This window comes from Dama dama, chromosome 11, assembly GCF_033118175.1.
Source record: "Dama dama isolate Ldn47 chromosome 11, ASM3311817v1, whole genome shotgun sequence".
NCBI classification, from domain to species: Eukaryota; Metazoa; Chordata; class Mammalia; order Artiodactyla; family Cervidae; genus Dama; species Dama dama.
The window spans coordinates 1,581,309-1,861,121 of record NC_083691.1 but is presented as its reverse complement, the minus strand read 5'-3'; the positions used below and the strand labels follow the sequence as shown (position 1 = coordinate 1,861,121).

Here is a 279,813-nt window from a genome sequence, read left to right as displayed (position 1 = left end):
CTCAAAGCAACTTCATGATGGGAGGTCTGGAAGCTGAGCCCTGGCGTCCCCTGGAGGCCCGGCCACCTCTCTCCACTCTGGGTCTGAGGCGCTGGTCCCTGCCCTGGATCCAGGAGGTTAGCTGGAGGGTGGGAGGCCTCCAGATTGGTTTGCAGGTCAAGCACGTCTAGGGCCCCCACCTGCTTTGCTGGGGCTCTTTGTTCTCCATGTCAGGTGGTGTGGAGCAAAAGCCCAGGTCAGAGGAAACCACGTCCACGGACCATCTGCTATTTTACCCCGTCTGTTCTTTCCTCTGCTGGGAGGGTGAAGGGCAGGCCTGAATGCAGGCATCCCTGGATGCTCCAGTGAAAGCCACCCCACCACGAGCCTGCTCTCTGTGGCCCTGAGCTCGCCAAGCCCTCTTCCCATTTTCTGCTGGAGATGCTGATGGGATTCCCCTCGCTTTGTTGATGTGAGGATGTCTCCACAAACTTCCTGGTCTGTCTCACTATCTTCCCTGGTAAAGACTGCTAATGATGAGTGAAAGCCTCTTCTGATACTGACTTCTTGACAAACTTAACCTCTGGGAAAATGACCCAGCCTCAGCTTTCCGTCTGGTGGCCAGGGCGGTCCATCCCTGCACGCCTGGACGCAGGACTCTGTTTTCCTCATTTGGTTGGACGGGGGAGGCCTACTCCACTCGCTCGGATGCCTGCTTCCTTCCTTAATCCTGCGGGCAATGCTGGTGGTCAGGCTGCATCCCCAAACCATGGCGCCCACTCAGTAGACCAGGCTGCCTCTCAGCGGTTCCTTGCAAACTCAGCCTCCGCATGGAGCTCCCAGAAGCCTGTGCAGAGAGAACATGGCAGCATGCATGCCTGCGACCACTTTGACCTGGAAGTGCTTCATGTCACTTCCTCTCCCACTGGTGAGACCCGATCTTGTGGTTCCGCGCAGCTGCAAGGGAGGCTGGGAACCGTCTCTGGTTGGGCATCAGCTCCCAGTATGACTCTGCATTGAGCTGCCTTTCCTGCAGGTTGATCTGCAACACCATTGGGATCATGCAGACAGAAGGTGGGTGTTTGCATGGAGTCATCTTTCTGGCTGAAGCAGGAGGCTTCTGTGAGAAGTGGCAGGTCCTTAGCATCTCTCCCACAGGCCACGGGCCACTGTCAGTTCATCACTGAGCCCAGAAGAAGCCTCAGAATCCTTCTTAACATAGTGTCTTAAGGGAAAATAAGTGAGGGCCAAAGAAATGAGAAAAGTGAAGACTATTTGTTTAGGGCTTATTATAGCAAGGGAGTCAGGGATCACAGCTTTCCTTTTGCAGAGACTCAGAGGCAGGCAGAGGAGTGGGTAAGTTTCATAGTGGGAGAAAGGGAAAAGATATGCCCTGATTGGAGGCCACTGGCCTGGGGAAGCTGTAAACAGCTAACCAGAAGCAGTAAATCTGTGTGATCCGTTAGGGTGCCTAGAGTGGATGCTGGAGTCAGTTCTTTTCTCCCGATAACTGGTTTTCCTCTGGAGGCTCCAGAAACTGGCTATAGCAGAAGAGGAGGGTCTACTGCATGCAGACAGACACTGACGCCTGATACTTCCCAGAAGGAAGCATGTTTTTCTCCCTTGGGATTTTGGGGGCGATGAAAGCTGTAAATGACTGAGCCCATACTTTTGGGAGGACGCGCTGAAGTCGACTCAGACGTGGGTCCATCCAACATCTAGTAGAGGCGGCCGGTGGACACCTGATGTGAAATGTCCAGCTCCTTCTCACCGAAGAGTTTTGAGCTTCACCCCCCAACACTGTGGGGGACAGGCCTCTGCTCTGCTCTGGTTCCCGCTCTTCTGGGTGGGTGGTCCTGAGACAGCAGTTCTGGGCTCAGTGGCCTGTGTTCAAGCCCTGGCTTCACCATGTGTGATCCTGGGCAAGTGAATGACCGTTCAGAACCTCCCCATGGTAAGATGGGGGTGATTCTGGTGCCTGCCAGGTTGGGCTGTTGCGGGATCCATGAGATAAAGGGGGAGGAGCACTTTGCCTGGGACCTGGCCATGTGACCTCTCTGCAAAGATACCCAAGGGTGAAGTGACTGTGTCTCCCACCTGACCTTTGCTGCCCCCCGGTCTGTGTGCACCCAGGGGGCTGTTGCTCTGTCTCCCCGCCGATGAGGCACCGAGGCACCGCCCAGCAGAGCCTTTGAGGCTCCCTGTCGCTGTTGTTCAGCGCTAAGTTGTGCTCACCTCTTTGTGACCCCGGGGACTGCAGCACGCCAGTGTCCTCTGTCCTCCCTCGTCTCCCGGGGTTTGCTCAAACTCACGTCCATCGAGTCAGCGATGCCATCCAACCGTCTCATCCCCTGCCGCCTCCTCCTTTTGCCGTCAGTCTTTCCCAGCGTCAGGTCTTTCCCGATGAGCAGAAAGAGTCGTCTGTTTCCAGGAGGGCTCCGCTCGCCCCCTGTGGCTGCACGATCCTCCCCGTCTTCTCTCACTTGCGTGCTTGTCACCCCGGGTCTGTGTTCTCTCCGTAGTTGAAGAAGAGGCTTCATTATGATCAGAGCCCCGACAGGATCCTCCTGTGGCCGGAAACGCGGCCCCAGGCCCGAGATCACACGGGTAGCCTCACTGGGCCTGCGTCCTGGGATACGCAGTAGTTATGTAACAAAGTCATTCACAAGCACCAGGCGCCTTGTAGGTGCCAAGCACGGTATAAATGTTTGCTGCTTCCATGGAAGAAGAATGGTTTTGTCCCCTTATTTATGGACAAGACTTTGGGGTAAGTGATTGGCCATGGGCCTTGCCTGGGCCGGGGGCCGGGTGCCATGATCTGCAGGCCCGTCTAGCTCCGGAGTCGCCCACATAACTGCCCCCCATGGCCTGTGGCAATGATTCCACTGCTCCCCTCGCCCCGCCCGCTGGCCTCCCAGCCCCTCCGGCTGCAGCTCAGTAAGCAGGTGAATGCTTGCCGAGCGGTGGAGCTGGAACACAGACCGCTGCTGACTTGTATAAAATCCTGTACGTGCCCTCGGGGTTGGGGAAATGGGTGTCAGGGAAGGTTTTGGAGAAGATGGGATCTGGATTCTATCCAAGGCTGGTAATGGTACGCCGTGTCGGGCCACGTCCGCCCCCAGAACGGCTGTGGCGAGCCTCTGGAGGGCGGCCTGTGCCCCTGAAGGTCTTAGGCACCGGCACGAAGACGCAGTCCGTGGGTTTCAGAAGAGCCCGCTCGGCCCTGCCCGGCATCTGCTAGAGATTCCGAGGTCGCCCCTCCCCCGCCGAGCGTTCTTGGTGTGTGCGTTCTCTGAACGGACAGGGAGGATTAAAGTGAGTTCCAGGGTTTTGTGCAATCTTTGAAGATAAGGAGTCCAGTTGGTGTTTGAAGCAGAATTCTTTGTGCTGCCAAGGCATTCCTGAGAGGCCAGAGGCGCAGAAAGCCCCAGCTTGCCGTGGGGGTGGGGGCCCCGGGGTCCAGAGCGGATGGCGTTTCATTCACACATTCATTCATCCCCCCTCCCCTGGCAGAGAGGTGCTGGATTCCTCCTCGGGGCTGGTGTCTTGCCCAGGACTGAGAATACAGTGGTGAGAGAGGAAGAAAGAAGAAAAAAAAAATCCAAACAAAAATCCCAGCTTGTTTCTGCTCCAGAGCGGCCAGCCCTGTGGAGAAGAGAGATTTAACCAAGTGTCTGAGAACCTAGTGCAAGTACCTGGGTGAGAGGTGCTGGGAGGGCTGGACCACGGAAGACGCGACAGGACCAGAACTTGTCTCAGGGGCCAGAGGAGGGGCTTCCTGGAGGAAGCGGCATTTGAGTCAGATTTTAACAAAAGGTTCCCTTCCCTGGTGGCTCAGAGGGCCAAGACTCTGCCTGCAATGCAGGAGACCCAGGTTCGATCCCTGGGTTGGGAAGATCCCCTGGAGGAGAGCATGGCAACCCGCTCCAGTACTCTTGCCTAGAGAACGCCATGGACAGAGGAGCCTGGCTGGCTACAGTCCATGGGGCTGCAGAGAGTCACACATGCCTGAGGGGCTGTCACACTTGACGGATGCGTAGGAGTTCGGGAGCGGAGGGACAGCCTGTGCTCCGTGGTGGGAGTGTGGCTGGTACCAGGGCCCGGGGAGGTGAGTGAGTGAAGCCAAGGAACAGAGACTGACGGGGAGCAGGCGGGACAGGCTGACGAGAGGCAGGCGGGGGGCTGGAGCGCGGTCCTGGAGTGAACTGCTTCGTTTCCGAGCGATCCCGGCCTTTGTGAAGGCGAGGGGAGCGTGGAAACCCACTGTTTGCTGGCTGACGACGCAGCGCCTCAGTGTCCTGTTTCTCTGCTTTTGGCTTAGCCGCCAAGAGGAACTGAGAACCAGGTGGAACTGTCATGTCGGGTTCACACGGACCCTGTGGCCTTCCCGGGAGGCGGGGTTTCATCCCTGGGGACCAGGACGGTTCATCCTACAGAGGGTGAGGGGTGGAGTTGGACAAATCGGCAGCATTTAGGGTCTTCTGAGGTTGGCGGCCCATCACCCCATCTAGCTCTCAAACACTGTTAACACCCCAGAAGAACACCCCACACCCATGAGATGATCCCGTCCTCCCCTCCTCCCGTCTCCTGGCCCACCTGCTCCCTGTCTCCGCAGACCGGCCTAATCTGGATATTTCATGTGCGTAGGATCCAATGATATTGGTCTTCATGCCTAACGCTTTCACTGAGGACAATGTTTTCACAGTTCATCTACTGTTCATTTCCTGGACTAGTACTTCATCCCTTTTTGTGATTGAATAATACTCCAGCGCCCAGCTAGACCACATTTATTTACCCATTTTTCTGTTTCTGCAAAGCCCATCAGACCTTGCGCCCTGGAGGCAGCTTGCCTTCCTGCAGTGATCCCTGTTCCGGGAGTGGGTTCACCTTCCCCACGCACATGGCCTCTGCCATCCTCCCAGGGCCTCTCACTCGCTAACACGGACACGTGGGCTGTTTCTAGCCTTTGGCTATTGTGTACTGCGTCTCAGAGGACAGCGTCCTAGCTCCGCAGGGATCGTTGTCAAGCTGACGCAGGAGCTGAGCCATTAAGGAGCCTTTTCATGTTCTATCTACTTGTTTTTGGCTGCGCTGGGTCTGCCTTGCTGTGCCGGCTTTCTCTAGGCACGGCGAGCGGGGATGCTCTCCAGTGAACGCTGCTCCGGCTTTTCATTTCAGCGGCTTCTCTCGGGGAGCACGGACTGGGGCCAGCAGCTTCAGTACCCGCGGTGCTCAGGCCTACTCGTCCCACGGTGTGTGGAATCTTCCCAGGCCTGGGATAGAACCCGTGTCCCCTGCAGCGGCAGGCGGATTCTTAACCACTGGACCACCACGGAGTCTCGGGGGCTTTTGTATATTCCAGCCGCCTGGTAGGTTCTGGGTGACAGGAAGGAAGACAGGACGGGTGGGTCTCGGGGTCATGGTCCCGTTGTCCTGCCACCGGCCCCGGGGAGCATCCTGCCAGACCCTGTGTTGGTGAGTGAGATGCCCTCTGAGGTCTTGGCGAGTGCTGTTGGCAGAGGCCGTGTGGACGGGAGAGATGAACCCACTCCTGGAACATGGATCAATGCAGGAAGGCACGTTGCCTCCGGGGCGGAAGGTCTGACGGGTTTTGACAGACTCGCCTTGACACGAGGGTGCTGGGCGGTTGTGTGACATCAGTTGCACGCTCAGCAGCGGCAGAGGCTACAGCAGCGTCGGTGGGAGGAGCGCAGGTGGGTGGGCTGGCGCAGAATCTCCAAACCCATGAGCACACTGCTCAGGTCTTGCCCTCGATGTTCGAGCCCTGGGTGGTGGGCAGAGAGGCAGGCTGACCCCTCTGCGGGCGAGCATCCTGACCCCCCTCACCACCCCGGCCGTGCTCACACCAGTGCCCCCCAGAGCCGATTGCCTGCAGACCAGCCCACCCGCTTCTCCCCAAAAACCTCTGGGTCTCTGACCTTCCAGTCTGCTCCTAACACGCTGCTTGCCCCTGCCCTGGGAGCGTCGTAGACTCTGATCTCCTGCTGCTTCTCAGCCGTGCAAAGTTGATGACAAATATTCTGCTTGAAGCTCTATCAGGGGGACCCCCCCAAGTGGAGGCGGGGGCTGGATCACGGCGGCGGAGGGGGGGGGGGGCGCTGTGGTCCTGACATGCGAGAGTCACCAGCCAGCCAGTGGGTGGGGTGGGTGGAAATTACACCTTTAGGAAACTGTGACAGGCCGAGAAGGAAGGCTGAGAGGTTGTGCCCGGGAGGAGCGGCAGGATAAGCTCCACCCCCGCCCCCGTGGTTTCCTCGTGTTCTGAATGGTGCAGATCCGCAGCTATTTTTTATTGTTTGGTAATACTTTTAAAATTTTGCAACAAACCCATTCAGCAGGCAACCAGCGGATACATAAAAATCACGCTTGACAAAACGATGAATTTTGATTTCCTTTTCTCATGAGTGGAGCATTTAACTTGCATGAAATAGGTGAGGATATTGGACTCCGGGTGGGGCAGTGGCTACAGCACTGAGTGGACAGGAAGCAGAGGGCATGACCATGGGCATGGCGCCAGCTGGTCACCAGGGAGCGGTCACCAGGGGGTGCTTACCAGGGGGCGGTCACCAGGGGGGTGGTCTCCTGGAGAAGGTGCAGCTGCAGCTCAAGGACACACAAGTCTGAAGCCTGTCATTTTCTTCAGAGAGGACGTCTGTTCTTCAAATTTAATTTTGCTGTTTTTTTTTTTTCATCCTGAGTCTTGTGCACACATCCTCAGAAGAAATTTCCATTGAGTGATGGCTGTTTAGATTGGCTCCATCAGTCATCTGAAGCAAGAAATCAGTTAAATTAATTCCAAAAATGTTTTGATTTTTTTAAATCCAGTGGATAGACTATAGGTAAAGCATCTGGAATTTCATTGGAACAAATGTGAAACATCTGATGTACTGCCAATCCTGGTGTAAATTCAGTGAAAACAAAACAGACTCTTCAACACTGAAGTTTTGTTCTTTTTGAAAGTGATTACAAGAAGATGAATTTGGGAGGATCACAGCACTCTGCTAAAAACATGCAATATTTTGACTAAATTAAGCCAAAGCTATGGTTTTTCCAGTAGACATGTACGGATGTGAGAGCTAGGCCATAAAGAAAATAGAGCCCCGAAGAAAATGATGCTTTTCAATTTTGGTGTTGGAAAAGACTCTTGAGAGTCTCTTGGACAGCAAGGAGATGAAACCAGTCAATCCTAAAGGAAATCAACCCTGAATATTCATTGGAAGGACTGATGCTGAAGCTGAAACTCCAATACTTTGGCCACTTGATGTGAAGAGCCGACTCACTGGAAAAGACCCTGATGCTGGGAAAGACTGAAGGAGGAGGAGAAGGGGACGACAGAGGATGAGATGGCTGGATGGCATCACCGACTCGATTGATATGAGTTTGAGCAGACTCCAGGAGAGAGTGAATGATAGGGGAGCCTGGTATGCTGCAGTCCATGGGGTCACAAAGTCGGTCACAACTTAGCAACTGTGCAACAACAACAAAGAAACCAATTATTAGTGAGAACAGGTTGTAGTTTGCACAAAATTCCTCATTGCATTTAAGCCAGCTTGACGTGCAGCCAATAAATATAGAAGGTGGGGTCCTTCAAATATGTAGATACTTATCTATTTTTATACATACGCACAAATGCACAGAATAAACTGACCCATAACGTTTGTTTCAAAGGCAACGTGCAGTTAAAGGAAAAACCATCAGAACATCAGTGTGTGCTTCCTCCACCTGCTACTTGTCATCTGAGTGCAGGAATGCTGCGGCCATTGAAGAGTTATCTGGGATGGTGTTGGATGTTTTGGAAAAGGAGTCTTCTGCAATTGATTGAAACTTGCTTGGAGAGTTTTAAACAAAGGATTTGACAAACGGAGCCAAGGCATGTGAGCTTTTGAATCTTTTAAGAGTTGTGATGATTGAAGACAAAGTTTGCAGAGTTGAGGCTGCTGAGGCTTGTTGCTATGAAAGCAAAGGTGGCAACAGACACTTTTACCTGGAGGGCTCAGACAGTGCCTTAGATCTGATTTCAGACTGTACAACTGTGCTTCGGAAAATCGTGCTTGTGGGGAGAATGTTTTGAGGGTGGTTTTAGGTTTAATTGGATAAATTTATATCCTGAAGCTAAGTGGAACAAAATGGAGAGAGCTGTTCAAAAGAGTCATATGTGGAGACAACCCACCTCAATTTGCCTTATAAATACATCTGCTGACAAAAGGCCTTCTGAACAGAGATGCACCTGAGAGAATATTTCGGCAGAAAATGTGCACGTTTCAGCAAAACAAAATCAAACAAATAAAACCTGGGATTGTGAAAATCCCCCATCCTGCAGAAATGGCCCTGAACTTACCAGGTATCTCAGCATTTTTCAAGGATGTATTTTCTCAAATAAAAATACTAGGGCTTGCCTGTTGGCTCAGATGGTAAAGAACCTGCCTGCCTGCAAGGCCGGAGACCTGGGTTTGATTCCTGGGTTGGGAAGATCTCCCGGAGAAGGGAATGGCCACCCACTCCAGCATTCCTGCCTGGAGAATCCCATGGACAGAGGAGCCTGGCGGTCTACATACAGTCCATGGGGTCGCAAAGGGTCAAATACTACTGAGCAACTAACACTTTCACTTTCTTTTTTCCACAGAGAAAGGGCTAGTGAAGGCTTCGAGGAATTCAAATTAATTCACATAAATTTGAATGATTTGCCAGAAATTTTAAACGTAAAAAATAAGACCAAATTGGAATAAACACCAGCGACACAGATTAGAATGTATGCCTGTGAAGAGCAATGGATCAGAGATTATAAATACATGGACTTTATTTCACTTTAATGTGCTCAGCTATGGTTTCCTATTTTTAGGAAACATTTTAGTTTCGGAAATAGTTGTGGAATCAAACTATTTTGCAGAGCCTCCACGACAATACAACTAACTTGCAGGTGAGCGCGCACAGCCAGCCTGGGTAACTTTGGCTCCAGCTCCTTCCCTGCTGCGGTGGTGTCCGCGTTTATAATCCCTGCCTCAGAGCTCAGCTCAGCTCCTCAGCCGAACACTGGTGTTTATTTTAACTTGATCTTAAAAAGAATTTTTTTTTTCACGAAATTGCTGCCAAACATTCAAGTTTATGGGAATTAGTTCAACTTTCTCGAGGCCCCCTCTAGCCCTTTCTCTGTGAGCCATCATGGTTTCATTTCAGGCACATCCTGTTGATGCATCTTCCCAGGTAAAGGGCCCACCTGTCAATGCAGGAGACGTGGGTTCTGTCCCTGGATTGGGAAGATCCCCTGGAGGAGGAAATGGCAACCCACTCCAGGATTCTTGACTGGAGAATCCCACGGACAAAGGAGCCTGGTGGGCTACAGTCTGTGGGGTTGCAGGAGTCGGACATGACTGAAGCGGCTGAGCACATGCTCTTGAGAGAGGCTGGGCTGGGAAGCCCTGCGGGGAGGACGGATCCACATCCCCACAGCTGGGCTCGGGGAGAGAGGTGGTGTTGGCCTCGCCACCCTCTGCATCGTCTGGGGAGCCTCGCCACGGAAGCTCCGTCTGCACCACGGTCCCAGGGGAACAGGCCCCTTCCGGTCAGACAGGCCTCTCCATGAGTCCCTGTAGCCAGGACCCCACGGCCTCCAGACCCACTTGAATGAATGAATGAATGAATGAATGAATGAATGATTGGCCTCCCACCTCAGGGGCTCTTGCTGAGGCCCTCCCCCCTCCTCTGTCCCTTGACTCAGCCCCAACATACCCACCCCCCAGGTCTTCTGTAGGGGCTCCTCTTCTGCAGGCCGAGTGGGCTTCTGTCCAGGCTGCTGGAGATCTCTACCCCCAGGAAGACAGCTCCACCAGGGGTCCCCTGATGCTCTGTCCAGGTGCAGATCCTGACACCCCCAGGGTAGGTTCCCATCACCCCCTCCCAGAGGCCTCTGTCTGCAGGGGTGCCATAGGTCCCACACAGAGCCTGCATGCCTGGGGAGGTCCCCGCGGCCTCTGGTTTCTGGGCTCCGGCCTGACTCAGCCTCTGCTCTGCTGCCTCCTTCTTCTTGCAAGGAGTAGGCTCTGGCCCTTTCCTCTGCGCCCAGGTGCAGGGGAGAGGGCGGCCACCAACCTGAGGTTTGGGGGGAACAGAGGCCTGTGGTGTTGGAGAAGACTCTTGAGAGTCCCCTGGACTGCAAGGAGATCCAACCAGTCCATCCTAAAGGAGATCTGTCCTGGGTGTTCATTGGAAGGACTGATGTTGAAGCTGAAGTTCCAATACTTTGGCCACCTGATGCGAAGAGCTGACTCATTGGAAAAGATCCTGATGCTGGTTAAGATTGAAGGCAAGGCATCATTGAAGGATGGCATCACCGACTCGATGGACATGAGTTTGAGCAAGCCCCAGGAGTTGGTGATGGACAGGGAGGCCTGGCATGCTGCAGTCCACAGGGTTGCAGAGTCAGACACGACTGAGTGACTGAACTGAACTGAACTGAGGGCTGGTTGCTCAGGGCCAGCTGCCTGACTCACTCTGAGCTTCTGGTGGTAGAGGATGGAGCCGGCTTCAGGGTACAGGGGCCTCAGGATGGGAGGGGTCCGGAGGGCGGGTGGGCCCGGATCTCGGATGGGGGTGCTGGGGGAGGACCGTACTCCTCGGTGCGGGGCCGGCAGGCCGGGCCCCTGTGAGGATGGAGCAGGCGGATGTTCAGCTGGTGTGGCCGTGGGGCCTGGACCCAGCCCGGCTCTTTCCTGCTCTCAGAGCCTGGAGCTCACCAGGTTCCTGCTGCTGCCGCCGAGGGCAGGGCCTGAGCTGGGGAGACCATCTCCGGGAGGTGGAAGGCGGAGGTGGGGACGTGGCGGCTACAGCCCTTGCCGGCCGGCCTGCTGGTCTGTGGGAGGCCTGGCGGGGTGACTCATCAGAGCGCGGAGCTGAGCGGAACGGGGCCCAGCTGTTCCCAGAGGCGCCGGGAGGTCCCTGTGTTGCAAGCCGAGCAGGGAGGGGGCAGGCCAGCACTCCCACCTGCTGACTTCCCTGGGAAAGGCTGCCGCAGGCCCCGGACTGGAGGTCCAGCCTGCACTGCCCGGCCCTCAGAACCCGAGCCTCTGGGTGCCGGAGCCGGGAGGTCCTGGGCACACATCACGGCCGGCCCCCTGGTCGGGTCTGCGGAGCTGGAGCAGGCTGTCCCTCCTCATATAGGGGCCTGCAATGAGGAAACCCAGGCGCCCAGAAATGAAGTAACCGGCCCAAGGCCCCGAGGTCCCTGGGGCTGGAGCCAGAGTTTTTGGAGAACCCAGCACTGCTGTCTGCCCTGGGAGCCGCGGTCCAGCCCAGGTGGCAAACGCCCGGGAGGAGCCGTGCCCCCTCCAGACACACGAAGGAGGGTGCTCTGCCCCCTAGCAGGAGGCCGCCTCGGTGAGCTTCTGCCCCAGCCCCTGGCAGACCTCCCACCTGATCAGAATCGATGGGTCGTGTGATGTTCGAGTCTCCAGCCCCCCAGGGCGGCAGGAGCCCACACCCCATGGTGAGCTATGGACACTGGGTCCCAGACGTCCCTGTCCACACCCGAGCTCACACTCGGGAGCCACCCCCCGCCCCAGGTCCACCCCTCACAGTGTCCTCGCCGTCTCTCCTTCCCTGTGAAGTCCCCGGAGACTCTAGACTCTCAGCCGCCTTGCTCGAACCTCTACCTCCATCACTCCGTGGCTTCTCCTCTGTGTCTGCATCTCCTCTTCTTACAAGGACGCCGGTCATCGGGTTGAGGGCCATCCTGACCCAGGAGGAGCATGTCTGCAGCCTTAACTCATCATGTCTGCACAGACCCTGTTTCCCAGAGTCGCAGTCTGAGGTTCTGGGTGGTCGCACATTTGAGGAGATGCTTGTCTATCTACTTTCTTACAAAGAAGCAGAGTTAGTCAGAGGACGCAGGAAGCAAGCCTCCCTCGGCTTCCTGCTTGTGGGCCCCTGGTAGACAGGTGTGTTAATGTTACCTGGCTGGATCCTCGTGACACACGAGGCATCATTGTTTGCATACGTTCAGGGCCCGTTTAGACTTTCCACATGTTTCCACCCAACTGTCTATGTTCACCATCTCTTCTTATGAACATCTTTCCACTGGAGCCACGTTGGGCATGCCTGGAATCCACCCTTTAGGATTTCCTGCAGAGACAGTCTGATGCTGGTAACTTTCTCCACTTTCATTGTCCTGAAAATGTGTTTATTTTTCCCTCATTCTTGGAAAGCATTTTTGCTGGGTATTTTCTGTCAGGTCATGAAGGTGGCCTTTCACGGGCTTCTGGTTTTCATTCCCGTGTTGGACAAGTCAACCGTCAGTGTTACTCGCCAGAAAGCAATCTGTCTCCTTCTTTGGCTGCTTTTCAAATACATTTGACCTTTGAACACCACGGGGGTTAGGGGTACCGACCCCCCACTGTCAAAAATTCGAGTAACTTTTGACCTCCCCAAAGCTTGACTACTAATAGCTTACTGTTGACAGAATCATATAACTTAGTCAGTTATGTGTATTTTGTATATCATAGGTACTATATACAGTATTTCTTTTTTTAAATAAAGTAAGCTAGGAAAAGAAAATGTCATTCAGAAACTTGTAAGGAAAAGAAAATGCATTTAAACACTGGACTGTGTTTATCCATACCGTAAGTTTGCATCATCTGTTCACAGGATGAGTCATCTGCCAGTGCTGACATCAGCGTTGTCTTACGTGATACAAAGCGCAGTACCTGTCACATGGATTGCTAGAATTGGACATCGAAAATGAAAAGATAATGTGAAAACCTCATATTTATTTATAGGTGTAACGATTCATGCATTGATAGCAAAAAAGCAGCAGTGCGATTCCTCTGTGGTCACGTTGTGTCATCAGCACAGCCGCTTCGCGGGAGCCTAACCTAACACTCATGAATTTTTTTTGCTTGCTTTTGTTTAGTTGCTAAGTTGTGTCCAACTCTTTTGCCATCCCAGGGACTGTAGCCTGCCAGGCTCCTCTGTTTGTGGGATTATCCAGGCAAGAATAGTGGAGTACACTGCCATTTTCTTCTCCAGGGGAGCTTCCCAATCCAGGGATCAAACCCACGTCTCCTGCACTGCTAGGCAGATTCTTTACCACCAGGGCCATCAGGGAAGCCCAGCACTAATGAATGGATCAGTATAAGGTATTTATGACAGAGAGGGAATTCCCTGGGGGCCCAGCGGTTAGGACTTAATGTTTTCACTGCTGTGCCTGGGTCCTATCCCTGGTTGGGGAACTAAGATCCTCCAAGCCATATAGTGTCCCTGTCCCCCAAAATGTTTATGACATACAGTTCAGTTCAGTTCAGTTCAGTCGCTCAGTCGTATCTGACTCTTTGTGACCCCATGGACTGCAGCACACCAGGCCTCCCTGTCCATCACCAGCTCCCGGAGCTCACTCAAACTCATGTCCATCGCGTCAGTGATGCCATCCAACCATCTCACCCTCTGTCGTCCCCTTCTCCTCCCGCCTTCAATCTTTCCCAGCATCAGGGTCTTTTCAAATGAGTCAGTTCTTCCCATCAGGTGGCCAAAGTAGTGGAGTTTCAGCTTCAGCATCAGTCTTTCCAATGAACACCCAGGGCTGATCTCCTTTAGGATGGACTGGTTGGATCTCCTTGCAGTCCAAGGGACTCTCAAGAGTCTTCTCCAACACCACAGTTCAAAAGCATCCATTCTTCAGTGCTCAGCTTTCTTTATAGTCCAACTCTCATATCCATACATGACTACTGGAAAAACCATAGCTTTGACTAGATGGACATTTGTTAGCAAAGTAATGTCTCTGCTTTTTAATATGCTATCTAGGTTAGTCATAGTTTTTCTTCCAAGGACCAAGCATCTTTTAATTTCATGGCCACAGTCACCATCTGTGATTTTGGAGGCCCCCCCCAAAATAAAGTCTGTCACTGTTTCCGCTGTTTCCCCATCTATTTGCCATGAAGTGATGGGACCAGATGCCGTGATCTTAGTTTTCTGAATGTTGGATTTTAAGCCAACTTTTCCGCGCTCCTCTTTTACTTTCCTCAAGAGGCTCTTTAGTTCTTCTTCGCTTTCTGCCATAAGGGTGGTGTCATCTGCGTATCTGAGGTTATTGATATTTCTGCTGGCAATCTTGATTCCAGCTTGTGCTTCATCCAGCCTGGCATTTCACATGATGTACTCTGCATATAAGTTAAATAAGCAGGGTGACAATATACAGCCTTGATGTACTCCTTTCCTGATTTGAAACCAGTCTGTTGTTCCATGTCCATTTCTAACTATTGCTTCTTGACCTGCATACAGATTTCTCAGGAACTAAGATCCTACAAGCCATATGGTGTGTCCCCCCCAAAAATGTTTATGATATACAGTTTTATAGTAATATTTATATACAGTCACATTTATAATACAATAGTGGAAATACTATTACATTAGAAAAAAAAACACCCCTGATGATAGGCTGATATTCAGTTTCTGTGGTTCCTCCAATTAGGAGAGAGAGAGGGACACTGTACTGTAATGCAAGCTTTCTGGAAGCAAAGTTATAAGCAGTAAGAAAACAAACACACCGTTTATTTTATATTAAATATCACTTACTTATGCCTAGGTGAGCATAGACTAGTATCCACGTAGGTTTTATGCATTCATGACATATGTAACTTTTTCTTAAACTGTTTGTTATTTCTAGGCTATGCAGTTTGTCTGTGAGTTTTTTCATATTGTCCTGAATCCATGTATCCAGCTGTCCATCCATCCATCTATCCATCCATCTTCCCATCCATCTATTCATCTATCCACCCATCCATCTATCTATCATCCACCCACCCTTCCATGTATCCATCCATCCATCCACCCACCCACTCATCCATTAGAATTGCTGGAACACATTCAAGCTCTATTTTTAATTTTTTGAGGCCCGCTATGCTATTTTCCATACTGACAGTGGTAATTTACATTGCCTTACCAGGGGTTCCCTTTTCCCAAAGTCCTTGCCAGTGTTTGCTATTTCTTATCTTTTTGGTGATGGTCATCCTAACGGGTGTGAGGTAGTATGTCATTTCGGCTTTGATTTGCATTTCTCTGATGGTTAGTGATGTTCAACATCTCTATGTGTACTTGTTGGTTATTTGTATATGTCTTCTTTGGGAAAATGTCTATTCAGTTACTCTGCCAATTTTTAAACCAAATTTTTGATTTTTGTTACTGAGTTGCATGTATTCCTAATATGATTTAGCTATTAGCCCTTCATCAAATACATGACTTGCAAATATTTGTTTCTGTTCTGTAGGTTGCCTTTTCATTTTGTTCATATTTCCCTTTGTTGTGCAGAAGAGTTTAGTTTGATGTAGTTCTACTTGCTTATTGTTACTTTTGTTGCTTTTGCTTTTAGTGTCAAATCCAAAATCTGTCTTCAGCTTCTTCCAAAGTCCTGTTAATGTTGATATTTTGACATCTTACCAAGAATTATGAATGTTTTTAATGGCATCTACAAGGGTGAATCCTTTCTAGAATATTTTTAGTTAACTTGGCTCAGATCCATCAAAGGAACCACTACCTATGGCAGGTGCAGCCTTACAACACTTATTTCTTAAGTAATGAGAATTGAAATGACTCCCTGATCCATGGGCTACAGAATGGATGCGGTGTTAGCAGCCATGGGAACAAGGTTGATCTCACTGTACGTCATCAACCCCATCAGAGCTCTTGGGTGGCCAGGAGCACTGTCAAAGAGCAGTCCTATTTTGAAAGGAATCTTTTTTATTTTCTGAGTAGTAGTTCCCAATAATGGGATTAAAATGTTCTGCAAACCATACTGTAAACAGACGTGCGGTCATCCAGGCTTTGTTTTCCATGTACAGAGCACAGGCTGAGCAGAGTCAGCATCACTCATAAGGGCCCCAGGATCTTCAGATGGTGCGTGAGCACCAGCTTCAGCTTCAGGCCCCCAGCTGCGTCAGCCCCCAACAAGAGAGTCAGCCTGCCCTTTGAAGCCTTGAAGCCAGGCACTGACTTCTCTCTGGCTGCGAAAGGCCCGGATGGCAGCTTCTTCCAGGGGAGGCTGCTTCCTCTACCTGAGCATCTGCCGTCTAGTGTGGCCTCCCCCAGGATGGTCTGAGCTGGGTCTTCCCGATGACTCGCTGCAGCTTCCACGTCAGCCCTTGCTGCTTCCGCTGCACTTGTCCGTTAGGAGACGGCTTCTCCCCCGAACCCTCACGAGCCAACCCTGCCAGCTTCAGAGTTTTCTTCTGCAGCCTCCTCACCCCGCTCAGCCTTCACAGAATCGAAGAGATTAGGGTCTTCCTCTGGATGAGGCTTTGGCTTAAGGGACTGTTGGGCTGGTTTGATCTTCTATCCAAACCACCCGAACTTTCTCTGCACCAGCAGGAAGGCTGTCTCTTTCTTATCATTCGCATGATCCCTGGAGCAGCACTTTTAATTTCCTTCACACCCTGGTTAACTGTTTGGTGCAAGAGGCCTAGCTCCAGGCCTGTCTCAGCTTCTGACACGCCTTCCTCACTGAGCTCCATCATTTCTAGCTTTGATTTAAAGTCAGAGACGAGCAGCTCTTTCTTTCTCTTGAACACCTGGAGGTCACAGAAGCTTCTTAATCGGCCAAATGTCACTACTGTTGCATCTCGGGGGAAAAGGGAGGCCTGAGGAGAGGGAGAGAGATGGGGGAGCTGTCAGAACACACGTTTTGTCGGTTCAGTCCGCTGTCTTATGCAGGTGCAGCTCATGGCTTCTCAGATAATGGCAACAGTAACACCAGAGGCCACAGGTCACCATAAGGGATCTAACAATAGTGAAAATGTTTGAAACACAGGAAAGATTCCCCAAATGCAACACAGAGACACAAAATGAGCAAATGTTTTTGGGAAAATGGAACTAATAGACTTGCTTGACACAAAACTTTAATGTGTAAAAAACGAAATATCTGTGAAGTGCAATAAAATGAGCTTTGTCCTTATTGAAGGACCAGTTTTGGCTTCTTTGTTGTCAGGGGATAGATCATAGACATATGGGTTCATTCTGGGATTCTCCGTTCTGTCCCCTTGGTTTATGTGTCTGTTCTTTATACAGTACCATACTGTTTTTATTATTATAGTTTTGCAACATAATTTGAAAGCAGGAAGTGTGATGCTTCCAGCTTTGTTTCTTTCTCAAGGTTGCTTTGGGGACTTCCTTGGTGGTCCAGAGGTTAAGAATCTGCCTGCCAACGCAGAGGACACAGGTTTAATCCCTGGTCCAGGAAGATTTCACATGCTGAGGGGCAGCTTAGCCACGATCACTGAGCCCCTGTGCTGCCACAGAAGCCCACGAGCCTGGGCGCCGTGCCCCACAGCAAGAGAGAAGGCGCCGGAGTGGGGAGCTCGTGCCCCACACCCGAGAGGAGCCGCCTCTTGCTACAGCTGGAGGAAGCCCAGGTGCAGCCACAGACCCAGCACAGCTGAAAAGACAAGATCCCTTTGGTTATTTGGTTTCAAAAAAATTAGGGTTGTTATTTTATTTTATTGTATTTTTGAGCTGTGCCACAAGGCTTGCGGGATGTTGCCTGACCAGGGATTGAATCTGGGCCATGGCAGTGAAAGCCTGGAATCCTAACCACTAGTCTACCAGGGAACTTCCTGGGTATTTTTATGTTTTTTTTAAAAATGATTGCTGTTTTATTTTCAAATGTACCATTTTATTTTAACCTTTTTAGATCATTGTGCATGGCATGTGGGATCTTAGTTCCCTGACCAGGGATGGACCCGTGCCCACTGACCAGGGCAGTCCCTGTTGGTTCTGCTTCTGTGGAAAATGCCGTTGCAATTGTACTGAAGCTGCAGATTGCTTTGGGTAGTATGGACATTTTAACCACACGAATTCTTCCAATCCATGAGTGTGGAATATCTTTCCATTTATGTGTATTTTCTTTAATGTCAAGGAAAATTATTTAAAGGATGAAAAGAAGAAAGAAAAAGCCATCCTTTTTAAGTCATCTTGGGGCATTATTCTAGGGCATGCAAGGAGTGTTCTTACCTAGAGAATGTGCCCGTGAACTTTGCTCTTTACTGTTAATTAAGAGCCCGGACCATGTTAACTCATAGGTTTGCATGTCGCGGAAGTTGACCCCTAGGGGTCACAGTTCTCTGGCCTGTGGGACCTCGGTTCTGTATCACCTTTAACTCAACCGTCCTGATCCTCAGACTATTTCACCCTCTCTTCGGTTCCTGTGTTAATGAGCTCATAAATCGTTGATACAAATTCACCTTATATCTGTGTGACAGCCTTGCTTCCAGTCTGAAAGTCAGGCTTGGATAGACTCAAAGAGCGGTGAGCCACCGCAGCGCGTCCTGGGCACAGACTGCACGCTGATGTCGGGGTCTCCAGCCAGACCAGAGCCCCCGTCTGCGGCCCCCTGCACCCAGCTCCCCTGTCCTGCGGGGCCCATTACCCCACTGGGCTAAGGTTCTAAGGACCAGATGAGACCCCACTAAGCTCTGGAGGAACAATCAGAATAACCAGACTAGGAGTAAGCCTCGGTCTCTGTGACCTCCATAGGCAACAGGGAGGGCTTCATTTAAAACTGGGGGGAGGTGGTCAAAGGGACACCCCTGGCCCCCCCGCCTGGTGGACCCTTACTTGTGGGTACTCCTCAGGCTTGAGCTCCCAGACCTGCGGCCCTGGGCCTCCGGCTCATCAGGAACTGGCGCCCTGAATTTAAACGGCTTTATGAGACGGAATTCACACGCCGCTCGAGGCTCCCACTGAAGGGGTCCGCCACGGCATGAGTGTGGTCACTGACGGCACCACGCTCGGCTTTAGGCCAGCTTCTTCATCTGGAGGAGAACCCGCACGTTTTAGCGGGGACCCTCTAATCCCCCCACGCCCATCTGCTTTCTGTCTTGACGGAATTCGCCTCTCCTGGACATTCCGTGTGGATGCAGTCATCTAATCTAGGGGCTTTGCTGGCTGCCGGGAGCGGGGAGGCTGCGCACACCACTCCGGAGGCCCCTGGTGACCCTGCCGGGGGGCGGGGACCTCAGACCCCCAGCCGCGGCCCTGGGACCGCCGCACCCGCCATCCTGCGCCCCCTGGGTGTTTCCTGAGCGCCAACCCTGTGCTCGTCTCCGGGCCGGGGTAGGGAGATGCCCGTGGACAAGGGGCACACACGTGCCCACCCGCCCTCGAGGCCCAGCCCAGAGCGGGAGCAGTGACCGCTCGCTCGGGGGGTGGGGGCTGTGATGGGGCGGCGGTCCTTCACCTCCGGTCACCGTGGGCCCCCCCGGTGGAGGGCTACTCACGAGGTGTCCCCCGAGGTGGACCCTGGCCTGGATGGGGCTCCGTCTGTTTTCACTCAGCCTCCACCCGGCCAGGGTGACGTCACCGGAGCCTCCGGGACAGCTCAGCCCGGAGCCCCGGCTGCAGGGCGGGGCTGTGGTCATCTGGGTCGGGGGACGGGGGGACTGGGGCCTGGCCTGGCAGGCAGCGGTGAGGGCTGTCCACCCTCCCGCAGCCCCTCGCTGCCTTCCTGCTGCTCAAGGGCCGTCAGCGCACCAGGCCGGCCGGGCTCTGTGAACGGGCCCAGCCGTGTGGGGAGCCCGCCCCATTCCTCAGGGACTTACCTGCTCCTGCTGCCGGTGACGCAGGGTGGGCCCCTGGGGCCACTGGGCCGAGAGTCCAGGCCTCGAGGGGCTCGGGCCAGGCCCTGCTGCGTCCTGAGATCCCCGGCTCCAGCCCCGACGCTGGGGTTCTGACAGTTACTGGCCGCCCCCCCTCCCCACCCTGTGCCAGCCCAGGGAAGCAGCTGGTCACCTCTAACCCTCCCAGCGTTCCCGTCCCCACCGTTCAGGTGAGGGAACCAGCCCAGAGGCCTCAGGGAGACCGGAGGCTGAGACACACATTCTGCCACCCTGAAGACCGCGCTCTTGGCTCTGCCCACGGGCCGGCGGCTGCTGCCTCGGGTCAAGGGGCCTGGACCTGGGTCCTGAGCCTGTGGCCCGTCTCTGCGGGAGGCCTGGGGCCCAGCAGCTCAGAGCTGCCATCTCCTCCCCTTGCAGAGTGTGCGTGTGTTGGGGGGCGGGTTATACTCCCCGGCAGCTCGCTGGAGGGCCGGGTAAGATGACAGGTGTCCTGGGGCCTGGGTTGGAAGAGCGGGGGGAGGACAGTGGGGAAGAGCCAGGCCCCACAGGTCACGGCATCTCCAGGTGAGCGCCAGGGCTGGGAGCGGTGCTCGGAGGCTGTCAGGGCCCGGCTGGAGGGGCAGGTGAAGTTGGTGCCCGTGGGTGTACAGAACCCACCTCCCAGGCCCTCTGCCCAAGGCCTTCCTCTGGGAAATCCTGTCCCCTCCCACCGGCAACTCCTCCCTGACTGGCCGCACGTTAACAGATGTGTCTGCTCAAGGTAGGGGCATCTCCCTGGCGCCCAGAGGACTCTCTGAGGGCCTTCTGGGGAGAGCGCCTTAACACAGCGCCAGTGGGGTTCTGGGGACCCGGAGGTGGTGCCGCCTTTCCTGCCCGCTCCTCGGGTTCTACGCACCCACAGCCAGGCCCCCAGCATCCCTGCCACGTCCCCCTGCCCACCGGGCCTCTGCGGGCTCTTTCCACCGACGAATATTTTCATTCCTATGATGACCTGTGCTACTCCCGCTCAGGGGCCTTTTCTGTGTCTGTGACCGTGGATGTGGGTCATGCCTGACACCTGCCCTCCCTGCTCTGTCAGCCTGCAAGGCAGCCCAGGCCGGTGAGATGTCGTGCGCTGTCGCAGGGACGGACATACTTGGAACTCTTCTTTTTTTAAAAAAGTATTTATTTATTTAGCTGCACTGAGTCTTAGTTGCCGCAGGCTGGATTGTCCAGCTTAGTCACAGCACACGGGATCCTGGTCTTTGTTGCAAAAACCCGTCTAGATCCTGGCTCGTCCCTTCCCTCTTGGGAGCGGAGTCTCAGAGCCAGTCTGAGACGCTCCCTTCTGGGCTTGACTCCTCTATGTCGTCCACCGAATAAAGCCCATCTCTCAACTTTTAGGTGACAGCTTCAAGTGTAGTGGATTGAGTAGTTCAGTTCAGTTCAGTCGCTCAGTCGTGTCCGACTCTTTGTGATCCCATGGACTGCAGCACGCCAGGCCTCCCTGTCCATCACCAACTTCCGGAGTCCACCCAAACCCATGTCCATCGCATTGGTGATGCCATCCAACCATCTCATCCTCTGTCGTCCCCTTCTCCTCCTGTCTTCAGCCTCTCCCAGCATCAGGGTCTTTTCCAATGAGTCAACTCTTTGCATGAGGGGGCCAAGGTATTGGAGTTTCAGCTTCAGCCTCAGTCCTTCCAATGAACACCCAGGCCTGATCTCCTTCAGGATGGACTGGTTGGATCTCCTTGCAGTCCAAGGGACTCTCAAGAGTCGTCTTCAGCACAACAGTTTGAAAGCATCAGTCTTCGGTGCTCAGCCTTCTTTATGGTCAGACTCTCACGTCCACACATGACCGCTGGAGAAACCAGAGCCGACGAGACGGACTTTTGTTGGCAAAGTGATGTCTCTTCTCCATTGCTAGGTTTGTCATAAAGTGGTCTGCATCAAAAAATCTTTGCAAAGTAGGTTCAAGCCTCCCCACCAGCTGCTCCCCAGGGTCCTTGGCCATGGGTGTTCTCAGTAAGCCCTTCACGGAGCAGCAGATGCTCAGAGATGCTGGGAAGAGGATGATGATGTGTCCCAGCCCACGTCTGTTTGGCCTCAAGCGATGCACTCAGCCTGTTTTGTCCCTGGATTTCACCGGGGCTCGGGGGTGGGTGAAGTGGGTCCCTCTGGTCTCCCAGCCTCTGCTCTCTCCCTGCATTCAGGGGGTCCCTCCCGGTGCCTCCACTGACTTGTCCCTTGCCCCCCTCCCTGATCCTCCAGAGCCTGGTGGGGTGAGGCTTTGTCCCTTCTCTGTGCTGGAGACGGGCACCACTCCCGGTGCTAAGCAACCGAGACACAAACCTGAGCTGTGGCCCCGCCGTGGGCTGGGCTGCACGGGCCTGCCTGCGAGGAAGGCCTCCGGGGCCTGGCCCAGCCGCAGGGCCAGGCGGCCTCTCCGGGCCCTGGATTGGCCTGTCCTCCTGCTCTTTGTGTGACGGCCTCAGGGCTGGCCCAGATCTCCAGGGACCCCGTCTCAGCAGATCTGGGGGCTACCCAAGCTCCTCTGGGGGCAGCTGGTCTGGGGCCTGCCAGGGTCTAAGGCCTCCACACCCATGTAACCCCAAATCAAGGCAGCGCCAACCCGTTAAATAAGTGTAAGCATGTCTAATGGAGTTTGGTTTTGCCCAAAATGTTGTTTATTCCCCTAGAAACTCCTGTTACTCACATTTTGCCCATCGGTTTTGAGGGGTCCAGGCAGGTGCCTGCTCTGCCTCCCAGGACGAGGGGCCTCCTCTCCCCTGAGCTGATGGCCTGCCTGCCACTCTTTGCTTGGCCCCAGGCCCGTGGGATCCCCCCAGCGGTGGACGGAGCGAGCTGCCGGCTCCCTTCTCTGCCTGCAGATGGGCTTTCTGTGCCCTTTCCCCCTGGGGGCTGCCTCCACCCCTTCTCTGTGTTTCTTTCTTCTCCTCCCCACTCTTCGTTTTTTATTATTATGAGAGTTTTCATTCAACATTTCAAACAAAAAGGGAAAGAAAAGAGACCCACACTGGCCCATGCGGCCGCCACCTGGACCCAGCAATGACGCTCCTGCCTTGTGGGTGGGAAGGGCCCCTCAGGCACCCCCTGCTCTGGTGACGGGGTAACAACTGCCCCCGGCCCTTTCTTCTCAGTCTGCCCCTCCCTGCTCAGACATCTGTAGCCAGTCCCTCTGCATGAGTCCCCAGCCCCCCAGCTGTGTGTTCGCCTGTCCAGACCCCGGCAGACAGATGGACAGACGGCCTGCAGCCTCCTGCTCCTCCTCCCGGCCCTCCTCCGTCTTCCCTCTCCTTCCTCTCCCTCCTCCACTTCCTCCTCCTCTTCTCTGGCCTAATAACCTTTGGAAAGAGAATGGCAGACACCCTGACGCTTCCCCTTCAAACCTTGGCCCGCCTCTCCTGAAAGCAAGGCCCGGCTCCAGCGCGAGCCCAAAGCCGTCCTGGCGCCCAAGAACCCAGCCATCTCCGCACTCAGCAACCAACCCTTGGGTCCGAGTGTCATTTCTGCCGTTGTGCAAAGAGGCACCTTGCAGCTTTGGGGCTGGGACTGCGGACCGTGATTTCACGTCTCCCACGTGGCTCCGCCTCTGGTCTGTTTCACTGGAGAACACGCCCCGCCCCTGCATGTTTTCCCAGGACACTGACTCACGGACGCTTTGGAGAGCAAGCCGGTTGCCTTGCAGACCATCCCAGGCTGGAGATCCTCAGGCATCATTTTCCTTGGTTCCCGTCACCTGCGCTTCTGCTGCAAAGGCTGGATGAGGGACAAGTGGATGTGTTGATAAGGGCACTTCCTGTCTGGCACCGCACCCTGGGCCTTTTTAAAGCCTGCAGGTCCCTTCAGGGGACCCTCGCCAGGCCCCTCTGCTGTGCCAGGCTCGAGTCTCCCTGCTGCAGGGCGGGGCCCGGGAGCTTCCCTATCTCAGCCCAGCTGCACCCCAGGGCCCAGGCCCTGGACACCAGCCCCCAGGGCCCCCGGCGCTGCTCCGTGCTGGCTCCCAAGCCTCCCCTGATTCTCCCAAGCCGTCCAGCTGCTTCCGGCCCACTGGACCTTCCACAGAGAGAGGCTGGGCCAGGTCTGAGGGCGGTGGGCTGGGGGCTCCTCTTCTGTCTCCCGCTTCACATGGTCCCGTGGGCTGTCTCTGCTGGACGGCACGCGGCAGAGTGACGGTGAGGGTCAGGAACCATTGCCTGTCCACGGCCTCGCCTGTGCCCTCTCCTCCAGGGAGCCGGCCTGGGTTCCGACGTGCTGCAGGAGAGGCGGGGTTGGGGCCTCTTGCCCACGCTCCCGCCGCCAAGCTGCAGAGATGCACGGCCTGATGTGCTCGGACGCGCTGGCAGCCCCGAGCCCTGTGCGAATCCAGGCCGTGAGACACGGCCAGAGCCCTACAGATGTTTCCACTCAACGTTTGGCACAGATGCCCAGGCCGGGAACAGCGGCCCGGACATCAGTTCAGGGAAGGGCCGCTGCCCTCTGGGCGTTTGCAGTTGGGCCTCCCGGGGCTGCTCCTCTGACGGTAGAGCAGGCAGGGGGCAGCCCTCCGACCCCCTAGGACGCCAGGTCTGGCTGTCCCCTCTGGCACTGTGTACGTGTTGTACACAGACCCACCCGCAGAGCCAAGGGGACAAAACTTGTGTGTGTAACCCAGGGAGACGGAGGCGCCACGGCCTGGGCAGCTCTGGGGTGTTGGCCGCCAGTGAGGGGCCCCGGAGACCAGGAGCTGGGCGTCGGTGGTGCCGTGGAAAGAGGCTCTTGGTTGCCAAAACCCAGAAAGAGCTGGAAGACCCGACCCATGCTAACCCAAGAGCCCGCAGCTCTATGCCACCAGCTGTGCATTCTCAGGACTCTGTGGAGTTTCAAAGAGCATGCACTTCATCCTTCCAGCTCAGGTACTAATGGAAATCTCACCTCGTTCCATGAGCACCCCAGGCAGCTCTCAGGAAATACGTAGAGTGAAGTATTACAGTGTGGACCCAGGAGGACAACCCGGGGCTAAGGTCTGGAACCAGAGGAGGTGATGGTTGCATAACATCAAGAACTTTCTAAATGCCCTTAAATTCTCCTCTTCAAAGTGGTGACAGTGTGGATTTTATGTTCTGTGTATTCTCCCACAATTAAAAAAAAATCTTACAACAAAACAAGATCAGGGCCAGGGAAGATTGTAACTGGAATGGGGAGGCGCAGAGGAGCGCTTTACGCCACAAGGCCATCCCAGATGAAGGGACAGAGCGGGGTTTGCCCCCGGCTCATCCGTCGGCAACCAAAGCACAAAGAAAACACACTCAGATCATCCGGAAAACAGAGGGAGAGCCTCTATGCTGTCCAGCCTGCATGGGGGACACACGGCCAATAATGACGGGACCAAAATATTCCAGTCCTGGGGGCCCCACGGCAGTAGGAGACCCCTTAGAGAGCTGCCCCTCGTCATGGGGATGGCCACGTGAGTTCCATGGCAGGGGAGACTTGTGGACTCTCCCAGAATTCTGGCCCAGCCTCCCGTGGGGGAACAGGGAGCTTTCAGACCATCTGAGGCCCACGAGAACTGGGCACCATGAGGAAGACAAGGAAAGAGATGCTGAGAATCTGAGGATGAAACAGGAAACCCGGGTGGAAGGAATGCTGGACTCCTGACCCAGTGGTTCGTGCCCTGAATGCGACAGGCCAGGGCTTCCCTGGAGGTCCAGGGGCTGAGACGCGGCCCTCAGAGGCAGGGGGCACGGGTTCAACCCCTGGTCAGGGACGATCCCGCGTGCCCCGTACTGCGGCCGAGCTAAAATAGAAGTGACAGGCCTGGAAGAGGGCCGGGCGGCCAGGGGAGGGGGAGATCGAGGGCTGCTGGCGTTCCAGGACCTTCCGGAGGTGCGGGCTCGGGGCCAAGGCAGGCAGGTCTGTGTGGGCAGGGGGCTCTGTGCTGCACTGGGGGAGCGGGGCTCGGAGAGGCAGAGGGACTTGTCGAGGGGGCAGGGCCATCTGCGCTCGGAGCCTTTGTCATGCACGTTCTTTGGAAGTCTCGGTGGGCGTGGCCAGTGGACGCCAGCCCAAGGCCTGGCTCTTTACCCCACAGGACATTTGAATCCCCTCCCCACTTCAGAAGACTCAGAAGCTCTGGAGACACTGTAAGAAACATCCCTTCAAAGGCATGAAGGAACGAAGGAGAAAAGGAACGAAAAGTGGAACACGTCCTAGAGTGGTGGGGGGAGGCTCTGCTGGCGTGGCTGAGCCTGAGCCGGGGTCCTGGGGGGTCCTGGAGGGAGGTGTGATGGGGCCTCTGTCCCCCCCGCTCCCCTCCCAGGTCTCCCTGCGGGCTGCCTGGGTGTCCCCAGGGCAGGGGGCGTGGTGGCAGGGCCCCAGAGAGCCTGGGGAGGCTGCAGTGACCTTTGAGACCCGGTCTTTGAAGTCATGCAGGCCGGCCCTGCTTCCGGGCAGGAGGGATCACCATCCCCGGGGCAGGAGGAGGGACACAGAAGACGGACGATCGGGAGGAGTTCGTGGCTCAGAGTCAGGCAGCTGGGTGACTGGAAGCAAGATGCCCCAGACTCAGGAGGGACCTGGGGGCTCAGGGCCGAGAGAGGGTCCTGAGGGATCGAACAGATGGGAAAGACCGATTCCTCATCAGAGACTCCCACGCTGATGGCAGGCCCTCAGAGGACAACAACGGGAAGCCGAAAGGAGCAGAAAATAACTCCAAAGTGCTCCCCGAGTGATTCTCCCGGTCCATCCACCACGTACCGTGAACCTTTAAAAGTGGGTGAAGGCAACGTCAGACACACAAGACGCGAGCTGGAGCAACCCCACTGACCCCCAGGGGAAGAGCTCAGAAAGAAAGTGACGCAGGAGGAGAGAGGGCGGTCCAGAGGGAGAAGGCGGTGCCAGAAGGCAGGGTTCACCGGGCCTTGTTTAGAGACTTTCGCGTGTTTACCAAACACAGGGCCAGGCCGTGCTGGGAGGTCGGAAGGCGGGGCGCCCAGGCGCAGCCCTCGTGTCTCTGGGGCACTCCTCCAGGCCTGTAGAGGCACACACGTGTGCATGCACGCACACACACACACACGCATGCACACACATGTGTGTGCACACATGCACAAACACGCACGCACACACTAGCGCACACACATGCACACATATGTGTGTGCACACATGCACATGCACACGCACACGCACACACACACACGTATTTGGTCCAACTGGTGCTGCTGCTGGAAGAAATGGGAGAAAGAAGAGACCCAGCCTGACACCAGCCTTGTCCACTGTGACTACAGAAAACAACTTTCCTGGGAGGGATACAAAAGTAGAACTCAAATGCCAGCCAAGGATAGTAAGAAAGCTAGGATAGGTTTATATGGGGTACAAGTATTATAGATTTCTCTTCTGGTTTCAGAGGAAGGTAGAGAAATCAATGTTCCGCTTAGGTAGGCCCGTCAAACCTATAAAGTGATGTGAAAGTGTTAGTCATTCGATTATGTCTGACTCTTTGCGACCCCACAGACTGTAGCCCACCAGGCTCCTCTGTCCATGGAATTCTCCAGGCAAGAATACTGGAGTGGGTTGCCATTCCCTTCTCTAGGGGATCTTTCTGACCCAGAGTTCAAACCCAGGTCTCCTGCATTGTAGGTAGATTCTTAACCATCTGAGCCGCTGTTAAAAACAAATAAAATGGAAAAAGCAGCAGAGGGGAAAAATTGGAATTGAAGAGAACCTCTGACCATAGAAAGGCAGGGCAGGGTGGGTCTGAGAGCTTGCATGGGTTAGAGGGAAGAGCAAGCACAATGAAGATAGAGTGATTCCAAATAGACCTGTAAACTTACCAGTTAAAAGACATTGATAGATTGGAGAAATATAATAAACCCAGGCTGTGCTGTTTACATAAGAAATCCCTCCTAAGCAAAGAGAACAAACAGGGCCACCAAGGACCTGGATCTTTGGCAAGCGATGTCTTGAGTCATCCTGCCAGCAGAGGTCATGCAGAGGTCAAGGGGCAGTGGAACGTGAGGTGGAAGAATGCCCCACCTTGCTCCTGCTCCCCGCCCCTTTCCACTCGCCCTTTGGAAAAAGTGCTCGGGGCAGCTGGTTGTACGTCTCAGGGGAGCATGTCCTGCAAACACGCCGACGATGAAGTGGCGGCTCATGGAGCACCGTCCGTCCTCTGTGCTGGGATGTGAGTATTCTACCAGAGGGAGGACAGGACTGGATGCGTTTCGAAGGGCAGAGGTGTGGAACGGGTCTGATTTTTTTTTTTTTTTAAGAAAACAAGATTATTGAGATGTAATTCGCAAACCCAAGCATCCCCCGTTTTGATGCACGAGTCAGTGGCGTTAATTCCACTGATGACGTCGTGCGGTCGTCGCCACTCTCTGTTGTCATCACCTCCACAGAAGCACTGCTAAGTGACATCCCCATCGCCCCTGACCCTGGACATCGCCCCTGACCCTGGACACCGCCCTTCTGGAGTCTGCCTGTTTTCCACGTTTCACGTGCACTGTCTGTGCTCTGTCTGGCTTCTTCCTTCAGCATCACATTTTCGAGTCCGTCCCTGCAGTCGCGTGAATCAGCGCTTCACTCCTCATGGCTGAGTACCATTCCACAGTCAGGAGGGACCGTGTTTTATTGGTCCTTGGTCTGCTGGTGGACGCACGGGTCTGCACTTCAGCTACCGTGGAAGTGCGGCTGTGGGCCTCTGTGTCCCCTCTTCCGGTTCCTCTGGGTCTGTACCCAGGAGCGGAATCGCTGGGCCATCTGGAAACCCGGCACGGGGCTTGAAGATCTCCGTGGCGGCTGCTCCAGTTTACACTTGCTGGTGTTACGCTTGCGCCTCCTCGCCCACGGGCTCTTTCTCCCCTCTACTCTGCCCAGAGGACGGTCCTGGGGGGACCGCATCCAAGGGCCCCTTGACGCTCCGGCTTCCCAGCGGGCTCAGCTATTAGGTGATGGGGAGAAGAGGAGGGAGGGGAGGAGGCGGGCCATGGGACACCCCCACCCATGCGGTCGTCTCGGCAGACCGCGTCTCCTCTCAAGCCGGCTTCTCCACCTGGGGTCTGTAAGATGCTTCCCTTCCCCACTGGGGGCTCAGCCGACAGCCCCCAGGCCCCGTGTTGTCCGTAGGGCGCCCACTGCAGTCGCTGCTTTGAATCCGAGCTCTGCCGTTCCCCCGTCGCTGCTTTGGGGGTAAACCCTTCTTGAATCACGTCTCCATCCTCCAAGTGAACAACCTGCCTTCCAACCCCTGCCTCCAGCTCTGTGTCTGGAGAAACCGGACTGTGCAGAAACCCCACGAGCGCTGGGATCTGCGGCGTCTGGGTCATATTCTCTGGGCCCTGCTGGCCCGCGTGGTTCATCTGGCAGGCCCCCAGGGCGGCGGCGGGTGGGGGCCGTGCGTCCAGTGGTCCAGGCCCGTGTGTCTGTCCAGTGGCAGCCAAGCTGCACGGGCAGGCGTCGGCCGCCCGCCCCCACCCCCAGTCACAGAGAGGTCCACTGGACGGCGCTGCTCTGTACTTGGTGAGGTGTTTGAAATATTTTGCACTTAAAACTAAATCTTTTCACTTAAAAATAAGCCATGCTTGGGGCCCGAAGGGAGCAGCTGACGGGGGTCCAGAGCCGGCTGATAGGCCTGGTGCTCTGGGGGGAGCTGCCTGGGGAAGCTGGGCCTCGGCCTCGAAGCCTGGAACAGGGCCCCGCGAGCCGGGTGGGCCTGGGGATGTAGGTGGGCCACCCTGGGGTGGGGGTCCTGCTTTAGCGCCCTGATTTTTGGAGCAGGGACCCCTTCTAAGGTCCAAACCCAGGACCTGCGGGCCAGGACGCACCTGGGCTGTTGGGGAAGCTGCACGGATGTCTGTGTAGCGATCACCCTACGGTGCTGCCCCGGGCAGGGAGAGCAGGCGCCGTGGCCTGGGGAGCAGACCCAGGCCCTCTCTCTCCTTCCTAGAGCGGCTGGTTCAAGGCCACGCCTGCCCACCTGCTGGGCCCTGGGTCTCCGACTCCTCGGCTCCCCGTCTGGGAGGTGAGGTGCCCTGGCCTTCCAGGACATCCTCCTTCTCCTAGGTCTGGCCTCCTCTCTTACACATTTTCTTAACTTAACCAACACTTCTGAAGAGCTTGCCACCTGCCTTGACTGCTTTTAAACATCCTGCAAATTTCAGCCCATTGAATATGTGACAGCCCCACGAGACAGGTGCCCTTACAAATTCCGTTTTATGAACAAGGAACCTGCAGCAGGCAGAACGCGCGCACGAACCATCCCACCGTCAGGGTGGCAGAGTCTGGGCCAGGCTCCCCCTGCCTTCCGACTGGGCTGCAGGCGCCGTCTTCTCGTAACACTTTAAACTGCCCAGGAGTGAGAGACGGGGGGCCCTGGGCTGCCGTGGCCAGCCCCCCTGCGCTGGGGCTAGATGGAGGAGCCTCCGGCCAATGAGGGACCCGGTAGCTGCAACCTGCTGGCTGGGAGGCCGCGGGCTCGGCCTCTCTGCTCCGGTGAGGCTGGCCTGGGCAGCTCCTCCGTGTCCGGGGTCCCAGCAGCCCAGCGCATGAGCTCAACCCGCCCACGCCCTGGCCTCTCACCAAACATGACCCCTGTGTCCTGTCCTCTGTGAGTGATTTCAGGGGAGCCTCAAGGAAACAGAGCTCTCCGGACGCTTGGAGCTGGGCTGGACTCCCGTCCGCCCAGCCAGGCGCCTGTGCTGCACGTTCTGAGTATTCTTTCCCGGGCCTCCTGGACCGCAGCGGTCCCCTCCCTGGAATGGATGTTTGGGGACTGCTCAGAGAACATTCTAGAAGAATGACGTGACTTTCATCCATCAGAGGGGCCTTTGCAGGGTCTCAACACTCCCCCCCTTGAGCTGCTTGCAAGTTCAAGTTTCTTGGGGGGAGTCCTCCCTCAACAAAGCACGTGGGGGCCTTCCTCCTGCCCCCTCGCTTCCCCTAGGAGCCGGAGCGTTGGACCCAGACTGGAGATGATCAAACACACAATGTGGGAATGAAGTGCAGATGAGGGTGCCAGGGACCCGGAGGCCAGCTCTGCGCTGGGTCCTCCTTCCCTGGGTCTCCCAAGACCGATCATGTGGAAATTAAAGCTCCATCTTCCAGGAAATTAATGAAAACCGCGTTTACAAGCAGCTGTTCTCGGGTGTGATCTCTGTTAAGGGGCTGGTGGGTCCATGGCTGAACTGCGGAGGCCTTGTCCATCTTGCATTTGTGAAGGGGCCTGGGGAAAGCAGCGCTGGGTGGGGTTGGGGGGCGGGGGGGGGGCTCCTCGCTCAGGGCAGCTGCAGGCGCGCGGTGACTGGATTCAGGCTCACGGGGAGACACCCAAGACGCTGATCTTCTTTTAATGTGGGGTGCACAGTGCTGGTAGAGGAGTGGGGCTTACTCCGGGGCTCAGTGAGCACCCCTAACGCGTCAGCAGCTCTGGGGTATCCCGCAGCTGCTGCTCTAACTAGCAATCCAAGCATGTTTTCGTTCCCTGAAGGGGTGGATGAAATTTCTAAGATTCCATATTTCTGGCCGCTTCTATTGCAACAGCCCGAGCAGAGTGCTAAGCATTTTACAAGCATCACTCGATTCTGTGCTTGCAACAAACTGAAGAGGCTTCCCCCTCACTTCCAGTTTACAGAGGGGAAAGCAAGGACCAGAGAGGGGAAGCGACCTCCCCAGGGTCGCTCAGCTGGGAAGTGGCTCCCCATGTCTACAGCAGGAACCCCTGTGCTCCACCCAGTGGAGGGGTCCTAGGGAGGTGTGTCCCAACCCTGGGCCACTGATGGGGCTGAAACATCAACTCAGACGCTGACTCCCTGCTTCCTTACCCTGGTGGTGCCGCCTGCCAGCCGCAGGGCAGGGAGGGGTGATTCCCTGGGTTTATCCAGACCCAGATGAAGGCGGGCTGTTTTCCCAAAAGCATGCCCTCTGGCTGCTCACCTCTCTCACCTTCTCGGCTCCCAGACTCCCGTGTTGGATCGAGGGGCAAAAGGTCTTTTCCATGCTGTGTTAGGGTCGTCTGCCTGGGAGCCTCACAGATGATGGAAATAAAATATTTACCATTTGGAGCAAAAAGCCCTGGGAGCAAAGCGGGTGTGATGAGCAGAGCAGGGCTCAGCTGCAAACAGCTGCTGCCCAGCTGTGGTCGTGGGGACGGGCATGGGCCCTGAGGCTGGGCCAGGGCCGCTCTGTCCCTCCGGCCGTCCGGGGCTCTCCGGGGCACACCTGGGGGGAGTCTGCTGGCCCTTTCAGACCCAGGCCTCTTCCCCGGCGCCGCAGCCTCGGGCCTGCAGAGCGTGTCCTTGGACGCCGCCCAAATCCCTCCGCCATGCCCCCGTCTCTGCCCCCACTCCCCGGCCCACCAGCTCCCCTCCCTGGCTTCCTCACTGACCAGCCGTGCTCCCCCGTCCCTGTGGACCCTGCAGTCCCACGGAGATGCCAAGGACCGTGGCCCCCGTGGACCATGGCCCGACTCTCATGACCCCATGGGCTATGGCCTGACCCCTGTGACTCCATGGACTGTGGCTCGAATCTCGTGACCCCTTGGACCATGGTCCGCCAGAAGCAAGGCTGAGGCTGGAGAATGACTGCTTTATCAATGGAGTGCACACTCTAACCTGCTCTCGGTTCCCAGCTGGGCAGTCCATCCCCTGCTCCCTGCTGGCCCCTCTCCCGGACAGGGGACTCAAGCGCTATGGGAAGGCTGACCTGTTGTCTGGACAGCGGGCCCTGTGTTCCTTGCCATCGGGCCAGACCACTCCTTCTAGGGCCCCTAAAGCAAGCCCGGCACCCCCACCCTCATGAGGACCTGGGGAGGGTCTGGCGGTGGCTTCAGGAAGGCAGGTTTTAGAACCTTCATGGGTGAGAGGACCCAAGAACATGGCCAGGGGAGACCTATGTGAATGGTCCCAGGCCCTGCCCCTGAGTGACCTCCACACTGCCCGCAGTGACCCAGGGACCCACCCTTCATGTGCAAGACAAGGGCCTGTTGAATCTCTGGTTCAGCCAGAGGGAAGAGTCCCCTTGATCCTCTGCCCAGTGTGTGGCGAGGGGTCTGGAGTCAGAAGCCAGAGGAGGGGTCCTCAAAGCCTTCATGGCCGGCCTCAGACGACTTCCTGGAGTCGGCCGAGCGCAGGCGCTTGGCCTCTCGGCCTAGCTGGGGGGCGGTGCTCCACGCAGGGGAGGGGTCTGCTCGGCCAGCTCGGCTGGGCTCCAGAAGGCGAGAGGCGCTGCAGCTCCGCGTGGGGAGGAAGGGCCCCTCGTCCAGCATCTGCGGAGCCGGGGCGGGGGGGTGCGGGATGGGGCCCTGGGCTCCCTCCCAGGACGGCGGCGCCTCCCTCAGCCCTGCAGCACGGGGCGGTCCACTCAGGGCACAGCAGAGTCTCCGTGTCCTCCTGCTTTGCAGTCTGGTCCACCCTGCAATTTGCTGTTAGAGTGCTTAGGTAAGCGGGATCAGCCTCAGAGTTTTTGCAAGGATGATACAGATCATTTCAAGAAACGAACCATTAGCCAGCCTGCACCCCCTTATCCCCCGCCCCACGCCCACCGTGATAAGAACAGCACTGGCTGCCGAGGAGTGGTTTACGCCATGTGCCAGGCTCACCTGCTGGGTGCCCTTGGGCCGCCAACCAACCTCTCTGTGCCTCTCTCCTCATCTGCACTGTGGGATGGCGAGGGGGTCCATGTCCCAGGGAAGCATCTAGCGCGGCACCCGCGGCTAACGTCTCGGGCTGGGGCAACACCCCCGTAGCCTGCGGTGTTCTTGCCTTTACAAGCAGTGGGGCTGTGAACACTCTCCTGTGTGGATCTTGGCCTCCTTCCTTAAGAGTAAGTGAATTCGTGTTGTGGAGTTGCCAGCAGAGAGGCCGAAGGTGCATTGTGAGTGTGGATCGGGGGGAGCAGAGTGTCCTGCCAACAAGAACACAGCTCGGCATCGCACCGTGGCCTCAGGCCTGCTTCTTCTCCTGAACCCTCGCCAACACCGGGTATTGAAAACCTTCACATTTCTGCCAGTGTAATAGCTCAAAAATAATTTGAGTCGGGTTTCACATCTTTTCATATAATTGCAGGCTTCTTGATTTGTGTAAGCTCTTGGTTTATGAGCTATTTCAAGTCCTAAAAGAGGATGCTGTTAAAGTGCTGCACTCAATATGTCAGCAAATTTGGTAAACTCAGCAGTGGCCACAGGACTGGAAAAGGGCAGTTTTCTTTCCAATCCCAAAGAAAGGCAGTGCCAAAGAATGTTCAAACTACTGCACAATTGCACTCATCTCACATGCTAGCAAAGTAATGCTCAAAATTCTCCAAGCTAGGCTTCAACAGTACATGAACCAGATGTACTGAAAGCTTCAACAGAGCTTCCAGATGTTCAAGCTGGATTTAGAAAAGGCAGAGGAACCAGAGTTCAAATTGCCAACATCAGTTTGATCATAGAAAAAGTAAAAGAGTTCCAGGAAAACGTTTACTTCTGCTTTATTGACTACAACAAAGACTTTGACTGTGTGGCTCACAACAAACTGTGGAAAATTCTGAGAGACGGGAATACTAGACCACCTGACCTGTCTCCTGAGAAACCTGTATGCAGGTCAAGAAGAAACAGTTAGAACTGGACATGGAACAACAGACTGGTTCCAAATTGGGAAAGGAGTACGTCAAGGTTATATGTCGTCATCCTCATTATTTAACTTATATGCAGAGTACATCATGTGAAATGCCAGGCTGTATGAAGCACAATCTGGAATCAAGATTGTCAGGAGAAATATCAATAGCTTCAGATATGCAGATGACACCACCCTTATGGCAGAAAGTGAAGAAGAACTGAGGAGCCTCTTGATGAAAGTGAAAGAGGAGAGTGAAAAAGCTGGCTTAAAGCTCAACATTGAAAAAACTAAGATCATGGCATCCGGTCCCATCACTTCATGGGAGATAGATGGGGAAACAATGGAAACAGTGACAGACTTTATTTTCTTGGGCTCCAAAATCACTGCACATGGGGACTGCAGCCATGAAATTGAAAGACGCTTGCTCTTGGAAAGAAAGCTATGACAAACCTGTATTAAAAAGCAGAGACATTACTTTGTGGACAAAGGTCCATCTAGTCAAAGCTATGGTTTTTCCAGTAGTCACGTATGGATGTGAGAGTTGGACTATAAAGAAAGCTGAGTGCTGAAGAATTGATGCCTTTGAACTGTGGTGTTGGAGAAGTCCCTTGGACTGCAAGGAGATCCAACCAGTCCATCCTAAAGGTGACTAGTCCTGGGTGTTCATTGGAAGGACTGATGTTGAAGCTGAAGCTCCAATACTTTGGCCACCTGAAGAGAAGAACTGACTCATTGGAAAAGACCCTGATGCTGGGAAAGATTGAGGGCAGGAGAAGGGGCTGACAGAGGATGAGGTGGTTGGATGGCATCACCGACTCGAAGGACGTGAGTTTGAGGAAGCTCCAGGAGTTGGTGATGGACAGGAAGGCCTGGCGTGCTGCAGTCCATGCGGTTGCAAAGAGTTGGACACGACTGAGCCACTGAGCTGAGCTGAATGGATTTGTGTAAGCGCTCTTGGTTTATGAAGGAGTTGAACCTTGGTCTATCCTGTAGCAAGTTTCTGTTTTTTGCTGGGTTATCTTTGAATTTGGATATGTATGTGAGATGTTTACATCTCTATGTGTGTATGTGTACATACACACGCGTACACACACCTTCATCTGTACGTAATAGCGTCTCTACGATATACAGGTATATATATGCGTGTGTGCACATTTGTATACTTTGCAGAATCTTCACATTTTATGTATGCAAATCAATCAATATTTTTTTTGGGGGGGGTACAGTCCAGAATGGTCTTTTCCACTCCAAGACTGTATTATAAATCCATATGTGGGTTTTTCCTGACTTTTTACCATTTTATTTTTCATGTTTAAAACTCTGTCCTTGTGGAATTTGTTTTGGTGGAAGGAGAGAGTAGGAATTCAGGTCTTCCTTAAGCTTTTTTCCTCCAAATGACTAGTCATTTGCTCGACCATAATTTATAGGACATCCCATCTTCTCCCTCCAATTTATCGTCTTCTATGATTCCACATCTCTTTCTGGGTTATTTCTGGATTTGCTCAGTCCCATTGGTGGCTGATGTCTCCAGCCCTTAGCTGTTTTAAACGTGCAGGCTTTAAGATTGGGGAGGGCTGCTTTGGCAACTTTAGTGTCAAAACAAAAAGTTCTGGTCTGTCCTCATGGAGTCACTGTCTTATTTAAACTAAAAAAAAAATCATTTCTTAAATTTCTTGCGGTACCACCGTGGTATTGTAATAAGGATTCGCTTCCCATGAATAGATAATTTCAGGAGGAAATGACATTCTTATATTAAATATGCCTCCTATCCACGAAGAGTTCCCTCTTCCTTTTTCACCTGATTTTATAGAACTTACGTTTAATGCTTCCTTCCTATGGATCCCACACATTTTTTGTTAAATAGGCTTAGTTATTTTGGAAAGTTTTAGTTTTTTGTAAGATGGTGTTGTTGTTTTTTTTTCTTTGTTTATTTTTTTAAAGAGTTTTTTTTGATGTGGAGCACTTTTAAAGTCTTTATTGAATTTGTTACAATATTGCTTCTGCTTTATGCTTTTTTTGCGGCGAGGCACCTGTAATCTTAGCTCCCTGAGCAGAGTGAATCTGGGTCCCCTGAACTGAGAGGTGGAATCTTGACCACTGGACCCCAGGGACGTCCCCTCCTGTACACACTCTGAGGGCTTTGTTTCTTTATAGGAAAGCGGCTGATGCTGTCCACTGAATTAGTGACCCGGCCCTGGTGCCTCAGATGGCGATGAATCTGCCTGCCATGCGGGAGACCTGGGTGTGATCCCCGAGTCAGGAAGATCTGCTGGAGGAGGGCATGGCAACCCAGTCCAATCTTCTTGCCTGGAGAACCCCATGGACAGAGGAGCCTGTCGGGCTGCAGCCCATGAGGTCACAAGAGTCAGACACGGCTGAGCGACTGACACCGTTCCATTCCACTTTCCCTGGGCAGGGCGGACACCAAGCCCGGGCAGCTCTCAGGCACTCTCTCTGCAGAGGACGGGGCTTGGGTGGGGCGTCCACACTCCAGAGGAAGGGAGGGCACTTGAAACTGGAGGACAACTCATCTTTTGAATCCTAGACCATTTCTCTGCCTCCTATCATCAAAAAATGTAGAACCTGGGGGCAGGGAAAGCAGAGGATTACCCACGCTGGACCATCTGCTGGGAGGTGCTTGTAATTAGCACAGCCTTTAATAGCTGAGATTCCTTCGCCAGCTTGCTGGAGGCAGCCTGCAAATACCAGCGGCGTGAGTCACACTCTGGTGCCATGGATGGAGGATGGGCGGGAAAGGGGGTCATTGTCCCCCCAAGGGGCCACCCCAGGGGGTCCCCCACCCAGAGCTCCTCCCCGCCCTGGGCAGGTTTCCCCTGCAAATAACAAGCTAACTTTCTTTTCTTCTAAATAAAGGCCTCAATATGGCTACACAGCAAAGGAAACGGGAGTGTCCCCAGTCACAGATGGATCTCACTTAAGGCGGCCTTACAGGCGGTGGGGGCCGCTCTGGGGCCGGGTGAGGGGACACAGGTGGGAGGGGCTCTGGGCTCCCAGGGAGAAGGTGGGATCCGCAGCGACCACCGCCTGGGTGTGACACCCGGCACCATCTTGTGGTCATTCATTAAGCCACACTTGGCTGATTTCTGCACTTATCCGTCAAGCTCATCCCATTAAAAAGAAAGTTCGAGAGAAGTTCCAGGGGGCATTTTACTAAAATCCATTGTTCTGAGCAGTGAAGTCTAAACCGGGGAACATCTGGATTTCCAGGTCGCAGGAAATTACAGGCCACGTTTGGAATACCAACGACACGGCGGCCACGTCCGTCAGAGACGGGGCGGAGAGCAGAGACTCCTCTCCCAAGGAGGCCCCAGAGTGGGCTGATTCTTTTCCTCGAAAAGGCCCTAAGGATTTTTTTTTTGAGCATCTGAAACTCATCTTTCCCTCCTCAATTTGAACTTCATGTGGCAAGGAAGTGAGCGTGTGTGCCTCCCAGAGAAGGAGGGCTCAGCTGCAGACACAGCGCGGCATCTGTGGCCTCAGCAGCGGGAAGCCAAACTCTCTTGCTTCAGCGGGTTGAAATTTCATTCTGACGAACCAGTGCCTTGGTGGTTTGGCCCAATTACAGGCTCCAGACCCTCAGCTGGCACAGTCCACAGCCCCTTGTGTCTCCAGGAGGTTTTCAGGTGGGGAGCCCCCACGCTTTGACCTGTGGGGACCCTCCTCTGGGTGGTGGATCCGAAGCCAGGCCGTCTGCACCTTCTCCAGTTGCAGGCAGCGTGGTGGAACCCCATCCGTCATATTCCCCAAGGCTCGGGAAGAGGTTTGGTTGACTGGGAAAAGTGCAACGTGAGCTCCTTCTGGTGGGTTCTGCATTCTTTCCTAGTGAAGTATTGTGCATGGAAAACCAGAATATATGGTCAGCATTCTTCCTATAAACAGAGCGATTGTACATTGTGGAGGAATTACTTAGTGATGACTGGGGGGAGGTTGCCATGGTTACCCTTCCCCCACCCACGTGGTCCTGGCGGCTGCCTACGTGGAGGCCAGCAGTGCGGTACCCAACTGGCACTTGGCCACCGAGGCTGTCTTGCTTCTCCGTTTCTGCTGGGACCTCGCGAGAGCCAGGCAGTCATTCTGGGCCAGCACGTTTCTGAGTTTCCTTGGCATCTGTCACGGGAAGTCCCAAGGAAGCCCAGGAGGTGAAACGGATTGAAGGGGGATGCTCTCGTCGATGCCCGGGGGGAGAAGCCCCCTCACCCCTCGGGCAGCCTCTTCCGCGCCAGGGAACCCCCTGGGGCTCCTGAAAACACTGTTGGAAAACTACTGGTTTCTCCCATGTCTGCCCAGAGGTCCTGCTTCTCAGCCCCGTCTACGCTGCACTGGAGAAAATTTGTCTTCAGTCTGTATAGACGCAGGCGGACCTGAGATCTTTCCAGCTTGAGGCTGCCTGGTGTGGACATGGAATTCTTTCCTCGCTGTTTTTCAGTAGAATCTCAGATGTTTTCCTAGAGGAATCTAAGCCTGACTCCAGCCCGTGTGTTGCAAGTCCCGGTCAAGAATCCCACGTGCACACGGCAGAAGCAGGGCCCTCCTCCACGCCGAGCTTACCGTGGGCGGCGATTCTCCCAGCAGCCCCTAGAAAGGCCGTCAACGCATACTCAATCCCCATGGCTGTCTTGTACTCGCCCCGGGACGAGGCTCCTGGTAACGTCCTGGCCCTGCCCGCTGGAGGGAGCCTCTGGGGACCGTCAGGGACGCTGCCTCTCGAGCTCCCAGCCCCCACCCCCTCCTCCCCTGCCCCCCCACCATGCAGGGTGCGGCCCCAGCCCTGCCCTCTGCACCTGGCCTGGCATCGCAGGGCTCGGGAGATGGATTCTCTGGAGGCCTTGCAAATGCAGAGTGGTCTGGGGGGCGGTCCTCCGGGCACCAAGGCCTGAAAGAGCGAGGGGCCTAGGTCTGGGTGGAGGGAGGGCCGGGCCGACCAGCCATGGGGCCAGGGCCACAGCCCACCCCGTAGGGAGGCTGGAGCGGATGGCGGCCTCGGGGAAAGGGGCTGGGACTCTGTGCCCGGCCCGGCAGGTCGCTGGAGGCGCTGGCCCGTGGAGGGGAGACCTCGCGCAGCGGGCTCCTCTAGTCCAGAGCAGGGGCCCGAGAGACGGAGCCGCTGGTGGGCCGAAGCCCTGGGCATGCCTTCCTGCTGCGGGGTCTTGGTTCAGTCACCGGGTACCCCCCGCCTGGGGAAACTGCTCCTCCCGGGGCTGCAGTCGGGCCCTTTCCGGGGGACCCTTCACAGAACAGGCAGGGGGTGAACACAGCGTGCCTCCCTGCTGGCCCCAGAGCCACTGGTGTCAGAGGGGAAGCCAGGGTGGGGTCTGCAGGGAGCTGGGCCCCCGGCCCCCAGGGCTCACGTGCCAGGGGTGTGCAAGGAGCTGGTGCCCGCTTCCTCCGTGCCCCCGCCACGCGGCAGGGCACCCACTCCCCAGCAAGGCCTGTCACCAGGAGGCCATGGCGGGGTGGCTGGCGGGGCCCTTACAGCCTCTGGTAGAAGTGCTTCTCTCCGGGAGCCAGGAGTTATTTGGACAGATGGACAGGACAGACCGGCTCTTACCTAGTCATCAGGGCCGGCCCACTCCCTCTCCCCAGGGCTCTTAGACCCCTCCCTGCGTTGGCCCTCTTGGGGGCAGGCCGTGGATTCAGGGTGGGTGCTGTGTCCTGGAGGGCCCCCAGCCTCATGCTCACAGGGTGTCTCTCCGAGCTGGTCTCAGCTGCATCTTCAGAGGCCCGTCCATGGCCCCATCAGGCCTCACTCCTGGGGGTGCAGTGCCCCAGCTGGGGTGGCCGGAGCCGACTGTGTGTGCCTCTCCTCAGCCCTGGGTCAGAGACATCACAATGGGAGCATGGAGTCCGGCGAGGTGGGAATATTGATGCCATGGAGACCAGCAAGTGGTTCTGATACCCACCAGGGCGCTTGGCCTCCTTAATCAATAGAAGCTGACTGCAGGCTGCCAGTGCAAGAGATGTAAGGGACACGGGTTCGATCGCGGGTCGGGAAGATCCCCCGGAGGAGGCAATGGCAAGCCACTCCAGTATTCTTGCCTGGAGAATCCTGTAGGCAGAGGAGCCTGAGGGGCTCCAGTCCATGGGATCACACGGTCCATGGGGTTGCAAAGAGCTGGACACGACTGAGCTCCTAACAGTAACCAAGGCCAGATGAGAACTGCGGCGAGGCTTTATCAGGGCCCTGCTGCGCGGCGGGAGCGAGAACCACAGCTGGCTCCCTGCTCGCTCGCCCCCGACGGGTCCGTCCCCGCCTGGCCCCAGCCTGGAGCAGAGGCTGTGAAACATTTCTTGGCACAAAACTGGAGTGCCCACGGCTGCAGTGTGCACGCGTGCGTGCCTGCGTGTGTCACACGCCTGTGTGTCCCGTCTCTCACCCTCACTGCCAGCCCGACGGCACACGCACCGTCTGCACTTTCCTGGTGGGGACGTCGGTGCAGCGCCGCCAGACAGCCTCCCAGACTCAGACTGAGCCCCAGCGTGTCTGACTCCAGACCCAGTGTCTCTGTGTGGGGCGTCCCGAGTGGCGCTGGTGGTGCGGAATCCGCCTGCCCACGAGGGAGACACAGGAGATGCAGGTTTGATCCTGGGTCGAGAAGGTCCCCCGGAGGAGGAGATGGCACCCCACTCCAGGATGCTAACCTGGGAAATCCCATGGACAGAGGAGCCCGGTGGGCTGCAGTCCCGGGGGTCACAGAAGAGTTGGACATGACTGAACACACATGAGTGTGAGCAGGAGTCGGACATGACTGAGCGCACACGAGCGTGAGCAGGGTCCCCCGTACGTGTCTGGCTGTGTTTCCCTTCTGGCTGAAAATCGTTCTGTTCCAGCATCCGAACCCCTTCGGCCCTCAGAGCTCAGCCACGAGCGTCTTCCCTAAGAGCCTCCTGGTCTGAACAGTGACTTTGGCTGCTGGGAGGGTGAGTGGCTGGGTAACACGGCGCATCAGAGCGGCTCAGGTTCTTGCTGGCTTGCCCTGAATCTGTGGAATCCCTGTGTGTCTCAGGCCAGCCTCCCTAGGAGGGAGCCCTGGGGCTGACCGTACGTTTGGGTCTGGCGGTTCTGCCAGCCCAGCGGGAGCCGTGTGCCAGCCTGGGGTGGGGTGGGGTCCATAGCCTGGGGTGAGCTGGGGTTGGTAGCCGGGGGCTGGGATAGGGATGCCCCACAGGGGACAGAACGCTGGTCCCCTGGAGGTGTTGAGGGTCCCAGCCTACTGCTTGCCCCCAGAGTGTTGAGTGTGGTTTATGGAAAACCCAGAAAAAGAAAGCCAGACTTCCTGGCCCTACATGGGGCTGAAATCAAGTGAAATTTGTAGTACACAAGCTGAGTAAGCCAGAGACTTGAAAACTAATTGAATATTTTGTGTTAAAATATTTTGTAAAAAGCTTTAAGGTAGTCATTTGGGAGAAAACAAAGGTTTCATTAGGCTTCTTTCCCCTTATTTTAGGGTTGTTTTACACGATTGCTTTTGGTTTAGAACTGCGTCCCAGGGGGTGGAGGTGGGTGGGCACTGCCCTTGGCCACCTGGGGGCCTCTGAAGGCTGTCCCTGGCCATGGGGGCCTCTCCTGAGCCGTTGGAGCTGGGGGCTTGCTGCAACTCTCCCTGGAGGAGCCGTGGGGCCTCCCTGAGCTGACCGTGAGACAAGGGGCTCCTGACACTCTGACTGAGTCTCCTCCTCTGTCTCCTGCTGTCTGTGGGACATTTCAGTCACTTCAGTCGCTCAGTCATGTCCGACTCTTTGCAACCCCATGGACCACAGCACACCAGGCCTCCCTGTCCATCACCGTCTCCCGGAGTTTACTCAGACTCATCTTCATTGAGTTGGTGATGCCATCCAGCCATCCCATCCTCTGTCGTCCCCTTCTCCTTCCACCTTCAATCTTTCCCAGAATCAGGGTCGTTTCCAGTGAGTCAGCTCTTCACATCAGGCGGCCAAAGGATTGGAGTTTCAGCTTCAGCATCAGCAGAGTATTCGTTTAAAGTGTCTGGGTCAAGTTCATGCTCCTTCCCCACCATTAAAAAAAGAAGAGTTTCTGTCTGATGGCGATGATAGCTTTCTCTGACCCTCGTCTCTGGTTGGTTTCGGGACCCCGCTCCAGGGCAGGTCCCGGTGGCCTGAGACGGTGACCTCACTCCTTCTCAGTTTCTGATCCCTGACAGCTTCCCGGGTCTGGCCGAGCCTCAGGAGCCCACCCTCAGCATCGCGCGTTTAGCAAGCATCACCCAGCAGCTCTGGGTCAGCCCGGCTCAGCCACGGCCCCTGTTCAGCACTGGGGAGCCATCTGCGCCCCTTCCTCGCCAGCTGGGGTTCCGCTGAGACTGACAGGGGGCGTGGGGGCACATCCCAGGACCTGTGCTCACGTGTCCCCACCCAAGTTGGCCTCCTCTGCTGCAGTGCGGGCCACTGGCCTGATCACTCCAGCCCTGGGACCTCGAGGCCCAGCCTTCTCTGTGCTCATCCATCCCTCCTCCCAGGACCAGGGGCATCTTTGTGTGCAGAACAACTTGACTGGTGAGGGGGAGAGCGCGGGGGTGGGGGCGACCCCCTGGTGACAGGCCGGGTGCCCCATCCGGGAGCATCCTCTGCCTCCGTGGTGGCCACCGTTGCCCGTGGGGTCCTGCTCCGCTCAGGGGCCCCCCACCTTCCTGCTCCTGCCCCCCCAGAACCTGCCCTCCGCTCCTCTCCTCTCGGATGTCCTGGACCACTGTGGCTTGGGGTCTCTCCAGCGCCGACTCCGGGGGCTCAGGCAGGGCCTTGCTCCTCTGCCTTTCCTGGGCTTCCCTTCCATCTCTCTGTAGGGCAGCGTTTTTCACCAACCACCTCAATCAGCTACCAGAGGCGGCCTCGGGCCGGGCGGAGGATTCAGAGGTGGACTGGGAGAGCCGTGGGGGACGAGCCGCGTCTGTTGTGGGCCTGAGAAGGCAGGGGGCCCAGATTGCTGGGAGCTCCGGACAGACGGGGGTCTGTCCTTTGCTGTCCTGGGGCGGACAGCTCCACCCTCCTACTGCCTCTGTGAGGGCGACGCACGGTGACCCGGCTTCTGGAGCTGATGGCTCTGAGGCTGGAGACGCTGCGTCCCCAGGCACACGGCCGGGGGCACGACCCACTGCCAGTTTACAGTGAAGGTGGACATGGGGCTCTGTCATCCCGGAAGATGAAAAGGCAGGGTCACGAGCACTCTGGTCTCGGCTCCCCGCCAAGTGGAGACCGTGGAGGTCCCGGGAGCTGCCCTGTAGGAGACCTACGGCCAGAGGGTGAACTGCCCGGGTGAGGAGGCAGACTTGGCCGGGAGAGAGGGGGACGGCTGGAGCTCCCGCCTGGCCTGGTTGCATCAGCCTCCCCGGCCCCGCCCGAGGCTGCCGAGTGGTGATCACCATGTAGGGAGCAACGCTGGGCGGCCCGAGGTTCTGAGCCTCGGAACAGCCTGGCCTGACGGGACCTTCTCCCCTGCAGTCCCTGCTGTAGGCTCAGAGGGGACACGGCCACCACAGTTTAGTCCTTTAGATCTGGAACATTCCTCTCCCCACAAGCTGTCTGCTGTGCATAAGAGGTTTGTCGTGTTCATCCCTCCATACCCAAGGCCTTGGCACAGGCTGGGGACGCAGAAAAGCCGTTCTTGTGACTGATTTATGTCCCCTTGTAATGGGAAATTGGGGTCACTGTGATAACAAGCTGGTGTCAGAGCTGACTGAGGCCCCGCCCGAGCCCTCCCTGGGGAGCAAGCCTCCTCATGGAGATGGGCCAGGAGGTCTGTACACCCTTCTCTGACCAGTCACCCCCCCAACCCCCGCGGCTGGGGTTTGGTCTGGGGGGCCCTGGCCCCCTGCCTCCACCGAGCCACTTTGGAAGCCCCTCCCTGACGACTCAGCCCCAGCACAGAAGAACTGTAAATCAGCCTTCCTTCTGGGATGATTAAAAAAATCACTCTATTAGCAGTTGACTCACAGTCTAAAAATGTGCTTCATGGCATATCTGCGGCCACTGCACTGTTTGGTGGGACGAGCCCGAGCCGCGCTCTGTGGTCCTTCTGCAGGGAACGGCCTTTTCCAGCGAGTGCGGCCGCCGGCCTGCTCACCGCTGCCGTCTGCGGGGCCCTCCCCTCCCCCAGCCCTGGGGTTTGGCCCGAGACCCTGGTGGAGGGAGTCGGGGAGGAAGCCATCTGGAGAGGAATCAGTGCTCAGACGAGAGAGGAAATTGCCCTGAGATGATTGAAATGGCAAACAGGGGAAGCCTGGACGGCTGAGTGGAGTGAAACGGGGCGAGGGGAGGGGCTGGGGGCCACGCGGTGCCTGCTCTGCTGGCCAGGGGGCTGGGGGCGGGGCCCGGATGGGCGTCTCTGGGGCAGCGGGCTGGGCAGGCAGGGGCAGGATCCCTGGAGAGGTGGAGGGTCTTTCAGGAGCTGAGGGGCAGGAGGTCAAGGAGAATGCCCCCAGGGTGTTCTTCCCGGGAACCTGCTTGCCGTGACTGGAGACGGTCCACGTGGCCGCGAAGGGCCCACCAGTGCCGGCTGGTGGCCACCGCCAGCCTTTCACACGCCTTCTCCTGCCGGGTCTGCGGGGCCCTGTTAGTCCTGTATGCAGGCCAGAAGACGGAGGTCTGACCCACCCGCACCCGCGTCCCTGCAGCCAGGCTTCCCGGACCGCGTCATCCAGAGAGGCAGGGCTGCGCGTTTCAGGGGCCTTGCCGCAGGCTCTTGGTAAACTTCCCAAAGGAGAAACTCAGCGCTCAAGCAGCAGCGTGGGTCAGGTCCTGGGTCTGCCGGGGCTGCTGAGCAAACACAGGGCCTCGTCCCGGCCAGCCTGCGTGGTTTCCTTTCAGGAAACCGGAAGTGACTGGGCAGGGGCTGGAGGCACCCAACGCCACCACCAAGCCTGGCGGCTTCCGCCAGCGGAGACAGTGGCCCCACTGACCGCAGTCAGCGACCCGGCCGTCAGTGGCTTCCTGGGCCCCAGAAGAGCCTAGAGGCTGGACAGCAGTGGGGTTCGGGACACGGGTCCCCGGACACCTCCTCTGGTTCCTAGGGGCCTCGCAGCTGCTCACAAACACACATAGGCAGACGACACAGCAGGGCTCCGCCCGAGGACACCCCCCGGGGCCTCCCCTGCCATGACTTTCACCCCAGACCTTCTGAGTGCAAAGCAGACACTTCTAGAACGCCCACTGCGTGCCAGGCACAGGGCCGGCCCGGCAGACCAGCAAGAGTGGGCCAGGCCTCCTCCGGGTTAGGTCTGGAGACGGGAGGCAGGGACTGCGGTTTCCCTCTGCACTTTCTTCCTGTTGTCCCGGGGTCCCTGCTTCCTGGGGGCTGGAGCAGAGGGCGGGGTGTCAGAGGCAGGACCCCCCGATCCCAACCTTGCTCTCAGACCTCCTGTGAGGCCCCTGGGCGCTGGGCTGTGATGATGCAGGGGGTTGCTCCCAGCCCCCGGGACTCGACGGACTCACCCAGGGGTCGCATCTATGTGGGCTTCTCCCTTCCTGCTCTGGGCTGCTTCTCCTCCCGGTCACCCCTGGATCCCCAGCTCCCCCAGCTGCACGGCCAGAGCCTCAGGGAGCTTCCCAGCAACCCCGGAAAGCTCTAGGTCCCTCCATCTTCACAGAAAAGCATTCAGACGCCCCTGGGGATGGCGGTGATGTTTCGTTGTCTCCGAAACCCCTGATGAGCCCCCAGGCAGAGGTTTGGCCTCCTCTTATGTTTTCTTGCCCAAAGCCATTCCAACAGAGGGGACAGAGGGCGGTCAGGGAGGGGCGTTTCATTTTCCCGTAAATACGCAGAGTGCTGAGGCCACAGGGGACGTCCACCCACTCGGAAGACCTTGAGGGGCATGTAGGTGGGCTGGGTCCACGGCCGGGGGAGGGTTGGGTGACGACCCTGCGGTGTCCCATCCGCATGGACCCGGGGTCTGCCCTTGGCAGAGGCGTCTCACTTGAGTGAGGGTCCCCACCGACGAGTCAGGGGGCAGCTGCAAACTCTGGGAGCCGGCTCAGGGGGCAGCCTGGTGAGGCACAGGTGAGCCTGCCTCCATGCAAGGCAGGGCGGACACCACCGATCCGTCCCCACTCTGGCCTGCCCGTGGGAGGTGGCTGCGCCCTGCTGTCCTGTCGGCCCCGTGGGGTCACCTCAGCGGCACGCACGGTGGCGTCCGCGGGCCGGGGTCCAGCGCGGTCCCTGGGAGGAGCTGACGGAGAGCAAGCACACACGATGCGTGACCTTTGTCTTCTGAGGACACACCGTGGAATGTGTGCTCCGGGCAGGGATCAGAGAGGCCTGGGACGGGGCATCTGGAGCACAGACGCGCAGGCTGAGCTCATTCTCCTGCTGGGCCAGCAGCTCCCACGGGGCTGCCTGGGCTGGGGGCACACGGCGGGGTCCGGGGGGCTGGGCTGGCGGGATGCAGTGGGGTCCGGGGGGCCTGGGCTGGAGGGATACAGTGGGGTCCAGGTGGCCCAGGCTGGGGTGTGGACACAGTGGGGTCCAGGGGGCCCGGGCTGGGGGGAACAGTGGGGTCCAGGGGGCCCGGGCTGGGGGCACACGGCGGGGTCCAGGGGCTCAGGCTGGGGTGTGGACACAGTGGGGTCCAGGGGGCCTGGTCTGGGGGGACACAGTGGGGTCCGGGGGCCCGGACTGGGGGGACACAGTGGGGTCCAGGGGCCCGGACCACAGGGATGCTGTGGGGTCCAGAGGGCCCGGGCTGGGGTGTGGACACAGTGGGGTCCAGGGGGTCTGGTCTGGGGGGACACAGCAGGGTCCAGGGGGCCCGGGCTGGGGGGATACAGTGGGGTCCAGGGGATCTGGCCTGGGGGGACACAGCAGGGTCCAGGGGGCCTGTGCTGGGGGGAAACAGTGGGGTCCAGGGGTCCTGGGCTGGGGTGTGGACACAATGGGGTCCAGGGGGTCTGGTCTGGGGGAACACAGCAGGGTCCAGGGGGCCAAGGCTGGGGGGATACAGTGGGGTCCAGGGGATCTGGTCTGGGGGGACACAGCAGGGTCCAGGGGGCCTGTGCTGGGGGGAAACAGTGGGGTCCAGGGGGCCTGGGCTGGGGGGATACAGTGGGGTCCAGGGGGCCTGGGCTGGGGGGATACAGTGGGGTCCAGGGGTCCCGGGCTGGGGTGTGGACACAGTGGGGTACAGGGGGCCTGGTCTGGGGGGACACAGTGGGGTCCAGGGGCCCAGACTGGGGGGATGCAGTGGGGTCCAGGGGGCCTGGGCTGGGGGGATACAGTGGGGTCCAGGGGTCCCGGGCTGGGGTGTGGACACAGTGGGGTCCAGGGGGCCTGGTCTGGGGGGACACAGCAGGGTCCAGGGGGCCTGGGCTGGGGGGAATACAGTGGGGTCCAAGGGTCCTGGGCTGGGGTATGGACACAGTGGGGTCCACGGGGCCTGGGCTGGGGGGACACGGCGGGGTCCAGTTTTCCAGGGAAGCCTGGAGACTCAGGGTTCCCCAAGTGATGGACTGTCATGGGGAATGTCCATTGGCCACAGGAAATTTCGGACAGTGTGGGTTGGAGAAACCTGAGTTTTTGGGAGGGCGCCTGAGGGATGTCGTGTAGACAGGAGGACTCAGGCCTGGCGCCCACCCCCTCGCCACGACCCTGCTGAGAGGCTGGGCAGGCGCTGTGCCCTCTCTGGGCCATGTGTCTGTGTGTTGGATCTGCCATGTCCCTTGGTCACAGTTGTGGGCGCTGCTCTCTAGACCGACAGCTAAGACTGCACAGATGAAGGGAGGGTAGGGGGAGTGCGGGACCCCGATGTGGCTGCGCCTGGGAATGTATTGAAGAGGACGGCTGAAGGTCACTGGAATTTTCTCTCTTGACTACAGAACTGGTCAGAGGGGAGGACATTTCGAAGCCTTTGATACATTGCTAACCACGTTCTGGCAGCGAGGCACTGGCGGCCAGCTGGGAAGGCAGATGAAACCAACCCCTCGGTTTTCAGATGGTCAAGTGAGGCCCAGAGCAGGCAGGGCCTTCCCCGGGGCCCCCAGGTTCTCCCAGTGGGGCAGCTCTGACTCCAGAGAAATAGGGGGTCAGAGGTCTCCCCAGCCAGGCTGCTGTCTTGTTGGGTGTTTCTGGGAGAGGCTCCTTCCTCGGAGAGCTTCGGGTCTCACGAGACAAAGCCTGACATCTGGGTGAGCAGCCTGGGTGGGCAGTGGGGGCGTTTTGGGGGCACCTGCTGAGCGTGGGTCCTGAGGACATCACAGCGTCAGGCGCCAGGGGCAGGGGCCAGGGTGTGGGTAGGGAACCGGGCGGCATCACCAGCGCCAGGGTCACTGGGTCCTCCAGGCAGGCCGGGCAGTTCTGAGCGCCCCGCTTTACACGTGGAAACACGGGCCAGTGGCCTCTACCCGGGATTGGACAGCGAGTCGGGGGAGAGCAGGGTTGAGTCCAGGCTCGCCTGAGGCCGCAGCCCCCTCTTCAGCACTGGGCTCTGTGCCCGCGCGGATTCCTGCCAAGCTTTCTGGAATGCCTGGGGCGGGAGCTGGGAGCGAGCGGTCTCTCCCCGACGGGGGCTGGACAGTGCCTCGGAGAGCAAGCGCCAGGCTGGCCGGGGGTGGGGCCGCCCGGACCACGTCAGCCCTGCGCCCTGGAGCCTCTGGCCCAGATGGCCTGGCTGCTTCTATACGTTGTGTGTCTGCCTGCAATGTGCCGTCTGCAGAAGCAGATTGACGCCAGAATGCTGGGGGCTCAGGAATCCCCCCGGGGGGAAATGTTCTAATCGGCAGGAAGTGAGCTGGAGCTGGGCTGCTCTCCTCACGCACTGTGATTCAGAACCCCTGCCCGGCCAATCAGCGCCCCGGAGCAGCCACTTGGCCGGCAGATGTGTGTGGGGGACGGGGGCCCACGTGTGGGAGCGAGGAGTCTGTCAAAGGGCAGAGTCACCTCCCCCTGTGAATCCCCAGACCCCAGCTGCGCCCGGCGGTCACAGGGCCGGTCTCCACCGGCCAAGTGCCATTGGGTCCCCTCATGTTTCTGTCTGTGCAGCTCCCCTGGGGCAGGGGGATGAGTTCAAGGCCGGTGGACAATGAGAGGAACGTGTTGGAAGAGGTGAAGGGTTAGAAATGTTTGCAGTGTCCCCTGTAACATGGTTCCTCTGTCCTCCTCAACTTGCGTCCCAGCCGAGGCCTCCCGTGCAGAGCTGGCCCCTGGGTGTTGATGAGCAAGCGAGCCACAGAGGATGCCAGCACAGTCCAGTGGGTGAGGGCCCAGCGACGGCATCGGGCCCCTTGGGTACAAGTCCTCACTCACCGCTAGAGCTGTGCGAGCCTGGCCGCCACAGGGCCTTTGAACTTAGACTCCCTGGTCAAGACAACACAGTGATGCTGCCTGCAGGCAGAGTCCACCTCCACGGGACGTCCCACCTCTGCCCAGATCCCAGCATGGCTCAGTAGGATCCAGGCACTGGGTCAAGTCCTACAGGGGACTCCGGGCTGGAGGCAGATCCCTGAGATCCAGGGACAGAGCCCACCCAAAACACGGAAGGACCCGTGGAGACCCTCGGGTAGGACCTCTCGGAGGGAGGAGGCGCCTCTAGGGTAGATTCGGTTGCTGTGAGATCCACAGAAGGGCGGAAGGCATTCAGCTTCAGTGTGCAGCAGACGTTGTTCTAGACCACCTTGTGTTTCAGCTCATGGGCTCCCTGTGACAACCTACCAGGAAGCTGAATGATTATTATTTTTTAGTGTTTATTTTTTTGGTTGCTGTGGTACACGGGCTTGCTTGCTCAGCAGCATGTGGGATCTCGGTTCCCTGACCAGGGATCAAACCCTCATCCCCTATATGGCAAGGCAGACTCTTTACCACTGGACCACTGGGGAGTCTGGCAGCTCTGTTATAATCCTCACTTTGCAGTTTGCAGGGAAACTGAGACAGAGGCACTGAAGCCACTCACCCCCGTCTCAAACACCTAGGAAATGGCAGAGCTTGGATTCAGACCCTAGGCGCTGGCTCCTGCGCCAGCTGGGTCCCTGGCAGCAGAGGCCGAGGGGAGAGCTGGTTTGTGTGCAATTTCAGATCCTCCTCACTTTGTTTTCTTTAGTCAGAGGTGTGCGTTGGAGTTGTTTTTAGTTTTGATGTAGATGACCAATGGTTACAGAAACGATTGTTCAAAAGACTCTTCTTTCTCTGCTGCACTGTCTTTTCATTATTGTCAGAAATCAGTTGCACAGTGCCAGAGAACAATGAATTCCATAGGCATAAGCTTAACAAAATATGTGTAGGCTCTACACATGGAAAAGTAAGATTATTGTTGGAAAAAAAAAAACAAGCTCTGACTATCTGGAGAGAAGACAAACCACAGATGGCGATAAATATTTGCAAATCTTATATCAATAAAGGATCTGTGTTTAGAATATCTTAAGAACCCTTCAAGCTCAATGATAAGAAAACAACCCAATGGAAAAATGAGTAAAAATCTGAACAAACACTTCACCAGAGAAGGTACGTGGCAAACCAGCACACGACAAGGTGTGATACAGCAGGGGCGCTGCTCTGGGGCCAGTGGGGCGGGAGGTGGTCTGGCGGTTTCTCCTGGAGTTGAACAAAGACCTACCATGGGTTTATAATCACACTCCTATGTGGTTTCCCACGCAAGTTGAAAACTCATGCTCATGGAAAATCCTCATAACCTTTAAGCAGCGTGTGTCAGAATCACCCAAAACCGGAGACAACCGTGACATCCTTCAACAGGTGAACAAGCAAACGGCAGTGCTTCTGGAGGATGGCACGCCATCGACAGAAAAAGGAAAGTGCTGCTAATTCCTGCAGCATCTCCGTGAAGCTTAAGTGCATTCTGCTAAGTGAAGGAAGCCAGACCAGAAAGCCTGCATATGGTAGGATTCCATTGATATGACGTTCTGGAACAGGCAGGACCGTAAAGATAGGAAACAGATCAGTGGTGGCCAGGGGCTGGGTGTGGGGGAGACGCAGAGGAGTTTTGGGGTGGAGTCACTCTGCGTGGCACTGGCCGGTGAACACGGGATGCTATGCGTCTGTCAGACCTCATACAGCTTGTCAGCATGAGGCATGAACTTTAATACATAAAGTTTTGAAAAATCAACCAAGAGCTGAGGGGACCCCCGGGTTAAAAGGCAGACAGTGGCAGAAGATGCCACGTGTGTGATGCACGTGGGATATAACATCTCTCAAGGGGACGCAGAGAAGAAGCTGACCTCAGCGACTATGGAACACGGTGTTTTGATCAGAAACTGTGAAAGATGAAAGGGACTGTGCGTAACGCTGTGCCACTGCTTTGGCCGCACTGATCCTTGCAGGGACCTGGGTCAACAGCTCTGAGGGGGAGCGTGCAGCCACGCGGGGAGGGGGCAAATAAGTGAGTGTCAGGCGGCAGTGGGATCTCGGCCTCTCACTGCTGGAGGGGGAGGTTCCACCCGAGCAAAGGGGGAGAGTTAGCAAGGCTGAGCAGTACTGGATCAAAGTCAGAGACGTGAGAACGGACTCAGGTTAGCGTAATGTAGATGGAGGCGCACAGACGCGGGAATAGTCACAGGCGTGTTTGTGTCTGCAGCTGAGTGTACACAGATGGACTTCCCAGCTCTGTCGGCTGAGATGAGTGACAGCAATGATGCCCCAGTAGCGGCGAGCACATCCGGTGCCTGGGTCTTGGCTTCTAACACCGTCCTCCCATGAAAGGAAGACGGACTCCTCTGGAGGAAGCAGCTGAGTCTAAGGCTGGGGCAGGAGAGACGTACCAGGAGCCCGGAACCTCCTGCGGGGACAGAAGGCACGGATGCATCCAGAAAACAGAGGGGGCACGGTAGTCAGCCGGAAGGAGCTCCTGAAGTTGGATGACTGGAGCAACAAAAACAGCAGAAAGGCACATGGGATTGGAGTGTAAAAAAATCATAACATAAATACCCACAACTCCACACAGACACAAATAAATAGTAAGTGGGAGAAGAGACACCTTTCCTCACAGGATTCCAAATAATTCCTGCAGACCCTTCTGTCTTCCTCGCCAGCCCTGGGAAGGGATTGCACTCCATGAGTTCCTTGCTAAGAGGGCAGTGTGGAAGGGAAAAGAGGAGCCTCATGGGGGAGAAGCCAGGCAACCATGACCTCAGCCAGGGCTCAAGGTCAGCTTCAAGAGTGATGAATCATGCGGACGACCTTCTCCTCTGAGAGGATGCAGTGAGGAGGGCACCTCACTGTGAGGTCTCCCCTCCCCCAAACCAGCACCATCATGAGAAAAACCCAAAACAAATCTCAACTGAAGAGCATTCCCCCCAAATTACCTGGCCGGTCCTCCTCAAAACTGCCAAGTTCATCAAAAACAAGGAAAGTCTGAGAAACTGTCACAGCCCAGAGGAAGTTAAGGAGACATGACTAAATGCAATTGATGTCCTGGATGAGATCCTGGAACAAAAAAGGACATTAGGGAAAAATTGGTGGACTCTGAATAAAATGGAGTTTCACTACGGAGTCCAGACCAATGTAGTTACAAATGTTCCAAGGTTGCCTCTTAGTTTTGACAAATGTACTAACGAAGTAATGTAAGATGCTGACAGTGGGGGAAACCGGGTGCTGGGGGTACAGTTGGGTGGGAGCTCTGTACTAGTTTTGCAACTTTTCTGTAAATTCAGAACTATTCTAAAAGGTTTTTTTCTTATAAAATTCTCATTTAATCAATTTACAGGATCTTTAAAATAAATGTATCTTGAACAAAGCAAAAGCTCTGGCTTCTGGATTAATCTATTTTTGGAAACATATTAGTTTAAATGATAAGTTCTAATATTCTGGGTATAATTTTTTGCACCGTATTTAACATTGCTGCATTTAGTTATTAGCCTTCTCTCTCCTTTTTTTTGCACAAAGCGGTCAGGGGTGTTTGTGCCTCTCTTCCTGGCCTTCGGTCTCACTCCACGGATCCCTCTGTCTATCCTTTCTTCTACCACGTGGTTTGCGGCTCTGGAATGTGTCTTGAAATTGGGCAGCATGCATCCATGCCCAGGCACTCCACCCTGGACTCCCCAAAAGGCAAAGCCCCAGTCCACGTGCTCTCTACCCGGCCCTTGCTGCAGACCCTCCAGGACTCGTGAGTCACACCCCGTCTCCCGGGTTCCCTGGAGGATGCTGCTGAGACGTGTGCTGCCGTCAGGAGAACCCCGAGGGCAGCCCCACGTTGGCTCCGGTGGGGAAGCGCGTGGGGGAGCTGCCGCAGGTGGGAGGGGCCACATGAGTGTCCGCGGGCTGGCCGGTCTCCCCTTCCCAGCTTCACTGCGGAGAGGCGGGGACGCACAGAACAGCCTGGCGCGCACTCGGTCAGTCATCCTTGTCTGTCGGATGGCACGGGACAAAGGTGGACTGAAGGGGTGAACCAACGTAGGGCCGCGTCTGACTCCTGCTTCATCTGAGCCGCTCGCCAAAGCCCCTGCTGTCGAGCGGAGACCTGGGTGAAAGGTTGCCAGCCAGGAGCACGGGACCCTGGACGCAGCTCCTGGCCCCGCCTGCATCGTGGGCGGTGTGGCCCGCCCACCCTGCTCAGCCCGCAGGACTGTGGGAGGCAGCGGGCAGGGGATCAGAGCTCGGGGCTGCGACTGGCTGGCCCTGGGGGTACTTGTGGCCTCCCCGGGCTTTGCAACCTCATCATCCAAGATAGCAGGTGCTGCTGGGCCCCAGCTTTGCTGTGATTGTTGCGATAAAAATAATAGGAATGAAAACAGAACGCGACGGGGAAGGAGCCCTGGAGCGCCATGTGCATCTAGATGCCAGGGGTGGGGTGTCATCATCACTCTTTAGGGCTGACGCTCATCCATCATGCCCGTGGGCTTTACAATGCTGCGGAGTATGAATCACAGAGAGGTATCCCAAGGTCCCGCCAGACAGAGGAAAATGAAAATACCAACTCTGTCAATATCAGGCGTTGGCAAGATTGCAAAGCTCCGGGAAGCGTAGCCTGTGCCGGTGGGAGTGGGATGGGAGAACAGGGGGTGTGGCCTGGTAGACCTGGAGGGGTGGCCGCCCTTGAGCCAGGGGTCCCATCCCTGGAAAAGCATCTCGACGGAGCCTGGGCTCGTGTGTGCAAACACTAGTCAAGACAGAAACGGTAACGTGTGGCGTCTTCATGCAGGGAAATCGCGTACAGCGCAGGAAGCCAGGGACAACAAAACCCAGACCCACAAAACCCACACATCCACACACGCAAACTGCGCTCTGTGAGACAACACGGACCAACCTACAAACATAATTGTGAGGGAGAAGAAACCCAGACATGGAAGAATACTTACTGCACGATTCCATTTATATAACGTTAAAACACAGACAAAACTCAACTATATTGTTAGGGCGGCATAATTAGATAGTAGAACTGAAAAGAAAAAGAAGGAAGCCCTTGCCATAAAAGTCAGGGTGGTGGTTATCTCCAAAGAGCCTGGGGGGGTGGGCAGCTCCAGAAGTTCACGGGGGAGGCACCCGGCTGGTGGCAGCTGCCAGTGTCTTGACCTGGGTGGTGGATACATTGCTGTTTGCTTTATAATAATGTCTACACTCGTTTATATATACTCATTTATATCTTTCAAAATTAGAATAATTTAAGACATTAAGGACTATGGGAGAGATGAAGAAATTCGAATGACCTTAAAAAAAAATCCTAGAAAACGATTGAAGGAGGCCCCTCATGGTTTTATTTCCACAAAGCTTCCCAGCTTGGTAGAAAGAGTAAGATCTTGAGAACAAGATGGAAGAAGGTTCAAACCTGGTGCTGCTATTCATTAGATATAAGGAACCTCAGTTTACCGTTCCATGAAATGGGAACAAAATATGTACCCGGGAGGGTAGGTGCCCAATGCCGATTGCAGTCAGCCCTGGCGATGGCCTCCGTTACAGGTGACCCTGATGCTGCAGCCAGGGCCTGGGGTGGCCACGTCCCTGTCTTCGGCACGCTGGTGTCAAGAGGTAGAGTTCCTTTCCCGTCCCCTGAATCCAGGCTGGCCCCGTGAGCATGCTGACTCATGACACATGGCAGAGATGGTACCCAGGAACGTCCGTGTTCTGGCTGAAGGTCAGGCTGGTGGGGGAAGCTTCTTGTGGGGCAGGCTATCCCTGGGGCACAAAGCCAGCTCCCAGGGGAGGGTTCTCCCTGCTTAACGGGTGTCGGGTATCCTCAGGTGCCTCTGGGAGGAGGAGAAGGTACACACAGGCCGTGATCGGGGTGCAGCCTGCTCTCGGGAGCAGGGACATCTCTGCCAAGCGGCACAAAGATGAAACGGTGGTCACAGCAGGAGTGTCCGTAACCTAATCAGTTTCCGCGTGTTTCCTGGTCCCGGGCACGGCCATAGCCCTGGGGGATGCAGTGTGAATTGCTGGCCTCCTCGCTCTCCCTTGCAGAGTTCACACCCATGGACCTGCTCAGATGAGCTCCACAGACTCTGGCTTGGGGGGGGTCCTCACTCAGGCTCTGCGGAGAGGCTGAAGGAGGAGACCCCCCACCAGCCGCTGTCCTCTGAGCCCGGGTCAGTGAGACGAGCAGAGGGACCACAGAGCGGGGGGTCTTGCTGCTGCCGTGGACACGTGGCAGGGCACCTCCACTTTGCCAGCCTGTGAACGGGATCAGGATGAACCTAACCCCACGCCCCTGAGCCCACTACGCACCCGCGAGGACTGGTCCCTCCCCATAAACCGGTGCCGCCTTTCCAGAAGGAAACCTGGCGCCCGTCATGCCAGGAGCCCCTGTATGGCCTGGCGAGCCCACCTCCAGGGTGCGTCCCAGCCCCGCCCTCTCACGCCGATTCCAAGGGGCACGCCTGGAACCTCTCACTGCGGCATTGTTTACAGTAGAAAACCCTGAACCCCAGCTGAGCGCTCATCAGGGAAGGATTGCTTATATAACTTTTGGTGCAGCCCCAGAGGAAGTTCTGGGAAAACAGCTGGGAAAAGGGACCGAGGCAGTGACCCGGACTCCCGGGTGGGATCTGCAGCGTCCTCCAGATGTCATTCGTCCTCACTTCATGTTTTGATTCCTCGGAATGCCAGTGCAATCTCAACAAGGCCTGTGTGCATTTGTTTTAATGACGTTTGATAAGCTGGTTCCACCATGGGCATTGCTGAGTAAGGACCAGGGTTGGAATATAACCAAACGAGTCTGAAGAAGGAGGTGATGTTACTCGCATTTTCAACTGGTGAGTCTTATAAAGTGAGAGCCAGATAAGGGAGATTGGGGCCAGTGGAACGGAGTCGGAAAGCCGAAGCCAGGTCTGCTCCCCCAGGGAGGCTCACCCAGCGGCAGAGGGGTGGGTGGTCTTCAAGGGAACCCAGACAACAACAGGGCTGAGATAACTGTTACTGGGGCGGAAAAGAGAGAGAAACGGATTGTGACATCACATCGCTCACAAACGATATACTCCAGTGTGCAGTCCAGATGAAATGGTAGAGATGAACCCGTTTACAGGCAATACCATGAGCAGAGTGAAAAGACAAGCCTCAGAACAACTGAAGGTGTTTCCATCAGACATGCAACAATGAATGCATATCCAGAATGCATAAAAGGTATCCATACACCCATAGATCAGTAGGGATGAGACCCCCCCTCCTTATAAAAGCAGGGAATTGGCAAACTATGTGAACAGGAGGGCCACAGCAGAGGAAATCAATGAGGACGAAACAGGGAAATAAGGGAACTCCTTCTGTGAAAGGAAGCTCGGTCTTCCTGTGAGGTCGAACCCTTTGAAACGACGAGTTCAGTAGGTCAGGACAGCTGCACGCTGATGCTTTCCCATGGCTCTGTCCTGGGAATCAGGGACTCTGGGCAGTCAGCTCAGCTGGTCAAGAATCCGCCTGCAATGCAGGAGACTCTGGTTCAGTTCCTCAGTCGGGAAGATCCGCTGGAGAAGGGAAAGGCTACCCACTCCAGTATTCTGGCCTGGAGAACTCCATGGACTCTATAGTCCATGGGGTCGCAAAGAGTCAGACACGACTGAGCGATTTTCACTTTCACTTTCAAGTCCAACTTAGTAAGTGCCCGCTGCCCACCGTGGAGGTCAGAAGTTCACGCCCGGTGACGCCCCTTCGCGGTGAGGTTGTGATACTTTCTCCCGCTGCCCTGTCAGTGGGGCTGACCTTGGGGGTGCCGCAGCGACCTTGAGAACAATTTGGGGTCTCTAGTGGACTTAAAGAAGCTGATGTCCAGTTCTGCTTTACTTCTGAGAGGAGGTGAAATGGGGCAGCTGCTCTGGGAAACGGTCTGGTGGCTCTCAGTCAAGCCCAGAGCTCGTGAGACCCAGCAGTTCCTCTCCTGAGATGGAGACTCGGCTTCACGCAAACACTGGGTGAGCGTTCTGAACTACCCGTAACAGCCAGACCGTGGGAACAGCCCCAGAATCCATCAGCTGATGAACGCTTGAATGAAACGTGCTGTTTACATATGATGGAATATTATGTAGCTGGAGAAAGGAATGAAGAAACGGCTACACCCTAGAGCCTGGCTGAGCCTGGAAAACAAGCTGACGGAGAGCAGCCGGTCATATACGATACGATTCCATTTTTAAGAGCATCCAGAATGGGGAACTCCGTAGGGACAGAGAGTAAGTTAGCCGTTGCTCAGGGCAGGGGACTGGGGGGAATTACCGAGACTTCTTTCTGAGATGCTGAGAGCAGTGTGAGGTTGTCTGTGGTGACGGGGGCACACATCTGTAACTGCACTGAGAACCACCGAGCTGGACATTTTAAATGAGTGATTTGTACGGTATGTGAATTATACCTCAGTGAAGATTTAAGGAAAAAAAAACAACCAGGCTGCAGGCACATCACCAGGAAAATGGGCAAGTAAATAAATGTGGAATCCACTCAGTGGGAAAGTCTTGGGTGGTGACATTCAGTGACTAAAAAGTTCCAGGCATTGAAAAAAAAGGTTTTGAAAAAAATGCAACTTATTAATACATTCATGGAAAAGACTTCCAACAAAGTAGGTATTGAGGGAATACGCTGTTGCTGAGTCATTAAGTCGTGTCAGACTCTCTGTGACTCCCACCAGGCCCCTCTGTCCCTAGACCTTCCCAGGCAAGAATGCTGGAGGGAGTTGCCATGCCCTCCTCCAGGGGATCTTCCCGACTCAGGCAGCAAACCCACATCTTTTATGTCTCCTGCATTGCAAGCAGGTTCTTTACCACTGAGCCACCTGGGAAGCCCTGAGGGATTACACCTAAACGTGATAAAAGGCAAACTCGACGAGCCCTTCTGCCCGTCCGCTCTCGCTCCCTTCTGAGTATCTTTCCGCGAGTGAAAGTGAAAGTCGCTCAGTCGTGTCTGACTCTTTGCGACCCATGGACTATACGGTCCATAGGATTCTCCAGGCCAGAATACTGGAGTGGGCGACCTTGCCCTTCTCCAGGGGATCGTCCCAACCCAGCGATAGAACCCAGGTCTCCCACACTGCAGATGGATTCTTTAGCGTCTGAGTCACCAGGAAAGCCGTATCCTTCTACAGTGATATGTTCTTTTCCATTTCACCTCCCCCCATCTCCTCCACCAAAAGATTAAAACGAATAGATTTTCAGGAACCTCCTGTTGGATTCTGTCAGGAAACATCAAAGGAAACAGTAGCGCGACTTTTAAAATCAGGGCTCTGCAGCCGTGATGCCGCTGGTGGTTCTGGCTGAAGCTGTCTGACCTGTGGCCTCCTTGCGGGTCGCAGTCCTGGCAGCTCTGGGCTGACCTGGATGGGCCCCGGATGACGCGGGAGTCGGGGAGCTTCAGGAACCCTTCTTCTTCCCCTTTCTCTCCATGGGCAGGTTTTGCCCTGGGTTCCCTCCCTCCACACCGACTTGTCCCTGCGAGGGCTCTGGCCTGGAATGGGGCTTCAGAGGCTGTTCCAGCCATTGTCCACCTCCCTCCAGGCCGGGCAGCTCTGAGCAGCCCCCATCCCGCGCACTCAGCAGCCCCCTGAGTCAAAAGCCTGTTGCGCAGAGGAGAGAACTCTGGGTGGGGGAGGCAGGGCGCCAGGAGCCAGACACAGGCTGGGCCACCTGACCGTCAGCCCGTGGCCTCAGGCAGAGCCTTCTCCTGGGCCCCATGTCAGAGGCTCAGAGCATCTCGGGGTCGGCACTGGCAGCTCCCGCGCGCCACAGCTGTGCTCTTTGGGGCCACATGGTGCCCAGCGAGCTCCCGTGGCCCCCAGAGGTAACCCCTCCTCTGTCTGCCCCCAGGTATCTGGGGGGCTGGGCCGCGGGACCCTTGTCCTGGATGTTATGTAAGGTGGGCGCCAACCCATCTCCACGTCACCCCAAGGAACGAAGTGAGGACGGGACAAGTGCCAGGGTCCAGGCGGCCCTGGGCAGCCTGTCTCCAAAACCCGGCGCTTTCTTGCATTTTGTGATGTTATTAGTGTCTTAGAGCACCTGGGGGCCCAAGAGGATTACCCAGCCAACCCTACGCCCAAGGAGTGTGTTTAGTCTGTTTGATTGAACTTTAAATAAAAACTCCCTCTCTCTCCAAAAGTTTTATTTGCAACTGCTGAGTCCAAATATTTAATCTATAGCTATGTTTCTTTTGTGGTCCTGTTGTTCACTCCCTAAGTCCTTGCGACTGTCCATTGAGTTGGTGATGCTATCTGACCATCTCATTCTCTGCCACCCTCTTCTCCTTTTGCCTTCGATCTTTCTCAGCATCAGGGAAAGATATTTCTCTTGTAGAATCTTAAATAAAGATCAACTTTAGAAGCCAAAGGTGACCCTGGTCAGTTGAGGTTGATATTTTAAACATCTACCCTAAAGCAACAGAGTCAATGGTCACCAGGCTAATTTGCTTTAATACATTCATTGATTCCATGCCTGGTTTTGACACAGACGCATGGGTCGTGGACTATTTGAAGGCTTCACAAAAGATCGCATGCTTTTCAAGAAAAAAGGTTTTGAAATGTTAGGATGTAGGAAACTCATAAAGCATTTTGGCAAAAGACAAAACAAAAAGAACAAACAACCGTCTGGAGAGCTTTATTCACACGGAGGAAGCCGAGGAGGAGAGGCGAAGCTGCCTGAGGAAAGAAGCGTCCCTGGGATGACTGTCACAGCGTCGTCGTCCGGGGGCAACGCCAAGGTGACCGAGACAACCGTGTTTTTAGGTTAGAAGGCAAGTTTGGAAGGTGGTGAAGCTGATGCTCAATACTTTGTCTACCTGGTGTCAAGAGCTGACTCATGGCAAAAGATCCTGGTGCTGGGAAAGACTGAAGGAAGAAGGAGGGGGGTGCGGCAGAGGATGAGATGGTCAGTGATACATAGCATCGCTGACGCAATGGACGTGAATTTGAGCAAAGTCTGGGGGACAGTGGAGGACAGGGGAGCCTGGTGTGCTGCAGTGCCTGGGGTCTCAGAGAGTCAGACACGATCTAGCGACTGAGCACCAGCAATAATGAGAAAGAGGTAAATGCTCCCCAAAAGTGAGACATGAGAGTAAGTAAAAAAAGACCTCACTGAAAGTGACAGGTCACATTTCCTGAAAGACAAGCAGAAAGGACTAGACTGGTCCTAAAAGAGGAAACAGGAAGGAAGGGACCCTTCAGCACTCTGCACCCTGCCTGGCTGCTGCTGCTGCTGCTAAGTCGCTTTAGTCGTGTCCGACTCTTAGCGACCCTATGGACTGCAGCCTACCAGGCTCCTCCGTCCATGGGATTTTCCAGGCAAGAGTACTGGAGTGGGTTGCCATTGCCTTCTCCACCCTGCCTGACACGTGGGTGTTTATTCAACAAGCTGCTGTCAGCAGTGAGGAGGGATGCTCGGAGCGTGAGGGTCCACAGTGTGGTCCTCCAGAGCTTCTGCGAGGCAAGGAGATGCTGAGGACACCTGTCCATGGCCTCTGCCTGGCCTGGATCTCCTATGACTTGGAGCCTCGGAGCCGTCAGGCGTCTGCAGCCTCCTAGCCCGTGTGCCCCAGATGCGGGTGACATTTCCCAGGTCCACGGGCAGCAGACGAGGACAGCACGCCCAGGTTTGCACAAAGTTCCCTTCCTCCTGTGTTCAGCAGTGTCCTTTATTCTGTGGGCATGAGATAGAGGTGACATTAAACCGCGTTTAAAGTGGGCAACTGCTGGGTTCTGAATTTTTTCAGATGTTACCGATTGATAGCATTCCTACACCTGGCAGTCCCTAAGCTGAGCGTGAGCACCGTGAGGCTGGAGAAGGGGGAGGGTTGTTTCAGGGATAAGAGGAAGCTGAGGGCAGAGCCGGGACCCCGGGCATCTCTGGGCAGAGCCGGGACGCCGGGCATCTCTGGGCAGAGCCGGGATGCGGGGCATCTCTGGGCCAGCCCTGGCTCCTCATTCTCCCCTGGGGAGTGGAGCTCAGGAGCCCCGGAAGGAGTTAGGGCTCCAGCTGTGCCGCATACCCCTTGGGGCAGTCAGCACAGCTAGCAGGCGGGGGCCCCCTGAGAGGAGCCCCAGGCCGTGCCCTCCTCACGAGCTGGATTCTCTCTTGCAGATTTCCCTGACGAGGATGAGCTCTGTGGCCTCGGATCCACAGCACTTAGGATGGAGGCCAGCAGTTTAAGAGGCTGGCTGGAGAGGTGGCCGGCGGTGGACAGGTGGGCGCCACTCCCTCGAATTAATGAGACGGGCCCGTCTGGCTTTTGGAGACGTCTGAATAAACGGGCCGGTGTCAGAGCAGCTTTCTGGCCTGGGATGCAGGCTGGGGGTTTTGGAAAGGTGTGTGTCGGTTATTGGAAGTCATCTCCTGGAGATTCTTAAAGGACCAGGCAAACCAAACAGGGTGGACTCGCTTCCTGCCTCTGTGCAAACAGTCAAGAGAGGTTTTGAGAGAGTGTCAATGTTTTCTCAGACTCGCCAAGGGCTGCTTGGCAGCGGTGCTGCTGACATGAGTTGCCCGTGAGGAAGTGGTTTGTTCAGAAAAGGCTCCAGGTTTGCAAAGCAGAATCAGCGCCTCCCAAATGAGGGAGCATTTGTGGTTTGGTTTTACTTAAAAGATAAGGGCTCTAGGTTAATTAGGCTTCAAATTTATCTTTCTTCTGTTTATAAGAATTTAAGTCTTACCTTTCTCTCAGAGCCTCACTGCATCACAAAAATTTTTATATAAAAATTTTCATTGTTAAACATACTTAGTGCTCAGTCACATTTGACTCTTGTGACCCTGTGGACCGTAGCCCGCCAGGCTCCTCTGACCATGGGATTCCTCAGGCAAGAATCCTGGAGTGGGTTACTATTTCCTTCTCCAGGGGATCTTCTGGACCCAGGGTTTGAGCCAGCATCTCTTGTGTCTCCTGCAATGGCAGGAGGACTCTTTACCACTGAGCCACCACTAAATATCTATTTAGTATGTTTTAAGTTCTTATTGGAGTATAGTTGCTTTGTTATTTTCTTAATATATGTATTAAAATATTTTACTTGACTCAAGATGTTTGCATGTTTATAATTTTTCAGTTGAAGAGATATTTTATATATCTTCTCATTCTGATTAAAAACTAAATCGCTGTTTTGTAGCTCTCATTGCAAGTCTCTGTGTGAATTCAATGGTGACTTCTTTCGTTATATCCTCCAACTCATTTATCTTTCTTCCAGCATGGTTTATTTGGTTATTTCCAAGGCCGTTACCTTGCGTCCCCTGTGGGCTCACGGCATGTGCAGCTCCCCTGGGAAGTGAGGGGTGAGGGAGTCAGGATGCCAGGCCACTCGCCGCCTGCCGAGGGGACAGCCAGGAGCAGCACGAGGGGTCTCGGGGGTGCAGGGTGGGCCTCCGAGGGCCGGACAGCCAGCGGTGTGGGAGCATTGACGTAAGTGGCATTTTTCTGGGGGTTGGTCCCAAGCGCTCACCGTCAGCTCAGGACCCCCAGTTGGGTGCCCCCTCTTTTTAGGGCTGTTCTGGGCTGCAGGTCCTCCCTGCCAAGCAAACACGATCGAGGACAGGGTCCCTGGAGTCTGGAGGGGGGCGGGGGTCGGGGGCTCACCTGAATGACATGGCCCAGGAGGTGGGGGGACATGACTCTGCCTCCCAGCTCGCTGGCCGACTCTCCTCCACACGAGACTCTCATTTTCTCCACTCCCTGCTTAAGAACTGCCAGGGGTCGCAGGCCCGTGGGATGAGGGGCTCAAGCCCCCCAGGCTGTGCCTCCCGCCTCTCTTTTTGCACACCCCTCACTGGGCACCCCCAGGCTCCAGGCAGAGCCCCCTCGCCCCCCTCCCTAGCCCTCCTGTCCTGCTCACACTCCTGATGCCAGGCCCCTCCCGAGACGCCCCTGGCTGTCCCCCCACTGTCCTGGGCGGGCCTTGCCCTTGGCTCTGCTCTGCTGTGGCCGCCTTGAGAACGTCCCCCGTTGTTGATCAAGGGCCCCGCATCAGCGATTTGCACTGGACCCTGCGGGTTCCGCAGCCGGCGCTGCGGGTCGGACAGCTTTCCTCCTAACCTGGACGCCCCCAGCATCGCGGGGCACAGAGGATGCTTGCTCATGGTGTCACCTCACCCGAGACCCAGGACAACACCTGTGTCCACAGGCGGGGGGCGGGGCAGCCCCAGACGGGTGCAGTGTCCTTCCGGGGCTTCTACTGCGCCCCCGAGTCGGGCCTGACGGCCACTCGCCCCTGAGTGGCCTGCGCTGTGCATGCATCGGGGTGCTGTCCGCAAGACTCCGGTGGGCGCTGCAGGACCCTGAGCCGATTCCTCAGCCCTCATCCCGCCCCCTGGCTGGACTCTGGGCTTCTGGGGAAGTGAATGGATGCACACAGTAGGTGCACAATCAACGTCCCTCTCCTTGGTCATAGCCCTTCCCTAACTGGAAGCCCCAGTGAGGGCACTGGCCACCCTGATCCCTGACCTCTGACCCTATATGTCCCTCTGGCCACGCTGGCCTTGCTGCCACCCCCGGGGCCTCGCTGGGCCCAGCAGTGGGGTCAAGAAAACACCCCATCAGACTCTAAGGGCCAAGTCCCAGGCCTGGTTCCTCCATCACAAGGCTTCCTCTTTCTGGACCTCAGTTTTCCTCTGTAAAAAACGGGGGCTCAGACCGTGTGCTCTCTCTGACAGCTGTCTCTCCCAGGAAAAGAGAGCTGAGCTGCCCGACAGCCTTGCTGGGGAAGAGACCCGGCCCTGGATGGGCCCTGAGGCCTTGGAGTTATCTTTGGTCTCCCTGTCTCTTCATTGGGTGCTCTTTGCCCATTTTGGGGGTGCCAGGCACTCCCTAGGTTTCTGGGCATCTGGGGTGGGAGAGAGACAAGCAGATACAATGGACAACACAAGAGGGGGCCTGGGGGGAAGGGGGCCCAGAGGGGTGTCCCCTGCGAAGCCCCAGAGGTCAGAAAAGGCAGGCTGAGCCACAGGAACCAGGAGAGGCTCTGTGCAGGGGGGACCGGCGGGGGGGTGGGGGTGGGGGCAGGAGGGGCTGAGGGCTGGGCCGGCCGGGCTGGAGTGCAGCCGGGCTCCTGGGAGCAGGGACCACCGGGGCACACGTCTGTTGGGTCTGGGTCTAGGGCCAGGCTAGCGCGGGGCCTGGGGGGCAAGGCTGAAGGAGACACTTGCTCTCCAGGTGCTGCGGGGGCCTCAGATTCAGGAAGGGGCTCGAGAGGGCGGCTCTGGTGCTGGCTGGAGGGAGGGCTGAGGCGGTCAGCCTGGAGCCAGGAGGCAGGCGGGCTGGAAAACAGAATCCAGGACTGAGGGCAGCTGGGGGCCGTGGAGGCGTCTGGGGTGGTGTGGATGGGGGCGGTGGGGTGAGGCTGACCCTGAGGGCTGGGTGGTGCAGAAGACAGAGGGCGGTTCACAGAGACGGAGCCATGGGAGAAGAGATCCGGGGCCCAGACAAGGCCAGGGACGGGGGCATGTGGGGCAGGAGACGGGCACCAGCCCCTGTGCTGCCCTCGGGGGTCAAAGCAGAAGACCACCCAGGACCAGCCCCCGAGTGTGCCCCGGGAGACGCCAGGAGCAGAAGAGGCCCCCGAGCTCCAGGGGAGGCCATGCCAAGGCCTGGGAGAGGCCAGCCATGCTGAGCGCTCTGAAAAAGACCACAAACCCCTGACCAGAGAGGCGTCCATCTGTCTGTACCAAGCACGTGTAAAAGTCTCTGGATCCTACGATGCTTTGGCATCTTGGGGGCCTTGCTGGCTTGGGAGAGACCATCTGTCCCTCCCCAGAAGGAAGTGTATTCCTAGAGACAGCAAACAAGTCCTGCAAATAGGCCTTTCACATCCAGACCAACAGTCCAGAGCCCACCCCCAACGACCACCTGCTTCTTCAACCCTCACACAAGCCAGGGTCCCCAGGCCCTAAGTTGCCAGCCAGATAACCTGATGACCAGGGGTACCTGGTAGCCCAGAGCCAACTGGAATTACTCAAACCCACTAGAGCTGACCCTACCTCACCAGAACCCTGCTCAGAAACCACAGTGGGGCTTCTGGGCCAAGCTCTCCCCTCCCTCCTGGGTGCCGGCCGACCCTGGGGCTTCCCCGTGTAGCCCTGTGTGGCCTTGCGTGGCTCCTCCCCTTGAAAACTGCTCGGCATGAAGTCTTCTTCCGTGTCTTTGATCACCTGCCTTCTCACTCGGTCACCTCTGTAAATCAAGTCCGGGTGCCAGGGTGAAATGCAGCCTGCTTCACCCCTCCCGGGTGGGTAAGCTGCATCCCTTCCTGCCTGGGTTCTCCTGGGTGCCCAGCCCAGGGCTTCCAGCAAGGAAGAAGATGACATCCTCAGTGTGAACACGCTGTCTTTCCAACCTCCCTCTGTCTCCCGCCTCCACCCCTGCGGGGGGCCAGACACTTACTGCATCTTTTCTGGTTTTTTCCTTAGTCTTTTGGCCAAAATATTCCCCAGGATAATGAAGAAATCTATGTACAGTAGCTGTATTCAATCTGGTGGCTTCTGGAATGAATTAGCCACAGGAGAATTTCTGAGCAATTTTTTTTCCCCCGACCTGGGGCAAGCCACGGGCGGGACCGAGGACCCTGAGCTGTCCAGGGAGCCTGCCCAACCGTGCCTGTGGCCGTGGGTACCCAGCCCCCGCAGAGCCACTGTGACCCCGGGCAGCAGGGAGCTGGCCCCGGGCGCTGCGTTCCCATCCCCGTAACTGTGTCCTTCACCCGCTGAAGGATCCAGGACCTGGGGGCAAGTTATTTATATCTGCGCCTCAATCAGGCCCCGCAAGACATCGGGCTGGCGGTGGCCCCGGCCGCTAATCTGTGGACGCCTGTTCGAACAGACTTGGGTTCTTAGAACACAACAGAACTTCCTTCATTTCAGATGTTCCCTAATTTAAGCTGGCCCCCGGCCATGGGCCGCACGTCCCGCCTTTGTCTGCGGCCACCTCCCTGCCCCCAGCCGGGGCCCCTTTGGCGGGAGGAGCTGCGGCTTCGGCCTCAGTGAGCCGGGCTCCGGCCTCCGTGGACCCGGGTGTAACGAGAGCCCACAGCTGCTCTGACTCACTGTGCAAACATCCTCTGCCTGCAGGCCTGCCGCCCCCTCCTGCCCGGCCAGCAGGCCTGGGGCTCCCAGGCTCGGACCTCAGGGTCTCCCGAGGAGGGCCGCCAACCACCGTGTGGACCGTGCTGGGCCCCCGGCTCTGGAGTGGAAGCCCCTTCTGGACAGCCTGAGGCCCGCCCTGGGAGACCCCCTCTGCCAGGGGTTCTCGGGAAAGACACGGGTTTATTCTGTCTGCTCTCAGGGCCAGGAGAGGCCTGGCAGGGGTGGACATCCCCGTTCAAGTCAAGTCGCCTCCGCTTGCTTCCCGCTCCGCTCACGCCCTCCCCCAGGCTGGCCCCTGCTTGGGGCGCCACCCGAGACCCCCACCCTGCAGCCCTGCTTCCCCTCCGCGCCGACCCGCGCCGGCGCTGTGGTCCTGCCTGCCGTCTGCTGTCCCCCGAGCTCAGGCCCCACCCTCCACCCACGCCCGGAGCACCGCGGGCCCTGGTCGCTGTCAGAGGAATAACGGGGTCAGACCTGACTGCGCTCACCTCCCGCGCCCCCGTTTCCTCCGGCCCCCGCTCGAGGGGAGGGGGCGTCCTGGGCAGGGACCCTCCCCCCTCCCTCCTCCCCTCCTCCCCTCGTCCCTTCAGCCCTCCCTTCGCTCCTCTGTCCGACCACCTCTCTCTTTTTGCGCCGGTTGCCCGGGGGCTCAGCACCACGCCTGCTGCTCCATCAGCAGGCTGCACCAGCACTCGCCAGCGGCCACACGAGTGGAGGGGCCTTGCAGGAGCCCCTGCGGGGCCTCGGTCCTGCCTTCAGCAGACGGACAAGCATCTCCGGAGCGCCGGGCACACCAGTGCCGTGCTGGAGCCCACGCCGGGGGCGCCCTGTGCAGTCTCCCCAGGCATCCCCGGGTCTGTCCCGGGAGGGCGGTCAGGGCGGGGGGCCCATGCGGACCCTCACAGCCCATCTGCCCTGAGAACGGCTCCCCGGGGCCACCCTCCGGGCCGAGCGCTGACTGCAGGCTCTTTCTGGGCTCAGGGCAGGAGCCGACCTGCCTCTGGAGGCAGGGCTCTGGAGCTGGGGCATCCTCTGCCCCCGGGAGCCGGGGCAGGTGCCTACATGTGTGAGGGGTCGCAGTGCCAGGAGGCTGTGCCCACCCGCTCTGCCCCAAAGACTTCAGAAGGATGCTCCCCACACAGGGCCGGGCACAGAGAGATGTTTTCCCCTTCACAGGAGGCTTGAAGGGGTCACCTGCCTTGTCCAGCCAGATGGTGGCCATGGAGACCTCATCTCTGGGGCCACGGGGGTTCCTGCAAGGGCTGGAAGGATGTCAGGGTACAGAGGAGCCGGAGGAGATCCAGGCCCGGCTTCAACCCTCCAGTTGCCTGGCGTGGCCACCGGTGGTCACAGGGACGCCTGCCATGGACGGGGGATGGGCAAGACTTGTCTCAGTGGATGGCCCATGCAGGACCCCGGCACCCATCAACCCCTGCCTTCCTGTGAGGGTTCTGCCCACCCCCAGGAGACTCCTACTTCAGCTGACGCACCCAGGAAGGTCGGATCTCGTGGATCAGTTCATCGAGGCCCTGCCCCGGCCACCAAATGCTGCGCATGCCCAGGACACATGCCTGAGCCCCCATCACCCCCGACCCAGCCACAGACACCCTCGGAAGGGGAGGCGCGTTCCTGCCAGGACACTGCAGACTCTGGGGCGAGAGCAAGCTCCCAGCTCTCCTCCCTGTGGAGCCCGCTTACTCTCTCTCATCACCGTGAGCTCGGCTTCCATGCAGCTTTCCAAGAAGCCTTTCCTCAGCCTGCCAGTGGGGCCCCCCATGTCGCACACTCTGGGGCACCTCACCTCCGGGGCGTGAACGACTGCTCCATCCGGAGCCTGCTGGGAGCCCGGCTCGGAGGGCCCCGAGGACCACCTTTGTGCGGAGGGAGGACCTGTCGAGGTGTCTGTCCCTGCAGAGGGGACTCCCGGGGGCCTGGCCCTGAGTGAGGCCGCCGGAGGGGCTGCAGGAGAGGTGGAGCAGGCAGGGATGGAGCCCACCCACTCCCCGCCATGGCCACAGGCCGGCCCCTTGACCCTGGCTGAGCTGCGGGTCCTCTCCGGGTCTCACACCACCCTCCATCAGCAGGGTGACATCAAGCCCACCAGTCCTGGGTCCACCTGAGGAGGTGCCGGGGCCCAGGGAGCAGTCACACGGTGGCCTCGGTGTTTGGTCAAGGTGACGATGGTTCAGAATCGGTTGACTCTGATGAGGACCAGTGTCCTTGATAATCCAGGAGGGGAAGGCCTGACTCACTGGGGCAGAGCAGAGGCTTCCCCAAGGGGCGGAGACCCTGCCCCTGAGGGTCTAGCCCCGCCACCCCTCCCACCCCCGGCAGTCTGCCTGGTGGGGGTCCCACCTGCCCAGCTGGTCCTCAGAGCCCATGGGCCAATGCCCGCAGGCAAGTCCATTCCCATCTCCTGCTAGTCTGCATCTCTGCTTGACGCTGGCTTAAGGAGCCCACAGGTCTGAGCGTCCAGCTCCGACCCTGCATGTGGGGGGCGCTGGCTGAGAGCCGGGCCCGGTGACGCAGTGGGTCTGCATCGCAGGAGGCCGGTGGCAGGGAGCTCAGGACCTCGAGCAGCGGCACCAGCCTATGGAGTCACCCGGGGGCCCTTCGCCTCACTGTGAAGTGGCCTTGCTCTCTGGCACCTCAGGCCCCAGCTCGCAGCCCACAGAGGTTGCAGAGCCCAGGGCCAGTCTCTGGCCTTGGAGCCAGACACGCCTGGAGTTCTGAATTGGAGGGTCTACCTGTGGTCTGGCCTCACAGTCCCAGGGCTGCCCACCTGCAACTTGAGGACAGCAAAGCCTCTTGATGGCCTCGCAGAGAGGACAAGATCAGATCCAGAACCTAAGAGTGGGCGAAGTCATTCCGGGCCCATGTCCTGGAGGCAGGTGGGTCTTCTCCAGGGCTGCTGGGCTCCTGCTGCTCTTCACCGCTTTAACATTCTCCTGCATCACCTGTTTGTTAAAGGAGGCCCCACCAGCAGGGGGAGAGCCCCAGATGCAGGGCTCAGAGTGATGGGAATGACAGGCTCAGGCTCACCATGGATGGTTGTGCAGTTTGCGCACTGCACAACCTCAGGGCTCCGTGCACAGACCAGGATGTGACCTGTGCCCCCGGGAGTTGTGCAGTGGCAGTCTGCGCCACTGAAACCATTTCCATCCAGGGCATTGGGTATCGTGGGCTGAACGTTTGTGTCCCTCCAATTCCACAGGCTGAAGCCCTAACCCCCACCCCACAGAGAGGGTGTTGGGTATGGGTTCTTTGGGAGGTGATGAGACTTAGCTGAGGCCCTGGGGCTGGGGCCCCCAGGCTGAGATTTGTGTCCTCACTAGAAGAGGAGGAGAGACCAGCGCTCGCCCTCCACGTCGTCTGAGCGGTAAGTGACCCAGGGAGACAGCGGCCGTCCACGAGCCAGGAGCGGAGTCCTCACCAGGAGACAAGTCTGCGGGCATCTCGATCCCAGACGCGTGGCCTCCAGATGCAGGGGAGACTGATGTCTGCTGCTGGCACGGCCCAGGCTGTGGTTTTCCTTACAGCAGCCGAGCTGGCTAACAGGATGGCCATGAGTGATCCCTGTGCTGCCTACTCCTTGTCTCCACCTCTGCGGCTGGGAGAAGCTGCACGCCGAGCCGCGGCCTTGACCCTTCCCCAAGGTGGCTAAGATTTAAAGGAAACGTTGCGGATGAAGAATCATGAGACAGGACAGACCAGGGCTGCGTGCCGGTCACTCCCCACGCGTGCCTTGGTTTCCCTGGAGATTCTCACCCACGGCCTCTCCAGGGCCAAAGCTCCATTTGTAACACTGGAGGAGCTGGGAGACAGCCTCCAGCTGGCACTCAGCCCAGTGTGGCCCCTGCTGCTCTGTGACTTCCCGGGCATCCCGGGACCTCCGCCTCTCACGCTGGTCTCTCCCGGGGGTGGGGTGGGGCAGACCCCGGACACACTCCCTCTGCCCACCCACTGCGAGGACCCAGCCTGGCCTCAGGGCCCCGAGACTTCTTCCCCTTTCTCTTCCTTTTCCTATCTCACCTGAAATTCCTTTGCGCCTCTGTCAAGATAAAAACCTGGAGTCATTTCCCCTCCCTTCTTTCTCCCATCTTCAGGCTTTTCTGCCTTGAAAACCTATTCAAACAAAACTGAGATCGAAAGGAATAGATGCTTTTCTAGCCTTTAATCCCGTTTGAGCCCAGCCTCCCTGTGCCCGCCCTCTTGTAACAAGCGAACACGCCACACACGCCTCTCAACCCCCAAGTGCTGGGGGTTCCCGACAGCCCCATGGGGCTCTGACGATTCACTGGTTAGAAAAGCCGCGTGCAGGGCTAGACACTTGCATTCACACCGCATAAGAACACGTAGGCTCTCTGCTGCTCCCGGCCAAAGGCGCTCCCTACGGACATGAATGGCCAATGCACACTCGCGGGTCCAGCACCGCCACTCCGAGTCACGGCCCACGCGGGAGGTGAGCGGCCACGCGTCCCCACCAGGCCCACCCGGAGCGCAGCGCTTGAACACGGAGGCCTGGAAGGGGAAGGTGGTTCCGTCCGCCGGTGCCAGGCCGGCCGCTGCAGCCGGGCCTGCGATTGTCATTAGTGTGCTGTCGCCAGCGGCCACGGCCAGCTTGTTAGCAGGGCTGCTGGACGGGAGAGACTGGCTGTCCCAGAGCAAGGAGGGTGCGGGGCTCCCCGGGTGCACCCCAGCTCGTCCTAGCGGGGTCTGGGGGCTCTGCTCCATGGGGACGAGGGCCCCCAGGAGCGACTCATCCTGCCCTGTTCCCATGAGAAAGAGGGGGTGATTCTTCTCTAAATCACCTAAAACATGTGGATTGTTCAGCTACAACAAGCTGGCCGCTTAGGGTCCAAGTTACATCATCTGTGGTTGTCTGGCTTGAGACAGAGGAGACAGAGACAGACAGAGAGAGACAGACGGAGGGAGGGAGACAGAGAGACAGAGAGCTATACAGAGACAGACGCAGAGACAGAGACACAGAGACAGAGAGATATAGAGACAGAGACATCCAGAGACAGACGCAGAGACAGAGACATTCAGAGACGGAGAGATACAGAGAGAGGGATGGAGACACAGAGACACAGAGAGACGCAGCGTAGAGACAAGGAGTCGCAGGCACAGAGGCAGAGTGAGAGGCAGAGGCGGAGAGACCAGCAGAGACACAGCGGGAACAGGAGCCCGATGCCCGGCAGCCCCCGCCAGCCTGGCCGAGACGCGCATTCCTTCCTGGGGTTTTCACTGGAAACCAAACTCTCCAACAGGAGCTCTGTCACATGTTGAGCTTCAGCTAAAAACAAGTTGATTCTTAATGATCCAGCGGAACCAGGGCTTTAGAAAATTAGACAACCCCGTATTTGCCAGTTTGGAGCAGACTTCCTTTCCAAAGGCGAGCCCGCTGGACATCCCCGCAAAGAGCAGCGTCTCTGACCCCCGGGGGCTGCAGGGAGATGTGAGGACGGAGCTCACGCGGGGGTTGGGCCGTCACTAAGAGCCGCTGCGGGGCTGGCCCAGCCTTGCTGTCCGCGTCCTCAAGCCCACCTGCCCCGGACGCCCTGTCCCTCTCCTCCTGCCTCCAGGTGGGAGAAGCCCCACCCCATCACCAGGCTTTTCCAGATTCTGACCAGTGTTAACTGGGGCGGACTCTGCCAGGGAATCCGGGCTCCCCCGGGTAATCTGGTCTCGCTCGCCACCTCTGGACAGGCGTGGCAGTTGTTTCAGTATTCACCAGCATCTAGCCCCCTCCAGGCCTGGGAGGGTGGGGGTAAGGCTGGTGATTTCTCCATGGAACAGGTAATGGGCCGGTGCCTGGGTTGCTGAATGCGGGTGTCAAGAGGTACCTGTTGCCTGAGGGAGAAACACTAACCTGTTCTTTTAAACCAAGAAGATAGTGGGAGATGTTGGTTGCTCGGGGTAACCGAGCCCGTGCTAACACATACAGGAGGGAAGCATTCCCTCCCCGCTGAAAAGGAGCGAGGTGTCCTCAGAGAGGTGATATGACTGCTCGAGGTCATAGATCCAACCAGTGGCCAAACGAAGTCAAGACCAATTCTGGCCTTTGACCCAAAGTAGGAGCCTGGGGGCTGAGGGGAGGGGGCATCTGGGATGACTTGCCTCTCATTTCTCCTGGGAATTACTCGAGGTCCCGTCTTATGATTCCATCCTCATAGGATGCGGGAAAAGCTTTATGTACGAAGCAGCAGAGGCCAAGACGGTCTTTAGTTTTGTCTGCAGCATGAAATGCCAACCGAACCACCATCCTGGGGAACTTGAAAGACCCCAGATTTCCCTGTGCAGTGGCAACAGGGGGCGTCCTCCGGCAGGCAGCAGGCCCTGCTTGAAGATCTTCCTGAAGGGTGCCCTCCAGCCGTGCACGGGGGCCAGATGTGGAGCCCCACTGAGGGGAGGTCGTGGGGTGGCGGGGCAGTGAAGAATCCCTTCCAGGTAAGTCCTTGCACATTTGGCATAAGGCTGAAGAATGCGTGCCTGTCTCTGGAAGGTCTTTGAGGAACACAGTGAGGAGCGTGCATTTCTAGAGCAGACGCATGTGCCGTGTGGCGCTCTGGGGCCTGCGGCGGGTGAGGGGTGTTCCTTCGTTTGGGCCTCAGTTTTTCTGTTTCTAGAAGGAAAACATGAAATTCATCTCTCGAAGCCTACCTTAGTCCATGGCTAGATTATTGGACACAGTTGACGGTTTGGTAAGGAGACTCTCCCATCCCCCACCCTGATCTCTCACCAACATTCCAAAAGTTTTGGGTGACAATTCACTACAGGGTTTTTGTGTGATTGCTTAAGGAATGTCCTTATCCATGGAGTTCCAGGACACTCTGAGACCTCATTTGAGGCTCCTCAGAGAATCATAGAACCTGGGGTCAACAGCTCTGCTGTGGCCTGAGATAGTGAAAGGGCTGAATCTGGTTTCTGGGAAGGTTGGCCTGTGACTAAGGCCTGTCCAGAGCTTGCCAGCCCCCGTCGCCACCCCCAGATGGAGCAGACACTCTGCCCCGGGAGCCTCCGGAACAGCGCCCCGCAGCCCGCCCCCACGGTGGGCTAGCCCCGAGCCTCCATTGGTTTTGGTTCTGCGGCTTTTTCCAAACCTGAAGCATGATTCATGTCCCAGAGCAACTCGTGGAATTTCTGAGAGCGGAGTGCTGAGGAGTCTGTGCTTCCGAGAGGCTCCCCTGCTTCAGCAGCGGCTGGAGAAGGAAGCTGGGAAAACTCACACCACATTCTTCCTGCATGAAGCACCGTCCCCATCGGGGAGGAAGCGATGGCGGAGAGCCTGGGTGACTCCCGGTGTCTCTGCTGGCGCTTTGTAAGTTCGCTCAGGCTGATTTTATTTGACAAGCCCAGTAGTTCTCTGAACCCACAGGACAGCTCACAGTCCATAATATTTGCTGGCAAAGCCCGTGGGTTATCTCTTCTTCCCGTCACTGTCGCTTTTCTCAGAGCAAGAGGATGCCAGCCGGAGTGGAGGTGGGAGGGCCATCCCCTGTCCTAACCGAGGCCCACGGCCACCCCCCGTCCCCCGCCAGGCGGTCTCCCGGGAGGACCCTTGGTGGTGACTCCATGTATAGCAGAGCTGGCAGAGAGATGAATAAGCCTGTCTAGTTAACTGCTGTTTGATTTCCCCATGCCAATGAAAACAGGCTGTTTTCTGCTGAGCTTTTATCTGGAGTGGGTATCAAGCCTGCCCTGGAGCAGAGCGGTGAGAGATAAAAGCCCCAGAGGAGCAGCGGTCTCTGTGGGCCTCTGAGCCATGGGGGGAATGACAAGGCCGCCTTTGTGCTCCCCACAAAGGGCCACAGGAGAGGGACCCGCCAGAGGAGGGGGTAGCCCGTGGGAGCTCGTGCAGACCTGGGGTCTGCCGTGTGGGACACGCTCGGGGTGTGCGGGCACTTCCCCTACAACTAAATAGTCCCTTGGGCTTCTCAGGGGGCTCGGTGGTAAGGAGTCTGCCTGCCAGAGCAAGAGACTCAGGAGACGCAGGTTCCATCTCTGCGCCAGGAAGACCCCTGGAGAAGGAAATGGCAACCCACTCCAGTATTCTTGCCGGGAAATCCCATGGACAGAGGAGCCTGGCAGGGTACAGTCCATGGGGTCTCCAAGAGTCGACTGAGTACGCTGACCACAAATCGTCCCCCGACTCTGATTTTTTCCCATTTATTCATTCATTGACTTATAAACTTTATTTTTTAATTTTGGAAAATGTTTACTTAGTTGTCTGCCCCAGGTCTTCCTTGCCGCTCAGGAGCTTTGGTCTTCCCCGAGGCAGGAGGGAGCTTCATCTGTGCCACAAGAACTCTTAGTTGCAGCATGTGGGATCTAGTTCCCTGACCAGGGATCGAACCTGGGTCTTCTCCATTGGGAGCATGGCGTCTTAGCCACTGGACCACCAGGGAAGTCCCTAAGCTTTATTTTTAAAAGCGGTTTTAGGTTCACTGCAAAGTTAAGTCGGAAGTGCAGAGGTTTGTCAAACACCCCCTCTCTACCCCACTCCAGTTACACCCGTCCCCCACCCTCACCACCTCCCACCGGAGCTGTGACAAAGGACGGGCCTACCTGACAAGTCCTCATCACCGAAAGCCCATAGTTGCCACTGAGGTCACTCTCGGGGTTGGACGTCCATGGGTTTGGGCAAAAAGACACTGACATGTATTCATCCTATGGCTTCACACAGAGTAATTTCACTGAATGAATTTACTCTGAGAATCCCGAGAACCTTCTGGGCTCTATCTATACGTCCCCTCTTCACCTCCTGATTTTTTTTTTTTTTTTTTTTTTACTGTCTCCATAGTTTTGCCTTTTCCAGAATGTCATGTAGTTAGAAGTACACAGTCTGTCGCCTTTTCAGATTTATCTTCTTTCACTAGGAATGTGCATTTAAGTTTCCTGCTTGTCTTTTTGTGACTTGAGAGCTCATTCTTTTTTAGTATTCCATGGTCTGTATGGACCACTGTTGGTTTATCCATTCACCTTCTGAAGAACATCTTGGTTGCTCCTAAGTTTCAATAACTATGAATAAATCTGCTGTAAAGGTCTGTAAAGTCAAAGCTATGGTTTCCCAGTGGTCACGTATGGATGTGAGAGTTGGACCATAAAGAAGCCTGAGCATCGAGGAATTGATGCTTTTGAGTTGTGGTGCTGGAGAAGACTCTTGAGAGTCCCTTGGACAGCAAGGAGATCAAACCAGTCCATCCTAAAGGAAATCAACCCTGAATATTCATTGGAAGGACTGATACTGAAGCTGAAACTCCAATACTGTGGCCACTTGATATGAAGAGTCGACTCATTGGAAAAGACTCTGATGCCAGGAAAGATTAAAGGCAAAAGCAGAAGTGGGCAGCAGAGGATGAGATGGTTAGATAGCACCACTGACTCAGTGGACGTGAATTGTGAGCAAAATCAGGGAGATAGTGGAGCACAGAGGAGCCTGGCATGCTGGTCGCAAAGAGTCAGACACGACTTAGTGACTGAACAACAAAAGCTGGTGTAAACACCCGAGTGCAGTTTTCAGGGTGGACATGGTTTCAGTTCATTTGGGTAAATATCAAGGAGCATGACTGCCGGGTGATATGGTGAGAGAGTGTGTTCAGTTCTCTGGGAACACAACAATGTCTCCCACAGCACTGTACCCTTTGGCCTTCCCGCCAGCCGTGGACGGGCTCCTGCTGCTCCACATCCTCCCAGCAGGTCGTGTTGTCTGTGTTCCTGACCTCTGCTCTCCTAACAGGTCTGTAGTGGTACCTTGGGTCATAGTTGCTTTAACTTGCATTTCCCTAATGACACGTGGTCAAGAAGCAAGTTAGTTCCCTGTATGGGGCAACTGATTGGGTCAAGAAAGAGAAAGGAGTACGGCAGGGCTCTGCCGTCACCCTGTGTGTTTAACCTCTGCGCTGAGCACGTCGTGAGAAATGCTGGGCTGGATGAGTCACAAGCTGGAGTCAAGATAGGCAGGAGAAACATCAACTACCTCAGATATGCAGATGATGTCACTCTGATGGCAGAAAGCAAAGAGGAACTAAAGAGCCTCCTGATGAGGGTGAGGGAGGAGAGTGAGAGCCGACTTAAAACTAAACATTAAAAACACTAAGATCATGGCATCTGGCCCCATTACTTCATGGCAAATAGAAGGGGAAAAGGTGGAAGTGGTGACAGATTTCCTCTTCTTGGGCTCCAAAATCACTGCGGATGGTGACTGCAGCCGTGAAATCAGATGATTGCTCCTCGACAGGAAAGTGATGACAAACCTAGACAGTGTGTTGGAAAGCAGAGACATTACTCTGCCGACAAAGGTCCGTGTAGTCAAGGCTGCGGTCTTCCAGGTGGTCATACACAGCTGTGAGAGCTGGATAGTCAAGAAAGCAGAAAGCCGAAGAATCGATGTCTTCACACTGTGGTGCAGGAGAAGACTCCTGGAAGTTCCCTTGGACAACAAGGAGACCAAACAAGTCAATCTTAAGGGAAATCAACCCTGAATACTTTTTGGAAGGACTGATGCTGAAGCTGAAGCTCCAGTACTTTGGTCATCTGATGTGAGCAGCCGACAAATTGGAAAGCTCCCTGATGCTGGGAAAGATTGAGGGCAGAAGGAGAAGAGGGCGTCAGAGGACGAGATGGCTGGATGGCACCACTGATGCAAGGGACATGAACTTGGGGAAACTGCAGGAGATGGTGAGGGACAGGGAGGCCTGGCATTCTACAGTCCTTGGGGTCACAAAGAGTCAGACATGACTGGGGGACTGAATAACAACAACAATGACGTATGAGATTGAGCATCTTTTCATACACTTACTTGTATCAGATGTAACTTTGCAAATATTTTCTCCAAGTCTGTGACTTGTCTTCTTGTTCTCAACATTCTTTTCGCCAGAGCAGGTTTTTAATTTTAATAAATTCCAGCTTATCAATTCTTCCTTGCATCGATTTTAATTTGGTATTGAGTCTAAAAAGTCAGAGGAGTCTGGCATGCTGCTGCTCATGAAATCACAAAGATTCAGACATGAATTAGTGATTGAGCAACAACAACAATAAAAAGTCATCACCAAGGTCATCTAGGTTTTCTCTTATGGTCTCTTCCACAGGTTTTGTAATTTTGCATTTAAGTCTATAATCCATTTGAGTTCATTTTTGTGAAGGTCTACATTTAGATTCTTTTTTTTTTGCATGTGGCCATCTAGTTACTCCAGCACCGTTTATTGAAAGGCTATCTTTGTCTACTCTGCTGCCTTTGTGTCTTTAAACAAAGCCTTATTTTTAATGTTTGATTCATCATGTGTCATATTCTTTGGGCCTGCCATAATGTATTTATCCAGTTTCTATGTTGGATATGGATTTGGTGTTTTTGTATCATTTTGCTAGTAACTGTCATTTTATCATGTACTTAACCTAGGGTCTTTTCTAAGTCAAAGTCTTGGAGTACTTTTGTAGCCTTTGATACATTGTCCTCGGAAATTGCAATTCAATTTGCCCAGATAGGGAAGGTTCATCCACCCCAAACTTGCCAGCACTGAGGATTATCCCTGAGAAAACCTTGATGAGTTGGAAGCTATACTGCTTCAATGCATCCTCCTTTGGTTACTAGTTAACTTGAATGTTTAGTTCAAAAATTTATTGAGCATTTTTTTTGTGTGTTAATTTTCTGTTCACCTCATTTTAAACCCTTGCTTTATGAATTTGTAATAGTTTTTCAAAGGCAAGGAGTATGAATATTTGTCTCATGTATTTCCACATGTTTCTCCAGTTTGCCTTGGCCTTTTACTATGATTCATCATGTTTTTTTGCTTTTTTACTAATGGAGGTTTAAATATACTTTTTATGCTTTTTCCCTTTGCTTTTTATGCTTACCTATGTCTTTCCGACCTGCAATTTGTGTAAATATTGTCCTTTGCTTTTAATGTTGTTTTATGTTTTCACTTTTTACATTTGACTCTGATTCATTTGGACTCTGTTTTGGCATAAGATGGAACTCTAGCTGACTGTATTTCTAAATGATTACTCGATTATCCAACTCTTGGCTAGGTTTTAAGTTTTATTTTGCTCATTTATTCGTGGCTGTTCTGGGTCTTCGCTGCGGCGCTCGAGTTCCTCCGCTGGGGGCTTCTCCCTTTGTGGCTCGCGGCTCCAGGGCCCCTGGGCTTCAGTAGCTATGGCTCATGGGCTCAGTAGCGGGGGCTCGAGGGCACGTGAGTCTGGGTGCAGGGCTTGCAGAGTACAGGCTTATCTGCTCCACGGCGCGTGGGATCTTCAGGACCAAGGACTGAGCCTGTGTCTCCTGCCTTGGTCGTTCCATGTGGGTGTAATTGCCATGTGGCAGGTGGGGTCTTAGTTCCCTGACTAGGGATGGAACCCGCGTCCCCTGCATTGGAAGGCAGATTCTCAACCACTGGACACCAGGGGAGTCCCTCAACTCTTGGGTATTTGGTGAAGAATCTTTTGTAGCTCCACTTATTTGAAAATCCACTCTTACACTGTCTGCTTCTAGACCTTTTGTTCATTCTTATTGATTCTTACTATTGTGACATGAGCTGGTGTCGCACACTTAAAATTACTGAGGATCTACGTACGTACACACACACACACACACACACACTTCATTATAGTAATTGCTTCACATGATATAGAGGATGAGGTTTCAGGACTTGCCTTCAAGCTGGGGGACCAGGAAAGCTGACAGCGTAATTCAGTCTGAGTCCAAGGCCTGAGAACTGGGCGAGGAGGGGTATGGAATGCTGATGCCTGAGGACAGAAGATTGATGTCCCAACTCAAGCAGAGGGCAGATTCTCTCTATCTCCACTTTTTGTTCTATTCAGGCCGTCAATGGATTGGATGAGGCCTCCCTGCATGGGGGAGAGCCATCTTCTTTTCTTAGTCTACCAGTTTAAATGCTAATCTCTTTCAGAAACACCAGACATACCCATAAATAACATTTTAATAGCTATCTGGGCTTCCCTTAGACACATATAATTATCAGGTTGGCACATACAATTAACCATCAAAATGTGGGACAGTGTACGTCATGACTCACTATTACTTTTCCCCAAAGGCCTTGGCTACTATTCACACTCATTTATGTGAGATTAATTTTAGAATTGCTTTGTCAAAATACTCTCCTGGCAAGAACGAAGGGATTCTCTGAGGCAGAATAACTCAACACGAGTGGGCATTGATGCACCAGAATGGGCCTTCACCACAGTGATCTTAGGTGAACATCAGCTTCTGTGTTCACGGCCTTCTAGGGGCTCAGTTCAGTCACTCAGTCGTGTCCGAGTCTGTGACTGCAGAGACTGCAGCACGCCAGGCGTCCCTGTCCATCACAAGCCCCCAGAGTTTACTCAAACTCATGTCCGTCGAGTCGGTGATGCCATCCAACCAACTCATCCTCTGTCGTCCCCTTCTCCTCCTGCCCTCAATCTCTCCCAGCATCAGGGTCTTTTCAAATAAGTCAGTTCTTGGCATCAGGTGGCCAAAGTATTGGAGTTTCAGCTTCAGCATCAGTCCTTCCAATGAACACCCAGGACTTATCTCCTTCAGGATGGACTGGTTGGATCTCCTTGCAGTCCAAGGGACTCTCAGGAGTCTTCTCCAACACCACAGTTCAAAAGCATCAATTTTTTGGTACTCAGCTTTCTTCACAGTCCAACTCTCACATCCATACATGACCACTAGAAAAACCATAGCCTTGACCAGACGGACCTTTGTTGGCAAAGTAATGTCTCTGCTTTTTAATATGCTGTCTAGGTTGATCATAACTTTCTTTCTAAGGAGTAAGCGTCTTTTAATTTCATGGCTGCAATCACCAACTGCAGTGATTCTGGAGCCCCCAAAAATAAAGTCAGCCACTATTTCCACTGTTTACCCATCTATTTGCCATGAAGTGATGGGACCGGATGCTGTGATCTTAGTTTTCTGAATGTTGAGTGTTAAGCCAACTTTTTCACTCTCTTCTTTCACTTCCATCAAGAGGCTGTTTAGTTCTTCTTCACTTTCTGCCATAAGGGTGGTGTCATCTGCATATGTGAAGTTATTGATATTTCTCCCAGCAATCTTGATTCCAGCTTGTGCTTCATCCAGCCCAGTGTTTCTCATGATGTACTCTGCATATAAGTTAAATAAGCAGGGTGACAATATACAGCCTTGATGTACTCCTTTTCCTATTTGGAACCAGTCTGTTGTTCCATGTCCAGTTCTAACTGTTGCTTCCTGACCTGCATACACGTTTCTCAAGAGACAGGTCAGGTGGTCTGGTATCCCCGTCTCTTTCAGAATTTTCCACAGTTTATTGTGATCCACACAGTCAAAGGATTTGGCATAGTCAATAAAGCAGAAATAGATGTTTTTCTGGAACTCTCTTGCTTTTTCGATGATCCAGTGGATGATGGCAATTTGATCTCTGGTTCCTCTGCCTTTTCTAAAACCAGCTTGAACATCTGGAAGTTCACGGTTCACGTATTGCTGAAGCCTGCCTTGGAGAATTTTGAACATTACTTTACTAGCACATAACATGAGTGCAATTGTGTGGTAGTTTGAGCATTCTTTGGCATTGCCTTTCTTTGGGATTGGAATGAAAACTGACTTCTGCAGTCCCATGGCCACTGCTGAGTTTTCCAAATTTGCTGGCATATTGAGTGCAGCACTTTCACAGCATCATCTTTTAGGATTTGAAATAGCTCAACTGTAATTCCATCACCTCCACTAGCTTTGTTCATAGTGATGCTTCCTAAGGCCCACTTGACTTCACATTCCAGGATGTCTAGCTCTAGATGGGTGATCACACCATCATGATTATCTGGGTGGTGAAGATCTTTTTTGTACAGTTCTTCTGTGTATTCTTGCCACCTCTTCTTAATACCTTCTGCTTCTGTTAGGTCCTGTTCTTTCCAGGGGCCAGGGCACAGCAAAACACCACAGCCTGTATAAGATTCTAACAGAGTCTATTGCTGCAATTCCAAAGGACTCACAACTGTGTTATTAAATATACCTGTAATGTCTCTCTGGGGACACCAGGAAACTGGTATAAAGAATTTGACGTTGGATGGAGAAAAATTTCTCCCTGAGTATTTATAAGCACAAAGAGCCCACACATGGTTTGCAGCCCAAATTCACACTACCTGGATGACCCAAAGAGCCTCAACCTAAAAATTTAGTTTAGAGTGACTATAGTGTGAGCGGTCACGGGTTGGCAGCACTGTGATGTACCCGATAGAAGGGAAGATGAACCTTGTCTGGGGAGACTCACCTTCAAATCAGGCCTCAAAGAGTCCCCAAGTTAAACTCATTTTAAGAGTTTTGAGTTTACAGTCAAAATCACACTATATACAGGGAAGCAGAGCCCCATGAACAAGACTTAAATGAAAAACAAAAAGCAAAATACAGCAACTGGCAGAGTCAGACATACTGAACCTCACATATTGGAAGTATTGAAAAGAATATAAGTATGTTTAACATGTTTAAAGAAATAAAGAGATTGAAATATGGGTAAGGAACAAGAGAGTATTTAAAGAAACAACCAAGCAACTATGAAAAAGAGACAAATATAATCGCCAAAAATGAAAAGGATTTCAACTGAAATTAAAAAACTCAACAGACGGGTTTAATCATAGATTAGACACAATTAAAGAGAGAATCACTAAACTGGCAGATAGAGTTCTAGGAATAACCCTGAAAGTAGCACTGAGATCAGGAGATATAAAAGAGAGATAAGAATTTATGGGAATAAAGTGAGAAGACTTAATTCAGTTCTAATCATAGGGAGTAGAGACAATATTTGATGAAATAATGACCAAGAATTCCAAGAACTGACAAAGATTGACTCCAGTCTTCATGTTCTTCAAGCCCATCAAATCCAAAGCAGGATATATAAAAAACTATCTCAGAGACATATCTGTGAAAGTGAAGAGCCCTAAAGTATAACAGAATAGATTAAAAGTGTCAAAGAGAAAAAGGCAAATTTTTCAGAAAGGAATGGCAACTGGACTGACATCTACTTGATCAGTATAAACAGTGGACACCAGAAGAAAATGGAATCACTCTTACATGGCAAAAATACAGTTATTTACCTTGAATATATATATACCCAAAGGGAATATCTTTCAAGAATACAGGAAAAATAAAAGTGTCCCTATTAACAAATCTTCCCTGGAAGAAATTCTAAAGGGTGTAGTCAGACAGAATGAAGGTAATCTCAAGTGGGTGACCTGATGCATGGAGAAACAGTAACCAAACTATGCACGTAGGAAAGGTAGCCAGACATTGACAATGAGAAGCAATAAAAATATTGTACTGAGTTTAAAACATACCACAATTGGAAAGTCAGGGGACATCCCTGGTGACAGAGAAGATAAGAATCTGTCTGTCAGTGCAGGAGACACGGGCTCGATCCCTGATATGAGAAGATCCCACATGCTGTGGAGCAACTAAGCCCAAGCTCCACAACTGCGGAGCCCGTGCTCTAGAGTCAGGGGCCTGCAGCTGCCGAAGCCCTCCTCCCCAGAGTCTGCTCAGCAGCAAGAGAAGCCCAGGTACCCCAGCCAGAGAGCGCCCTGCTCTCCACAGCCAGAGACAGCCCTCGTGCCACAGCGAAGACCCAGCACAGCCTCGGAGGAGGAGGTGGCAGCCCACTCCAGGGTTCTTGCCTGAGAATCCCAGGGACAGAGGAGCCTGGTGGGCAGCCGTCCATGGGGTCGCACTGAGTCAGACACGACTGAAGCGACTTAGCAGCATATATATATATGTATGTACTTAAGTCAGGAAGGAATGTTTGAGTCAAAGTGTTTTAAACCTTTATAGTTTGGGAGTAGGGCAAAATAGCGATTGACTTTGAATTCTGATAAGCTCAATATATATGTTAAAAAGTCTAAGGTAGCCATTTACAATATAAATGGTGTGTTTAATTATATAAAGGGAAAATTGGAATTAAAGATTCAATCAAATAAAAGAGAGAAGAAAAGCAAAGAAGGCAAGATAAATATGTATAAAATAAATGTTGCAAATAAATCCACGTATCATTGATTAAAATGAATGTAAACAGACTAAAAACTCTATTAAAGGTAAAAAGAACCCAAACTCCTAACACACACAGTGACACTGATGGATTTAAAAATTCGTGGATTGGAAGAATCAATATTGTCAAAATGGCTATTCTACCCAAAGCAATCTATAGATTCAGTGCAATCCCTATCAAGCTACCAACGGTATTTTTCACAGAACTAGACCAGAGAATTTCACAATTTGTATGGAAATACAAAAAACCTCGAATAGCCAAAGTAATCTTGAGAAAGAAGAATGGAACTGGAGGAATCAACCTGCCTGACTTCAGACTCTACTACAAAGCCATAGTCATCAAGACAGTATGGTACTGGCACAAAGACAGAAATATAGATCAATGGAACAGAATAGAAAGCCCAGAGATAAATCCACGAACCTATGGACACCTTATCTTTGACAAAGGAGGCAAGGATATACAATGGAAAAAAGACAACCTCTTTAACAAGTGGTGCTGGGAAAACTGGTCAACCGCTTGTAAAAGAATGCAACTAGAACACTTTCTAACACCATACACGAAAATAAATTCAAAATGGATTAAAGATCTAAATGTAAGACCAGAAACTATAAAACTCCTAGAGGAGAACATAGGCAAAACACTCTCCGACATAAATTACAGCAAGATCCTCTATGACCCACCTCCCAGAATATTGGAAATAAAAGCAAAACTAAACAAATGGGACCTAATGAAACTTAAAACCTTTTGCACTACAAAGGAAACTATAAGTAAGGTGAAAAGACAGCCCTCAGATTGGGAGAAAATAATAGCAAATGAAGCAACAGACAAAGGATTAATCTCAAAAATATACAAGCAACTCCTGCAGCTCAATTTCAGAAAAATAAATGACCCAATCAAAAAATGGGCCAAAGAACTAAACAGACATTTCTCCAAAGAAGACATACAGATGGCTAACAAACACATGAAAAGATGCTCAACATCACTCATTATTAGAGAAATGCAAATCAAAACCACAATGAGGTACCATTACACGCCAGTCAGGATGGCTGCTATCCAAAAGTCTACAAGCAATAAATGCTGGAGAGGGTGTGGAGAAAAGGGAACCCTCTTACACTGTTGGTGGGAATGCAAACTAGTACAGCCACTATGGAAAACAGTGTGGAGATTTCTTAAAAAACTGGAAATAGAACTGCCATATGACCCAGCACTCCCACTTCTGGGCATACACACTGAGGAAACCAGATCTGAAAGAGACACGTGCACCCCAATGTTCATCGCAGCACTGTTTATAATAGCCAGGACATGGAAGCAACCTAGATGCCCATCAGCAGATGAATGGATAAGGAAGCTGTGGTACATATACACCATGGAATATCACTCAGCCGTTAAAAAGAATTCATTTGAAACAGTCCTAATGAGATGGATGAAACTGGAGCCCCTTATACAGAGTGAAGTAAGCCAGAAAGATAAAGAACATTACAGCATACTAACACATATATATGGAATTTAGAAAGATGGTAACGATAACCCTATATGCAAAACAGAAAAAGAGACACAGAAATACAGAACAGACTTATGAACTCTGTGGGAGAATGTGAGGGTGGGATATTTCAAAAGAACAGCATGTATACTATCTACGGTGAAACAGATCATCAGCCCAGGTGGGATGCATGAGACAAGTGCTTGGGCCTGGTGCACTGGGAAGACCCAGAGGAATCGGGTGGAGAGGGAGGTGGGAGGGGGGATCGGGATGGGGAATACGTGTAACTCTATGGCTGATTCATATCAATGTATGACAAAACCCACTGAAATGTTGTGAAGTAATTAGCCTCCAACTAATAAAAAAAATTAAAAAAAAAATAAAGTCAGATATTAAAGAGAAAAAAATAAAAATAAAAATAAAAATTATCCTAAGTGAAAGAAGTCAGACACAGAAGAGTAAATACTGTATAATCTTCCTTATTTGAAATTCACAAAAAAGCAGGGCTGATCTTCAGTGATCACACTGATAACATGGTTACCTCTGGAGGTGGGTGTGGACCAGAAAGTCGGGACAGAGTCTTCCTGTTCTGGAAGGAGCAGGAATGGATGGAAAAGTCCAACATTTGATCGGGATGGTGATCATATGGGTGTGGACATGTACAATTCATTGAGATGTATACTAAAGATGTTTTGTGTTTTACCCAATACTTTTAAAATTTACCATTAATGATAATAAAATTTGAAATAGAAAAGACTTGGAAATGAATCTAATAAGGTGTGTGCAATACCTTTAGGGAAGGAAATTACAAATTGTTTTAAAAGAAGTGATAAAATTTAAATAAGCAGAAAGCCATTATGTCTGGGAATGATAGAGTATCATGTCAATCCTTGCCAAATTCATCTATTGATAATGCAATTCCAACAAAACTCCCAATGGGTGAGTGTGTGTGTGTGTGTGCATTTATGAGTACGTGAGTATAACTTGAAAAATTTCATATTTGAACATAAAGAATTTGAATAGACGATCAAGGAATCATAAGTAATAGAGATGCTCTTGAAAAGGAACAACACTGTGGGAGAATTTAGCCTTCCCGACCTCGAGGACTGTTGCAGAACTGGAGTAATCGGGTCTCAGAATTGCAGGAATACACGGATGACCGGCAGCACAGAGAGCTCATAAAGAGACCTGTTGGGAACAGCGCTGCCGACAGAGAGGAAAGAATGGGCTTCTAAATGAATCGTTAAAGGGGAGCTTGCTGTCCTCGCAAAACTAAATGAATAAAATAAACTGGACCCCAGCCATCTCACAGTATTTTGAAAAATTAATTACAGGTTGATTAAAGACCTCAACTAAAAGGCAAAATGGTGCAACTCTTACAAGATATTATGGTGATATATTTATGACTTCTGGATAGGAAATAACTTCATAAGCCTCACCACAGCAAATACCATAAGTGTAAGGCTGGATTTCACTGCCTGCATTAAAATTCAGAACTTTTGTTCATTAAACAGAACATGGGTGAAGAAACCACTTGTAACCCTTCTAACAAAAAAAGTGCTAGTGATCAAAATTTAAAAAGACTTTCTATAAATCAAAATGTAGAAACATGGTCAAAAGACTTCAAACATGCACTTTCAAAACAGGACACTTGAATGGTCGATAAACAGAAAAAGATATTCAATATGATCAATAATGGGGTGATGTAAATTGAATTCAATGTTACACACTTGCACATATACCATATTGATAAAAATTTAAAATTATACAAATAACATGCTTGGCAAGGATATGAACTAGTGAGTATTCTTATTATTGTCTCTCGGAATAGAAACTGCTCTTCTAAGTGCTTTGGAACAAAATTAAGCATTGTCAGGTCACGCCGATTAGGTGCCAGCGTCTGACCCAGACACCTGCGCAGGTGCATACCGAGGGATGGACTGGCCGTGCTGTTTCAGGATGCTGTGTGCTCTTGGAATGAGGTTTACCATGATTAATAACAAAAAAATCCCCCCAGCCCTCACTGACACCAGGCTAGATACAGAGATGGCATCACGCTCCTAGAGTGGAGTGAGCAAGAGCAGAGAGGCAGAGAGAATCGAGGTTGCACTTGACAACAGAGATGAATCTCAGAGACAAAATGTCGGCTAAAGACGCAGGGGGACGGGAAACACACAGGGTGAGTCCATTGATGTGAATTTCAAAAGCACGCACGCTGAAACTCGTCGGGATAGAATACAAGGCAGAGTTCCACGGGAACCACGGAAATGGACGCAGGACACTCAGGAGGGGCGTCCCCTTGGCTGGGAAGCCCGAGGTGGGAGGCAGGGGTCACACAGAATGACCAGGTCACACGGGCCTGGCTCAGGGTCCACGGAGAGCTGGCCCCTCAGTGGTGACTGGGCCGGCCGACAGGGGGGCCCAGAGGATCTCTGGGGGTGTCTGAGCCCTGCCCTACGCTGGGACCCTGTCCACGGCGCCAACGAGGGGGCTCATCCTTGCCTTCAGCCCAGCTCAGAGATCCTGCTGTCCCTGAAACAGCAGTGGCAAGGGCAGGAGGGGATTCTGAGGGTGGAGGCGTGGTCCTGGGAGAAGGTCTTAGCTCTCAGAGCCGTTCTCAGAGAGGCTGGTGTGTGAAGATGCCAGGGCTGCCTGGGGCCGAGGAGGCAGCCGGGAAAGATGGGGCGAGCCCAGCGTCGGAGATGCCCCGAGCCGCTGACCGAGCGCCACTCGGCTCTTCTGCGTCTCCTGCCGCCGCCCCCCAGGCCTCAGAGCTAGCATCCCCGGGCTGCCGAAGATGCTGGTGCTCCTTCTCATGCGAGCTCCGGGCAGAGCCGCCAGCCCCCTCTACCCTGAGGGCTCAATCCCCAACCCCTTGCCTCGGGCCTCCGCACTTCAGGCCCCGTCACTGGCCTGCACGTCCAGCCTCCCTGGCCCCAGAGAACTCATGTCTAGTTCACAGCACTAGATTTTGCAAGATGCAGCAGAGATCCGACCCTGCCCTCTGGCCCTGTGGTCCCCAGAGTCCCCAGACATGGCGCTCCGGGGAAGGCCGTGCTGAAGGGGGGCCCGCAAAGCCCTCTCTCCCTCACCCACACGTCGCTCAGGCCACCCCGCTCGTCCTTCCAGCTTAGATCCGGCGGCTTTGATGAGCTTCCTGCAGGCCCGCACACGTGGGCTTCCTCGCCCTGGAACGCCAAGGGCTGGCGTCCCCCCACCCCCACCCCGATGCTTAGACCATCTGCTCCCGAGCCCAGCGGCCGGGCCGGAACCCTCCTTGGCGGCGCTCAGCCCTCCTCTCCGCTCTCCTGCCAGAGAGCGGGTTTGATGTTTTCCATTTCCTCTGGTGCACCAGCACTTGTCTGTCCTGAGGCTCCTTCACTTCCCCTGCTTGGGACGCGCAGACGTGCCCAGCCTGCCTGGCCTCCCCCGGGGACCAGGGTGGACGTGGAGGCCCCGTGACTTCCCCACGGGGCCCAAGCCCCTCCCGCACCAGGCCCGCATGGTGGCTCGGGCCCATGTAGGCAGCTCCAGGAACTCGGGGGGCTCAGGATCCTTTGCAGGGGCAGAGGGTGTCCGTCAGGCTGTGGGGCGGGTTCTGGGTCCTGGAAGGATGGTCCAACTTTGCAGAGAAAAGTGTGGGGAAGGGAAATCCTCGGGAGAGGTGCTGAGGAGGCGGCCCGGGCCCTGGGGGCGGGGGTGGCTCTGCTCTGAGCTCCTGCTCCGCCGGTGTCCACACGCGTTCTTGTTGCTCAGGCCTCAGTCGCGTCCGACCCTTTTCAGCCTCATAGACTGGCAGCATGCCAGGCCTCCCTGTCCTCCACTATCTCCCGGAGTCTGCCCAGACTCATGTCCACTGATGATGCCATCCCGCCATCTCATCCTCTGTCGCGTCCCCTTCTCTTCCTGCTTATAATCTTTCCCAGCATCAGGGTCTTTTTAAATGAGTCAGCTCTTTGCATCAGATGGCCAAAGTATTGGGGCTTTGGCTTCAGCATCAGTCCTTCCAGTGAATATTCAGGACTGATCTCCTTTAGGATGGACTGGTTGGATCTCCTTGCTATCCAAGGGACCATCCAGAGTCTTCTCCAACACCATGATTCGAAAGCAACAATTCTTCGGCATTCAGCCTTCTTTACGGTCGGGCTCTCACATCCATACCTGACTGTGGAAAACTCACAGCTCTGACCAGATGGTAAGTGTAGTCCTTTCACCAGCCCAGGTGTGAGCACGCTCTCCGGCCGGTCTGCTGTGCTCCGGGCCCATCCTGCGAGTTGCTGTTCTCCCCTTCGCCTTCCGAGGAGGTGGAGACAGGCCCTGGCCCCCAGTCCTCAGCCTGGCAGAGTCAGGGCTCATCCAGGTCTCCAGGTCTCCCCTCCCGCCTTCCCCAGGGCAGGCGCTAACGATTTGTCTCCATGTCTGTGTCTTCAGCGGATGGGGCTCCTCGTGGGCAGGGGGCTGACTCTGCCCCCTGGGAACCCCGTGGCAGGACGACTGGCAATGCCTGAGAATCCCAGGAGCTTGGGGACTGCCCCAGAGACGGAGCTGGGTCAGGATGGGAGAGGACCCGGGCACCAGGCTTCGTCCCGCAGGGCGGGCCCCGGGGGGACACCCAGGGCCGCAGAGGTGTCCCTGTTTATGGCATGCTGTCTCCACCAACCGTGGGTCCCCCCTGCACCTTGGTCTCAGCTCCGCTCCTCCATTTCTGACGCGTGACATTGGGAGCATCTTGTCTGGCTACACGTCCAGTCTTCTTGGGGGTTTTGGACAGGATGCCACAGCATCCGTGCAGGGTCTGAGGGGGTTCCCCTCCATATGGCCTGGATATGGGGCCACTCAGGGGAGCCCAGCAACCTCCTGGCTGCACTTCTGCCAGGTGCAGGGGAAGGGAGGAGCCACCTGGAACGATACGCTATCTGTGGGCTGCCCCCCGGCCTTGTCAAGAACCACCCTTGACACTTGGGGGATTAGGAAAAGCACTGCTTCACAAAGACCAGGCCCGGGACTGAGCTTCCAGGGGGCGGGCAGAGGGCAGGGGCCAGCCCGGTGTGGACTGTGAGCCCCAGGTCCACCTTGAGCACAGGCTCGGGAGGAGGCAGGGTCTGACCCCACGGCCACACTGCAACTGAGCCTCGCACCATGTGGTCCAACCCGCTCTGTTCCGGCGAAAGAAAGAGCTCCCAAGGGTCCCGGCCAGCTGGTGCCTGGACAGCGCCAGGCCTGACACTGGTGCCCGGACAGCGCCAGGCCTGACACTGGTGCCCTTCACATGTGTTCCCACGGCCCCAGGCTCCAGAGAGACGGGCGCCCGGGTGAGCTGCTGGTGTCCTTGGGACACGTCCCCCTCTTCAACCCTATGCGGAGTCTCAGCAGGACCTGGAGGATCCCGCCTGTGGAGCCTCCACGGTGGGCACTCGGACACCGGGAGCTAAGAGCAGGACCCTGGTGGACCCTGTGGGGTGGGGTCACTCTGCGCATCTCTGTGTCCTGCTGGGGACACAGCCTGCAGCCTGCCCAGCAGGGCGCACACCATGGGGCTCGGTGAGGGCACTCCGGGTCCCTGCGACCTGCGCCCCCTGCCCCCGCCCTGGGTTTTGACGGGCAGAGCTCACCCACGGCTGCCCGGGCATTCTCGCCGAGGCCAGTGGCCCACACGACCTCCCGGGCTCCACCCTCGCCCACAGCCGACGTGTCCTGCCCTCGGACGAGGCCCGGCCGCTGCCCGCCTGGCAGCTGCCCCGTCCCCAGCTGGGGAGGCTGGCAATTGTGGTTCCCGGCCCTCCCTCTGCTGACCTTCAAGTACCGGTTTGGTGTGGAGATTTATGGACTGGCGTGAAATTGCCGTCTTGAGAAGGCCCAGAAAGCTTTAAATAGGGCAACCCGTCCCTGGAGGCTAGGGTCCTTTGGGGGTGGGGGTGTTTCAGACCAGTGCTGTGTGGGGGGCAGAGTGGCACAGTCATTGAGACGGGCCCTGGTGGACGCTCTTGCCTCGGTGATGGAGTGGTCCTTCCTCCAGCCAGACCTGGGGAGAAGCCCCAGCTTCTGATAAGCCAAGTGCTCCTGACACCACGGTGACTTTTCTCATGGGTGGGATCAGGCCAGGGCAGATTAATCCAGCCTCTCCTGATAAGGTCAACCCCTTCCCTCTCTCCACCGGACATGTCCTTTCTTTCAGGAAGAAGGCTGCATCTCCAGCTCCAAGGCTGTCTGGGGAGCTAAGGCTACCCGGGCTGAGCCCCTTCTTGGGCGCAGGCGTATGAACCCGGGGCCACCTTGTGGGGTCACAGACCCCCCCAGGGCTCAGACTGGATGTCTATGCTTGTACTTTACAAGGGCTAATGGTGGTTTTCCTGTTTTTAAATGGTTGGTATATGGGGAGGGAGGCGGGAGGGGGGATCGGGATGGGGAACACATGTGAATCTATGGCTGATTCATGTCAATGTATGGCAAAAACCACTACAATATTGTAAAGTAACTAGCTTTCAACTAATAAAAATAAATGAAAAAAAATAATAAGTGGATGGCATAAAAAAGCACCAAAGAATTGATGCTTTTGAACCGTGGTGCTGGAGAAGGCTCTTGAGACTTGTCCAAGTCCCTTGGACAGCAAGGAGATCAAACCAGTCAATCTCAAAGGAAATCAACCCTGAATATTCATTGGAAGGACTGATGCTGAAGCTCCAATACTTTGGCCACCTGATACAAAGTGCCGACTCACTGGAAAAGACCCTGATGCTGGGAAAGATTGAAGGCAGGAGAAGCAGGCAACAGAGGATGAGATGGTTGGATCGTGCCATCGACTCAGTGGACATGAGTTTGAGCAGACTCTGGGAGATGGTGAAGGACAGGAAGTTCTGGCATGCTGCAGTCCATGGGGTTGGAGAGTCAAATACAACCTAGTGACTAAACAACAAACTTTAAAAAAGGGAAAAGACTGTTTTATGACATGAAAAAAGTATATGAAATTTGAACTTCAGGGCCCATAAGTAAATTTTCTCTGGAAACAGCCACACCCATCATCAGTTCAGTTCAGTTCAGCTCAGCCCCTCAGTCGTGTCCGACTCTGTGACCCCATGGACTGCAGCACACCAGGCCTCCCTGTCCATCACCAACGCCCAGAGCTTGCTCAAACTCATGTCCATTGATCCAGTGATGCCATTAATTACTATTTATTGTTGTATATGAATTATTAATTATTTTCTATGAATGCTTTCACCCAATAACCACCAGCTGAGGAGCTGCAACAAACGCCCTTCGGCTGACAAAGCTGCAAGCATTCACCGTCTAACCATTTGCAGGGAGAGTTCCTGGCACTCTGGACCACGGAGGGCTGTGGGCCCTGCAAGCATCTGCTAAGAGTAATGATTACTCTCCCCCAGGTGCATAAGAGACACCTGTGCACACAGCTCAAGGCAGGATAAAGCAGCCAAGGACCCCAGATCCCTGGGTATCAGTGGTTCTCAACCAGGACTCCTTTGCCCCATGGGCACATGTGACAAGGCCTCTAGATGCTTGTTTTTCTGTAAATGGGGGGAGGCTACCAACATTTGTGGGTCCAGGACCAGGATGCTGCCAAACCTCCTAGCGTTGGACCACTACGGCAGAGAATCATCTGGTCTCAAATGTTGGCAGGGCTGAGGCTATAAAGAAACCTGATTCCAGCGTGCGTCATCAGGACAGGCCTGCATCAGTGTGAGTGCTCGTGACGGAGCCGAGAGGCAGGCCCACTAGCTGGGCTGGGAGCACAGAGGCTGGGATGTGATGGGCTGCTCCCTGCCTCTGAGTGTGCCGCCTCGGCTGGACAGCCCTGAGCCCTCCGTGGTGGCCCTCTGCACCCATGTGCCAGCTCCATGCTCACCCTGAGGAGCAGGTCCCCAAGGGAGCTGGCTCGTGATTTTGGTTCATTTTAATGAAGCTGGGGGAGAGAGAGTGAAACAGGAGGGGAGGGAGAAGGACACGACCTTAAAAAGGATGATGTGGCCATAGGACCTAAAAAGGGCCGCCACTCCAGCATTCTAGCCTGGGACATCCCGTGGACAGAGCAGCCTGGCGGGCTCCAGTCCATAGGGTTGCAAAGAGTCGTACGCTACTGAGTGACTAAACGTCAACAAACAACAAAGCCATAGCACATGACAGAAGCTGGTTAGAACCAGCTAGGTCCCACATGGAAGATCTGACTTCCAGGGGAATTTGAGCCTCAGTCTATGCTCCATGGAACACATTAGAGAAAGCTAAGCGACATATCCGTGGGCTCCATGACAGTCCTGAGGCTGACCACCGAAGACCAAAAAGTGCGTGGTGACTCAATTCCTGGAAATTTTGGCCCCTCCCCCAAAGAGTTTGAATTATCCTCACCCTCATTAGCCCACGGAATCACCCAGCCCGTAAAAACCAACCATCCCGTGTCTCAGGACCTCTCGCCTTCTGTGAGGGCCCACACTCTCTCTGTGGAGTGTGTTTCTCTCTAAATAAATCCACTTCTTCCTCATCACTTTGTCTCTCATTGGATTCTCTCTGCGATGAGACATCAAGAGCCTGAGCTTCATTAGGTCCTGAGGCCAGATGTGTCATTCTCAGTTTAAAGACTATGGGGTCAAGTCCCAGACAGAGCTGCATGGCTTCAAAACCAAGAAACTGATGGCAGACAAGAGCCATCACCCCCCCCCCCCACCCGCCCCCAGCCCCATCCTGGAAGCCGTCTGTGCTTTGCCCACAAATGGAGCTTCCCTGGCCCCTGTGCTTCTGAGAGCTGCCCTCCCTCTGGCCTCCCTCCCTCCTCCTCCTCCTCGAATTAGTCTGTCTCCTCCGAGCTCACACACCACTTTGGACAAGCTTCCAGGAAGGAGCTCTTGGGGTGCAGCATAGGGGGCTGCCGACTGAGCCCCTAAATGCAGGGCCCATGCTCTGTAGCAGAGCAGGACCTCATGCCAAACCCGGCCCAGGCCACCGAACCTCAGCTCCCCGATGACTGAATGGGGGCCCAGAGCCATCTGACATCACATGGAATCAGCACTTGGTCACGTGAGAGAGGCTGACCTTGGATGGGAGGCCGCTGGGGGCTCCAGGTAAGGGAGGACAGGTTCTCGGGGCTGGATGGCCGGAGGTGGAGGGCCAGCAGTGTCACTCAGAGCCCTCCTCTGTGTCCTGCTAATGGATTTCCCAGAACTCAAGTGAATCCAGAGTGGATTTTACAGACTCTGAATGGATTCAAGTCAGCATCAGTCGTGCAGAGACTGAGGGCCGGGCTCAGGCCAACAGCACATGAGTCATTTTCAAGAAACTAGTTTTTGGCTCCCTGGCTGATTCTCCGTCCTTTGGAAAGCTGTTTCCATTAAAACATTCTGGAGGGCTGAGGATATTTTTCAGTGGATTGGGCTCACACACGAGCTCTCTGACAATTACAGGGTTTTTGAGCCACCGGTTTTAACATCGAGATGAGCAGTTGTATTGCTCTTTACCCAGAGCGCAGCAGACCACAATTTGGAGAGGCCAGGGGAGCCCAGGGTGTGTATGCCTTCCACCTGGCAGACATGGAGGCCTCAGAGATGCAGATGGGTAATGGATTGAGTCTCAGGGACAACTGGGCTGCTCAGCGGATGATGGACACAAGTGAGAGCCCCTGGAGCAAAGCCCGGTGCACGCGAAGCCTCCTCACCAGCCTCAGGGTTTTGCCGAGACGGCCTTGAGGCCTCACGGGCTCGAGGTGGGGTATTTGTTAGTTTCTGTCTGTGTCTGACTCTTTGTGACCCCATGGACTGTAGGCCACCAGGCTCCTCTGTCCATGGGATATTTTCAGGGAAGAATACTGGGATGGGTTGCCATTTCCTCCTCTAGGGGATCTTCCTTACCCAGAAATCAAATCCGTGTCTCCTACTTGGCCAGCAGATGCTTTACCCACTGAGCCATCAGGGAAGCCCTGGGGATTATCAGAATCACTCAGCAGCATCTCTTATCTGCAAACCCTGGGCCCCTCTGGTCAGCATCTCCGGGTGAGGAGCACATGTATTTGTGTTTTGAACCCATGTTCTGGCCGACTGTGGGCCTGTGGAGGCTCTGGACCAACGCTGTCTAAAGTCCAAAAGAACTCGGTGCACTGTCGAGAATGTTCTATATCTGCCATTTGTGGCCAAGAGTTACCTGTGGCCATTGGACACATGCATCGTGTCTAGTGGAACGGAGGAACTGGATTTTACATTTTATTTCCTTTGATGAATTTTAAATTGATATTTAAGCGGCCACATTCTGGCCAGTTAATGGCACAGCACAGTTCTGAAACGGCTGAGCTGGTTGGGTCCACGGCCACACAGCACCAGACAAGGGTCAGGTATGAAGTTTACAGCCGAGACTCGCAGAGTGCGTGCGCTCTGCTTGGCAGAGGAGGAGCTCATAGTGTGTGGTATTCCATTGCATCCCCAGAACCCAGGAGGTAGAAGCTCAAGCTTGGGGGGTCAGTGAATTGCTCAGGGTCGTGACACCAGCCAGCATTTCCAGGCAGAAATGTGTCAGTCTGTCTATCAAACTATTCAAAGATGTTCACTGAGGTGTAGGAATAAAAGAGTCAGCTATTTTATGTCTGGGTCTTCAAATTCTCTCAGAGAGAGTCTTTAGGACTGAAAAAAGAAGCCTCCAAAACCCCTGAGGAGGAATGGAAGCAAAGAACCATCTGGCCATCTGGTCTACCTCATGGAGCGTCTATGCACAAAGCACTGTGTACTCTCCAGACGCCCTCACGGCATTCCAGAAGCCCTATTCCATCCAGCATATGGTCTCGGGAAGGCCCACAGCAAGTTACTTTCTGGCATTCTGCTCACCTAGACTCTGTATTCTGTGTCCTGTGTGTCTGTTAGTCACTCAGTCATGTCTGACTCTTTGTGACCCCATGGACTGTAGGCTACAAGTCTCCTCCGTCCATGGAATCCTCCAGGTAGGAATACTGGAGTGGGTAGCCATGCCCTTCTCCAGGGGATCTTCCCTACCCAGGGTCAAACCCAGGTCTCCTGCATTGCAGGTGGATTCTTTACCACTGAGCCACCAGGGAAGTCCTACATATGTGTCCTACACAACCCCAGACAAGCCTCTCCCAGATCTGGGTCCACCCACCTTAAGATGGGCATGACTCTGAGCTCCTTAGTCACCAACTGGCCTGCCGGTAGGGCTGGAGTGTGAGATGTATCTGTGGATGTTCACTGAAACCAGCGTCTCTGCAGAGGACAGAAGCTGTCTCAGTGACTCTAACACCCACCTCCCAGCCCCCTATCCCGGCACAGCTGCTCATCATTTAGGGTGAATGACACTCTCTTGCCAGTTGACTCACTCAGCCTGGGTGCTGCAGGCTGGGGGGTGGGGGGTGGTGCAGAGTCTTCGTGGAGCAGTGAGTCTCATCTCACAGAAGAGAACCAAGAGTAGGTCAGGCGATGGTTGAGCCCATGGAGCCTCCTGCCTTGACAGCAGACACTTTCTCAAACAGATACCGCAGCCTCTCAAATTTACACCCCCGTGGGTGTTTGCTCACAAGCCTGCATCTCCCTTTGGATCGAGGAACACAGGTTCCCCAATAGGTGGTCTCGGCAGAGAAGGGAACTAGTAGGGGCTTAAGCAGTGAGGGCATTGGGGTACAAGATGGGGCCTGAGAGCACAAGGGTGGGCCTGGGAAGACTTGGTCCAAATTTCAGCCTGGACGTTCCCTCCCTTCTCTAAGCCTCAGGTTTCCTCTACAAAGCAGAGGCAACAGCATCCATGTTTCAGGATTTATTGTAAAAATAAAAGAGGGATTTGTGTTTCAAGTACTCCCAACAGTGCCTGGCAGGTACCAGACCCTCTGTTCTCGGGACCTATTCCTTAGACCACGTCATCACTCTTGTATCTTGGAGTAGCCATTTCCCAGGAAGCAGAAACCGAACCGGCGGCTGGGGGGCGGAGCTCTCACCTGGGCTTTGTCACCCAGGTGCTATGATTTGGGGCAAGACCTAGCTTCCAAGGTCTCCTTCATTCTTTGTGAGTTTCTCACGGGGGACAAAGGAGAGCATGTGTTTGAAAACATGGCCTGAACTGCAAACGGCAAGCAAACAGAAGGAAATAATCATTATTCAGCGGATCATCCCTGTCTTTTTCCCAAGACACTAACTTAAGACTGATAGGAGCAAATGCAATCACTGTCCCTTGCCCTAAGACCATCAGTCAACACAATTTTCAATCTATAGGGAGCGTTTTAATTCGTCTAAAGGGGAAACAATATAGGACAGGGTATGCTGTATCTGGGGTGTCCAGCTGATGGTCTGAAAGAAAGTCAGTCAGTCAGTTGCTGGGAAATGCAACCTCAGACCCTGTCCGCCGACCCCGAGGGCGGGGACAGGAGACCAGGAGCCTCATCACTCCGGGGTGCCCTCTTCGGGCGGGGTTTGGGGTGGAGCACGGACCCCTCCAAGGGCAGTGGAACGGGCACTGCGTGTCAGCTCAGCGCTTGCTGAGTGACAGCGTGGGCACAAAGCCCTCCTCCAGGAGCCCATTCAGCTTTGAAGCTCTGTGATTTGATGCAAAGCAGGGGTCTCTGGGTCACCAGGCATTGAGTTTTTGCTACAGGGCAGGCCCATGCAAAGAGCTGTGTGTGTGTCCCCTGTTCTTGGGAGGACGTCTGGGTGATTAAAGCAGGAGGAGCTGGACACGCCTAGCAAGTGGGCTCAGGAAGGATTCACTGACAACGCGACTGAGCTGAGTTTTGAGGGGCTTCCCAGGTGGCGCTGTTGGTAAAGAACCCTCCTGCCAATCCAGGGGATGTAATGAGACCTGAGTTCAATCCCTGGGTCAGAAAGATCCCCTGGAGGAGGGCATGGAAACCCACTCCAGCATTCTTGCCTGGAGAATCCCAGGGACGGAGGAGACTGGTGGCCTACAGTCCATAGGGTTGCAGAGAGTCAGACACGACTGAAGTGGCTTAGCACACAAGCATGCATGCAGACAAGATAAACCCTGGGAAGGCTCCCTGTGGCTCGAAGACATTTCTGGAGAGACAGGAAAAACTCCTCCCCCAGTATCTATCCAGTGGCGTTTCTGGTCTCCTCAGGCCCATATGGAAGGGCTCCTTTTCCACATGACAGTCCTTCAAATATCTGAGGACAGCTGTTTAGAAAAGACAGCTTCTTCAGAAAGCAGATGGCCGCCCCACAGGAAATCTGAGCTTTTAAAATGGATAAGGGAAAGATCTGCCTGCCCAGCCTCCCCTGAATGCCCGAGACATCACTGAAAGCTTCCGGGGAAGATGCCGGCTACTACCCAGGCCTCAGGGAAGTAGACAAAGGTCAGAAAGCCACTTGGGGGAAACTGTTCAGATGCTGGTAAATGTCTAATGACTGAGTGTAAGGAAAAAGCCTAGCTTCGTAACGTTCGTCAATTTCTACGGTGTGAAGGGGCTTCCCTGGTGGCTCAGTGGTAAAGATCTGGTGTCAATGCAAGAGACGCAGTTTCGATCCCTGGGTCAGGAAGATGCCCTGGAGAAGGAATGGCAACCTGCCCCAGTATTCTCTCCTGGGAAATCCCAAGGACAGAGGAGTCCACGGTGTCACAGAGGCAGACACGATTGAGTGACTAACCAACAACAACCACAGCAAAGGAGTGAATCCTCCCGCTGTGGCTGTTTTAAGAAGCACCTGACTGGCTGTTGCGAGCTGGTACAAGCCGGCTCCAGCCCAGCTCTGCCCTCTGCTAACATCTGGCGAGAAGACAGGCCTCGGGGGAACCAGTCAGGGTGAAGGTTAGATCTTTCGGGGTCTGCAGAGGTAACGGCAAGGGCAATCTGGGTGGCCTGGTCCCTGGGATGGTGGGGCAGGGGCTTCTAACAGCCCGATAATTATTCCTGTGTCTGGAGCTCTGAGTGTCTGAGGCTTGCATTCTGGCCTGTTTAGAAGCAAATGTGCCCTCAAGGGCCCGCCATTGGAGTCTCCCTGATCCAGACCAAAGTCTGAGTGACAGGAGCGGGCACAGACCAGCACTCCTGCCCCCAGGCCAGCCGGTTTTCTCCCGTCGAACCCTCAGGAAAGCCCGTGAGGTTCCCATGGTACAGATGGGCAAACTGAGGCTCAGAGAGGCTGAATCACTCAACCAAGGTGTGCAGACCCACCCACCCAGGAGCAGGTCTGCCTGCGGTGCCTCTGTGTCTCATGAGTCAGGGACAAGGGTCAGTGTCTGTCCCTGGGGTCAGTGCAGGGAGGGGGCAGCCCACAGGGGAGGCTCTGGGAGCCCCCGGCAGGGAGAGCGGGATGCAGCGGACCGGGGACCCTTCTCCCCAGGTCCCCCCGCCGCACCGCCCTGCCCACAGAACTCACAGGTGTCCTGCCCGGGGTGGGGAGCCGGGCCACTGCTGCTAAGACCCGCAGGGGTGGAAAACTGCAGCCCCGCTGCTGGTTCCCATTAAGACAAATCTCCTTGTTGACAAAAATAAAGAGAACCCAGTTGACGCCAGTCTCTGCCGTCGGCCCGCTGCTTTCATTCTCCCGTGAGGAGCCGGGCCCTGTGTTCCAAACTGGCTCAGGCCCACGGGCTTCAAAGGGGAAATTCCGAAGCGGGCAGGGGCCTTGGCGGGGTGCCCCCGAGAATGGAAGTGCCCCCCGGGGGGAGCGGCCCGGAGTTGCCCGAGCCCAGGGTCTCATTAGCGCCCGACACATTCTGTCTCATTTTCCTTGGCACAGAGGCCGCGTTTTCCTAGGCTGGGAGGTGGGACTTGAGGGCAGGACGGATGGTCCTGGCATGCTGGGCTGCAGAGCCAGCATTTTCTGAGCCAGGGAGGTTGGCAAGCCCGAGGTGTCACCGACGGGCCGGGTGCTGGGCAGGTGGGTCCCACGTTACCCTCGTCCTGGTGGGAGTCAGCTGGTCTCCCACATCTTCGAGTTTTGGGTCTCTGATGGGGGCATGGGGAGCCTAACTTGCCTGGTTTATTTTCTAGCAGAGACCTCACGTTGCCAACAAAGGTCCGTGTGGTCAAAGCTATGGTTTTTCCAGTGTTCATGTATAGATGTGAGAGTTGGATTGTAAAGAAGGCCGAGTGCCAAAGAATGGATGCTTTTGAACTGTGGTGTTGGAGAAGACTCTTGAGAGTCCCTTGGACTGCAAGGAGATCCAACCAGTCCATCCTAAAGGAGATCAGTCCTGGGTGTTCATTGGAAGGACTGATGCTGAAGCTGAAACTCCAATACTTTGGCCACCTGATGAAAAGCTGACCTGTTGGAAAAGACCCTGATGCTGGGAAAGATTGAAGGCAGGAGGAGAAGGGGGCAGGAGAGGATGAGATGGTTGGATGGCATCACCGACTCAAGGAACATGAGTTTGAGCAAGCTCCTGGAGATAGAGGGGGACAGGGCAGCCTGGCGTGCACGGACTGAACAGTGACAGAACAGCTGCTGTAAAAAGCACCAGCGACCAGGGGGAGGTCGGGAGCTCCAGGTTCCGGAGGCCAAGTCCAAACCGAGGTGTCACAGGGCCGCACTCTCCCTGGGGAGGGGCCCTCCTGCCTCCTGCAGCTGCGGGCAGCTCCGGGCATCCCCGGGCAGCTCCGGGCATCCCCGGGGTTGTGGCTGCGTCAGCCCGGTCTCTGCCTCTGTGGTCATGTGGCCTCTCCTTCTCCCGTGTGCCCTCCGGGTGTCTCTTACGAGGACGTTCATCAATGGAGTAAGGCCCTCTTCCAGCCCTGCCTCTCAGAGCCCAGCCTGGGGTGGCAGCCTCCCCCCACCCTGTACCAGACCCACCCCTTTGGCCCAGCGAGGGGACAAGTGCCACCGGGCCAGGTCAGCTGAGGGGCCTGGACTCGAGCCAGACCTGCCTCCTGGTCTGCCCCCTCCTCTCCAGGCCCGCCCCAGGTGCCCCGTGCTCCGGGCCTGCCCGTCCAGGCCTCAGCAGGCCGGTGCCTCAGAGTCCAGAGGTTGTCATGGCAAACGACCACAAGCCACGTGGCTAAACCACAGAGACGGACTCTCCCCCGGCTCTGGAGGCCAGAAGGGCAGGGTCGAGGGGCCTGCAGGCCGAGCTGCTTCCGGAGGCTCCGAGGGAGGGACCTCTGTCCAGATGTTCCCTGGCCGGAGGCTGCGTCACTCCAGCCCCGCCTCGTCTTCCTATCACGTCTCCTCTGCGCATCTGTTTCCAATCTTCCGCTGTCTTCCTCTTCTAAGGACACTTGATGGACTTCAGGGCTCAACCGAGAGATCTCCTTATCTCAGGGGCCTTAACTAGAGAGCATCTGCACAGACTCTTTTCCCAAATAAGGTCACAGTCCAGGTTCTGGGCATCAGAATGTGGGCGTGCCTTTGGGGGTCGCTGCCAGCATCACACAGCCAGACACACCCGGGCCCCTAAAGTCAGCTCTGCACCCCCCTCCCTTCACGGCCCTGAGGGTCCATGTGGGTCTGTGGGCATGATATCTGCTGGGGGCCAGCAGGGAGCAGGCACACTCCTGGGGTGGACGGTAGATCCTGGATCCTCCACTCGGGGACTCCTCAGCCCTGGGGTCCATTTCTAAACGCTCTGAGTCTGAAAGCTCACCTGTGAATTGGGGGTGCTCAGCGTGATTGAGTGACGGTTAAAGAAGGGGACACAGCAGCTGGGTCAGTTCTCGTCAACATCGTCGAAAGCACCCCCCCCTCCCCCACCAGAACCCCAAGTCACTTGCAGCCTCCCAGCCAATTCAGAGACTTGAGCTCCAAGATTTGGAGGAGCAAATGAATTCGGTGTCTGCACTGAACTCCACTTTGGGACACTCACTCTAAATTCTATATTCCCTTCTATTTCCTCTTATGGAAGAAAATCTTATCTGGGAGCTATTTCCATTAAAAATATTGATTTCATGGTAAAAATGAAAACGAAACTAGGACCTACTGGAAAAAACAATACTGACGAGACAGTGCTGGGCATCCCTGGGCAACGTGCCCCCCACACAGGGCTCCACCCGCGTCTGTCGCTCGCCCACTGCCTTGCCTCCGCCGAGGCTCCAGCCAGAGGGGACCTTGCTCTCGGGACATGAAAAACACAGCGGGTTCTCCGCGCCTGCTCCACAGACCCCGACCCCGGGCTCTGTGCTGACCCCGGAGCCTTCGCGGCCTCCCAGGCATGGAGGCCTACTCTCTGTGTCCAGGCCTGCAGAGAGTAGAGTGGGGGCCCTGGGTGTAGGACCTTAGTTGCAAAAGACTTTGCAGGTGTCAGGCAGTTGGGAATCTCGAGAGGAGGAGGCCATTCTGGACTATCCAGGGAGGATCCTTACGAGAGAGGGAAGTGGTGGGAGCTTCAAGAGCAGATACACGGGAGGAGCCAAGTCAAGAGGGCAGCACAACCTGGAGTGATGAGGCCGCCAGCGAAGGAGCGCTGTGAGCTTGAGCTGCCGGCAGAGGCTGGGAACAGACCCCGAGGGCCTCCAGACAGAGGGCAGCGCTGCTGACCTGGACTTCAGAAACACAGGCACTCCCGATGCTTCGGTCACCCAGGTGGTGGGCATTATTACAGCATCCCTGGGATACAACTGCAGGGACCAGGCTGAGGCCGGGGACCCCAGGACATTAGCAGGGAGGTTTCCAGGAATGGGTCGGCGGTGTGTGCCCTGCCTGGACTCTGTCCCACCCAGGTCAGCGTCACTGGCCTGAGAGCTGAAGAAAAATGACCCGAAGGGTTTTGCCCTAAATCAGCATCCAGTTTGGAGAAGACCCTGATGCTGGCAAAGATGGAAGGCAAAGGATGAAGGGGGCGGCCGAGGATGAGATGGTTGGATGGCGTCACCGACTCGATGGACATGAGTCTGAGCAAGCTCTGGGAGATAGTGAAGGACAGGGAGGCCTGGCAGGAAGTCCATGGGGTCCCAAAGAGTCGGACACGACTTAGCGACTGAACAACAGCCACATCTAGTTTACTTTTCAGGAAGACCTGGTGCCCACAAACATAAAAATAGACCTCCCAACCCGTCGCCAGTGCTCACATGGGGCCCACCTTCTCCTTCCACTGCTGCAAGTTCTTCTTTGTTTACTTTTAAGGGATTAATTAATGCATTTATTCACATGGCTAAGGCACATTCCCTATAATTAGAGACAGACTTTTGTTTTCACCTTATGAATTCTTGTGTGACTTTCTTTTTAAAACTGAAATATAGCTGATTTTTTTTTCAGTTATAAAAAAGAAGCCACACAAGAACTCATGAAGGTGATTTACCTGCTCGTCTATTGTTTAAGCGGCAGAGGCACGGGCCCCGGGTGCTGCTGTCCTCCGGCCGCGTGGAGAGGGGCTCGGAGCACTCAGGCTGCAGTCCCCTTGCCCCCCATCCTCGTGGCGTGCACCCGCGGCAGAGGCAGAGGAGGGGCCCCTATGGACATGCCCCGTGGCCGGGAAGTTTCAAAGAGCAGGCAGCCCTGCTCCTGGGGAGGAGAGGGCACTTGCCTCTGGTCGCTGAGCGGGGGAGGGCACCGTGCAGGGAGCCCTGTGGGGCGGATACCAGGGAGGCAGAAGGCACGGGCCTGCGGTCCCCTCTCGGGGTGTGGCGCCCTCACCTGTGAAATGGGGCGGAATCCGTGACTCCTCACAGTACACAGCGGATGAAGAGCCAGAGGCCAGGTGAACGGGGACTTGCAGGTGGCCATGGAGGGGGGCATGAGAAGGGGGTGTTGGCGTGGAGAACGGAATGTGGCCCAACCCTTGGGTTGAGGACCCCTGCGGTGGGGACCTTCACTCTCCCACAGGTGGACGGGCAGGTGCTGGGGTGTCGGGGGCCCCTTCGGGGTGATGGGCCCTGCACACACCTTCTGCAGCCGGCAGAGTCCACGATGAGGGCCCTTGATGGGTGGATCGGCTTCCTGGCTGGGCCCTGGGCTCCTGGCAAGTCTGGGTGAGTCCCAGCCCCTGCCTCCCCATTCCCACCTCCCTCACCCTTCCAGCTTGATTTGGTTCTTGCCTCTCTGAGCAGTTCTCCACCCTGCAGTCAGGGATCTTTCCAGAAGAAGACTCTGATGTAGCCTTCTCCTCCTAAAACCCCTATCTGGCCCTTTCTCCTTGGGAGAGCCCAGACTCCCAGCGGGCCCCCGGCCCCCGCACGCTCTGCCCCAGCCCCGCCCCGGCAGTGCGCCCCACGGGCTTCCTCTGGGCCCGAGCTCCTGCCTTCCCTCCGCTGGCGGGACCTTCCAGGGAGGGCATCGTGGAGAGGCGGCACCAGGCCCTGAGCGGCTTCTCCGGGACCCTGGGGTCTGAACTTCCGGATCACCTCCTTAGGGAGCCCCCACCCCGGATGTGGGAGTCCTCAGACGCTGGCCCCCAGTCACCTCTGCCCAACACCCCCGCTCACAGGCCGGGGCCTCATCCCCTCTGGGACTCTGACCCTGAAGGTGGGCGCGTGCTCTGTGCCCGGAACGGACCCTGCCTGCCCCCAGAGGCAATCACACAGCCGTCTGTGAAGCGGCCTCTCTGACCCATTTTCCAGATGGGAAGCTGGGGTCCGAGGCAGCGCTGCATGTCCAGGGCACTTGGCCCCGGGCTCCAGGGACACCTCTGCCTTCACCTCCCGGGGAGGGGTCCCGTTCGGGCCGGCGGGGACAGAAGTATGAGGTCCCAGGTTCAGCAGACACCACCCCGGGCAGATGCCCTCTGCACCTGAGCAATGGTGCCCTGGCCTCACTTACACAGGAAGCTCGTTACAAGTCAACAGGGATTTTTCCAACTGACGTTCTTCTGCGCTGCGAACGCAGCCTCTGCCTATAAAACATCTTCAGGAGGGTAACCTGTCCACCCAGTCTGAGGCCGAGAGGGGTGGACCCACATCCCACTGTCTGAATAAATGCAAGCTCGCCCTCAGTGTCCAAAGCCCAGGCTGTCTGTCACGGGCTGTTTTGCCTGAAAGCCCATTACTTCGTCAAGTTCACTTGGCCCTGGATAGGAACACAGTGGGCACAACATGGAAACAGCCATGCGGCGTGAAGCAGGGGCGGGCCACGCAACTGGGGGCTGCCAGGCCTGACTCACCCACCCATGCCAGCCAGTCCAGGGTGCGTCTGCTGCCGGCACTCCTGGCATCAGGCTGCCGGTCCCTGTCCCTGCCCCCGATGCGGGGCGGCTCCCTGACCGTCAAGAACCCTGCATCCTGGCCCTGGGTCGACGCTCTGCAGCCACGAAGAGCTCCAGCCTCGGGCAGACCGGCGTGCTGGGTCTGAACCATGCCCGCGGCCGAGTCCTGGCTGGTCTGCGGGTGCAGGACTGTGTGAGTCGTGGTTGGGCGCTCTGGGAGGGAACAGCCCCTTCCCCTGCTGGATTCCAAGCTGGCTGATGGGAGAGGCCTTCACTTCTCGGAGGCGTGGAAGTTCTGGCATAGAGCAGGGGGCTTCACGGGGAAACCAATGGAGAAAGCCTGTGGGATTCCAGGAGGATCCCGCAGCCCTGGAGAGCAGGGTGACCGCCAGGACGGGAGCCCTGGCTCCTGGTTTCCTGTCTGCCTCTTTCCCTACCCACTCGGGCTCACCCAGAAAACCCCGTGGAGCACAGGCTGGGGCCTGGACCGGCCCGGGATGCTGGGGCCAGGCCCCCTGGGGGGAGATGCAGACAGAAGCACGTTTGGAGGCCCGGCTCCCCCCACGGTGCTAGCTGCACCCGCCGCGCCCACCCTTGTCACAGGGACCTCGGGGCACTTCCCTGCACCCTGGGCTTCTCCTCGGGAAGAGTGAGGTGTGTGAGTGGCAGGGGGTGGGGGGAGAGGAGACAGGAGGGGAGAGGAGACTGGAGGGAGCCTCTGCGGGGCGGGCAGCTGCGTCTTAGGTCGCTGCAGTTGTCCAGTCGCCCCCTTAGCTCCTGTCCGCCCCCCGCTCCCTGGCCCGGTGTGGACGCCATCACAGCCAAGGGGCTCAGCTCCACGTGCAGAAGGAGCGAGGCTGTCTGTCAGCCGGTTGGAGCAGCAGGCACGGCGAGCTGCCACTCAGGTTCCTCCCGCTGGACAGGGTCCTGCCCACCCCCCCAGCCCCCCGCCACCCCTCCGGCCTCAGAATGCCCCTACTGTTCTGGAGAACAGATAGCCCCCACCCAGGCTTCCTCAAAGGCCCACAGACCTTGATTGCCGAGGTGTCCTGGGTGTCTGATGCCACCCCCCTCCAGGTTCACACACTGAACCTTGACCCCCAGAACTTCTGGATGTGACTGTGTTCGGTAAAATGGCCTTTAAAGAAGAGACAAAGTCACCTTCATTTTCGGGTGAACTCACCTAATGTGAGTTGTCCTTCTAGGAAGAGTTCAGGACATGGCCTGCAAGGAGGACAGATGTGGGGGGAAGAAGGCCGTCATCCAGCTCAGGAGCCGCCTCCGGGGAACCAGCCCTGCCCACACCCTGAGCTGGATGTCCAGCCTCCAGGGTTGTTGTTGTTTAGTCGCTAAGTCGTGTCTGATCTTTGCGACCCTATGGACTTCAGTTCTGCAGGCTTCCCTGTCCTTCACTATCTCCTGGAGCTTGTTCAAACTCATGTCCATCGAGTCGGTGATGCCATCCAACCATCTCATCCTCTGTCGTCCCCTGCTCCTGCCTTCAATCGTTCCCAGCACCAAGGTCTTTTTTCAATGAGTCGGCTCTTCGCATCAGGCGGCCAAAGTATTGGAGCTTCAGCTTCAGCATCAGTCCATCCAATGAATATTCAGAGTTGGTCTCCTTTAGGATGGACTGGTTTGATCTCCTTGCTGTCCAAGAGACTCTCAAGAGTCTTCTCCAACACCACAGTTCAAAAGCATCAGTTCTTCGGTGCTCAGCCTTCTTTACGGTCCAACTCTCACATTTGTACATCTCACAACTCACAGCCTCCAGGGTGAGAGCACATTCCTGGGGATCAAGCTACCCGATCTCGGGTACTTTGTTGTACCTGAGCAAACCCGTACCCTGGGAAGCCTGCCATCCTGGGAGCAGCCCTTGGCCACTGGCCTGCCTGGGTTCCCTTCCACCTCCTCCACCGGGTCAAAGAGAAGGTGGGGAAGGACACCCGTCGACCTCGGCCTTGAAGTGGTGGGTTTCCCTTGGAAACTGTGAAGGGCTGCCCTGAGAGTGAGAGCCACCCCGCCTGAGTCTTGCTGGTTATTGGAGGGACAGCCTGCAGCCTGGGTGGGCAAGAGGGGGAACCCCTGGCCTGCAGAGGCTCCAGCCTGCAGGGGGCGTGGGCAGGGCCCAGGGCTGGAAGGTCGGCCGGCCAGGGCTCAGCGCAGGCAGAGGTGGGGCTCCTGGGGCCAGCGGGATGGACAGCCTCCGTCCTCCCAGAGGGCGGCTCACACGCTCCCCAGGTGGGAGCTCTGGGCTCCAGTCCGGCTGGGCCACCCCAGCTGCCGGTCCTAGAGCGGGTGGTCTCAGGGCCCCCAGCCTCCACGTCCTCCCGGCCCAATGGGAGGGGTTTTACTCGATTGGGCCGGTGGTGCGGTGAACGGGTGAAGCCCTGAAGTTTCTAGCAGAAGGCTCAGAGGGGTCGGAGGGAGACTACCCGGCTGCAGGATGCAGGAGAGGGCAGGGAGGGTGGGAGGGGGCCCCGGAGCCCCCCAAGGACCCCACGGGGCTCCTCAGGCCTTCCTGGCCCAGCTTCTCATCCACGGGGCTCCCTGGAGGCTGGCGTCCTCACCCCCGCTTCCCAGGGAGGAGCGCTGAGGGCCGGGGGTCAGCACTCACCACCCGAGGTCCGGGGCTGGCGATCCCTGCCGCTGGGCCGCAGCCGAGCCCGGGACTTAGGGGCTGGCCTGGTCCCGGGCACCAACTGCAGGAGGCAGCTGGGGCCACAGGTGCCTGAGGCAGGTGTGCAGCAGCCTCTCTGGGCAGCTGGAGGGAGCCTCAGGGCCGCCCCACGGCTGTGGGTGAATGCGGGGGCAGCGCCAGCCCCTCAGCCTGCAGAGCGGGAGCTCCCTGGGTCCCTCCTGGGTCCCTCCTGGGAGGCAAGCTGATCATCCGTTCTTCCGCCTCCTCCAAAGGGCCATGAGCTCCTGCCTGGGAGAGGAGGAGGGGAAGAAGGTAGCCGCTTGTTCTGGGGGGCTTCCCCAGGAAGGGCGGGCTTTCCCAGCCCCACGAGGACCCAGGAGCCTGGGTGGCCCCGTCTGGTGGCAGGGGAATGGGAGAGCCCACAAGCCCGCCGCTGGACACTGAGACCGTGATTCACCACTTAAAAAAATCGGGGAGGAGACCTTACAGGAGAAGCGAAGGGTGGGCGGCGGATCCCAGGTGCAAAGCTGCGGCACGCCTACGCTCCGCCAGGCACCCTGGGAGACACAAGGCCAGGGGTGTCCAGGGGCGCTCAGACCCTGGATGCTGGCGAGTCCCTGCCATGGTGGAACGCCGGCAGTGGAAGCCAGGGAGGGACCGAGTGGGACCCTGGAGGCAATCACAGGAGAGGAGGGGGGCTCACAGGTGAGCAGGCGCTGCCTGAGCTGTCGGAGTTGGAGCCCCTGTGTGGCGTTTCAGGCCCAGGGGAGGCGACGGGGGTGAGGCAGGGCTGGGGACGAGTGTCTCAGTCACTACAGGCGTCCTGGAGCCCAGAGGGAATAAACAGTTTCCAAAGGACTCTTCGTTTTAATCAGTTGTGGGAGGGGCGCAGGATACTGCTGGGGTCAACCATGAGGCATTGTTGCAAGGATCTGGGCAAGGTGATCCTCATTTTTTCCTGCCCGAAGGCAAATCTGGGTTCAAATTTGGGCTTGGCCACGGATGGATGGGCTGGTACTTTGGCTAAAAGTCCCTCAGCCTCTCTGATCCTCACCTCCCTTATCTGCAGGGGGAGAACTGACTGTGCTCTTTACTGCTGTGTGTGACCTGGCGCAAGAGTGGCTTTGACATGGCCAACACACAGGTCTGGCTGGTGCTCCTGCTGTCCCCGCTGGGCTCCCAGTTGTGGCCAGGCCTCACGGCCACCCCCCCACAGGGGGTGGGACAGGGTGGGCGGGCAGGGCGGGGTGCTCAGTTTAGGGGTTGTTCTCCGAGTTTCTGAGTGGGCTAGCAACTACCTCCCCACCCAAGTCCGGGCCCTGGTGAGCCCACCGTTGTCCCAAGCTTTCTCATTCCTGTGCAGTCAGCTCTCTGGGGGACACGGTGTCCCTTGACTATCAGCTCTTGAGGGGCCAGATGCCCACCCTGAGTTCCAGGTGTCGGGGGGCTGGCGAGCAGCACAGAGGCACCTGCGACTCATGGAAGAGCTCTCTGCGTCGCTGGGGGAAATGGAGCCAAGTCAGCACTGTCTTCTGCAGCCAGACCACTGGCCCACGGTAGCACCAAGTCTTCAGGAGAAGCCGGCCTTCCCCTAGTGGTGTGGGGGGCATTCCAGGGGCCAGGTGGGGCTGGGGGCTCAGGGGGTGTCCAGTGGAATTTCTCTCAGGAAGGTTCACCAAGGACCAGCTCCAGCTGACCGGCACACGAATTGCAGACCCACACACCTGTGCACACAATGCACACCCACCCAGATCGCAGATGTGATTTACACGGGTTGTAAAACAGCAAGAAACAACTATCCACACCAGAGAGACCACTGTGCGCTTCATCCTTTACCTGGGCAGATGTGGGCCACAGCGATAGCCCCAGGGACCTACCGCCCGGCTCGAGAGGCAGCACGCGGCCGTGCCAGCAAACCCAACCTCTCCCCTCCTCCCCTCCCTCCCTGCTTGCAGAACGGTGGAACTGAAGGGTGTTTGGGGGAATTTCACATTCAGTCTGGAGGCCGGGGCACAGGGGTCCCAGCACTGCTTCAGCGTCACTGGCTGAACTGTCTGTTCAAAACAGAGGGCATGGCTTGGGTTCTGAAAAGCCCCCGACTCACCTTCCCTCCACTTTAAAAGCCAGCACAGTCGCTCTTCTAGGAAGGGGTTTAGGGAGGCTTCAGCAGGCTTTTGAGGGGGGAGCTGGGTGCATATTTCTGGGCTGGGGGAACCAAATGGAAGGGGCTGCTGCCCACCACCGCAGCCTGGAGGCTCCAGGGAGAGCTCTAGGAGGCTTAAAGCAGTGAAGGAAGAGAGGCAGTGCCCGACGTGGTCCGGGGCAACCGGGTCCCCAGCCGTCATCCTCTGCGGCTGTCACCTCCCTTACACGTCTCCTTGGCTTCCCTTTTTTGCGGCAGAGGGGTCTCCACGCAGGAGGAAGGAGGCGGGAGGGGTGCTGGCGAACTCCGCCTGATTAATATGCCAGATATGTGACCTCCAATCTCCTCCGGAGGACCTCTCCGGAGTCCAGACCTCAGCGTGGGCACGGATGCCCAGTCTGCCGTGCGGGAAGGTGGAGAGCAGGTCGTGGGTTGGGGTGGACGCGCCTGCTACAGTCTTGGGCGCCCCGATCTGGCTGGATTGGAAGTCCAGTCTCCACCCAGAAGAGGAGCTCTCAACTCCAAGTACGTGAAACAGTTAGGCGGGGTGAGCTGCAACTTTTTTTTAACTCCAAATGCTCTAACTCGGGGCGCCTCCACACTGGTTCTGGGGCTCGGCCAGGTGTGGGCACCTGGGGCGGGAAAAGTGGGCGTTCAGGATCTGCCCCGGTGGCTCCGTCAGCGCGCGCACGCCGGCAGAGCCGGGGCGCCGTGCCCGCTCGGGTCCCGCCCGCCCCGGGCCAGCCCCTTCCTCGCCGCCACTCTCCTGCTGGCCCCACCTCCCCGCCCGCGGCGCCCAGTGGGAAGCGGGGGCCGGCCCGGTCGAGCCCAGCGGCCGCTCTGATTTGCTGCGGGCGCCGGGGAGCCCCGGCCTCCGCGGGTGCCTTCCAGGAGCGAGGGCGGGAGGGGAAGGGGGAAAAAGTGCTCGGCGCCCGAGGCGAGGTCGCACTCCTCCTGAGTCCCCGCGGCCGGCGCCGGACCTCACTCGAGCGCAGCGCCCAGGGGAGCGAGTCGCGGGGCGGCGGCGACGAGGAGGAGGCCAGAAGGAACCGGAGGGGGCGAGGAGGCCGGGGCCAGCGAGCCGAGCGGGATCCCGGCGCCCCGCGGACCGAGGTCGAGCCCTCCCGGCCGTGGGCGAGCGCGCCAGCCGACCCTCCCGGGGGGCCACGGCCACAAAGAGAACGGGCCGGCGGCTGCTCCCATGACTCCCTAAGGTCGTGCCGGCCCCGCTGAGTCCGCTGCCCGGGCCGTGCCCCGCGCCCCGTGCGTCCCCGCGCGCCCGCTCCGCGCCCCGCACCGCGCGCCCCTCCGGCATGGACGTCCACACCCGCTGGAAAGCGCGCAGCCCGCTCCACCCGGGCGCCTCGCTGCTGTCCCCGCCGCCGCTGCTGCTGCTGCTGCTGCTGTGGGCGTCGCCTCCGAGCCGCGCAGGTAAGGGCGCGGGGCGCCGGGGCTCTGGGCGCCGGGGGCTGCCGGGGCCGGCACGGCTGTCATCCCCGGGCGCCCGGCCTCTTCTGCTCCTGCACGACTTTCCCGGCTTGGCTGTGGAATGCGCGGCCCGAGACTCCGAATGCCATTAGTTGGGGGCCCCGGAGAGGGAGACGCGCCGGCACAGTCCTCCCCCGCGCCAAATGGGCCAACCGCTGGGGCGTCGGGGGACCCGAGGATGGGGCTCCGTGTAGGATGCGCCGGAGGGGCTGTCCACCAAGCAGGCAGACTTTTGTCCCGAAACTTTACCTTCCCTGTCCCAGGCGCGCAGCACAACTTCCTTTCCTGAAACCCGGGAAGGGTCGCCCCCTAGAGTTACAGCGGGTCAGTTCTGGCCAGGCCTCCTGGGATGAGGGGCCGCAGGGTGGAGGGCAGGGGAAGGGAATCCCAGAAGCGGAGGCCCCCCCCCCGCCCCACTTCTCCTGGGAAGCAGTTTTTTTAGGGTTTACCGCCCAGAGATGGATTCTAGGCTCAAGGTGGGGAGATGTTGTCGGGTCTGGGCTGCCTGGGGTTTACATGATGCACACACGGGACTTCTGCCAGAGGTCTGCCCTTAGAAGGAGCCGTCTCCTGCCAGCGGCATCCAGCCAGCCAGCACCCACAGGGCGCCTGCTTAGATGCCTGCCGCCCCCACACTTCCCTGATGTCGGTGGTGTTCCAAGCATCACTTGTGCGGTTGCCTATCCCGTAGAGTAGGTCTTTCAACGTCTTAGTCCTCAGAGCTCATGGCCCTCAATGTCTCCCAGTAGCTGACGGGAGACGGACTCAGAACAGGCTCACCTTGAGTGCAGACAGAGGGAGGGGACAGTGGCCCAGGAGACAGCTGGACCAGCCAGGGGTCCCCCCCCCACCCCAAGAAAGCACCACTTTAGTTCCCTGACTCTGCTCTGCTTTGTAATTTGAAGACATACAGGAAGAATCACTTCCACCTTCACTTACCAATCAAGATATTCTGTCCCTTTTTGCTGGCACGTGAGTGCTTGGTGGGCCAGACAGGGTGAGCAGGAGTCAGGGTATCCAGCTGGTCAGGGGCTGGGGAAGGCATGGGGACCTGGCCTGGCTCTGGGGGTCTGGGGTCTCAGCCCTGGACTGCCACCCGCGTGCCCTGGATCCTGGGCTCAGCTCACAGGCTTTGGGTTTCTCCCGGGGTCACTGGGGGTGGGGGACAGCAGCGGCCTCCAGGGAGGTGGTGTGGAGCAGGCCGAGGGATGTGGTCAGGGCACCTGTGTTGAGCATCCGACAGGGACAAAACCACATAACCCTGCCCTTGCTCCTCTGCTGGGCTTTCCCCCAGGAGGTCAGGTGGGAGTCCTTCAGGGGAGTCCACACCCCCACACGCCGGGGCTGGGGAGCAGGCAGAGCATGCCTTCGTCTGGGTTTGGAGTGGACTGTTAGCCGTCTCTGCCCCCCGCCTCCGCTTTCCCGTCCTGACTGAGGCGGGCACGGGGTCAGCGCCTGGGCCATGGCTGTGGACTTAGACATTTGGCTCCTGCCGAAGAGACGTTGGGAGCCTGTGAAGAAGCCACCTCCCTGGGTGGGTTTCACAGACCTCCCCTCCCAGGGTGGGACCCTTTCTGAAGGCATCCTCAGCCCGCGGGGGTGGGAGCAGCGCATCTCCTCTCCATTCTGAGATTCACCAGATGTTTTCTGAGTTCTCTCCGAACATGGCTCTTTTTCCGACCTTCTTCTTGGCCAAGTGTGTGAAGGCATGAAAAGTCAGATTGCATTTGGGGCCGTTTAACATTGTAACGGGCAAAGGAGAGTAAGTGAAATGAAACATGACCCCAATATTTGGAAATTGAGGTCATCTCCTCCACACACCATTGGTTGACGCCGGTCACGTGGTCACTTTTGGCAATAATTTGGTCGGAAGAGTTGTCCAAGTTTTGTGGGACTTGACAGTCACCAAATGGTTAAATTTCCTCTGACTCAATCCAGTTGGCTGGAAAGACAGCCTTTTCCATCTTCTCCTCCCCTCCCCCCTCCTCCCCATAAAAGAACAGTCAGTGGGAGGGGTTCAGAAGCCAAGCTGGTTCCCCAAGCCTCTCTCTCCTCTGGTCCAGGTTTCTGTGGCCAGAGGGCTTGGAGCTGGGGTCACCGCCTCCCGCACTGGCCGCGGGCAGCAGTCCCCTCCCTGGGCTGGAAGCACAAAGGCCCTTCTCCCCAGTGCTGCTCCGGGGCTGTTCCTGGGGTGCCGGCCAGAGCCTGCCCCACGACCCCACCCTTCAGATATTTCTGGACTCTCACCACGGCCACGCCCTTCGCTGAGCACTGCCCGCCTGCCCGCCCTGCCTTCTGGCTGTCTGGCCCTGTCTCCCATCCCTGCCTCCACCCCGGGTCACAGATGGGGTCGGGTGGCGCAAAGGGGTGTGGGGAACAGACCGCCCCCACGGCCTCCCGCCCCTCACTTAGTAACAGTGCGCCCCGAGGGTCGAGGATGAGTCAGGCACCCAAGGCCCCCTTGCGGCACCCTCACTGGAGCCCCGGGTTTGCCACGAGGAGCAGGGTGGGGTCCCCGGCCACGGGGAGGCCCCACGCACGGTGACGTTCGGGATGAAGTCGCTGGCCTTGCCTGGTGAACTCCTAGGTCTGTGCCCACATCATCGTCTTGGACTCTCACCCTGGCCTCTGGAATGTGGTGGGGCTGTGTTCTGAGAGGCCCAGGGGCGGGGGGCTGAGACTGCAGACTCTGGGTCTGTCTGCTGTCTGTGCCTGGGAGCTGAGCGGGCTTCTCCCTGGGGAGGCCTGGGGCTCACCGGGGCCGAGGGAGGGGTCCCATTTGGCCAGCCAAGTGTTTCGCTCTCTCCCTCCGCCCTCTTCTGTCTCTTCCTGCCCCCTCCCGGCTTTTTACCCCAAGGCCATCGAAGGGCACCGAAGCCTCCACTCCCCTTTCACCAGGCCCATCACTCACCCGGGTGAGCTACTGACTCCGGGAGCCCTTGCCTCGGCTGGGCCTGGCTGTGGGGAAGGCAGAAGTGATGGAGAGCGCACAGGCTGTGGGGAGGCCCACCTGTGGACACTGGTCATTGCACTGTTTGTTCTCTTGGCCAAGCATTGTTGAAAACAGGGTGGAGGGTTGGCCCCTTGGGGCGCTCCAGGGCAGCTTCCTGGAGGAGGTGATGCTAACTCGGCCGTTCCTTTCTTCCTCCCCTTCCTTTTGTTGCCGAGGGCCCCCTTAGCAGGTGCCCACCTTCCCCTCTGGCTGCTGCCTCATCCATCCTCCTTGCTGGCACGACCTTCCCAGCCCCACCGCTTCGCTCTTCTCCCGGGGCTGCTCCCCTTGGCTGGAAAGCCCCTCACTGAGTCGGTTGGCGGGCCGCCCCCAGGGCTGCCCGCCCCAGGATGCTGTGCCAGCAGCAGTGGCTGCTGTGAGAAGAGGGAGGTCTCGGGAGGGACCGGAGGGCAGCGGGGCTGTCCTTAACCCTCTCTGGGCCCCTCGCCGAGACCACCTGAGGGGTGCCGCCTGCCCTGGCCTGGGGGTCCTGCCGCGTTGGGCCCTGGTGGGAGGACAGCGCTTGGCGGTCAGGTCACTGAACCCAGGGCTGCTGGGAGGGCTTCTCTGCCTCTAAGGGGTTGTCTGAGCCGGGGACAGTCCCCGTGCCTCAGCTTTCTCCTCTGGGAAACGGGGGGACACGGCTTCCTTGCTCTGAGAGTAGTTGTGTAGACGGATCGGGGTGATCCCTGAAGACAGTGAGTGGAGTGTGGGGGCACCTTTGGTAATGAGTGGAGGGTCTTAAGTGGCTGCTATTTGGGGTGGTGATTTTGTGGAAGGAAGATGCACAGTGTTGCCACAGGCCTCTCTAGCTTTAAGTATCCAGCGGGAGGCTCTGGGCCCAGCGAGACCCCAGGTGGGGGGGGCTCTGCCGTCCGCAAGTGGCTCGGCCTGGCCCCTCCTGCACTCTCTTCAGCCCCCTGTGTGCTCCGGGGTCAGTCTCCCACGTCTGTCACCTCCTGGGATGGCAGTAAAGGTTGCCCTAGGCCACGTATGTGGAAGGGCTCTACAAGCCCAGCAGAGAGGGGTGCACACGTGTGTGCGTTTGTGTGTGTTGTGCATGCATGTGTATGCATGTGGTGTGTTTGGATGCGTGTGTCTGTGTGTGTGAGATGAGTGTTGGTGGGCGTATACACGTACGCAGGTGTGCGTGCCCGCATCCACGCACAGGCCCCTGTGTTTTCACGGTCTGCCCAGGCGGGCCTGCTGTGTCTGAGGCGCCCTCGGCCAGGCCACGTCTCTCCTCCCCGCGCCCCATCCCTGCCGGGGAGACGGGAGGCGACCGGGCAGCCACGAGGCTGTGGGTCCGGCCCAGGACAAGCCGGTCCAGCTGGGTCTGATAATCTGAGGAGTCTTTTTTTTTGCTCACAGGAGGGCGATGTTAGATTATAGCTTCTGCTTTTCCCTCTGTTCATTTCTCCCCTGTAATCGAGTCATCTGGCCAGCACTTGGCCAAATATGCCTTGAGCTTTCTGGCCTGGCTCCTGGGGATACTGAGGTCCTGCGGGCGGAGCCTGTGTCAGCCCTTCTTGTGGGCAGAGCTGCCCCGCCACACCCATGGCCTGGAGGCCCCTTGTGGGTGATGCCTTAGGGTCGGCGGCCTGCAGCTGGGTCAGCATCCTGCCCACCCCCACCAGGTTCCCATCTATAGGAAAGGGTGATGACTGTGGCTCCTGTGGGATTTTTTTTCAATAAGGTTTTATTTATTTTTGGCTGTGCTGGCCTTCACTGCTGCTCGGGCTGTCTCTAGTTGCGGAGAGCGGGGGCTGATCTCTAGTTGCGACGCATAGGCTTCTCTGCGGTGGCGTCTCTTGTGCGCCGCGGGCTCTTGGACTTGGGCCTCAGGAGTTGCGGCTCCAGGGCGCTAGAGCATGGGATCAGCAGTTGTGGTGCGTGGGCTCAGCTGCTCCGGGGCCTGTGGGATCCTCGCAGGCCAGGGATCGAACTTGTGTTCTTTACCACTGAGCCCCCAGGGAAGCTGCTCCGGCAGGATTTTTGACGGGGCTCAGTGCGTGATGTGTCCGCAGCACCGTTGTCACCGTTCTGTCCGCTCTGGGCCCCTGGGTGGCAGGGGGCAGTGGGTCTGGGGCGAGTTCCTGGCTCTGCTCAGTGGCTGGCCTTGTGAGTCACTCCCTCCGTCTTGTGAATGAGAAGCGGTTCTCATTCAGAGAGCCCCCCTTCCCCCATGAGTTCATGGCTCCGTCTGCAAATCATTCGGTCTGGCCTGAGCCTCGAACCTTGGCCTGGAGGTGGCGGAGGTCGTGGGCGGTCCGTGTCCAGCACACCGCTCCTCAAGCCACCCCCACTTTACCAGCGGGGACTGGGGCCCAGTGGAGGGAATGGACCTGCCCACGTCCCGGTTCAAGGACTCTGGCTCCTGAGACGTGACCATGGATGACAGCTGATCGTCTGCCAGGGCATCTGGGGGAGTGGGGTGGGGCCTTGCTAACCTAGACGCTGTTTCTGCATCCACACGGCCTGGGCAGCTGGAGCAAAGTTGATGGAAGGAGTGGATGGATGCATGCTCCACTGGGTGCGTGGGGCTTCGTGGTGGGGTGATGGAGGGTCGCTCTGTGTTATACCTGTTGCACTCTCTGAGCCGTCATCCCATCCGCTTCGACTCACTCTGCAGTTTTTCTGGCAGCTTCCCAACCTACACCGTAACCCACAGTCGGAGTACATGTCTCCAGCTCTTCAGTGACTCAGACCTAAGAAATGGAACCACAATCTGACCCACTTTTGTCCATGTTTCATTACACAGAGCCCCAGGGGCCGATTTCTTGTGACGTCTCTGTACGTGAAATGGGGGGGAGGTGGTGGTGGTGGATTCTTTTATTTTCTGTTTCCTAGGCCTGTGTTCTTTCAGGGGAAATTCAGTCTTCTGTCCTGTTCTTTCCTGCCAGCACCTTGGCAACAGGGATTTTTATTAGCCTCCCTATTTTTTTTTAAAAAATAAATGTACGAAATGACATCAAAATGTGTGTATGTAACTGGAGTGATTTAACTGTAAAAATTCTTGCATTGATTGGAAAAATCGCTTCCCGCCTTCCGCTGAGATTAAAAGCACCGGTCTTACCCTCTGCTGGCGGGGTAACCAGAGGGTGGGGCGAGGCCCTTTCTGTGACGGTGCAGAGGGCCGCAGGAGAGGCTGGTCCTGCGTGGAGACCTCGGGAGGGACGGTGGCTCTGCCTGAAGCCTTTGCAGACCTCAGATGCGCGTCAGACCAGTTCCGGGCGCCAGGAGCAGGTGCACAGGTGAGTGGTAGATGAACATCTCAGCCCTGCAGGAGCTTCCGGTGCAGTGAGGGAATCACACCTGTGAACAGGCCCAAGTGTCCAGTGAAGTGCAAAGTGGGAGGTGCATCCACCAGCCAGTAAAGTGATGCCACCAGCCAATCAGAGGGCGGCACCCACCAGCCCCTGGGCCACTGGCCAATCAGAGGGCGGTAGCTGCCAGCCCCTGGGCCACTGGCCAATCAGAGGGCAGTACCTGACAGCCCCTGGGGCTCTGGCCAATCAGAGGGAGGCACCCGCCAGCCCCTGGGCTACTGGCCAATCAGAGGGCAGTAGCTGCCAGCCCCTGGGCCACTGGCCAATCAGAGGGCGGTACCTGACAGCCCTGTGGGGCTCTGGCCAATCAGAGGGAGGCACCCGCCAGCCCCTGGGCCACTGGCCAATTAGAGGGCGGTACCTGACAGCCCTGTGGGGCTCTGGCCAATCAGAGGGCGGTAGCTGCCAGCCACTGGTCCACTGGCCAATCAGAGGGAGGCACCCGCCAGCCCCTGGGCCAGTGGCCAGTCAGAGGGCGGTAGCTGACAGCCCCTGGGCCACTGGCCAATCAGAGGGCGGTACCTGACAGCCCTGTGGGGCTCTGGCCAATCAGAGGGAGGCACCTGCCAACCCCTGGGCCACTGGCCAATCAGAGGGCGGTACCTGACAGCCCTGTGGGCCTGGGCTCTGGCCAATCAGAGGAAGGCACCCGTGGGGCTCTGGCCAATCAGAGGCAAGCTTGCTTTGCCAGGGTCTATGGCTTTTGGAGTCCCATCCTCCTATGAGTTTGAATGGAGGTGTCCCTCGGAAGGGCTTCCTTCTTTGGCTCAGTGGTGAGGAACCTGCCTGCAACACACGAGCCGTAGGAAGCATGCGTCAGTCCCTGGGTCGGGAAGATTCTTTGCAGGAGGGCGTGGCAGCCCACTCTAGTGTTCTTGCCTGGAGAATCCATGGACAGAGGAGCCTGGTGGGCTGCAGTTCGTGGGGTTGCAAGAGTCGGACATGACTGAAGGGGCTTAGCACGCACACCCGTTAGTGGCAGGGTGCTTGTGCTTCAGAAAGAGGCCGATGGCCTTCAACCGTGAGCAGCTTGCACCTCGGGCTCAGTTCTTCCTTCTTCCTGTTTGACGCATAAAACTGGGGGTGCATGTAGGCTCGTCTTGCTCCTCGTCAAGGTCGTCGTCTTTGGGAGGGTAGGAGAGGCTGTGCACCCGTGGGACGGGGGCCCTGGCCCATGGCGGGCAGCTAGGGGACCATGCTGTGTGGCAGGTGAGGGGAAAGCTGGCTGGGAGCTGAGGCCTGAGCCCTGCCCAAGGGGAGAGCGCAGCGGAGAAGGAAGATGGGCCTCCTCCAGCCCGGGCCCTCAGGTTCAGTCTGCAGGGGCCCTGTTTGGGAGGTGTCGTTCTCCTGTCTGCTGGGGTGAGGTCCCTGGGACCTGCCTTCACTGTTTCTCCTTTTCTTTTGCCCCTTTTCTTTGGGGAGAATCTGAAATTCTGGTGGGCAGTTCTAGCTTCCTTCTTGAAGACTGTGCTGTGTCCTCCTAGGATGAGGGTGGAGGAGACGGTCTCCGTGTCAGGGTTCTGTGTAGACCTTGCTCTTCTAGGAGAAGAGGGTTGCACATCCCAGTTGGTTGTGAGCGGAGGAGGAGGAAGGGGTGCTGTACCTTCTCCACCTTTTGGACCAGAAAATGTTCAGGTCAAGAAGTTGGGGTGAGGAGCTTGTTCTTGGATGGAAGTGCAGGGAACAGGGCTTATAAATGTCATTCTTTTCCAGGGTATTATTACTAATGTTATTTCAGTTCAGTTCAGTTCAGTCGCTCAGTCGTGTCCGACTCTTTGAGACCCCATGAATAGCAGCACGCCAGGCCTCCCTGTCCATCACCAACTCCCAGAGTTTACTCAAACTCATGTCCATCGAGTCGGTGATGCCATCCAGCCATCATCCTCTGTTGTCCCCTTCTCCTCCTGCCCCCAATCCCTCCCAGCATCAGGGTCTTTTCCAATGAGTCAACTTTTCACATGAGGTGGCCAGAGCACTGGAGTTTCAGCTTCAGCATCAGTCCTTCCAATGAACACCCAGGACTGATCTCCTTTAGGATGGACTGGTTGGATCTCCTTGCAGTCCAAGGGACTCTCAAGAGTCTTCTCCAACACCACAGTTCAAAAGCATCAATTTTTCAGTGCTCAGCTTTCTTCACAGTCCAACTCTCATATCCATACATGACCACTGGAAAAACCATAGCCTTGACCAGACGGACCTTTGTTGGCAAAGTAATGTCTCTGCTTTTTAATATGCTGTCTAGGTTGGTCATAACTTTCCTTCCAAGGTGTAAGCGTCTTTTAATTTCATGGCTGCAATCACCATCTGCAGTGATTCTGGAGCCCCCAAAAATAAAGTCTGACACTGTTTCCACTGTTTCCCCATCTATTTGCCATGAAATGATGGGACCAGATGCCATGATCTTATTTTTCTGAATGTTGAGTGTTAAGCCAACTTTGTCACTCTCCTCTTTCACTCGTCAAGAGGCTTTTTAGTTCCTCTTCACTTTCTGCCATAAGGGTGGTATCATCTGCATATCTGAGGTTATTGATATTTCTCCCGGCAATCTTGATTCCAGCTTGTGCTTCATCCAGCCCAGCGTTTCTCATGATGTACTCTACATATAAGTTAAATAAGCAGGGTGACAATATACAGCCTTGACGTACTCCTTTTCCTATTTGGAACCAGTCTGTTGTTCCATGTCCAGTTCTAACTGTTTCTTCCTGACCTGCATACGGGCTTCTCAAGAGGCAGGTCAGGTGGCCTGGTATTCCCATCTCTTTCAGAATTTTCCACAGTTTATTGTGATCCACACAGTCAAAGGCTTTGGCATAGTCATTAAAGCAGAAATAGATATTTCTCTGGAACTCTCTTGCTTTTTCGATGATCCAGCGGATGTTGGCAATTTGATCTCTGGTTCCTCTGCCTTTTCTAAAACCAGCTTGAACATCTGGAAGCTCACGGTTCACGTATTGCTGAAGCCTGCCTTGGAGAATTTTGAGCATTACTTTACTAGCGTGTGAGATGAGTGCAATTGTGCGGTAGTTTGAGCATTCTATGGCAATGCCTTTCTTTGGGACTGGAATGAAAACTGACTTTTGCAGTCCCATGGCCACTGCTGAGTTTTCCAAATTTGCTGGCATATTGAGTGCAGCACTTTCACAGCGTCATCTTTCAGGATTTGAAATAGCTCAACTGGAATTCCATCATCTTCACTAGCTTTGTTTGTAGTGATGCTTCCTAAGGCCCACTTGACTTCACATTCCAGGATGTCTGACTCTAGGTGAGTGATCACACCATCGTGATTATCTGGGTTGTGAAGATCTTTTTTGTACAGTTCTTCTGTGTATTCTTGCCACCTCTTCTTAATATCTTCTGCTTCTGTTAGGTCCATATTATTTCTGTCATTTATTGAACACATCTTTGCACGAAATGTTCCCTTGGTATCTCTAATTTTCTTGACTGGATCTTTTGTCTTTCCCATTCCGTTGTTTTCCTCTATTTCTTTGCATTGATCGCTGAGGAAGGCTTTCTTATCTCTCCTTGCTAATTTTTGGAACTCTGCATTCAAATGGAAATATCTTTCCTTTTCTCCTTTGCTTTTCACTTCTCTTTTTTTCACAGCTATTTGTAAGGCCCCCTCAGACAGCCATTTTGCTTTTTAGCATTTCTTTTCCATGGGGATGGTCTTGATCCCTGTCTCCTGTACAGTGTCACGAACCTCTGTCCATAGTTCATCAGGCTCTCTGTCTATCAGATCTAGTCCCTTAAATCTATTTCTCACTTCCACTGTATATTCATAAAGGATTTGATTTAGGTCATACCTGAATGGTCTAGTGGTTTTCGCTACTTTCTTCAATTTCAGTCGAATTTGGCAATAAGGAGTTCATGATCTGAGCCACAATCAGCTCCTGGTCTTGTTTTTGCTGACTGTATAGAGCTTCTCCATCTTTGGGTTCAAAGAATATAATCAATCTGATTTCGGTGTTGACCATCTGGTGATGTCCATGTGTAGAGTCTTCTCTTGTGTTGTTGGAAGAGGGTGTTTGCTATGACCAGTGCGTTCTCTTGGCCACAGGACTCTATTAGCCTTTGCCCTGCTTCATTCCGTACTCCAAGGCCAAATTTGCCTGTTACTCCGGGTGTTTCTTGACTTCCTACTTTTGCATTCCAATCCCCTATAATGAAAAGAACATCTTTTTTGGGTGTTAGCTCTAAAAGGTCTTATTACTAATGTTATTTCGGTTCAGTTCAGTTCAGTTGCTCAGTCGTGTCCTACTGTTTGTGACCCCATGAGCCACAGCATGCCAAGCCTCCATGTCCATCACCATCTTCCAGAGTTTACTCAAACCCATGTCCAATGAGATGGTGATACCAGCCAACCAACTCATCCTCTGTCATCCCCTTCTCCTCCTGCCTTCAATCTTTCCCAGCATCAGGGTCTTTTCAAATGAGTCAGCTCTTTGCATCAGGTGGCCAAAATATTGGAGTTTCAGCTTCAACATCAGTCCTTCCAATGAACACTCAGGACTTATCTGCTTTAGGATGGACTGGTTGGATCTCCTTGCAGTCCAAGGGACTCTCAATAGTCTTCTCCAACACCACAGTTCAAAAGCATCCATTCTTCCGTGCTCCACTTTCTTTATGGTCCAGCTCTCAATGTTATTTAGGTTCATGGTTTAGGTCGGAAAGCAGCTACATGTCAGTGGATCCTGGCACCCCGAGGAGCATCCAGGGGTCCTCTGTGGTGGACCCGGCACTCAGGACCGCCTGGGGTGGGGCTGTGGGGCTCACACCTGGGCAGGGCGGTGGGAGGCTCAGCCTGCATTTGCAGGGAGGAGGTGGACTGCAGAGGGCAGGGGGTGTGGGAGGGTGGCCAGTGTTCTCTCGGGCCCTCCACCCTCATCTGAGACAGGGGGACTGCAGGTGTCAGCATAGATGCAGGGGGCACGTCAGGGTGGGCTGCCAGGTGGGAGAGTGGGAGAGACAAGTCCTCCCCCGTCGCGTGTCCTCCCCACTTTCTAGAAGGAGCAGTGATGCTTTGCTTTCTTCCCTGCTGGAGGGTGAGCGCACCCTTCTCAGAGAAGACTCTTTCATTCTGCAAGAAAGGAGATCAGGGCAACTGGTAGGTGGGGGAAGTCAGCCTAAGGAGCAAGGGTTTATTGGGGTTTGGCTCTGAGAGTGTTGTTATTGTTGTTGTTTTTTGGGGACAGATCAAACACAGCACAACAGATCCGCAGGTCCTCGTGGATTTGATGAGGATCAGCCCAAGGCCACTCTCATGTGGTCCAGCGCCCCCCCACTCCCCCAGCACCCCCCTCACTCCCCCAGGACCTCCTCACTCCCCCAGCACTCACCCCCCACTCCCCTCCACCTGTTTGCTTTGAGGCCCATCCCTGATGTCAGGTCTCACGCGGCTGTTCCTCTGTGTTCACCGCACATCAAGCGTGTGCACTGCTGTCTCAGTGGGAGAGGGACACCGAGAAGGAGCTCAGCCAGGTCCTGTGAGAAGGAGGGTGGGCCATTGCCAGCCCCAGGGTCTCAGCGCCCTGGTGAGCCGAGAGGGCAGGGCCCTTGCCTGCGACCTGTCCCCGTGTGTCTGGGCTCAGCACAGATGCTGAAGCACCTGGAAATACTTCTCTGAGCCTCAGTGCCCCCATCTGTGAAATGGATGTAAACTAATCCTGTCCCAGAGGTCTGCTGGAAGGACTAAAGGCTCTTGTCACTTTGTGTTGCCATGTGTTAAAGCCCTGACATCCGTATTCAGAGCCCCTGGGTTGTCCCACTGGAGGGCTGGGCCCCAGACTCAGCTTTGCTGGCATTTTGCAGAGGGTGCAGGACTCCAGGTCTGGGGCCCTGGCCTGGGGTTGCCTGGGAACAAAAGAGTCTGGTGAGCCGGTCCGGCTTCCTACCAGGAGGGCTTTGATGGGGGCCCGGTGAGACCAGAGCTTCAGCCATTGTAGGCCCTGCCTCTCAGATCTGGGACAAGGGTCTAGGGTGGAGCCTGGGGTCTGTGCCTAGAGATCTGATGCCAGTGACCAGCTGAGGGCACTTTGGGAAACACTGGGCGTACTTGACGGGAGGTCTGAACCTTCTTCCGAGCCCCCCTCCCTGTGTGGGGCCAGCTCCACGGCCAGCTCCCAGTCAGTCATTCCTGCGACTTTCAGAAGGAGAGTTAGGAGATGAGGCCGGAAGGCAGTGATGCTTCAGCGCATGGAGACTGGGGCCCTGGCTTCGGAGGCCAAGAGCAGGGTTTGGACTCCCAGCCGTGTGACTTCCGACGCTTTACTTAACCTCCTGGTCCAGCGTAGCTCATCTCCACACCGGAAGATGAAAGGTGAAGAAGGTGACCGCGTGTGGACAGAGGGCCCTTGTCGGGGTCTCCTGCACCCCACGCTCAGCGCAGGACACCAGACGCTGGAATCACGCTGGTAACGGTAACCGCCAGCGGTGCCTACGCCACGGCGGTCATTACCGCTTGACATGAGTAACGATTGTTCTGTTTCACTGTTGCTCTTTTGTGTTGCTGTTATGCCTGGCGGAGCAGGGAGGCAGTAATTGTGTAAAGTTTCTGTAAGGGGCTGGCACGTAGGAATAGAGCGGTCACTGCGGGTTTGGGCTACAGCTGGGCCTCAGAGGCGGCCGAACCGTCAGTGCGAAGGACCCAGCTAGAGCCGGAGGGGGCGAGTCTGCACGGGGTAGGGGGTGCATTCTGCAGTTATACTGGGGGGGGGGGACGCTATGGACTCTTCCTCCTCGTTTAATGTGGGAGCTACTTCAGGCTTGCTTCCTTCACCCAGGAGTGTGGGGCCCTGACAGTGGGCAGGCCCAGCCCCCCAGGAAGGAGTTGGATGTTTTACTGGGAGGGCTCACGGAGTCCGTGGTCTGACCTCCCGCCTTGGGGTGGGTTTTCAGCCCCGTCTTTTTCCCTGGGGCCTTCGTCCCGGCGGAGAGGGGCAGGGAGGCTGGTGAAAGCTGGTGGCCGCCCCCCACCTATACCCCAGGGCCCATGCTGGAGGTGGGTGTCTGCCAGGGGTCAGGAGGAAGTGGTGCGTGTTTGGCTCCCCTCCCAAAGGCCCCGAGTCTCAGCCTCCCCCCGGGTCATCCTCCTGCTGCTCGAGTCAGGTCGGCAGGATCAGACCCTGCGCCCAGCCTTGAGCTGTGTTTGTGTGCGGGGATGAGCTGTCCTGGCTGAGTCATTTTTTCCATTTAGCAGGGAGGAAGGAGCGATAGGAGAGGACTGTAGCCAGGTGGGTCCTGCCTGTTTAACATTGGTTCACACACAACCAGAGAGACATGCGGGGCTTGTGCCAGGGAGCCAAACGTTGCCAGCGATGAGGGTGGGGCACGCGTCAGGCCCCGCCTACTCTGAGGACCAGGGGCAGGCCGAGCAGCCCATCAGACGTGGTGGCCTCTGCCCGGTGTCCTGAGGCTGGGGGAACTGGGTGGTCTCAGAGCTCCACCATCTGGGGAGGGCGTCTGAGCCTCGTAGGCTTGTTCTGAGACTCCGGGGCTGGAGGGGCGCTCAGGCCTCCCATCTCGGGTTCCTCTGTCCAGGACGGGTATGATGACCGTTGTTTGCCAGTCACCCCCAGGGCTCCCCAGGGGAGCTCACCTGGGGCAGGCAGACGGCACCCGGATGGAACTTGCTAGAACCCGGCCTCCAGAGCCCCAGGGTTTTAACCTTGATAGCCCCAAACTTGGGGCTTCTGAACGTTTTCAAGCTTCCTGTTTGCAGAACCGAAACGAAAGCTGCTCCCAGTGGGAACGCTCTGTCTTCTTCCCTTTCACGCCCAGCCCCCCATCCTGGTGTCCCGGGCTGGGAGGACGCCTGTCCTCCCACACCCTGCAGGGCCTGCCTCGGGGCCTCTGCATGGACAGGCTCCCACCTCCCCTTCCTGGACAGGGCCTGTCTGATTACTAACAGCTGCCTGGCCGTGAGCAGGATTTGCAAACACTGGGGAGGGCTGTTGTCCAGAGCTGACTGTATGGTGGGGGGCCCTGCTCCCTGCCTCCCTCCCTTCCTCCCTCTCTGTCCTCCCTCTCTACCTTACCCTAAGGCCTTTCATACATTGTTTTGTCCTGACAACATCTTTTCTAGGCAAGATGTATCCCCATTTCACAGGCAAGGAAACGAGGCTCACAGAAGCCCCACATCTAGTGAGTGGCAGAGCCTTTAAAATAGCATTTGCATTGTGGAAACGTTTCCAGGGTGAAGCTGGGGTAGCTAAGCCACCTCCTCTTCCGGGTCAGAGAAGCTGGGCCCGGGAGGAATCCACATCTTTAAACTATCAGCATTTCAGAGAAGAAAAAACCCTGAGAGAGAAGCAGTGGGCAGAGGCCTGGGTTCTGAGCCCGCTCTTTGTCGCAGGAGGTTAGTGGGCTTGCCAAGGGTTCTGCTGCTCCTTTTCCCTTAGGATGGATCATGAGTCCTCGAGAGTTGTCAGAGTCCTCCAGAAAGTTTGCTCCTTGGGTGGCCCACCTACCCCACTGACTGGGCCAGGCAGATGCCACTGGGAAAAGTCGGGGAGTTGCAGCTTCTTTGAAACCAAGGGAATAGCACATATCCCGCACGTGTGGTCCCAGGCATTTCCAGTTGTAGTTTCTGTTGGTGGGCAGAAGTCACGATGGACAGTGGGTGGACAAAGCCCAAGTTCACTGTCACAACATCCAAGCCTCACTTTTCAGGTCCAGGTGGAGGTGTGGTCACCTTGAGGCCGAAGGAGGTACTGCAGCCCAGCTCTAGCTGCCAGAAATCCCTGGCGTGGCCTGGGGGCTAGGGCTGCCACGTTCCTGAGCTGTGACCTGCAAAACGTCCTCTTTCTTCGTGTGCAAAATAGAGCTGAGGGTGTCTTCCTCAGCTCTGGGTGAGAGTTTAGGAGGTGCAGTCTGGATCTCCATGCACACAGGGTCTCTCTGGACCTGTCACTTCCCACCGTGCCCGCAGCGTGTGAGGAGGTATCAAGGGAGAGCTGTGTGTTGGAGCCAAAGTTCCCCCCGGTGAATGTGGCGGGCGTCGGCTGACATGCTTTGAACTGGCTCTCTGGAGCAGGGTGGGCAGCCTTGAGGGGCTCGGTAATGAATCCACCTGCTAATGCAGGAGATGTAGGTTCAATCCCTTGGAAAGATCCCCTGGAGAAGGAAATGGCAACCCAGTTCGGTATCCTCACCTGGAAAATCCCATGGACAGAGGAGCCTGGGGTCGCAAAAGAGTCAGACACGACTTATCGACTAAACAACAGAATTTACTGAGGCCAACAGGGATGAATGATTTTCTGTCCTTGTAAAGGTGTGGGGCCCTGAGCTGTTCTGGGAGAGGTTGGGGGCCCCTCACTGTCTGGCGGAGGTGGGTATTCTGGCTTGATGCCCCTGCAGAGGCCAGAGGAGAGAGGAGGCAGGGAGTCTGCCAGGGTCCCTCTGGAGTCTGGCCTGGCGGTTGTGGACGAGCAGCCCAGGGGGTGTCCCAGCCGGCGTGCCGGATGGAGTCCGAGGCTCAGGGCTGTGCAGATCGGCCCATGCTGACGTTGCTTTCACCTCCACAGAGCAGTCGGAACCGCCTGGACAGACCTCCCAGAGGATCCCCAAGCCCATGACCCGTTTGCAGCAGAGGGCGTGTGTGTGTGTGTGTGTGTGCGTGTGTGTGTGTTTGTGTGTGTGTGTGTGTTTGTGTGTGTGTGCGTGTGTGCGCGCGCGCGTGTGTGTGTGTGTGTGCGCACGTGCATCCTGTGCACCCTAGCAGGTGTGAGTGAGCACTGTCCTCGGGGCGTCTCCCGCCCCGTGGGCATGGATCCACTGCTTGCTTACACTCATGATTCTCACTCCACCCAGCAAGCCCGCGAGGTCCGCCCTGTGAGGGTCAGTCCGGGTGACTCCGCTAACGAGCAGGAGACTTGGGGTTTGAGCGTGCTTCCTGCGGGATTGCAGGCCTCCTCCTCCCGAAGGCCCGCAACCCCCCTGAGTTCTTGCTCCTTCCCCGCTGCCACCTCGCTTCTTATCTACAGTCTCCCCAGGTGGATCCTCGCAGACCCTTTCACCCCAGGCTCCTTTCATTCCACGATCAGTCATCTTGCCCTTTAAATCACGTCCAGAAGCTGTCAGCTGTATTTTGAAAGTCTTTACATTCCACCAGCTTCTGTCTGCCCTGCTTCACTTCCGAGTCCTTTCCTTGGCTTGCCTCTGTTCTCCGGGACTGCTGGGCAGTAACAGATCACTCTCGTGGTCCCAGGAGGCCTCCTGGTCGCCCCCTCTGCCACCCCAGCAGGCATAGATGTTGGCATCGAGCACCGTGAGCTCTAAGCCGCCCTCCCTGGGGAGGCTGCCTCTCGATGTCCACCACCTGCCCTTCTGTGCCGAGTTTAATCCCTGCAGAAGCACTGGGCTCCAGGCATGTGCCTTCCCCATAAACTCTGATGCTTGGTCAATACCCTCTGAAGAGGGTTGGTCTGGTCTCTTTCTGCTCGCTGTCTGAAGTGTTTTCTGCTGTAACTCCTGCAGCAGTGGCCACGCCCGTGAACCGCTGTCCCCACGGAAGGCCCTGACGTGCGCGCCGTCTGAGCGCCCTCCCGTCCCGGCTTTGTCGGCTTCACGCACCGCACATTTCTCTCTGACGACTCCCGGCTCTCGCTCACGTTGCGGCGCGGATTCTTCCGTCCACTCTGACTGACGGCGCCCGGGCAGCTGCGGCGGGTGCTGCCACCCCGCCCATGCCAGGCGGGCAGGTCCGGCCCGATGCTGGCCAGGCGGGCGACGCTGCCTGCCCCGCCTCCCCCAGGGGCGAGGGGCGGGGAAGCCTGGCCAGGGGGCCTCCCGGGCTCAGGCCTCCCACCTGTGTCCTTGCGACCCTTGGCCCCTCATCCTGTCCCCGGCCTTGAGGGGAGGGGGCTGCGGGCTGCCAGCCTGGGTGGGAGGGAGACGGATGTGAGGCGCGCTCGCTCGGGCTGGGACCCGGAGCCCCCGCTCCGGTGTTAATCCCGTCTGCGCTGAGTCTGTGACCCGAAACTCCGCTGCCGCTGGCCCGGGGGAGTGCACTGCCTCAGGAACATGTGTCCGAGGGCCTCCGTGTGGCCCGCTGTCCCTGAGGAGTGTGGCGGGAAACGCCCTAGAAGTGCAGCTTCTGAGTCGAACCTGCCCGATGTCTTCACGGGGGTCCACGGCGCTGTGGGCGGCATGCATGGCTTCGCTGAGCGGGTGGTTGAGGAGACCGCCTTCTGAAATGCAGTTCAGCATCTACTGAGCTCCGACTGTCTGCAGCTTCTGTGCTGGGGCCGTCGGGGACAGCCCCGTGGGAGGGGCTCGCCTGGCCCTGGGGGGCGGTGCGGGGTGGGCGGGTGGCTGACCCCGAGGCCTTGGAGGGTCCTGGAGTCGGGACCTGGCCTTTCCCCGTCCTCAAGTGTCGCTTTCCTTGTGCTGCCTGGCTGACCGTAATACCTCGAGGGAGAATGAACTGTGCCCTTGGAGTGCGGGACCCTGGGGGTCGGGGGCAGGTAGAGCCCACGGGGATGGCCTGGGGGGAGCCGGGGCCCCCGACTGCCCGGCTGAGACCCTCTCCCTGAGTGTTTCCCCCCCTTCTCTTCCCTCTTTAGTTTATGTGCATACACCATTTCAGTTAAAGATGATACATGTTCATTACAGGCATTTTGGAAAATAAGAAAAAATATAAACAGAAAGTAAAACTCCGCCATAACCCCCAGACTGGAATCCCAGTGAGTCTGAGCACAGAGGAAGAGGAATGGAAGGAGGTACCTCACAGTACTCCTCTTGGCAGTCCCGCCCGGCCCGGGGCCTTGTTCCCCGCCAGACCCGCTCCCTGAGGGGAGGGCCGCGCCCAGCGCAGCTGGTTCATTTTGCTTGATCAGGAGGGCATGCTGTTTACATCCGTGATCGCCCTGATTTTCTTGAAGAGTCTCCCAGTGTTGGGCGTCGGGTCTTGCCCCAGATTTCTGGTGTTGTTGGTGCATCAGTGGAGCATGCTGACTCGGGTTTTCCCTGAGCTGTTTCCCTCCATGGGTGCTCACCCCTGCCCTCTGGGGCCCACCCGGGGGAGGAGAGTGTCCTGGGGGTCTGGGTGAACAGCAGACGTCCCCTCTGTGTGGGACAAGATGGGGGTGCATAGCCATTGCTCTGTGGTTTTTAAGGCCTGGCAGCTGCAGACACTTAGACTTTGATAAAGGTAGCATTTCATGTTGGCTGGGAAAGGAAGGCTTAGTCATTGGACTGGGCTGGAATAAGGAGGAAGCCTCTGGGAAAAAGAATTTGAACCCGACTCAGTCTCACACCAAAATGCATTCCAGATGGCCCAATGATGTGAACTTGAAAAATGAAACCATAAAACTACTAGAAGAAAATACGGGAGACTGAGTTTTATGATCTCGGATGAGAAGGCCTCTCTCAGTAAGACATAAATCCTAGAAGTTATAAAAAAAAAGAAGTTGACTCCATAAAAAGTCAACATTTCTGTCTGGTCAACTGCCCCCCCCCCCCGCCCCCAAACAAGCCATCACTGTAAGAAAACAATATGAAAATATGTATATCAGAGAAAAAGGATTGATATTCTGTAATAGTCAGAGAACTCCTACAAATCAGTAAGAAAGGACCAGGAACCAAACCAAACCAAAAAAATAAAAAATAAAAATAATGGACGAAAGACATGATTAGTTTTTAGAAAAGAAAATACTGGTAGCTCTTAAGCATGTGGGGAGGTGTTTGACCTTTACTCACAGGAAGGGAATGCAGGGGAAGGCTGGGGAGACCCAGCTTCTCACCCGGCCAGCAGGACGAGGAACGCACCCCGAGAGCAGATGCTGCTGGCTCCAGTGAGGGAGGGGGTGCTCGCGGGCAGTCCTTCTAGGAAAGGCTTTTGCAATCTTTGTGCTAAGTCACTTCAGTCGTGTCCGACTCTGTGCGGCCCCACGGACTGTAGCCCACCAGGCTCCTCTGTCCATGGGATTCTCCAGGCAAGAATACTGGAGTGGGCTGCCATGCTGTCCTCCAGGGCATCTTCCCGACCCAGGGACCAAACCACATCTCATTATGTCTCCTGCATTGGCAGGCGGGTTCCTTACCGCTGGGGCCACCTGGGAAGCTCTTTGCAGTGTGGAAATACTAAAATGCACATGCTGCTGGCCCTGGTAACTCTGCTTCTTGGAATGTCTCCTGTGGATACAGGCGGATGTGTGTGCAGACGCGTCTGTTGCAGATGACAACAGACCTGCGGTGCTGTCTGCAGGTGAGGGCTGAAGCAACCAGATGCCCGTCAGGAGAGCCGTTTGCGCCATCAGATAGGTCCCTGAGCGGTTCCTGGGGAGGGTCCCTCAGCAGCTGCACGAGTGGCGTCTCCGTGCCTTTCTACTTCTGAAGTGGCTCAGTCTCCAACATACGGAAGGAAATAAAGCTCCTCTTAGAATGCATCCGTCTCTAGTGAGAACCCACAGAAACCTACACTTGCGTATCATAGATGACAAGGAAGGAAGCACAAAAATGGGGGCCCGTGGTTTTCTCTGGAAGGGACATCTGGGTGCACAGACGTGCAGTTCTCTCTGGCGTCTTTTGAATTGGGTGAATGTGTGGCTCAGACAGGTGGGCTGGTTGGAAGGTGGGCAGGTATGTAGGGAGTAGAGACTCGGGATGGAAGTGTGGGCTGGCTGTCCTGGGAACTGCGTGCCTTCTTGCTGGCAGGCACACTCTTTTGGCTGGAATGACTCTGTCGATTATAAAAGCTGATGGTCCAAAAAAGAAGAAAAGAAACAGGACCTATAGACCAGTGCTGGAGGGAACTGACCAGACTGATTATGTGTCTTTCAGTGGCCGTGGGCAAGCACGGGGGAGCCGTGGACATGACCGCTTTCCTGCGGGGCAGCTTCTGTGCTGAGGGGCTGGGTGGCACACAGTAGGCATGCCCCATGACCTCTGACCCCATGAGCACCATCCTGGCTCCGCGGTCACTCGTGACCCTGCATCATGGCCCTGTGCTCCCTCACCTGCTGTCATGGGGCTTGTTCCTTTCCGTGGTTCTGAGTCTCAGGGTCCTTCCAGTCTCCCCCGCTGGCTGACAGGCACCTTGCTGCCCAGAAAGTCAGCCCAGAGAAGAGACTCGACGGTCCCGCACCTGGAGGACCTCAGGTGTGGACAGTCAAGGGAGGGGGCTTTGTGGGGTCACGGGGCAATGGAGACTTCTTTCCCTGAGGTCCCTGCTGGCGTGAGGACTTTCACTGTTATTCCTCCCCGGCTGCTGCTCTGTCCTGTTGGAACAGAACTGGGGGCTGGGGAGGGGTGGAGGAGCTGAGATCCCTTTGTCCCCCTATTCATCTGATGGTGTTATGGGTGCTCCAGGCGAATTGGGTTGATCATGACCCCCATTCTGGTAACCAAAGGATGGACAGGCTCCCTGCCCTCAACTCCCGTGTCCTGGTGGGATTCTACAGCCTTAGAGTGGAGATAAGTCTGTTTGGTTGAATCGTGTGAAGTTACCATTTTATGGGCCAAAATAATCAGAGGGTCAGCTCACAGAGTTCAGTCTCTTTCCGTAAGAGTGGGCACTGAGGACTTCCTCAGCAGGGGGGCTGGGGAAGTCCTTCCCAGAGGCCGCGGTGCCTGAGCTGAGGTCTGCATGGTGAAAGGGACTCACCAGGCATGGAGGGCGGCTGAACAGGATTCCAAATACAGGGAACTACATGTGCAGAGGCATGGACACTCTGGGATCTTGGTCTCCAAACGCAGGGTTTAGCTTGGCTAGGGCATGATGTGAGTGAGATGGTGGCGGAGGCTGGGGTCTATCAGAGATGAGACTTTGGGTACCAAAATTCAGTTTAAACTCATGAGGGTCTTTATCCACCATCTATCCATCCATCTGTCCGTCCATCCAATAATACACACACATCACATTGGACTTCACCTCTGGCCCAGAAGGGAGAGTGAGGCCACCAAGGTGGGCAGATTGTCAAGTAAAGGGATGGTATCTAAAAGCTTTGAGAAGTTAATCAACTGAGTCTTCAAGTCAATGACATTCCTTCCTTTGTTCACTCACTCATTCATCCATTTATTCTTTTAATCACTTACAAAGTCATGTTTCATCCATCCTTCCCTTTTGTCATCTTTCCATTAATCATCTGTCCTTCTATCCCTTCTTCCATCTGTCAGTCCATCCATCCATTCATCCAACTATCCATCCATCCATCATCCATCCATCCATCCACTCATACAACCAAACACCCATCCGTCCCTCCTTTCACCCACCCACCTATGATCCAGACTTTAAGCCCCCCCACTGATCCAGATCATAAGTCTGCTTACCCACCCTCCAATTCACCCATCCTTCCATCACAGATATGGGTTGCCCCCTCCACCAACCACTTTTCCTTTTTGCATCAGGATGTGTATGACCACCCCCAGGCTCCCACCCTCTGCCCAGGGCTCCTCGAGGGCCAGGAATGGCTGACTTGCTTCAGCTTCTGCAGTGCCTAGCATAGTACCTGGCACAGTGAAATCTTCCTAGAGTTTGTTGGCCTGAACTGAGAGACGGGATGAATACCCTGCAGCAGCAGGAGGCAGGGTGTCACGGAGATGCTGGCAGCTTTTTTAGGTTTTTAAGAGAGAAGGGAAGCCTGTGACTCTGGAGCAGCTGGGGATGTGGAGGTCCACTGGGGCTCTTGGCAGAGGTGGGGTGTGGACAGGTGGGGAGCCGCATGAAGCCTGCCAGTTGGTAGTAACACGTATAAGATGGGCCCCAATCTTGGGAGCCGGGACGTGGAGAGTTCACACTTCAGGATGTTTAGTTATTGATTCAGAGATTCTACTAATTCTTCAAATACCATTGTTAACTTTTCTTGACTATAAAAATAAAGCGTTAGAACAAATTTGGGAAATATGAAAATACAAAAATTCCTTTTTCTTTCCTTTCTATCTTTGGGCTGCTAGAATAAAACACCATAGCCTGGGTGGCTTACAGACAGAAGAGATTTATTTCTCATCATTCTAGAGGGTGGGAAGTCCAAGACAAGATGCCGGCATGGTGGCGGAGGACCCTGTTCCAGTTCACAGCCAGCGTGGTCTCGCTGTGTCCTCACGCGGTGTTGGGGGTGAGATCTCTGGAGCCATCATCTCTGGGGGGCAGGATGTCACCCTGTGGATTTTGGTGGGGACACAGACTTTCCTCCCATTTCCCCTCCTCATGGCTGAGTTTCTGTAGAAACAGTGCTATGTGTGCATTCCTTGTGGACACTTCTGTGTCATTCATTACAGACTCTGTAAGTATCCTCACGGCTGCTGACACTCCATCAGAGGCTTGTGTGGACCTCACTTAACTGTTCTTCTCATGTTGGATTTGGCTTATTTCCAGTTGTCTGTGTTATAAATAACACTTGGATGAACATCTTTTGGTGAATCCTCTCTGCCTCTATTTCCTTAGGGTGGATTCCTAGACATTGACTCAGTGTGACCATGGGCTGAAACATAAAGCCCTTTTACTGCAGAATCACATTCCAGCTGACGGTGGGCACTAACTGCCCCAGCTACTGTGCCCTGGGCAGTGGTGCTGAACCGAGGTGCACCCCACGTGCGAGAACTGGGGTTACCCACTCTGCCGAAAGCCAGGCACGCCCCACCTTTCTGCTCTTGGGAGGCGGCTGGGAGCTGTCACTTAATGCCTTGGACCTGGTGTGACCACTGCTGGGCCTGTGATTCGTCCCAGGTCACCTGGGCCTTCGGGATACTGCAGTTCTTCATCTGGAGAATGGAGTGGCTCTTCCTACCCAACGGGGTCATTGGCAGAAGTTGGATCATTAATAACAGTTATAATGCACGTGCGTTCCTAGCTTTAGACATCTCTCGTGTAGTCAGAAGAACTAGGGCATCTTCTAGAGCCTAAGACAGCCAGTAGATGCTAATTGTCTCCTCTCCCCTCCCCTCCGTTTCCTGGGCCATCTGTACATTTGCCATCAGTACATTTGTACATCTGAGCACTTGCCGTGGCCGGTTGGGTAGACACTGATATCAGGGTCCAGCTTGGTAGGGTCTTCTCCGGCCAAGGAGGTCACATGGACTGAATGTGCTTGGCGTCTACACTGGAGGACCAGGGGAGAGTGTGCTGGGGCGAGGCTCACATCTGGGGGTGCTATAGAGGTGGGTGTGAGAGTGGGCTGCCCTGGGCTGGAGTGGATGTGTGGATGAAAGGGCAGCCGACCCGTTCCTGTCCACCGGGCTTCCGGTAGAAATGGGCTCTGCACACTGTTGGCCTCCACCTGCTTCTGGAGGGTGGACGGAGCTTTCTGAAGCAGAGACTGTGAGCCTGCAGCTGTCCACCCCGGGGAAAGGGGACCCTGAAACCCGGCTTCATCACCCCAGTGGGTGTGGCACTCAGAAAACTCAGCCAGAACGGTGATGTGGACTTGTGGGTGATGACTGGAAGTCGGTTCTGGGCTTGACACTCATAGGCACTTCTGCCTGGGGGGTTGATGGAGTCCACGTAAAATTCTGTGTTCACTTTGTGTCCACGTGGCTGGTTTTGGGTCCTAGTTAGAGTGGTGTGAAGGCTTTCGTAGCTCCAGTGGCTGAAAGATGCCTACTGGTCCCAGGGGAAGCACTGTGACGCATTCCTCCAAAGGTCAGACTGACCCAGTGCAATGCTCTTTTCCTTGAATCACATAATTGAATGAAGTCATTTCAATGCCAAACACATAGAACCACCTAGACACCAGGATGAGCCCAAGGCCTGAGCTCTGAAAGCAGCTCCATTTGGGACTGTGCAAAGGCGTCGATGGTCCAGACAGTGGCTTTAATCTGGAGCAGGAAATATTCCCTGAACTTCATCCATCACGCTGTTTGCTCTGTGACATTTAATAGGTGTTAAAACCATCCTGTGTTTCTAAAGCTGTCTTCTCTAATGAAAATTTCAGGGTAAATCCCAGCTGATGCCAGTTTTAGAAAACTGAAGGAGCCAGCAGACACATTCGCCTTTGTCCACATGTCAGGGCAAAAGGGCAGGGTCGAGCTGGGCCAGGCCTGACCAAGGGGCCCTGTATGGACTCCTGGGGTGGGGGTCACCTGCTTCAAATGTCGGACTCAGCAAGTGTAGACATTCCAGAGGGGTGCAACTGCACTTTTGTCTTCTAAAGATCAGCTAAATGTTGCCCACTGTCAAGGCAGAGACCAAAAGATCTGTGACTATCTTGTATTTTTAGGTAGGTATGGAGAGGAAAGTTGTTTAATTATATAACGCCATTTCCTGCTGGACACGAATTGGCATTTGTTATGCCATTAATTTGTTGTAAAACCAAATCGCGTCCATCATAGAAGTGTTAACATAAAAATCCATCAGAGCCCCACACTTGTTTAAGCCATGGTGCTAGTGATGCCGATTCTATAATGGTTTCTGTTAAGTTCAACCAAATAAATTAGCAACTGAACACTTTGATGCATTTCTTTTCCAGTATTTTTTTTAGGCCTGCTTTTACAAAACTGGGATTACATACTCCTTTGTAATAGTTTTAAGTGAAAAATATGATGAGTAAATCTCTGTAAATGGGGAGTAAAAAGGAATTTCAATCTGATAAGGGGCATCCATGTAAAACCCACTACTGAATACTTTCTCCCTTAAGATCAGGAAAAAAAGACTTCTCTCACCACACCTATTCCATATTATATGGCAATCCTAGCCAGTGCAATAAGGAAAGAAAAGGAAGTAAAAGGCACGTAAAGTGGAAAGGAAAAAGTAAAACTATCTTTACTTGAAGACCATGTGATTGTCTATGTTAAAAATTCTAAGGAACTTACAGAAAGGCCTCTTGAACTAGTAAATAAGCTTGGTAAAGACACAGGAATCAAAATCAATACACCAAAGTCAGTCCTATGTCTAGATGGTAGAAATGAGCAGTTAGAAATAGAAACTTAAACGTTCTTTACAGTCGCATCAGAAATGTGGAATACTTGGAGATATACCTGATGAGATACAAGAAAATTATAAATCATCACTTAGAGATATTACACAAGATATGAACTGGATAGATATACCATTCTCATGGGCAAAACACTTACTATTGTTAAGATACCATTTTCCCCTGTAATTGATTCAGAGTTAGTGCAATGCCGATTAATATCCCAACTGGCCTTTTTGAAATGGATGTTGACAAAATGATTCTTCAATTTTTATGGAAATGCAGAGAACCTAAAATAACCACAACAACCTTGAAAAAGAAGAATAATGGAGGACTCATGCTATATGGTTTTAGAAACTTTCATCCATTATTGGTGGGAATAAAAATTGGGGCAGCCGCTTTGGGAAACAGTTTGGTGGGTTTTGATAAAGTCAGTCCTACACTTGCCAGAGGACCCAGCAATTCCACTCCTAGATATTTACCCAAGAGAGATAAAACATGTCTATACAAAGACACATGTGTGGAGGTTCATATGCCATTTATCATCCCAAACTGCGAATGACCTGTGTCCATCCACTGGTAGATGGATAAATGAATTGTGGCACATCCACACAACGCAATACCGCTGAGCAGTGAGAGAAATGAGTACATGAAACTATGTGGGTATGAAAGTATCATGTCACGTCAAAGACGCAGATGCAGAAGACTGCGTGGGACATGATGCTATTTACCTGACATTTGAGAAAAGGCAGAACTATAGAAACAGAAAAGAAAACGGTGGTTGCTAGAGACCCGTGGGTAGAAGAAAGATGTATATTTTGACAGATATTTAGTCCTGTAGTGACCACCGCAGTAGGATCCAGGACATTTCCAGTATCTCAGAAAGGGCCCCGTGTCCCTCTCCCCACCCCGGCCATGGATATTTCTCATTTATATTTCTGTTAGTGTCTCTCCCTCTCCATTGCTTGCTGTCATGGTGGTTATCTATTCCTACCTAACAACCACCCCAAACCTTGTGTCTGAAGACGAAAGCAATCTTTTACTTTGCAATCTCAGTTTGCTTGTGAGTCTGCACCTGGGGCGTGGCCTGGCAGGGATGATTGGTCTGCTCCCGTGGCATCAGGCTGATGTCTTGGCCGGGGCTGGAGGCCCGTTTCTAAGGTGATTTTCCTGCACAGCTGGCAAATCGGTCCTGGTTGCTGGCTGGGAGCTTGGCTGGGGCTGTCAGCCAGGGGTGTGGGCATCTTTTCCCACGGGGCCTTCCGAGAGGCTGCTTGGGCTTCCTCACAGCATGGTGTCTGGTTCTAAGGAAGAGGATTCCAGTCACAGGACGTAGAGACTGCCAGTTTATTAAGGCTGGATCTGTACGCCAGCACGTCAGTTTCACCACATTCTTTGGGTCCTGTAGTCATGGAGCCCCCTTGATTAAGAGAAGGGGGCATGGATACCACCTCTTCATGGACACTTGTGCTAAAGAATCTGTTGCCATACCTAAAGCTTATGTTTGCTTTTTTTGTTGTTGTTAATAAAATGATGTACCTTTTAGGTAGATATATACTTACAACATTTTTCGGGAGGAGAGGTACACAGAGATGAGAGGAGCCTCGCATTTGCCCTTCTACCAGTCCTCACCCCCCTCCCAGATGTACCCCCTTGACTGTTTGACTGGTGTTGTTCTGGGCATTTTGGGAGGTTCATTTACCTGGCATGCTTTCAGATTACATCACCTCTTCTCTTAATGACGTGCCTCAGCTGTCTCTCTGTGTGGGACCGTCCGGATCAACCCCCTCCAGCAGCCCCTGCAGCGTATTGCACAGATGAGCTGTGTTTCTTTAACCAGCTCCTGACTGATGGGCGTTCGTCTTGTTCCCAGGTCTGTTACAAGCGACGCTGCTGCAGACATCCTTGCGTATATACAGTCTTTGTGCAGGATTTACCCCCAAAGCAGGGATGCCAGGTCCATCCATGCGCACATCCTAATTGGAACGCCTCCTCCCAAAAAGGTCTGTCTCCCACTGGGGTTTACTTTGACTCCCCAGAAGGCACGTTCCCTTTGCACGCTGGTTGGTTTCGTTCAGTGGCTGGTTGACTGGTTGCCCTTCATTCACTGTCCTGAACGTCTGCCCTGGGCTGAGCTCTCTCCTCCACTGTGATGAAGGCTCAGTTCAGTTCAGTCGCTCAGTCGTGTCCGACTCTTTGCGACCCCGTGGACTGCAGCATGCCAGGCTTCCCTCTCAATCACCAACTCCTGGAGTTTGCTCAAACTCACGTCTGTTGAGTCAGTGATGCCATTCAACCATCTCATCCTCTGTCGTCCCCTTCTCCTCCTGCCTTCAGTCTTTCCCAGCATCAGGGTCTTTTCTAATGAGTCAGTTCTTCATGTCAGGTGGCCAAAGTATTGAAGCTTCAGCTTCAGCATCAGTCCTTCCAATGAATATTCAGGACTGATTTCCTTTAGGATGGACCGGTTTGGTGATGAAGGCTACCGCTGCCCCTTCTCAGGGAGGTCACAGTGGGGACGTGGCAGGACCACAGGGGCACCTCCTGCCATCGGCACAGGCTGTGGTGGGGAGCTGGGGTGGCACGCAGGAGGCAGAGGCCCGCCCTGGTGAGCAGTGGGCCTCTTGTTCTCCTGGGCTTCATTAAGAGAAGGGATCTCCGGTGGGCACCACCTTGACTTGGCACTGTAACTGGGGGGAGGGAAAGAGCTTGGAAATCCAGCGTTTGCAGTGCTGCTAATTCTGGGTGATGTTCACAGCTTCCCAGGAGAGGTGGGAGGCCCAGGTGACGGAGCCGCTGCAGGTTTGCGGTATGCTAGCGCTGGTCCCACTGTGGGCGTCAGTCTCTAGTTCTGGGTCCTGAGGACTCCAGTGATACGTCCAGGAACCCCACAGGCTCTTCCCGGGGACCCACCAACAACAGATGTGCAGGTCAGTGCCCCAGGGCCCAGCCTGGCCTCTGCAGTGGTGGGACGGGGATTCGAGAAGGCCTGGACCTTCCCCTGGGCAGAGGCGCATCAGGCCTCCTAGAGCGTCGCTGGGTGAAGGAAGCCCGTGTGGCAGGTCAGGCTGGCCTCAGGGATGGGTCCTGCTGCTCCCCCGCAGGACGCCGTCCACGAGTCTCGTCCATAGCCGGGGCGGGCCTGTAAGTCGCCCATGCACTGCCCGCCTCCCTCCTTAGCACGGCTCCGCAGGTGCCGGGCCTGGGCGAGGCCCTGGGGGCAGAGGGCCCTCAGCCAGCGTGACCCCAGCTGGCCCGACCGCAGACAACCCTCCCTGGCCGTGTGGAGCCCGCCCGAGCAAACGCAGCCAACCTCAGCACGTGGCATCTAGCACTGGGTGCCATCCCCACCCCTTTCCTCCAGAACAGAGAGACAAATTACCTCTGAGGAAACTGAGATTAATCACCCATCAGGCCTCCGGGCTCCACTCCTGGACCGGCTCCCACTGGGCGCATGGCCCGGCCCGCTCTGCCCTGCGCCATCCCCGGTGGCCGGAGGCAGGGCTGACGTCCATGGCCTGTGGCCATTCTTTGAGGGTGGATGGGCCAGAAGGACGTGGATATTCACATGTTTTCACAAAGGCAGGTGGAAAGGAGATGACCAACGAGAGGAAGAGGTGCCAGGCGAACACCAGGAGATGCCAGACACGTCCGCGCGTCTTAGGGGCCCTGTCCCTTGGCGGGCACGCTTCCTCCCAGTTCTCAGAGTGGGGCCTTAGTCTGCTCTGCAGCCGTCTGGACGGTGGGAATGAGCCTGCTCTCTGAGGCCCAGCTCCATCCTGCCTGGGTGACAGCGTGCTGCCCTTGCTGGGTGGGTGAGCATCTCTGAGCCTGGAATGTTCCTTGTGTGACCCCAGATGACCCGGGGGGGGGGGCACTGTCAGCTCCTGGCAGCCCCATCTTCCCCTCTGCTGCAAGACTCCTTCCCAAGGGCTCTGCAGGTCAAGTGAGTCCTTGTGGGCAGCCTACTTCCCGGAAGCCGTGTGTGTGCTAAGGGGTTGGCCGGGCGGCCCTGTGGGCGCCCCCAGGCCGGGTGGTGGCACAGACGTCCTTTCAAAGCCTGTAGAGGCACCCCAGCACCGGGGCTTAGTGTGGGATCACGTGGAAGCTCCACACCAGGTCGGCCTCAACGGGAAGTAGAAGACGGGCCTTCACAGCGTCCCATCTCTGAATGTGTGCATGGGGGAGCTGCCTCCCCACTGTGGCCACTCCCTGGTAACGCTGTGTTTATAGCCAGAGTGCTGTCTGTTCCAGCTGACATTTCACCATAAAAGCTCCTAACCATCTCTCAGAAGCTTCTCAGAGCACTTGACTTTTCGACTGAGAGGGGAGAGCCGTGGGGCTGGGAGACGGCACGGAGTGGGATTGCGTTCCTGTCCTAGGTCTGGCACACTATGCCAGGCCCTCCTCGGTGGTGGGGGCCGGGCTGCAAGTCCTCCGTGAGGTCCATCTGCCTCCCTGAGGACCTGAGACGCGGAGCAGGCTCCACATGTTACACCCAGGGAGGCCCTTCCCAAGGACGCGGAGCCAGGGTGCAGTTTGCCTCCGCTTGAGGAGGAGTTTGCAGGGACCAAGACACACTCATCACACAGAACTTCAGCTCTGGCCCAGAGGGAGCGTGAGGCCACCAGGGCAGGGAAGGGGCAGGTGAAGGATGAGTGTCTGAAATCTTCGAGAGGTTAAAGTGTATCAACTGACTCTTTAGGATGCTGGCCTTCCTGCCTTCATTCACTCACTCATTCATCCATTTATCCATTCAGCCATTCAGAGTCATGCTTCATTCATCCTTTTTTGTCGTCTTTCCCTCAGTCATGTGTCCTTCTATTCTTTCTTTCATCTGTCCATCCACCCATCCACCCATCCACCTATCCTTCCATCCATCCTTCCATCTATCCATCCATCCACCCACCCACCCATCCACCCACCCACCCGTCCATCCATCCATCCACCCATCCATCCATCCATCCACCCATCCATCCATCTATCCATCTATCCATGTTTCATCCACCCACCCATCCATCCATCCATCCATCCATCATCCATCCCTCTGTTCTTCCAGTTACTTCATCCCTGTGCCCATATATCCATCCCTCAGTGAGGATTTACAACGTGGTACCTTGAACAGACATAGTGAAGAGGAGAGGACTGTATCTCTGGAATCTTTCTCCATTGATGCTCAGGCCAGTATTTTAATGTTGTAGAAAGTAAGACAAGGGACGCATCCTCTAATCTGTCATCCTTCTGTTAGCCGCCTGGGGTTTTGGGATTCTCCCCAGCCCCTTGGTTCAGAGGTTGAGGATCTTCTCTCTACCAGAGTCCTCCCCGAGGTCCTGAACCTCTAGAATGAGCAGGTCCTCTCTGCCTTGGAGTGACCTTGATCTCCTGGTCTCTGCTGTGGGCTCTTTGCTAGTCAGTGCCTGGAAGGAGAGTGAGCTTGGCAGTGGTTTCTCTGGAGACGTCTCGGGGAGCATCCTGCCCTGTCTCCTCCTCGTGGTGTCTGGGGAGGAGGAGCATTTTGCGGCCAACCCGAGTCCTTATCTGCAGAGGCAGGTGCCTCCTCGGTGAGCCACCTAGGTGACTGAGGGGGCGGAGGCCGTGGGTGGAGACCCCAGGGTGTGTGGGCTCTGGGGGCGCATGGGACCCAGCTGGCCCTCCCAGGCTGGGTGCAGGTGAACCAATGCCTCCTCCAGCCTCGCCCAGACTGCTGCAACCATCGCCCAGCACGGCCTCCCTGTGGACTGTCCCTTCCCCGTCACCATCTCCGGGTGGAAGCCACACTGCCCAGGGCCATCAGGGTCACATCCACAGCGCTCTAAATCCTGGCGCCCTGTGTCACCCCTGGGGACGCGGGGATGGCCGGGGTGGGTCTGCACAGAGGGTGACAGGCGATGGCGCAGTCCCCTTTGGTGGAAATCCCTTGGATGCCCTGCTGGTGGGTCCTCAGCCCCTTCTTCAGAAATAGGAAACTGGACCAGACGCAGGGGACAAGCACAACCGCCGCCAAGCCCCATGGGCCGAGCCGGGCTCATCGGTGGCCATTCCTCGTCCCCATGAAGCGACAGAGACGAACGGGGGTCAGGGATGGTGCGAGGCAGGCGGGGGTGAGCCGGGTGCAGGGCACGCCCGCTGGGCCGGCCCCTCGGGTCCACTCCCTCTGGAGACCCCAGCGCAGGGCTTGCGTCCAGTCCCCACGGTCGTCTCTGCGGAGCCTGAGAGGCGGGAGGTGGGCCGGGGTCGAGCAGGGCAGGTACAGTGTGTACCGCCCGCCCCCGGAGATGCTGCCGCCGGGCTGGGGCGAAGGTGGGCCTGGTGCCAGGCCGAGGCGTCGGAGGTTGTAGGCTGCAGACCCAGGGATAAGCAGGAAGGGAGGTGTGGGAGCCCCAGAGCCCGTGGCCTCGCCCAGGTTCCCTGCGCCGGGCCCAGGCCTCTGCCCCGTGATGTCCCGGGTGAGTGGCTGCTGGAGACTGTCTGGGAGGCGAAGGCCGCCAGCGTCCTGCCAGCCCTGCCCCCTGCCGGCAGCCCGCGCCCCGCCCCTGCCCCCTGCTTTGTTCCCAGAGTTGGGTCATTGAAGAAGAATTTCGGTCGGAGCCTCTGAAGCGGCCTGCTTGTTTTCCAGCCTGCTGTGCTGACCTCCCCGATGGGGCCGTGTGCTCGGTGCTGGGGCCTGGTGGGGAGGGCTGGGGGGGGCGCTCGGCCCGGGACGAGGGGGCCCTGCGTGCCGCCCACCCCCTCGCCGGCTGGGAGTGTAAGCTGGGAGGTAGCAGGGATGGTCGGAAGAGCAGATGTGCCTCCCCGGCGACCTGCCGGGAGCCCGGCGGACTCAGAGCAGGCACTCCCTTCAGCCGCAGTTCCTGTGGGAGTCGGCTGGGCGCCAAGGCCCCAGTGGGACCTGCCAGGCTGGGCCCTGCTCACCCGAGGCCCGTGGCCCAGGAAGCAGACCTGTCTTATGCAAGGAATTAGATGTCTTTACAATTAGGGATGCGAGAGTTGGACCATAAAGAAGGCTGTGCACCGAAGAATTGATGCTTTTGAACTGTGGTGCTGGAGCAGACTCTTGAGAGTCCCTTGGACTGCAAGGAGATCCAACCAGTCCATCCTAAAGGAGATCAGTCCTGGGTGTTCATTGGAAGGACTGATGCTGAAGCTGAAGCTCCAATACTTTGGCCACCTGATGTGAAGAGCTGACTCACTGGAAAAGACCCTGATGCTGGGAGGGATTGGGGGCAGGAGGAGAAGGGGACGACTGAGGGTGAGATGGCTGGATGGCGTCACCGACTCGATGGACATGGGTTTGAAGCCGGCTCTGCTGCAGTCCTATCCTATGCTAAGTCGCTTCAGTCATGTCCAACTCTTGTGACCCGTGGGCTGCAGCCCACCAGGCTCTTCTGTCCGTGGGATTCTCCAGGCAAGAATACTGGGGTGGGCTGCCATTTCCTTCTCCAGGGGATCTTCCTGACCCAGGGATCAAACCTGGGTGTCTTACACCTCCTGCATTGGCGGGCAGCTGACTTTTAGGGGTGATTGTGGAAGTGCCTTTTGAGGGAGGCAGAGAGCTCATCTTCGTGTGATTGGTGGAGACATTGCCACTGGCAGCTGAAATGTTTGACTCCTTAGCGGGCCAATTGTAAAATTTGTCTCTGTGACATCTACCCCCTGATTTCTACCATTCACATATATATTGCTTGTTCATCCATCCGTCCATCTGTCCATCCATCCAACCATCTGTCCGTCCATCCATGCATCCTCCCACCCATCCATCCATCCATCTATTCATCCACACATCCATCCAACCACCCATCCATCCACCCATCTGTCCATCGAACTGCCCAATCATCCTCCATCCAACCATCCGTCCATCCATTCATCCTGTGCATGTATATGTGCACATACACATAGTTGATGTATGTGTGTATAGCATGCATTTCCGTATTTGAGCTCCTCCTTTGTGCCACTGCTTTCCAGGGCTTTCTGGCATAGGGCAAGTGGAGCTCAACTCTGTTCGCAAATTCTTTCTCGGGTTCCTCCTTTCTGCCTTAAAGCTGACCCCTCCCGCCTCCGCTCCTTGACAGGTCTGGGGACGGAACGGCCGCCTGTGTCTCAGGCAGGCTCAGCGCACAAGCAGAAGGGGGCAGGCTGTGGTGGAGGAGAGAGACTGAATGCAGGAATCGGGGGCTGACCCCGCCGCTAGCAGAGCTGGAGTGGGGGGGTCACCAGGCCCCCAGTCACGGTCATGACACCGGAGTGAGTGGAACCCAGACGTCACAAAGTCACTGCTGCAAATGTCAGTGGTCCCCACTACCTGGCCCCAGGTCCTAGCACGCAGGCCCAGACTCTGCAGAAAGAAGGTTTCTCACATTCCAGCTCCCCTCTGAGTACAGAAAGTAATTTGCATCCTGAGCCCCTTCCCCAGAGGGGTCTGGGAAACGTAGTTTTTAGCCCCCAGGCCCCGCGGAGCTCCTGCACATCAGAAGTACCCCAGTGACCGATCACAGCCGGGGTAACCAGGAAGCCACTTGGCTTCCTGGGTGGCATCACTTCCTATTGGCATCACTCCTGGTTCTCAGGCGCGGAGGGGTCTCTGGTCAGGCTGCACAGCCAGTCCCTTCTGTCTTTCCTGAACCACCAGACGCATGGTGATATCCACCCACGGGACGTCCTCTGCTAGGAGGCAGGAGCTGGGAGGAGGGCTCTTGGTGTGGAGTGCCCGGGTCCCGGGAATTGGGCTGGGCTCTTTGCCGCTGTCACTTTCCTCATTGGCCTCTAGCGAGGCAGTGACCTCGAGATCATCTCCCCAGTGGGTGATGCTGGACTTGAGCCCACGCCCATCTGTCCCCAGAGGTGGCACCGCCTCCCAGCGGAACTCTTGCCCTGATAGAGATGCTGAGGCTGCTGGGGAGAGAGGGGCTTTGGCCTCGGCTGGGAGAAGAGTGTGGTGGGTGGTCCTACTGGTGTCTTGCCACACATTTGAGACAGTGAGAAAAATGCCTGCTTGGCTCTGGCACAGGCTGGAGGGGTGGCTTTTTCAGCATGTTGTAAGAGAAGTCCGTAAACATGGCCCGGAAGGCTTCTGGAAAACCGTTTTCCCCGCCGGCCATGGAAGAGGCAGGTTCGAGAGCCGGTGCGTCTGGGAAGACCATCATCGCGGCTCTCAGGGTGTGAGTCCCGGCACCAGCCTGGGTCTGCGAGGCCTCCTGGCTGCGGACGACCTTGGAGCCGAGTCTCAGAGATGAGCCAGGGCTCGGCCGTGTCTCGGGGCAGGTGAGCCAGCGGCTGGCGTGGCCGTCTCTTCCCACGGGCTGAGGCCAGGCCGGCCGGGGTTGGGCCGGGCACCCATGCCTGGCCAGCCTGGCTCTGCATCTGGGGTCGAGCGGATAGGTGCTGGGGAGCCCCGTGGGGGCCGACCCCCCGTGGGGAGCAGATATCTGGGTAGGCACGCTCTCTTCACGGCAGACGCCTGCCTGGACCAGGGTGTCTTGGGTCCCCACCGTGTCCCTCCCTCTGCAGGGGTGGAGAATCTCATCTCCCCGGTTTCTGGTCCCCTGATTAAAGGGACGGAAATCTGTGCCAAAGCCCAGCTGTAGAAACAACAGTGCTGGGACAGGCGCCCTCAGTCTGTGAAGGCGGGGTAACATGGTGCCTTGCAGGGCACGGTGGACGGGCTGGGGTGGTGGTTAGTGATGGAGAGCCCACTGGGCCCCCGGGGAGCCTCCTTAGCCTGGCGCCTCCCCCAGCCCCCAGTGCCTCACGGGGGGTGGTCTGCAGGGCGCCGTCTGCTCCTCCCTCTGGCACCGTCCACCACACCTGCCCTGAATGCCCTGCCCGGCTCCGGCTCCCCTTGTGGGCTCCATCGGGGCGGTTCTCTTGTTAGGGACCTGCCCAGACCAGCACCGAGGCCGCATGGAGCCCCCGCCCCCCGGCCCCGGCGGCTGCGCTGGGCTCCACACGTGGCAGCTGGCTGCAGGATGGCTCAGAACTCGGCGAGGGAGCAACCAGCCTTGATGGTCCTTTCTCAACTCCACAGCTTCCACCCTTGTTAAAAAGGGGAAACTTGCCTCTTGAGCGAGTCTCAGGCATGTAAGGACTCTCTGGGGCAGAAAGCCAGTGAGCTGGGGAGGCCCAGAGACCCCAGGGGCACGCTTGTGCCAGCCTGGCTGCTGCACCCAGAAGTGAGTGTGGCCTTTTAGCAGCAAGTGTCAGCGTCCAACCCAAACTGGCATACACGTGGTGACAACTTCTTGGTTTCTGTAGACGAGTCTTCTTCAGGTACAGCTTGATCCAGGAGCCCGAACCAAGCAGCAGAAATCTGTCCACATCCGTAGGCAGGCCCTCGTCCCACGCCCAGGGGAAGGCCACCTAGGGCCGCAGGCTGCCTCATCACCCAAGTGTGAAGCCCGCAGAGCCGGGAGGAAGAGGCCCCAGGATAGAGCTTCCTCGGCCTGGACCTGTCACGTGCCCACCCCCGGGCCCAGCACCCGGGACAGGGTGGTGCTGCGCTCTGATGGGCCAGGGAGACCCAGGTGTCCCAGAGGAGGGGGCGTGGCAGCCCCGCCCACGCGCACGTGGACAGGTGGCTGCTGCCCACCGGGCTCCCCAGAAGCCCAGGGCGGCGCCCCGGCCGCACACGCCGTGACCTGCCGCGTTGACTCTGAATTTGAGTTCACTTCCTCTGCCTGGACTCCCAGCGCCTCTTGTCCGTAGTAACACGAGCTGCGCTGCCCATCCAGGGCCTTGTTTGGGGCAGGGGCCGTGTGGATCCCAAGCCTGTGGCCCTCGCCGCCTGGAGGTCTGGGGTCTGTGCGACGTGGGGCACGGAGCCGTCGTTTGCATCTGCGCGGGAAGGTCGAGCGCCCAGGAGCGTCCCCACCGCCCTAGGGGCCGCTCCCTTCAGTGCGGAGCCGGGGAGGGAGGTCGGGAACTTTCCGGAAGAGGCGCAGGGGCCCGCCCACTGTTGCTCTTAGTTCGGTGCTGTCTCGCCCTGTGGGCGTGGGTCTTCTGGGAGCAAATGGAGGCTGACTATTTGTGCAAACGGTTGTGGGAAAACTGCACTCCAGCTGCATAAGGTTGGGGGATGAGATGTGCCAGCAGCCCGCCCGCCGCCTCAGTGGCACCCGGGGGCGGGGCCCGCGTCGGCGGCCACGTAACGGACGTCACGGGCCGTCAGTCACTCCCATTTCCTAAGACCGCCTCCATCAGCAGTGGGAGCCAACGCCGCCTTTCAGCTTCTGTTCGGGGTGGGTTTCCTGTGATGCTGAGAGGAGGGGTCTGGGAGCCCGGGGCTGGTGCGGCACCTGGGGGGAACAAGGAGCAACGTGAGGGTTCCACCTGGGGGTGGTCGCCTGCGGGGACCGGGGTGGGAGCTGGCCCTGTGCATTTCCGCAAAGTGGGGTGTCCTGCCGAGAGCGCCTGGTTTCGGAGCTGATCCCTCAGCCTCTTCGGAGGGCCAGAGGCGGTCCTGGAGCGGGCGGAAGGAGGGGCTGAGGGTTGTTTTCCAGCTCATCTGCACCCTCGGGTGCGTCCTTCCTGCCCGTGGCTAACTCGTCACCTCCCCTTTGTCCTTTCAGCTCAGCCAGCAGATCTCCTGAAGGTTCTAGATTTTCACAACCTGCCTGATGGAATAACCAAGACCACAGGCTTCTGTGCAGCGCGGCGATCTTCCAAAGGCCCGGATGTCGCCTACAGAGTCACGAAAGATGCCCAGCTCAGCGCGCCCACCAAGCAGCTGTACCCTGGTAAGAGACGGAGTGTGTGCCTAGCGGGGGTGTGGCTCCGCTTCCCACCCCCAACCAGGCGGCAGAACCCGGAGCCTGGAGCCAGGAGTGGCGGGGAGGCGGGGAGGAATGCCTAATGGAGGGAGAAGCGTGCTTGGTTTTCCAGAAAGGAGCCCGATTTGATGTCAGGATAGTGGAAGCAGGAGTCTAGCACCGGTCACCATCTGCACCCAAAGGTGGGAGCGGAGTCTCGTCTGTTCGCACTGCTTCTCCAAGCAGGTGTCTCTCCAGCAGGGGGGCGGGCTGTTGGGACTCCAAAGGCAACACAGAGATGCATGGTTCCTGGGGGGGGGGGTGGGGGGGGGGACGGTTAAGAAACCCCAGAATCACGGGAAACGAAACACTTCCAGACTGAAGCTTAATTGGGGGTGAGGACATTAAGAGACACATGCATCAAACATCAGAGCTCGCAGCAAGAGAGTGCAGGATTTTAATGAGAATCAATTGCCAAGTGTCACATTGCTGCTTTTAATTATGAGCCCAGAGCGGGAGCGATGGTTGCTGGTAGGCCCCCCTCCACCGCCCGCCGGCCTTGGGGCCCGTCTGGACTGAATGACCAGGCCCGTAACTGATAGCCTCTCCCCCCACTTCAGTGGAGCTCTTCTTCCCAACTGATATCAGAGAAGGCCTGGGGACCCTGGGTGGGTGCACTTTCCCCGGAGACGGTCTGTAATCCTCAGAAGCATGAGCGTTACCTTCCCAGTGACGGCCTGCCTCGAGGACATTGATCCTCGGGTCGGGCAGTCCTTCGGCCGGCAGTGGGGTCTCTCAGCCGCGTGCCCACAGGGTTCCAGAAGGATGTGCTCTTTCAGGGCTGCGTTTGCTTTCTCTGGCCCTTTCACTCTTGATCCTCTGCTTCCTGCCCGTCTCAGCCTCTCTTTAAATCCACAGGGACTCTTAGGAGTTTGTCTCTGCGAGAGAGGCTGGGTCCGCTCTTTCCAGGAACGGCATTTGGGCCAGTGAGCTACTTCAGGGGCCCCAAGGCCCTTCACTGAGTCTTATGGAGCCCCCCCGACCACCTTGGGGTGTCAGAAGTTGCCCCTCCAGACTGTCTGACCAGCGCTGCAGACGGGGCTCACCGGGGCCCCACAGGTCACTCGCCACAAAGAACCTCGCGGATGTCACTCTGCCGCGTGTCCGGAGAGCCTGTCTTATCCTTTCGGGGCCGGCGTGTTCTCAGAATCACCCAGAAGCTGTCTGCTCTCCTGCCCTGAGTCCCCAGTTTAGGATTCCCCTCCTGGGGGGCTGAGGGGCTGGGGGCAAGGGAGTCTTGGGTGAGCTGCTGGCCCTGGACCCTGGTGCCTGCGCTTTGGGACAGACATCCACTGCGCGACGTGTGAGTGCCGTGGTCATCTCGCGAGGTGTCCTGCCCCGAGGCCGTCTGGAGCTGCTTTGCTGGCAGCTACTTTAATCTGATCCCTGCCGCACAGTTCGGGGTCACAGCCAGCTCCCCGGGGTTGGCGTCCTTTACCCACGCCCCCCCATGTTATCTGGTGGCGAGTGACGTCGGGGTTGGCGTCCTTTATCCATGCCACCCCGCCCCCTGCCATGTTATCTGGTGGCGAGTGACGTCAGAGGGTCTCAGGATACAGGCCGCTTACTGGAGATCTGGTATGAACTCCGGAACAGCCAGACGGGGGATTTCTTTTAAGCCCACAGTTTCCTGAGGCTCTCAAATTAGGCTCTTCATTAGATGCTGAAAGAGTTTAAAGGGCTGTTACTGGGCCTCCGAGCCATAATTTGCTCATGGAGTCGAATGGGTCCCTATGTAACGCTCACCTCCTTAATGCCAGGTGAAACTGGCCGCTTCTTCCGGATGGTTTAGGCGGACGTTTCCCGGGGTCTTTCCTGCAGTCTGGGGGTGATGACCACGCCCAGCCTCCCTGTCCTTTCTTCCCTTGGAGCCTCTCTTGGATGAGGCTCGGGTCCTCTGTGGGGCCGTCCCCCGTCCCCAGCCCTGATGTCAGTTACCCCCCCCAGAGCCACCCACACCAGCCTCGCCCGCTCACCGGTCCTCCAGGGCTGGGCCCCTACCTGCGTCCAGGCCGTCCCCTGGGACGTTGGGGGCCACAGGCCGGCTTCTTCAGACGCCTGGCCCGCGTCCCAGCAGGTGAAGAGCAGCAGCGTGGTGTTCTCTGCCCTTGCCAGCGAAGCAGGCACTCGCATTCCCACCTGATCTGAGAGGGATTCTCTAGTCTTGCTTGCAGCCTGTGGTCTGGGCTCTGAATCGGCAGGACCAAGAGCGTGACTGGGCCAGGCAGTGCTGGGTCTCCTGACCCCGTCTGGATGGAGCCACAGGGACTGAATCAGACCCGAGGGTGGTGGTCTCTGCAGGGCCCGAGTGCCGCCAACCAACCGGAGAGGGCTGGGGGCGGGGGGTTCCTGGGCCTTGTCGCCCTGGCTGCCTGCAGTGGGGGTGGGGGGACCTCACGTGACGGTAAAGCCGGCCTGAGACCCTGCCAGAAACTGTCACGGGCCCTCCTGGAGTGCGCCGGCAGGTGTGTCCCGGGAGGCTGCCCGGCCGCTGGTGGGGGGCGCCCCTGCGTCCCCGAGCCCCTGGCCGGCTGCCCTCACCCAGGTCCAGCCGCCCCCTCTGAAGGCGTCCAGACAAGGCAGCCTGCCCTTGGTCGCCTGGCCCCCTCCCCTGTGCTCGTGGCCGGGCGTGGGGGCCGCTCCCCATTTCAGCCTCCCTCTGGTCACCTTGGGGCCCCGAGATGCTCTCAGATTGCTGCCCGGGATCTGAGCGGGGTGGCAGGGGGGACTGGGTATAATGACGCCCCCTCCCCCACAGCCACCATCCTGTCAGGCCATCCCTCCGCGACAGGCTGGGGCTCCAGAATCAGCCTGTGTCCACCAGAACCTGAAACTGTTGGCCCAGCCACTGTTGGCCTCGTAGGGTTCAGTTTAATGGCACGTGCATTTATTGAGTGCCCCTGGTCTACCCAAACTGTTCCAATGCCTTTGGGCTTTGGCCCGGGTGAACAGGAGATGATCTAAGGGAGTCAGGGGCCTCTCCCCAAGCCTACCGCTCAGTGTTGACTTTTCTCTGAGGATAAAATACGAAGCCCTGGGCAGAAGGCGAGCTTCTCTCTGATGGTGGAGATCACGAAGCATGCCAGTGTCCCGCTCACACGGAGATGAGAGTGGAAGTCTCTGAAGTGACGATACATCCATTGTTATTTTGCCAGGAGAGGGATGACTGTTAGATGTAATTCATCCTTTCAGGTTATCTGAGCTGAGAACGTGTTACGGAAGCAATTTCAGCATCGGTAGACAGCATCTTAGTGAGCTGGGAGTGGGGGCGTCTGTGGTCCTGGGCTGCGTGCCCTGATCGGGATGGGGGTCCTCCCACTTCCAGTCTTCTCTCTACCTGAGGCAGGAGGGTGATGTCAGTGGTGGGGTCACCACGGGGTGGGCACAGGAGGCAGGCTGACCTTTGAGATGAGAGTGGGGGTCACGGAATCAGAGAGTGACTGTTGTCTGTCCTGGATGTGAGCAGGGACCTCTGAGATGCTTGGGGTCAGATGCTACCCCAGGCCCCTCAATGCCCGGTGACCAGAGGGCCCGCCAAGGTCCTGGCTGGGGTCTCGCCCCGAGGCCTGCGTGCAGCCGCCCCCCATGGCGGTTCATGCAGGCCAGGGTCTCTGGCCCCCCAGCACGTCTCACACTCGGAGGACAGTGTGGGGGGATGCTGGTGACGGCAGTGCCTCCACAGACCTCTTTTCAAACGGCTTCTTGTGCACAGAAGGGCAGCCTGAGTCCACTCCTTAATGAAGCCAGCCTTCCCCCAGGTGACCATGCTGACCACCCCCCCTCCCCCCGGACCTGGGACCCTGGCTGGGTGTGGTGGTGCCCAGACGTTCCCTGCTTACCTACCCCTTGATCAGACTCTTCTTGCAGCCTTTCCCTAACACCACCAGCCAAGCCCACCCCCTCTCTCCCCGCCCGGGGGTCAGTGGAGCCATGGCGATGAACACAGCAAATAGATCCCAACTTGCAGCTTCTCAGCAATGGGGCCTGATCCTGGGCTGCGAGCCACACGCCTCCCTGCATCTGCACCGTAGCCTGAGCTTTGGGGCCCACGGCATGGCCACTTCCACCTGCCCTCCATCATGGCCTTGAGAGCTCACAGAGTTCTGTTGGCCTTTGGGGTGTGGTTTCTGTGCCGGCCAAGCTGCCATGACCCCTCTTATCCTACCCCTAGAGAGACCCATCCACCCTGAGTCCTCCAGGGGCCCGGGGGCGGGGATCTCCTTGGCAGCTCCCTCCCGCCAGCAGGGCATTGGCCGGGCTCCCCCACAGGGGCCCCGAAGCAGAGCCCTGCTGCCCGGCTGTGCGGCGGTTCCATCAGCAGAGGGCGCCCACGGACAGCTTCCTCACTGGACGGGAATGTGTCAGTCGCTCAGTCCTTTCTGACTGTTTGCAACACCGTGGACTGTAGCCTGCCAGGCTCCTCTGTCCACAGGATTCTCCAGGCAAGGATACTGGAGTGGGTTGTTATGCCCTTCTCCAGGGGATCTTCCCGACCCAGGGATTGAACCTGGGTCTCCTGAGTTGCAGGCAGATTCTTTCCGTCTGAGCCACCAGGGAGACCCTCCTCATTGATCCCAGCTCAGGCACCCGGGCCACCTGGTTGACCTCGTGACAGTTCTAGATTGGCCTCGTGATAATTCTACAGGAAGGGAGGGTCGATGAGGGGCTCCGTCCTTACCCGGAACCGGGGCCGGGCTCCAGCCCTCTGCAGCATGCCGGGTGGGAGGCGCTGTCAGCCTCAGGGCCTTGTCCTTCCCGGGCCGGAGTCCCCGCTGATGCTCCTCGGGGCCCGCTCCGTCCCCTGGTTCTGAGACGCATGCTGATGTGTGCTGAGCCTCACTGACTGTGCATCGATTGGCCCAGCCCTGGCCGTTGCTCTCAGGGGAGCTGCAGACTGCGCAGAGAGAGCACCGCTGACCCCACCACCAGGACAGATGGGAGAGGGGGCCAAGGTTTCCTGTCCCATCCGCGACGCAGGGCGTGAAGGGCTTGCGTGTGTGCAAGACTCTGGGGCCAGCGGGGGTCTGGCTGGCCTGTGCTGTGAGGAGCTCTCCTCCCATCAACATACCAGGCCTGGGGTTTCGTCTTCTGATTTATTTTACCTTTTCTCTGATTCACTATCAACCAGGAAATGTCTGCCATTCGAGTGGTGATCCCCAGCCCCCTGCCTTCCTTCCCCTCTTCTCTCTCCTCCCGCCCTCCAAAGGGTGTGGACTGAGACGCACTTTGCTGGGTGCAGCGTTGGGCACTGCAGAGGGTCAAAGGTGCATCTGAAACAGCGCCTGCCCAGAGGAAGCTCACGTTGTAGGAAGTTCTAAGGACTTAGACACAGATGTATTGAGGTTTGGGAAGTGAAAAGGTAGCGCTGAAGGCTCACAGTTGGAAGGAGCAGTCAGGTTTCCTTTTGGACTGAGCCTCAAAAGGGGTCGGTTTGGCCATGTGGTGTGAAGGAAGGGTTTCAGGAGCAGTTTGATCCAGGGGCAGATGTGACGCAAATGTCTCTGCACCACCATCCACAGCAAAGGCTTCCGGGTCCCTGAGCTGGTTTGTTTGCAGAGAGCTGTGGCTAGGCAGGGTTGGGGGCTTCCCAGCTGCCTCCTAACCTCTGTCCTGTGTTCCAGCATCTGCGTTTCCCGAGGACTTCTCCATCCTAACCACTGTGAAAGCCAAGAAAGGCAGCCAGGCCTTCCTGGTCTCCATCTACAACGAGCAGGGCATCCAGCAGATCGGCCTGGAGATGGGCCGCTCTCCAGTCTTCCTCTACGAGGACCACACGGGGAAACCGGGGCCAGAGGACTACCCCCTCTTCAGAGGCATCAACCTATCGGATGGCAAGTAAGTGGCACCGCTTGGCAACCCCTCCCTCCCCTGCCAGAGGGTCGGGCGGGTCACGTAAAGCCCCCGGGAACTAGGGACCTAGCAACAGGATGTGATTTAGAGCAGGATGGTGTCAGCATGCCCACAGGTCAGAGAGAGCACTGGGCTTGGAGTCCGGGGGACTGGTCTCCGTCTGGGCTCATCCTTTGTGGCTCTGGAGACCTTTTCTCTCCCTGGGCCTCCCTGGCCCACTTTACACATGTAAAGTGCACTAAATGATATCAAATGCTAGTCTGTGAGTGCCTGCAGGGAGACTGTGTAGGGATATCCAACCTCTTCCAGAAAGGATTCGAGGCCTCCCTAAGGATGCAGACGCAAGGAGGGCACAGCACCCCACTCCAGGGCTCTTGCCTGGAGAATCCTGTGGACAGAGGGGTCTGGCAGGTTACAGTCCGTAGGGTTGCAAAGAGTTGGACACGACTGAAGAGACTTATCGCGCACACAGGGATACAGATACGGATGTGAGAGTGAGTGATTGAAAAAGGAGAAGTCAGGGTTTTCCAGAACTCTCTGTTGGGTAACCTCCCTAAACCCTGATAGTTTGAGATCACTCATTTCGTGGCCTACACGTCTGAGGCCACGTGCTGCGATCCTTCAGGAACTCAGGACGTGAGTTCTGCGTTTCTCACCGAGAGTCTCAATTAGGCCTATCGGCGCCCCCATCCCCTGGCAGACTCAGTTCCCCCACAGCCTGCATTTGCATCTGGAGGTTGGGATGCCACATAGGGAAGTGCTACAGCGCCTCCCTGCCCTTGACCAGAAGCAGGTTTCAGGGCTGCGCTCTGGGCCGGACAGCTGACCTCGTCCCAGAGACGACAGACCTGACTTGAGTGCAGGGGGTTCTCGCGTGGCGTGCGGTGTGAACTGGTGCCCACGCCTGTCTGACCGCAGCGGCTTGGCTCCGAGTGACTCTGCAGAGAACGGGGTTCCTCCCGCATCTCCAGGGACTTTGGGCAGAGACATTCGTCGTGGTGACGCCCGCCCCCCGTCACCTGCTCGGGCTGTCTGTTTCTTGGCAGGTGGCACAGAATTGCTCTCAGCGTCCACAAGAAGAATGTCACCTTGATCCTGGACTGTAAAAAGAAGACGACCAAGTTCCTGGACCGCAGCGACAACCCTGTGATAGACGTCAACGGCATCATCGTGTTCGGCACCCGGATTCTGGACGAGGAAGTGTTTGAGGTCAGTGGGGGGCCGGGCCATCCCACGCCCCCGGGACACGCCGGTGTGTGGTCCCCGTCGGCGGGCCTGTCCTGCCCCTGGGACCTGGGGCCAGCCGAGCCGACGGCCTGTGGCCTGTATCTCGTGCTCCACTGCGTGGGAGATGTGTGCTGACCGTCCCGCTTCTATTAAGGGCAGGACTGATGTCTGCCTGGGGAGACGGGCAGGCGGTCGGATGAGCCCTTGGGCTTTGAGCGCGTGGTGAGGAGGCAGCTCTGGTCTCGTCTCTCTGCAGGCTCCTACTGGGGCCGCGTGCGTAACTGTGAGAGGTACATGGGGACTGGTCTCGGTGCAGGCGCGAGGGGCGGGACTTCCAACCTTGGGCAGCTTGCTATGACGCTTGAGCCTCAGGGTCTCCATCTGTAAAGTGGGATCGTGAATGCAGCTTCTTCATAGACCGTGGCAAAACTTATGGTAGGGTTGAATGCGGTAAAGCACCACTGCCTGCTCCCAGCAAGCGCTTGACACACATCAGCCCTGATCGCGGCCTGGCGTCGGAGCAGGTGGGAAGGTGGATGGAGCACCGTTGGTCGGATGTGGGTTAGCAAGGAAAATCAGAAGAGCCGCCTCCGTGGAAGCGGGGGGTGGGGAGGACCAGTGTGTGAAAGTAGGTCTGCTCATCCTTCTGAACTTGGCCGCTTTTCTGCAGGGCAGCTGCCCAGGGCGCCCGCAGCCTGTGGACCGCAGGGTGGGCTGGGCTCCTGGGCCCAGCTGGTGCTGCCAGATGTGGGGCATAATGAGGACACACCCTCTGAGCGTGACTCTGCTCCGACCACACTTGCCCGGAGACCCGGGATGAACTGCAGGACGGCTGGGCTGTCCTCACCCAGGCCTGAGCGGCTTCAGGGCTCCCCGGGGGAACTGGTGTCCAAGGCTTGGGGACCGCACAGACTGGGATTGAGTTTTCGCTGGTGTAGACTTCCTGCTGGTGTGAGTATCTGGAGCAAATGCCACTGGGGAGCTTCAGGACTCATGTGTAACACGTGTGTGCTGGCAGCCTTGCCTTTGCGGGGGGCTCTCCGGGGCTCCCCTGTGAAGCGCTTGACTTGGGGGCCTGCCCAGCGCCTGAGAGTCTGGGTGGCTGCCACTGCCCTCGCTCCTCTCGCTGGACGTCTGAATGCAGAGGACGGCCCGTGAGCAGACTGGGATTTGAACTCACGTGCTGTGCCGTGGCTTGCCTGTGCAGGGCCCGATCTGGATCTGTCTGATTTCTGGTCCCTTTTGTGCACTGCTAGTGGGTCTTTTATTGCAAAGATTCAGGGGAAAGCTTCATCTATCTTAAAAGGATCCTGCGCCAAATTCTTCTTCCTTGATTTTCCAAGCCAGAAGAATTGTTTTCCCATGAGCACAAGCCTGTCGAGACTCCAGGGCTGTAGGGAGCCCTGGGAAGGTCAGGGCGGGCTCGAGTCCCAGCCGCTCTGTTTATGAGCCACGGGGTCTCCTCGCTGCCCCAGCAGCTTGTGCGGGGAGGGGTGGCTGAGGACCACCGCCGCTTCTGCCGCTTTGCCCAGGTTTATCGTTGGAGAGGGAAAACAGTTTATGATTTTCAAAAGAAAGTGAAGTCGCTCAGTCCTGTCAGACTGTTTGCAACCCCATGGACTGCAGCATACCAGGCTTCTCCGTCCATGGGATTTTCCAGGCAAGAGTACTGGAGTGGGTTGCCATTTCCTTCTCCAGAGTATCTTCCCCACCCAGGGATTGAACCCAGGTCTCCCGCATTGTAAGCAAGACGCTTTACCATCTGAGCCACCAGGGAAGCAGATCTCAAATCGGATAGCTCAGGTTTTTCTCCTCTGCTTAGCCTTCCGACCATCAGGGGAGGTCTTGCTCAATAAGCGGGCAGGCTTTTGATTGCAGCTCAGAAATAGGTTTGGAATTCCAGGAGCCCTTCTTCATGGTTGTGGCTTTCAATCTGAGGCTGAGGGGTTGCCAAGCACCAGAGACTTCTGTTGACCGCAAACTCCTCATGCTGTGAGGGAAGCTGTTCCATAGCCTTAGCCTTTCCCGGCTGTTGGACCTGTCTGTGTTGGAAAATGTGGCCCATCCTTCCTGCTGAAGACCAGGGAGCCGGAGGTGGGGTGCCCTCAGGGGCCCCGAGCACCGTTTTTGCTTTTCTTCCTTCACAGATAAAGTTGGGGGGGGGGTGGTCCTCAGGTTCGCAGCTACCCTTTGTCTTGTGGCAAGTGAGACAGAATCTTTATTTTTATGTTTGGAAATAAAAGTGATTTAACTCTTGACTTTTCAGCAGATTCCAAATAGCAGCATTTGCCACTTTAACCATTTTGGTTCCTAGAGGCGTCTCCTTAGAAGGAGGAGCCAGCACTGTTGAAAACCATTTCCCAGCAGCCACGCTCTTCCCCGGGGAAGGTGACTTCCCCTCATTAAAAGCCGGTTTGTCCTGAAGCTCTGCAAGCCGCGGGGGGGAGCCGGAAGGATCTGGTACTTTGGTGGACGGCCAAGTGGCCGCTGGCACAGGCTGGGCTTTGCGATTTGCACTGTTTCCAAACGGGGACTTGCTGAACTCTGGAGCATCTTTTGGGGGTGCCGGGCTTTCCTGGGGTGCGTGTGGCCCCACGGAGGCCTCTTTATCCAGAGAGAGAGCAGGGGGTGGAGACCAAGGACCAAGGCAGACAAGCGCTTCCTGCAGCGCGGTGCCCGCTCTCAGCCAGACCGCACCCTGCCGGGGGCCTCCCTGGTGCCTCCGCTGGCCTGGGCGTGCAGCTGGGCAGGCAGCAGCCGGCCCCGCTCCCTGGGGCCCCCTTTCCTCCCTGGTCCTGGTGTGAGCTTGGCTTTGATGGGGCCGCCCTGCGGTCGGGGGCACAGCGCCACCCATCCTTCCAAACCGCCCAGGGGGAGTGAGGTGCACAGCGGCCTCAGGCGCTTCCTCTCCAACCGGTGGCCTGGAGCCCACCTCCGGCCCGCGGTCCTCATCTGCAGAATGGGCACGGCAGGGCCAATGCTTGGGTCCCGGGGTGCCCTGCGACGTGCGCGAGGCGCCCGCACCGTGGGACTGTAGTGAACCATCCCCGCTGGCGCCCTGGCAGAGCGGTGGCCCATCGTCAGCTGCTGCCGGGGTCTAACCCGTCAGCCGTGGTGGTGGCCGTGACCGAGGTCCCCCCTCCGCGGGGGCACGGGGTCACACGCTGTTCTGCGTCCCACCTTGAGACTTCGGTGCTGGCTGCACGCCTTGGAGACAAGGGCCCCGCGCCGTGCAGGGCTGGACCGCCTGGGCTCACGCACTCCCCGTCCTGGGCCCAGAGACCTGTGGGGAGGCTGGCGCTGGGTGGTGCTTCCCCAGGCGGGGTGTGTCCTGGGCAAGGTCCCCGTGGCCCGTCCCTCCGGGTGCCCTGGCGGCTCAGGCTAGCTCCCCGGTCGCTGCTTTCCCACCTCGCTGACCCGGCCAAGCCCCTGCCTTTGCCCACCTGTTCCCAGGTGGAGCTCATGCCCGCGGGCTGCCCAGGGAGCTGCCTGCTGGCACCCGCAGTGGGATTCCCGGGTGCTCCGCGTCCCGTCCCTTCTCCCGGGAAGGGTCTGCACCCTGGGATAGGAGAGCCGCAGGGGCTCCCCAGGCTTTGTCCCACCCTCTGGGGGCCTGCTGTTGGGGGAGGTTGGGGATCCTTCTTCAATCCCCCACCAAGAGCGGTCCTGCAGGCACCCCCGTGCAGGAAGACGTCTTGTGTTCACCCCGGGCTTAGGAACAAGCTTTGTGTTTTCGGAAACAGGTGAGCCTGCCAGGGGAGCGAGTGCGTCTGGCAGGCGGTGGGAAGCGGCTGCTCGTCTTCGGGGGCAAACCTGGGTGGGAGGCCGGGCAGGGCTACCTGCAGGGCCCCGTGCCAGCTCACCGCCTGTGCGCTCTGCCCTCCCCGCGCTGGGTCACCCGGCGCCAGAGAGGTTGAGTAACTTACGGAAGGTCACCCAGGGGAACTGCCATGCAGTGGTGTCGGCACCCGCACCTGTGGTTGCCCGGGGCCCACGGCCTGTCCCGAGGGCGTGATGGGGGGCGGGCGTGACAGTCCCAGCCGCCCGGCATCTCTCTACTGTCCGACCGCGGGCACTGGGACCATCGCAAGCCAGGTCGCCGTGCTGGTGGTCCCAGCCGTGCTGGTGGGTGCCCGTCGTCCTGCGCAAGCCCCGAGCGCGTTGGAGTCCCCAGGCTAGAGCGGTCTGGGAAGCCCTGGCGCCTGACAGGCAGAGCCCACACAAGCCGATGGCGGGGTCGGTGGCTGCCAGAGCTGGCCCCCGCTGCGTGACTGGGGCCCTCTGCCTGCCCAGCACTGTCCCCGGGCCTGGACTCTGACGTGCAGGGCTCACCTGGTGGACCCTGCCGCCCGCTGGGCTCCCCTGTGTGCCTGGATCTGGCCGATGCTCCAGACGGAGGAGTCTGCAGGGTGGGATGGGGGTGTTCTGGAGGGTGGGATGGGGGGCACCTCAGGGCCTGTCGGGGAAGGACCCTCTCGGGGGAGGGTGTGCCCTGGGCTCCTTGGAAGGAGGGAAGGACCCTTCTGTCGGGTGAGCCTCGAAAGGGAGGGGGATGTGGAGAAGGAGACCTTCCCTGGGGGACAGGGAGCCAGTGAGTTCTGGGCCAGGAGCCAAATCCTCTTTTAAGCTGTTGAAAATTTCAAGGGCAACAAGATCTAACAGACTATAAACTGGAGGTTTTCTCTGCAAACCCCGTGGGTGCCAGCAGGGAGGGAGGGCTTCGCGCCCTAGGAAGGGTCCTGCTGTCTGTCTGCTGTCCTCCAGCCTCCTGGACGGCCCCGGTGGCTTACCTAATCCCTGAGGCCCTTTTTCCAGGAGCCTGTCTTTTCCACTGACACGGTCTTTCTTGGAATTCAGCTCTCCCGGGGTGGGAACGGGGCCACAGCCTGAGAGGCACTTCCCTGGCGATTCTCGGAGGCGGCCTGGGATCCCTCTCTCGGGAGGGCGGCTCGCGCTCCTCGACATGAAGGGCGTCTGGCGTCGGGGCCCGGGAGCAGAGGGAGCAGTCGGCTGGTGGCCGAGGCCGAGGCTGTGACTGGTGACCCCACCGCCCTCTCCTCTCCTCTGCCTCTTGCAGGGACTCAAGTCACTGGAGTCGGGGTCATCTTAGTCCAGCCCGATCTCTTCTCCAGACCCATCACTTAACTATACCTGTAAAGACGCCGTTTCCCCAGGAGGCCCCGTCCCCAGGTTCCCTGGTCTGGGGTCCCTATCCAGCCCGCAGCTCAGGCCCACGTGGGGAGGGGCTGCTGTCCCTTCAATGCCTGCAGAGCACGTGCCGGTTATTAAACGCGAGTCTGCGGGCGTGGATATTTGCTTGGTTTCAAATTGAGGTCTTTCTTGGGTTGCCAAGTTGTCCACAGAGCCCAGGGTGCAGGGGTAGTCTCTTCCTGAATGGATGGGGTCGGGGGCAGCCCTGCGCACAGCTCCCAGCTTGAGTGGGCAGCTGACTGGCCAGTGAGGGTCGTGCGCAGAGAGTTGGAGATGCGTTTCTGTCTTTGGTTCTCAGATTCAGGAGGGGCTGGGCCGTGGGTGAGGCGGGGCCACGACTCCTGCCTGGGGCAGGTGGCCGGCAGCCCGCGGGCTGGGGCGGTGTGACAGCTGAGCCCAGGCCGGCCGGAGCGCGGTCACGTGCGGCCGTCCCAGCCAAGGGGCTTTTGTCTGGAATTGCCCCTCGGGTGCGCAGGGGGCACACCTGGGGGGTGGGGGTGCTGGCCCGGGTCACGCCGGGCACTCAGGATCTGTGTTGAACCTAGCAGTGGCGGGGGGCATCTCCACCCAGGCTGGCAAGAAGGGGTCTAGGGAGACCCCGCGGTGTTTCAGGCATGCCCTCCTCTGCCCGGGCACTGTGGGAGCAGGCCTCTCCTGAGCCTGGCGGAAGCCTGTCGGTTTGTTCCGGAGAGACAGTGAGCAGCAGGCCACGTCCCAGCCCAGCTGGGCCGACGCCAGGCTGGAGGCCTGCCTGGTAGCATCAGGCAGCTTAGAGTGGACTCTGACTTGTGGATCCCCTGGGAGGATGGCACCCAGTGACCTGCAGGCCAGGACTCCAGGGCACTGTGGTGACTCTCAACCCTCTGGAGCCCCAGAATTCTGCAAATCAGTCCATATGGATAATTCCACAAGCCCATTTCCCTGAGCACCTGCGCCTCCTGCAGAGCCCAGCCTCTCGGCGTGCAGTTAGTGCTCCCTGGAGGCTGTGTTTGAGGCCACTTCTCAGGAACTGGGACGTGCACATTGTCCCCGTGAGTCAGCCACATCGTCGCGCCCTTCCCTCCCATGTCCAGCAGTGAGCGTTTACAGTTGAGGTGGCAGGGTCTGGGGGGAGCCTGGAACCTTGGCTGGCATCGTACCGCAGGGCCTCAGTGCTCGAAGTGAGGCTGGATTGCAGCAGAGTCTGCTCAGGCCGGGGGTGCTGGTGCGGAGTGTGTGGGGCAGCCCTGGCCTCTAAAGTCACCCCTCTCTGCCACTCCCCTGGCTGGCCCCCACGAGGAGTGTGTGTTCTGCGTGGGAGTCCCTCTGGTGGCTGAGGGTCTGCAGGAAAGACCCGCCTGTCACAGACGATGCCAGGTTACTCTCCTGGTTCACAGAATAAGATGCAGAGAGGTCTTTCAGGCTGGTACCGTCTTCTGGGATTCAGTGAGAGTAAAGGTGAATTTCTGCATTTGGGTCCGAAACAGCCAGCTGGCAGGTGTGGGACGGCGCAGTGTAGGCGTGGGGTGTTCAGGTGGAGAGGATGCAGGAGTCAGTCCGCCCACTACTGACCATGGTGTGACGTGGCATCACCCTGATGCCTTGGAAACGGAGGGCGGGATGGCGGAAGGGCTGAACTAAGACCTGGAATCTGAGCCGGAGCTGGCGCCTGGGGTGGAGCGTCTCATCCAGGCAGAGGTGAGGTGCTGGTAGAGTGAGAACCACGAATAGGACTTTCACCATGAATCTTTACCATCCACCTCCTCCACCAGGGCCCAGGCCTGAGGCCACCACCTCCAAGATGCCTTCCTTGACTTCCCCAGGCAGAGTTGGTCACTTAGTCACCTGGACACCTCCTGAGGAATCAATGAGAGCTTGAGAGTTGAGATTCAGGACACAATTTACTCATCTTTGTGTCCATACGCTTATCATACATAGGCTTTACATACAACTAAAAATCCTAGTTGAAAGGGTGAAAGAGTGAATAATCAGAGCTGACTGCCTTCAGAGGGAGAGGGTGGTGAGCCTTTGCCAGAGATCCGGGACTGGTGGTGTTGGTGAAGGTGGTATGATAACAAGGGTAGTGGTGGTGATGGTAGTAATGTTAATGATGGGGATGGGGGTGCTTGTGGTAACTGAGGTGATGACGATAGTAATGATAGTGGTGATGATAATGGTGGTGATGATGGTGGTGATGGTGGCGATGATGGTGGTGGTGATGATGGTGATGGTGGTGATGATGGTGGTGATGGTGATGGTGGTGATGGTGATGGTGGTGATTATGGTGATGATGGTGGTGATGGTAATGATGGTGGTGATGGTGGTGGTGATGATGGTGGTGGTGGTGATGGTGGTGATGGTGGTGATGATGGTGGTGATGGTGGTGATGATGGTGGTGATGGTGGTGATGGTGGCGATGATGGTGGTGATGGTGGTGATGGTGGTGGTGATGATGGTGATGATGGTGGTGATGATGATAGTGGTGATGGTGGTGATGATGGTGGTGATTATGGTGATGATGGTGGTGATGGTGATGATGGTGGTGATGATGATAGTGGTGATGGTGGTGATTATGGTGATGATGGTGGTGATGGTGATGATGGTGGTGATGATGATAGTGGTGATGGTGGTGATGATGATAGTGATGATGGTGGTGATTATGGTGATGATGGTGGTGATGATGGTGATGGTGGTGATGGTGGTGGTGATGATGGTGATGATGGTGGTGATGGTGATGATGGTGGTGATGGTGGTGATGATGGTGGTGATTATGGTGATGATGGTGGTGATGATGATAGTGGTGTTGGTGGTGATTATGGTGATGATGGTGGTGATGATGATAGTGGTGATGGTGATGATGATGGTGGTGATTATGGTGATGATGGTGGTGATTATGGTGATGATGGTGATGATGATGATAGTGGTGATGGTGGTGATGATGGTGGTGATTATGGTGATGATGGTGGTGGTGATGGTGGTGGTGATGGTGATGATGGTGATGGTGGTGGTGATGGTGATGATGGTGATGGTGATGGTGGTGGTGATGGTGGTGATGATGGTGGTGATTATGGTGATGATGGTGGTGATGGTGATGATAGTGGTGATGGTGGTGGTGATGGTGGTGGTGATGGTGGTGATGGTGATGATGATGGTGGTGGTGATGGTGGTGATGGTGATGGTGGTGGTGATGGTGGTGATGATGGTGGTGATTATGGTGATGATCGTGGTGACGGTGATGATGGTGGTGGTGATGGTGGTGATGGTGATGATGATGGTGGTGGTGATGATGGTGATGGTGGTGGTGATGGTGGTGGTGATGGTGGTGGTGATGGTGGTGATGGTGATGGTGGTGGTGATGGTGGTGATGATGATGGTGATGGTGGTGGTGGTGGTGATGGTGGTGGTGGTGGTGATGGTGGTGATGGTGATGGTGGTGATGGTGATGGTGGTGGTCATGGTGATGGTGATGATGGTGGTCATGGTGGTGATGATGGTGATGGTGGTGGTGATGGTGATGGTGGTGGTGATGGTGGTGATGACCGTCACACTTTGTCTAGGCCTCATCAGGTGCCAGTCCTGCTCAGCATCCTGCATGTTCCATCACACTTGGTCCCCAGGACACTAATGTGAGGTGGATCTTATTACCCGCTTTGCAAACGCACCTGTGGCGGCCTGCGGAGAGTCAGCGACATGCTTAAGGCCACACAGCTGGTGAGGAGGGGAGTCCTGTGCCCAGGCGCCTGTGGTCACTGCCTCGCCCCTCTGTGCTGGGTGCCCAGGTGCGTGCTTCTTCCTCTGTGGAGCTTGTCATGGCACGTGTGTCCCTACCATGTGGTCAGCCCAGTGCCCACAGGCTTGCTGCCCTGAGGGTCCAGAGACGGGAAGGACGGGCCCACTTTCCTCATGTGCCAGCCAGGCTGGGCTGCTCACCTGATGTAGCTGGCGGGGAGAGGACATGAGCCCCCGCCTTTGCAGAGTCAGATGGGCACGTGAGCCAGCCTGGCCCCTGCCCCAGTTCTGCTGTCCTGCCCTTGGTCTGGGGATGAAGTGTCCCCGCTCTGAGTTCACAGAGCTGACCCTTTAGTCACTGCAGCCAGTTTCAGGGTTTGAGGACGCTGGGTCTTGACCATTCCCTGCCGCCCCTGCCTCCAGCCCCTTTGTGGAGACTCCAAGGGTGGGGGCACAGGTGAGACCTGGCCTGCAGCCGGGGTGGCCATGCGGTGGGGAGGTCACGGGCTGGACCAGCCCGGGCCTGGGGGCAGCAGGAAGTGGTTTCCAACCGCAGGGAAATATTTCTTCACCACTGCTCACCTGAATGCTGTCCAGTTCTCTCACTCCAAGGATGCTGCGAAGACCATGGAAAGAATTGTTGAGAGCCCGTCTGGCTTGGGGCCCTTCCTTTTCCATTGTGTGACCCGGGATGAAAACTGTCCCAGCAGGATGTAAAGTGTGACTTGTTGTTGGGGCGAGGAGAGCCTGAGCAGGAGGACGGCTCTCGGGAGGCCTTTTTTGTGGGAAGTCTCCCAGGACATCAAGTAGGTGACTCGCCGAAGCCCCTGCCTGCCCTGTGTCCCCTGGGCTAGTCCTGCGTGTCAGACAAAGCAGGCTCCCCTGAGGAGGGGCGCTCCGCGGGGTGGGCAGGGGCCCCGTGTGCCTGCCGCCCCATGCACACGCATGCCTGCCGCACCTCTCTTGCTCGGAAGTGGACTCGGGCGGGGCTGCCCTCGCTCGGGCCAGACTTGTGGCCGGAACTGCTGGCCAGTGCTTCTCTCCTGCTATCGCTCTGTGGGCAGCTCAGCCCTCCTGCGGCCTCAGAAAGAGGTGTCCATCTGTCCTCTTGAGTGACCGCGTCTCCCTGCACACATGTGAAGCGCTCTGGCTAAAATCAGCTGCAAGAGCCACAGGAGAAGCCAAGTGCGCGGCTGGAGCCCCGGGGCCTGTCTCGTTTGGCCAAGGAGGCTCTGGGTGCCTGGCGGGCCCTGGGGGCCGTGGCTTTTCTTGAAAGGGAGGGGATTGCAGGATGAGGTGGCAGGGAGGGAGGGAGGGAGCTGGGAGCCAGCGAGGACGTGAGGAGCGGGGCCTCCCCCATCTGGGCCAAGACGCTGCTCGACTCCAGCGCCCTCAGGGTTGTAGAGCTCTCCAATGGAAACTTTGCAATTTCCTCAGCTCACAGCAGGGCGCAGCTTGGATAAAATCTCATTATGGGAAAAGGCAGAACTGATCCCCTCAGCAAAAACTCCCGGCTCAGCCAAGGACGCACGCGTCCTGTGTGTGCCGGTGACCCGGGCCTCGTGGGCCGTCCGGCCTGCCCTCGGCCAGGAGACGGACGGCCGACAGCCACCCTGGGCATTGGGGCTGTGCGGGGCGTGGAATGGCCACGATGACTGCCAGGTCGCTGCAGAAGCTCCTAGGGCCTCTGCGGAGCTCCACTGACCTGGTGGGGCAGAAACACAGTGCGTGAAAGGAGAAAGCCCTGGCCTCCGTCAGCGCAAGGGAGGCAGTGACGGCCGCGGCCCCCCTGCCTCTCTGGGCAGGTGACATGCCCAGCGCAGGGCGCGGCACTTAGAGCTAGACGGGGAGGTTAAAGGGTGTGGCCTGGCATTGGAGGTGTGGCCACTGGTGTCACCCGTCTCCGTGAGGTGGGCGGGGTGGGCACCTGCCCCGTGGAGGGCCGCCTGGAAGGGGCAGCAGTGTTGTTTACAGGCGCTGGAGACCTAGGTTGGCACAGGTGTGGGACTCGCCACTTGGCTCCAAGGAGACCAGGCTGCTCTGAGTGGCTCGTGCCCTTGTTGGAGTGACCCGTCCGAGCCTCGGTGGGTGCACCTGTGACGTCGGGCTGGGAGAAGGAGAGCCAGCTCCCTTGGGGGGACGCCGGGGTGCCGGGCTGGAGCCGGGAGGGGCAGCAGCTCCCGGTGGGCACTGTGGGGAATTCCATCCCCACTGGGCCTGGGCGGGGGATCGGGACTGGGTGGGGGGTCTATGCTGCAGCTTGGGCTGGGCTGTTGCTGACGGAGGAGACGCAGTCACAGCCCCACGCCCCCCGGAGGTCAGCTGCCTGCTCTGGGCTGGGCCGCACTGGCCTCATGGGTCCTGAGGTCTGTGGGAACCAGGGGGCCCCGTCAGGGGGTGCAGCGGGGCCCATGCCCCTGGGGGTCCCAGAGGGAAATGCTGCTGCTGGAGGCTCACGGGCTGGAGAGGGAGCGGGTGGGCGGGATTCGCTCATTAGCTCGTGGTGCGGGGTGCGCACACCTGCTCCGGGCTCTGCGGGATGGCTGCGGGGGGACGGGCGTGCAGGAGGGGGTAGTGAGTGTCAGTAAGGGTCAGAACCCCACCCCCGTCACCGCGGGGACTTCAGCGGGGCAGAGGTGGCCCAGCGGGGACCCCTGGTGAGTGCTTGCGGCATCATGGATGAGGGGGCCAAGACCCTGCTCCAGGGCCAGACAGCGCCAGAGTCACTGGGCGAGGAGCTACGCGGCGCGACCTTCCTGGTTCGACCCCCCAGCCGCCGTTTCCCCGTCGGTAATTGGGGCTGTGGTGAGGTTCAGGAGAGATGTGTGTGTGGGGGGCGCCCAGCCGTGGCCGGGCACAGGGTGGACCCTGTCACGGGGCCAGCGTTCCCCGGATTTGGGGTTCTTGGGCTCATCCACTGTGGAGGCCCGGGGGACCCGGGCCTCAGATTCCATCTGGGAAATGAGACAGGTTTACTGCACTGGGGACTTGACTTTCTCAGAAAACCCTATAAACTCTTTCTCAACTAACATCTTCAGGGGCAGCCCGATGTTAAAACCTGCTGAAGACCCCGGGCCCCTCCGTGGAGAGGCCAAGAGGGGCAAGGGAGCACTGGAGGCCAGTGGAGGGGGGCTGTCCTGCTGACACTCAAGGCCCTGAGGGGCTGCGGCTGGGGGCCCCTGGCATCTCCCACCAGAGCTGCCATGAAGACCCCAAGGGGCGGATGGTAGACCCCCACCCTCTGAGGGACATGCCCACAAAACAAGCGTGAAAACCCATCCAAAGATTTGGCAAAGAAAATGATTTTTCAACACATACGGGCATTTGCAGGGGAGGGTGGGTGCCGGAAAGGAAGGCGGCTTCATGCTGAGGGGGCCTTGACTGGTCATGTGGTCACTGCCGCCACCTGGGGAGGGAGTGGGCAGGGTGGGGACAGGCCTGGCCGCGAGCCGGGTCAGCAGGAGCGTCCCAGGGCCTGGGGTGAGCGGAGACGTCTCTGTCGGGCTGGGCCTGTGTGTGGGTGTGGACGGCTGAGCCCCTGGCCTTGCTCACCCCCTGGTGCGGGATCTGCGAGCCTGGGTCCCGGGCCAGGTGCCTTGGGACACAGAGATGCTCAGGCCATGTCTGCAGCTCCGGGACCGGGGCTTTCCAGGGAGACAGGAACTGTGACGAGTGTACCGGTTGCTCCATCAATGGGCGCACCCTCTGCCCACAGTCACGGCTGCGCCCCCAAAGGCCCTGAGCCTCTTTTTTCCGGTAGCTTCATTTGCAGAGCATATATTCCCAGGTGATGCTAGTGGTAAAGGACACACCTTCCAAAGCGGGAGACGAGAGAGACATGGGTTCCTTCCCTGGGTGGGGAAGACGCCCTGGAGGAGGGCGTGGCCACCCACTCCAGAATTCTTGCCTAGACAGGGGAGCCAGGGGTGGGCTACAGTCCGTAGGGTCACAAAGAGTCAGACACAACTGCAGCGACTTAGCGCACATGCATTCAGATGTCAAGCTGCCAGTCGCAGGGAAAATATTTTATTTGAATTGGATGAGAGTTGAAGTAGAAGTCATATTGTTTAATAAAAACGTGTGGCTTTGACTCTCTGCTCTGTCATATGGTTCTCATTGGATGGAGAATTTAAAGTGAGGGCCGGGAGTCCCTGACATCAGAACAGAGAAGAGGGGGGCAGGAGGGGTGGGGAGAGGGGGGCGGGCAGGGTTGGCGGCTCTGCCGGCAGAGGGAGACGAGGGAAGAGTGGGTTTGCAGAGGGCAGGCTCTGGCCCTGGTGCTGGGCGGGTCGTGCTGAGCTGTGGGCGGGTGGGGCCCCTCGCCTGCTCTCTCCCCTCTTTGACCCCTCGCTCTTATGGGCCCCGGGGCTGGGACAGCAGCAGGCAGCTCGCCCTGCGCGCCTGCTCTCCCCGGTGGCGGGAACGCAGAGCAGGTGTGGGCCGAGCCCGGGGATGCTGCAGCTGGGCTGTGGTCAGTGGTGTTCACGGGGAGGGGCCATCCATGCGCATCGCCAGAGGCAGAGCTGGACATTGGGGGGGCGGGGCCACAACTGGCACCTGATGAGGTGTGTGATGAGTGGATGAATGGGTCAGTGGGCGGGTGGGTGGGTGGATGGGTGGGTTGATGGGTGGTTGGATGGGTGGGTGGATGGATGGATAGATGAGTGGATGGACAGGTGGATGGGTGGGTGGATGGGTGGTTGGATGGGTGGATGGTTGGGTGGGTGGGTGGGTGGGTGGGTGGATGGACAGGTGGATGGGTGGGTGGATGGATGGATAGATGAGTGGATGGACAGGTGGATGGGTGGGTGGATGGGTGGTTGGATGGGTGGATGGTTGGGTGGGTGGGTGGGTGGGTGGGTGGATGGACAGGTGGATGGGTGGGTGGATGGATGGATAGATGAGTGGATGGACAGGTGGATGGGTGGGTGGATGGATGGATAAATGAGTGGATGGACAGGTGAATGGGTGGGTTGATGGGTGGTTGGATGGTGGGTGGATGGATGGATAGATGAGTGGATGGACAGGTGGATGGGTGGATGGGTGGGTGGGTGGATGGATAGATGAGTGGATGGAGAGGTGGATGGGTGGGTGGATGGATGGATAAATGAGTGGATGGACAGGTGAATGGGTGGGTTGATGGGTGGTTGGATGGGTGGGTGGGTGGATGGATAGATGAGTGAATGGACAGGTGGATGGGTGGGTGGATGGATGGATAGATGAGTGGATGGACAGGTGAATGGGTGGGTTGATGGGTGGTTGGATGGGTGGGTGGATGGGTGGATGGATGGGTGGCTTGGGTGAGGCAGCTCCCCTCAGGTCTGGCCCTGAGGACCAGCTCTCAGGTGTCGGGCGGTCCTCTGGGTGCCCAGCGGGCTCCCTCTGTGCCCCCTGCTCAGAGCTTTCCTCCTCTCCCAGGGAGACATCCAGCAGCTGCTGCTCGTCTCGGACCACCGGGCGGCCTATGATTACTGCGAGCACTACAGCCCCGACTGTGACACCGCCGTCCCCGACAAACCCCAGTCTCAGGACCCCAACCCCGATGAATACGTGAGTCCCGGTGGGGGCTGCGGCCGACCTTCTGGGAGGGGCGGGGGTGGGGGACACAGAGGCCATGGGACCCCCGTTTCAAATAAACCCAATGGGTGAGACGACAATCGGTCCTGGGGACAAAGTGGATCCCTGACTCGCTTTACGAAGCTCCCCGTGCTCTGAAGCGACTGAGTCATGGAGGACGTTGGTCAAGAGCCTTCCACACGAGTTTCTGGGTCAGGAGAGCCGGAGCCTGCCTCAACACTGGGGCGGGCGCTGAGCGAGCGGAGATGCTGCAGGTGCCCTTGGGGGCCGTCTGGAGCTTGCGGGACAGGAGAGGCTCCGCGCTGTCCCAGCACAGAGATGGGTGCTCTGACCCCCAGAGCAGCAGGGACCCCGAGGGCCAGCCTCGTCCCGAGCGCTCCCGGAACGGGTCTGATGCCGCCATCTGCCGACCGGGGTCAGCCCGCCCGTCCACCCACCCCCACAGTCCAGCAGCGCCCCAGCTGACTTGATTTTCAGTTCTGTGCACCCTTTTCAAATCCTCTGCCCTCCCTGCTTGGGTTTGACTCCTGTTTCCTTTAAGTAAAATTCGGGCCTGCCGGTTGCTTCTCCACTGAGCGCCCCTTCTCTCACGAGCAGGCAGGAGACAAAGGGGCGCTCCATGAAGCCCCGGGGTCTTGGATTCAGTCACTAAGCTGTGTCTGACTTTCCCGCCCTCTGGACGAGAGCCCGCCAGGTTTCTCTGACCCTGAGGTTTTCCCAGGCGAGAACACTGGAGTGGGTTTCCGTTTCCTCCTCAGGGGATCTCCCCCCACCCTGAGAACCGGGTGGATAGTGCTCCCATCTGGGTCCCTGCAGCCAAGGCCTCCCGGCCACCCCCAGGTTCCCCCCCACACAGAGGGCGGTGCCTGCTGTGTCGTCCTCCGGGAAGTCCCTCCCCTGTGGTCTGGGCCTTCCGTGGAGGTCAGGGGCCCCCGGGCGGCAGCAGCATGGCCAGCAGAGCCCGTGGTCCGGCTGGCAGTGCCGGCCCTCGGGCGCTCAAGGTCAGAACATCAGACCTTTCCGAGGGCACGGGGCCCTGTTCCCTCCCCAGGACGCCCCCCGGGGCTGACTCTGCTCCCCGGGGCTGACTCTGCGCCCCGGAGCTGGGCGCGGGGCTGTCTATCAGGCCCGCAGGGTTGGGGCTTGGAGCTGGGCACAGCCTTTGGGGCCCACTCTTACCGGCTGAGCCCGCCGGGAGGGAGACGCGGGCTGGTGTCCCGGCGGGGTGGGGGCTCCCGCCCTCCTCACGCGGCCCCGTGTGCCCTCAGTACCCCGACGGAGACAACGAAGGGGACACCTATTACTACGAGTACCCCTACTACGAGGACACAGACGACACGGGCAAGGACCCCGTCCCTACCAAGACGCCCGTGGAGGCGGCCCGAGAGACCACGGAGGTGGCCGAGGTCCGGTCCCTGCGGGCCGTGGGACGGGGTGTGGGGGTGTGACCCCTGGGGGCCGTGGGGCGGGGTGTGGGGTGTCCCTGGGGGCCGTGGGGTGGGGTGTGGGGGTGTCCCTGGGGGCTGTGGGGCGGGGTGTGGGGTGTCCCTGGGGGCCGTGATGTGTGTGTGGGGGTGTCCCTGGGGGCCGTGATGTGTGTGTGGGGGGTGTCCTTGGGACCCATGGTGCGGGGTGAGGGGCTGTCACTGGGGGCTGTGATGCTGGGTGTCGGGGTGTCCCTGGGGCCCGTGGGGCAGGGTGGGGGAGGTGGCCCCTGGGGTTCGTGGGGCAGGGTAGCAGGGTGGTCCCTGGGGGCCGTGGGGCAGGGTGGGGGTGTGACCCCTGCGGGCCATGGGGCAGGGTGGGGTGCTGGTCCCTGGGGGCCATGGTGCGGGGTGGAGGGCTGGCTGACGTTTGGCCCCTGGGTCAGGAGAGGGGGATAAGGAGGCCTCGGTGAGAACGGGGGGGCTGTTTGGTGACATGTGGAGACCGGGCGTGGTGTGGGCAGGAGCTCGGCAGGAAAATGAGGGACCAGGGGACCAAGTGCACTTTGTCCGCAGGGGGAGTGTGGGGCAGAGGGCTTCCCACAGTGAGTGGGACGCGGGGGGACGTGGATAGGATGGAGCATGGTCCCCTCCCCACGGAGAGCCCGGGACACTGGCCTGTGTGGCTCTCAGAATCTGGGAGCGTCTCTTCCTCTTGTTTTTGGCTGCCCCGTGGCCTGCGGGACCTTAGTTCCCCTACCAGGGGTTGAACCCAGGCCCTCAGCAGTAAGAGCGTGGAGGCTTAACCACTGGACTGCCAGGGAATTCCCCGTTCTCTTGTTTTAAGAAACTGTGAGACAGCTCTCCCTGTCCAGGTGTGCAATCCTGGGTTTCGTTGTGCACAGCCCGGCCTGGGGCTGCGCTGCCTCCCCTGGGCCGAGGGGCCCCTGCGCCCCAGTCCACAGGGTCCAGCTGGCCGATGGGTCTGCCTCCCTCTCCAGCCTCGGAGGAAACCCCGGACCTGGTCCCGCCACGCTGGCCTACCCCTAACCCTGCGTGTCTGTGCCTGGCTCTCAGGAGCTGACCCAGCCCCCGACAGAAGCCCCTTCGGCGCCCGACACCACCGTGGGCCCCGGGAAGGAGGAGGAGGACCCCGGCATCGGGGAGTATGACTACGTGCCCAGCGAGGACTACTACACGCCACCCCCTTACGAGGACTTCGGCTACGGCGAAGGCATCGAGAACCCAGACGAGAACCCTGACGAGAACCCCGACCAGAACCCCGACCAGAGCCCCGACCAGGGCGCCCGGGCCGAGGTGCCCACCAGCACGGTCCTCACCTCCAACGGCTCCAACGTAATTGCTTCCCTGCGAGCGGGCTCGGCCCGGGGCCGGGGCTGGACGCCTGGGCTCCCCCTTCTCTGCCCCTCACCTGCAGTCCGGGGGCGGCGGCCCTGGCCCCCTCCCCACCACACCTGGCCCTTGGCAGCTGGGCGTGTTAGATGCTCCCCGGGGCCCCTCGAGTTTAGAATCACCAACTGGGTGGATCTCAGTGTAGAACGGAGCCCGGCCTCCAAATCTCGCAGGGTTCGGGTGGAGATGGATGAGGTCACACGTGTGTGCAGCCGTGCTCCTGTCTGTGGGCTGGGAGGGGGACAGGCCCATGAGCTGGGGGTCGGACGAGCAGACGAGACGCGATCCGACTTGAAATCTCTGCCAGTGACTGACCTAGGACGGTGATGTCCCCGTCTCGAAAGAAACCAGCGATCTCACTGACAACCTGGCGCCCGTGAGGCCCGCCCCTTAGGGTCGTTGCCTAGTTTCCAGGTTGAAGAGGGGTTTGGCACAGTCAGGGCACATAGCGGATGCTTGGAAATAGCCACTGTGTGATGCTGAGTTCTGGATGGCCAGAGGGCTCACACACGGGGCTGTGGTGGGCTCAGGCCCCCTGCCAGTAGGCATGGGATCATGGACGTCTTACCCCGAGGCCCGGGCCTGAGGCGGAGCCCCTGATGGCCAGGGTTCCCCAAGTGCACAGGGCAGTCTGGTGGGGCACAGCTGTCCCTGGGCGGCTCTGGTTCGCACGGCATCGTAGGGGTTTGGGATGAGTTTCCCCTTTATGAGAGGGAGACAGTGCCTCCCAGCAAGTGAGCCCCCAGGCTCCCCGTGTTCTGTGACGGGGAGGCCACGGTCCTTCGGGCCCCGAGGCCAGGGGCCTGGATCTGCCTGCTACCTGGCGTCCTTCGGCTGACCACCGCTGCCCTCCCCCTAGCCGGCCCCGCCTCCGGAGGAGGGGATGGATGATCTGGAGGGAGAGTTCACGGAAGAAACCATCAAGAACCTGGACGAGAGCTACTACGACCCATACTACGACCCCACCATCTCCCCCTCGGAGATCGGGCCAGGCATGCCCGCCAACCAGGACACCATCTACGAGGGGGTGAGCGGCCGCGGGGGGCACCTCCCTGGGCCTCGGGTGGGACCCCTGCCTCATCAGCCGTGCGGATCTGGTGTAACCTGTGCCTTCTTCCTCCTCCCCCCTTCTCTCTCTGCATCTCATGAACCCCAGATCGGAGGGCCTCGGGGCGAGAAAGGTCAAAAAGGAGAACCCGCCATCATCGAACCAGTAAGACGCTTTCTTATTCTCTCTCTGGAACTAGCAGGGTCAGGGGTCAGGGGTCGCATTTTGGGGGCTTGTGGCAGGTTAGGTAGGATGGGGACCGTACTCTGCTCCCAGGGGACTGGGGGGACCCCTGCACCTCTGTGCCCCAGGCCACTGTGAGGAGCCACGTGACCTCACGGATGCCGCGTGCTGCTTTGAAAAATCCCTGGGCAGGAGAAGGTTCTGGACCTTGACTATGGGACTGTCTGCTGAAACTCAGATGGGTCAGGGCCCTTGGTGCCGCGCGCCCAAGATCCAGGCACGTCACCGCGCATCCAGTCCAGTTCAGAAAGGGACTCGGCTCTGGGAGGGAGGGAGCTCCCAGGGACGGCAGAGTGGGGCCGTGAGCTGCCGGTCGGTCGTGGGTGGGGAGGACCTGGTTCTGCCTCCAGCTGATGAAACAGGCAAGCTTGGTTTTCAGCCGCCTCCAGGGGATTTAATAAAACAGCTCCACGCCCAAGCTCCCATTGAGTAAAACTGCCCTGTACCTAGCAAACGGGGCTGGAGGCAAGTTGAACAAAATGACCGTTGATAACGCCTTAACCTTGGGGAGAAGTTCCGTGTGCCCCTCGTGGGATTGTGGGTGTTCGCGGGGTCCCACGTTCTCTGCCCTCAGGGAGCCACGCCTGGCTGGGATCACCTGGGCCCACCCTGTGGCCTGAGGCCTCTGCCCTGACCAGGGGCGGGCAAGGTGCCAGCGATCAGCGGGAGGAGGAGGGGTGCCCTGCAGCCGCACGTGGGGGGCGTGGCCTCGGGGGCCGGGAGGCCGCTCTGGACGTGGGAGCAGGGGGCAGGGGCTGGCTGCCAAAGTCCAGTCCTGCCACATCCTCCAAAAGCGGAGGGAGGAGGCCCGCGTCCTGTCTCCCGAGGGTCACCAGCCTGGGGCCTGGGGCTCTGGCCTCCGCCGCCAGCACCCGGTTCCTGGTGCCTGATCCCAGGGCGTGACTCCAGTGGAGACTCCAGGACCCCCCTGATCCCGGGGCGCCTGGCATGAGAACTGAGGCAGTCCTCCCATCTAGTTCCCGTGGAATTGGGAAGGTTCTTTTGGAGCCTCGACCCCTTAGAGGCACCAGAAGCCCGTGGCTGGGGCGTCAGGACGAGGGACTGGGTGACGGTCATGCTCTCTGCTCCCCTCGCCCCCTGGCCTGACCCAGGTCCCGCGGGGCTGCCGCCACTGGGCACACACATGCTGTTCTCAGGCTCAGGACACCCCCTTTCCGGTGCTCCCCAAGGGTCAAGGGAGACAGGGCTTGTCTGGGGTGAGGGATGGGGTGCAGGGGAAGGGACAGGGTGCCAGGGTAGGCGCCCGAGGCCAGGTAGCCCCTTGCTCAGCAACATGAAGCACCCTGACCCAGGACGTCCGACTCTGGGATGGCCTGGCCGGCATCTCGGTCCGGACGAGTGTCCTGTTTGCCCGTCCCCCGGAATGGGCCGACTCTGTTCGAGGGCCATAGCGTCCAGGTCTGGCTGGATGCTGGTGAGGGGGGCGTGGGGCGTCCAGCTGCCAGGCTGCACTGCAGAGGGCAGGTGGAGACACGGGCTGAGAACAGAGAGGGGATCTGACATAGACAGCGTGTCTTCAGGAAGTCCGGTCCAGCCTCGTCCAGGGGGCCATCTGGATGTGCTCTGGCCGTGTCATTCTCTCCAGCCCCAGCCCCCAGCCTGATCAGAGTACTTGTGGGGTGGGGCCAGTCCCCCTGGGGCATCGTGTAAACAGTTGGAACATCTCAACCTGGAGCATCGCTGGCTGTCCTCAAGTCTTAGCTCCCTATAAACAGAGGGCTGAGCCCTGGGAGGCAGCGGACATGGCCTTGACTCATCCCGGCCCGTGGAGGTCGAGGGGCCGCTTGCTGTCCCCCACCTGCCCCAGTGACCTCCCTCCGGGGCATGTGACTCACTGTCCACGGAGCTCTTGGAACCAGCTCCTCTCTCCATCCATCCATCTCAGGGACGGTTCCCCCCAGAGCTGTTTCCTACTCGGATCCGGTACCCGCTGTCACGGGTCAGCATCACCAGTGGCTCCTTGAAAGGACAGGACTCCCCGGGATGGAGGGGGACTCAGATCAATGAGACCTGGTGCTCCAGGAGGACCCGGTGTCTCCCCGTCCGGGGGCCTGAGTTACCTGGGAAGGCCCGTCGCAGGCACGTCCCGCCTCCTGTGGTTTAAGGAAGGTTTTCTGGGCCCTGCTGCTTAGCAGATGGACAGACCTCCCTGTAGAGCTGTGTGGAGCTCGGCTAAGGCTGAGACCCGCCCCCCGCCCTGGCGGGTGTGGACCAGGGGCTCTGCGGGCAGACCTCCTCTTTGTGTCTCGGGAGCGCTCCTCGGTGGGGTGGTGGCCGCGGGTCCCTTCCCCACTCCTGGGAAAGTGCAGGTGCCCCCCCTTCGGGCCCACCCATCCCGCGGCCCCCAGCCCTCCCCAGGCCCGCGACCCTCCCCTGAGGGCCCGCCCGCCGGGGAGCTCCCTGAGAACAGAGATGGTGTGTCCTCAGTGCAGCGGGGCTGTCTCCCTCAATCCCGGTTTAGCTCTGAGCCTGCTCAGCGGCCGTTGTCAGAGGAGCCAGGAAAGCCGGGAGAGATGAGGCGGGCCAGAGGGAGTTGTGTGCACACACCTCTGAGCGCACCTCGATGCAAACACAGGGTGCGTCCTCCCGGCGTCCGGGGAGCCCGGTGGGGAGGATGAGGGGCTTGGTCTGCAGGGGCCTGGTGTCCGACCGCTGTGTGCCAACCAGGTGCGTGTCTGGGGCACGCCCAGTCACCCCTAGGAAGCAGCTCCAGGTTCACTTTCGAAGGAAAGCCCAGGATTGGGGGGGCGGCACTGGTTGGCCCCACAAGCACCGGAGCTGGCTTTCTTCCGGGCAGCAGGCTGCAGGTCTCCCCCGGGCCAGCGTGTGCAGCCTTCTCGTCCCTGTCTCGGCTGCCACCGGACATCACGGGGAGGAGGGGTCCACGGCGTCCACAGGCCCTTCATGCAGCCGAAGCCTTCTCAACAAGGCTGGACAGAAGCCCCTGTCCTGGGACCGCAGACCCCACCCCACCGTGTTCTCAGCACATGAGTCCCCTGCCGGGGCTGGAGGTCCGCCCCTCCCCGGGAGGCTGTGCGTTGCCTCAGACCCCTGCCGTGGGCGTGGGGCACCGAGGACGTTGGGGCCCGCCTGACCGTGGTGCTGAGCGGTCAGGGGCAGAGAGGAGGCCCAGGCCGGGAAGGGGCCCAGAGCCGAGGCCCGAGGGCGGGAGACCCCGGCCCGGAGCTCTGGCTGCAGAGACGCGAGGCCCCCTGTCGTCTCCGCTGCGGGGCTGATGGAGTCAGGAGGCCTTGTTCCTATGTGCAGGGAAAGACAGTGAGGCCGGGGGCCGGAGGCCACATGGCCCTGGGCTCGGCCGGGGGAGGGGCTGGAGGAGGGGGAGGAAGGGTTCGAGCGTCCGGGGGGCCGGGCTGTGTTTCCCACGGGGGAGGGGCTGCTGCAGGTGAGGGAGGCAGTTCCTGCTGGAGGAGGGAGGGGCTGGGGCCCCAGCGCAGCCTGTCTGAGTGGTCAGCCCCGAGGGGCCTCGGCCTGCGGGCCCTCCTCCTCTTGTCCCCCGGGCAGCCGTCTCGCCGTCACTGGGACCTCGGCCTGGGCTCCACGGCCCCCTGGGCTGCCGTCGCCCAGGCCTGCCTGGGTGCTGCCCCCAGGGATGGGAGGCCAGCGCTGCGGCCGGGGGCTGGCCCCCCTCTGTCCTCTGGAAGCTGCCCTTGGGGGAAGCCTGCCGGCTGCTGTCGGGCTGGAGACGCTCAGAGCTCCGTAACCGTGGCCCCCGCCACAGCCTCACAGCAGAGGCAGCCGCTCCAGACCCGTCCCCGGACGGAGCGTTCGGCCCTGGAGGCCTGGGCCGTGGTCCTCCGGGCCACACGGCCCAGGAGCCGAGCTCGGGGCTGGGGCCGGGAGGCCGGGTCCACATTTCGGGATGGGGGGAGGCCGTCCTGGGAGCTCAGACGCTCTCCCTGTCTCTTCCAGGGCATGCTCCTCGAGGGGCCACCCGGCCCCGAAGGCCCCGCGGTGAGTGTCCTGTTTCATTTCCCGTGACTTGTGGGGCAGGTCCTCGGGGTGCAGGGAGGCCCCTTAACGCTCCTGCATGGAAATCGGGGGCGGACGCCCTGGGGTGGGCACTCGCCCCGCTCCCCACCCCACGCCCACCCTCTCCTGGCAGGCGGGCACTGCCCTGTGGCTGCATCTTTAACTCTGCCCGATTTTGTGTTTAATTCTAGGGTCTCCCAGGACCTCCAGGAACGATGGGTCCCACAGGCCAAGTGGGTGACCCTGGAGAAAGGGTAAGGACAGCCCCTGGGATCATGGGCTCGGTGGCTTCGTCTGGGCGTCCCCCTAGCCCCCCACTAAGGGACCGGCCTTGTCCTCACACGCACGGGTGACCACAACACACCGACGTCCTTCCCCAAACTGCCCCGACCCGGTCACCTCTCACGCCACCCCTGCTGCGCCCGCTCTCTTCTGATTTTGGGGTGAACCGTTGCCTGGCCCTGAGCTGGGGACAAGCCACTTTTGCAAGAAGCTGGGGTGTGAACCCCTGGGGGCTCTGGGGGAGGGGCGGTGCACAGGTCTGGCCCCGCAGCCGTGCGTTAGTGGGGCTGACACGCGGGCGCCTGGGGCTCCCGGGCCCGCGGCGTCCTCCCACTCCCTCCAGCTTCCTTGTTAGGAATCAAGCGACAGACACCGGAGAACTTGCTGTGGGTCAAAGGGACCGTCCCCTGCTGCCAGCTGCAGGGGAGATGCGGGCTGAGCCCAGGATGCTGAAATTTCGCTCTGACACCTCGTGGGGGCTTGGGGGTACTGCAGCCCTGTGGCTTCTTGTCCACCTTGACTTTTTCCTTCTTGTTTCTCCTGCTGGTCTAATGGATGCGGATGTGAGCGCGGCCAGACTCAGTGCTAATAAGCGTGTGCGGCTGTAGATTAGAGGCCCTGGGAGCGTGTCTGCACCTAAGAGACGCCTGGCACACGGCCCGGGGCAGAGCAAGGACCTCACGGTTTCGGGGAGGATGCGACTGGGGTCTGCTTCTGAGGGGGTGTTCGGCTGTCGGACGCCATGGCTTTGGGGCAATGCTCCGGGCGGAGTGAGGTGCCGCCTGCAGATGGAGCAGGGGGCCGCACGGCCTGAGAGGGCAGCCGGGTCAGACTGGGCACCAGGCGGGAGTCTCACGTGTTGCTTCCCTGAGCCCGTGGCTTTGGGGGCAGAGTAGGGGGCCCTGGCTCTGTGGTGGCCTTCCCACCCATCCATGCCACTTCCTCCTCGGCTACAGCTGAATAAGTGAGCCAAGCAAATGAAGGCCCGTCCTCCCCACCTAGGACCCGGGACCGCCGTCTCTAACCCAGCTCGCGCCACAGGTCTGCGTGAGACGGGGTGACGGCCATGTCTGCTTACAGAGCCATCCTCGGATGGGCCCGGGGTGGGGCTAGGTTCAGATGTCAGCGAGAGCAGCGGTCTCTCTTGGACATAGGATGGGACGCCGTCCACCGGGGCCACGGATAGCACAGACCGCGTCTCCCACCAGCTCGGCGTTGCTTCAAGTGTCCACCTGGCACGTTCCCCGGGTGTCCACGGTGCTGGGTCCTGCTCCGGTGCTGAGGATCTAAATGTGCCTGAAACACTTGGCAGGGTGGAGGCTCCTGACCCTGGAAGCTGGGGCTTTTAGAGCTGAGCTCTCTGGAGTTCGAGGCAGGGTTCAGGAGACAGGGACCAGTGTGGGGTGGGCAGAGAGATCACCTGCTCTACGGCTTGCTGTTCTCGGGGATGGAAGGGACCCCGGCATCCCCCCGGCCCTCCCGGGCCCCTTCCCAGGGGGACGGGCTGATTCCAGCAGCTGACACTGCCCACCCTCGGGTCCCAGTTCTCTTCCAAGGATCATCCCTGCTCACAGCCCAGCATCCTCTCAGTGCCCGGATCTACTGGTTCTCTGCTCCTTAGCTGTGAAAGAACCCTGGATGCAGAGTCAGGACCCACACGGCCACCTGCTGGTAGGGTGACCTCAGGATCCCCAGGGAGGAGAGGAGAAAGCTTTACCCTCTTAGGTTTTGTCCATTGGACCTGCAACTTAAACTGAACAAAGACCTTAACAGGAGAAAAGATAAATCATCTCATTAATATTCTTAATTTCACATGTACAGAGGCCTTAATATAGAAGTGAAAACCCGATAAGTGGTTAGACTTGAGAACTTATATACCATTTTAACAAAAAGCAGTACATTGTGGAGAAGTGATTACAAAATACATGGTGGGAGGGGGCGGAAACTCAGAAGATAAGGATGGTTCAGGAAGGTCTGCATGCAGACTCACCTACGTGCCCACTGTCCACCTCCAGTGATAAGCGTTGCCCCCCTTTCCCGTCATCCTGGTTCGGGCGGGTGGGTGCTGGAGAATTCCCACCACCTTTGCAAAGGGAAGCATGTGGCCTGCTTTTAGGCTGGCCGGGGAGGGCAGGGGCCTTCCCCGCATCTGTGAGTTCTCAGTTGAAGAGGCCTGTTTTGGGGTGGCGTGTTCTGATCGCTATCATCTGCCTGGCCTCACATGCCCGTCTGCACGTGAGAGCTGCTCGCTGGGGAATCGGGAAGATCCTTGCCCCCCACCCCAACCCGTCCCAATCCTGGGACTCTGCCGCTCTTCCTTCTTTAAAATTATGTTGCTTATTTATTTACGTGTTTCTGGCTGTGCAGGTGTTTCCCTAGTTGTGGAGAGCAGACTCTGCTCTCTGGCTGTGGTAGGCCTCTCTGTTGCAGAGCGTGGGCTCTGGGCACGCTGGCTGGATTCACGCTCAGGACTGGGGATGGGGCACAGCCCAGGTCCCTGCCGCGTGGCCAAGATGCAGGGTCCACTGAGACCCGTAGGAAGCTTCCAGCTCTGCAGAGGCCGCGGTGCGTGACCACGGGTGCCCACAGGAGGGGGTGTTGTGCTGTCTCCCGCCTCCTGGGGGCTGGGTGTGGGGCTTGGGTCCCAGGCGCCCCTGTGTGCCCAGGACGTCTTTCGTGGAGTCATCCAGCCCGGGACACATGGTTAGTCACCTGCTCTGCACAGCCAGTGTCTGTGAGGTCCCGGCCACAAGCGTGGTGATGTGGGGCTTCCCCGGGGGAGGAGGGGCCGCGTCCTCTCTGTGACCTGCTTGCCCCCTGCCGTGCTGTGGTGGGGCATTACTAGCGTGGTGCTGGGGCCACCTGTCTCCTTGTTAACCCTGAAGCCCTGGAAGCCGGAAGGAACCCTTTGTCATATTAGGGAGCGCACGGGGTGGGGGTCCTCCCGAGAGGTGCGGGCTGGGAGCAGAAACCCCCAGGGTTTCCGTCCAGGCCCGTCTGGCCTCCTGGGCTCAGATGTCAGTGAGCTCGTCTGGGACTTGCCGGCCCCCGCCTGCTACAGAATGTGAGCGTGACGGGCGGTGGGGTGGGGGTGCGGCTTCCCCCCAGGTTCTGGCCCGGCTGCAGGGGTAGCCAGTGTTCGGATCTAGATCAGGAAGTGACCACTGAGAACGCCTCTGGCCTCCCCCAAACTGCGACCGCTCAGGATCGGACCTGCGCGAGCCACCCCGACACTGAGGACCTGAGGGCCAACGCGGCTCCTCCCCTTTTCCGGGCCTCTCTGAAGCCCGAAAGCAGAAGTATCGCAGCGTAAAGGCTCGCCTGCGCTCCGGCGCTCCCCGCCCAGCCCCGCTGCCCGTCCTTGTGGTGAGCTGCAGCCGGGCTCTGTAGCCGGGGATGAGCCCCGATCCGCCTGCTGCTGAGTCCCGGGCTCTGGACCAGCGGGGCTGGAGCCGGCAGCTGCTTTCAGTGTCTGAGCGCTCTCTTCCCTGTTGTCTGCGGCGGCGCGGCGCCAGGACGGCCTTGCTGACCTGGGGGGGCCGGGTGTCTGTACGTGGTCTGCGTGCGGCCGCCCCGCGGCACCAGTGCTTCACAGCGCCTGCCTGGCCAGCTCAGGGCACTGATCTAAAGACGCACAGAGGCCGGCCGGCTCTTCTTACGTTGCCCTGAGCCGGGCGGCTGCGGCGTGCCCTACGTCCAACGCAGGCCGTGGACAGAGCAGCCCCGTCCTCGGCTCAAGTCCAGTGGAGGGTGGCGGGGCGGCTGGGATGCAGACCCCTGTTTTGGCTTGGGGGGGCCGAGTCTTTGAGACACAGACCCTGGGGCCTGGCAGAGTTTGGCTGGCAGCTTCTCCGAGCAGAGAGCACAGGCGCGGGGCTGCATGGGACTCGCGTCAGATTTTAAGGTGTCAGGAGGATCCCTTAAAACGGGGGGTTTTCTCCCGCAGGTAAACCCTCTCTCTCACAGGGTTTCCAGACTTTTGTCTGTCTACCCACATGCTCTTGGGGATTGTTTTCAGTTTAGTTGATAATGTCAGCATGAGGGCTGAGTAGCTTTGGGGCCCCGAGGTTGAATTTTCAGCCCTGCAGCTTAGAAAGAGCAGGAGGGTCTCAGTGGGTGAGGGGCTGCCCCATGTGCTTCCTGGCTTCCAGCACTACATGCGCGCGCACACACACACACGCGTGTGAGCCTGCACCACATGGGTGTGGACACTACATGGACGGCATCTCATCCCTGGGACACACGACTCTAAGCTCTGAGTTGGGGGTTTGCTTTGGGATCGACTCGGGGCGGAATGCTCAGCGGTGAGCACCTCTCAGGGTAGAATTTCCAAGAGGAAGTCTGACTGGCAAAACACTCCCTGGGTTTTTCTTTTTTAAGTAAATTTTATCTTCTGGGAATTTTTTTTTTTTTTTTCGAAAATGGCAAGCTAGGACCATTTAGCTGTGCCTATTAGCAATAAAAAACCAGGGCAGCGGGCTGCCGCAGAAATCCTTTGACCCAGCAGTTCTGCTTCTGAGAACCTATCTAAGAAAGATGGTCCGAATTTCCCCCGATGGTCCAGTGGTTGGGACTCCACGCTGTCACTCTTGGGGCTCAGGTTCCATCCCTGGGTGGGAAACTAAGATTCCGTGTGCCGCCCGGTTCAGCCAAAAAAAAAAGAGGAAAGAAAGATGCCTGAAGCTTCATCACAACAGCCTGTGTCCTGATGAAAACTGGACCCAAACACACGTGAGAGGAGGACGGATTCAATCACTGATGAGCCCGTGAAGGCAGGGAGCTCCGAGGCCATTGGAAGGAGTGAGGCCGAGCTCACAAATAGGCCTCCACGTGCGTTAGACGGAAGGCTCAGACTGCCAGACACGTGTACAAGACCACCTCCTAAAAGGAGAACCGCCGCCCGGCCCATGGACTCACAGGCGTGATACGCATCACGTGTTCGGTGTGTGTGCTTCTGGCCTCCCTGGGCACCTGCAGGCATTTATCCCCGGCTCCTCCTGGCGGAACGAGAGGGAGCGTTCACGTTCCGCTTTGCAGGCAGCCGTGTTCTGCCACATTTCACAAGGGGAGGGATCAGCCCTGGAGTAAGACAGCCGTGAAGGAGAAGACGGGCGGGTGGAGGTCCGGGCCGGGCCGGGCGTGCCCTTCTCAGCCCATCTGGGGTGGAGCCCCGTGCTCGGTCCTCTGGGCCGGGGCTCGGGAGTGAGGTGCGTCTGCCCCAGGAGCGTCACGCTGCGGTCGTGCGTGCAGGGCTCCACCAGCACCCCCGCCGTGGGCCGGTGGCGGTCTGTCTCACTGAGGGGGGCAGGCTGCACTTGTCTGCACGCGAACCTCGCCCACGGCAAGCTGCTTGGGCGTCTGTCTGCCTCTGTGAAAAGCTGAGTGATAAAAACGCTTTTTTGACAAGAAGTCGTATTATTCATGTTGCAGGGGTCTTTCCAGGTGGCGCTAGTGGTAAAGAACCCATCGGCCAACGCAGGAGACATCAGAGACAAGGGTTCTCTCCCTGGGTCGGGAGGCTCCCCTTGGAGAAGGAAATGGCACCCCACTCCAGTATTCTTGCCTGGGGAATCCCATGGACGGAGGAGCCTGGTGGGCCACAGTCCACGGGGTCGCAGAGAATCGGGCATGACTGAGTGACGATGCTCGCACGCACCCGTGCTGTGCTCACCCAGGCCTGACCTGCTCCAGAACCAGTCAGAGGCTCTGCCGGGGGCTGGGGGTGTCGGGGACCAGCCGGGCGAGCGCTGAGCTGGTGTCTGTGCAGAGGTGGGGCCTCCAAGTGCGCAGGAGGCCTTGTGACCCTGCCCGTCCCCCCGGGAATGCCGGCCCCTTGTGTCCGTCCAAACGAGCAGACGTGGCCCGTGCGGCATCTGCCCCACCCGCAGGGCCGATGGGGCGTGGGGATGAGCTGGCCTCTCAGCCGTCAGCACCGGGGCCCTTGGGCTGCCCAGCCTAGGGGTCACCCAGCAGGGATGCTCCCGGGGCCGTGGAAGCTGCAACGCCTCGCCCATGCCCGCCTCCCACGGGGTGGCCTCTGCCGCTCTGGACCGCAGACTCCAGGCTTTCTGCCTCTTCGCTCGGCTCTCCCGGGCCCGGGGTCTCCTCGTCCTCAGCCCGCAGTGAAGGCCGCTCCTCCGGGCTCCGGGCCCTGCGTCGCTCTGCGCTTTCGCTGTGGCTTCCCGCGGGCCCTACCTCGGCCCCCTCACGACGCCCCAGTCCAGCTCCCTCCTGGGCCCTGACCCGCTCTCCCGCCCTCTGTCCGCAGGGTCCCCCTGGACGCCCAGGCCTTCCTGGCGCTGACGGGCTGCCCGGTCCTCCTGGAACCATGCTAATGCTGCCTGTGAGTGTACCTGGGGGGTGGGCTCGGGGCTCAGAGTGAGGGGGGGTCCCCTGACCACAGACGGGCTCCAACCCGGGCCAGCCGTCCTGTGGAGATAGCTCCTGGGAGTGTTCTGCCGCCCAGCAGGGTGGACACCAGGATCGGGGTCTCCACCTTCGACCGTGTCCAGGGCGGGAGCAGAGCCCAGCTCTGCAGGAAGCTGTGTGGTGTCCGCCTCCATCACCGCACACCTGCCCTCGCCCTCAGACCCCCAAACCACCGACTCCCTTCTTGAACGTGACCTGCTCCTGACCTTGGGGGTCTGCAGAGGACCCAGGCCACCTCCCTCTCGTGGAGCCCGGGCCGGGAGACATCCTTCCCTCCCTGAGCCCGTGTGCCCCTCAGCAGGGGTGTTGGCACGGGGCTCTGGGGTCTCAGGAGAGATGTCATGGATGCTGGGGGGTGGGAATCCCCAGGGCTGGAATTGTCGGGCAGAGACGGGGCAGCCGTGTGTGGGCAGTCGGGCGGCGTAATCAGCAGGCGGAGACCCGGGGCTGAAAGCTGCCCAGCCAGCTCCCCCGAGGCTCTGCTGTCACCTGAGAGGCCACTGGACACCCTCAGCCCTGGGGTCCAGAGTGGACATCCATGCCCGTGCAACCCCAGTGACCCCACTCTTATATCCGCAGTTCCGGTTTGGAGGGGGTGGCGATGCGGGCTCCAAAGGACCCATGGTCTCCGCACAGGAGTCCCAAGCTCAAGCCATCCTGCAGCAGGCCCGGGTGAGTGGCCCTGGGGTTTGGGGAGCTGCTTGGAGCCCAGCTTGCAGGGGAAGCCCCTCTTCCCAACTTGGGGTGCTCACCTGGGACTCAGGAGCTTGGGGGGTTGTCCAGTCATCCCTGCACATTTGGGGACCCTGGTGAGCACCAGGAGAGGTGGGGGAAGCTTCTCAGGGGTCCCTTGTCCACACTGAGGGTCCAGATTCCCAGATATGGACACAGCCACTGAGCCGCTTTGGCTTCTGCTGACCCCGTCTTCTTCGGCCATCTACTGCCTCCTCCCGGCTCTGGGTTGGAGAGACCCCATGTACTCCTCGGGGATCCCTTGTGATGGGGCTGGGTCGAGCCTGAACCTCAGGGGGAAGCCCGTGGGCCCCGAAGCCCCTCACTCAGCCTGGGGGGTCCCAAGGAGCCTCTGCTATCGGCAAACGAGCTGATGAGTGAATTGCGTTTTAATTGACAAGGCTCCAGATTGCTGATTGCCGATGACAAGAGCAAATGCCACCCGGTGGGGCGGGCCATCCTTCCTTGGAGTGCCCGTAATGGGGCGTCACAAGGAGCTGCCGAGGAGTCCCTCGTTTGGCGATATTTATGTAGCTCCATCGCCACGGATAGATGCTAATGATCAGAGTGCGTGGATAATGAATTACAGGGTAGCGGGTACGCAGTCGTTGCCGTGGAGCAAACTGCCGTGTAATGCAGTCAGCGGGCGACAGGCCCTATCCCCCGCCACGGGGCTTATTGACAGGCCGGCCTGGCTGGCCTTTGAATCTGTGGGTGTGTTGACTGAAGCCAAGTGGGTGATGGGCTCCTAAGATTTTATAATACAGAATGTTCCAAAATTGAAATGGCCTCGTGCAGGAAACAGCTGCACGATGGGTGTGGAAGAGGCCCTTGGAGAAAGCCAGTGGGAGTGAGCCTCAGCAGCGGGCAGGCAGCAGGCACCTGGGCAGGGGTGCAGGGGAGTCCCCGTGGCTGGGGCAAGGACTTCACTCACCCTGAAGGCTCCCCGATATAACCCCTGGGCCCTGAAAGTGCCTCTCGAGGAATGTGTGATTCAGCTCATGCACAACACACGCCCAGCCAGCCCCCCAGGGCAGCCGCGTTTCACGCTTGCTGTGAGGGTGCGGGGCTGGCCAGGGCAGGTGGGGAGAAGGAAGGGTCAGCCCGAGGCTCCAGGCACCCACCCCCAAAGCAGTGAGTGGGCACCCACCCGGCTGCCACCCCCCCTCTGCCCGCCCCGTTGGTGCTTGCCGCCGGGAGCCCAGAGGATCGGAGGAGGTGGGTCCGGGGTCCCTGTGACCTCCCCCGCCAGAGGCTTCTGTCCTTGGCCTCTCACACTGGCCCCTTCCCACCTGTCAGGACGGGTAAACCAGCCATTTCTCAGCATGTTCCGTTTTGCCTTGCAGCTGGCGCTGAGGGGGCCTGCTGGCCCGATGGGTCTCACTGGAAGACCGGGTCCCATGGTAAGTCATCTTGGGGGTGTGGGGGTGGGTGCCCCTCACTGGCCCCTGCCCATCAGGCTCCCAGCTCACTGGGTCAGAGCATCTTGGGGGCGGGGGGTGAGGGGCTCCCTGGGCACCAGAGGCCCGGGCTGCCCTCAGGGCAGGGAAGCCCTTGCACTTGTACTGATCACGACTCTGCCTCGCCCCCCCCCCCCCAGGGGCTCCAAGCCTCTTTCTTTTGAGGCTATTTACCATCAAGACCACTTCAGTGTGAGGCTGACCCTGATTCCCACCTAACTCCTTGGGCAGCGTGTGCCGGGCACCCCGGGGCCAGGGAGAGGGGTCTCCAGGGGGGTGTGTGGCCCTTGCAGTTGCAGGGAGCCGGGGCATCGAGGCCCACGGGGCCCTCTTTCTGTTCCCCGGGAGGGGGTGGGCTTGGCCCCTGACCCTGGGGTGTTTGGTCCTTCGCGGCATCTGGCGATCTTGCCCTGCCGTGGACAAGTACGTCCACACCCGGCCCTGGGCTGCGGGCTGCGGCGGATGGAGGGCAGATCCATCCTGGAGAGAAGTGAGCGTGTGCTGAGCGCAGGGGTCTCCCCCTGCCCCCGTCCAGGGTTTCCCTCCAACCTGGGACGAGATGCAAACCAGGAAAATGACTGCCTCGTCCCTCGGGGTGTGTCCAAGGCGGCGGGCGGGCTCCGCGGGGGCCCTGCCCAGGGGGCAGCCCCTGGTCCTTCCCCCTCCCTGCCCTCCCCAGCCACCCTACAGCCTGTACCCCTGTGCCGGGCACCCCCTAACCAGGCGTGTCCCCCCAGGGCCCTCCCGGGAGCGGAGGTCTGAAGGGCGAGCCAGGAGACATGGGGCCTCAGGTACGTACCCCGGGGCCTTGGCCTCTCTGGGAAGACGGAGCCCTGTCGCTGCCTCTGGTCAGGGAAGCGGGGGGAGCTGCCCTCTCGATGTTCAGTGGCTGTGGGGTCCGGAGCGGGACCGCGCGGGCTGCCTTCCGTCCCGCCCTGGCTCAGGGCCGCGGACCCTGCGCCCTGTCCGCGTGATGCTGCGTGCTGGCAGCTGGGCGGCCAGGGGGGCAAGCACGGGGACCAGGCTTGGCTTTGTCCTCTGAGAAGCGGACACGCTACTGACCTTTGCCCTCTGATCCCGGACAGGGTCCACGGGGCGTGCAGGGCCCGCCTGGCCCGGCAGGAAAGCCTGGGAGAAGGGTGAGTGTTTTTCGGCGGGAGTCGGTGCTGCGTCTGCCGTGGTGACGCTGCGTCTCGCCGGCCAGGCTCCCCCGCCTTCAGAGGGCATGTCTGTGTCCAGGGCTGGGTGGGTCCCATCCCACGGCAGCGAGCTCCCCTGCCCCAGCCTCCGTCCTGAGCGTCTGAACACAGTTTAACATGTTCTTTTAAATTGGAGCGTAACCACTTTGCACTGTTGTTAGTTTCCGCTGATGTGTTGTTTTCCGTACGATGATGTGAATCGGCTATAAGTACACCCCTAGCCCCTCCATCTTGAGTCTGCCTCCCAGTTCCCCGGCCCAACCCCAGGTCATCATAGAGCCCCGAGCTGAGCTCCCTGTTAACCCACATTTTGAGTTAAAGCGGTTTCCCAGGTTCTCTGGGAGCAAGCGTGTAAGAGACAACACCATCAGTGGTCCCTCATTCTCTGGGGCAGCCTCCTTTCTCCAGAAATGGCTTTGGCTCTGTTGGGGGGGATGGCCGGTGGCTTCTCAGACCCCCCGCAGCCCCTCTCTGTCCCCCGCCTCCGACTCTCTGTCTGGCCCGGCGTGTTAGTGGAGGGGAGTGCTCTCCCTCCAGGTGACCGTGGTGACTGACCGAGGTGACGCCTTTCTAACCCGACATAAATTAATGAACAGTGTCCACGCGAGCTCGGGAAATCCTGATTAACCCACATCAAACTCTCACTAGCGGATCTTTCCATCAACTGAGTGTTTCTGCTGAGTGAAAGCAATACTCGTCTCTCGTGTTAATGAACCTCTGTGGGGAACGTTGGCCCCTGGTCTGCCCGTTCCTGCTCTAGTTGCAAAGCACTTGAGGCAAAAAAACAGGTCATTCCTTAGTCCGGGGCCTCCGTCCCGGGAGCTGATCGTAGTTAGAAGGGACGTTACAGAGTGAATGGCTCTCAGGCATGGCTGTCTCGAGGCCGCCCCTCAAGGCCCCAGGTCCACAGGCAGAGGGGTGCATGGCCAGTTCTGAAAGGGCCGCCGTTTAGATTTCTAACCTCTGCTGGGGTTCAGTGGTTCGTGGTGGACACTTAGGTGGTTAATTGTGTTGTGCCCGCTCTGAGTTTCAGGATGGTAAGGCTTGGGAAGGCTGGAGCCTGTGATTGGTCCGTGGTGGACACTTAGGTGGTTAATTGGGTTGTGCCTGCTCTGAGGTTCAGGATGGTAAGGCTTGGGAAGACCAGAGCCTGTGGACAGCAAGCGGGACTGCAGGTCTGGGTCCTCTGGGCCAGCCTCTTGCAGGGTGTGTGGGGCCCTCTGTCTGACATCACAGGGAGCCCTGCTCGGGGTCCTCCTCGCGCTGGCCGCTCCTTTGTGCTGACACTTTGTCCCGCTCTGTTCCAGGGCCGAGCCGGCAGTGACGGGGCAAGAGGGATGCCGGGACAGACTGGCCCCAAGGTAGGTTCGGTCACCACCCCCTGGGGCCCGCACGGTCGGCATCACCCCTGTCGTCGACTGTGAGGAATATGCTGAAGACAGGGCGAGTGCCCTCATCCGGGGGCAGGAAGGGTCAGATTGGATCAGCCCTCTGGCACGTGGACGAGAGGACCAGTGTCAGCAGGCTGAATTTTATGGTCACCCAAGTCCAAGGGCAGGAAGTCCTCTTGCCCAGGTTGGGGTAGTCCGAGCTCCTCGGGGTTGCAGGGAGCAAGTAGACATTGCACACGGGGAGTTCAGGTGTGTTTGAGGGCAGAATCTGCCCTGGCTGAGGAGGCTGCAGCCCAGGGCAGCCCACGACCCCCGGCCACCGTGGTGTGGCGGGCCTGTCTGTCTGTCCCCGAATCTGGGGTGGACCGGCCCTGTTCCTGGTACCCATCCTTCTCACCCTGCAAGAGTTTGTCCAGGGCCATACGAGGAGCCCACAGTGGGGACGGCAGCTGTTCTCGGGCACTGCCCTTCCCACCCCGGAGCTGGCGTGGGCCGGCCCCCGGGTGCCCCCTGTGAGCCCCGAGCGAACCTGGAGCCCTCCTGATCTCAGGGACCTTTGGTGATAAAGGAGAAGAAGCTTCCCGAGTCTGTCCCAGGAGGTTACTGTCTTGTTTCGACAGCAAAAGCATGCCAGGCTAAACTAGCCTTCCCTCGTGTGGTTTGCCACACACGAGGCGGGCAGCTGGGCTCCAGGAGGCCCCCTGGGCAGCGGGAGGAGGGCTGGCCGGGGAGCCGGGGTGCCCCAGGGCCCAAGGGCGGTGCCGAGCCGTCCACCGCACAAGAAGGCGCACCTACAGTGTGCGGGCACCGCTCTGGGCCCCGGCGTGTCACGGTGAAAGGCACAGGCAGACGGCGGCACGGGAGCCCTTGTGCCCGCTCACACACGGACTCTGCAGCCCCGCGTCTGAGGTCTCACTGTCCGTGGCTCTGGGACAGAAGCCATTTGTCTTTGTGTGGCCTTGGTTGGGGTTTTGGGGAAAGAGATGGGAACATGGACCGAGGGCTGTGGCCTGTGCGCTGGGTGGTGGCCAGTGGGGGCCCCGGATGTGAGATGCTGTGTGGACCACCGCCTGGGGCCTGCGCTGAGCTGCCCTCTGTCCTCCCCGCAGGGTGACCGCGGCTTCGATGGCCTGGCGGGGCTGCCGGGCGAGAAGGGCCACCGGGTGAGTTTGCTGTCTGGGGGCCGCGGGGAGCGGTTGTGTGAGGGCCCTTTGGGGCAGCCTTAGGCTCCCCGGGGCCAGACCCTCGATCCCAGAGTGGTCGCTACGTGAACCTCATGGGGGTGGGGCCGGACATGGACAGAACGTCCTGGGGACGCGAGCTCAGCCCATGGAGGGCCCGTTTCTCCACTGCCGCTGACAGCTAAAGGGCCACTGGGGTCTGTCCCTCAAGGGGCCAGGCAGCGGGAAGCCGCCTCTGCTCAGGGGCCTCCACACTGTCAGGAAACACAGCAGCTGCCCTTGTGGGGGCCGGCCAGAACTCTCCGCACCATTAAAGGGGCGACTCCAGGACGCGGGCCGGCCCTGCGTGGCCTCCCCCGTGGATGGCCTCCCCCGGTGTGGCCTCCCCCGTGGACGGCAGTGGGGTGGGGGCTGCGGCTGGGCTTGTCTGATGCAACTCAGGTGCCCCCAGCCGATGCTCCCGGCAGCTCCGTGGACGGTTCCTGCCTGACCCATTTTCTCTGATGTCAATTCTTTGATGTTTCGGCACACCCTGGACCTGCGGGCACATGTCTGTGTGTACGGCACACACGTGTTGGCTTTGTCACATGGGTCACCCATCACGTCTGTGCTGCCTCGGGAGGCGGCTGTAGGGCTCTAGCCAGAGCTGCTGCGCCCGCTCGCCCCACCGCCCCCAGGGACCCCGATCAGGCCGGGCCAGCGACGGGCACGTGCTGAGCACGGATGGAGTGCAGGGTGTCGGGCGGGCCAGCACTGACCCTCAGAGTGCGGAGCAGTGGCCCTTTCAGGGGGCCGCGTGGGACTGGGGTGCAGCCTGCGTCCCACGGAGAGGCCGGCGGGGTGCCGCTCAGACCCTGCCGCGGGTCCTGGGGCGCCTGGGGTCCTTGGTGCTGCTCTAGCTGAGCCGCCGCCAGGACTCCGAGGCCCGGGGAGCATCCCGCCAGCCAGCCACGCCCCCCGACGAGCCAGGAGGCACCGTGTTTTCGATGGGTCCTCTGTGACTCTGGGCAAGGCCCGGGAGGGGGGTGTGATTTTCAGCCTCGGAAGCAGAGAGAGATGAAACGGGGGGTTGAGACAGCCGTGCGCGTCCACCTGGGGGGCTGGTGCTGACCCTGCTTGCCTTCCTAGGGCGACCCTGGCCCGTCCGGCCCGCCGGGACCTCCGGGGGAAGACGGAGAAAGGGTACGTATCCCGCTGCATGTCGGGCACGCCAGCTGCCCGTCTCCTCTGAAAACTGTGCGGATGTGGCAGCGGTGGGCACCTGCATGGGGCGGGGTGTCAGTGGGCCGCACCCAACTTCCGGTAGATGCGGCTCATGGACCTTGACGCTGATGGATGTGGGCGTCCTGAGTGCTTTGACCAGTTGCCCCGGGGCGTGATCTCAGGAAAGACGTGGGGGAGCTGATGAGCTCAGCATCTGAGCAAGCGGCAGGGGGAGGCCTCAAGGGGCGGAGCACAGGGTCTGGGCAGGGAGGGAGGCTGAGGGAGCCGGAAAGTGACTTTCCCTGCCCTGGAGGTGGGGCAGACTGATGCGCTTGTGTGGACCGAGCCGGGAGGGGCGCTGGGGGTCTGGGCGCTCTGCATCGATCCATCATCCGTCTATCTGTTATCTGTTTACCTTCCTATCTTTAAACTTTCTGTCATCCGTCTACATTTCTATGTATGTATCTCTCCATCTGTCATTTGTTAATCACCCATCTCTTACCTGTTTGTCTCTCATCTATCTATGCGTCTGTCCATCCATCTGTCTGACCGTCTTTAAATCTGATCTGTCATCCATCATCTCCCTGTCTCTGTCTGCTTTCTGCTAGGCAGTTTATCTTTCGTCTGTCTCTGTACCTGGCAGGTAACCAGGGATGCTTTCTGCCCGGCTTTCCCCTCCCTGGGGCTGTGGTCTGTGAGCCTGACCTCACCTTTCACCCTCCGGGAGGAGGACGTGCCGGGCCTTCCCTGCTGTCGCAAGGACTAGTGTTGGCTCTGGCATTTGCCGGAGCAGCCCCAGGCCCGAGACTCCGGCAGAGATGAAGGAAAGGTGTCTCCCTGGGTCCCAGGCTGCACGACTTGTCCCTAACTTCTGCCTTTCTTCCCCCCACAGGGCGACGATGGAGAAGTTGGGCCCAGAGGGCTGCCTGGGGAGCCTGTAAGTGCACGGGCTGGGCGGGATTCTGTGTCTCTCGTTGATGTTCTGGTATCGACTCAGGGCCTAGGTTAGAGAGGGCTCAGCCTTGAGACAGATGACTCTGGGGACTCCTGGGAATGGAATGGGGGGGCCACACGGGGAGGTGAGCAGGACAAGGCTGGAGAGTCGGTCTGAGCCTGAGTCAGGGAGAGAACTGCAGGGTGCAGGGTCCGTGACGGGGGCGTCCGGGGTGCGTGAGGGGGGCGTCCAGGGTTCGTGAGGGGGCGTCCGGGGTGCGTGAGGAGGGCGTCCGGGGTGCGTGAGGTGGGCGTCCGGGGTGCATGAGGGGGCGTCCGGGGTGCGTGAGGGGGCGTCCGGGGTCCGTGATGGAGGGCCCCCGGGGTCAGCGTGCGCCCGCTCGCTGTGACTGAATCACCCCCCAGGTGTCTGCTTAGCCCCCAAGGAGACTCATCCACAGCGCTCTCCTCTAAGCCGGGTCTAGGCAATGCCTTCTGGGTTATTAACTCCTGAAAACATTTATGTGGCTGGGTATTAAAACCGCGAAGAACATTTAAGTGGCAATGAACGCAGGGAGGGTGTCTCTTGTGCTGCGTCTGAAAAGGTTCTGTCAGCATGAAGGGCCCTTGAAATCAGTGCCGGCAGGTGGGGGGTAGGGAGCGGCCCGACGGCAGGTGGTGACCACGCTGTGACCCTCCCGAGGGCGTGGGGCAGCGCCCACCCGGCCGCGGATGGGGACTGACTGAGCCCCGACCAGGCCTGGCCCCGCCTCGCCCCTGGCCCCCAAGGCCCAGGCCAGGAGCCGGGGTGGGCTGAGCAGAGGACGCGGGCGAGGAGGGGTGTCAGCCACGCTCCCGGGGCAGCAGAGATGCCAGGAAGTGGGGGGCTGAGTGGGGTGCAGGGCAGGGGGCCGGGATTGCGGGCTGAGTCTGACCCTCTTTGCTCTTCCCTCCTGCAGGGGCCGCGAGGTCTGCTGGGGCCGAAGGGGCCCCCAGGCCCTCCTGGACCTCCCGTAAGTCCCCTGCCTGTCTGCCCCGTCCCTGCCCCCAGCTGTGCCCGTGCGGTCCTGCGGGCAGCCCCCCGCGCTGACGGCTGTGCACCCGGCCCAGCGCTCGTGTGGGGCTGGCCCAGCGGGTGTGAGCCTGCAGGTGGAGGCCGGCTGGGCTCACTCCTCCTTCCCCACACACGGTGCCCAGTGTCGTCAGCAGTCCCCGGGATGCCCGTTCCCTCCCTGCGTGTGCTGGCCAGGACCCTCTCGGACAGCCCCAGAGGGAGGCCGCAGCCCGTGGTCGAGCAGGGGTCTGTCCAGGAGTGGCTTCCCGCGGCCGGGCCCCCCGCCCAGCTGTCCTAGAACGCAGGGTGGCCCCACGCAATGAACCCAGCAGCCCCATTACCTGCAGCCAGTCTCAGCATTTATTTGGGGTCAAGCCTTTCCCCTCCCATGAGGGACGTGCCACCCCCTGACCTCATGGGCAGGGACCAAGCCGCGCTGAGAGGGCTTCGCCTGTTGAGCTTTGTTTATTCTTTTCTGTTTCGACGCCACCCAGGGTGTGACGGGAATGGACGGTCAGCCAGGCCCGAAAGGCAACGTGGTAAGTCCGGGGGTCCCGCCCCGACCACGGCCTCACGGCGGGGGCAGCCACACAGGGCGTGGGAGGGGGACTCAGGCCACCCCGACAGAGGTGGGAGGTGCGGGCCTCCCGCAGGAGAGCACGGGCTGAGGCCCTGCCCCGTCCTAAGCCTGAGCCCCCCGGGGGAGGGAAACACAGGGGAATGGCGTCCGCATCCCCCGCCAAGCTGGTTGAGGGCAGGGGCTGTTGGACAGCGCCCGCTGAGACGCATCGCATGGGTCTCCTGTAAGGGGAGACTTCAGCTGACATGGTGACCTGGGGAATTTCAGCTGATTAGAATCTTTTCCCTGGAAGCTCCTGTCTCGAGTCCCCCCTGGGTGGCCGCGCCCTCGCCCACACCAGCTGGGGGCCCCGGGTCTGGCTTCCCGCCTGCACTCCAGAGCACGCTGTATCCACAGCCCCCTTCAATGCCTGCTTGTGTTCCCTGTAGGGTCCCCAGGGAGAGCCCGGCCCCCCGGGGCAGCAGGGCAACCCAGGTGCCCAGGTGAGTGAGCAGGGCGGTGGGAGCTGGGACACGGTACCCGGGGCCTGAGTGGCCGCTGAGCACCGCCCCGAGCTGCCCGTCAGCCAGCAGGGCCTGAGGCCTGGGGTGGGGGTGACCTGGGACGGGGCTGGGGATGATGGGGGGATGGCAGGGAGGGGTTCTGGGTCTAGAAATCCCTGACCTTTGCTGCTCGCTCTTCCCCTCCCAGGGTCTTCCAGGTCCCCAGGGTGCAATCGGGCCTCCAGGAGAGAAGGTAGGTGGGCTGCGCTTGGCGTGGGTGTGCCTGACAGTGGGGTGCATCCCAGCCCGGCAGGCATGGGGCCTGCCAGCGTCCAGGCCCTGGAGCGCCGATCACCACCTCTGGTGTGGACCTGCGTCCCTCCCGCCTGCCTCCCTTCTTTGGTTATGTGTTGATATAAGGTTGCCAGATTCAGGAAGAAAAACAGATTCGGGATGCTCAGTTTAATTTGAACTCTGTTGTCTGAAATCCATTTAACTGGGCATCTCGTTTTGTTGGGCTCCCCAACCTGCTCCCCAGGTGGCACTAGTGGCAGAGAACCCGCCTGCCAGTGCGGGAGGCAGAAGAGACCTGGGTTAGACCCCTGGGTCAGGAAGACCCCCTGGAGGAGGGCATGGCATCCCCCTTCAGTATTCTTGCCTGGACAATCCCATGGACCGAGGAGCCTGGCGGGCTATAGACCATGAGGTCACAAAGGGTCGGACACGACTGACGTGACTCAGCACACAGGCACTCTTGTTTGCCTTGTGGTGTTTCTTTTTGCTAAATTTGCCAGCTCCAAACACATCCTGGGCACCTCGAGCCCAAGTGCTGGGGGGACAGCCTGGGCCCTGGCCTGGCTGTGGCTCAGCCTCAGGTGCCCAGTAAACCCACCACCGGGCTGGCACCAGCCAGGACGTCCTCCAAGGGGCAGTTATCAGGGCATCACAGCCCCCGCTCCTGTCTTCACTGGACAGTGGTCTTGTTTCAATAGCCAAACCCGAAGGCCCTGGACACAGCAGAGGGTCCCCTGTCTTTGGGCAGAGCCCTTGGGTGTGGTGCCTCTGAGCGGCCTTTTTAAGCAAATGCTTTTTGAGCAGATATTTTGAAGAGTGACTTTGGGGGTGTGTAGAGAAGGGTGGGCAGCCCAGGGCACCCTGGGGCATCGGCTCATGAAGTCTCTGGTTTGTTCTAGGGTCCCCTGGGCAAACCCGGCCTCCCAGGAATGCCCGGTGCTGACGGACCCCCGGTGAGTACCCAGGCCCCCTCAACCTTCACGCCCCTGCCCGTGTCCACCCAGGGGTGGGGGCTGGGAACGCAGGCAGATGGTCCCTCCCCAGCTCTGGAGCGGGCTGCGTGCCTGGCCCACGTTGCCTCTTCCAGCTCCTTCGATGCAGCCCCATCCGATGGCTCAGGAATTACTGGGTTTTGGACATGCTCCCATCACGCGCTGGTAACTGCACGTGGCGGACCATCCGCCGCCCGCGAGCCCAGCCCCGCACTTTCAGCTGTAACGAGGGCGGGGCTGGGCTCCGGGCCCTCGCGTGTGTCGCCAGCGCCGCGTGTATTTTTAGCGATCACGCACCGGGAAGCCGGGTGTGCACACGCAGCTGTGGAGATAAGTAGATGCCGCCTAGAAGCAGGCAGTGAGGGACAAACCCACCCGTGGCCAAGCTGTGAGGGAGGGGGCGGGATGGTGACAAACGCCGGCCTGTCCGCACCCACCAGCCTCCGCGGGAGCTGCCAATGGGCTTTTTGCTTCTGGGTTATTTTTAGCGTATCTAATTGATGCCAAGTAGAGAGCCTGTTTTAGAGAATGATTAGCGAAATTAATTATTTCAGACACAGTTATTTTGCTCTGTTAATAGCGCCATTAGAAACGAAGTGAGAAGTTCAGCCCCTCAACCATCGATTGGTGGTTGGCTGGCATGGGGCGGGGTCTTCCTGTTTTCTCTCTGAAAATCCTTTGGTCCAGTGAGTCACCCATCACACGCTTTATCTGAACCAACGATCACAGTCTCATTCCTGCTTGAGCTGCTTTGGTTGAGGTGGGGGGGCCTGAGTTTGATGCAAAGAGATGAATATTTTGCAACATGGCTTTCACGTCCATTGACAGCTAACTGTGTTTTCTGATGATAAAATACCTTCTTCTGGAAAATTAGGAAAAGAAGTAACATGGAAACGTGAAAGCCAGCCCCATCCCATCCTCGAGGGTTGAACCCTGAGCGCAGGCGGACGTGCACCCTTGTGGTCACAGCTTTCCCTTTGTCTTCAGTGTCGGGCGTCGTGGGCATTTCCCACGGCACCTCATGTCAGAGGGCTCCCCAGGCAGCTCAGGGGTAGAGAGCCCGCCTGCCGGTGCCGGAAACGTAAGAGACACGGGTTCAGTCCCCGGGTCGGGAAGATCCCCTGGAGGAGGGCATGGCCACCCACTGGTCTTCTGGCCTGGAGAATCCCATGGACAGAGGAGCCCAGCGGGCTACATCCATGGGGTCACAAGAGCTGGACGTGACTTAGCACGTGTCATGTAGGGAAGATTCCCTGACCTTACCTGGAGTCCTCCTCCCTGAATTGAAGCCCCAACAACTAGAGTCCCTGAAGGGTCACCGGCTTCCTTTTGGATGCCATGGGGAAAGAGGGGCCTATAAGGGGGGCCCGGCCCAGGAAGTCAGGAGGTCGCCTCTCATAGGTTTTCCGTTTCTCTTCCCCCGATCAGTGGTCGCACTTTAAAATACAAGTGTACCGAGGACGCCGGGGGCGGGGGGTGGTTGTGCCAGGTCGACAGTGACGGTGCTCAACGCGAAAGATAAAAGCGGGAACATCAGCGCTGCAGGCAGAGGGACACGGAGCCCTCGTCATAGGTGAATCGGGAGGAGACAGAGGTTTGAGACATCTCCTTACAGAGGCATCACGTGGTTGCAGCCTGAAAGAGAAGATTTGTTCCTTCCCCCCTTTGTGTTGGTTTGGTGTGGTTTAAGAACGAAGGGAAGATAGATTTCAGAGCCGCTGAGAAGTGTCAGAGGTTTCAGGGCAGACGCTGCTCTGAATCGAGAAGTCATTCCGGGCGCACACGACAGGGTTCGGATAATGAATCAGGGGCTCATGAGAACATTACAGAGCCAGGAAAAATCAAGTTCCAGCAAGTGTTCAGTGACAGGAGGCGATGCCCCTGATACAATACTAAATTAAAAATACGTCTTCTGATGCCAATTTTGCACGCAAACGCGCACAGCAAATAGATCAGCTGCACCGCATCACACCCTTGGCCGTCATTACTGTGCGTGCTGAGGTTATGAAGGGGTTTAATTTTCTCTTCCACTTGCCTAATTATCTACAATGAACATATATTACTTTTTTAATCAGAAAAATATCAAATACAAATAAGCTTTATTATTTTTGCATTTGTCTACAGTGAACATATATTACTTTTTTAATCAGAAAATATCAAATATACGTAATTTAAGCATTATTACTTTTGCATTATAAAATCCTGCTGGTTACAGGATTCTGGGGAGAGGTCTGCGAGCAGAAAGAGGGTGGAGACAGCCGGCCTTTCACGCGGGAAGTCGGCCCCTCTGACTTGGGTGGATTTCCTCTTGCAAACTCTGAAAATATGTGAACACCGTGCTCCCCCCACAAAGGGGCTCTCACCCTGGGAACACGGCTTAGAAGCCTGGCCTCCATTCCAACGGCAGTAATCACGGTGGGGACTTCCCTGGTGGTTCAGGGGTTAGGACTTAGCACTTCCACTGCAGGAACATGGGTTCATTCTCCGGTTGGGGAACTAAGGTCCTGAAAGCTGTGTGGCATACCCCCCCCCCAAAAAAAATAGTACCCCCCAAAACACAGTGGTCATGGCAGTGATCGGTCCTTCTACTTTATCTGTTCCAAAATACTGTGATCAGGTGTACTCTGGTTTTTTTTAATTTTTTTTTGACTGTATCAGGTCGGTTGTGACACGTGTCAGTTGTGACACGCAGAGCTTAGTTGCCCCAAGGCATGTGGGATCTTAGTTCCCTGACCAGGCGTTGAACCCAAGTCCCCTGAATTGCAACGCAGATTCTTAACCCCTGGACCACTTGGCAAGTCCCCAGGCCTGTCCTTACGGACGCCAGGTAAATAAGGTCGTCGCCAGGTGGAGGGTCGGCTCGCTCCCCAGATGTGGGGTCCGGACTCGTCTGTGTCCAGGGCCTGGCCTTCCCCACCCACAGCTGCCCGTGACCACCGTTCCTTCACGGAGAGATTCTAGGTTTGGTGGAAACTACGAAAGGCCCAGGAAGAGCCCACGTGGCGGGGGGAGGAGGCCCCCCCTTCCTCCGGCGACCGCGGGGCAGGATGCCGTCCCGGGCACGTTTAGGTGCGGCCCTGCCGGCGTGGGACGCAGGCGGTGAGCCTCGTCTCGGGAAGGTGGAGGGCGGGCAGCGTGTCCCCTCCAGGCCCGGGCAGCAGGCGTGGTCCGACCGGTGCCTGACTGACCTCACGGGCTCCCGGGGTACCGCCCCCCCCCCGACAAAGGAACTTCCGCATTCTCCCCCTTGCGCGGCCACTGCCACAGGCTGTCTGCAGTGGCATCAGATCCAGTTCACGATGGTCGCAGATTAAGAAGAACACACACAAATCATGTGTTCAAATGGGTGAGATCCGGGTACCCACGATGCTGCTGTGTCCCCCAAGTAGAGCCCTAGAACTTGGGAAGGATCCAGCTGAAAGCAGTCAACCCACTCTCTCGTTATACACCCTCGAAAGACGACGCCCAGAGAGGGCAAGTGACTCACCCAAGGTCACACAGCGGCTCGGGGGTCCCCAGGATTAGAATCAGGCTGCCCCGCCTACCCCGCCATCCTCACCCCACGCCACGTGGCTTCTCTTCCTGGCGTCCTGGGGGCGGGGTCCTGCTTCTCGACAGTGAGGGCTCAGCTTGTTCTTATCGTCCGTGTTTGGCTCCTGCGCTCAGAGGCACTGAACTTAGTGACCAGCTTGGGTCTGAATGTCAGGGAAGGTGAAGTCTCTGAGAATGGATTGATGGCCCAGGGTGGAGGGGGCCGTGAGCAGTTCTTGGGGCCCCCGCTCTGCATCTCTGAGGGGATTCTCCCCCTGATCCCGGCTTCCCTCCCCGTCTGTGTCGCCTGGGGTGACTTCTGAAGGCCTGGGGTGCTGGGGCACCTGGGAGGTCTGGTCCCACTCCCCTGTCCTTGCTTGGCCACTGGTGTGGTTGTGCTGGTGGACCGTGAACACACGGCCTTGCTTTCACTGACCCCTCCCACCGCGGGCTGGGGCCTGTCTGTGGGTTTGGAAGCGCGTCCCCTGCCATCACCACGCCCCGGCACCATTCCCGTGTTAACAGATGAAGCCACCAAGGGTCGGGGCCAAAGCGCAGGGGGACTGAGGTGCTGTGGGGGTAACAGGAGGGACCCGGGCTCTGACCCTCACACTGGAGACCGCTGTGGGGGGAGGCCTGCGTTCCCTGTGGCCACTGACTAACGCCAGCCTTCTCTTTCCCAACAGGGGCACCCTGGCAAAGAAGGCCCTCCAGGAGAGAAGGGAGGGCAGGTGGGTACCGGCTGCACCCGGGCCCCTCCAGTGTCTCCCTCAGGATGGGCGGGACTGGGCCCCTCCGATCTGGGACCCCTGCCCTGCTCGCATCTGTCCCGAGAAGACCCCCTGTGGGCCCCCCTTCCCCGTGAAGCTGGGCACAGTGCCCGCGTGTCTCCTCCTGCAGGCCCGGCCTGAGACGCCTATCCGCTCAGCTCGCAGCGAGAGGGCAGTGTGCTGGGGGCAGGCCCACTTTCCAGCTTGTGCTGGAAGGACCCAGGGGTGGCTCTGAGTAAATCCGTGTCATCCACCCGAGGTGGGGCTAATGCACTTTCCCGTCTGGTTTCAGGGTCCGCCCGGCCCCCAGGGTCCAATCGGCTACCCGGGTCCTCGCGGAGTCAAGGTGAGCGTCTCAGCCTGGGGTTTTCCTGGGGTCCGTGGGGCCCGTGTTAGGGATTCTGTGCTTCAACCTCCCGCCCGCCCACGCGGGGACAGCCCTGGTCTGGGCGATCGGCTCTCCGCATGTGAGCCCGAGTGGGTGATGGAGGGGCCCCGGGGGCCAGGAGGGGCTCCCACGGAGCAGGGCCTGCCCCCCAGGGCGCCTGGGGCAGCGTGGGCAGCACGTGGTGGCCTTCCACGGGACACGGGGCCCCCTTGGCCTCTTTTACGGTCCCTGTTAAGTGGCCCGCTGGTCTTGGAGTCCCTCAGGGCAGCTGTCCTGAGCCCAGGCGACGAGCTGGGGGCCCTTTCCTGGGAAGTTTGGGACGTTTTCTTCTGGGCCATTCACACGTGGAGTCTGGGCAGACCTTGCTGTTGGTGGGTGTGTGCGTGGGAGACTCCATCTATTCACACCCTATGGAGAGGCTCCTGGAACCTCGTTAAACGGGAGCGGGGCCCCAGTGCCCCAGACTCCGGGCTGTCTGTCCGCCCCAAGCCGACTGCGTTCGCTTTGCCTTGTGCAGTCTGGTCTTCAGTGAGGCGGCTCCCTGAATCTGCTCCCGGCAGACAGGTGTCCCCCGGCCTGTGTGCGCCGAGAGACCCCCCTCAGGTGGGGCTGCTGCCGCGCCTTCAGTCTCAAGCTTCCCACCCGCAGGAAAGCCAAGGGTGGTTCTTTCCTTCAAAACCCCTGTCATTTGATGTGAAGGATCATGTGTATGTAGAAAACATCTTGTTTATCTTGGAGGGCTTGTGTGAACACGCCCATAAGCTCTGGAGTCCCCACCCGTGTCGTTCACGCTCCTTTATGCTTTTTGCACGTCAGAGTGCGCACCTGCCCTGCGGGGTGGAGGAAGGAGAACCCAAGATTTCATTTTTCAGGAACCTCCCCGCAACTTCCCCCAAATCCAGGTGGGAGTCAGGACTCATCCTAGACTCGCTTATCCCTAATGAAGTGCCCCATCCTGACCCCACGGGGCCCCAACTCCCATTTCCCGGAATTGAGGTGTTCCAAAGTCAGGGGCAGAGAGACGCCCCAGGTGGGGAGCCTTGGACGGCGGCGTCTCTCTCTGAAGCAGGCCCTTGGCCCGCACGCAGCCTGATGAGTTTACAAGGGCAGCGATATAGCAGCCGTACTGATTGTGTGAGCTCGGAGCGTGTTTATCTTACAAATTCCGGTTGCACAAAGAGCCTGTGCCAGCCACCATCCACGGCCAACTGCGAGGCGCTGCTGCTGTGAGCCGGAAAGGTGTCTGCTCCGAGATGCTCACGGAGAATGCTCTTATCTTGTTGGCCTGATTAGAATTCATCCGAGACACGAGCCGTCCCGCTGGACGGGCGAGCGGAGGGTGGGAGGGAGAGCAGGTCGGACACTGTTTTCTGATTAGTGGGTTCTCATGCCCGTGTGCTTGAACACCACGGAGCCCCTGGCGTGACGAGGCCTGGAGGGCGGTGACCGTGGAGGTGCGGGCTGGCCCAAGTGTCGCGGTTGCCCTGGGAGACCGAGGCCCTCCACTTTCCTCCACCCGAGTCCTGCCTTCCTCCCTAGAAAAGGGCCCCTCTGAGCTCTTTGACCTCAGTGACCTTTATGCATCTCCTGGTTGCCCCCCGACTTACCCCTTTCTCAGGGGTCTGTTGGGCTTGACTGTGATATCACATGGCCCCTCGCTGAGCCCGCAGGGCTGGGGGGCTGGCGAAAGCCCTCCGTGTGAATCCACTCCAGGCCTGGGAAGCCCCGTCCGCCTCCATGCCCTCACAGACGGTGACCCTGACGGCCCTGCCCCTCCACTGTTCTGTGACCTTGGATCTCCCTCCCCTAACCCTGGGCCACTGGGGCCGTGGTGGGTGCTCTGGTCCAGGGGTCTCAGCCGGGGTGGAGTCTCCCCCCAGGGACACCTGGAGATGTTTCTGAGCGTCACGGCTTGGAGGGGCTACTTCAGGGTCTACTGAGGGGCAGAGGTCTGGGAGGCTGCTCCACCCGCTACGAGCCCGGGCACTCTCGCAACAAAGAACCATCCAGACCCCGAGGCGGCAGCACTCAGGCCGGGAAGCCCTGGTCTTCTGTGTCCCCAACCCCGTTACCTGGCCTCGGACGGGTCTTGAGGCCGTAGAAATTCAGATCTGGCAGGGATCCACCCAATCCTGTCTCCCCCTCTTCTTTCTGTCTGGGCATGGGGAGGGAAGCCCCCCGGCCTGCTGGGCAAGGTGCAGGAGAGCAGGTGCCAGAGCCTCCCCCCAAAATCGGGGTTTCGGGGTCCCTGGCCTCCCCTCTGTTGGGGAGCAGACCGCGGCCTGAGATGGTGCCCGGGGCGCAGGCGGAGCCCGCTCTCCACTCTGTGCGTCTGTCTGACCCGGCCCTCCGACCTCCGCAGCTCTTCACAGCCCGCCATAGCCTCTGGGCGCAGGCTCAGAGCTGCTGGCTCTGAGCGGAGTTCTTGCCACAAGAGGGCAGCTGGCAGCACCAGGGTCTGGCCGCAGGCTCAGCCGGATCCCAGCGGGAGGCCGGCCTCTCCCGGGCCCCGCGGGCGGGAGGCCTGAGGCCGCCCTGGCAGTCCGCTGGGTGGGTTCTGCACCGGGCCGGTAGGCGGCCGCCAAGTCTGTCCCCAGGACGGAGCTGTTTCACCTGGTCCGGCAGGCTCGGACTGGTCCTGCCCTGACCGTTCTTGCTCAGCACGAGGATGAGCCTAGTCCTCAGCCGATCCAATGAGAGGGACGGGGTGGTCGGTGTTACTAGGTGATAATTAATGCTATTAAATGCTGTTATAATTTTGATCAAATATTAACAGTAACAGAGAATGAAGACCGTCAGATGCAACACAGCCCTGCTGAGCATCTGCTCTGTGCCAGGCACAGACCCCGGGGTTCCCTTCACCAGCAGGGACGGGGTGAGGGCTGTCGTCACCCCGACTTTCCAAGTGAACAGAAGTCTGGGGCCTCGTCAGAGGCTACAGAGGGGGCCCTGAACCCGTCTGCCTGAATCGAGAGCCCCAGCTCAGAGCTCAGGTCCCCCTGCTCCCGAAGCCAAAGGGAGATGGGGTGTTTCTGGAAGAGAGCAGGGTGTGGGTGGAGGGGACCCGCATGCCCGGAACCCTCTCTCCCGAGACCGGGGCGCTGAGGGCTGTCCGTGGGGGCGCTCAGCCTCCCGGGTGTTGGGGGTCAGGCCCGCGTTCAGCCTGGGCTGTGACTGCTCCCCTTCCCTCTCTGCACAGGGGGCGGACGGCATCCGAGGCCTGAAGGGCACCAAGGGTGAGAAGGTGAGTGTCCCTGTCCCCCCGCTGGGGCCTGGCCGAGAGCTGGGGAAGGCCACTGGCGTGTGAACCCCCAGTTCACTGACGGTGCCGGTGTATGCAGCTCCCCGTGAACCTTGGGACCCGGTGACCGAGCGCCCCTGACCGCCCGCCGCTCTGTAGCCTGGCCTGGCAGAGAGCTCCTGGGCTTTCTGCGAGGCCATCAGTTGCGGCCCTGCCCCTCTTGGGGGGTCTTCTGTCGGTCTCCCCCTCCTCAAATCCACCTGTCACCCGCTACCAGGCCTGCGGTCATGCGCACATGAGACAGAGACTCTAAGGAAGGGGTGTCTACAGAGCCAGCCCGGGGGGGGCGCAGTGAAGCCAGGCCCCCAGGGCTGCAGCCTTCTTGCTGCAAGCCAGCCAAAACCGCAGAAGGCAAAGGGTTAACGGGGACACAGCTCCTGAGGGCCGGGGCCGGGCACTCAAGAATCCTGACCCAGCGTCGGCTGTGGGGTGGGTGAGCCGGGCGGGTGTTCTCTCCCCCAGACTGAGGCTCTCTCTGGTTCCCCTGCAGGGTGAAGACGGCTTCCCGGGCTTCAAAGGAGACATGGGCATCAAGGGCGATCGGGTGAGTGTCGGGGGCAGGGAGGGGCCACAGGGCGGCCTCCCAGGATGGAGCTGAGGCCTCTGTGGAGTTCCTGGCCACCAGCAGCGGCCAGCTCCTCCCCAGCTCCTAGCCAGGCTGCGGCAGCTGACGCCCGGTCCCACCCCGCCTGTGGGGTCACCGGCCCCCCTGCCCTGTATCCATCAGGGGGTCCGTGGGGACTTTCTTCTTGCCGGCCCGTACCCTGCCAGTGCTGCAGCCCACAGGGTCGCAAAGAGTCGGACACAGCTGGGCGACTGACCAGCAGCACCCCTGGTTTGCAGGGCACTTCCTTTGGCTCCTGTAGTGAAACAGGTGTCCGGGAGAGAGCAGGGGTCGCAGAAATGGCCCAGCTCGCCAGGGACTGCCGCGTCCTGCCAGAGGCTGCTGGCGGCTCACCAGCAGGGCTGCACCCTGACCGGGGCCTGGGCTCCCTGACCAGCGCTTCGGGCGTCTGGGCCCCCAACCACCTCTTCAGCTGCCCTCAGACCCCGCCGCAGTCCCGGTGTTCTGGACCTCGGGCCGGGCTGTCTGAGGCTGCAGCAGCCTGGCTGTTCTTTAGTGCATATTTTGCCTCGGCTCCAGGGGGCTGGCTGGGGTGCGGGCAGGCTGGGGTGTGCCACGCTGCAGGTGCCCACAGAAAGCAGTGGCAGTGTCTCCATGGAAGGGAGGGTGATACAGGTGATGCTGGGGGACTGGGCTGGCGGGCCAGCTGCCTGCGGCCGTGGGGACACTCTGGAGACCCCCCAGTAAGTCCAGAAGGGGCAGAGGCCTGCACCCCCGGAGGGGCCCACCGGGGCAGCGGCCGCATCCACACCTGGACGGACGCCGTCAGCGGGAATGGGGCTGCCACGCGGCCGGCCGCCCGACTGTCCCCCACAGAGCGGGCCCGCAGGCGCCGTTCCAGAACCCGCCAGAACCAGGGGGCCTGTGGCATGGCGCTTTGTCCCGTGCTGGACAGGCAGATGGGATCCCGGCCTCCGTCAGAAGGAGGGGACGAACAGAGAGGCGTTCGTTTCACAGTCCTGTCCCGGTGACACCGCTGCCAAAGACAGCCCTTCTAGAATTTTCTCTACGGTGATGGCTCCCCGCATCTGAGGGGCCTCTCGCTGTCTGGCTGGTGAAAGCCCCCTTTACCTTCCTTTCCAACAACGTGAGGCACACGTTTCCCAGAGCCGAACCCCAGTCACACGCCGTGCCCTGGGCTCGCCTCTGGCTGAGGATGGACGTGGGGCCGGGAGGGGGCCTCTTCCACCTTAATTTCTCCTGGAGAGGCATTTCTGCCGACGCTTGGCATTTCCTAATTTCCTGAGGGCTCAGTCAACATGGGAAGGATTCTCGGGTTGAGTGAGCAAAGCGCTTCTTAGGGACAGAGCGTCCTCAGCCTGCAGAGAGCTTGGGGCCGAGGAACGAGGGAGCCGTCAGCCGGCTTTGTTCCCGCCACGCACGTTTCTGGGGGGTGGTTTGCACAGCTGTCCTGCAGCTGCTCCTGGGCTCCGGGGATCAGAGGAGGGCCCCACGCAGATGGCGAGGCCAGGCGGGCATTCTGCGGCCGGGCTGGGCTCCCGCTGCCACCCTCGCTTGGCCCCCAGGGCCCCCTTCCTACTGTGGCTCAGGCCTCCCGGCCTGTACCTGGCGGAGCCGGTGAGGCGGCGTTTCGCCCTTCAGTCTCTGGACACAGCCTGTGGGTCTCCCGTGTGCGCTGACCCTCAGGCTGCAGTCCGGCCGGGCTCCTGGGCCCTTCCGGCCCCTCTCGAGTCTTCAGGAGAAGAAGGCAGCTTCCCCCGCCGCCACCCACTGCCTGGTGGGGAGATAGCAGTTCAGAGCTCCTAGTTCAGCCAGGAGGTGCTTGACTGGAGGTCACTGGGAAGAGGAGGCCGTGGGCCTGAGAGTGGGCGCGAGGGGCTGCGGCCGCTCAGCAGCGCCTGGGCTCCCGGGGCCGGGCCGGGGCTCGGTCTGCTTGAGCTGGCCCAGCGACGCTTGCCACCCACCCCTCACTCCCAGATGGTGGGGGCAGCCCCGCGGACCACAGTCTGTGGGCGACGCCCTCACCTCCTCCTTCTGACCTGCAGGGAGAGATCGGCCCACCTGGTCCCAGAGGGGAGGACGGTCCCGAAGGCCCCAAGGGGCGAGGCGGTCCGAACGGCGACCCGGGTCCTCTGGGACCCCCTGGGGAGAAGGTACGTGACGCGGGAGCCGGGCTGCTGGGCCACCGCACCGCTCCTGGGGGCGTTCCCTCCTCTGGCTCAGCTCCTGGCTGAGCTCAGGGCTGGGAGCGGGGGCTCCTGACAGCTGCTGTTACACCTGTGGGGGGGCCGCCCCCTCATCTCACTCCCCCACGCCCTACCCCAGCCCCCGCACAGGAACCGGCTCACAAGTAGCCCAAACACCCCACCCTGTCCAGCACCAAGGCTGGGGCGCTCCGACAGAAGGATTGAGCAAAACCCCACAGACAGAGAGCGCTTTTCCCGCCTCCACCCATTGGCTTCACCAGGGATGTCCACTTCTGCTCGAGGGGCCTTGCTCCAAACCATGCAGGGATTCCAGGGGAGACACCATCCCAGTAGGACAGGCAGGCTCTCTCTGGAGGCCGTGGAGACGGCACCCTGCTCCAGTCCCCCTGCCGACACTCGCCGGCTTCCTCTCTGTTCCAAGCAGGGCCAGCCGGCTCATGATGCACCTCCTTTCTCTCCGCAGGGCAAACTCGGAGTCCCAGGACTGCCAGGCTACCCAGGAAGACAGGGGCCAAAGGTAACGTACAGGCTGGTGAGGCCTGACCACGGGCGTCTCCCCGCCCTGCACACCCTCGCACACCTGCCCCCCGCGCAGCTGCTCTGACAAAGCAGGAGGTCACAGTGGCCGTGCCCCGGTTCTGCCCCACTCAGCCTTCTCAGTGACTTGGCTGAGTCAGAAGGAGGGCCTGGGAGAATTAGATGAGCCTTTCAGAGAGGCGACCACCCAGCAGATCCTGGGCTGCACCTCCAGTCCCCCTGGCCTCTCAGGGACTTTGTGCACTGTTTTCTCCACACCCAGAGCTGTGTACCTCCCTCAGAGTTAATTCTCCCTGGAAATTCAGAGGTTATTTGCTCATAACTGAGCGTAAAAGAAAGACGAAAACTTTCTTATATGAAATCATGTTTTATGTTATGTGAAACAGCTCCTTGAGGCTTTGCAAATCACTTAAACCATTTTTTCTCTCTCACCTTTTATTATTCATGGTTCTTCCTTAAAAATTTGCCAGCTGCCTGCACTAGAGATGTAATTAACAGCAAAAGAGAACTCACAGGCCTGTCAGGCTTGTGTCTGCGCATCCCGCCCTCCTCCGGCTTCAAGCCTCCGGACGCCCTCCTTGGTAGGAGAGGCAGGGTCCGCGGGCTGGGCTGCAGCTCTCGGTGTCCCCACGCGGCTGATGGCAGTGCCCACAGCAGTCCTCCCTGGGGAACGGCAAGTCTCCCCCCGGGGCGGGCGAGCCCACAGCCGCCACTCGGGAGGGAATCATCTGCCATCAAACAGTTTTGCTTCATGTCTGTTAGCGACATGCCTACTGACCGCGGTGCTGGCCACTGTATTTGTTTGGAGAGACCCCGATGGACACGTTTCATCTCCTGAAATGTGTGTCCATTTGGAGGGGGGTGGAAGAAAGGAGGAGTTTGGGAGAGACGAGATGGGGGGTATAGATCAAGTTCAGGCAGCTTTTTGTAGAGGCAGGGGGAGAACCCTGAAGCTGCTTGGGCAGTCTGGACGGTCCTGGGGCAGAGACCCCGCTTCTGAGCTGAGAGCCGTGAAGCCAGCACCTGTGGTTTTCCCGCCACGGAGCTCAGTCCAGTCTCCTCCTTGTATCAGCAGGCGGCACACAGGTGGGTTGGCCAAGCTGAGCCCCTTGGCAGAGGTAGCATCAGTAAACTTGTCCTGGTCTAGGCACACACTCAGGTCAGGGTTTTAAGTCAGGTGGAGGGTAGAGACGGACTCAGGAATTGGTTTGGACAGTGTCAGCGGGAGCTCACATGGTTGGTGTTTGGATGTTTGTCCAATCAAAGCTCTTAGTGCTTACCTGCCTGTGTGTACCTCTTAAAGTTCTAGAATTAAAAGAGCCATGCAATGCCATGGTTGGTGCATAAATTTGCATTCATTTTTGACTTTGTAAGCTGCCATGCTTTATTTAGAGGTGTTCTGAGAAGATAAAACATGACAACAAGGCGCAAAAAGCAAATGTCACAAATGTGAGATTCACACGTCTCCCCCAGTTAATCGTGGGTACATGCTCTTTTCTCCCAAAACACCAGTGTTTTGCAGACATGGGTGTGAGAGAAGGGTGTGGAGAGAGGGAGGAAGGGGAAGCACGGTTAAGATTTAGTTCTGATTTTTAGATTTGGAGTCTGTGAGATGCTCAGGAAATACTGGGTAGGTGGGTGGTGGGTGGGCAGGTTGATGGGTGGTTTGTTGGATGGATGGATGGTGGGTAGGTGGGCGGATGGAGGGATGGATGGTGGGTAGGTGGGCGGATGGAGGGATGGGTGGTGGATGATGGATGGATGGATGGTGGATGAATGGTGGGTGGTGGAGGGAAGGATGGATGGATGGTGCATGGATAGTGGGGTAGATGGATGGATGGTAGGTGGTGGATGATGGATGGATGGATGGTGGGTAGATGGGCAGATGGAGGGATGGGTGGTGGGTAGGTGGAGGGATGGAGGCATGGGTGGTGGGTAGATGGGCAGATGGAGGGATGGGTGGTGGGTAGGTGGGCAGATGGAGGGATGGGTGGTGGGTGGTGGAGGGAAGGATGGATGGATGGTGCATGGATAGTGGGGTAGATGGATGGATGGTGGGTGGTGGATGATGGATGGATGGATGGTGGGTAGGTGGGTGGATGGGTGGTGGACGGTGGACGGCTGGGTGGCGAGTGGCGGGTGGTGGTGGGGAGTCTGGTCCGGGGCTGAGAGCTCCGGCAGGCTCGCCCTCCGGCTGGTACAGGCACACAGCTGTCCCTGCTCAGGCTCTCATGCGTCTTCCCTCGTGAACTCTCTTGCAGGGTTCCATCGGATTTCCTGGATTTCCTGGCGCCAATGGAGAGAAGGGCGGCAGGGTAAGGACGGTCTGGCCTCTGCCCAGGCAGTTTGTTCTGCTGCCTCGGTGTTTAGCGAGTCTGTTCTCCAGCAGACCCTGTTTATTTCTCACCCACTTTGCTGCCAGAACTGCTTTCCGGAACAGCTGACCTTAAGTCTTTACACTAAGCGCTGGTGACTCTCGGAACGCTGGGCCGGGCGGGAGTGCAGTAGATTAGGCAGCCGGCCAGAGAGGGAGGCGTGTGGAGGACACGGCACTTTCTCACGCTTGCCGCGATCGCAGCCGCTCTCGGGTCACGGGCGAAACCCAGACTCTTCTCTTGCAGCCCAAGTGACTCGCGTTAAAAGGCGGGGAAGGGCCCTTGCTCTGTGCTCATGTCTCAGCGAGTCCCTCGTCCAGGGTCCCGGTGCCCCCCATCTTCCCGGGCTGCCGCCGACACTGGAAACCCTCCGGGGGGCAGCGGGCCTGGCTTCCCTCCCTTGTCATCGGGTGTGAAGGTGATCCGAGGGCCCAGGCTGGGGGACCGTCCCCCCAGCCTCGCCAGCCCAGGCCCTCCGGCGGGAACTGCCCTGAGATCTGCTTAGGGGCGCCACACAGGGCGGCCTGAGCACTGCTCCCGGCTGAATGGGATCAAAAGGTCCTCTTGGGCCTTTGGACTCTGAGCGGCCTTGAGCACAGGCGTGTGGGGTGTGCGGGCAGGCCTGGGCTGGTCCTCCCCACCCAGACGGACAGGCTGCCCCCGCGGAGGGGTCACCCAACCACCGTTGCTGTCTTTGAGCTGACACAGTGTTGTCTCTTGAAAGCAGGGGGGAAGACCTAAAGCCAACCAAAGTCCACGTAAATGGACGTGTTTGCCAGACTCAGGAAAGAGAAAACGGGGTTTCCTGAGTGCAGGTCGACCGCATGCCACGGGGAGACCCTGATCTGTGTGTGTCGGTGTCTGGACGTGTCTACACATCCATCTGTATCTGAATGTTTGTATCACGTCTGCATCGTGTCCTCGTCTACGCACCTGAGTATTTCTATGTCGTGTCTGTATCACGTCCGTGTCTGTATCTGTAGTTACATCTGTCCGTGTGTCTCTCCCCCACCTGCCTACCTATCTGTCTCATTCTTCCTGGTGGGGACAGTCTGACTAGCGTCTTGGGGAAAGGCGGTCACTCCTGGAAAGTAGTCCAGGGTCTCTAAAAGCAGAGGAACCTCAGAGCCACAGAGCAGGCAGCCCCGGTGCTGGAGAACAGGGCCTTCCACACCACATTGCCAAGAGAATCCCCAGGAGGGGTCACGACGGCTAACAGGGGCCTGTGATGTGACCGCCGCCCCTTTGCATGGAGGAGCCTGGCTGGGGATGCTGCAGAGGCCTGATCGTGGCCCTGGGACCAGCACTCCGCCCTGAGCCCTGCTCCCCTCTCCCGCTCCTCAGCTGCCCCACCCCTGAGCTGAGAAGTCCGGGCAGGTGCCCGGACGCCCCTGGCCCCCACAGGCCGTTGTTCCAGGGCATCGGCACGCGGGTCACTGAGGTCATCACTGCAAATGGGTGGTTGGAAAGCACGGGGGGCCTCGGACCGGGGCCTGACTCCTGGTCTGAGAGTCTGACTTGGTTCCCAGGGCCTGAAGCCTGGACACCTCGAGGAAACCGTCTACTTTGGGGTTTATGCAGATGCATATGGGGGCTGGGATACTGGACGTGACGGGTGGCGTGTGTGCTGACACACGTGTGCCCCCGTGTGCGGGCTGCCTGAGAGCCGGCAGGTGTTCGTCCGTCCGCCTCGTCCTGGCCTCTCTGGAGGGGCTGGCTGGGTCGGCGGACCACTGGCTGAGAGCTCCGTGTGCAGCTGGCTGTCACGTGACCGGCTGGTGGCTTGTCTCTGTCACTGGCCTGCACCATGGGCCAAGGCGGGGTCCCTGCCAGACCGGCTTGGGAAGAGCCAGCCCTTTAGCAACGCTACCAGCAATCGGAAGCTTCCATTGCCAGCTTAGGGCATCTCGACTCTAGTGAGGCCAGTTCTGGGAGGGCCCTTGCCTCCCCTGCAAGGCCACGCGGACAGGCGCTCATGGGAGATTCGCTGAGGAGGCCGTGGGTGGGGCATCTTCTGTCCAGTGGCCTCCGTCACCAGGATGCAGACTCTGGCTTCGTTTACGAGGAAACCTGGGAAGCCTGGTGTCGCCTGGGAGGCCGACGGAATCCGAGGCTGAGGCTGGGGCAGTTTGTTTAGGTTGGAACCGAGAGCTGGTCAGGCTGCAAGATCAGAACCGTGATCCAGGCCGTGCTGTTGGACGGAGGCTTGGCATGAGCTGACATGCCTGCTGGACTCCCACAGACGCTAGAAGTCGCCCGGGGTGGCCACGGTGTCCTTCTGGCGGGAGCCCGTCGGTTGAAGAAAGCAGATGTTTCATTAATTCTCGTCGGCAAATATTTATTTGAAGCCAAGAGATACCGCCGCCTAATGAAAGCAGTGAGACCAGCGTGCATTGTTTAAAAGCATCGTAATTACCTCATCATCATAAACGGTTTTATTAAATTCCTTTCAAAATGGGAGGCTCTGGAAAGCAGTTTTGGTTCTGGCAGCAAATGAGTGAAAGATGGTGAAAGGAGATGTATCAGGTGGCCCTTAGCAATGCAGATCCATCTTGGGCTTTGTCGTTAGAAACCGGGAAAAAAAATAACTCCGGAAAATGAATGGAGAAGCAGTGGAGATGCAGGGCCCTGATCAATCTGTTACTTGCACACGCTGTAGGTAAACTGCACTTAGAGCTATTATATCTTTGCTTTGGGGAAAAAAAATTGCAGTGCATTTGTTTTCCGTGGTTTGGAAAATGCAAAACAACGGAGAGAAGGAGTCTAAATTCTATTAGAAGAGAAGCAAATGACTCTGGGATATATGATTTATGTATTAAATTGCAAGTTTGTTTGTCTGCAGAGCCTGTTGAAAATTTAATGGCTAATATCCTTAACTGTAGCGGAAGTAAATTATGTATGAAAGGGGTTGACTTTCTCCTCTTGTAATAATGATTCCCCCCCACCTCCACTCCTGTGAGAGATGAAGAGGGAAGGTTGGAGGAGGGGGAAGGCGGGGGGAGTGAATGCTTTGAGGGGAGGAAACCAGAGAAGAGAGGTAAACACCCCTCAGGTGGCAGAGGGAGCTAGGGTTTCAGAAGACCCTCATGCAGACGTGTGAAGCTGTGTGCATTGCCCGAGCAGTGCGGCCTGCCATCCTGACACGTCTGCCTTTAAAGCCAAGATGAGGGGGTGGGCCTTTCTAGCTTGACTTCCAGCAGTCTCTGCATCACCCAGGCAGTGGCCGGCATGCCACGTGACTGACCAACACCCTTCTCTGATTGCAGGGCACCCCTGGGAAGCCGGGACCACGGGGGCAGCGAGGCCCGACGGTAACCCTGGGTGGAGGGCGGCCTCCAGGCTGGGCACGGGTGGTGGGGCGCCTGCCTGGTGGGAGCGGGGATGAAGGTGTCGCGCACACAGGGTTGGGGCCCACCTGTCTTCTCTTCCGTTTGTCCAGGGCCCACGAGGTGAAAGAGGCCCGCGGGGCATCACTGGGAAGCCTGGCCCCAAGGTGAGTGTGCGGTCTCCTCTGCGGCCCCAGCCTGACCCCGAGTTCTTGATGCTGTCCACCCCCACAGAGGGGGCCCCACGGCCTTCTCCACTGCAAAAAATAAAAGAATGAAAGAAGATTTCTTGGGGGTATTTAAGAAGGAGCTGGTTGAGTTAGGTGAGGTCGAATCACAGAGGCCACCTGGGGCCACTGCAGCGTGGAGGTCAGGCCCAGCCAGGCTTTGGACCAATGTCCCCCCAGCTCTGATGGGGAGGCCTCGTTTCTCTTCTTCGAGAGGGCTTTGGAAGAGACATCTTGCCGGGATTCTAAAGAAAGTTCTTTCCACCCCTGCAAGAACCCAGGCCCGCCTCTAAGGCCTCTTCTCCTGCCCTGGGGCCTTGACACCAACTCCTCCAGTCAGCGTGGAAGCAGACCTCAGCCAGGCAGCAGGCTGTCCTGTCCTGGGCTGTGCAGGGTGTGATCCCAGTGCACTTTGCTGCGAAGGAGATGGGCCCGTGGCTGGCCGAGGCGGAGAGCCAGGCAGGGGCAGAGCTGGCCTGGGGGCTGCCCGAGCCCCTCCATGACGAGCTCTGGGCCCAGTCACGCTCCCAGGAGGCTGACTTCACGCTCAGCTGTTGCCTGGCGTTGGGTGGGCCCGGGACGCAGGCTGTGTCCCATCTCCTCGTGAGCTTTGGCGCCTGGTGGGAGCCTGGCCTTTGTCCCAGAGCAGCAGCGCGATCTCCTGGGAGCATCCCAGCCCCGGCAAGGCCTACTCAGTGTGTGCAGAGGCGAGGACGCCCGAGGCTAACGCTCTGCTCCCTACGGAGGATCCGGCGGGGTGACTCCAGAGGGCGCAGGGGCGCTAGGCGGTTCTGCACCTGTGATGACGTCATGGGCCAGTCTTTCCATCAAAAACAGTAATGACAGAAATAGTAATGATAAGCTCTTCTTGCTCTTTCCCTGCCTTCCCAGGGCAACTCCGGAGGCGATGGCCCGGCTGGTCCTCCAGGTGAACGGGTAAGCACCTGGACGCGTCCAGGACGCCCCGGGAGCGTCTGCAGGAGAGCTGCCTGCCCTCAGTGGCCCCCAGCATTCTTCCTGGGTGGGCGGGACAGAGCACGGCCGGCCTTTGACCCTGAAGAAGGAGGGTGGTTCCTGAAATCCAGGGGTGGCTTGGAGGTGGCCTTCCCTGGGAGTAAAGTCTTTTCTGTTTGTTGGAGGTGGCGACCCCATCCCCTTGGCCCTGGCCTTGGGGTTTGGGGTGGGGGGTGGCTGAGATGTCAGGAAACTGAGTCCTGGGCCCCTCACTGCCCCGAGGGACCTTCTTGTGTGACTGGACTTCCTTTTCACATCGGCGAGGGCAGGGCTGGAAAGAGCTTTTCAGAAGTCGTGGGGAGCAGGGCTAACCATGCCTGTGCTCAGAGATCTGGTGGTAGGGCTCCCGGGCCCACTGCTGGGAAGATGTCTGTCCTCATACCGGCTGTTGTCTGTCCCCAGGGACCCAACGGACCCCAAGGACCCACGGGGTTCCCTGGACCAAAGGGCCCCCCGGTGAGTACCGCATTTTCCCTGTGGGGCCGGCCCAGGGTGTCCTGGAGATGCTGGTCCTTCCCCAGGGCTCCGGCCTCCAGGCAGTGGGCTCGGGGGAGGGAGGCCAGCCCAGGAGCTCTGGCTGGAGGAGCAGCTTTGGGGCGCATGGACCCCTCAGTCATCCAGACCATCATGACTGTCCAGTCGGCCCTGAGACAAGGTGGTAGCGCTGTCACGACAAATGGCCACAGGCCCAGCCCCTCAAAACCACAGAAACGCTTTCTCTCCCCGTCCGGAGGCCAGAGCCTGGACTCCCGGGGTTGGGGTCTGATTTTTTCCCCTGGAGGCCTCTCCCAGCCCCCGGCCCCCCGGGCTTGTGGACCCTCACCCCCACCTCCGCCTGCATCTTCCCCTGGCCTTCTCCTCTTTCCTCTCTCTCTTCTCTCTCTCCTCTCTCTCTTCTCTCTCTCCTCTCTCTTCTCTCTCTTCTCTCTCTCCTCTTCTCCTCTCTCACGTTCTCTGTCTCTACCCGCTGGCCCCTGGATGATGGCCCAGCCGTCCCAGACCTCACCTTGACCTGATCCCGTCTGCAGAGACCCTGTTCCCAAATGAGGCCAGGGTCACAGCTTCTGGGGGTTAAGACCTCAGCCTATTTTTTCTGGTAGTGGTGGGGAGAGGCACGGCTCAGCTCGCAACAGATAACAGTGTATTTCCTCTGAGAAGGAAAAGCCCCTCATCGCAGGAATTGCTGCCTATCGGGACTCACGTGGGCACAAGGCTTAGGAAGGGGCTTGACCTGTGCACTGCACAGACCTGGGCCCAGCGCCTCCCGCACTCGGGCCTCAGGGCAGCTGATGTCTTGGCTTCTCCCCGTGGGCGACGACAGTGACCTTGGGTGGATGTGAGGGCTCAAGGGGGCGGTGCCCAGACCCCGGGCGCCCAGCAGTACTGTCACTGTGACTTGGCCGCCATCACCTTGGAAATGAAATGGTAGCTTTTGTCCCCTGGGGGCACGAAGCCCTGAAGGTACGCGTCTCACAACGAGATGACGCTTCCTTCCTTTGTTTTCTGCAGGGGCCCCCGGGCAAGGACGGGCTCCCGGGACACCCCGGACAGCGAGGCGAGACGGTGAGTGTGGGCAGGGCCGGGGGATGTGGGCGCCGCGCCCGACCTTCGCTGCCGGTCAGCTCGGGCAGGGCTGAGGTTCCGCCTTGGGAAGCCCCCCAAGGGCTGGCTGGCTCCTGTGGCCGCGGGATGCGGCCTGTCTGGACAGAGCTCCATGGCCTCCGAGCCGCCCCTTGGTCTCTGTCTGTGAGGGCAAGTGTTGGCTTCAAGCCGTCCTGGCCAGCCTGGCCCAAGGTCACACGTGCAACCATCGTGACGCCAACGAAACCTAGAGCAGTGGCCTCCGCCTCCTCTGGGAGGGTCGGAGAGCGGCCCAGCGCACGCCACGCGTGTCTGAACTGGATGCTCCTTGGGAAGGTCCTCCACTTCCAGCTTGTCCGGTTACTTTTTGCCGCCCCCAGCCCTGTCCGTCCCGGCCCTTCTGGCCTCGGGGGGACGGTAGGGAGCCAGATGGCTCCCCCCAAGTCCCCTTTCCAATAAGGGGGATGGGTGGCCGGTCGGGTTGGAGTTTGGGCCCTTGGCTGTGCTCAGGGCCAGCGTCTCTGCTGTTACAGGCTCCCCTTGGCCTTGCCCTCACATGTAGCAGTGTCCGCGACAGTCTTCGACAGCTGAACTTAATGGACGCCCACCTTTTTTAGTTCTAGAAAAACCATTGGGATCACTTCCCGGTCCCAGGAGCCACAGGGGATTCAACCACGCTTCAGGCTGTGTCCCCTCCAGGCCTGTCCCTGGGAAGGGCGTGGGCACAGCGGTGACCTCGGGCATCCCCGCTCTGGACAGTTGGGGTTCACAGTGCCTGGTGACCTCCTGGCCGCCATGGTGGTGGAGGGTGGCCCACGGGAAGGCCCCTTTGTCTGAGTCTGGTGCCTGTGTGGTCAGAGACCCCTGACGGACTCTCCCAGGAGGAGCCGTCCCCTCGTGAAGTGAGATCCATCGCAGCACACTTAATAAGCTCTTGGTGCCGCTTAAAAACATCCCTGTGTCCCTTTCTGGCTCACGGTGATGAAGCATCTTCTAAATGTGCTGTCCTGGCATTCTCCCTGGTGCTCAGTGACTGATAAACAGTTTACTTTGGTCTTTTGTTTATGGAGAAAAGTTAAAACTCCCCCAGCTTTGCAGATTTCTCTCTAACGCTTTCCTGAGCGGACCAGACAGAAGGTTTCTCATCTCACGGTGTGCGCTGTCCCCTCTGCCTTCTGGGAAGAAGCTGGCAGAGTGATTAAGCCGCTTGTTTTGCTGGGAAAGTAGGACAGGTTCTTCCCGGCCCCCCCTGCCACGCCTGGCTGCCCCCAGAGACACAGGGGCACACCCATCTGGACCCGCCTGGGGGTGTTGCGTCCTCCAGGGGTCGGTCCAGACGCCCTGCAGAGAGGTCCTCCTTGGGGTGTTGACCTGTGCTTTCGTTAGAGAACTGGAAACTCCTAAACGCAAGCCTGGAGCCAGCTTGTCACAGCGGGCTAGAGACGAATCCCGGCCTCAGCTGGCATGGGTGTCCCCCCAGTGGACCACACGGCAGGCCTTCCTTGCCCTCATGTGGGCACTGCTGCCCAGCCCCCCGAGCGGGGGCGATGCCTTCCATCTGTCCAGCGTGTCTTGTTTCTGACCCTGTAAAGGCTGCTGGCCTTGCGGCTGAGATCGAGTATAGTGCGGGGGCTTTATAGCTGGCCTGGTGGTAAAGAACCCGCCTGCCGAGGCTGGAGGCACAAGAGATGCAGGTTCGATCCCTGGGTCAGGAAGATCCCCTGGAGTAGGAAATGGCTACTCATTCCAGTACTCCTTCTGGAAAATTCCATGGACGGGGAGACTGGTGGGCTACAGTCCATGGGGTCACCAAGAGTCGGACATGGCTGAGCACACAGGCCGCCTGCAGGGACGCTGCTTCGGCCGCGGCCGTGTCAGCCCGTGCGTGCAGCTCCGCTGGGCCCAAAGAGGGAGCCCTCCCAGACTGCCTGAAACTGCCGCTGCTCTGGGTCCACACGGTCCAGCGGCTGAGCATCAAGGGTCCCTCAGCTGCACGCTCGCTGGCCGTCGTGGGGTGTGTCAGAGGCCCTTGCCCGTCAGCCCCATGGGCAGCTGGCCCCGCAGCTCTTGCTGCGGCCTTAAATGAGCCGCTTCCCTCTCCGGACGCTGTAGTTTCCACTGAAAGCCTCCCGGGCGTAGCATCTGCACGTCTTCCCCAGCATCACGTGGCACCTGCAGATGGCATCTTGTCCACACGTGCCGAGCTCCGTGGATGTGCCGGAAATTAAACCCGCGGTGCTCTGCCGTCAGCTTCGCCTCCGGGGGAGAGCGTGTGCAGAGCAGCCAGGCGGCCGGGTCTGTGCCAGCGAGCGGAGCAGAAACGAGCGATTCCTGTTGAGTCGAGCTAAGAATACCTCCCAGCTGCCGCACTGTGGAAGCGGCAGGTCCCTGCTGCTTCCGGATTTTAATCAGTGCCGTATGACACCGCCTGTCCTGCCCCAGGGCCTTGGCGACACCAGCAGGACAGTCCCCACAAAGTCTCTAATGAGCTACAGCCCAGAGGTGGCTCCCGAGTCTAGTTTCCAGTGGCTGTGACACCAAGTCTGCTCAGAGAGTGGACGCTTAGTGACATGAGGAAGATGAACGGTTATAGAGTGTATTTCTCAGCGCAAAGTGGGGTGATGGAAGCAGCTAGTGAAACGAACCTGTCTGGTTTCCTGACCTTCCTAAATTCATGCAAAGTGGAACAAGAGAAATGGCCTTTTTAAATGAGGTCTGGGACGTCCACTGTTTTGGGGTGGGGTGGGAGCTGGGGGTGAGCTTCTGTTGGCCGCTTCAGCCGTCTCAGCTGGCTGACTCTCTCTTTGCAGGGTTTCCAAGGCAAGACCGGCCCTCCAGGCCCCCCGGGTGTAGTCGGCCCTCAGGTGAGACACAGCCCCCGCTGGCATCTCTGGTCGTCCCGGGTCCCCACCCGTTCGGGAGAGACGGTCACGCTCGGGGCGGAAGATCCCCACATCCTCAGGGTGCGGGTGCAGCCAGGGGGCGTCACAAGGCCTGGAGTGCTTGTTCAGAGGTGCTTTCCCTGTAGCAGAGCAGGTGCAGAGGGGGGAGTGATCGCGTGACGCCGACCGAGCGGGCAGAGCCAGGCAGGCTCGGGGAGTCCGGCTTCCGCCCTCCAGGCAGCCCAACCCTTGGGCTCCACGCAGCCTGACTTCCCGCCCTGCATCCAGTGCCCGGGGCTGCCATTCTAACCTGGATCTGTGCGAGAATGGGCTTGCAGGCTCAGGGCCGCCAAGCGGGGTGCAGTCACCTTGCTTCCCAGAAAGTCCGCTCCTAATGTGGCGGTAAATAAGATACTGACCCAGGAAACGAGGGTGCGCCCCCCGCCCTTCCCTGCACGGGGGTTCCCCCCTGAGGCTCAGGAAACGCAGGCCCTGCCGGCTCCATCGGAGACGACACGCAGGACCACGGTGAGGGCCAGGCAGCGGCTGGTGAACACTCGCCCGGAGCGCTTTGCTCTCGCTCGGCCTTTACAGAAGGAGACCACCTTCCAAGGAAGGCGGCCGTCTGGTGGGCTCGCAGTGGCCCTTCGCCTCTGCAACCAGCCTGTCCTTAGACTGGGCAGAGAAGGTTACTTTCTTGCGTGTCCCTGGAACGTGTTTCCTGCTGACACGCTTTTTCCCTGCAGGGTCCCACCGGGGAAACTGGTCCCATGGGCGAGCGTGGCCACCCTGGGCCCCCGGGCCCCCCCGGTGAACAGGGGCTCCCGGGCCTGGCCGGGAAAGAAGGGACGAAGGTGAGTGGCTGGGACCTCCGTCCCGGGCGGACTTTCCTGGGGACGGTTTCTGCCTTTGGTCTATGTCTTTCCGTTGCTTTTCTCTGATGAATGGGTGATTCTCAAGCAGCTGCTCTTCATGCAATGCACCCCCTCAGGCCAAGGACTCAGCTCCTCTCTGCTCACTTGGAAGGAGGGCCTGAGCTGACCAGCTGCCCAGACAGAGATGATGGGGGGCTTTGGACCACTTCTTCCCCAGGGCACCCGAAGTGGCCGCCCACCCATTCCCAGAAACGGACAGAACTCTGACACTTCATGTGTCTAAACTGAAGTTAGCGGAAAGTGACCCTTTAAAAAATTCTCCACTTTAAGACATGAAAAGTTGTCATTCAGTCGCTAAGTCGTGTCCAACTCCTCGCGACTCCAGGGACTGCAGCACGCCAGGCTTCCCTGCCCTCCACCACCTCTCAAAATTTGCTCAAACTCATGTCCATTGAATTGGTGATGCTATCTAACCATCTCATCCTCTGCCACCCCCTTCTCCTTTTGCCTTCAATCTTTCCCAGTATCAGGGTCTTTTCCAGTGAGTCGGTTCTTTGCATCAGGCCAAAGTATTGGAGCTTCAGCTTCAGCATCAGTCCTTCCAATGAATATTCAGGGTTGATTTCCTTTAGGATTGACTCGTTTGATCTCCTTGCAGTCCAAGAGACTCTCAAGAGTCCTCTCCAGCACCACGATTTGAAAGCATCAGTGAAAGAATAAATAATAAAAATATCCATCCCCAGACTGGGTGCCCCAAGCTGGTGGTCGTAACATCCTATGTTTTTGCATAAAGATGACTAGCCCGCCTCTTTCAGCTTTTCAGTGAGGGACTCAGGAGAGATAAGTTCTGCAGCCCTTTGCGTGACCACATACAGGAAAGTAAACTTGAAGAGTAATCAAGGAGCGAAAAGGTCACACACATGTATGTATGTATGCAGGCATGTATGATGGAGTACATATATACGTGCCTGTGCATATGTGTGTATGCTTGTACATATATGTGTGTGTGTATAACGTAGAGACAGCCATTCAGCCATAAAGAGAACTGGCTGAGTTTGTAAAGGACGCCCTACGCTCCCACGTGGGACCCCAGAGAAAGTCCTAGAAGATGTCACAGCCTTAGTGAACTTCAGGGAAGGTTCATGGTCAGACAGGGAATCCTTTCAGAAAACGTGGTCCAGGCTTGAGACAAGTGTCTTGAGTGAAGAGTCGTTTCGGGCAAAGCTTCCAATGCTTTGGCCACGGAGTTCTTCACCTGAGCCAGTTTTACGAGGATCCCTGGGTATGTGGAGTTCTTCACCTGAGCGTTTTACGAGGATCCCCGGGTACACGAGAAGTCCTCAGCCCCGCTCAGGCCGCCGCGGCCCCGAAGGAAGTGGTGGGGAGCAGGACTCCACAGATCACGAGTCGGTCCCCACGCCACACGCGGGGCCAGCTGGCTGTGCAGGCTCCCAGGTGTGAGCTTGGGCCATGCTCTAGCGCCCAGACCCAAAAACCAGTGAAGCAAGTCAAGACCCAGAGGTTCCTTTTAAAGCCGTGACCCCGGGAAGCCCCGCTCCAGCCCAGGTCCCGAGTGGATCTAGAAGACCAGGCCCCACCCGGCTTCCCGTCCACCTGGGCCGTGGGCATCACTTGAATCTGACCTGTGGTTCCGATTCCAGGGTGACCCCGGCCCTGCCGGCCTTCCTGGAAAAGACGGTCCCCCCGGGCTGCGAGGCTTCCCTGGAGACCGAGGACTTCCTGGTCCAGTGGTGAGTGAGAGGTCTGCCGGGGGATGGTTGGATGTCCACCCTCCACAGTGCCCTGTTCACACCTCGTTGCTTTGCAGGGGGCGCTTGGACTGAAAGGCAGTGAAGGCCCCCCCGGCCCGCCAGGCCCCGCGGTGAGTGTTCTGGCCCCGCACAAAGCCTCTCCCCCACTCTCCTCCAAGCCGCTCTGCAGAAGGGCAGGTCCCGGGGCCGGGGAGCATGCACACCGGCCCTGGTGGTCCCCCGGGGGTCCTGGGAAGGCTGTGCTGGAGGAGGTGGGCTTGGGATGGATGTGGCCCGGGGAGGGGCCATGCTGTGTGAGGGAACTCGGAGGGCCGGGAGTGTGGACCAGGCCTGAGGGGTCCCCCCAAGCCCGTGGAGGTGCTCAGCGTGGGTCCAGGCCTGGAGCAGCCCGGACGGACACACACAGCTCCAGCCCCCGAGCCAGGCCATCCACACGCCCAAGGCCGCTCAGGGCACAGATGACCCAGCAGAGGCGGGGGCCCGGCCCCCAGAGCCGGGCTGTTTCCTTAAGTGGTCCCTCCCAACCGTGAGATTCAGCTACCCGAGGCCTAAAGATTCAGACCTTTGAGACCCCAGGCTGCGGTCTGGGGGACTCCGGGGCCACGTGAGGCTATGCCCACGGACCCGCGCTCTTGTCTGACTCTTTATGGGAACGTGACATCTGCTTCACTTCCCCCTTAAAACAGGGCCCATCCGACAGCCCCCGCTCATCTGCTCACGTGGGGGGCTTCAGGAGCGGCCCCGACCCCAGGCTGTGTTTGGGGGTGGACCATGAAATGACACCCTCCCCCCGAGTTAGGGGCTGTTTGAGGGGGACGATGGGGAAGGCAGGAGGAAGTGAGGTGAAAAGTCGTCTTTCTTCTGATAAAGGTCGGGAACAGGGTTCCTCCCGGGCAACCGGGGTCCCTCAGTGCTGGACCCCTAGAATTAGTCCAGGTGCCCACCTGTCAGTGCTGGCCCGGGGCCAGAGCCTCCCCCATAAAACGGACAGCATGGAGCAGCCGGGCGGCCAGTGAGCACCCCGGGGGCAGGCGGAGCCCACAGGGCTGAGTAGGTGCCAGGGTCCCAGAAGAGGTCCCTCTGGGCCGGGACTTACAGAGGAGGTGTCCTCGGATGCTCTGCACGGATTCGGGATTGTGGGAGGGGCTCAGAAACAGCCTCAAGTGCTAGACCCGATAGTTTGTGCTCACACAGGGCCCTGGGGAGCTATGGCGGGCTCTAGAGTGAGGGGGTGCACTGTCTGATGTTGTGGGGCTTCAGGAAGTCGTACCCACGCAGTTGGAGAGCCTTTGAAATAAACCACTTTCTTGCCTCGCCCAGGGATCTCCAGGGGAGAGAGGCCCAGCCGGTGCTGCCGGGCCCATCGGAATTCCAGGGAGACCCGGCCCCCAGGGGCCCCCCGGGCCGGCTGGGGAGAAAGGCGCTCCTGTGAGTACTGCCCCGGAGGAGCTGGGTCCCTGCCGTGGGCTGCCCTCCTGGGCGTCTCCCTGGGGTCTGTGGGAGGGGGTGGGTGCTGAAGTTTGCGATTGTGCCTGGCTGTCACGGTTGAGGTCCCAGGGCGGCCAGATGCTTCCCCAGAGTGGTCTGAGCTGGAGGGGTGCTCGGGGAGTGTCCGGGCCAGGCTCCCTGGTCAGGCCTGCATGTCTGTGCCCTGGGACATGCAGGCCAGGGCCGGGGGTGGGGGCGCGTGGAGACTCTGTCCAAACGTGGCCTGGGGCCCGGCCCAAGAGGATGGTCAGCGTAGGGGCAAGGTGGGTATTTGGGGTGGTGCTTGCCGTGTGGGTCTGGGGGCAGGTGTGGAGAAGAGAAGGGACAGGCAACCCGATGAGAAGATAAGCAACCTCTTCCCAGACCCCCGACAGCCGACGCCTCACACCTGCCGAGCCTGCATGTGACTGCCCCCGCCCGGAGGCTTTGTGAGCGCTTGGGGCGGAGGCCGGTCTGGTGTCTCGGCTTCCATGAAGGGGGTTAGAGACCCTTCCTGTCTAGACAGACGTGCCCTGGGAAGCTGACTGCCAGCCCCTCTCCCCCAGTGTCTCCCCGAACGCCCCTTCCTGCCCAGACGAACCCTCACCCCAGCCACATTTGACGTGTGCCTCATGATTGTGCAGACGCCCACCTGCCCTCACATTCAGTCGGCCATGGAGACAAAGATTCCAGCTCAGAGCTCCCTTCCAAATTCCAAATCTCAGAAGTCTGAGGTCCAGGGGGACAGGCTACCTGGATGATGTCCCATTGAGTGAAGACACCTGTGAGGATTGAGTTCTGTTAGAGAGGGTGGTTTTCCTCATGGGTTTCCCACGGCTCGGGGGTAGCAAGAGGGCCCTGGTTGCCTTCCCGGCCGAGAAGTCCGCACGGGAACCACGCTGGACACGTGGGTGCCTGGCCGATCTGTCCGGCACGTCATCGGCGGTTCTGAGGTGTCCGGTCTGTCCCGCAGGCCTGCAGGACGCAGATCCCCCAGGATTCTGCCCAAGCCCCTTCTCCTTCAGGCACTCAGCGCACATAGCCCACACACAGCACACAGAGCCCGGTGGATGTGGCTCGGGTTCGTTGTTTCAGGAGAGTCGGGGCTTGAGCAGAAACCTCCCAGGGTGGCACCGTCTGTGAAAAGCTCATCACATTCGCAGCACAGCCACCCGAGGAGAAAAGGCCGAGCAAAGGTCAGGTGTCATGTCGGCTGGAAGATCCCACCCGAGCCACTGTCTGCCTGTTCTGGCTTAACTGAGGAAGGGCCTTTGCAGGGGATCTCAGTCGAGGAGCAGGGCGTGAATGTGCCGCAGGACAGGGAAGAGGGTGCAGGAGGGGGGCGGCTGCGGCGAGACCCGCCAGGGGCCATGAGACCGCTCACTTTCCTGTCCGCCTCCCCTCCCGGTTCCATTCCCGGTTCTGTTGGGAGACGGGGATCCCAGTTTGGGTGAGAAGGTGCCAGCCACTCACGGAGTAGCACATGGCTGGTAAGATACAGCAAGAACTCAGTAAGGATCATTTGGGATAAGCAAGGGGACCATAAGGAAAGTGAACCAAAACTGTGAGGAAAGGAAGATGGGTGTGCGTGCGTGCGCGCGCGTACATGTGTGTGCATGTTTGTGCACACGTGTATGTGCGTGTGTACATGTGCGCATGCGTGTATGTGTGTGCACATGTGTGTGTTTGTTCATGTGTGTGTGTGTTGCGTGTGTGTGTGCAGGTGCTTTTGCTCCTGCTCGGGGGGGCGTGGGGGGGTGGTATTAGTAGAAAATTGGGAGAATGAGCAAGTTGGCCAGAGCCAGAGCTCAGACGCCCCGGCCACTGACTCGGGCGATCGCCCACCTGGACCCGGAATGGGGTTGCCCTGGTGTGGATCCGGCTCTACTGCTTACGAATGAGCCTCTGTCCCATCTGGGAGAGAGGAGGCCCTCCCAGGATGGGCGAGGGTTAGCCACGGAGGTGCATGGGTCCGGTGATACAGGACTGGACTCGGAGCCGCCGCTGGCGCGTCTGGCAGATCCATGAGGACCTGGGGGATGGTCCCTCCCCAGGAGCCGCCCGCTTCCCGCCTGTGGGCCTCTCGCCGGGGGACGAGCTGCTGGCAGGATGTTCCCACGATGGAGCTGCCTTTGAACAGTGATCCCCTCTCCTCTCTAGGGCGAGAAAGGTCCACAAGGCCCAGCTGGCCGAGACGGTCTGCAGGGTCCCGTGGGGCTCCCCGGTCCCGCTGGCCCTGTGGGCCCCCCTGGTGAAGACGGAGACAAGGTAAGAATTTGGAGAAGCCCCCACCCTGTCTTGGAACCCTGCATGGCCCAGCTTGGCCGGCGTCTGCAGGTCGGAGCTGGACGGGGGTCCTTTTAAACCAAGGGACGCAGGCGCTGTAGGCGCTCTGGTGACAGAGGGACCCCGTACTGCGCATCCGGTGCTCTTGGCGTTAGCAGACGATTTTGGGATAGCTCCCGAATGGCGGTAACAAACGAAATCTCTGACATGCTTGAGGGGACTCAGACAGTGCTTTCTTCTCGTGTAGTTTTGATGTCATCAAAGACATTTGCTGTAGCAGCCGGAGCAAGGAGAAGTACTCTAAATCATTTCAGATTCCAAATCTGTGGAGCCGAGTTTAATGAGGTTTTACTCAGTATCTATTTTTAAATGTCTCCACTAGAATCATCAAGGCCCCCTTTTGCTAGGAATATGCTTTATAATCTGATGCAGTTACTGTAGCATTGTATTCTCCATTTAATGAAATCAGAGGAATTCTGCTCTCTGGTTTAGCTCCCCATTTGTGAGAACTCTCCAGTGACATTTCTGGCTTTTATCACCTTTGCAGTGTTGACGCCTGGCCTCTCGGGGTGGGAGACAGCCCGGCACAGTGGAAGCACTGAGGGTTTTTAATAGTTCTGGAGGCATAGTGATTGAGTTGTCTTTATTACACTGCCCTGTCATCCTATTTGACAAAGTAAATATTTCCATTATGATTTTTTGCCACACTTTCAAATCTACTACAATCCCGCAAAGTGTAAAATCAAGGTCTTATCTCTTCCAGCTCTCTTATTAAAGAGGAAATCAAATTAATATATGGAAATGTTTCATCTTAGGAAAGTTAGAGGTCCCCCTGGAGAGGAAATGGTTCTTACTCTCTGAGAAAAATTAATTAACAGGGAGCAGAGAACGTGTAAGCGGTCACTGGACCATCTGACGGGTCTTTCCCGTTTCCCCGCAGGGAGAGATTGGGGAGCCGGGACAGAAGGGGAGCAAGGGAGACAAAGGCGAACAGGTAAGGGGTCCCCGGGGCAGCCACGGCTCAGGGCCATGTGCTCGGCTCGGGGCACTGTCCTCACTGGCATTAACCACCCTTACAAGGGGACCAGGCTTCCCTGGTAACTCAGTGGTGAAGAATCTGCCTGCAATGCAGGGCATGCAGCAGGAGCCACAGGTTCAGTCCCTGGGTCGGGAAGACCCCCTGGAGGAGGCAACAGGTTCCCACTCCAGTCTTCTTCCCTGGAGAATCCCGTGGACGGAGGAGCCTGGTGGGCTACCGTCCATGGGGTCTCAAAGAGTCAGGCACGACTGAGCGACTCATCACCAACGAGATACGAACATTCACACCTGTAACCAGTGGGAACCCGGTCATGGGCTTCCCCCCGTTGAAATCTTATGTGCATGCCTTTGTGCACGTGTGTGTGTTTGTAACACACGTCTGTAAGTCAATCCCTTATTACCAGATGAACAGGAAGCCCTCACAGAATTTGTGAAGTAAAGCAGATGGAGTGTGTTTGTCCTTGAGGTGTTTGGTCCCACGGACACAGTCACCGCCCCTCAGCACCAAGGGCCGTGGGATATTCTAGCAGCAGCAGCACCCTGACCAAATGCCTCTTAATTTTCCCTAAAAAAAAATTCTGCTGAGAAATACTAGTGTGTTCTTGCGCAAGCCGTGTCACCTGACTGCGGCTCCTCCCGGGGCCGTGGAAGGAGGCCTGCGCTGCGGGCTTCTTCGCCGGCGTGTGTGTTCCCAGGTGGGCAGGGACCGCATCCCTGCTGGCCGGGGCGCGTCAGGCTCCTCGCACAGCGCGGCCTCTCCCCCGCGCTCCCTGGGCCAACAGTGGAACGTGCTTGGGGGCGCCCTGGGGGCGGCGTGGGGCGCCAGGCGTGGCCTTCAGAGTCAGGCCCTCGCTCAGCCGTGCGGGAGCCCCCGACTCGTTTCTGAGCGGGGTCTCCGCGGCCCGAGTCGTGGGCATGTGACGGGGCTGAGGCGGTGCACAGGGGCCCCTGGCACTGTCAGCACGGCCGCCCCACCGCCCCCGACCGCACACGCTCAGGGCTGGACCCAAGGCCTCTCGCCTTCCAGAGCTGCAGCCTGGCCGGGGCGGGCCCCGCGTGGGCAGGGCCCGGATGAGCTGGGCCACCGGCCCCCACGCCCAGTGGCCTCAGCGGCGACTCAGGAGGCCACCACCTCTGTCTCTTCCCACAGGGTCCCCCAGGGCCTACAGGACCCCAAGGCCCCATTGGACAGCCAGGCCCCTCCGTGAGTATCCGCGGCTAACTGCCCTCGGAGACGCCGACCCCTCGAGCTGCCGTGCTCCAGTTCTGGTCCTCAGCATGCCCATCCGTCTCCCCGCAGGGAGCCGACGGCGAGCCAGGACCTCGGGGCCAGCAGGGCCTCTTTGGGCAGAAAGGCGACGAAGGTCCGAGAGGTTTCCCTGGGCCTCCGGGCCCCGTGGGGCTGCAGGTAAGAGCGGAGTTGGCACAATGATTGGGTTGATTTCCCCGCATCTTTGCTGTGCCCCGCCCCGCCCTCACACCTCCTCCCCTGCCCTCCCCTCCTGCTCCCTCCCTTCTTGACGTACATACACCATCCATACTCTGTGTAAAATAGGTATTAGCTAATGAGAACCTACTGTATAGCTCAGGGAACCCTGCTCTAAGCTCTCTATGACCTAACTGGGAAGTAAGTCAAAAAAAGAGGGGATATGTGTATGCACAGAGCTGATTCAGTTTGCTGTACTGTCGAATCTAACGTGACGTTGCAAAGCAACTGCAGGCCAATAAAAATTTTAAAAAATGGGATTACTGAGGAGAGCTTCATGGGCTCCTCCACACACCTGAAGAGCTGTGAATTTGCAGAAATCCAGACACACCCATGCTCGCTTCTCTCATCCTGTGACGTTTGTTTTCCTGCTCATTGTAGAAATGTTGGAAAATACTGATAGATATTCGAAAAGGGAACCAGAATGGCTCCTGAGTGCATGGAAGTGCACACCGTCTAAGTGCCCGTGTGCAAACACACACACACACGCATGTGCATCATTCTGTTTGGTTTCCACAAAATCTGAGTCATGCTGCATGTATAGAACATTCGGACCAGGCTGTCCCGCTTCCTGTTATGTTACAAGTCACGTCAAATGCCATTAAATATTCTTTGAACATGTCACCTTTTATTTATTTTCAAAAACATGACTCTTAGTCACTGCCTGTGTCCCAGCATATGGAGGTGACATAATTGATTCTGGCAGCTCCCTGCTGGCGGCTCATTAGACTTTATTGTTTTATGGGACACTCGCAATAAGCACCTTGTCCATAAATCCTTGCCCACTTCTCGGATTCTCTTCTCGGGCTAGTTCTGAGACGGGATCTTGGAGCCGTCCCCATGAGTAGCTGAAATGCACATCCCCAAGTCTTTTGGGGGCGCTCAGCTGGGAGGCAGCGGAGGTTGGGGGGGGCGCTGGAGCCATGCCTGATGGCCTCCTGTTCTCAGGGTCTGCCAGGACCTCCCGGAGAGAAGGGTGAGACGGGCGACGTGGGTCAGATGGTGAGTGGGGCTGCTCGCGGGGCACGGGCCGCGGTGGAGCTGGTGTTTGGGGGGAGGCCTGCCTTTCCTCTGGGCTCAATGGCTCCCCTCCTCCAGGGCCCGCCAGGTCCCCCCGGCCCCCGAGGACCCTCTGGAGCTCCAGGTGCGGACGGGCCGCAAGGACCCCCCGGCGGAATAGGCAACCCCGGAGCCGTGGGAGAGAAGGTGACGCACGCCCCGTGACTGTCCTGGCGCGTGTGTGCGTGTGTGTGCGTGTGCATGTGGAGACACGCAGGTGCACTGCTGGCCTGTTCCTGCCACATGCATCTCAAACCTGGAGGACCGTGCGGTGGACCTGGGAGCCCCGCCCTCCGCCCACCGCAGCATGTGCGGGATTTCCCACAACGCGACCCCCAGCAAAGGCCACCACCCCCGCTCCGAGATTCGGCTCCGACAGCCATGGCTGTCTGTCCTTGACATGTGTACTTGCTCCTGTCTCAGCTCCCATTTCCCTCAAGTCCTGTCATCTCACAACCCCAGGTCCTCGTCATCTGATCCAGCTCATGCCAGATGCCTGAGCACAGTGGGTGTATGTGTGTGCACACATGTGTACATGCCTTACATGCGTGCGTGTAGTGGGCCCTGGAGATGACACTTGAGCCCATTGAGTGTGTGTGCGTGTACATGTGTGTACATGCCTTACACACATGTGAGTGGTGGGCAAGACGGTACCAGAGTCTGACTCCTCCTGGGCCCAGGAGTTCACACTATTTTAAAGCACCAATCCCAGCTTCTTGGGATAAAAGGAAGGAGATGGACGTGTGCCCGTCCGTTTGCATTCCCTGCACACCTTCCAGAACTTTCTGCTGACATCTGGCCATTCAGTTGAAACCAGTGTCCCATCGCTGCTCCCTTTTTATGATAGGAGAGTCACAGAGGAGCATGCCTGCTGAGCCCACCCATGACGGCGGGCAGCTTCTGGGGGGTGGCACGTCTTCCCCCTCCCCGCTGCAGAGCGCGCCCCCTCCTGCCCGCGACACCCCTCCCCCCGCGACACCCTGCCTCCGCCCGGCTCTGTCCCTCCAGCCGGCAGACCCAGGGCGCCGTGCTGTTCTCCATCCGCCTCCGCCCGCTGTGCCCCCTCCCCTGGCCTCTCCCGACTGTCCTCCGGAACTCTGGGAGCGTGCCTTCCTGGGGAGAGCCACCTCTGACACCCCACGTTCTCTCCACGCCCCGCCCACGTGTGTCACTGCCAGCACTGTGTCCCGGACTCCTCACCTGTGTCTCCTCCAGTGCTGGGAGCTCCCGAGAGGACGGTGACCGCTGTCCCACCCCCGTCCCCCCAGCCCACCCCGTCCTGCCCAGTGTCAGGGACGACTGATGAACGCCTGGTGCTGGGACCTCTGCCCTCACTGCTATTTGCGTTTCCTCCTTAGGGTGAACCTGGCGAAGCGGGAGAGCCTGGCCTTCCCGGTGAAGGGGGCCCCCCGGTGAGTGAGTGGGCTCTGGGGAGGGGTGGGGTGTGGTGTGAACAAGTGCCTGGTGGGAGGGTCCCACTCTACCTCAGTTTTCCCATCCATGGAATGGGAGATGTGTCTCCTCTTGTGCCTCCTTCACAGGATTGCTGGGAAAGAGAGGGAGTGTGGTGGGGAGTGAGTGTGTGTGTGTGACTGTGCATGTGTGCGTGAGCATGCATGTGTCTCTGAGTGTGCATGTATGTGTGTGTGCATGCGTGTGTGCATGTGTGTGTGAGTACACGTGTGTGAGCATGCATGTTTGTCTGACTGCGTGTGTGTATGTGAGTGTGCATGTGTGTGTTAGTGTGCATGTATGTGCATGTGTGACTGCACACATGCGTGTGTGAGCATGCATGTATGTGTGTGAGTGTGCATGTGTGTGAGCGTGCATGTACGTGTGTGTGAGTGCATGTATGTGTGAGTGTTCATGTATGTGTGTGCATGTGTGTGTGCGTGTGTATGTGTATGAGCGTGTATGCATGTGTGTGTGCGTGTGTGTGAGCGTTCGTGTACGTGTGTAAGCGTGCATGTACGTGTGTGAGTGTGTGTGTGCGCGTGTGTGCGTGTGAGCGTTCATGTACGTGTGTGAGTGTGCATGTGTATGTGCGTGTACGTGTGTGTGTGCATGTGTGTGTGAGCGTTCATGTACCTGTGTGTGCATGTACGTGTGTGACTGTGCATGTGTGTGAGTGTGCATGTGTGTGTGTGTGCGTGTATGTGTGTGTGAGCATGCATGTATGTGTGTGTGTGAGACTGTGCATGTGTGTGTGTGTGAGCGTGCATGTACTTGTGTGTGTGACTGTGAGAGTGTGTGTGTGTGTGTGTGTGTGTGTGTGTGCGCATTGATGTTAGTGATGAACACCCAGGACAGTCGGGCGTGAGCTGCCCCTCTCTCCATGGTGTTCCGGGCTCTGTCACAGGCTTCCACAAGCATGGGGCCCAGTGTTGCCACCTGTGCACCCAGACCTGGGACATTCTGGCCTTTGCGGGTCAGATGTGTGGCCTCTCGAGGCCCGCTGGGGGCAGCTCTCTGGCCCAGGGAGCGGCTGGTGGACAGAGCTGTGCTGGGCTCCCTCCACCCGGTGCGGGGGGTGGCCTGGGTCACTGCAGCTGCTGGGGGTCCACAACGCCTGCTGTCTCGTCAGGAGGCAGCTCTGCCCTCGTCACCTAGAAGCCGAGCCTCGGCCTCAGAAGCCCCAGGACGCCAGTGGGGCCCTGAGACCCCTTGCGGTGCCGTGGGGCCGGACTCATGGGGACTTGCCAGGGGCAGGGGCTCTGGAGGCAGCTGACACCCCAGGGGCAGGGGCCTGGGGCCTGGCCTCGGTCAGGGCTCCGTGTGGTGCCGGCGCTGGGCGGGCTGCAGGCCAGCTCTGGAAACATGCTCCCCGCCTCTCCCCACAGGGCCCCAAAGGCGAAAGGGGGGAGAAGGGCGAGTCAGGCCCCTCCGGTGCCGCTGGACCCCCCGGGCCCAAGGGCCCTCCCGGAGACGACGGTCCCAAAGGCAGCCCCGTGAGTACCGAGGGACACTGGGGCTCTCAGCGGGTCCTTCTCACTCCCGGGCCTGGGGGGTGCAGAAGCTGCCTGACCCCTGTGGGTCTGGGGTGACCCCCTGGGTCCTGAACTAGAACAGAGGAGGAGGGAGGAGGAGAGAAGGGCCGGGAGGGGGCACACCTCGGAGGCCGTGGGCCGGGCAGCCTTCTGGACGGAATGGGCTCTGTGCCCCTCCCCGCCCCACCGCAGTCTGCCTCGCACTGCCTCAGGAGGGTCTGCAGAGTAGCGAGTCCTGGAGTTCAGGGTCCAGGATCAGGGTCACCGCGGCCCCAGGAGCAGACGTGTGGGCCGGAGGCTGCCCTCCGAGGCCTCCGGAAGGCGAGCAGCGGCCCCACGTGGCCCACCGCACACGGAATGATGCTCTGGGGGGAGCCACCTGCTCTGGGGGGCCCTGAGGTGCCAGGCTGGCGGGAGGCATGGGCTGGCCATGTGGATGCAGCCCCGTGAGGCCTGCGCACTCTGGGAAGGTGACCGGCGCTTCTCTACTCTGTTTCAGGGCCCCGTCGGTTTTCCCGGAGATCCCGGTCCCCCTGGAGAACCCGGCCCTGCGGTAGGTGCTCGAGGGTGCAGAGCTGGGGGTCCCCACAGCCCGTGACCTGCCTCCAGGCCCGTCTTTCCCTTCTGGTTGCTTTCTGTTCTGCCTCTGCTCAGGGTCCGGTGCTCACCCCTGCTCTGAGGAGTGTGCAGGGAAAGGCGTTGCCCCTCCGAGCTCCCTGGGCGGGCACCCCTGGGTGGAGCTGGGCTTTTCGGTTGGGACTGGGGGCCAGTGGGTGCTGGTTCGGGTGTGTCAAGGGCGCAGAAGGAACCTGCTTTTGGTCCCACAGGGTCAAGATGGTCCCCCTGGCGACAAAGGAGACGACGGTGAACCCGGGCAAACGGTGAGTCCACCCAGGACCTCTGGGGCCCCTGATGCAGCTTCTTGGGGAGGTGTCAGGCTTTGCAACTTGCTCTGTTCATTTCACCCAGTTGCTTTAGAGTAGTGACCCAGCCACCACGGGGGCCATGAGCTCCCTGGGAGGACCCTTGTGAGCTGAGGACCCTCCTCCCAGAAGGGGAAGTGTACCCCCAGGCCCGACGGTGGCTCTGCACACGAAGTCCGGTGTCTGCGACTCCCCCCCCCGCCCCCCACCGCCAGAAGTCCACCCTGCATCGTCAGGATCCCTGTTTCTGCCGGGTGGGTTCAGACATGCTCCTCAAAAGGCTCTTCCCACGAGAGCCTCTGAAGCTGAGCTCACACTGGCCCTGCCTCTCATCTCATGCCAGGTTTCTGAAACGTTGCTTCGAGCCTGCTTAGGAACACCGACTTAGGGCCCCAGAGAGATGTCTGCCCTTCTACCACTTCCTGGTCTGTGACCCAGGGTCCACCTCTGCAGAAGGGGTGCTGGCCGGCTTGCTGGGAACCTTCCCCAGACGCAGCAGAGCTGCAGGTGGGGTGGGCCCCCACACTACTGCAGCCTGAGAGCAGGGCAGGGCAGTCTGGGACCACCCCCACTCAGGGCTGATTCTGCAGAAGATGAGATGGGCAGTTTCAGGGCTGGCCGAGGACGGACTGAAAGCTCTGTGTGTTCCTAGCCTTGGACCCACCCAGCCCTGCCGGGTCTTAGCTAACATCCTTGGTTCCTAAACGCTCTGTTCTCTCCCCCCCCAGGGATCACCAGGCCCCACGGGTGAGCCAGGCCCATCTGGGCCTCCAGGAAAAAGGGTACGTGACGCTGCTGGGCGCCCCTGCACGAAGACTGCCCCTCCCCCGCCCTGCACGGACCCTGGGGCCCTGGGCAGCCCCAGGGAGGAGGAATGGGCTTCTCTTTGAAACACTCCCCGCTCAGCTTGCTGCCACAGCATCCGATCTCAGAGCCGCCAGGTTGATGCGTTGCTCCTTTCAGGATGAGCTGACTGTGGACACCTTCAGTGACGGCTGTCATGGGAGAAAAAACTCCCCCACGAAGCTGAAAAAGCCCCTTTCCCCCGGGTCAGACCTTTAGAAAAGTCAGAGCAAGCAAACTGAATCATCCAGCAAATGGAACCATCCGTTGCTGGCCTGCGGTGACCGCGGCCGCTCTGAGTTTGCAGGAAGGGGGGCCACCGGAGTGCCTGCCCCTTTCCCAGCCCAGCCCGCTGGCCTTTTCTGGAACTGGAGGCCCTGGGCCTTGTTCTGAAGGCCTGGGAGCAGCCCCACAGCCCTGCCAGGCCTGTGCCCCCAACGTGCTCAGCTGCCCTTTTGGCTTCTGGGAGCCCACTCATCACGCATTGCCCTCTTACACCTTCCAGGGTCCGCCCGGCCCCGCAGGTCCCGAAGGCAGGCAGGGGGAGAAAGGAGCCAAGGTAGGTGCTTCTCAGCCCGGCTGCGGCCATGACTGTGACCGTGGCGTGAGCGTGCATGGACCTTCCAGGGTGGGCCAAGGGCACGGTGGCCGCTTGGGGTGCGGCGGGAGAGGGACTAGATGCTGAACATGCGGAGGGGAGCCGGCTCTCTGCAGACTTGGGCGGAGAGCCCGTCCTCTGCAGGGGCAGCTGGGCTGTGCCTCCAGCCTGGGGGTCCCTGGCCGGGCATTGCAGGTCATGTGCCCCGCCAGCCTGGGGGAGGGGAGGCCCATGCCGGGCGCCTTCGGGCCTGGCGTTGACCCGGCCGGGCCTGGCTGCCTCACCTGCAAAGCAGAGACGGTGACAGCACCCACCGCAGGGCAGAGGAGAGGGTGGGGTGCCCTGCGGTGAGGTTAGGGTGCAGCCCAGCACCCAGAGCCCTTGTGGCCGCTCTGCCCAGGAGCTCTGGGTGGGGTCTGGGTGCCTCCTCCTGGAGTGGAGGTGCCCCAGCGTCGACTGAGACGGTGGAGCTCACCCAGCCCCCGTCTGCTCAGGACATGCAGCGTGTCCACCCTAAGCTCCGAGCTGGCTGTAACCGCCGTGGTTGCCATGGTGGCTGGGCGGCTGGAGCCTGGATGACTGAGGTCTTCAGTGGGTGGAGGATGGGGCTGGGCAGCCTCTACAGGGAGGAAAGTTGGGGGCAGCCCCTGGGTGTTGGGGGCACGCAGGGTTCTCACCAAGGCTCCTCGCGGTTTCTGAGCGGTGGTTCTGGGCGGGGGTGACCATAGCCTCAAGCGTCGGGGCCCCACTCTGCCCTCTCTGCAGGGAGAAGCCGGCTTGGAAGGCCCTCCTGGGAAGACTGGCCCCATCGGCCCCCAGGGGGCCCCCGGGAAGCCTGGGCCCGATGGCCTGCGAGGGATCCCTGGCCCAGTGGTGAGTGGCCCCGGGGGGGTTGGGCCTGGGGCGGGGCGGCTGCTGAGGGAGGGGCGTGGGGATGGCCAGGGTGGGGCTCATGTGCAGGGTCGACTGTGTTTCAGGGTGAACAAGGTCTCCCTGGAGCCCCGGGCCCCGATGGCCCCCCAGGACCCATGGTGAGTCAGGACGTTCCCCAGGGGCCCCCAGAGGAGGTGGCAGAGGGCGGGGTTGGGGACAAGAACTCTGAGCCCCCCGCCTCCCCCACAGGGCCCCCCAGGACTCCCCGGCCTCAAAGGAGACTCTGGACCCAAAGGGGAAAAGGTGAGTGGGCTGTAGGCGCCTGTGTGGTTGAAGCGCGGGCCCTTTGAGACCCTGTGCCTCCAACCCGACAAGGTCTGGCTCTTCCCCCCATGCATCACCTGCTCGGGGTGGGGACATGAAGGAAACAGCTCCGTGTGGCTTGGAGACCCGGCCGTTGCCTGCTGTCGAGGCCAGCCCCGGGCACATTTCCCCTGCAGGAGCTTCGGGCCGGATGCGGGGCGTTGCCACCGCAAATGCCCCTTTCCTTCCCACAGGGTCACCCAGGCTTGATCGGGCTCATCGGACCTCCAGGCGAACAGGGAGAAAAGGGTGACCGCGGTCTCCCTGGCCCCCAGGGCTCCTCGGGCCCTAAGGGAGAACAGGTGCGTGGAACAGGCTCTGTGTCCAAAGACCCGAGGCTCGTTAGAGCCGGAAGGACGTCCCCTGTCCGTGGGGTCAGGGCAGGAGCAGCCGAAGGGCCGGGCTCACCCAGGCGCACAGGGGACGGGGCGGAACTGGAGCCCAGCCCAGGCCCTGAGCAGCCCTCACGGTCCTGCTGGCCTCCGCAGTGAAGGTCATCGCCTCCCGCCACACTCGGAAAGACCCTCTGTCCCAGCTGAACATCCTGGGGTCATTGACGACGCTCAGCTGTATCCTGGCTCCCCCTTGACCCTGTATATGCACACCTGACCCTGGACTTCCCTGGGAACCAGCCCCCGGGAAACCACAGCCAGGAAAACAGCCTGCGAGGCTGCCCGCCTGCACCTAGGAGTTCTGGCAGTGGATTCCTTGGCCGGGGAGCTGGGGGGGCGGGGGTGTGCGTGGGGTTGTGGGGGGACCTGGCAGGCCTGCCTTTCCATCCCCACAACAAGGCCACGGGGCCTCATTGCAGCCTGTGAACCCCCGCTGCCCTAGCCAGGTGTATCTTACACACGTGCGTGCAGCGGGCCCTGGAGAGGACGCCTGAGCACATTGGGTATATGTGCTTGCACACATGTGTACATGCCTTACATACATGCATGTGGCAGGCTCTGGAGATGATGCCTGAGCACATTGGGTGTATGTGCATGCACACATGTGTACATGCCTTACATGTGTGCATGTGGCACGCCCTGGAGATGACGCCTGAGCACACTGGGTGTATGTGTGTGCACATGTGGCACTTAGACCAGGAGTGAGGGTCAGTCAGAGAATGCAAGCTCCACTGTGGGGAAGCCCCTGGGAGGCTGGGTGGACAGACGGAAGAGACAGGGCCCCAGGACGCTCTCTGCCCGCTGCCCGGCGCTCGTGCTTGGGGTGGACCCCCAGCGGGAGCAGAAAGCAGCCAGCCAGACAGGACCTGGAGGGGATGGTTCACACGAGGACATTAGAGGGAGGTTCACGCTCAGGCTCCCCGGGGGTCCTTCCAGGCCAGCCGGGCAGCGGCCCCGGGGTGCCCGGCCTCCCAGCAGGTGATCAGGCCCCACCAGGCCCTGCAGGGAGTGAGGGTTCTGCTCACACGTGTCCGAGTTGTGGGAGGAGGCCAGTGAGAGCCAGGGGACGAGGCTGCAGGACAGGCTCCCTCCCTATCCGGGCGATGACGACCGCATTTCTGCTCCTTTCAGGGTATCACCGGTCCTTCCGGCCCGATTGGCCCCCCGGGTCCTCCTGGCCTGCCGGTGTGTATCTGGAGGGGTGGGTGGTTCCCTGGGCTGTTCTGGGGGAGCGGGGTGGGAGTGGTCACGGGGAAGCTGTGGGGCCCCAGAGTGGGGTCTGCGGGCCCCCTGGGTTGTTCTGCTCATTATCCCTGATCCGAGTTCTGAGCGATGGAAATCAGGAAGTGGGTCACTGGGCCCTGATTTCAGGTGTGGGAGCTGGGGGCGAGCCTCTATCTCCAGGCATTTTAGGGCATGTGGACAGTCCTCTGTAGGTGTTTTGGGGACAGTGAGGACAGCGGCCGGTCCCTCCTGGCCCCTCACTGTCTGCACGCGCAGGGCCAGCCTGGCCCGGACATGAGGAGCTGGGGTCCCGGCTTCCAGGCACCAGCCTGGGGCCTCCCCCTGCAGCTGGGAGACCCAGGACACGTCCCTGAGCCTTGAGTTGCTTCTCACCCAAAACCAGTCGACCTCTGAGCTCCACCCGGGCCTGGGTCCACGTGGCCCAAGGTGGCCCCAGCTTCTCTGCCACTGGCCCCGTGGCAGGCTGTCGGGAGGGGCCGGGGGCTCCACGTCAGGGCCTCCGAGGCCAGCACGCCCCTGTTGCTTCTCACTTGGGCTGCCTGAGCTGCGATTTCCCTGCCGCGGAGGATGGGGGGCTGGGCTGGGGCCCACAGGACCCCTGGCCTCCATGTGAGTGAGCACTCCCCCACCTGCCTCCCTGTGAAGCAGATACAAGCTCAGACTCCTGGAAGGGCCAAGGGCGGAGGAGGAGGGCTAAAGGGAGGCGGGGCTGCGGGGGTGTGGGTCACAGCCGGGGGCCTGGGGGGAAGGGGCCAACCCCGCTGATGCCCTGCCCCTCTCCACAGGGCCCCCCTGGTCCAAAAGGTGCTAAGGGCTCCTCGGTAAGTGGCATCGCCCTGACCAGCCCCCGGGCCCGGGGTTGGAGGGGGTGCAGGCTGTGGGCTGAGAACCTCCCGGGGTCCCCCATCCCCCTTGCCTCTCGGGGCTGGTGGTTGACGCCCCTCCTGTGGGGCCGGGCTACCCTGAGCCCGCCTCCGGCCTGAGTCACCACAGACCACAGCTCCCTGCGCACAACGAAGGGCTCTGTCCCCCAGGCTCCCCCTCAGGCTGTCCGGTTCTCACATCTGGGGCTGGGGGCGCCCAGCATGTTTGACAGGCCCCTCTGCCCTCTCCACGTGTTCCCGGGGATCGTTCTGGATCTCCAGGTGGACAGGTCCCGTCAGGCTTCCGTGACCATGGCTGATTCTGGTTTCTTTCTCCCCAGGGTCCAACTGGCCCGAAAGGTGAGGCAGGCCAGCCAGGACCCCCTGGTCCACCGGTGAGTAACCCCTGAGGACTCGGGAGTTCGGGGATTCCCCTAATGCCGAGGGAATCATGGAAAGCATGTTTGTGTGACTCGATCCCAAAACATTCTGAACCGGGTGTGTGACGTGTGGTGGGGCGGGGCCTGTCCCCGGACACAGGCCAGCCCAGGGCACCTCGCCCTCCAAAGTCTGGCTGGGGAGAGATGAAGGGTGAGCACACATGTGTGTGTGTGTGTGTGTGTGTGTGTTTGCGCACCCGCATACCTCTGTGTGAACAGGTGTGTATGCACACATATGCATGTGTGTGTGTGCATGCATGCGTGTGTTGGGCGGGGGCCGGGCAGCACTAGGCAAGACCCCGTGGGATCGTGTGGAATGTTCCAGTGACACAGAAAAGGGAAGAAGACTGCTGAGATGGACAGGCGCCTGCAGCCCAGCCTGCAGCAGCGGCCCTGGCTGTGGGCCCTGCCCTGCCCTGCCCCACGCACTGCTGCCCTCTTCCACACCCAGGGCCCCCCGGGCGAGGTCATCCAGCCCCTGCCGATCCAGGCCTCCAGGACCCGGCGGAACATTGACGCCAGCCAGCTGATGGACGATGCGGAGGGCGAGCAGTACATGGACTACGCGGACGGCATGGAGGAGATCTTCGGCTCGCTCAACTCCCTGAAGCTGGAGATCGAGCAGATGAAGAGGCCGCTGGGCACGCCGCAGAACCCCGCACGCACCTGCAAGGACCTCCAGCTCTGCCACCCTGACTTCCCCGACGGTAGGGCGGCCGCGGGCCTGGGGATGCACGGAGGGGATGGTGGCAGGGACCCAGGCCTGGGTGGGCACACACCTCGTTCAGGTCCCCTCCATGAGGGGACGGGGGTGCAGGGGCCTCTCCCCTGTCACCTTTCAAGGCATCACAGGAGAAGGGGAAGCCGCCCTGGGAGCCCAGGAAAGAGGTCGAGGTGTGGGGTCGCATGGAGCGGAGTCTAGTCTGAGCTCAGTCATTGTCGGGCAGTCATCTGCTCTGACCAGAGCCGATGCTCCACATCTGTAAATGGGGGTAAAACACATCCCCGTCAGGACGTGCGTGCACGGCCGTGATGCCGGCCATGGCTGCCGTCCGTGTCAGTGAGAGTCCTCGGGCTGGTGTTTGCTGTTGCACCTGGGGAAGCACTGCTTAGACTCCAGGACACAATAAAAATGCAAGCCAGTCCCGTTCTGTTGACTCTGATCCCACGTGCGTGAACCTCTAGGAGTGTTCCCAGAGCACCACTGGGCTCCCAGGCCTGGGTCCCCAGAGCCATGCCCCGTGGCCCTCACGCTTCAGCTCTGCCCCTGGGGACCAGTCTGGCCCCGTGGCTCCGTGGGCCCAGCAGGGACAGTGGGAGGCCACTGGGAAGCCCCGGGGGGCCGTGCTGCCGCCCAAGGCCAGGGTGTGCGCGGTGACTGCTAGATGATGGGTGGCAGCTGCTTCTGCACCGTCCGGGGGGCAGATCTCACAGTCCGCCTCCCTGACCCTGACCCTGACCCTGACCCCAACCTGGATCCTAGCCCTGACCCTAAGCAGACTCTGACCCTGACCCCGACCCTGACCTCAACCCCGACCCTAACCCTGACCCTGACCCAGACCCTGACCCTGAGTCAGACCCCAACCCTGACCCGGACCCTAATCCTGACCCTGACCCTAACCCTGACTCCGACCAAGACCCCGGCCCTGACCCTGACCCCAACCCCGACCCTAATCCTGACCCTGACCTCCACCTTGACACTGACCCTGACCCTGATCCGAACCCTAATCCTGACCCCAACCCTAACCCTGACCCCGACCCAGACCCTGACCCCAACCCCAACCCTGACCCCAGCCCAGAACCTAACCCTGACCTCCACCCTGACCCCGACCCCGACCCTAACCCTGACCCTGACCTCCACCTTGACACTGACCCCAACCTGGACCCTAACCCTGACCCTGACCTCCACCTTGACACTGACCTCGACCCAGACTCTAATCCTGACTCTGACCTCCACTCTGACCCTTGACCCTGACCCAGACCCTGACCCCGACCTGGACCCTAACCCTGACCCTGACCTCTACCTTGACACTGACCCTGACCTCCACCCTAACCCTGACCCTGGCCCTGACCTCTACCCTGGTCCTGACCCTGGCCCTGACCTCCACCCTGACCCTTGACCCTGACCCTGACCCCGACCCAGACCCTAACCCTGACGTCTGCCTTGACACCGACCCTGACCCCGACCCGGACCCTAACCCTGACCCTGACCCAGACCCTGACCCCGACCCGGACCCTAACCCTGGCCCTGACCTCCACCCTGACCCTGACCCTGACCCTGACCCCGACCCTGTGATGCAGGTGAATACTGGGTGGATCCGAACCAAGGCTGCTCCCGGGACTCCTTCAAGGTCTACTGCAACTTCACGGCTGGGGGGTCAACGTGCGTCTTCCCTGACAAGAAGTCCGAGGGGGTGAGTGCCGCCCCCGTCACCTCCTCTCCCAGTGGGCTGGGCCGGGGCTCCCGCTGTGTCACATGCATGCAGTTTCAGGAGTGAAAACCAGAAGCTGAAACCAGGAAATGAAAACCAGTTCCAAAATTAAGCTTTCTCCTCCAGAAATAGACTTAAGTTTTCTTTGAGGAGAAACTTCTAGCAATGAGACGGGCTTGGTGCAGTCTCGTTTGTGGAAGGTTGAGGAGTGCCTGGCTCATGGGCATCTTCCCTCAACTACCCCCAAAGCTAGGATTTCCACCACTGGTTGGTCAGATCCTCCCCAAAATGACCCTGTAGTCCTGACCTCAGACCAGCCTGAAGCCCATGAAAGGACTTTTAGGGCCAAGTGACCCAGATACATCTCGTAGAAGGTGGCGTTTGCTGAAATTCTTAGTGGCAGCTTCAAAGGTGTTTGCTCCTGAGCACAGTACATTCCTTTATAGTCTGTTTAGTGAGGTCCTGATCCATGGAGATTTTCTAAGGTGTCAATCGGAGTCACCTGTGGTCTTTTAGAGGCCTCGCCTCTGTGGTGGTGTCTCTGTGTGTGTGGACAGGTGTAAACCAGGGTATGTGGATAGTGAGTGATGGTGTGTGGATGGTGTGTGGGTGGCAGGTGGATGGTAGCAGGTGGCATCCGGGTGACGTGTGGGTGGCGTGTGGATGGTGTGTGGTAATGTGTTGGTGGCATGTGGATGGCGTGAGGGTGACGTGTGGGTGATGTGTGAATGCCATGCAGGTGGCATGTGGGTGGCGTGTGGGTGGTGTGTTGATGGCGTGCGGGTGACATGCAGGTGGCATGTGGGTGATGTGTGAATAGCATGCGGGTGATGTGTGGGTGGCATGTGGATGGCGTGAGGGTGACGTGTGGGTGACGTGTGGGTGATGTGTGAATGGCATGCAGATGAGTGGATGGCATGTGGGTGATGTGTGGATGGCGTGTGGGTGATGTGTGGATGGCATGTGGGTGACGTGTGGGTGACGTGTGGATGGTATGTGGGTGATGTGTGGGTGACGTGTGGATGGCATGTGGGTGACGTGTGGGTGACGTGTGGATGGCATGTGGGTGACGTGTGGATGGCATATGGGTGACATGCAGGTGTCATGTGGGTGATGTGTGAATGGCATGCGGGTGACGTGGGTGACGTGAGGGTGATGTGTGGATGGCATGTGGGTGGTGTGTGGGTGATGTGTGGGTGATGTGTGGATGGCATGCAGATGCGTGGATGGCATGTGGGTGATGTGTGGATGGCGTGTGGGTGATGTGTGGATGGCATGTGGGTGACGTGTGGATGGTATGTGGGTGATGTGTGGGTGACGTGTGGATGGCATGTGGGTGACGTGTGGGTGACGTGTGGATGGCATGTTGGTGACGTGTGGGTGACGTGTTGATGGCATATGGGTGACATGCAGGTGTCATGTGGGTGATGTGTGAATGGCATGCGGGTGACGTGGGTGACGTGAGGGTGATGTGTGGATGGCATGTGGGTGGTGTGTGGGTGATGTGTGGGTGATGTGTGAATGGCATGCGGATGACGTGTGGGTGGCATGTGGGTGACGTATGGGTATGTGTGAATGGCATGCAGATGATGTATGGATGGTGTGTGGGTGATGTGTGAATGGCATGCAGATGACGTGTAGATGACATGTGGATGGCGTGTGGGTGGCCTGTGGATGGCATGCAGGGACAGGTGTGTGTGGCTGGCATGTGTCGCCTTCTCTCAAGCACGTGTTGGAAGCCGGGCGCTCTTTAGCCCAGAACAGGTGAGGAAGGAGGGCGAGGTCTCTAGCTGGGAAGACGGTGCAGTCTTGGGCCGCAGTGCCCTCTGCACCTCCTGCACAGACCCTCCTCCAGGATGTCCCGCCCCGCCGGCTCCCCGTCCCTGCCGCAAGCCGAGGGCGGTGGGTTCCTGGAGCCACGCAGGTCCAGGGTCGCACCCGGCAGGAGTCGGGTACCCGTGTCCTCAACGCCCAGAGCCACTTCCCTTGAGGGAAGCTGCCGCGGTGCCAGTCCCTGTGGTTCACCGTCCCCGCGGGAGCGCCAGCACCCCCCGGGGCCGTGGGAGCAGGGCCTGCGCTGACCGGGACACTCAGGGACCCTGGCTTATGCTCACGCTCCCCCGACCTGGGATTTTAAATCCTGGGGAAACACACTCAAGCAGCAAGACCTCTGTGGGTCATGAGGAAACCCAGACCCTGGCCCTGCCTCTGACAGAGGTGCCGGTGGAAATTCAGATGGAAAAATGCCATTTCATGTCCTTGTGTTGCTGTCTGTCCTCTGCAGACGGCCTCACTGCCGGGGAGCCAGGGGAACCCCTAGGAGCCTTCCCTGGTGGTGGAGCCAGGCGGACGGTGGGCTTGGGGCGCTGAGTGAGCCCCGCGGCTCCTTGCTCTTCCTCTGCTCGTGTGCTGACCTCCACGGGCCCACGGGCTGGGAGCCTCGGGCAGGTGGAGACGTTGTGCCCAGTCGCCCGGGCTGCAGGGCCCCCTCGGCAGCAGGAGGGTGGGGTGGGGAGGAGAGGTCTGGGTGAGGCCCCCCGCCGCCTGCAGCCCCGCTCCTGCTCCGGGAGGACGTGGTCCTCACGCTAGCCTAGCACAGCAGTGAGAGCAGCAGGCTCGGAAGCGGGCGCAGAGTCCTGCAGGACAGGAGGCGGGCTGGGCGCGCTGGCCCTTCCCTGGGGTGACTGCTCGGGCTCCCCTGCATGAGCCCAGCTCAGGAGAGGAGCAGGGGATGGGGCCCAGGACCCCCGGCACGGGCAGAGGACCTGAGGGATGGCTGGGAACCGGCTGGACTCATGGGCGCTCTCCCCAAAGAGGATGCCCCACCGCACACTCGGCACACACACCACACGTGCCACCAATGCACACATCACAGGCAGGAAACACGTGTACACCTCACCCCTGGCTGGACCCTGGGAGGGTCTCCTGCCCGCTGTGTTCCCAGGGAGAGGCCTTGGAGATGAAGCCATGCCCCTAGATCGGTCTCTGCAGTCGCCAAGCGCGAGGCTCTGTGTGCTGGACACACGGAAGTGATCAGATGCAGACTCTGATCCTGCCCGTGGAGCCGGCGTGGACCCCTGGAAAGCACCAGGGCCAGTCCCTGCGGTGGTCACGGGCCTGACCCGGAGCGAGCACCAGCTCAAGGGGAGATGGGGGCGCCCGAAGGGCTGGCCGGCCTCGCAGCTTCTCCGCTCGGCGGGGAGACGGCGCGCCTGCAGGACGCGGGAGCGTCTCTCAAGGAGGCAGAAGTAACGCTGTCGTTCTCTCTGTTTCTCTCCCTCCCTGCCTCCCCCTCGATGTTTAGGCCAGAATCACTTCTTGGCCCAAAGAAAACCCGGGTTCCTGGTTCAGTGAATTCAAGCGTGGCAAACTGGTAAGACGGCCTCCGCCGTGTGTGCGGTGTGGTTTGAACCCGCCCGTTTCGTATCTTGCAGAGTAGAATGGCCCGCTGGCCCAAAGAGCAGCCTGCCACCTGGTACAGTCAGTACAAGCGAGGGTCGCTGGTAAGTGGCCCCGCGGCCGCCTGCTTGCGGCTCGGCCTGGCTCGGCTCTGCATGGGACGGACCCCCAGCGCCGCACCTGCTCTCGCCCTTTGGCCAAGCTGCTCCGCCGCCGTGACCGCCAGGCCCAGGCCGGCCCCTCCTGCCGCGCCGACGGGGGTCCACTCTAGCCGAGGGCAGCCAGGCGGCTGTCTGCTCAGGTGGAGGGCGTGAGGCTGGCTTTCAGAGCCCCCCTCCGGGGGCTGCCAGGAACCGAGACCAGAGACTCCAGGACTGGAGGGTTTATTTCGCTCAGTCCTAGTGGGCAGCTCGGATGGGGTGGGCCCTGGACCATTAAGCCGTCCAGCCCCTGTGCTAACTTCTGGGGATCCAGTCTTAAAAAATGGCCCATCCAGAGGTGCAGGCAGCTGGCGTCCCCCGAAAGGACTGGACGTGGTGGGTCTCCAGGGGTCAAGAGACTGAGGCCCGTCACACCTGATCCCCTAGGGCCATGACTGCTTCCGCCCAGTAGAGCGTTTTCCCAGACCGTTCCGGGGCTTCGACTCGGGCCCCTTTCTGGGGCCCATTGCAGAGTTCTGTGACCCCTTCCCGATGAGCTCAAGGCCCAGGTTCCAGACGTGGTCACGCGGCAGGCGCCACCAGAGCTCCTCGCTTCCTGCGTTCCCTCCTTGGCCCGGGTCCACCCGGCCGCCCTTGAAGGACGCCCTTGTTTCTCAGAAGCAGCTCTCGGGTCCACAGCGTGGGCCTGACCGTCCGCCCTTGGTCAGCTCCCCAGGGGCCCAGGGCCGCTCTCCCCCGGGACTCAGAGCAGGGCCATCCAGCGGTCCACCCCAGGGACCCTGATCCTAGACCCCAAGGTGCTACGTGCTCACTATTAACAGCTCACGCCCGTGTCCTCGAGCCCCGGTCACCGAAGCTCTTTCTAGACACAAGGCCTGCTCTCGCCTTGCCTCGCCGTGGGCTTCCTGTCTCTGTGCGGACACCCAGGCACCCTCGCCCCCTCCCTCCTGCTGACTCTCTTCCCCGCGCCGCCTTGGGGCTGTCCTCAAGACAGAGCCGCTGGCATGCAGAAGGATCTGAAGTGGGCACCCCTTGGGAGGGCAGTGCCCAGGGCACTTGAGCCTGGCGGATGGTGGTGGGTGGGCGCAGCACTCAGGAGGAGGAGGGCCCAGGGCCAGGTCCCTTCTGCAGCCGGGCTGGTGGGCTTCTCCAGACGGGGGCCCTCATCCCCCACGCCCACTGCCTGATTCCGCAGACGAGGGCGCAGAGCACCCACTTTCAGCCGCCGACCCGAGCCCACCTCCTCCTCACGTCCTGTTTGACCAAGAATGGAGGTGGAGGGACGGTCCCAGGGACGGCAGCATGTTGCCTCCATTTTTCGGCCGCATCATTTCCAGGTGCCCGTGACTGTCACAGGGCGTAGATGAGGTCCCCCCCCTGAAGAAATAGGCGCTTTTCTGGGCCGGCTGCCCTGGGCGTCATGAAGGGGATGCTGCACGGCCCCTTTCCCCCAGGAGGGGAGGGGCTCACGCCAGGGCTCTGAGATGCCAACGGGGGGCTCGGGGTGGGCGGAGCCTGGGTCTCACCCCTGCCCGGCTCTGGGGCTTCAGGTCCTTCTGCGTCCAGCACTGCCCCCCGCCTCTCTCTGCGCATGCCTCCTGCCTCCAGTCAGTCACCTTCCCTCCAGGAGGAGCACCCGATGGCCGTGACTGCGGTTGGTATCCCCTCTCTCTCCTCAAGGTCCGGCTGGAAGTCAGCGGCCGGCGGCCATGTGGGGAGCTGGCCGGCCGCTCCATGCCCTTCCCACCCACGTGGGGAGGAGTAGGAAGCCGGGCTTGGCTCACCGCCATCAGCCGTCCTTACACAGATATCTCTGTATACATGGGCAGTAGCGACTTCAAGCCCCCCTTGTGTGATCAGCATGGGTGTTTGGGGGCCCTTCCCGTGGATTTCCACGTAGACTAGACCGTCTGTAATCCCTTCTGGTTCTTCTTGGTTCTGGAGGTTTTACACTTGGCTCCAACCCTCTTGTTGAGCAGAGCGGCCAGGGCGTGTGTCAGAGCTGGTCACAGGTGTCCCCGGCCAGGGGCAGGCACCTCGGGCACCAAGTTGCCTCTGCGTGCTTGGGGGCAGCCAGTGCGCCTGCATGGCTGAGCCGGGCGCTGGGGTCTGAAGCAGAGCAGAGGTGGAGCAGCCGTGTGTCGGGAGGACCTGGGATGTCAGGCCCTGACGTTCGCCCACCCCTGTCTGATGGGGACCCAGGACGGGCCGAGCTCGCTCTGCTGGGTCTGAGAGGAGGGCCTTCGGGGAGGAGAGACCTGTCTTGTCCCAGGGGTTTGGGAGGCCCTGCTCCTGCCGGGCGCAGCAGCTCACAGAACCGCCATTGAGAAGGTGCAGAAGCTGACCTGTCCCTCGGGGTGCCCAGCATGGGCCCAGCTGAGCTCCCAGCCAGTGACGCCGAGAAGTCACTTGGGAACCAGCCTGCCCTCTCTTACGGGTGTCTCACCCCGACTTCAGGCTGCCCACTCACATGGGCAAGGCTGACCCCCTGACCCCTCGGCCAAACCCCACCCACTGTGGTCTCTCCTGGGTGAACGCCCGAGGAGGGCGCAGCAGAGGCTTCCCCTCATGCTCCAGGGAAGTGCCCAGTCCCTCCAGGCCTCTGGCTCTCGGCCACATGGCCCGTGACCCTCTCACAGGCTGGTCTTCCTGTCTGCTGGCCAAGCACCCCATGCCTCGTACCCAACCGTCCCGTTCCTCTCCAAGGCCTCGTGCCCTTTCGGTGTCCAGTTCTCACGGCCCCGGTCAGGTCTTTGTACATCACGGCGACCACCAGCCAGTGGTCAGCATCATCTAATGAGCACCTTCCTTATGCTGATCTCAGAGCACAGAGATAGAGCTGTGCATGCCAGGCTCCTGTCCCCAGGGTACTCTCGGTCCAAGGAGGGCCACAGACCAGGCCCCAGGGGCCCCCAGACAGGAGTCCAGTGCTGGCGTGGAGGGCCCTCCAGCCAGAAGGAAAGAGGGACACTGAGCCAGGCCACGCTGGGTGAGGAAATCTAACCCAGGCAGGCTTCCTGGAAGAGGAAGCATATGAGTTGGGCCCCAGAGGCTGAGTAGGGACCAGCCAGGCAAGGAGTGGGTGGGTTACTTGGGTCCTTGAAGGAAACGAGGGCCGGGCTCACTTGTTCCAGGGAACCCCACAGAGAGCCAGCGCGTGCTGGCCTGGGGGCCCGGGTGTGTGGCTTGTTTCCAGGTGGGGCGCTTGGCATGACCAACACTCCAGAGGAGACAGCTCCGGGCTGAAGCTCCCAAGCCCGCCCGTGTGGACGAGGGGCCTTGCGAGGCCGCGAGTCCCCGCCCTGCTGAGCCCCCGTCCTGTCGCCCTGCAGCTCTCCTACGTGGACGCCGAGGGCAGCCCCGTGGGCGTGGTCCAGATGACCTTCCTGCGGCTGCTCAGCGCCTCCGCCCACCAGAACATCACCTACAATTGCTACCAGTCGGTGGCCTGGCAGGACGCCGCCACAGGCAGCTACGACAAGGCCATGCGCTTCCTGGGCTCCAACGACGAGGAGATGTCCTACGACAACAGCCCCTACATCCGCGCCCTGGTGGACGGCTGCGCCGTGAGTGTCGTCTGCGCGCGGGGCGGGGCGTCGGGCGGGGCGTGGGCGGGGCATCGAGGTGGGCGGGGCGTGGGTGTGGCGTCTGGGGCAGCGGGGCGGGGCGTCGGTGGGGGCGGGGCGTGGTCAGGGCAGCGGGGCGTGGTGTCGTCGCGGGCGTGGCGGGGTGCGGCGTCTGGCGCCGTCTGCTGCGGGGCAGTCATTTGCTCTATGTGAATTCCCCAGGCACTTGCCATGTGCCGGGCGTAGTGAGGGCTGACGGTGGCTGGCGGACGTGGAATTCCGTAGCCCACAGCGGGACCTTCCCGAGATGCTGGGTGTTGGAGAGGGCGAGCCCAGGTCCCTGACCCAAAGCCTGGGGTGCTGTGAAGTACTCTTGGTCCGATTCGGAAGTTGAGACGCCTCCACTTTTTGGGAACGGCCGGAGCTGAGGCTGAGCCCCCTGAGAACATGGCCATCCTGGGAGATGTCTGCAGAGAGCGGGCAGTGGAACTGCCCACTCTCATGACATCCCCGGCTCACACTGGGTCCCCTCCCTGGACCCTGTGCCTCCCTCTAGGAAAGAGGCTCTGCTCAGACCCGAGAGGCCGGCCAGGGCTGGGCTGCCTTCACTCCTTGGACCTTGTACTTGCCCCCTTGCACCCCTACATGTGCCCCCGAGAGTGAGGGTCAGCCCCTAGATCTGAGCTGGGTCCTTCTGTCCTGGGATCCTGGGAGATATTTAGCACAGCAGTGCATGGTGCCCAGTCCTGGAGAAACCCTCAGATGGGTCTCCCGTGTGGCCTGTCCTAGGCTGGAGGTCGGGGGGGCCACCAGGAATCACCATCCTGCTGGTCTTACTGCCTCCTCTAACATCGGACCCCTGACCTCTCACCACCTGCTTCCAGAGACCCTGCCCAAGGTCCCTGCCCAGCCTGGCTCCCTCGGGGGACTTGGCTAGTGTAGGCTCTGCCCTGCTGGGTGTCCAGCGCCCACTGCATGGTGCCAGCCTCTGTGGACACCCTCCTCTGGAAGGCGCCAGCCTCTCATCTTATGGTCGGGAAGCCCTTCCCTCCATCCCAGGACCCAGTCCCAGTTGGGGCCCTTCCCATGGATTTCCACATGGAGTAAACCATCTGCAGTCCCTTCTGGTTCTTCTTGGTTCCGGAGGTTTTACACTTGGCCCCAACCCTCTTGTTGAACAGAGCGGCCAGGGCGTGTGTCAGAGCTGGTCACGAGCGCCCCCAGCTGGGGGCAGACATCCCAGGCACCAAGCTGCCTCTGCATGCTTGGGAGCAGCCAGTGCTCCTACCATTGCATTTCCATGCCATGCTGTCGGGGTGTGTGGGATCTGAGGGTTCTCCCTAAGGTCCGTCAAGGTGGTCTGGCCACTTGGCCAGCCAGGAGTGTCTGGGATGAGCCCAGAGGGCTGGCAGGAAGGCAGGTGCTGACCCACTGCTGAGAGCAGGACTCAGGTGGAACTAGACTCACACCTTGCCTCCTCCCCTGGCTGCTCTCCTGGGACTGGCCTGGGCTTTTCAGCCATGGGAGCTCTGGACCTTCTTTCCAAAAAAGGATCTAGTTATAGCCCCTGGGGTTTCTTGGGGATTAGAGGTGAGTGTGTGCGGGGCAGTCATGGGGCCAGGGTGCCTGGCGGGGCAGCCTCCTCTCCCTGATGCCCTGGCCCCTGGCCCTGGTGTGGGTCAGTCCTTCGGACCTGACCATGGCCTGTGCAGAACGGGTCCCTCCCTGAGGTCAGGGGATGCAGGGCACCCCGGGAAAAAGGACCCAAAGCTCCGGAAGCCCTGGTCGTCCAACATCTGCTCACGTTCCTGACGCAAACCCCAAGCTGCTTCCAGAGGTTGTGAGGCACCAACTAAAACCCTGTCTCATGTCTGCCTCCTACAAAGGAAGACAAGAATAGCACTGATTCACGGGGCTGCTCCGGGAGGAACGTGCCGGAGGAGAACTCAGAGCTGCGCTCAGCTGCCATGAGCCCAGAATCATCGTGGTTCCTATTTTTAGGCAACTCGGGCTCCCGAGTGTGAGGCAATCGGGTGGAGGAGGAGGAGGAGAAATGAGGACTTGAGGAGGAGGGTCAGCCCTGGGGCAGAGCCTGCAGTGGGGCTGAGCTCCCCGGCTCCCCTGGCAGAAAGGGAAACACTCTGGTTGGCCCATACGTGTCACCTGTAAAGGGCGGAGACTGGTTTTCCAGAAGAAGGGGCGTTCCCTGAGAGGATGCTGGGAAAACGTGTCTGGGGTGAGGGAGCAGGTGGTATTGCCACGTGCACCTCTGGGGACAAGAGTGCCCGGCAGAGGGCCACCGCTCTCCAGGACGGTCACAGTTTCTGAGTCACTCAGAAGGTCAGAAGGATCTGGCTCCTTGTCTCCACCCACCAAAGCCAGCCCTGCTGCCCAGGCGCCCTGACACCGAGACCCATGTGAGATCCAGACCCTGAGCTGCTCCTTGAGAAAAACACAGATCCAGTCGTCTGCTGCGACCCCAGGAACCCTGGCCGCCATCGCCACGCTCCGTGCCGGTCCTCTGGGCACCTCCGATGCAGAAGCAAGACTTGGCATCATGGAAATATCTGCATTTGGTGCTTGACGTTTTTACTCTTGGAAAGAGTCTGTCTTTGAGAAGATGTCTAAAGAGAGTAACCCAGCTGATGGGGAAAACTGGGCTCAGCGGACAGGCAGGGGAAGGGCCGCGAGGAGGGGCTGTGCTCCGGGCCGGGCGGAGCTTGGAGCTGGGGCACGGGGCGCTTCTGGAGGACGGCCGGGAGTCGTCCGTGCTCTGCTCACCCCGCGCCACGCCACTGCCCGCCGGAAGCGCAGCCATGATCTGAAGGTCACACCCCTCCCAGGTGCTCATGCAGGAGGCTCAAGGAACGCAGGCTGGGGGCAGAGAGGCCTGCCTCCCTGGAGGCCCGCTTGGCCCACACTGTAGCAAGGACCAAAGACGCTGGGATTCGTATGCTGGCGTGGGGCGGCTGTGCAGCCTGACTGGCGGGCCGCTGAGTTCAGAGGCTCCACTCTCTGGGCAGGAGGCCGAGGAGCCCCACCACATAAACCCCACGGTCTGTGCAGCTCCGCGCACCCTGGGGGCCCGGTGCCAGCCCGTGATGGTTACTTATGCCTCAAGAGTGACGGGGTGATGGAGCCCAGTGCTTGTGGACGCCCCCCTGAGCGCTCTGATAACCACAGCGCTGGGGCCCCGTCCGTCCGGGAGAAAGCACCCGCCAGCTCAGCACATGCTGCCGTCCCTGGTAGGAGGAGGCAGCGGGCACTGGCGCTGCCGAGGCCTCTCGGTCCCCTCCCCGTGGAGGAGAGGCAAGCCGGGCTGCCCGGCTCCCTGTGACCACAGAGGCCCATCAGAGGCCAGGGCGGCTCCTGCTGGGTGGTGGTCGGATCAGGGCCAGAGCTGGGGCAGAGGGACGGGTGGACTCTGAACCCTCCTCGCTGGACCGGCCAAGGGAGGGAAAAGGCTCAGCTTCCTCCCAGGGCTCCCCACCTAAGAGGCGAGGGTGGCATCCTCCCTGGGGGCCCTGAGTCCAGCCCCGCTGCCCCCCAGTCCCTCCCAGCACCCACAAGGCTGCGGTGGCCCTTAGCGCCTTCCCTGACAGTGGAGGGCTGGCTGTGCTCCCCGGGCCGGGCCTCAGCCCCTCCACTGGAAGCCCACCGCATCTATGCCCTCGAGCTCCTGGCCGCTGGACAGGTCCTTCAGACAGTGTTGCTCAGAGGCTGACAGTGACCCACGCGTGTCAGCATTGCCCGAGATGCATCTAAACCATGCAGATGCCGCATCCTGCTCGCGGCCTCCTGAATTCTGTCTCCGGAACAGGCTGAAACCAGCGGTACTGACAGCTCCCAGGAGGACGCACCTTGACTCTGAAGTGTTGATCCCGGCGTTAAAGCGATCCCAGCCTGGCCCGCTGAGGGTGCTCCCGTTCCTGTGAAGGCAGGGCCGAGGGGAGGCGAGTCCGCGGGTCGCGGAGACTCTGAAGGAAACTCAGAGCAGGTCTCTCCCGGGCTCAGTCCAGAAGCGCCTTCACGGAGGCCCGGCTGGGGTGATCCCTGAGGCTTCACCCGTGCTCCCCGTGTCCGTGGAGCACGGGTACCGGTTCTCTATGGAGAAAAATGAGCCGCAGCAAGTATGGTAGTCATCCATTGCTTGTAACAAATTACCCCCCATATTTAGCACCTAAAATAGCAGCTATCAGTCACCTGACTTAGTTTCGGAGGGTGACGAATCTGGGGGTAGCCTAGCGGGCTGGCTCTGGCCCGGCATCTGTCCTGGTCTGTTTGAGCAGCTGTCACAGGTGACTTCTGACCAGGGGCTCATCAACAGCACACAGGCATCCTCGCAGCGCTGGAGGCTCACGTCTGAGCCGATGCCAGCTGTCCGGGCTGGTAGGGGCCCTCCCCCAGGCTGCGGATGGCCGCCCCAAATCCCCTTGTTAAGAGCTAGCATGCCAGCTGCTTCTTAACAGGGCGCGAATCCCTTTCATGAGGCCCCTTCCCCGTGACCTAATGGCCTCCCAACACAGTCACCCAGGGGGTAAGGCTTCCCCATCGGGTCTGGGGCCGCACAGTCAGTCCCTGAAGGTGCCTGAGGTTGCTGAGCGACTGCCACGTGAAGCTCCCTCCTGAGGCTGTCCTCACCAGGCAGGCTCCCAGGAGGAGTGATCCACCGGGAAGTCTGGGGCCGGGGCTGTCCTGAAGCCTGCCACCCAGAGAGTGGCGGCCACCTCCTAGCACTGACCACTTTGCCAGGGCCACGTGGGGCTCCAGGGGCTTTACGTGGCCACCCAGGTGATGGTTATGGCCTCCCTGAGAGGGTCGTGCCCACTCCATCCAGCTGGAGGGGGGTGAGGCCGCCGGAGGCGCTACCTTCTCCCTGGACCGGTCACCCCTCGTGGGGGATTGCACGGGGGAGGGACAGCCTCCCTGGGGCCAGATCCAGCTGAGGCCGCGCCTGTTCTCAGGCGAGGCAGAGAAGGCCACTGGTCCAGAACAGGCCAGCAGGCCGTGTCTGCGCTGATCCTGGACCCTCATCTTGGGGCGCTGCTGGGGGGCGGGGCCAGTGCATCCCTGACAGGCGTTCTGGTGCTCAGGGTTGGGTGTGGGTGGTTCTACGTCCAGGGTGGACTTGCACCTTCAGCCCGGTATTCTGGGGGACGTGGCCAGCGGGGGAGGGCAGCCAGCACTCCTGGGGCAGGTCTGTACCCCCTGGGGTTCACTCTCCCAACCAGAAGGTGGGGCTCTCGTCCACCAGGGTGGTGCTGGTCAGGAACTCAGATGCTCACGGGAGTGAGGCAGGGGGTTGGAGCTGGGGAGGGCTGACTCATCCTGGCTGGACTGCCTTGGGGCAGATCCGTGTGGCTCAATGGGGGGTCCCAGCTAGCCGGGATGGAAGCATGGGTCCTGATGAGCTGAGGACCCTCAGCACACCCTCCCTACACTGCGTCCCGCTCCCAAGTGGTGGGGCTGGATGGATGTCCTGGGGTGAGCTGCCTGCTCCCACAGCGGTCATCCTGCTGGGGGTGGGTTTCGGAGCTGGGGGGCATGGCGGACCTGGGCCATCGGTTCACCTCGGGGGCCCTTGCTGACCCATCCTGCTCTCCCCCTCCGCAGACGAAAAAAGGGTATCAGAAGACGGTTCTGGAGATCGACACCCCCAAGGTGGAGCAGCTGCCCATCGTCGACATCATGTTCAACGACTTCGGTGAAGCGTCACAGAAATTCGGATTTGAAGTGGGGCCGGCTTGCTTCCTGGGCTAGGAGCCGCGAGCCCGGCCCCAAGAGCAACCTCGTGACCTCAGCGCGCCGCCTGCGGGCGTCCGGACAGTGAGGGCCCCTCGCCCCTCCCCACCGCGCCGGCCGCCCAGCCCCGAGAGAGCAAAGGGAAAGAGCCGCGTCCGCGCCCCCACCCTGGAGCCGAATCACATGACCTAGACGCCCCGCAGCCGCCCGCTTCCAGCAGCCCCTTCTGCGACGCCGCACTCCCTGGGAAGGGAGCGGGGCCCACGGGTCTTGCCCCCGAGCCCGTGGATGGTCTTCACGGAGAGGGGTAGGGCTGCCATATTTGGAGATCACTCATTTAAAAAAAAAAAAAAAAAATTCAACTTGAAGATGTGTATTTTCCCCTGACCTTCAAACCTTGTTCCGAGGCCAGCCTTGTAAAGGTCACCCCACCCTCCAGAGCCTCCGTTTTTAACAAGATCCATTCACAGGCCAAATGTCATCCTGCATGTGCCTTTCCGATGGATTAAAGGTGCTTTTGTTTTTGTGAGTTTTAAGTAAATATTTGTATTGTATTGTCATACATGTTCAGTGTCCCTGACTTTCAATCATGCCTGTGAACCCCGCTGCAGTCCCTCTGGGAGAGTTGGAAACACCGCTGGGGCGTGCGTGCTGGGAGGCGGTCCACACCCCCGCCTCTCCAGGACGTGTGATGAATTGGAAATTTGCCAAAGGCAGCGAGCATTCGCCCCACCATTCGCAAAGCAGGTGCCACTGCCCCTTTCAGACAAATCTTTGATTAGCTCTGGATTTTTTTTTAAACGGGGAGAAAAAGAAAAAAGGATTTTATACTCTGCCTTCTCCACATGCACTTAGATGAAAACGCAGGCTTAAATTAATTTTAATTGCTTCCTTTTTCCATGTTTCTTCCTGCAGAGCCTGATGGGAGAATGTCCAGGGCAGGGAAACCACATTTTCTGTCGATGATAATGAAATGAAAATTGGTGCTTATTTTTACACTCCTCCTTTGTGGTGCTATCTGTTGAGATCTCCCTGAAGGTGTCACTGGGGCTCCCTGCTGGGCCCCGTTCCCCATCTCTCTCCCTCCACCATCTAGGTTTTTGCCACGGACATTAAGATAAACGCGGCCACCCGCCCTCCTGTAGCCCTGCCCTCCTCCCAGACAGCAGCGAAGCCGCTCCAGGCCGGGTACCACTCCTAGGCTGTGCGTCTGTGATCGGAAGACGCACGCACACAATAGGCGCATGCCTCCCGCATGATCCACAGTGTAACGATGGCAGAGTGTACTCAGTTGCCGAATGTTTGTGGTGCTAATTTCTGCGTTGTTTTTTTTTTTGCAAGAACTGAATTGAGGCAGCTCGTGGCCCTCAGCGGGGCTGCCCTCCTGTGGCCTCGGCAGACAGACAAATGTGCAATGAACTCCGTGATTCCCGCCGGGGTCGCCAGCTGTGCCTTATCCCCTTGAAAGTGATTTGGATTTCCGTCTGCAAATGTGTTGGGCGTGGGTCTCAGCTGCTTGGGTGCTCGGGCCAGCCAGGCTCCGTCCGGTACCGGTCCTCCTCACCGAGCAAGGGCGAGGACTTGCTGGGCTGGCAAGGAAAGGTGATTCCTTTACTGTGAAAAGCTGCCCGCGTGCAATGCCCTTTCCTGCCAGGATGGGAGAGCGAGACGGGCCCTGGGGCCCTGTGCAGCCCCCTCAGGAGGCGTTGTGACGGGTCCCGGCTCTGGTGCTGTTATCCGCCCACCCTGCCCCATCGGACCGTGGTTCCAGCTTAGGAAACCGCAGCAGAGCAACCCAGGAGTAGCAGCACACCCCCCACGAGGCTTTCCCGAACTCCCTGGAAATTGAGTCTTGCTCTTGCCAAAGAAAAGTCTGGCTTCGAGATTCTTCCGAACCCAGGATGCCAGCATCTGCCAATGACCCTATCCTTCGTCTCTTCAAAAGAAAAGCCATATCGGATCGTTGCCACAGGGCGCCCTGTGGGTTTTGTCTAGGTCATGTGATTCCATTTTGATTTCTCATCCCACCGAGTTCTCCTTTTATTCTGTCAATCTTTTCCTCCATTGGCCCCTTCAAAGCTGTTGTAATTTGTACTGAGTCAAAACATGTCCCATTCTCCCCAGACCACTTAGCTATGATATATTGCAATAAAATTACTTCTTATATTTGCAGAAATTCTTTTGGTGTAATTTTATTTTTTTCCCCCTCATCTATATAATTGGACACATGTTGATGAAGAGAAAAGGAAAATGGTCAAAAGAAAACCTATGGCAAATATTCTAGGACATTAGGCCCTTTAAAATAGAATGTCAAGCGACATAATGTATACACTGCCCGAAAACCCAATAGACGTGTTCATACGTTTCAACTGTAATGCCCAGGAAAGGGTATTTTAAAATATTTTAAACCTGTGTAATAGAGGAATAATTGTAATAGTTTTTCAATAAATCAAGATGACTGTTTCCACCGTAAACAGATGTGATCGACTGTCTTCTTAAGTGTGACCAGGGCCTTCCCCTGCATTAAACCGATGTGTGACCCCAGTCTCAGGACAGCAGAAACTCGAAACCCTGGCCATGGTCACGGAAAGTGGAAGGAAGGTGTGGGCCAGACCACCCGCCAAGGGAGCTCTTCCTCGGAAGAAGTGGCAGGGGGCATCGCGAAGACAGAGCTGTGCCCCGCGTGCCCTTGGGCTGCGGCCAGGCAGTAGCCCTCCCGCCTCGTGGGGGAGTTTCCACAATTCTCGGTGTTCAGACCCCGACTGCCCTCCAGGGTGCCAGGTCCCAGGCACCTGCTCCTGCTGCCCAGCTGGACAGAGAAAGACGGTGCTGCCCGGCCCCCTGGCTTGCGACGGCCGATGACCCTGACAGGACGTGGTCATGTTGGCTCCCTCTTGCATCTCAGCAGCCGTGTTCCTGGAGTGACTGCGTCCCCAGCAAGCATGTTCCGGAGGAAGTCCCCAGCCAGACCGCCAGGAACTTGCAGCATGAGCAAGAAACGTGCAACTGTTGGTCTCAGCTGTGGTTGTCGGAGAGTGTGGTTACTGTCAAAGCCACTGGGTCTGTGGACCATTGGCCAGAGCATCAGCCCCTGTTAGGAATGCAGATTCCCGGGCCCCGCGGCAGACCTGCTGAACCGAACAACTTGGGGGAGGCCCCGTCATCTGCGTTTTAAGCAGGTCGATGGGGAGTCTGGTGCTCGGGTTTGAGATCCACCAGCCTGGACGATCCCGGAGCAGATGGGAACATGAACCGGGAAGTGGGCACTTCCTTTCCAACGCCAGTGTGAGTTGGCAGGTCCCGCTGCAGGGCGGTGGAGTCAGGAACTGCCGTCGGAGGATGGAAGGCGGCCCATACTCCAGGAGCAGAATGTGTGGTCAGATTGCTCTCTGTGACCTGTGAGAGCTTGCAGGCCACTCACGAGCGTGTGACTTGGGAAAAGGTCGGAACCAGGGCGGTGACGCAGGGCGCCGCAGATTTGAGGGTTTCCAGGGCCCGAAAAGGCAACCATTTCTCAACATCCACGGTTAAAGATGAAACTGAAAGGGCTTCCCTGGCAGCTCTGTGGCAAAAAATCCACCTGCCAACAACGCAGAAGGCACGGGTTCAATCCCTGATCCGGGAAGATTCCCCATGCCACGGAGCCACTAAGCCCGTGCTCCGCAACTACTGAAGTCCAGGCGCCATAGAGCCGTCGTCTGCAACCAGAGAGGCCCCAGCTCACCGGACCTAGGGAGAGCCTGTGCGTAGCATCGAAGGCAGAACACGGCCAAAAATTAATCAATTAGGTAAACCATTTAAAAAGACGGTAGCATCCTGAGTAAGACCCTTCTGGGGCGAGGCCCTGCAGAGTCCCCCGCTTCTCTCCGCCTCTTCCCTCCTCCGGAGACCTGACTCAAGGAAGCACCTGCTGGAGGCTGGGCTGGAGGATGAGAGCCCACAGGTGCTGGTGCGGCTGGAGCCCGGAGCCCAGTGCCCGGCGAGCACTGTGTGTCCTCCAGGATGGGAGCAGGGAAGCTGGACTCGCTCGAGCACCGCTCCCCCCCGTGCCAGGGTCCCCCCTTGCAGCCGCCAACACCCGGACTGGGTCTTTCGAAGAACGGAGTGGAGGCATCTCACCGGGACTTTGCTCCCCGTCTTGGGAGAGGTGAGATCTGTGGAAACGATGGGTTCCGGGGTCAGGGAAGAGAGGGCTGTCACCGGAGGGAGCGGGGTGCCGAGCTTCCTCGCCCGGGAAAGCCCGTGCAGTCAGAGGTCAGGGCCTGGACGTCCCTGGACAGTGCTGGCCGAAGCCTGCACCTGGGTCAGCTGGAAGGTTGGTTAAAGCAGGTTCCTGTCCCTCCCTCCCCTATGTGATTCAGCAGCTCTGAAGGCTGCCGAAGACTTGTAATTCCGAAAATTCCCCAGGTGTCCTGCTGCTACTTGGAACACACAGGAATTAGCGTTGGTAGCTTATCTAGTCTCATCTCCCACGCACCCTGGCCACCGGAAAGGCAGGTGCCGCCTGCGTACCGGGTGTTGCCAGATTTTACAAAGGCTGAAGCATATACCCAGACCCCCTCCACCCCCAACTCCCCTGATGCTAAAATTCCCCTGTAGAGAAGTGTGGTCCTTCTGTATAGAATGCATCGCTTTAAAATGCAAGTCTAAGCCTTCTGAGGTGTTTCTTCTTATTAGCGATCCCGTGGCAGAAATCAGCTTGACACCTTGAGTTCGAGTGGCATTTATTTGGTGCAGAAGGACAGAGCCTGAGGAGGCAGGAAGGTGTACAGGGCCCCTCTGGTGGGTGGAGGTGACGAGGGTGGTGTCATGTCGATTTCCCGTCTTTGACCACTTGTCAAGGGAGGAGGGGGTCTTCCTCTCCTGCCTGCAGCCCCGATGGGATGACCACAGATGGGGGACGTCCGAGGCATATACCGTGTTTGTTTCACCCTGGTCATCTTCACGTTCCCTCTGAGATGACATGACGGGGGCTCAGGCGGAAGAGAAGGAGATGACCCGACGAGAAGAGGTCTGCTCACAGTCACTGTGAGCAGTGAGGCACCCGCCACGTGTGGTGATGAGAGCATCCCCACATTGGCCGGAAGACTAACAAGGACGATGAGGATACGGGCCTGGCTCGGATGTGGTGGAGGCTCTGAACGCTCTGCAGGGTGGACAGTCTATCTTGGAGCCAGGATCAGGCATTCAGGGAAAGGTTTGGGGAGCAGGAGACGGATGAGGTTGGGGCTGAGCTCTCGAGATGTGGACCCGACACTGTGGTGTGGAGGAAGACCTGGCAGGAACAGAGACTGGGGAGAAGGTGCTTCGTTCAGTGGAGGAAAGAGCATCAGTGAAGGAGGGGGTGCCGGGCGCCGACATCCCGGTGCTGCAGGGCTGATGTCGGCTTTCCTGCTCCGTCTCCTACCAACGATTACTTTCGCAGGCACCTGGCCTCCGAGCTTTTTCTCAAACCCACCAGGATCTCGTCCTCTTGCCATAGGACTCCCACCTGGAACACTGCGTATCCCACCCATGCCTCTCAGCTCCCTGCTCAAATGTCACCTTTCCTGAGAGGCATTGAGAGATGAAGAGCTTAAAACAACTTTCCCCCCAGACATCTTGGGTCTGATTGTTGGAAGATGGCTTTCATTGTACTAACCCTCCTGCCAATAAAGTCTAAGAGTTGTCTGTGAAAATACAGTTATTAGAAGGCAACGGAGAGGGACAAAAAAGCAGATAGGAACTGGATGTGGGCTAAGATGGACAGCCACCCTGACCTCCTGAGGGCCCCCTGGTCCATGGGGTGCAAGGTAGCATCTCTCAGACAGAGGCTGTCTCACTGGGCTGGGGACTTGGGTGGAGATCCAGGCTCCCAGCTGGGCAGGGGGTAGAACCCCCTAAACACAGGAAGCCATTTTGCGAAAGCCCCCTGGACTGCTGCAAACACTGTCCTGTCCCTGCCGACGGTGGATCAGAACGTGCGGTGGGGGGAGGGCGAGAGGGTCAGGACGCACCGCTGGGCGGGGGCCCCACACCGCTGAGGGGAGGCGTCAGCACTGCCCAGGGTGGAGGCAGTTTGAGTTCAACTCCCATCATTTTGGATGGATCTGATAAACACCTCAGGCTTCCTCCAGGGAGCCCGACCCTTAAGTAAAAGGACAGTATCCCAGGCCTGAAGCTTGTCCTGGGATTAAGGGCAAGATAGAGCCACAATAACAAAGCTAGAGCCAAGACCCCCAGGCTCAGATGATCCCGCCCACCTGCCTGCCAGCACCAAGCCCAGTGTGCTTCTGAGGGAGCTCAGAATGCAGACCCTGGGACTCAGTATTCGTCTGGTTCAGAATTAAGACTCACTGGACACATAAGAAAGGAAAACATGGCCCATGGTCAAGTGGGGAAAGTAGAAACAAATGAACAGGCGCCTCCAAATTTACAGACAAGGACTTCGAAATAAGTAGGATAAATGTGTTAAATAATACATGAGAAAAGGTGGATATAATGAGTAAAGAAATGGGACGTTTCAAGAGAGGTAAGAAAACTAAAGCATGAACAAATTGTAAATATTAGAAATAAACATTGCAACGTATGAAATAAAATATTCATTGGATAAAGAAGACATACAGATGACTGATAGGCACATTTTAAAAAGTGTTCATTGTTGCTAATTATCAGAAAAATCAAAACTACAGTGAGGTATCCCCTCACACCAGTCAGAATGGCCATCATTTAAAAATCTACAAACAATAAATGCTGGAGAGGGTGTGGAGAAAAGGGAACCCCCTACACAGTGGTGGGAAAGTAAATCTGTGCAACCACTATGGAGAACAGCCTGAAAGTTCCAAAAAAAGCTAGAAATAGAACTACCATATGATCCGGCAATGCTACTCCTGGGCATGTATCGAGAAAACCATAATCCAAAAAGACACATGCACCCCAATATTCACTGCAGCACTATTTACAACAGCCAAGGCAGAGCAGCAACTTAAATGTCCATCGACAGGTGAATGGATAAAGGAGACGTGGTATATATATATCAATGGAATATCACTCAGCCATAAAAAAGAATGAAAAATGCCATTTGCTGCAACGTGGATGGACCCAGAGATTATCACTTAAATAAGTAGGCCAGACAAAGACAAATCTGATATCACTTATAGGTGAAATCTAAAAAATGATACAAATAAACTTGTTTACAAAACATAAACAGACTCACAGATAGAAAAGACAAAGTTACGGCTATTGAAGGGGGAGTGGGCGGGATAAACTGGGAGCTGGGGATTGGCAGATACAAGCTATTGCATATAAAACAATGAACAACGAAGTCCTACTGAAAATCACAGGGGACTATGTCGATATCTTATAATAACCTGCAGTGGAAAGGAACACCAAAACCTGAATCACCTTGCTGTACGCCAGAAACCAACTCAGCATTGTAAATCAACTAAACTTCACAAACTGTTTTGAAAACAAAGAGAGCGTATTTGTTGCCAAGCAGATCACATAACCAGGAACGTGGATGGAAGTCCTTCATGTCGTGTCTCGGTGGTGGTGCCCGTGGCTTTCAGCTATATCAGAGCTCACCTTGCACTAGCGTTACATAGTTGTTTGTCTGCTTAATTTTTCTGTCTCCCCTAATAGCTCAGGTGCCCAGCGTGCAGGGACCTTCTCCGTCTCCCTCTGTGTCATGGGGCCCAGAGCAGCACCTGGCACACAGCAGGTGTTCGCTAAATACCCCTTTCTCGCCTGCTGGTTGCTGTTCAGTCTTGTCTGACTCTTTGTGACCCCATGGACTGCAGCAGGCCAGGCCTCCCTGTCCATCACCAACTCCCAGAGCTTGCTCAAACTCATGTCCATCGAGTCGGTGGTGCCATCCACCATCTCATCCTCTGCCGTCCCCTTCTCCTCCTGCCCTCAGTCTTTCCCAGCATCAGTGAGTCAGCTCTTCGCATCTGGTGGCCAAGGTGTTGGAGCTTCAGCATCAGTCCTTCCTCTCGCTGGAGAGGCCAAACAGGAAGAGGAATCCCAGTGTGCGGGCCCAGGGCGTGCTTATGGAGCAGCAGCGAGTTCTGAAATTCGGGAGCAGGACTCGCCCTTGTGCAAGGCGGCCAGTGACAGGACTTTCCTTTTTGACCGTCATCCTGGGTTGATCCTTTCGCTTGTGGCCTGAACAGCTCTTCAGCTCCAGTGAGGAGCCTCGCAGGACTGCTGGGAATGTCTAATTCCGGTGTGGGGACCGTTAGAGATGAGGGCTGAGCAGGAAAACGTGCCCTGCAGCCGGAGCCCAAGCACAGGTTTGCAAACCCTCCCTGTGGGGGCGACGATGTGTGCCAGAAGCCGGAGGGCAGGGCGGGGCGGGGAGTCAGGGAGGGGGCGGGTGGGTGGGGCGCCGGCATGCCAGCGCCTCAGGGGAGCAGAGTTCTAGTCCTACCTCCCCGCGAGCAGGACATGCGCCCCAGGCAGTGTCTTTCCTTCTCTGCATCTTCATTTTCCATCCCTTCCGAGAGGTGCTCTCCAAGGCACCCGGGCGGAGCCAGGCCTGGTCTTCACCGTGTGGGTCTCTCTCCCCTCTGTGATGCATCATTGCTGACTCTTGTTCCCTTTCTGGCACAGAGAAGGTTACTCCGTGTGCTACTGTCTTTTTAAATTAATTCAAATGTAGTTTGTTCAATTTACTAAAATTATACATGCTAAAGTCCAGCAATTCCTTCAGCTTTTAAGTTGGATGTATCAAGCTCATTCTGTGTGTAAAAAGGCACATTTGAATTTCTTCCTTTACGGGACTCGTGAGTGATTCCTGTTCCACTGACTGACTCAGTTAACAGCTTTCAACGTTTTAATTGCATTTTCAAAATGAATGTATTCACATCTGGGCTCTTGCGCTTCAGTTGTCTGCCTTTAATGAAACCTTCTGAGTAGAAGCTAATTTTTAGGGATCTACTAATGTACACATACAAATGTGATGAATTTAGGGGCCTCTTAACTCTCAACTATAAACAATAAACAAAACAGCAATATTTCCCCATAAAATTGCTAACTCGTTCCATTACTCAAGGTCATGTTTTCAGCTGGATTATCAGGTTGTTCTTTTAACAGATCAGATTCTCTTAACTAAAGCTGGTACTTCCCTGATGGGCTTCCCTCATAGCCCAGTTGGTAAAGAACCCACCTGCAATGTAGGAGACCTGGCTTCAATCCCTGGGTTGGGAAGATCCCCTGGAGAAGGGAAAGGCTATCCACTCCAGTATTCTGGCCTGGAGAACTCCATGGACTGTATAGTCCCTGGGGTCGCAGAGAGTCGGACACGACCGAGCGACTTTCACAGACCAGTACTGCAAACGTCAGATGGGGCACGAGTTTCTTTCTTTTGAAGGCTTATTTGTTCATGTACACTTGTGGCCGAGCTGGGTCTTTGCTGTCGTGGCGACTTTAGTTGCAGCAGCGGGGCGTCCTCTCTAGCGGCGGTGCGCAGGCTTCTTGTCTCGGGGGCCACCCCCCGTTACCGAGCGTGGGCTCTGGGTGCGCAAGCCTCAGCCGTCGCCGCTGGCAGGCTCAGCGGTTGTGGTGCACGGCCTCAGTTGCTCCACAGCAGGTGGGATCTTCCTGGACCAAGGATCGAACCGGTGTCCCCTGCGTTAGCAGGAAGATTCTTAACCACTGAGCCACCAGGAAAGCCCGATGTCAGTTTTTTACGCTAGAACATTAACACTGTGAGTACCACCTCTTGCCCGGTCTGTGCCCGGGGAAAAGTTCAGCCCAGCTGGAGGGCAGTCCCCACCCACACAGCGCGGGAGCCAAGGGGCCTCCTTCCGGCCCCAGCTCGGGGGGTCTCTCCCTCCTGTTCTGTCTGCACATCCCCAGGGAGGCCGCCTCTCCCGCCAAGCCCACCCCATGATGGATGGACTCTGGCGTCTCCTGCTCTTGAAAGTTCACATCCCGGCAGCAGCGCCCCCCCCGCCCCCACCACGACCTGCCACTTCGGCGGATTGATTGTTCTGAGCGGCGGACGCCTCGCGGTTGCTGTCTCTCAGCTGTGCCTGACTCTTTGTGACCCCACGGACTGCAGCCGTCCAGGCTCCCCTGTCTTCCTGGAGCTTATTCAAACTCATGTCCATTGAGTCGGTGATGTCATCCAACCATCTCATCCTCTGTCGCCTCCTTCTCCTCCTGCCCTCAATCTTTCCCAGCATCAGGGTCTCTTCCAATGGATCGGATATTCATGTCAGGTCCCAAAGTATTGGAACTTCAGCTTCAGAATCTGTCTTTCCAATGAAAATTCAGAGTTGATTTCCTTTAGGGTTGACCGGTTTGATCTCCTTGCAGTGCAAGGGACTCTCAAGAGGCGCTTGAAAACCAGGAAATACAGGGCTGGCGTCCTCCTGGTGTTCCTCCTGAGTCCTCCAGGAGGAACTCAGCTGTCAGCCCCTCCTGGTGGGGTGGGCTCCATCAACAGGGAAGACTGACTCTTGACTCATCCCGGCAGAGGAGACCAGAGGTCCAGCCCACACTCAGACAAAGTGTGCAGTGGGCCCTCGGCTCGGGCGGCCTGTCGCCAGCCCTGCGGGGCCCTCAGGCCCAGAATTAGCCTTTAGCAGCTCTGTGTCCTCTGCAAAGGTGAAGCTGGGGGTCTGGAGGGCTCTGACGAGCTCTCCGTTCTCCGAGGCTGCCCAGGGCTGCCCGGAGCCGCAGGGCCCGGGGAGAGAGGTACCAGCCGGTCCTGGGAGCCTCAGTCGAGGTCTGCACGGGGCTCTGCAGCAGCCGGGGTGTCAACTTGGGCCTGGGGAAGCAGAGAGACCCTGCTAGTGCCCTGGCTCTGCTTCTTCCATGTGATGTTGGTGGGGAGTTAACCTCACCGGTTTCTTCATCCACACAGTAACGTAACACCACGCACAGCTGAGCGTGCCCACGAGGCTGGCGTGACCCAGGACACTGTCCAACAAGCTGTGGGTTTTGTCAACTACTATTGTCGGTGAACATGGGGAAGGATGGCAATTCAGCCCGTTTCCCTGAAGGTTCAGTTCCCTTTCTTATTATTGGAGCTCTCTCTTGAGGAATGAGAGTTTTTGGGCAGTGAGGGTCACGCTCCCCCAAGTGGGAGGATGCCGGTTAGCTGCGAGGAGCAGACCGGACCAGGGGATACCAGGGCCACTGCACCAGCAGAGGGACGCTCCCTGGGGTCACGCGAGAGGAACCCCTCGGTGTTGTGCAGTGCACAACATGCACACCCGCACAGGGCAGCCCTGACCAGGACCAGCGTCCGGGACCTCCCAGTCCTGGGCGCCAGCCGGGCTACTTCTCCTTCTGGGCAGGTGATTCCCCTGCTCACAACAATAGCACCTTCTCCGCCAAAGACAAGACGACAAAATTCTGGAAACTGTGCGGTGCGGTAGCAGGGGGGCTGGTGGTATGATTGTCACCTGTTGAACCTGAATGGCGCTACCTTGGGGGTCCCACGAGAGCTTTGCAAACAACGTGAACTGGTGGTGGGGGAGAGCGTGCAACGACAGCACCACGGTGTCGGAACTGAAGGTGTGGGTCACCGAGGGCAGCGCCCATCGGCCAGGGCCCCTGGGAACAGCTCCCTCCACACGCACCGCTGGGGGCGGCTCGTCCAGAGCCCTCTCTCGGAAGGGGACGCGGGGCTCCGTGGCACTATCCTCACGGGAGCGGAAGAGCCGCTTCCTGTCCGCTGGGCTCTGCCTCATGCTCTGAGCCACCAGCGACTTCCAGACCTCTGCCCTCTGCGAGGATGAGAGTTAACTGCCACCCCAGGTCTCACCAGGCCCGTGTTCTCGATGAAGACACTCACTTCCCCGACGGCAGGCAGACCTGGGCAGCCTTCATTACCGCCCTGCTCTGACAGCCGGTCCCGCGGTCCCTGTCCGCCCAGGTGTCCTCTGGGCTGAGGGTGTTTCCGGGGCTCTGAGACCAGAGTCGTGGAGCAGGGCCCCGTGGGGACGCGTGGCGGTCGAGTCCCACCGCCCCCTGCTGGCCGCGCTGCTTCCAGGCAATCCCACACTCAGGCCCAGCAGAGGGCTGGAAGCCAAGCCAGGTGACCGCACGTCTAGAGTCTTCACACTCGGCCCTTTGAGAGAGTGTCCCCAGACCCGGGCTCAGAGGTGAAGTGACCTGTGCGGGCCCGCCCCCGGCCCAGCCATCCCTGCAGGTCCACGCCACCCAGGCTCCCAGCCCCCATCCCCCGTCAAGTCCTCGGTGGCCAGCCTGTCCTGGCGGGGGCCAGTTCGTAACACTTGCCCGGCTATCTGTGTCCCTGTCAGTCCTCTTGTGTCTGTTCTGGCTGTGTCATCTACTCAGAGAGAATCCAGAAAGGTCCCAGGTGGTTGCTACCCCCTTGCTCCCCGAGGTCCCTTAGACGGCTCCTAGCAGCAGCAGCAGCTGGTCTAAGAACCACACAGAACCATGGAAAGCGCAGCATGTCTTTCCACGGGGGCGCCGTGGCCTGAGATCTGAGCCGCTGCTCCTGGAACCCACACCCACTCATGTGTCTCCTTGTGCTGACCGAGGGCCTGAGACGGGCCAGAGCAGGACGGAGGGGGCCAGCCTGGGGCAGGTGGGGGGGTGGCCCTCCTTCCCCCAGGCCTGAGGACAGGCCCACACCCTCTCACCAGGAGCCCGACTGGTCCCCAAGACAAAACTGACAAACTGTGAAATGCAGTGATTCAACATGACATCAGGGGTTCTGCCCCCATAACATTATCCCCGTCACCTCTTCTTTCCTTAAAGAAGTGCTCCTTAACGTCTGGGCAGGAGGGCAGTCCCTGCTGGGTGTGGACTCTGCTTGGGAACAGAGAATGCAGCTCATCACTCGCCAGGCCCGGGCTCTGATGCACCATCTTCCAGGGCAGCTAAGACCTCGCCTGCATCCCCAGAGCCACAGTCAGGACCAAGAGCCGGACCTGGGACTCTCCTACACACTCACCACCCTGACATGCCCGTAGCATCTGCGGAAGGGACTGAGGCTTCGGCAGTGGAGAAACGCCCACTGGCTCAGCTGGAAAAGGCAGGACTAGAGTCTGACCCTGCATCTCAGCCTCTCAGGCTTCCAGGTGGCTCAGTGGTAAGGAATCCACCTCCCGGTGCAGAAGATGCAGGAGGCCTGGGCTCAGTCCCTGGGTAGGGAAGATGCCCTGGAGAAGGGAATGGCTCCTCATTCCAGTCTTCTTCCTGGAGCACTCCATGGACAGAGGAGCCTGGCGGGCTACAGTCGTCCTCGGGGTCGTCAGAGTTAGACACAACTTAACGACCAAGCATGCACTTGGCCTCTCAGTCCTAGAACTAAGCTTCTCCTGGGAAGGAGCCTCCTTTATAGACGTTATAATTAATGTCGTGAAATTGAATCGTGAGCAATCCCTCTTGAGAAAAACATAATTTCTTACATGTCATGTCATTATTGTGGAAGGCAAAAATAAAACTCTTAAACAAGAAACACTCTTTACTTGACAAGCCAGAAAATTTTAAAGTGTTAGGCTTAAAATCTGCTTAATTGAAAGATGGGCTGAAAATATAATGGGCTAAAAGATGGGAAAATAGAATGGGAGAAAGATGGGCTAAAAAAATAATTTTCATAAAAAATGTGAGCCTTGCTATAATTTATTTATAAATACTCTTTTGCTTTGGGGACTTGAGAAGACTTTATTTTTTAAAGACTTGTGAAAATGAGGTCAAAGGTACTTGGGTGAGCAAGGGGGCTTGGGAACTAACTTGACGTAGTAACGAGTTCACTTGCACTGTGTGTGCATCCGCCTTGCATACGTGTGCATGTCCGTCCACGTGGGGGCCGCGGAAACGTGTAACAGCTGGAGGGCGTCTGAAGAGCCAGGGGTCCCCGAGGAGGGAAGACGCTGGTTCTGTTTCCCCCAGGCCCCTGGCACTGCCTTCCGGGAGCAGGGCTTTGGGGCCGTCTGGGAGCCTGAGCCTGGGCCAGCCGGGTCCCTTGACGGGCCCTGCCCTCCCGTCCTGCTCCTCCAAGGGCCCGGGTCTGCGCTGGGGGAGACGGAGGCAGAGGTCTGGGGGTGGGAGGGTGTAGTGTGCACAGCCGTGGTTCTTCCTGGCGGCCGTGACCTCTGCAGCGGGGCGGGCACAGGCCCAGCCTGGCGGGATCAGCTCTGGTGGCCGTGACCCCCGGCAGCCCCTAGAGAGGCGAGCGCCACTGAGACACCGCTTGTCTGGACGGCCCTGGCAGCTGGCCCGGAAGCCCGGCCGCAGGAGGAGGGTGGGCCTCCCGATCCAGGCGAGCGAGGCTGGTCCCCACCCCAAGAGACACCCTCCAGGACGAAGTGAGAGCGTCCTGGGTTTCCGTTCAGGGTCCCAGAGAGAGCAGCTGATCTCAAACACAGCTGAGTTTCGGTTTCAGCCGGTGATAGGCAAGGCCTCTGCACCCACGCAGGCCTGGGCTCCCTGGGCCCTGCCAGGCTCAGGCGGTGTAACCTGGGACAAGTCACTGGCCTTCTCTGCGTCTTCTTTGTCATGTGACTCGCAGACCCGTGGATTGAGGATAGTAAGTGGGAAATGTGGGGTCAGTGGGGCTTCCCTGGTGGCTGAGTGGTAAACAGTTCGCTGGCTCAATGAAGGAGATGCAAGAGATGCCAGTTAGATTCAAGGGTTGGGAAGATCTCTTGGAGGAGAAAATGACAACCCACTCTGTATTCTTGCCTGGAAAATCCCACGGGCGGAGGAGCCTGGCCGGCTACAGTCCACGGGGTCGCCAAGAGTCAGACACGACTGAACGACTGAGCACGCAGTGGGGTCAGTGACCGTGAGGAAGTCATCACCCGCCTCCCCGCTGGCCTGACCTCCTCCCAGCAGCCGCTTCCTGACTCCAGGGCCGCCCTCCGTGGACTGGCCCCCTGCCTGCCCGCTCCCGAACCAGCCTCTGTTCCTGGCGGGAGCTTCACAGCCTGGGCAGAGGAGCCCGCTGAACCCCCTCCCCACCCCAGCCTCCCTCCCTGCCCACGACCCCTGGATGCCCCTTCGGGGGTGTGTCCTAGGGACCCCGCTCTGCTGGGCACACCGACCAGAATGGGGACTGGGGGGTGGCCCCTCGGGTGGGCAGGCCCTCTCATCGCCTGCTGCTCACAGGCACCCCGGGTGTGAAGTCAGCGCTGCAGCCAGCCTATCCGCCTTCTCCGCCATCAGAACCCACTGGGGGAACAGGCTTCCCCCGCCTCTTTCCCAGCCTGAGGAACATCACTCCTCCCTCCAGTAACGCTGAGCTTTGGAGCTGGGACTTGCCCCAAAGCCTGAAACCAGCCTGATAGGCTCGCCCGGGCCCCCCTTTCTGTTTCCTTCACCGTGAGGTTACAAGCTTTTCCAACGATCCCACACCTTAAGAACCGTTTACAAGAAAGGGATTGGAAAGGCCGTCTGGTCACGTTCAGGCTTGGCTGGGCCCGGGTAGGACACAACCCCGCCCACCAGAGACGGGGTGCTCCTCAGGCTGCATTCGTGATGCGAGGGATCCAGGCCCAGAGCTCCTCTCGGCACTCCTGCACCCTGGGGTCGGGGTTCTGCCCTTGAAAGCGGCCCAGGAGGGAGCATCACTAGGATGGGAGAGACGAGCTGGGAGCCAGACTCTTAGGGGAGAGGAGGACGGCCTCCCCGGAGCAGGAGCCAGGCCTGGGGCAGCATGTCCCCCTGGGAGGAGGAGCGCTTTCCCGGGGCTCACAGGCCCCTCTCCCCCCATCCCCACACCCAGAGTTATGTCCTAGGCTTCCATCCTCTCCCCGGAGACTCTGGTCAGGCAGAGCGGGGTGACCGCCTTGTCCAGGTCACCCTGGGTCCTCCCGGTTTTAGCACTGAGCATCCCACATCCTGGAAAACCCCTCAGAGCTGGACAAACCAGGAGGGTTGGTCGCCACGAGGGGCGGCTCATGGACGTTCAAACTGCAGCCCGCGGGACTCCCCTGGCGATGCAGTGGTTAAGACTTCGCCTTCCAAAGCAGGGAGTCGGGAGCCAGGATCTCACTTGCCTCGGGGCCTAAAAACAGAAACATAAAACAAACAATGTTGTGACAAATACAAAAGAGCTTTTAAAAATGGTCCACATCAAAAAGTTATAGAACAAGCAAACAACTCTATCCCAGTCTTTAGCAACAGAGGAAAGCCCTCAAGCCTGGACTCCCTTTCCTCAAGGCCGGGGTGGCCTTCTCTTTTCTTCACTATGTTTGGTTATTCGCTGAGTCGTGTCTGACTCTTTGTGACCCTGTAGACTGCGGCCTGCCAGGCTCCTCTGTCAGTGGGATGTCTCAGGCAAGAATCCTGGAGTGGGTTGCCGTTTCCTCCTCCAGGGGATCTTCCTGTCCCAGGAATCGAACCCATGTCTTCTCCAGGCAGATTCTCTACCATCTGAGACACCTGGGAAGCCCATTTTCTTCACTGGAATGGCTCTACTAGCTTAGCGAACAAAGACAAAAGCAAGCGCCCCCCACCGCCATCCCTCAGCAGGCATCTGCAAAGTCCTCTTTGGTGGGTGGGTGAGTCTACGCCCCTTGGAAGGAGCGCCCGGTCTAGTGGGGGGCCCCCACAAGTGTGGTAAAGACTCACGTGGGGGTGCACGCAGAGAGGCTCCTGTCTTTCTTTCACCCCAGCCTGACTCTCTGAGCGCATCCCACCTCGCTGCCGGCCCAGCCTGGCTGGACTCCCACACTTATAAAACTACCTGCTCGTGGACTGCCGAGGGAGGCCGTGCAGCCTCCGGCCCGACAGGCCCCTGAGAGCCGCTGGGCTCCCGGTGGGGAAGCCCACGCCCCTCAGCCTGCCTGCTTGTCACAGTGGCTGTCAGCGCAGACGTCTCAGACAGGAGCGAGGGGCGGGGAGGAAGGTGGAAACGTGTTCGACGCGAGTGCTGCTTCTGATAACACGGAAGGCGGTTCCGCAGAGGGGCCTCTGGGGCTCCAAGGAAAGACCGTGCAAATCCAGAGCGTGCGTGCTTCTCTGTCTCAGCAGTCTGAGGAGGCACTGCAGAGAAGGGGAAGGGCTTAGGGAAAAATCAAGCCATTTGCCAGCAGGAAAAATGAAGTGAAGAGTCCAGCAAGCTGAGGTCTTATTAAGTCGGAAAACACCTAAACATCGCTAGACCCCCAAAGGAAGGGATGGAACTTTTTCAAAGCCCTTGAGTTGCAAAGAGCAGTGAAGTGTTTTTTATTTTGGGGATAGAGTGACTCAGCCTTGGGAATAAGATCTTTTCTGCCCAAGCCTGGGAGCTCCGAGCAAACTCCCATTAAGATGGCAGATCTGGGGAGGCGTGGAGGTGAAGGAGCAAAGAAGGGACCAGACGTGTCTCAGGACGGAGGAGCCAGGCTCCAGGGAAGGGGTCGGGGCGGGGGGAGGGGGCTGGATCACTGCAGGGTTCACTGGCCCCCCAGGCCCTGTGGGACCATGACAAGTTTGTGTGGCATCACGGGGCTGAGATCTGAAGTTGTGTATTAAACAGACAGCTGTCACTTACTTACCTTTACAAAGAGGTGGCTGGGGGAGGGGCAGACAGCAGGGAGGCGAGAGGGGAGACCTGCAACCTCGCTCTTGCCCTAAATCCAGCTCCGGGCTCTGAGCCGACCTTCCTCCGGCAATTTCCTATCCATTTCTTCTGCCACCCTGGAGCTACTCAGCTTGGTCGTCATTGTCACAGTGACTAATCAACCATATGTGTGTGGGGGGGCGGCCAATTATCTGATTCCTGGAGCCTCGCAGGAGGCTGCAAGCCCCTCCACCCCCGCCGCCCCCTCCCCACTCCAATGTGCGGCACACGTCCCAGCCAGGAAGGCAGGAGAGCTCGGAACCATCTGGAAGTGTCCATCTGTCCCAAGGGAGTGAGCACAGCCCTCCCAGAGCCCTGCGCCTGCGAGAGAGCTGGCCTACATTTTAATTGGGGTTGAAATAGAAATCGTCAGAGTCTGGGGACGGGAGCGAGGCGCAGCTGCCACAGTCCACGCTTTCAGGCGCAGCGAGGACCAGCGCCCCTGTAGCCGCGGATGGACACCCGCTCGCTCCTGGCCCAGCGCCCCGTGGGCGGGGAACCCTGCTGCCCCCTCGGAGCACTTTGCAGCGAGGCCGGAGCAGCTGTCTGACCTCAGGGGCGCACCCCCGCCTCTGCATTTGGCCCTGCCTCTCGGGAGAGCTCTTCCGCCAGGGGGCCGGGTGCCCAGGGCCACAGGATGTCCACGCTGTGTGCCCACCACCCTCGGACAGGCCCCATCGACCAGCCGCCTAGACAGAGGAGCTGAGGACAGAGACATCTTCAGAAAACGAAACAGGAGGCCGCGCTCACCCGGCAGGCTGTGAGGCTCTCGGGGCAGCGGCCCATAACTGAGCAGGGCTCTCTGGGTCTGACAAGCGCGGGTGTCGTGAGCGGCCGGGGCGTCTCCTGGTTGCTCGGCCGATAACGCGTGTGACTCAGACAGAAACGTCCTCCCGTGAATTAGCTCCGCTCTGCCCTCCTGCAGCACTGCTGTCTCCTTCCACACAAGCTCTGCTCTGACGGGCCAGAGACCCGGGGCTTTCATTTGCTTGCCCTGAGATCATCCACAAGCGCATTTAGCCCTGAAGATAGCGTATTAGTGGGTTCCAAGCCCAGCTGTTCCTCAGAGCCACTTGGAGAGGCACTTAAAATAGAGATTCAGACGTGAAAACGACCTACATGCCTATCAGCCGATGAAAGGATAAGTTGTGGTGGTGTTCAGTCGCCAGCTCCTGTAGTTTGCTTAAGCTCATGTCCATCGAGTCGGTGATGCCATCCAACCATCTCATCCTCTGTCGTCCCCTTCTCCTCCTGCCTTCAATCTTTCCAGCATCAGGGTCTTTTCCAATAAGTCAGCTCTTTACATCAGATGGCCAAAGTGTTGGAGCTTCAGCTTCAGCATCAGTCCTTCCAATGACTATTCAGGACTGATCTCCTTTAGGATGGACTGGTTGGATCTCTTTGCAGTCCAAGGGACTCTCAAGAGTCTTTTCCAAGACCACAGTTCTAAACAATCAATTCTTTGGCACTCAGCCTTCTTTATGGTCCAAGTCTCACATCCATACACATCCATTAGACAGCTAATAGTGAGAAGGGGACGACAGAGGATGAAGTGGTTGGATGGCATCACCGACTCAATGACCATGAGTGTGAGTAAGCTCTGGGAGTTGGTGATGGACAGGGAAGTCTGGTGTGCTGCGGTTCATGGGGTTGCAATAAGTCAGACATGATTGAGCAACTGAAATGGTGTCCTCCAGGGTGGGTCACACGGTCTTCAGGGCATTAGCCCACTGTGGCCCCCTTTGCCTGGCAAAGCACTTAAAGCTACTCTTTTCCACTTCACCCCAAACTCTGTCTCCACATTTCTGTTTGGCACCAGTGAACAGAGGCCGAGTTTCGACAACAATACGTCAAGAGGGATAAAGGCTATGCAATTGCATAAGAGCAACGTCTGGCAGGGTGTTCAATAAAGACATAAAGTGTGTGCAGGACAAGGGGGACGCTGAAGCCAGGGGGGCAGTGAGCTTACAGGGGCTGAAAGACCCTCCTGGTCAGTGGTAGAGGGCAGAGGTGGGCGGGGCTCCTCAGATACCAACACCCCAAGAGTAGGGGAATGTGTCCCCAGCACAAGCTGGAAGAGGGGAATTCGGGCAATTAACGTATTCACTAATAAGAGAGAGGTGACGAGAACGAGCCTGGGAGAGCGACCCCGCCCACTGAAGCCCTGCAGTGGGGTTTCTCCTGCTCGGGAGCGGGTGCTGGGAACAGTCCTGTGGGGTTGCTTAAATAAACACCCTCTGCCTCCCCTAGGTGCCAGGGCGGAGCTGTTCTAACCATCACTGAGTTTTGAGGATTTGAGTCTGATAGGCACTTGTGTTTAGGAAAGACTCGGCTTTTCTAAAATAACAGTTGATTTCTGAAAGCTACATATTCAAAAACTTTGCCTAATCGTTCACACTCGACATACACATCTCATTTTCCATTTGTAAGACCTGCAAATCTTAACAGTCACTTTTAAGGGTCTTTGAATACTACAAATCTAGTTCATTAAAACTTCAAAACTATGAATTGTGATAATAAGAGTAATATATTAAATTTCTTCTTAGGCATTTCAATTGCCTAGTGGACAAAACCTTCTTAGTAATTAATTTTTAGAGATCTAATGATTTCACTTACAAATGCAGTGAACCCAGAGTTTCTTACGTATTCTAGTCCTGTGAATAAACGTACGAAGATTTCTAGATAGCATTACAAGGCTAAGTCAACTGGATAATTACATATTTAACTCTGGATTTATGAGGCTTTCTTTACAATAGACCAGGTTCTTTAAACCTTAAGGGACCATGAGATTTCAAAGCTATCCAGATATCTTAATATGAAAGTCCAAATTTTAGGGCTTTTGGTATATTAACCGCTTCTAGACTTACAAGTCTTCCTGGGTTTATAAGATGCTTACCTATTAAGGGAGAAAAGTGCAGTTTTAACTAGCAGGCTTTACTTCTGATGAGAGGTGGTGGTCAGCGCCTCGTGGGGTCCGGTCAGCCCTGGGTGGGATGCATGTCCTCAGTCACTGAGTCTGCGACCGTGGACGTCAGGAAAAGACGCGCAGGGTGCCCGCTTCCCTAGATCTAGGGTGTGCACTTTCTTTACAGATAGTTATAAAATTGTGAACAAGTGTGTACACGAAAGTCCCTAAGAGGAAAAGTGAGATCTGGCTGCTTTTGTTACCGTGTGGCCCACGGGCTTGTCATCACCGCTCAGAATCCCAAAGGCCCCCGGGGTCCCTGTCACCACCGCATCCCACCCAAGAACAGACACCCTCTTGTCTTCCTGGCATATGTTTACCACCTAAGCTGTTGTTGTTCAGTAGCTAAGCCGTGTCTGACTCTTTGCAGCCCCACGGACTGCAGCACGCCAGGCCTTCCTGTCCACCACCAACTCCCGGAGCTTGCTCAAACTCATGTCCATCGAGTCAGTGATGCCATCCAGCCATCTCATCCTCTGTCGCCCCCTTCTCCTCCCGCCTTCAATCTTTCCCAGATCAGGGTCTTTTCCAGTGAATCAGCTCTTCGCATCAGGTGGCCAAAGACTGGAGCTTCAGCATCAGTCCTTCCAATGAGCACCCAGGACTGATCTCCTTTAGGAAGGACAGGTTGGATCTCCTTGCAGTCCAAGGGACTCTCAAGAGTCTTCTCCAACACCACAGTTCAAAAGCATCCATTTTTTGGCGCTCAGCCCTTTGTGGCCCAGCTCTCACATAGGGGCAGGTGGTTACCCCAAAGACTGCGGATCTCTTTAACTTGGAAACCAGCCTCGTGCGGTGCGGAGCCGGCACCAGGCCCGCTCCTCAGCCCGGGGTCCCCCCCACCCAGCCGCCGCGTTGTGTCTCCACCCTGCGTGTGGTCACAGCTGTCCAGTTCTCACGGCCGAGTGGCATCTGGCACACACAGCCTTTAGGTGACTATCTGCCCTCTTCCAGGGGCCTCGGGTGGTTGCCAGCCTGGGGCTGTCGTGAAGAGTTTCACCATAGATTGTCCTGCCCGTGGTCCCTGAGGCACACGACGGTCATTTCCACGTCAGGCAGTGGAATTGCCAGTTATGGGCCTGTGTGTCTTCTGCTCTAATGATTAGTAGCGCACTCTTCCCCAAGTTGGTGGCTTCAGTTCACACTGCTGCCCGCAGCATGTGTAATACCCCAACCCTGCCGCATCCCTGACACCTGGTGTGGTCAGTTTTCCAAATTTTATCGGTCCTGATGAGTGTGGAATAGCATCTCACTTTGGTTATAATTCACAACAAAATAGAGAAGCTTTTTATAAGTGTATTGGTCCTGTGGGTATCATTTTTTGTGAAGTGTCTTTTCAAATCTCTTAACCCGTCTTATTAAGCGATTAAAATTCTGTTGATTGGTAGAAGTTCTTTGGGCTTCACTGGTGACTCAGCAGTAAAGAATCTGCCTACGATGCAGGAGGCGGGGGATGGAGAATATCCCCTGAAGAAGAGAATGGTTACCCACTCCGGTATTCTTGCCTGAAGAATTCCATGGATAGAGGAGCCTGGCAGGCTGCAGTCCATGAGCTCACAAAGAATCAGACATGACTTAGCGACTAAGCAACAAGAAGGAGTTCTTTAAATACTCTGGGTGTGAGATCACGCTGTTTTTTTTAAGTCGTGGCAGACAGAATATGCTCCCCCGGCTAAAGAGCCCCTGATCCCCAGGTGGACGGGCGTCACCTTACACGGGGACGGTGACTTGGCGGAGGTGCCTAAACGGAGGATCTGGAGACGGAGAGAGGGTCTGTGATACCCGGGTGGGCCCGGTCGGATGCCAAGCCTTTCAGAGCAGAGGGGCTTTCCCCACCACACCCAGAGGGACGGCGGGGAAGCAGGGCCAGAGGGCGGTGCTCCTGCCGCTCTGAAGATGGGGAGGGCCCTGAGCCAAGGAGGGCCAGGAGCCTGCGGCAGCTGGAACCGGCGAGAGAACAGACCCTCCCCGGAGCCTAGAGAAGGAACCGGTGCTCGAGCCGACTTGCTTCCAGTCCCGTCACACCCACACACGACATCCAGCCTGCACGGCCCCGTGGTGACACGTTCCCCTCGAGCTTTAGGCCCCTGAGCTGCAGGTAATGAGTTGGGGCAGCCGTGGAAAACTAGCAACCTACGTGTCACAAAGGGCGTCCCTGGGAGCCCGGTGGTAAAGGGCCTGCCTGCCAATGCTGGAGATGCAAGAGGCCCAGGTTCGATCCCTGGGTCAGGAAGATCCCCTGGAGGAGGGCATGGCAACCCACTCCAGTATCCTTGCCCGGGAATCCCATGGGCAGAGGAGCCTGGTGGGCTACAGTCCACGGGATTGCAAAGAGCTGGGCACAGCAGTGCAAACACACACACACACACACACACACACACACACACACACACGTGTTGCAAGGGATTTCTGTCCCTGGGTGAGTTTCCTTCCGTTTCCTACGTGGTCCTTTGATAAACAGAGGCTCTTGACTGAATGCAGCTGAACCCATCAATATTTCCCTTTCCACCCCGTCCCTCTGGAGTCTCGGATAAGAGACGTCTCCCTGCCTGAGAGACAGAGAGCTCTCCTCCGTCTCCCATCAGGCTGTTGAGCTTCGCACACTGGGGTCTGTAATCGTCCAGGGACCAAGGCTTGTGCGGAGCGAGGCTCCTGCCCTCGGGGTTTTGCACGTGGGGCCTGCCGCCCTCCCTCTGCTGGGCAGACGCAGCCCGTGTCCCATGTGGGCCCGAGTTTGGTGTTTCAGTGGCTCTTGGGGGAAGCTGGTCCAGAGCAACCACCACACCGACTGGAAGCAGAAAGCCCCTGTTTATAGCAGACTCCCCTCTTTTTAACCAGAGTGTTCTAGTCTCAGGGTGACCTGTTTAAAAGCGTGTGATGCTGGGGGTGAGGCGGGAGGAGGCAGGAGCCTTTGGGGGAGGGAGGGGTCCCCCTGGTCTATTAATGGCGGGAGCTTAAGGCTGCGGCTGATGCTTGGGGGATACTGGTGACTGCGTGCTAAGAGGGGCTGAACTGCCCCTGGCTCGGCTGGGTCAGAAGGCCCTGCTGCAGATCGGCTGTGGGAGAAATGCTCAGAAAAGCTCAAGTTCAAAGATGCAAATGAAAACCGGCAGGAAAAAGTATGTCAGAAAACAAACTTTAAAACCGTGGTGCTTCTGGCGAGGCTGTGGGTCTCGGAGTTCAGATGCGGACAGGAGGGGCTGGACCCTGCGGGCCTTACAAGCGGAGGCAGGGGAGCAGCGGGGGCCTAACCTTCGCCGGGGACGGAGCAAAGCTCGCGGAGGCTGCGGGCGGCTGGGTGAGCCGCAGCTTCATCTCTGAACCTTGCAGCTGTAGTTGTACCCTCCCCACGACTTCCAGCTGATGCCGTTGGCGCAGCCCGTGTGCGGCCCCTGGAGGTGGCGGCCGTTCAGCCTGGACGAGTGACAGGCGTGGTACCGCCAGGCCCCCTGGAGCGGCACGGCACAGCTGGAGGCGCTCTCACCACGGTCGCGGTCTTTGGTGGAGAAGAAGGGACTTCTGTGGTCGGTCAGGGAATCACCTGCTGGGGGGGGGAGTGGGCGGAGTGGGGTGTTGCTGGTCCTAGAGGGAGCCACAGTCGGGGGCCCCTGCCGCCCACCCAGCACACCTCCCTCTAGAGACCCCCAGGGGGCTGACAGCCCATCTCGGCCGTGGGGCAGAGGGCGCCTCCTGGTCCCGGAACTCTGCACCAGGGCGCGAGCCTCCCTCCAGCCTCACCTGTTTCCTCCTGGCTCCCCAGAGACCCCCAGGCCCTCGGGGCCCTCTCTCCCCCAAGCCCGCGCCTCTCTCCTGGGCACCGCCCCCTCGCACTGGCTAGCCCTGGTCATCCCAGGGGCCCAGCACCACCTCACCCGGGGCCCTGGCTCCAGCTCCAGCCCCGGGCATGCAGCTGACCTCTGGCCCCTGCAGTATCCACGCCCCCCCACTATACCCTGAGGTCAAGGGTCCCCGCCCTGCTCCTTCCTTGGAGGCTCAGAGGAGGCTGCATGTGTCAAACGGCGCTTGAAGGCTCCCATTAGTCATCCCCTCCGGCATCCCGGAGGGCCTTGCTCTCTGGAGCTCTGCTTCAGCGCCATCCAACAGGTGCCTGGCTCCTCTCCTGGACACGAGTGCACCCTGGCGTTTCCAGGATGGGCCACAGGAAATGCCTTCCCCTGTCTGTGACAAGGGGTCTTTCTGGAGAGAACACCCCACAGGGTTGGTGTTCCATGGAGCCGCCTGGGAACAGGGCTCTAAGGCCTCCTATGAGCTGACCGTCCTCCTCCAGGTGTTAGCAGGGACAGGGTCACTGACCTCAGTGAATCGCGGGCCCCACGTTGCGCAGAAACTCAGGCACTGTCTTGTCTGACTCCACAGATGGAGAAGCCGGGTCCCGAGGCAGGAACCCCCAGCCCAGGGTCTCTCGGGGAGACAGAGCCAGGACCCCCAGCAGCTGCTCTGCTTCCCCAGCCCCGAGCTGAAGCACCGGCCCCCGCGGTGCCCCGTGCGGACTCTGACCTGCACTGCCCTCCACAAAGGCCCCCGGGACCAGCTTGTACTTCTCAGCTTCACCCGCCATCCGGAATGACTGGTGCTTGGCAAATCGGTGATTGCCCTCAAAGTCCACGAGGTCTACCCAGAGCTCACTGGTTCCTGTTGGAGGAAGGTGTTCCGGTCTCAGCAGAAGGGGCCCTGTGCCTCCAGGCAGAGGAGGTGGGAATTTGGGTAAATTCTGGAGGGATGTCTGAACTTGGCATCCGGGGAAAATTCAGCGGGGAAGGTGTGAGAGGCTGGTGGATGTCAGGCTCCGGGGAGGGCTCCCTGACTTCCGACAGCTCCCCTTCTGTTCCATCAGTCTCGCCCGAAATCCCACGGTTGGTGTTCCTTAAAAGGAGTGAAGCCTCACTCTGCTGAAAACCCTAAATTCTCCTGCAAACCGCAATGAATGCCAGGGCAGGAAAGTGTATTTGTATTCGTTTCTTTTGCAAGAATTTCAGGCACATGAGTGGATACCTTCAAGGTTGCCCTGAGGTAGTGGGAGAATTTAAGATAGGATTCACATGTCTACAGTTGAACTCAGGACCACCCATGAAGCTGAGTCTATGGTACAGAGCAGTGGGCTGAGGGGGACCGTGTCAGGACCCCCACGTGCAGTGACCAGGAGAAGGAAGGAGGGGGCTCCGGGGTCTCAGAGCCCAGGTTCAAGGCAGGACCGACGGCTGGGGGAGAGAGGAGGGCCACCGCAGTCCAGACGGCCTGCTGCCCACTTCCTCCTCTCGGGATCTAAGGTCTGATTGGTCCCGAGACCAGAAGACATCTTCCCTCCAATAACCCCCCTTCTCCCGATTCTGACACTCAGAGAGTCTAAGAGAAGCGCATCCCAGGCTGGCACAGGCATAACCATCCTGCTGTCAGAGGAGAGCACGCAGGGGGCGAGGTCTTCTCCTCCACACGGCCCAGGGCTAAGGTCAGGAGCTGTGGGCTGCAGCCTCCCAACCACAGAGCCCCCGCTGTGGCCCTACCCTGGGCAGTCAGGGCATGGATGTTGTCATTCCCCAG

The 279,813-nt window shown here is 58.4% G+C and overlaps 1 protein-coding gene and 1 non-coding gene across 3 annotated transcripts; one reads left to right on the top strand and one right to left on the bottom strand.

Annotated features, from left to right (window-relative positions):
* Window positions 1-74,909: 74,909 nt before the first annotated feature.
* On the bottom strand, window positions 74,910-74,982 carry TRNAG-UCC (transfer RNA glycine (anticodon UCC)). Its single transcript has one exon. It is a non-coding gene; the product is annotated as a tRNA-Gly (tRNA).
* Window positions 74,983-111,132: 36,150 nt separating this feature from the next.
* On the top strand, window positions 111,133-255,950 carry COL5A1 (collagen type V alpha 1 chain). Of its 2 annotated transcripts, none has more exons than XM_061154202.1 (66): window positions 111,133-111,291; window positions 148,076-148,243; window positions 153,937-154,150; window positions 155,212-155,374; window positions 169,730-169,861; window positions 171,157-171,294; window positions 172,390-172,668; window positions 173,585-173,752; window positions 173,882-173,938; window positions 177,968-178,009; window positions 178,219-178,281; window positions 184,578-184,652; window positions 185,318-185,410; window positions 186,817-186,873; window positions 187,668-187,721; window positions 188,016-188,069; window positions 189,437-189,490; window positions 190,630-190,683; window positions 191,830-191,883; window positions 192,797-192,841; window positions 193,797-193,850; window positions 194,386-194,430; window positions 194,900-194,953; window positions 195,162-195,206; window positions 196,147-196,200; window positions 200,457-200,501; window positions 200,833-200,886; window positions 204,128-204,172; window positions 204,720-204,773; window positions 206,861-206,968; window positions 207,486-207,539; window positions 209,821-209,874; window positions 213,201-213,245; window positions 213,374-213,427; window positions 214,379-214,423; window positions 214,904-214,957; window positions 216,011-216,064; window positions 218,893-218,946; window positions 219,711-219,818; window positions 221,501-221,590; window positions 221,668-221,721; window positions 222,932-223,039; window positions 225,239-225,346; window positions 226,305-226,358; window positions 227,553-227,606; window positions 227,703-227,810; window positions 228,837-228,890; window positions 228,987-229,094; window positions 230,306-230,359; window positions 231,788-231,895; window positions 232,434-232,487; window positions 232,762-232,815; window positions 233,586-233,639; window positions 234,206-234,259; window positions 235,064-235,171; window positions 235,276-235,329; window positions 235,421-235,474; window positions 235,729-235,836; window positions 237,058-237,111; window positions 237,957-237,992; window positions 238,376-238,429; window positions 238,926-239,181; window positions 240,776-240,888; window positions 244,341-244,409; window positions 247,799-248,032; window positions 253,646-255,950. In XM_061154202.1, the coding sequence occupies exons 1-66, from the start codon at window positions 111,174-111,176 to the stop codon at window positions 253,790-253,792; spliced, it is 5,565 nt and encodes a 1,854-aa protein (XP_061010185.1). In that variant the 5' UTR covers window positions 111,133-111,173; the 3' UTR covers window positions 253,793-255,950. The 2 variants fall into 2 exon arrangements, with proteins under 2 accessions (XP_061010185.1, XP_061010184.1); XM_061154201.1 differs by lacking the exon at window positions 244,341-244,409 and adding an exon at window positions 244,211-244,279.
* The last annotated feature ends 23,863 nt before the right edge of the window (window positions 255,951-279,813 follow it).

Excerpts from the sequence above, each read along its gene's own strand:
- COL5A1 (XM_061154202.1), top strand. The coding sequence starts at position 111,174 with ATGGACGTCCACACCCGCTGGAAAGCGCGCAGCCCGCTCCACCCGGGC. Across the intron at positions 187,722-188,015 it reads CAGGAGACATGGGGCCTCAG|GGTCCACGGGGCGTGCAGGG; the intron begins GTACGTACCCCG and ends GATCCCGGACAG. Across the intron at positions 237,993-238,375 it reads AAGGTGCTAAGGGCTCCTCG|GGTCCAACTGGCCCGAAAGG; the intron begins GTAAGTGGCATC and ends CTTTCTCCCCAG.